The 277,067-nt window shown below is 40.7% G+C and overlaps 14 protein-coding genes, 1 long non-coding RNA gene and 1 pseudogene across 20 annotated transcripts; 4 read left to right on the top strand and 12 right to left on the bottom strand.

Moving 5' to 3' along the window:
* Window positions 1–9,296: 9,296 nt before the first annotated feature.
* On the top strand, window positions 9,297–13,612 carry irf1b (interferon regulatory factor 1b). 2 transcript variants are annotated; one of them, XM_079172028.1, is made up of 11 exons: window positions 9,297–9,452; window positions 10,144–10,237; window positions 10,356–10,383; window positions 10,960–11,058; window positions 11,180–11,347; window positions 11,469–11,509; window positions 11,678–11,792; window positions 11,926–12,042; window positions 12,186–12,214; window positions 12,410–12,524; window positions 12,940–13,612. In XM_079172028.1, the coding sequence occupies exons 2-11, from the start codon at window positions 10,151–10,153 to the stop codon at window positions 13,038–13,040; spliced, it is 900 nt and encodes a 299-aa protein (XP_079028154.1). In that variant the 5' UTR covers window positions 9,297–9,452; window positions 10,144–10,150; the 3' UTR covers window positions 13,041–13,612. The 2 variants fall into 2 exon arrangements, with proteins under 2 accessions (XP_079028154.1, XP_079028155.1); XM_079172029.1 differs by lacking the exon at window positions 10,356–10,383 and having other exon boundaries at window positions 9,298–9,452; window positions 10,959–11,058.
* A 24,793-nt stretch (window positions 13,613–38,405) lies between these two features.
* Window positions 38,406–46,861, bottom strand: slc22a4 (solute carrier family 22 member 4). 2 transcript variants are annotated; one of them, XM_079172083.1, is made up of 10 exons: window positions 46,357–46,861; window positions 44,387–44,490; window positions 44,144–44,298; window positions 43,800–43,971; window positions 42,656–42,782; window positions 41,714–41,814; window positions 41,339–41,553; window positions 40,477–40,659; window positions 39,537–39,669; window positions 38,406–38,745 (listed from the first exon to the last, which is right to left on the bottom strand). In XM_079172083.1, the coding sequence occupies exons 1-10, from the start codon at window positions 46,783–46,785 to the stop codon at window positions 38,556–38,558; spliced, it is 1,809 nt and encodes a 602-aa protein (XP_079028209.1). In that variant the 5' UTR covers window positions 46,786–46,861; the 3' UTR covers window positions 38,406–38,555. The 2 variants fall into 2 exon arrangements, with proteins under 2 accessions (XP_079028209.1, XP_079028210.1); XM_079172084.1 differs by having other exon boundaries at window positions 38,406–38,644.
* Window positions 46,862–47,104: 243 nt separating this feature from the next.
* LOC306705358 lies at window positions 47,105–48,842 on the top strand. The gene is made up of 3 exons (XR_013767334.1): window positions 47,105–47,198; window positions 47,756–47,813; window positions 48,791–48,842. It is a non-coding gene; the product is annotated as an uncharacterized lncRNA (long non-coding RNA).
* On the bottom strand, window positions 47,762–55,424 carry slc22a5 (solute carrier family 22 member 5; the record flags this gene model as incomplete). The annotated part of the gene is made up of 10 exons (XM_079172090.1): window positions 47,762–47,876; window positions 48,528–48,663; window positions 48,817–48,999; window positions 51,224–51,438; window positions 51,639–51,733; window positions 52,663–52,789; window positions 52,936–53,107; window positions 53,254–53,408; window positions 54,848–54,951; window positions 55,035–55,424. The coding sequence occupies 10 exons, from the start codon at window positions 55,422–55,424 to the stop codon at window positions 47,801–47,803; spliced, it is 1,653 nt and encodes a 550-aa protein (XP_079028216.1). The 3' UTR covers window positions 47,762–47,800.
* A 4,333-nt stretch (window positions 55,425–59,757) lies between these two features.
* LOC306705357 (organic cation/carnitine transporter 2-like) lies at window positions 59,758–101,044 on the top strand (the record flags this gene model as incomplete). Its single annotated transcript, XM_079172091.1, has 10 exons — window positions 59,758–60,156; window positions 61,037–61,140; window positions 61,789–61,943; window positions 62,029–62,200; window positions 63,465–63,591; window positions 66,063–66,160; window positions 68,322–68,536; window positions 69,117–69,299; window positions 69,670–69,805; window positions 100,946–101,044. 10 exons carry the CDS (start codon window positions 59,758–59,760, stop codon window positions 101,028–101,030), a joined length of 1,674 nt encoding a protein of 557 aa, XP_079028217.1. The 3' UTR covers window positions 101,031–101,044.
* Window positions 71,245–78,592, bottom strand: LOC306705354 (organic cation/carnitine transporter 2-like). The gene is made up of 11 exons (XM_079172088.1): window positions 78,354–78,592; window positions 77,677–77,859; window positions 77,432–77,535; window positions 77,083–77,237; window positions 76,752–76,923; window positions 74,462–74,594; window positions 74,142–74,242; window positions 73,716–73,930; window positions 72,552–72,734; window positions 71,908–72,043; window positions 71,245–71,604 (listed from the first exon to the last, which is right to left on the bottom strand). The coding sequence occupies exons 1-11, from the start codon at window positions 78,558–78,560 to the stop codon at window positions 71,535–71,537; spliced, it is 1,659 nt and encodes a 552-aa protein (XP_079028214.1). The 5' UTR covers window positions 78,561–78,592; the 3' UTR covers window positions 71,245–71,534.
* LOC306704785 (organic cation/carnitine transporter 2-like) lies at window positions 81,858–87,546 on the bottom strand (annotated as a pseudogene). Its single transcript has 11 exons — window positions 87,340–87,546; window positions 86,703–86,886; window positions 86,458–86,561; window positions 86,107–86,261; window positions 85,775–85,946; window positions 84,415–84,547; window positions 84,100–84,200; window positions 83,674–83,888; window positions 83,169–83,351; window positions 82,278–82,413; window positions 81,858–81,921 (listed from the first exon to the last, which is right to left on the bottom strand). The product of its transcript is annotated as an organic cation/carnitine transporter 2-like (transcript).
* Window positions 92,204–99,192, bottom strand: LOC306705353 (organic cation/carnitine transporter 2-like). Of its 2 annotated transcripts, XM_079172086.1 has the most exons (11): window positions 98,895–99,192; window positions 97,468–97,650; window positions 97,223–97,326; window positions 96,872–97,026; window positions 96,536–96,707; window positions 95,176–95,308; window positions 94,867–94,967; window positions 94,438–94,652; window positions 93,756–93,938; window positions 92,901–93,036; window positions 92,204–92,544 (listed from the first exon to the last, which is right to left on the bottom strand). In XM_079172086.1, the coding sequence occupies exons 1-11, from the start codon at window positions 99,099–99,101 to the stop codon at window positions 92,475–92,477; spliced, it is 1,659 nt and encodes a 552-aa protein (XP_079028212.1). In that variant the 5' UTR covers window positions 99,102–99,192; the 3' UTR covers window positions 92,204–92,474. The 2 variants fall into 2 exon arrangements, with proteins under 2 accessions (XP_079028212.1, XP_079028213.1); XM_079172087.1 differs by lacking the exon at window positions 96,872–97,026 and having other exon boundaries at window positions 96,536–96,598.
* A 594-nt stretch (window positions 101,045–101,638) lies between the features above and the next one.
* Window positions 101,639–107,180, bottom strand: LOC306705355 (organic cation/carnitine transporter 2-like; the record flags this gene model as incomplete). The annotated part of the gene is made up of 11 exons (XM_079172089.1): window positions 101,639–101,741; window positions 102,127–102,262; window positions 102,922–103,104; window positions 103,563–103,777; window positions 103,989–104,089; window positions 104,309–104,441; window positions 105,410–105,581; window positions 105,742–105,896; window positions 106,093–106,196; window positions 106,338–106,520; window positions 106,974–107,180. 11 exons carry the CDS (start codon window positions 107,178–107,180, stop codon window positions 101,660–101,662), a joined length of 1,671 nt encoding a protein of 556 aa, XP_079028215.1. The 3' UTR covers window positions 101,639–101,659.
* Window positions 107,181–111,837: 4,657 nt separating this feature from the next.
* On the bottom strand, window positions 111,838–119,175 carry LOC306705048 (organic cation/carnitine transporter 2-like). Of its 2 annotated transcripts, XM_079171702.1 has the most exons (11): window positions 118,528–119,175; window positions 117,106–117,288; window positions 116,861–116,964; window positions 116,510–116,664; window positions 116,174–116,345; window positions 114,815–114,947; window positions 114,500–114,600; window positions 114,072–114,286; window positions 113,390–113,572; window positions 112,536–112,671; window positions 111,838–112,178 (listed from the first exon to the last, which is right to left on the bottom strand). In XM_079171702.1, the coding sequence occupies exons 1-11, from the start codon at window positions 118,876–118,878 to the stop codon at window positions 112,109–112,111; spliced, it is 1,803 nt and encodes a 600-aa protein (XP_079027828.1). In that variant the 5' UTR covers window positions 118,879–119,175; the 3' UTR covers window positions 111,838–112,108. The 2 variants fall into 2 exon arrangements, with proteins under 2 accessions (XP_079027828.1, XP_079027829.1); XM_079171703.1 differs by lacking the exon at window positions 116,510–116,664 and having other exon boundaries at window positions 116,174–116,236; window positions 118,528–119,174.
* Window positions 119,176–119,202: 27 nt separating this feature from the next.
* LOC306705153 (organic cation/carnitine transporter 2-like) lies at window positions 119,203–126,008 on the bottom strand (the record flags this gene model as incomplete). Its single annotated transcript, XM_079171855.1, has 10 exons — window positions 119,203–120,765; window positions 121,151–121,286; window positions 121,946–122,128; window positions 122,587–122,801; window positions 123,015–123,115; window positions 123,341–123,467; window positions 124,436–124,607; window positions 124,768–124,922; window positions 125,134–125,348; window positions 125,802–126,008. The coding sequence occupies 10 exons, from the start codon at window positions 126,006–126,008 to the stop codon at window positions 120,684–120,686; spliced, it is 1,593 nt and encodes a 530-aa protein (XP_079027981.1). The 3' UTR covers window positions 119,203–120,683.
* A 4,668-nt stretch (window positions 126,009–130,676) lies between these two features.
* On the bottom strand, window positions 130,677–138,020 carry LOC306705049 (organic cation/carnitine transporter 2-like). The gene is made up of 11 exons (XM_079171704.1): window positions 137,792–138,020; window positions 137,060–137,242; window positions 136,815–136,918; window positions 136,468–136,622; window positions 136,132–136,303; window positions 133,648–133,780; window positions 133,339–133,439; window positions 132,911–133,125; window positions 132,229–132,411; window positions 131,374–131,509; window positions 130,677–131,017 (listed from the first exon to the last, which is right to left on the bottom strand). Exons 1-11 carry the CDS (start codon window positions 137,996–137,998, stop codon window positions 130,948–130,950), a joined length of 1,659 nt encoding a protein of 552 aa, XP_079027830.1. The 5' UTR covers window positions 137,999–138,020; the 3' UTR covers window positions 130,677–130,947.
* Window positions 138,021–140,872: 2,852 nt separating this feature from the next.
* LOC306705586 (organic cation/carnitine transporter 2-like) lies at window positions 140,873–151,023 on the bottom strand. Its single transcript, XM_079172378.1, has 11 exons — window positions 150,766–151,023; window positions 150,111–150,293; window positions 149,835–149,938; window positions 146,346–146,500; window positions 146,015–146,186; window positions 144,578–144,710; window positions 144,262–144,362; window positions 143,836–144,050; window positions 143,119–143,301; window positions 141,500–141,635; window positions 140,873–141,218 (listed from the first exon to the last, which is right to left on the bottom strand). The coding sequence occupies exons 1-11, from the start codon at window positions 150,970–150,972 to the stop codon at window positions 141,149–141,151; spliced, it is 1,659 nt and encodes a 552-aa protein (XP_079028504.1). The 5' UTR covers window positions 150,973–151,023; the 3' UTR covers window positions 140,873–141,148.
* A 920-nt stretch (window positions 151,024–151,943) lies between these two features.
* LOC306705040 (solute carrier family 22 member 4-like) lies at window positions 151,944–161,708 on the bottom strand. The gene is made up of 11 exons (XM_079171689.1): window positions 161,241–161,708; window positions 160,679–160,861; window positions 159,278–159,381; window positions 158,318–158,472; window positions 158,016–158,187; window positions 157,402–157,528; window positions 154,768–154,865; window positions 154,291–154,505; window positions 152,955–153,137; window positions 152,620–152,755; window positions 151,944–152,191 (listed from the first exon to the last, which is right to left on the bottom strand). The coding sequence occupies exons 1-11, from the start codon at window positions 161,445–161,447 to the stop codon at window positions 152,122–152,124; spliced, it is 1,650 nt and encodes a 549-aa protein (XP_079027815.1). The 5' UTR covers window positions 161,448–161,708; the 3' UTR covers window positions 151,944–152,121.
* Window positions 161,709–164,031: 2,323 nt separating this feature from the next.
* LOC306705151 (sodium-dependent phosphate transport protein 2A-like) lies at window positions 164,032–170,852 on the top strand (the record flags this gene model as incomplete). Its single annotated transcript, XM_079171851.1, has 12 exons — window positions 164,032–164,167; window positions 164,786–164,929; window positions 165,046–165,157; window positions 165,251–165,446; window positions 166,557–166,652; window positions 166,756–166,807; window positions 167,739–167,906; window positions 168,008–168,124; window positions 168,762–168,886; window positions 169,374–169,486; window positions 170,145–170,428; window positions 170,632–170,852. The coding sequence occupies 12 exons, from the start codon at window positions 164,032–164,034 to the stop codon at window positions 170,850–170,852; spliced, it is 1,764 nt and encodes a 587-aa protein (XP_079027977.1).
* Window positions 170,853–192,997: 22,145 nt separating this feature from the next.
* On the bottom strand, window positions 192,998–239,714 carry pdlim4 (PDZ and LIM domain 4). Its single transcript, XM_079172171.1, has 7 exons — window positions 239,494–239,714; window positions 229,135–229,286; window positions 219,542–219,623; window positions 207,241–207,692; window positions 205,124–205,281; window positions 197,656–197,794; window positions 192,998–195,744 (listed from the first exon to the last, which is right to left on the bottom strand). Exons 1-7 carry the CDS (start codon window positions 239,584–239,586, stop codon window positions 195,540–195,542), a joined length of 1,281 nt encoding a protein of 426 aa, XP_079028297.1. The 5' UTR covers window positions 239,587–239,714; the 3' UTR covers window positions 192,998–195,539.
* Between the last annotated feature and the right edge of the window lie 37,353 nt (window positions 239,715–277,067).

Raw genomic sequence — 277,067 nt, 5'->3', positions numbered from 1 at the left:
ACACGACCTTAGCAGCTGTTCGGCCTCAAATTCTCACGTTTGATCCCGTTTGGCTTATAGTGACAACGGCCTTTTTCTTTAATGGCTTCATTTCTAACGTTAAACACACACACACACACACACTTCCTCACGGAAATGAAATCTGCAGAATGGCCCTCATGCATTGAGCCGCATGGAACATGCTCGTCCACCCGGCTGTGTACCTGACGTGTATAATAAGGTGAAGCATCCCCTCCGTGTCGAGCTAAGAACGACCCTCTGGAGCGACAAACATTCCAGCGCTGTGGTCGAAGCTGAAGCCTGCTAAGATGTCACACCTTTGCACAGAGGTGGCATTCAAACACGTGTAGTTTTTTGACAATTTGTACAGGCATCACTACAATGCAGGCAAAGCGCCAACTGCAGTCAAAGAATATATGTATATATATAAATATATATATATATATTTATATATATAGACGTATAATGTTGTGCACAAAAAGAAGAGAAACGCCACAAACCTCGATGGATGGAAAAAGCCGGCAGTGAATGACACACGATGCGCCTCAGCCTCTGAGAGACAGGTGCATCGCGTGTTATAGCCACAGCCCCGCGATGCTAGGTCATACAAAGGAACGATAAATAGGAGGAAATATTACAAACTCACCTAATATAATCCAGAGCGACCCAGAGACCAAAACGAACGCGAGCATGTCTTTCTCATTGAGTCAGCTGTACCGGTGCAGGAGCGGCTCAAAACTGCAGCATCGACTGCAGCAAGTCGCCGACAATCTGAGGGATTAAGAAGGAAGGGAGGGGGGAGGGGAGGGGAGGGCGACAGTATATCTGAGGCAGACCACAGTGGGGGAGCTGGGCAGGAGATGGCGACGGTCGGCAGGGCTTTAATGTGGAGGAGGGAGAAAAAAAACAAACCAAACTACGGCTTATTGAAGCATCCTTCCTCCTGGTGAGGTTCTCCACCTTCACCTAGTTGGCTGCTGCGCAATGGCAGACTCCTCTGCTGCAACGACGGGGCTTATAGGTCGGACGGAAGATGCGATCGACGCCAAGGTTACTGGGGATGAAAGGTCTATTCTGGATGCTCACGTTTAAACCAGGTCTTCATTTCACTCTCATATTTATTGTAACATAATGGTGGAATCCTGCAAAAACCCGTTCCTGAAAAGCCCTGCTATGAAATCGGGCATTTAAATACTCTAGAAATAGAACTAAAGTCTGTGTATTCATATTATACATATATATATATATGAAGATATATATGTTTTTTTTTCCAACTTAATAAATATGCTTTTTATCTGAAAAGCAGCTGTGGGTCCGTGGCACATCACACCATAAACGTCCCTGCAGCTGAGCACAGCTTTGACACACAGAGTACCTTTTGCATCAGGATCACGTGGTGCGATAAGACACTCCCAATGAACTAAAGTAACCTTGAGATGGGCCGACAAAAGGGAGAGAGGCGGCGGGTGAGTGACAGCAGGGGTGAGACAGAGATGGGGCGAAACAAAATGTATTAAATACTATTTAAAATAATAATATTATATTTATAATATAAGTATATATATATATATATATATATATATATATATATATATATATATATATATATATATATATATATATATATATAAATACTGTTTGACTCACTGGCTCTTCAGAGGCTACATTTAAAGTGATTACATTTTACATCCTGTTATCTTGCAGATAACAGGATAACTTGCAGGGAGATGTATCTGAATATTTTACATTTAAAGCCAGGGTTGGTCATTTTGAGAATCTAGCTATAGAGTACGCTAGATTTAAAAAAATTATCCAATTTAAAAATCCAGTCCACTTTTGCCAGCTCTTTTGCGATTAAAGTAGCAGCACTAGCTCCAAAAGTCGCTAAATCGCCAAGTCGGCAACAATGGCAGCCCTCCCTTCAAAGAGACTCCCCAAAAATGATGCACCCCCCCTCAGCCCCCCCTACTGTGGCAAATATTTTTCCCAAACCACAATTATTCCAAGAGAGGGAAATTGAAATTGATAGATCATTGTGTTATCGGTCAACTGTTCGTATAATATCTTATCAAAGGCTACTCCTTATTTTTCATGTGTTTTCCTACAAAAACCAACAACACGATTCAATTTCAGCTTGTTACATGCATACAGTCCTTTCAAAATACAGTTCTTCACAGGAAACAACTAGGTACAGCTGTGAATGCTGGATGAGACCAGCCTGTATTGCTCCTCTTTTAGAGAACCAAACTTTTTGGGTGGTAATTGGTAAATGGACTGTATTTTTATAGCGCTTTCCAAATCTTAGCGCCAAACCTGCATTCACGTATTCACACACACTTTAATTGCACTTTGTTTGGCAGAGAATAACATACAAGCTGTCACCTTTTCCTCCGGAGCAATAAACTCTCAAAGCAATTTGGGGTTCAGTATATCTTGCACAAGGACACTTTGACGCGTGGACTGCAGGGGTCAGGGATCGATCCACCGACCTCCCTCATCTGAAATGGTTTAGAACTGCCACTAGCATGCAATAAATCACATCTATCTAACTCGGTCTGTGGGTTTATTTGCCACAAAACTCCTTTACAGGTGTCTCCAGTACTGGCCGACATGCTTACTGTCTTACTGTGCTGCCGTCATGTGACCTTATTAAACGGGTCACCTCTAATCTGTCACTCGTAGCGGCGCCATCCGCCACCTTCCTCGTCTTCCTCTCCTTCTTCTCTGATCCCGCTGCTGAGAAAACACACAACACAGAGAGCAAAGCACGAGCCGGTGTGCTGAGACAAATAGACAAGCTTTGCTGGAGGTGTGGTCAAATAGATACACAAGGAGGGAAATAAGTCCTTTTTTAAAAAAAAAATCTCAATGTAGTTTGCAGATCTTAACCAAGTTACCTGTAATCAGCCAGCAGGATTCCAGGAGAGTGAATGCTTGGATTACAGTTTATTTATTTTGCAATGTGATCAAAGTACACACAAGAGAGAGAAAAAAACAGCTCGGTACTCAAAATACAATACTAAAATGCTTTTCGTATTACCACAGAAATGTGAGGTTTAGGTTAAGGTCCAGGGTCAACAGATATAAACAACAGAGATTAACTTTCCCTCCTCTGACTGGATGGTAATAAATTGTGGATTCCTTTTGTTTTAAGGTCAAAATGTCAAAACCTTACATAAAGCATGACTAATAGTCCTAAATATTTCATGAGCAAGTAAGAGAAATATCCTAGATTTTAGTTTGACTAATGTACATGGATACATTTGAGTCTTGAACGGTTTTTCATCATATGAAGAGTAAAACAGCTCTGTGGGGCTGAATTCAGGCACAGTGGTGCATGGAGCTAACTAAATGCTAATCACAGCATGCTAACATGCTGAGAATGTCCCTCAGCATCCGGTCACATTTTACAATATGCAAGCTAACATGCTTGTCTGGCTACTCTGATCCTCAAGTCCTCTGTGCACAAAGATACGTCACATCGACTGCGCGGCCGAGCGAGCGCAGACTGATGCCTGTCTGGTGATAAATAAACATATATATCAGACATATGAGCAAGAGGGTCAAAATTCAAGTCGCAATGTTGTTACAAAATATTGTGTTTCAACCTTTATGCACGGGCCTACTTCATGCAAATCATACTTTGTAAAGGCAGCTGCAGTACGCACTAAAAGTAGAAAGGAAGAGATGAGATGTTTCCGTCCGGCTCAGAGTGGTGGATCAAATGACAGACAGACGGACATTGTGATTTTACTGTTGTTTTAGTATCTTTTGTTTTATTTATCAGAATATTTTATTCACTCTTTGCTTATTGTCTTTTTAAAATCATATGTAAAAGCATGTTGTAACTTGTTTTTAAAGGTTAAGAATAAAGGTTTCTTTATTATTTTAAGATATGTTGAACAATAAAATCAGTTGACAGAATAAAACAGATTTCCACTCGAGTAAAGAGAACAAATAAGCTGCAAACATATCTGCGTGGACCTTTTGAAAGCATGTTTTTATGACAATAAGATTGATGGAAATATATAGCACAAAACCATGTCTGTCTGTCTCTGGTTGCTTTATCTTACCACATGTTTTACAGCACTACAGATAACAAGCAGCCATCAGACGCATGACATCGCTTTAACCCACGACCCTCTGAACACATTGTACGGGTTTAATCAGTAACCATGGTTTAATGTACAGAACTGACTCAGAGAGCTAACTGAAGTCCTTGTAATGAACCAATCAAATGAGATACCTCTCCACAACGTGACCTTAGTTTCTATCTGAGATAAATACCAAACTGTGAAAGCAGGGAGATAAAAACAGGTGGAGGAACAAGACAGAGGCTGAAGCTGGGAGGCCAACAACTCCCAACTCTTTCTCTAACTTTCCTTGCTTCCTCCAGATCTTAGGTTGTTCTTCAACCACCTTTTTCCTGCCTCCTCGTTGTCGTTTCCCAATTTCACTTGGTTTTGTTTGGTCTTTTATTCATAACACACCGTACGGATAACACACGTGTCCAAATATTCAACAACAGCAAACAGCGAGACACAGGTTGAACCAACGATGAATGTGAGGAATCACAGAGTAAAGCATAAAATCAAAGTATTAATCCGGGTCAAAACAGTAACATTTTAAATAACTACCATTATTATTTGCTCCATATAGAATGCCGTGATCACACTGAAACTGACTTGTTTGAATGATGATGGGGAAGGAGCCTCACGGATGTCTGCATCTAGTTTGGGATCTGTGTCACATTTAAGATGCCACAGTTCCACTAATGAGGCATTTCCCCTCCAAACTTCTCAGACGGCTTCATTCAGATAACAGTTTGAGGCCCACATAAATAAAACTACAATAGTTCACAACCTTTAAGCACAAGACACTTTAGACTATTTTTGCATTGTCATATTGGTGTGTAGCATAATGGATCTACCAGATAATGGTACATTGAAGAGCTGAAACAGTACTCTTATTGAACTGGTGGGGGTGCTAAACTTTAAAACCACTGAGGCAAAACTCTGCACCAGCAGGCCGGTTTGGGTAAAAACCTGCAGAGATGATGTAATATGTGTCTGTTTGGCCTGAATGGATGTTTGTGTCATTTATGGAAACTCCACATTTTAACTCCTGTCTGTCAAACTTAAGCAAATGCTGTAGAACTTGTTGCAGTACTTTATTTCTATCACTTTATCTCTGCTTCATCTTGCCTTTCTCTTCCTCCACTCAAACCATCCCTCTTTTTTTCTGCACTTCCTTCTCTCCCTCCCTCTCTCAAAGCCGCTCTCTGCCACCACCAGAGCCAGAAAACAAACGGAAAATGGGGGCGGAAAAAGTCTAAATTTCAGGAAATGCTTCTGAAATGTACCCTGCTGTTTACACTCTCCCACTTCCACCATTAAGTCAGTGTAATCTAAAGCGCAGGAAATACTTCTAAAATGTAAAATGATGGGACAAAAGTACCTTGATATTTTAGAGGACTGAATCTTCCTTTCTCTTTTCAAAATAAATGTAATATTTCAAATAAGTTTCCAAGAAATAACTATGTTTTGAGCTATGTATTTGGTACAAATAATTGTGAAATAGACGCCTGTTGGTCTCTGCTCCATAGACTCTCATCAGTCTCATTTAGTGGATTTGGAGCTCGTCATAGCTAAATGTTGTGTAATAGTGATACTTTATTTAGTTAGTGATGCGAACATTAGCAGAGTAATGTAACTGTAAATGTAAACACATGCTGCTTTAGCTTTTTAATGTAACAGTAAATAAAGACCTATACTCGTCTTTACAGGAACACTGTTGTTCCTTAATTTCATTGTCTTCTGATTTCCAGGTGATGTTGGTTCACTTTTAAGCTTCAGCTTCTATCTTTATCTTTTTAACCTGTTTTCATGTTCATGTTAACATCCTGGATATAAACTTCAAACACATATTGTAAACCCTCCTGTCTCCTTCTATCTGAAATCACCTTTTCATTTGTATTCAGGGAGTGCAGTGAGCACAGAAAACATATTTATATGGCAGTTAGTGACAGTGTGGTCTCCGTGGTGACATAGCTCTGACAGCTTGACAGAGTGGCAGTGGGGGGCGGGGCTTAGCGAAGGGATAATAAGGATCAAATTATTAACCCCCCCCCCCCACACACACACACACACACAGGATTTCATACCTTTACCGTTACATTACCAAATAGCTTTGGAAGGTGTTTCATATAATAACATATTTTAAGTGTAAAAAGAAAAAGAAGAAAACAACCACACCAGCTCAACTAAAAAAAAGGCAATAACCTACACACAACATCCAGAAAAATAACTTGGTATTAAATGGCAATTATGCAAAACAAATTGGTCAAAACTCCCCAAGAATCCAGGCCCAATGGGGTTAAATATCTGAAAAGGTAGCTATTGTACTATCTGCTATTGTACCCTGCTGTTTACACCACCCACTCCCACCATGCATGAGGTCAGTGGAATTGCTAACTAACGAAGGCTTTGACTTGATCCAGTGTCACTGAGCTGTTAAAGCAGATGGTCCAGAGGCAGATTGGATGCTCAAGCCTCTTGTCTCACCCCCAAAGCCCCATATTATGGTCTCATCTTTGCAGGTGGCCTAAATAATCAGAATCACTATCACTGTGTGCGCAAGGTGCAATAAAGAAACAGTGTGAAAACACTTTAAATACATCAAAGCATGGACAGTGCAAAATATAGAATACTGGTTTCTCTAAGGACAAAGTAACTCCCAGGATTACGTTGTAAATAAAGTAGATTTAGGTTGGACATGGTGAGCAGACTGGTGTCATTGTATTGTTTGCTGTATTTCTCGATGATAGTTAGCTAAAAGTTAGCTTAAAGTGCAGTAGGGCAGGAAGGACAGGTGAACAATAAGTTAAAGAAGTCTGCAGATATAACTGTTATCAACTAACGCTAAAGTGATTGTTACAATTAGGTAGCATCTAGTAATATAACATATAGGTAAAGTATTCATATTAATCTACCATACATGTGTTGTGTGAGCTTCTGTCTGACCTCACGTGTTTCACAGCAGCCATTTTGACAGATCTACTTTGAGAGTAAACATAGGTGTAATAAATAACATCAATTTATGACCTTCATGTTGTGTTTGCGGGCTCACTGGGATGGCTGTGACACAATACATAGAATGGGACTGTAAATCATTTTATCAATCAGTTAACCCTGTTATGAAATGTCAAAATAGCTGCTGTGAAAAAGGGTCCAAAAAATGAATGAACCAGCAGCTGGGTCAAGATAACACAACCCCTTTGGACCCGGCATGAGTAGTGTGTGTTTACCTTACCACAAACAAGCCAGAAGTAAAACCCAGCATAATACACTCAGCCATGTGTTTACAGAAACAACCCAGCACTTTATTTCTTTAGAGATTTAAATGTTACATAGACAAATAGAAAAGGTTATATGGTTGAAGACATATATTTCAAATAAATCAATAAAAAACAAAGTTTCAACTCTAGATGTGTTTTGCAGCAGCTACTCCAGTGAATTCCTATAATTCACATGTTTTTCCCCACACTGCTGTCATTAATCAACAGGAAATCGAGAACAATTATCGGGATGATTCCAGATTTCAGCTTTTATTTGGAAAATCCCAGACTTGACTGAAAACTCCGCTGGAAAACTCCCTGCTATTCCCTTCAGATAGCGCGCTCGAGCGCGTACGTGCGCGCAGCAGCCGGCGTGAGCGCGCAAACACAACGCGTTGGGAAGCCCCTAAAAGGACAGCGGCACCGGTAGCTGCGACGACACAGCTATGGGAGATCCCAAAATCCCCCCCCCCCCCCCCCCCCGTGGAGAAAGCGAGCTGTGTGTGCACCGATGCTGTTTCACAACGTCACCTCCGTGATTTTGTTTTTTGACATACAAACCGCGAGATAAACCGAGCAATTCAACATATAGCCTATAATAAGACATCATGATATATTTAAATATGCATGTGCTGTCATTTGCATTCACTCCGTTGCATTGTGTGTGTGTGTGTGTGCACGCATTGGTTACACATTACACGAGCTCTTTGGTGAATTATTATCACATATATGGATGATAACGAGCGTTTTATTGAGTCCAAACAGCTGCTGTTTCTACCGTGGGTCCTCCACGTTGCGTCCTCGACGCTCCACTTTAATACACCGCTGCTGCAGATAGACAGTATGTGTGCATGATCCACATTCAAGCCCGTCACTGCAGCGCCCCTGCCGAGGAAATTAAATTACTACACCATTTCTAATAAATGCCCGACTTCTCTGCTGAGAGCCGTTTATACAAAGGGGCTGGTCTCATGCACATGCTGATCATACCGGGCGTGGGTCACCTTTGGTATCTGGAGAATGAATGCACGTGTGCGTGTGTGTGTGTAGTCCTAATTGTATATGCATATTTATTTTTATTCTAATAAGATACACAATTGCCAAAGTACATGTTTATATTACAGACCACTAGACTATAATAGTAAAATATCTTAATTATCATTATAAATATCACTATAGTTAGAACTATGTTCTGCAGGCCTGTATGACATTAAAATAATACAACTATAGCCTATAAATAGCATCCATCCTTATAAAGCCTATACAATCCACATTGTGACAATACCTGCAAATGTTAAAAACGTTTGCAGGTATAAGTCTGCAGGACTGGACCCGGACTAAATATAAAACTGGTCTAGCTCAGGTTTGAGGGTCTAGGTGCAGCGAGCCGCTGTCATCAACAAGTGTTGTTTTTTAACTTCCTTCTTGCATTCACCAACGTGATTTCTCGGAAACCGATCTGGAGCTGAAAGGGGCCAACAGATGCGCATGCGCCTGCAGAAGACAGAGAACTCTGTAAAAAATATCAACCATGAACCTAAACTTAATTTATACACTTAAATCCGTAGTGTCTTTTAATCATGAAATCCCTTTGTTTTGTGAGACGGGGTTTGATCTGCATACATGTAGAGATGACATCAGTTGTTGTACAATGTGACTTGTTTTGGTTGAAAGATGTTTATGTTGCAGATTACAGAATAAGTAGTTTGGTGTCAACTGATCTGCTTTGCCCTCCTGCACTCACAATGTGCATACTTCATTTGTAAAATGAAGTATGCACATTGACATTCACGAAGTTACAATCGTATAAAGTACTAATTCAATAAGAATAATAATGCTTTGTCGATATGATTTTAATTTGCTTTTCTTCCGGGGTGGACATCTTTTTACAGCGTGCACATCGCCTCGCTCAGCCGGGGAAAACCCTTCCACAGCTCACGAATGTATAAAAGCGCGCGTCCACTCGGTGAGCAGTCAGTGCCCACTTCTGATCGAGACCTGTATCCAGGTGGATAACACAAAGACGAGGAGAAGCTTCTCTGGAACAAACTTAAACCAATCGGACTCTTCTCCTGCATTTTTTTCATCTTTACGGATCACAAAACAAACACATTCTGTAAGTGATTTGATATTTATCACTTCTTCTTGCATGGAATGCCTCATGATTTCTTTTTTTTTTTTATTGCCGTTATCTAATTTTGAGAATTAAAAAAATCTTGAGCACTCGAACAGGAATATAAAGTAGCCTCGAACATCTCTGTTGTTTTTTTTAGTTTTTCGGAAGGTGAAGTTAGCGTAGGTCCAATTCTTGCACACCACGCGCTCAGCAGTTGATTCAACTAAGATGAAATGAAATCTGCACCGTATCCATGCAGCAGTGCAGGAGGTGTGAGCTCTCCGCGCGCGCATGGGGTCTTTTTGGCGCACGTCTCCAAACGCCTCCTGCTCGGATAAATTCGACTTTTTTTTTCTCCCTCAAAGCTTTTCAGCTGCAAAATAAGTCCACGTGCATTTGAAAACTTTATTGAACGCTAAAGCCACAAAATCCCCAATCAGGAAATATGTTTTTTTTCTTTCTCTCAGTCTTTTGTGACCTTCATAAGTAGCGCCGACTCCTACGCGTAAACGCCCCCCCCCTGTTCGCTTGCCTTGCCCCGGCCGTGAACTCCTCACAGCCTTCTTCCGCGGCCAGCAGGCAGCAATAAATCTAAACTGCGGGAGTACATTTCCTCTCGCGCGCTGCTGTACATATCACATTCCTCACGTCTCGAGACTCATTTTTCCTTTTTGTTCGCTGCATATTTCAGGTCAAACATGCCTGTGTCAAGGATGAGGATGAGGCCATGGATCGAGAAGCAGATCGAGTCGAACGCCGTCTCGGGCCTGAACTGGATGGACAGGGTAAGAATCGAATTGCATTGGTTCATGTAAAAAAAAAAAATGTTACTAAACGTATGACGTGTGGTCAGTAAACCGAAATAAGGACAGAAACAGATATCTTGAAATGTATTTGTTGTAGATCAAGAACCGCAACATTGGTCAAGAGGGAAGTGATCTTCAAGGCTGCACGAGTTGTTTTTAAGTTTGATAACCACACAATATTTGCATGTTACCTTTAGAGTAGCAGCTTGTTTGAAGTTTGGATGGGTTTTGTGTTGTACAGAAAGAAAAAAAAAAAAGAAGTGTTATAGTAGAAAGCTGAGGAAAACGGAAACGTTTGAAACCAGACACCCTCCAAAATACGCGAGAGTTAGATGTGACCCAAGTTTGGTCTATTTCACAGATATTACAGTATATTCTATTTCTACTTTATCTGTGAGTGACAAATGGGACCAACTTGTCAAAGATAAATTAAAAACCTCTTCCTAACACGGCATGCTGCGGTTCAAACAAAAAAAAAACCCAGCTTGTTTGGTGTGTGTGTGTTTATCTTCTGTGGCGATTTGCTATGCAAACCATATCTTACCATAATCGTGGCTTTGTAGTCGAAAACTGTCGACATTAGCCGCTGAGTTTGAATGGCCGCCTTGCAGTCTTTGAAAAACGCGTGCTCCGTGTTTTAGTCTAGTCCACGCCGAACCCTCGATCCAACTCAGTATTTCCTTCTGTGTTCCTTTTCCAGGATAAGACGATGTTCTCCATCCCCTGGAAGCATGCAGCTCGCCACGGCTGGGAGATGGAGAAGGACGCAAATCTCTTCAAACAATGGGCCATCCACACAGGTGAGCAAGCGTGAACGCACACTCTGCAGATCCAAAACTGGGTGTGTTGTGTTTTTGGAAGTACGGGGGGGGGGTAGTGTGTTGTAAAGTGTTAGGAGACTAAACAAAGTGCATTGTGCAGGGAAACACGTGGAAGGTCAGACCTGCGACCCGAAGACCTGGAAAGCCAACTTCCGCTGTGCGATGAACTCGCTGCCCGACATCGAGGAGGTGAAAGACAAGAGCATCAACAAAGGCCACCAAGCTGTGCGCGTCTTCAGGATGCTGCCCGCCAGCCCCAAATCTAGAGGTGAGACAGGAAGCGGTTATTTTTCTTAATAGCGTCTGCTGGCTCTTTTTTTTTCTTTTTCTATCAAGTCAGTTTGATCTACGATGAAAACAATCTCAATGTTTTTCTTTCTTCTGCACAGATAAACGTTGCAAAGCGAAGGAAACAAACTCACGAAGGAAGGTAAAGATATCTTCTGCCCCTTTTATGTTTATGCTTTAGTGGTATTTTGTGTAACTTGTTGTTACATAGTCAGAAGCCGATTCACATTGAAAAACACATATTAATATGACTGTAGCCAGCCGTTTGTATTTTCTCATGTCCTGAATCTCTCTTTCTCTGCCTCCGCAGAACTCAATGATCAAGACAGAGGAAGACGAGGACTACAGCGACACTCCCATGCAAGAAGACACTTCATCCACTCAGGAGAACACGGTCGACAGCACGATGCAAACTGAGCAGCCAGGTGAGGGGGGAAAAAAAACAATCTGGATAATTAACGTTGAAATCTAGTGTTCCGTCCAGTCGTAGCGGTGTACTTGAAGCCCTTGAAGCCAGAGCATCGAGTGTATTTAACGCTTATTGTTTGATCTTTGCAGATTTCCCATTTGTGCCTCCGTCTGAAGTCCCCGACTGGAGTTTGTCGGTGGAAATCGACTCCGGCTTTTCAAACCACTTCAGCCAGAGATTCGAAGTTTCACCCGAGCACAGCACCGGTAAGACGACGGCGACGACGCGTGGCACACTTGCTAACAAATAAATGGTTTAAATTAAGACTCAGATGGATGGATATCATACTCACTGTCCCCTCTTCTTCGCCCTCCCTCTCCCTCTCTCTCCCTTTGCTGTGATCTTCCAGACTACGACTATTCCGCCGACATTGTCCAGGTAAGCACGGGACTATCTCCTCTTACCTGCATGCATTTTTCATTGACAGGAATACCCATGTTTGTCTTAGTCGGCCTGTTTGGCGAATGTATTGATACCCAAAACATTAAGACTGTTTGGTATTAAGGGGGGGGGGGGGCGGTAAGAGAAAAAAACAAAAAGATATCCATACTGAGTCCAGTGTTGCTCTTTCAGATTTGTCAGCAACTGGAGAAAGACTCACACTGGATGTTGGGCAGCTTTGACGGCACGGGGTTCCTGAGCAATGAAGCGTGCACCAGTCCAGGCAGCCAGTGGAGCGAATCGTCAGGTAAATGTCACCAACAGGTGGACAGACTGTCTCCAAATACATGTGCAACATGAGGCCTCCAGGAATGCGTTTCGGTATTTCTTAAAACATTATTAAAACACTGATGACAGTAGTAGGCACACTAGTGTGAGTTAGAGGGACGGTGGCTTTATGGCAAACTGGTACACCTTAAAACAAAATGTGCACCTGTTTCTATGAAAAATATTCAGCTGTAATTCTTAGATATGAGGATACGTTGAATAAAATCAAGTACTTACTGTTCTTTAAAAAGTTTACAGCAGTGAATTATCACTGTTGTACTCCAGCGATATAGAGGAATGTCACTTTCTGAAATGTTTTTAGTATTTAATAATGAAATAACATTCTTCTTCGCCATCCTGACCTTTAATTTTCCCTTTTTTTGTTTGTTTTCCAGTCGACGAACTAGAGGAAACGCCGCAGTACACGACTCTGGGCTCGGACAACGCAACCGCCACAGACGACATATGGAAGAGTTTTTTCCAGCAGTCGTCGTGAGAGATCTTCAGGACCAAAAAGGACAGGAGAGAGCTATTTGATACTTTTGGACTTTTTAAATAGAGCTCATTCTGTCCACCCTCTTCTCAGCTGAATCGACCGTCGGCCGCGGATTGACAATCCGAAGATTCGTCTCCATCCATCTCAGCCTTTGTGTGCCGTGTGCTGCGTTAGAGGAACTCGCACGCTGTTCATTTTAGATGTTTTTGGCTGGTTCAAGGCATTTTTGATGCTCAGTTTCTTTTGTGATGGTGGGTTGTAATAGCACAGGAGTGGGGACATGCCTAGGATCATACTCATGATTATGTATGAGGTAGACAATACTTACCTCAAAATACAGCTAGGCTACATAATCAGTGCGCTTAACATTTGACAGCTAGTTAACATGTAAAGTAATTCACATAATCTCTTTTCTCCGTTATCTGCAAGTAAGGTTCAGGAGAAACTTCTTAACTTCTGGTAAAAGCTCTACTTAAAAATCGCACAGTCCTTCGCTTAAAGCAGTCGTAGCCAATGTGTGTATATAGTTGTTTTTGTTTGTGTGTGGTTTTGTAAATAAATCTAAATGTGAATGAATATGATTCTTTATTATGAGTTTTATAAACGCTCCGGTGAAGTGTGTATATATATATATATATATATATATATATATATATATATATATATACATACATATGTGTATATATGGAAATTCTTTATCAGGAATTACTCCTTGAGACAAAACAAAAAAATTGCAACACCTACAAAATCAGGAGGTCAGTTATGGCATTAAGTAATAAAGTCATAAGACATAATTATAGAGATGCACAACTGATCCTATAATAAGAAGACAAGGTGGAAAGATGATATGGATCGGATATTTATTTATTTATATATTCATTCCAATCAGAGGGAGCTTCAAACAATCGTTTGATGCAGAGAAAATATCCTGAAGCAGTAGCTGTAGAATCATTTGATCGAAAGCCAGATTGAAAAAGTGATACAATATTGTACTTATTGAGATAATATGATAACAAATTAGTTTTTCAAATATGTTTGCAGTTCAAGTATTATCAAGTACATGATTATTGTAATAATTAAATCTTTAAAAAAGCTACAAAAATGCATTAGAAATTACGCAGCAACTCTTTTAAATATTGTTTTTGTTTAGAAATAGCTTATACTGGATTTAACATTTAAAGAAAACATATTTTTAAAAAGTGCAGTGAAAGAAAACCACAGCACTGATTATTTAACAGATATCTAGTAAGTCGTCCATTCGGTTGTTTTGTCGACCCTGCCCGGGGTTTCTCTGTAATCCCCACACACTTCTGAGGAAATAGTGCCGTTGCCAAACACACTTCATTCATGATGAGATCAGTCACGATCACGACAACAAACAGAAATACAAAAGGCTGAGCAGAGACGTCCACAGATAACCACAGAGCTGGCAGAACACACTTCTCTTCATTCATCACTTGAACCTCTTCAGGTTCGTCCAGGTTATTGTTTTGCTGATGATATAAGACTTCGACTCGTTGGTCCGGATGAACATAACAACAAGGAGACAATAGCTGATAATGCTCGAAAAACAGAGAAACTATTTTAGGATCAACTGTTGCGTGAGATGCTATATAGGGTAAAAAACCAAACTAATAGATATCACTAAGACACTTCTCCAGTTGATAACTGACATTAAGACAATTCTTTTTTGTATTACAAGTTTTCTGAAATGTTATGTTTAAGTATAGAAATGAGGCATTATGTGATGGTAACCTTTGGAGAATTTAGGGGAAATCTAAAAACACAAATAGACAAAGTAGTAAAATAAACTGTTAAATGTGTATTTTGGATGTTTTCTTTCCACTAGTCTGAGAGAAGACGTGTTATGGAAGCAAAATAGCCCAAAAATCTTGAGTGCATGAAAAACGATATTGTCTCCCCAAAGAGGTAGAAAACTGTGGATTCAAGTTTTATGTTTCTTTTTAATCACAAAGGACTTTAATACTTGAACGTCTCATCCCCCTGAATAAACATACAGCTTTATTTTTGGACCTGTTTTTAGAGATGTGTGGGATTGTTTCAGAGGCTTTTTACTTATTTATTCTGCTGTAACCACATTCCCTAAAATGTCTTTTCACAATATTCAGAAAAAAGAGAAGCCGGGCAATAACTTAACGTGATCAATAGAAGCCTGATTATAACCTTTTGTTCAAAGAGTAAACAGCTGTTTTGTAGCTGCAGTGCATTGTGGTCTATTGAGGTTAATGCCGGTGGACAGAGAGGCGTCTCAACCCTTTATTTTAATCAGCTTACTTATTAACTATTGGTGAAAAATGACAAATCATAGATAAGGATGCACTTAATCTGCTTGTTTGTTTTCAAAAGATTTAATTCTTTTTTTGTTAAACAAACAGATGACAAATTATACAGACAAAAGTGTGAAACACCAAATTTACAGACATCGATACAAAACGTATGAATGGATGCTTTATTTAGTGGAGTGTTGTGAATGTTTGTGGTCAGTATGAAAGTGAGTTGAGACATATTCCTACTGTACTGTGACCAGAGGTGAGTGGAGGTACGAAGGAGGAAGAGGACAGAAATAAATACACGTGTCCATAACTGGTCGTTATAATTACATATAATATTATATATATAGCTGTTAGCTATTTAAATACCCTAAATTAGCCAAAGAAAATATGAATATATTGCGCAAATACAACCCGATCTGAGTTCATTCATTCATTTTCTTCAGTTTATTACATCTTAATTCATGTTTTCTACTATCGAGTCCCATAATAGTGTTCAATGAAAAAAGATTGAATTCTTTTTTCTCTTTTAGTAAATATTTAGGATCGATGAAGATGAATGTATGTACTTATTGGTAGTTTATGAGCTCACGTACTGAGGTTAGTAAACCGGAAAAAGCGGATGTGAAAGACTTCACACACACACGGACTTTACCAAATGTTTACCGTCTGCCCATATTTTATTGCTGAATTCATATATTTGCACGATTCCCACAGTCTCTCTGCGACTGAGTTTCAGACATAGTTCCCTCACAGACGCTTCCTTCTTCCTTCTTCTGCTCCAGACGTCGAGGTGGAGGACGACCGGACTGCTTTATACTGTCAGAAAAAGAGAACCAAAACATTTATCGATTGTCATAAAGCAACTATTCAAATGTTTGGTGGCAACAAAAACTCATCTGAACAAAAGAAGCGGTTTGTTGCAGATATTTTTTTAAATACTTTACACGTTACTAAAAAAAATGTTTTAAGGAAAGGAAGTAAAAAAGAAAGAAAGAAAATCACTGGAAATCTGGACCTGTGTTGATCCAAAATAACCAAAACAAGGAGTTAGGTGGTGGAAGTACCACGAATCTGAGAGCACATTTTGTAATTGTTACAAACAGCAAAATTACAACCAAGAAGAAAGACACGCGACAGGTGAGACCAGAGCAGACGTGACGGGATTAACATGACAGTAAAACAAAACAAATGTGTGTTACATTACGTTACATTACAGTCATTTAGCAGACGCTTTTATCCAAAGCGACTTACAATTAAGTATCCATCTATACACCGTAGGCACAGCTACGGGAGCAATTTTGGGGTTAAGTGTCTTGCTCAAGGAGACATTGACCTGCGACTAGTGGAGCCGGAGCCGCTGATCCTCTGATCCTCTGACGGCCCTGCTCTCCACTCAGCCACGGTCAACCCCCACACACAGTGTGTGTGTGTGTGTGTGTGAGGAGCCATAGTTGGGAGTGGTTTTCAAGAAGAAAAAAAAACGAGCGGGAATACATTTAGTTTTTAGATTTACTTTTGTGGATCTGCATTTTTTCATTTTATTTTCTTGCATCTCAGTCAATGCTGCGTGAGGCGGTGCGTTCGCTCCTTTGCTCCACTTCAGATACCTTCACCTGCTGCTTCAACCAGCAAAGGCTGCTTCTATGTCAAGGATGCTCGCCTTTTGATCATAGATTGTTGTTTATAGTTTAATTTTACAGTTAACTGAAACATTCATTTCAAGCATTCTTATAAAGACGTATGAAAACGTGTATAAATCCATGTTATTGTGTAGATTAAAGAAATTCTTTTCTTTGGTAATTATCTCCACAAGGAGGATCGTGCGATCGGTCACGAGCGTCCGTGAGTGTGTGAGTATGCATCTCTGTGTCTGTCCACGGCTAATTTTTGCATTCTGCTGCTGCAAACTGCATACTATTTATGGGAGACCAAGTGTTGCTGCTTGCTTAAGGACCTCTCGTTGTTGCGGTGACTCACACTTTTACCAAAACACTTTTTTATTGACTTATTCATACCGCCATTGAATGCCTGCTGACTCCTCACTCTAAACCGGGCCGCAGCTGGTCGGGGAAACCAATGACAACACAGCTCACTGGAATTGTTTTGGAAGGTGTGTTTGGCTAACCGCCAACAAGAACCACACCCTGACGAGCACCTCGCTGCAACTCAGCCGCTCCAGTGATGAGTTTAATTTAGTTTTTGGTAAGATCGAATGAAAATGGCAAATGGACTTTGGCATTCATATAGCTCCTTTCTAGTCTTCCGACCACTCAAAGCTCTTTATGCCACATCCATATATGACGAACTCTGAGCTGATAGCCTGCATACATCACCGCTCGTACTTCAGTTAGACACTTGTGGGTTGTTTTTCTTCAATCACACAACACAGGAGTGATTGTTGCAGATACACCTGGCAGAGATCTGCACTTTACTGAGTGCAGATCTCTGGATGGTTTTGGTGATATTTTCCTGTCTTACACTGACACACACATCAACAAAGCAACTGAATCTGGACAACAGAATCCTAAAAATCCAGCTGTTGTGGTGCAGGGAGCAGCACAGGCGGGAAGGACCCAAGGCAGGCAGATACAAAGAAAATACTTTAATTTAGATAAAAGCAACGAGGTTACAGGTGAACAAAACTCCATGCGAAGACGAAAAACGAACCGACAAAGAATAAAAGGAACTGAGGTGGTTTAAATAGTGACTGACTAACAAAGGGAGTGAGAACAGGTGAGCAGGTGGTGAGGTGAATGCGGGATTAATGAGGGACAAATGCAGGGCAGACAATTAAAAAAAAGGGCGGTAAAACTCACAAAAACAGGAAGCAAAACCAAACATGGCACATGATAATTGCCAAGACCATAGCTGTGTCCGAAATCATGCACTTCTCACACTGTCGTCCACTCTTTAGTGAGTTTGGCATTTTGTAGTGCTGTCCGAATGTATAGTGAGAATTATTGTACCCTATACTCAGAGTATCCCACAATGCATTGTGATAAGTAGTGGTTGGTATATATATATATATACCATAATGCATTTAGCTGAAGGGAAAATGTTAGACAGACGAGAGGAGAGAACGCAGCTCGATTGAGACAAATCCATGAACCGTGTCCTGATTAATGATTCAATGTTGGATAAGCAGCTCATCACAACACAAACATCCACTTTGCAAGTACTTTGCGTTTATTAATTTGGTTAAAACACGTATTATCTTCCCATTCACAACAGCAGCTCATACCATTTTACTCCGTCCGTGTTTTACCTTTCACAATAAAAGTTCTAAACATACAGTAAATGCTGCATCACTGCCTACGAGGGGAAGTCAGAGCATTTCGCTACCAGGAAACTCAACAAATAAAAAGTTTGCAATATGTATTTATTACAAAACTGCATTTATTATGGTGGTTCCACCAACCAACATTGATCTTAAGTAATCATTAATTACGCAGAGAAAATAACCCGAGTAGTGTCCGAAAATGATTTTTTTAATTTGACTGACGAGCTAGGAAGTAGTGGTCAACAAGTGAGTTCAAGCGTAACCCAATATAATTGTGATTTCGAGCTATACGACTTAGAATACAAAATAAATAAATATACAACATACAACAGAGTAAAGAGATAAAAACAAGATACATATTTAGGTGAGGTGACAGGATGAACAGGATGGTGAACAGGATTCTTTCACTGTGGTTTGGGTTTCTTACTGTAGAGCATAAATCTGCTGCAGCAGCATCATTTCTCCACGCAAACAAAGGTCAGTGAAGGAGGAAGTGGAAAAAAAGAAAACGCCCAGGAAGTGCCTCTAACTTCAAAGAAGCACCGTCCACATTCCACCCCACCTGACCTGGAGGCAGAAGACAGTGTTGTTGACTGCTGGATGAGTTGTGTAGCACCTGTTAACTCCTGTTTACTGAGCCAGCTAAGTGTCCATCTGTTTTCTTTAACCCTGACACGTACAAGTTCTCCGCTGTTATTGCACCTCGAGTAGATTTAGGCTCAGAAAAAATCATCTTGTCTCAACTCTGACAGTATCACGTAGCATATTCTTCAATGAGCGAAATATTCAAACCCCAGACTCCAGGGAGTGATTACCTTTCTCACCATAACATAATTGGGAAAACAAATTGCATTTTGCACGTATTTCCACCAACTATTTGGTATCTTTGGAAGTTATTAGAGAACTCTGCTAGAATTTAAAACAAAGCTTGGTCGGTTAAACAAAGTCTGTCTGTGCAAATGTAGGCTGCAGCAGCTATACTGTTCCTGCTACTGTATGCAGTTGCACAGTTATTATAGTCTGGGGAATCAATTAAACAAGTTGTCAATGGTCCGACTTTAAAAAAGGACAACATATTTTTCCTTGTCTCCTAATTTCCTCAAAGGGGTTAAAGTCTGCCTTTACAGTTTTGTTGTGTTTATGCTCACCGTGGTGTAGTTTGATATAGCTTAATGTTAACTTTTTACTTCTGCCTATTGCATTCACGCTTCAAAGATCTTAAAAGTGATGCTCAATTGTGAAGATTATTTGTTTTCCCCAGAGCTTATTTTCTAAAATAATCCAAAATCCCATTGGTTTATTGTCGAGGGAACTTCCTGGTTGGCTGACAAAACAACGCTGTTGTTGCAAAGTTACTCATGTACTTAAATGTATTTGTAAATACATCTCATGTATTTATAAATGTATGTGTAAAAACCTTAGACTGTCTATGGTATACCTGCCATATTTACGCCTGTGTTACGTTGATGTTGAGTGTTGATGGAACAGCTGCAATGTTCCATTCAGAAAACAAACATTTTTAAAGTTGTTCGCTTGTCGTCTCGTGGATAGACCTAACAAAGCATGAATTCAGAATTTTTACAAATCTGCATCATTATGTAGTTATTTCGGCATCCCCTTTTATCCGTTTATTGCAATTAAATCACAGCTAAATAGTTCATTTTGTGTTCATACAGCTGTAGTAAACCAGTCGATGTGTGGCGATTAAACACAAATGATCCTGTGATCAAACTCTTTGGTGTGAACACAGCGTTTAATCCTTTAAATGCATCAAAAGATTATGGGGGTTACCATGACTATAGTGCCATGATAATCTCTTGTAAAAAGGTGTGGCACCAAAAACCACAACGCAAAAAGTGTTCCTCCCTGTGCCATGCATAGATGAGACAAAAAACACCTAGAATATAAAAGCCACAAGGCTGTGGAGGAGACTGTGTGTGTGTGTGTGTGTGTGTGTGTGTGTGTGTGCATTGAGTGGGGGACTATAGAGAGATATCTCTGGTGCTTTCCGTCTAGTGAGAGTGAACATTTGACTTGACATGCGCTCATCTCTACACATTGACTCACTTTACAGTGAAGATCAGCAGGGCTCGTTTGTTTTACAGTTGTGCAACGACAGAAGTCTACATGAGACGTTACTTCCCCAGAAGCTGTCACACACACACACACACACACACACACACACTTGGTATTCCCCCAGGTTTTCACTCTCCACGCTATTCAAAACTACATAATTTGTCATTAAAGGACAAAATCTGTTTTTACTTAACCGGTGTTAGGTTTTTCCAAAGGTCATCAAACGTGTCTTTGGAGAGCAGTCAAATGTTGTATTTCTAAAAAAAATATATCAATGTGTGTTTTACACACTGGAAGGAAGAAACTAAAAGCCGAGGTTAGATTAGAATGTAACCTGGCCCTAAAAAGAGATCATGATTGGGCAGAATTTTCCAGCCCGACACACATGTTCTGTGTCGCTGAGGATGAAAACGATGCCCAACCGTTCGTGGTTTTGTGGCCTAAACCTAAATGTTGTTTTTTGTTGCAAGAACCTCACTTTTGGTTTTGTTGCCTAAATCAAATTGTTATTGACAGTTTTCCTAAGCCTAACTGTTCATAGTTATTTTAAGGCCAACCGTGATGTTTTCCTAAACCTAACTTTCATTTTTAACCGAAAAAACTAAAAAGTTGTGAAATCCAAAAAGGAAGACCAACTTGTTTTGACAAACGTAATCCAAGATTTCAAAAAAGCTTAATAACCTCTCAAAATGAAAAAATAGGGACAGTGAATTATCTAGACACACAGACACAAACAAGCAAAAGAAACATTTCAAAGCTGCAGATGATCATATGAAATGCACTGTATTGCAGCTAAATTAGCAGTTGTAATGTAATTTGATTCTCCCAATCTGAGCTGAAGAAACACTCTCCCACCAGTGTTTCTGAAATGGGCGTTTGCTCTTTGTTTGACTCTTCTCACAGGAAGTGGAAGCATTGAGCTGCCATCATCTTTCATCTCAAAGCCACATTCTGTCAGTTGAAGTCCAGGTACAGCAAAAAGTTTGTCAATATTTGTGTTGCTCTTCTAAAGTTTTCAAAAGTTATCAGACAGTATTGATCAACAGTATAGGCAACCAAAAATGTCACAATTAACTTTCATAAGCTGAAAACAAACTGTTAAAGTGTTAAAGTTGTCGGACGAAAACACGGACAACTCCCAGACCGGCAACGCCCTGATAGAGACCTGTCAATCACCATGTAGCCCCGCCCCTAAAGCATCCCGTTTGACTCTAAATGGACCATCATTTACTAAATGAACATCATGCTGTATTGAAGAAGACTTGAAACTAGAGATTGAGACCATAAACTCATGTTTACAATGTTTACTGAGGTAATAAATCAAGAGAGAAGTAGAGTCATTTTCTCATAGACTTCTATACAATAAGGCTTCTTTTGGCTTCACTTTTCAACATGTTTAAAGTGTTTAGAAACAAGTCTCAGATTTGACTTTACCCTCAACATTTCTCCCGTTTGTGCTGGTACGAGGTCCCATATGCTTTAAAAATAAAATGTTTTTGTCATGATACTGTGGGTCAGGTTGTAAATGTTGCTGTTGTGTCTGCTAGATAAATAAATTAAATGTATTTAGTGCCACAATTCAATACAATTATACTGAAATGTGATAATATATCACTCACAGGTGCAATTATAAGAAGGCCTACACTGAACCGTCCACTTAGCACTTACTTAGCATTTATTGTATTCATACTAGTTTGTTGCTCTCATTGTATTCATACTAGTGTGTTGCATTTATTGTATTCACACTAGTGTGTTGCTCTTATTGTATTCATACTAGTTTGTTGCTCTTATTGTATTCATACTAGTTTGTTGCATTTATTGTATTCACACTAGTGTGTTGCTCTTATTGTGTTCATACTAGTGTGTTGCTCTTATTGTATTCATACTAGTTTGTTGCATTTATTGTATTCACACTAGTTTGTTGCTCGTATTGTATTCATACTAGTTTGTTGCTCTTATTGTATTCACACTACTTTGTTGCTCGTATTGTATTCATACTAGTTTGTTGCTCGTATTGTATTCATTCTAGTTTGTTGCTCTTATTGTAGTCACACTAGTGTGTTGCTCTTATTGTATTCATACTAGTTTGTTGCTCGTATTGTATTCATACTAGTGTGTTGCTCGTATTGTATTCATTCTAGTGTGTTGCTCTTATCGTATTCATACTAGTTTGTTGCTCGTATTGTATTCATACTAGTGTGTTGCTCGTATTGTATTCATACTAGTGTGTTGCTCGTATTGTATTCATTCTAGTGTGTTGCTCTTATCGTATTCATACTAGTTTGTTGCTCGTATTGTATTCATACTAGTTTGTTGCTCGTTTTGTATTCATACTAGTTTGTTGCTCGTATTGTATTCATACTAGTGTGTTGCTCTTATTGTATTTATACTAGTTTGTTGCTCGTATTGTATTCATACTAGTTTGTTGCTCGTATTGTATTCATACTAGTTTGTTGCTCGTATTGTATTCATACTAGTGTGTTGCTCTTATTGTATTTATACTAGTTTGTTGCTCGTATTGTATTCATACTAGTTTGTTGCTCGTATTGTATTCATACTAGTTCGTTGCTCTTATTGTATTCACACTAGTTTGTTGCACTTATTGCATTCGTTTGTTTCTGTACGTTTGCTCTGGTTTATGCTCTTAGATGCTTGTTTGAAAAAAGGAGATGCACTTATGACTTCTGGTGACTAGTAGTTCTCTTGAAAACCGATGTTGAACACACTTATTGTAAGTCGCTTCGGATAAAAGCGTCTGCTAAATGACTGTAATGTAATTATAAGTAAGTTTGATACTTACATTTTGCAGAGAATACTTCTGTACTTTTATTCAAGATGTTGAAAGCACAATTTTAACTCGTAATGTATTATTATTAATCAAATTTATTTAAATAGGGACCATGTACAGTTTAAACATAAACGTCTCCATTCGATGCTCTGTACCAGATTGTAGCTTAAGCTAATTTGCATCTGCAGTCCCTTGGCAGGTCAAACAAGGACAAGACAGTCCTATTACAACTCTTACCAGCGTAACAGATCTGAACACTTCTTTTATCACTGCCCTTTTTAAATAAGATCAAAATAGCCAAAACAAACATGGGTGGACACAAATCTGTCCATCAATTATCAACAACATTCCTGGTTTAATTAGAACCCTCTCCATGGAAGAATCACGTGTATCACCAAACAACAAACCGTTTGGAGGTGGATTTTCAGGTTTGGAGATTCCAAGGAGATTTAATGACCTCATCGAACTCTAATATCTGCTGCTGAACACATACAGTACTAAACAACAATTTGCTTTGAAACTATTTTAATTTAGGGGAGTGCAATTATTCATCATATGGACAATTGTTGGTAAAAAAAAAAAAGATTTCCAAGACACGAGTCGTAAATTTACGAGAAAAGAAAACGCAGATTAAAGCGTCAATTTTACAAGAAAAAACCCACAATTTGTCACTACAACACTAGAAAACTCCGAATTCATCCATACACACTGACCACCTGTGTCAGTGTGAAGGGGAGACAACACAGAAAAGGCCTGAAATATTATGAAGAGTTAAGCAATGTGGTTCCTTCACAAAAGAACCATTTTTTGTTTTTTTCTCTCTTATAATCTCTCAAATGTGTGACATTTGTGTTTGCTTTTTTCCCTCACATTTACTACTTTAAAGAGAGAGAGAGAGACAGAGACAGAGACAGAGACAGAGACAGAGAGAGAGAGAGAGAGAGAGAGAGACCGCCAATTTTCACTGACTTTACGACTTCATGACTCAACTAATTATCAAAAACATATTAGCAGTTGTGTATTAGTTTCATTGTGACTCATACTGAAAGACAACAGTGGCTCACAGCAGTACACTCATAGTCACACACCAAGATGATATATCATCATGTGATTTTAAGGTGTAGAACAAAATTAGGTTCAGGATTTCAAGTTTAGGGGTTCACTTCCCATTTTAAAACAGGTTTATGGATTTGGTTTCATGGATATCACGTGAAACTGATCATTTACTACATCAGACGTTATCCAATCGCAGATAACAGCAGCTGAGCTAAAGGTCATTTTAGAGAAGCCACAGTCTCCTCCTGCGTCTCACTACACAAAAGAAGTCTGGCAGACGTTATCAACTTTCTGAAAAACAAAGACAGGAAGCAGAATGCAGAAGTCGGCCTATTGGAGGTCTTATCTTAGTAATACATGCGATAATCCTGACACTAAAGAAGGTGTTTGTTCAAGTCAGATTTATGTCATTGTGCTGTTTGAAGGCTGCTTTAGAGAGAGTCATTCATAATCTCTACATTTTTTACTTGATCAATCAATCTCAAGGTGAATAAAAAGAACATTTCCATGTTTTTACATGTCATTCAATGCCACGACAGCGGTTATGTTAAAGCAATAAAACCACGTAGTTACTTGAGAAAAAAAGCACCATGCTTGTTCTCAAAATAGGCACCTAAACTAAGTTTCATATGTACCTAAACAACATAACAGGAAACACTTCAGAAACACCACTAACAGAGCTAACGTGCTGTATGGTTGCTGTTATGTTCAGGCTGCAACACCATTTAGTAATCTTTGGTAAAAAACATCTTGGTTGGGCTTAAGATAACTACATGAACCAAGTAAAATAAGTACAAAAACAACATAACAGGAAAACACATCACAAACGTAACTTAAAAGGTTCAAGATCACAGACTGAGTTATCATACAAATCATCCTTTCCTTCGTACGCCAATTACTCAACACAACACTTTTAATACACCGATACCTAATCATCATAATAATAATGATCACTGAATCATCCATGTATGAATAATCCAGAGTATCACTGGTGTCATGTGAGGTCTTGAGCTGAGGAGAAGAAAGAGTTGGTTGAGACCGATGTAACGGATGCATTTCTGTAGACTTGTGTTTGTTTGTGTGTGAAAGTATTTGTGGGTGTGTGTCTGATAGAGATAGGGAGGGAGGAAGGGAGGGAGGAAGTGTGTGAGAGAGAGTGAAGGAGAGTGAAGGAAAGTGGCTGATTTACTGGAAACACCAGAGCTGTCTTTAGTTGTAAGATATCGACTGTCCACCTAAGATTAAACTTTTAATTGAATCTGGTTAAAGTGAGGTTTGTTACATATGAGCTTACAATTCACAGCTCAGTTAGTTAAAAACAGTGACGTTTGCCTCTGATATGGATCTTGTTTAGTAACCACAGCAACTGTAAAGTTCATTAAACTCTTTTTAGATTTTTTTTTTTTAAAAAGGTGGGAGAGGCCCACAGATTTACAAGAATCCAATAAATATGAATCATATATAAAAAATAAAATGTGTCCATTTCATTTAGATGATCACTTTGACTTTTTTCAATTTGTCTGAAAGCTCAGTTACACATCCAGGTCGGATGGTTTGGATAGATGGCTGAAGTTTAGGCTCATTTAAAGGTTTAGTTTGGTTTATTACTTTAATATGTCCCATATTAAAAACACAAAACACCTTGGCGTTCCTAATGTTCACAACAACAACAAATAAAATAGGAGTAGAACCGCCATTCCCACTAACATCTGTATAAACTAAACGAATGTACCGCAAGTTGCCATTGCCATCTGAAAGGGCCAAGTTATGCTCAAGATCATCAGGTTCAAATGGGAGTTCATGTTTTGACAACGCCGTGAATTATCTCTGCATTGTTAAAGGAGCTGTATTTAACATTCACAGCATTAACATAACAGCATCAAACCACTATTCTCTGTGTAAATAGAGAATGAATGAAGTCACTCTCCTTCTGTGTGTGTTGATATCCAAGCCTCTCATTGCTTTGTTTACATTACCGCCCCACTGGTTAGCTTGCCGCTGTTGCTCGGCACTGTTCTCGTACGGTGGTTACGGCTGATAGCGCCCTCCCGACCGATAGAGTTTTTGCGGAAGCGAAGCACCTGCTCTCTAGTTCCCCCCTCAGTTTAACACCGTTGGCTCTGTCAGCACTTTCACCGATGTTTGCACTGTTAGCGCTGTTAGCTGCTAGCTGCCGGCTCAGGCATTTGTGACGAGTTCTACTGTAATGTTGTTTTCGTACGTATTTGACAAAATTCACGTAGTTACTTTAAGCCCAGCCATGATGTTTTTACCAAAGGTAACTAAGCGCGGTTGCTGCCTTAACATAACTGTGACCGCAAAGCACTCAGCTCCTACCCGCGGGCTCATACGCCGCCATGTTGAGAGCAGTTAAGAAGCAATCAAAATGCTCGTGATCTCGTATTATGCAACTGTTTACCAAACCTAAGTAAGTGTTTTGCTGCCTTAACAACTGTGCAGCACTTTCACCATAGTTTGCACTGTTAGCTTCTAGCCGCCGGCTCATACGTCGCCATGTTGAGCCGTTGAGAGGAGATCAAAAAGCTCCCAATCTTGGATCTTGCACCTTTAAGTTCCCTTGAGACGTTATGAAGTGTTTTCCTGTTACGTTGTTTGCGTACGTATTTTAATTAGATGACGCAGTTATTTTTAGCCCGATCATGATGTTCTTTACCAAACTTAACTAATTGGTGTTGTTGCCTAAACAAAACCACAAGGCACTGGTAGTTTGCACAGTTAGCGCCATCGAGAAGCAATTGAAATGCTCGCAATCTGGGATTTTTGCACCATTAATGTACAATGGAACAAAACATGATATGATTTTTAATAAACAAGATGGCGACAGCCAAAACGCCCAACTCAAGGATTCAAAATGACAGTCCACAAACCAGTCACAGTGACTACATCCAGAGACCTAATTCATGCAAAATTGAATGTTTAATGTAAACAAATTCTGTTTGCCTGTGAAACATCGTTGTACAGAAGTTGTCTAATGTGTGTTTGTGTGTGCAGGTGAGTGTATTGTAAGTTAGGGTGAGACAGACACGTAGATAGAGAAGCGCGCGAGCGAGAGAGAGAGAGAGAGAGAGAGAGAGAGAGAGAGAGAGAGAGAGAGAGAGAGAGAGAGAGAGAGAGAGAGAGAGAGAGAGAGAGTCAGCTGACTTCCTGGAAAGACAAGGTTTCTTAACGGTTAGCTGTTTGGGTTTGTTTTTGTGTGTGACCCTGTTGTGGGCGTCATGCCATCCCGCCAGTGTATCCACCCACTCGACATGTGTGGGTGGTGGTGTGTATGTGTGTGGGAGGGTTGGAGAGGGTGGATCTGTGCATGGGAGAGAGAGAAGAGACAGAAGAGTCTGGTGATTTACTGGAAAGACCAGAACCCTCCCTCTCTCTCTCTCTCTCTCTCTCTCTCTCTCTCTCTCTCTCTCTCTCTCTCTCTCTCTCTCTCTCTCGGATGCCACACACTGGCACTGTGGATGGCACAGTGTTTGCAATACAACACCAAGTTAACCCAACAGGTCAAACCAGGCAACAGTTGGATTCTAATCCACCATCATGTGAAGTTGAACCTTCCCCACAAAGCAGAAAGAAACCATGTGGTGACGCTGCTTTTTAGACATTATCATCCAATCCGTTGAAGCAGCTTTCCAGTAGTTTCGAGAGTAGCTGAAAATATTGATATTTTTTAACAGAAACTTAAAAACCCATCTATGCAAAATGGCTTTTATGTCATGTTTTAAAATCGTATGGTTTTCATTATTATTGGTTATTATTACGTCTGATTTTATGCAGTGTCTTATGTGTTTTTATGCTTCGGTTTTAGTATTTATACATATTTTATTTCGCTCTAATTCTACATTATTACTGGTTTACTGTGATCAATATATTGTATTTTCCTTAATTATTTTGTTGTGCAGTAGTCTCGTCATCCGTTCTCTATTTCCTCTTGTCAATCATTTGCAAAACACTTTGACTTGCATGTAATTTATTTGAAAGGTGCTCTATAAATAAAACTTGACGGACTGACTGAACCTGAAGCGGACACGTCACATTATAAATGCTACACCTTATTTTAAGTGATTCGGATCAAATCATCTTCTTTGAATGACGTCTATACCTACAGGACTTCCTTCAGCCAAAAATACATAACTGTCATTTGGGTGTTTTCCTGCTTTATCTGAATGCTTTTTCATATTCCTTGAGTGAAGTGTAACTCTACATTTGTTTCTTCCCGATGAGCAAGAGCTAATGAAATCTTGTGTCGTTGCAATATTGACTGAAGCAATCTGGTGAATTTTGTTCATAAAGCACGAGTTGAGGAAGTCTTCGGGCGCTTTCACAGGCCAACATTTAGTCCGTTCGTCTGTTTGTTTGTGCAGGTGTAAACAAACCGAAACAAGCGATCTCGGTTTCCAAGCGAACCAGAAGTCCGATGTGTGCTTGACATCTTGGCCGAAGAGAAGATGCAGAATTATGCTAAATGAAGTCCACAAAAATAGTGACGTTTATAAAGTAATTTGAGATAAACTGGAGGAGAAGGAAATAAAACAAACTTCGAGAGCAATATTTCAAAGTCTGCGATTCTGGAAAAAATAAATTAGCTCCTTTGAATATTCCCCCTTGGCAAATGAATTATTTTATTTGTGCACTGTGGAACCGAAAGACAGAATTTAAACTTCAGCAAAAGTAGCAATTTTATTCTGATTAAGATGATCCAAACAAACAAAACGTTTTTAAAGCGCCCTTAATGAGTTTAAAAGAGGAACTGCATTGGCTCTCAGTGACACCTCTGATTGTGTATTTTTGTAGTGCACTTGTCTGTCATTAGCTAAAATCTTAAAGCTGATCTCCCTCCTCTTCATGTGACTGTCTGACTACAATACGCCGTAATCTCCAATAAATCCAAATTAAACAGAACAATATGTCGTTTGTAACTTCCCTCCACAGTGACTCCTCGATTCCTTTGCAGGCCTCCTTGATTCCTTTAGGCCTCCTCTCCTCGTGTCTTAGTCCCCTCTCAAAGGAAGATGCGAGCAGAGGTGGCAAGGAAGAGACATGAGGTGAGAGGAGTCAAAACAACAGGTTTTCTCGATCAAACCATTCCTCTAATGTGATTTTCTAAATACCTAAAGAGTGAGGCTGTTGTATGCTCCTCCCACAATGTGTTGATATTGACTGAACACATCTCTATCCTTTCCTTTTTTATTGCCTGTGCAGCTGTTTCTTTCCCTCATTATCCTGAAGAAGACTCGTTACTACGAGGGAGACTCGTTACCCTGAAGAAGTCAACATGCAAAAAAAAATTCCTTGCAGATGCCAGGAGGGTTAATGTTAATGTCTATGAACCTGCTGTAAATTTTCAGCCAAATAGCTGCATGAATAAACACGTGAGTGAAAGGTGATTGATAGCGGTTCTCTGGAAATTCTGGGCGGATTTGGCAGCTACGATAACTCTAACCCAGCCATGTGTCTTGGCTGAACACCAGGAATTCATGACTGTCTTGTACTCCTGGAAGATGCATGCAATCCTCCAACTGACCCCCATAACCCCATAACTACAGCCTTCATACATGTAAGAGTACACCAAGATGTCACAGAATATCTAAGTGCAAAATGTGATCTGAGTAAGCAGATCCCTGGAAAAGCTGACGGTACTCTAAAGTCCAGGAATGAGCTCCAGCTGTTTCCTTATTTAACAGATTTGACATCTTGTCTTGTAAGACAGGAAACATTAAAACATCCCAGTGATTTTCTCTTAAAGTGTCTGATGTGTTAAAGCTAACGTTCAGATAAAAAACCTAAAACATATATTGTGTTTTTACCATTGAAATAACTTCACGAGATGACACTGTCTGTGTGTGCCCTCCATTTACGTCAAACCGTCTTCTCGCTGCCGTGCCCGTGTCTGCTGTGGGTGCGGTCACAGGTGAAGGTGGCAAGCGTCTCTGAATTGCAGAGTCACGGAAATGAAAACAGAAGCAGAGAACAGGAAGAAGAGCAGCAAAGGCAAAGCACGCATGCTGCTCGACCTGTTCATAAACATACCACAGATCTTTATTGATCTGTTTCACAAAAGCGCATTCATGTGGTTCTTTTGTGCTTCAGTTGTTTTTTGTCTGCTGCTTATCTCGACCACAGGTTTGTTGTCACGGTTAAAACTGAGAACTTCCATCCTTTAAGTACTTTTTGTTGTGTGTCCTTATTGTTGCTGAAATCACCACAAGTCACCTTCATAGCGAATGTAATACCCCCCCCCCCCCCCCCCATAAGCATAAATCACATGTGTTGGGGTCTAAAAACGCAAGAAAAGCGCGGCGCAAGAGAGGAGCACACGCCGCTTGGGCCTTTAGCATCTGTATGAGACAAAACTTTTAACTACACTATGAACCCACCCGGACCATTAATAGAGAGAGGCGACGTATAGGAGAAAAAAAAGAGAGGTGGACGGGAATTTGTAGTTTGCACTGTAAGCGCTGTTAGCACCGCCGGCTCAGGCGTCGCCATGTTGAGAGCTGTTTAGAGGCAATCAAAATGCTCCCAATACAAATAAATCCGATGGTGCACCTTAAAGTTTTATTTGTGACGCTTGTGATCGTACTTATTTTGGGCCCAAATGCAATGTTTTTCCTACACCTAACTAAAGTTGTTTTGTGTGCTGAACCTAAATGAGTGTTTTTGTTTGAATTCACAACGTTAACCACGCGTTTGCTGCGACCATGCGCTGGGCTACCCGATGCGTTAGAAAGTGATGGAATGAGAACGTGTTGGTTTCTTTGTCCTTTCTAGAAAAAACATAATCGTAACGTTCTGTTTCCAGCCTTGCTGCAAAACTGTTACGTGAGAAACAATAATATCACCAATAATATCACCTGACTTTATAAATATACCCCGACAAGATGACACAATTGCCTTAGATTTAAGTCAACAGACCCAGAAGGCAAAGATTCCCACCTGTGAGCGACATGGGTCATGCAGGCACAAAATGTCAAGATCAAGGGATCCACTCATGCACATATCCCACTCACAGAAAGCATGTTAGCTTCAGATAAGAGCACCAAACACATGGTGCAATAAAAGACGCTGCTGAGTCAAGAGCTTTACCGTCTCTCTGCAGGCAGAGTGGCCTGCTCTCAACTGGAGGCTTCTTGTAAATCACGTGACTTTTTTTTAGAGCAGGCATTGCGTGCAGTTACACCATCTGATCAGAGGGTGTTGCTGCTGCCAGTGGATGCTGAGGAGGCATTTCTTAGAAACCGGCCTCGAGGTAGGAAATCCAAAATCTGGGTTTTGAACCCCTCCCTGCATGAATCACACACCGGCGGAGCTGCACAGGAGCGACTTGGCACTGGCTTTTGCAGTAAGAAGCCAGTGTAAACACAAGATTTACATAAATATGTGACATTGTGTTTAGTTTTCTCATAAAGATAACTTTTTCCTTCAGGGGAACTGAATCAGGTAGTTTCTACTTGATTAACTGCTTGTTTTATAAATGAAAATACAGGAGAGGAAAGAAGAAGATCAGATTTGGATCAGACCGAACCTCAGAGAGCCAGATCGGTTTGGTTCCCTGCATCACCACAGTTTGGATGTGTTCGATAAGTCACCAGAAAATGAACACAAAGTCAGCAGGATGCCAATACTAAACAAATATACGTGACATTGTTGCATTGGTGTGACAGCACTATTGACTAGGGGCAACAAGTTCACCGATTTATTGCACAAATCAATATTTGATGCACGTTACGTGCTTGTCTTATCATTTATGGCAAGAAGACACAACGCAACATGATGAGAGACTGTCCTATAAAAGTAAGACGGCCAACAAGCCATATAAAATATGACTTTTGCACAGGACAGTTTTGGCAGGAAACAAACAGGAAACTCTCAAATCTGTGACTGCAGGGAGTTGAACTAATACGAGTGCAGACGAGACACTGCAGAACCACAACTACGTTTTGAAGCCTCGAGTTTGGCATTTTGGTTCCCATCTCGTTTTTGTGCAACCAAAAGTTAAAGAAGAGGGTGGAGCGTATTATAATCGAACGCCAATTTTTTTTGCGATCGGAAATGTTACAGTTTCAATACGATGTGAAAAGTTTAAAGTTGTAAGACAAAAACACGGACAACTCCCAGACAACGCCATTGCAGTGACCGGTCAACCACCGTGTAGTCCCGCCCCTAAAGCATCCCCTGCTTTATGGTCTGTTTGACTCTAAATGGACCATCATTTACTAAATGAACATCATGCTGTATTGAAGAAGACTTGAAACTAGAGATTGAGACCATAAACTCATGTTTACAATATTTACTGAGGTAATAAATCAAGAGAGAAGTAGAGTCATTTTCTCATAGACTTCTATACAACCAGAGTCGCCCCCTGGTGGACATTAGAGAGAATGCAGCTTTAAGACACTTCTGCATTGGCTTCACTTTTCAAACCCCGAGATCGCAGCCTGTTTTGATGCCTTGAAACTCAACGATGAACCTGTGGCAGCTTGTTGCGTCGCCGTTGTTTGATCTCATCAGATAACTGATGATAGCTGACAATAGAGGCATTCAACACAAAATACATTTCCATGGAGATGAATGCATACCAAAGTCTCAAGCATCTGCATGGCGTAACACAGACCTGCAAGTCCAGGTTTTTCATGCCACATAATTATCTTTTTGTCATCTTTGATTGTTTAATGGAAGGTCTCTTTTTTTGTATTGGAGTAAATCTTGTGCCAGTTGATGGTATGAGGAAGTCGGTCTATATTTTTGATATCCTGTAACACTGTGATACATGTTTGTTCAGCCCTAACGTTCTCGTGACGGGGTTATGTAAAAAACAGGTCTCTAGAGGCTGGTTGAGTTCAAAGTAGACCAAGTGTCACTGCCCCGGTTACGAAGATTCATTTCCTGTTTTTACAGTAGGACTCGAGAGGGTGATTACTGATTAAAAAAAAAGTTACGTCTCTACGGTGAACTGTCGAGGTCTACTCTGTTTCACACACATGCAAATTCCAAACACATGTGTTTTCAGGTCAGAAGACAAGTTTCAGGGTGAGTAAATAAGAAATGAGTCAAGCAGCTTGTGAGTCATTAAACACCATTAGCAGAGTGTAAGCAGCACCAGGTCAACTTCATGTTGGTTATATTTAGGGTGTTGATGCCATCTAGTGGTTATTTCAGGAGCTGAGTTTAACTAAAGCTGAGCTGTAGCTGTAGTGACATCTGGTGTTCATTTATCAAATCTGATGTTTTAACAACAACCTGCAGTTTTAGGCTACACAAGAGAGAGGTGGTACGAAAACAATCATTTATTCTAATAAATGAGACAATTCCACAGTAAAATAAATACATACAAATATTTTTAAAACTCAAAGAGAAAGATTAAATGTAAACAAGTAGCTGTGTGCTAAAGTCTCAAAAGTCATTGCCAGAGTGTTGAACTATTGAAGTGTTTAAGTGCTCAGATTTTTACTTAAAGGGACAGTTCACCCCTAAATCAAAAATACACATCGGTCCTCTTACCTGTCGCGCTATCTATCAATCGAGATTGTTCTGATGTGAGTTTCCTGTTGTTGGAGATTTCAGCAGTAGAGATTTCTTCCTTCTCTCCAACATGATGGGACTGAAACGCACTCGGCTTGTGGGGCTCAAAGCGCCAACAAATTACGTAACAAAAACTCAACCTGCCAAAAAATGATTTGCTGTTTCCTTAATTCAACCTCAAGTATTGAAAAAATGATAACAAAAAAGAAGAATATGTGTTTCTATATTTAGGGTGAACTGTACCTTTAATTAAAAGTAGCAATACCACAGTGTAGAAATACTATGTCACAAATAAAAGTCATGAATTCACAATTTGACTTGTGTAAAGTACAAAAGTATTTGCATCAAAATACACTTAAAAGTAGAAAATGTAAAAGTACCCGTATCAGAACAATGAATACTAGGTTATTGGAATATAAAAATAAATGAAGGTTCCCCTCAGGGATCAATAAAGTCTTAACCTTTATAATAATACATCATCAGTTATTGGTTGATTGCTTTTTTAATTGTTATATCTGCACATTAACTATCAAATAAATGTAGTTGAGAAAGAAGTATTGTACTAGAGAAGAAGTATGAAGTAGCAGAACATTGAAATACTCAATTATAGTAAAAGTAGTAGTACTTGAGTAAATGTACTTACTTTCCACCACTGTATGCAAGTAGTATTTTAAAGTCGCAGCTGGTCCTATAGTAGTACATTTACTGATGTACTGTACTCAAGTACAATTTTTAAGGTTAACATGAGTATTTCAACTTTATGCAACTTAATACCGCTACAATGTAGAGGCACATGCTGTACTTTTTATTTACTTGAATACTTTAGTTACTTGACAGATTGATATTTTACAAACAAAACATATAATTACTTTATATGTATATGAAATAGTTAAAATTATTATTATTATAACTGCACTACTTTCACATTAATGCATCACGAATAATAACCCAAGAATATGATATTATGATATTAAGAATATGATATTGCTGATGATTGTTGATGATGTCATTTTCAGTGCAGGACCTTTTCTTGTAATGGAGTATTTTTATGTTGTACTATTACTGCTTTTACAGCTTTTACTGGCAGCCTACCACCCATCCACGTTGTTCATTAGTTTAAACTATCAAAACAATGAAGTGCTCAGATTCTTTAAGCAAGTTAAAAAAAAACGCTGGTTTCATCTTCAACATTATGTTGTGAGTAAATAACACAATATGATTTAAAATATAGTGGAGTAGAGATATAAAGCAACACAACAAGTAAATACCAAAGTACAAGGAGTCTGAATGTACTTTCTGTTTTATGGATAACGCGCAAATTACAGCTTCCAGAAAAGTAGCAAAAGTTAAAGAGACTCAAAAGAAAAGAAAAAGACGAACAAATAACATTTTTTCTTAAGAATACTGCTTAAGAATATGCACAAACTATTCCATCAAAAGATGCTAAAGATAGTTTTGTAAATAAATGTGCATTGGCCGTTTGTTGGAAATATATAAATCAAACTTAAATCAAAGTGCCACATCATGAGTATGTGTTTACGCAGGCAGAGGAGTCAAATGTAATTCATGTTTCTTATGATTTATTTTGCAAAAAACAAGCGAGCAACAAAATAAAGAAATCATTCCTATCACTACCTGGTTCTGGTAAAAAAAACAGGCATTGCATGCTGGTCCCATACCTGCCTACTCACATCTATAACCGCATGTGCTCACAATGTAACCCCATTCATAAATAAACAAACCAAAAAACTAAATACTAAATAATAACTAACAAAAGAAAAATCCATCAAAAATCTCATCTAAAAAAACCCAACATCAATTCAACAACGAATAACTAACAACAAATAAACAACTCCTTCACAATGTGAACAATCACTGAGAATAGATGACGCAGCATACATGTTGCGCATGCGCACAGCGTATTTGGCGACTAGCGGCCGATCATGATGCAGCGTTTGTTCACTTCTAGACCAACTGCGCATACGTTGGTAAAGAAGGAGGACTGGCCTGGGAGCAGCCATTAAAAAAACCATATAACATGGAAATATTCATACTGTGTATAACTATATTTATAATTACGAAATGACTACACATGTTAATATTCAGATCATATTAAAGCTATTTATAAAACACGCAACTGCTATTTTATAAAACGAAACTTATGCAATAAATAAAAATGTACGCACTGTTTAACAATATTAAATGTACATGATAATGAAATACATAAAGAAGCACTAAAGAGATGTGTGTAAAGAGAAAGAAACGAAAAAGAAAAGAGTCGCTGTCATGGTTGGAATTAAATCTCGTTTCCTCACTTTCACTTTTCATAAGATTGAGTTTATAATAGAGAAAAAGGCTAATAAATGTACGTCTGTAGGCTAACGAGTCTCCATTCTGTCAATGAAGAGTCATCCAAATCACATTTCATGAGGTCATCTCTTTCTTTTTTTGTTAAACATATCTCCAACTAATACAGGGCGTAACTGCAATTTAAAGAGAACATTAAAGAGAAAAACTCACCTTCATTTCAGCAGCCGTCATGTTATTCCACACGGAGGTGATGATCTGAAGTAAAGTCCATCTGTAAACGTTCTAACCGTCGGAGGAACCGAACAAAGACGCAAACGGCTGGTTCTTCAGTGCGTAGTTTCACTTTTACTTCAGTGAACCCTTCAGGGTCAATTCACAGCTGCTGGTATCCAGCAGGCCTGAGATCAGTTTCACCAGCAGCTCCTTCACTTCACGGTGCGAGGAGCAACAGTTTTTACAACTTGTATGCATTGTTTTTTAACAAGAAAAAAAAAATGTTCTTCTTTTTTTATGTTAAAGCTCTCCCGTTTGGTTTGAATTGAAAGTGAAATGACTTGAAGCTTTCCACGGAAACAGATGACACGACATCGTGGTGCTGCCCCTCAACACCGCAGCTCTTTCATCCATGTGAGCGTGAAAAGAACTGGTTCAAAAGTGAAAGTGATTTTAATCCACTAGTTCACCAGGATTTGTACAAGTAATGTTTATTTGTTCATCCTTTGCTAATAATTAATACGATATTATCACGATACTTAAGTCACGATACGAAATTATTGACATTTTGCGATATGACAATTCAGATATTAAACATTGCGATATATTGTGATATTTTTGTAAACTATTTTCACTTATACTTTATTACAGTAATACAATAACAACAAAATAAATAAATATGATAATGATAATAATAATAACAATAACACGGAGGCTCCGTGGTCTGCACCAAGATGGCAATGACTTTATTCCCACAACAATCTTAACAGCAACAAATCAACTTTTTCCATCTTTTCCGTTCTTGCCTTCACAATAAAAGCCCCGATCACATATGGAACAATGCTTCCTTAAGGGAACCAAAAGTAACTCAGAGCCTTCAGTGATTATTGATTCAGACTAGCAGATTTAATTCATACTTTGATGTCATTTCATGTTGCATGTTTTCCTCTTTCCTGTTCATTATTTTGAATTAAGACTCCATGTTGATTTCTGCTGAACTTTATCACTGAAGATTGAAAAATCCGTCCACAACTCATGCAGACTTAATACTGCTCACTGTCACAACAACACACTCCCTCAACATGTAACTAAAAACTATTAATGGAGGTTACAGTCCAGCATTCTGTCTCACTGGTGCCGTTGTACACTGACATAGATTAATCAGGATTAGTTATGTTTTTGTTAAGAGGTGGCTGTTGATGCTGTTTGGTTTGGTTAGTAGTGGTAGTTTTAGGGTAAATTTACATTAAACGGTAAAAAGCATTTAGCATTTTTATGTGGTTGATTAATGATCCACAGACATAAAGAGGCCGCTCATCTAGAGCACAGACAATGGTTCTCTATTGTAAGATGAATCATTTTAATCATAAGCAAAGCCTTTCAGCACTGCCTCAATCACCCAAACCATAATAAAACACATTATTTATTTGTTGCTGATTTTGTCGCACTAGTGCATCATATTCATGTTTCCATCAAAAGTGTGTGCAGTATATTAGCTGAGACAATTGTATGACCTCATGGCAACAAGCTGAAGCTGAGTTAATTTTCCTCACCTCACGCATTGCAGGGTCGACTTCCTGTTTGATGCTTGCCCCGCCCACATACGTGATGTCACACCGATGAGGGCGTGCACTGTGGATAAACCCTGTGTAGTTATAATCTAATGTCCCAATCGCTCTTAATTCACCGATTGATGATCGAATCCAGATATCTTTTTTGCATTATGTGTTTTTGGGGAATAAAAAACCCTCTTTATGAATAAATCATACATTTTCATAATTATAAACGACGCTTTCTAGTGTTTTATTGTTGATTCTGCTGATAAAAGAGTCTCACATTTTTGGAGTCAAACTATCAATTTATTAAAAAAAATGGGCTTACTTCACAATAAGTTAAGTGGGTGACAGAGAATTTCACACAACATCTTTACAAGCAAACAGGTGAGTAAAATGCTTCAAAAATCATAAAATGACTCTACAACTTGCTTTCTTTACTCTGATAATCAGCCGAGCTCTCTTCTTTTTCTGCTTCCTTTTCTTTTCTTCCTCTCCTGTTCCGACAATGAGACGACATTTATTAACAGAGTAGCAGCAGAGACAGTAAAGCTCAACAAAATAAATAATTAAGCCCTTTATTAATGAAGCAGATACTCTGTAACAAAAACAAACAAACAGGAAGTATAAATGGAAACCAATAACCAACGTTCGTCTCTTCTCTGTTTGTTTTACATTTTTAGTTTTTTCTTCCAAACTTTATTTATTGTGTCTCCAGACAAATAACATGTAACAGCTGTGTCCCGATTTCCAAATTAGAATTTAAGTACTTACAAAACAAGACTTTATAAATAAAAAATATTTAATAAAATAGGTAATTATATATATACATAATTTTATTTTAATAAAATAATAAAACTATTTTTATTATTTTTATAAAATATATATATATATATATATATATATATATATATATATATATATATATATATATATATATATATATATATATATATTTCAATACAAAGAAAAAACTAGCAAAACTAAAATAATCTGTCACATATGAGGACAATAAATGGTGTAGTTGCTGTTTATTATGAAAAGTTATTTAAAAATTATTCAAGTTGAAATACTCAAATTAAACTCTGCACTGAGATATTTAATTTAGTTATTTGCATTTCATTACCTTCTCCCAGACAACGGTATGACGAGCATCTCCTGACCTCATAATAATGATCTGGCATGAATATTTCTTCATTTGAATTACAAACATTTTAAATTAAAGTTTTAATTTAAGCGTTTAAAAAAAAGAATAGTAGTGGAAAAGAACTCGTCACTGAACCGACTTGTTAACAGATATTTCATTCTAACAGTTGAAAGCCAAACATAAAGTCTGACAGATGGTGAAACGTTATCCAGTAAACAAACATAATGTCCAGAGTCACTCACCGTATCTGCTGCATTTGTGAAACGGTCTCTGGTAAAGCCTTCCCATAACTGTCTGGCAGCACGAAACACAAGACGGAGCCACAAATGGCGAGACCTCCCATCAATATGTATGGGAGCGCCTTGTAGTATTGTCCTGCAAAAAAAACATTCAAAATATCCTTTGAGTGCTAGCTGAGTGCAATTCTTTATAAAAAAAACAAATATAGTAACTACGCTTTCTGTACAATGATTGTTAACAGAAATAAAAAACAACAAATGGGGATTCTTACTGCAGTAGGGCTGCAACTTCTATTATTCATTATTAGCAATTAATCTGCCAGTTATTTTCTGGATTAATCAATCAGTTGTTGAGTCTATGAAATATAAAAAATGGAAACATTCAATAAGAGGCCAAGGTAGTGCCTTCAGTTTAAATCTCTAATTTTCTGTCATACGTGACAAAGAAAAACAGCTTATTGTCATATTTGAGAAGCTGGAACCAGACAATCTTTGGCAGTTTTGCTTGAAAATGAAATATATATATATATAGAGAGAGATTTCGCCATGTTGTTTTTTTGGCAACCAATGAATGGAAGTGACCATATTTGGACTGCGGAGGAGTGAGACGCTGTATACATCTCTGGTAGCGACCTGTCAATCACTGTGTAGCCCCGCCCCTAAAGCATCCCCTGCTTTATGGTCTGTTTGACTCTAAATGGACCATCATTTACTAAATGAACATCATGCTGTGTTGAAGAAGACTTGAAACTACAGATTGAAATCATAAACTCATGTTTACAATGAAAAGTAGTCATTTTCCCATAGATTTCTATACAATTAGACTGATTTTTACAACCAAAGGAGTCGCCCCCTGCTGGTCAGTAGAGAGAATGCAAGTTTTTAGACACGTCCACATCTGCGCCTGTTTGGGTCAGAGAAATGAAAAACTAAATATACTGACCCAGATAAATGATAAAGGGGGCGGTGATGGTTCCAATGCGAGAAGCCATGGAGCAACAACCCATTGCTGTGTTTCTGACAACAGTGGGGAAGAGCTCTGACGTGTAGGTGTACACCACACAAAACGCTGACGTCATGCAGAACTTTCCCAATATCTCAAGCACCACAGGAACACTCGGGATATCTAAGGACATAAAAACAAAAAAACACAGTCAAGAGCTTTACACCCGAGGGACGCGACGAATAAACAACCTGAAAATGCAAAAAACTTGGGTGCAAATATTTGACTATGTTTATAGCTGTGTGTGTGTATATATATATATATATATATATATATATATATATATATATGTTTAGATATACTCTAGATATACAGTATGTTTTTGTTTGTTGTTGTTGTTAGTTTGTTTTGTTTTAGTTTTCTTAAATCTTTAATCTTATCCTTTGCGTATTATTCTGATAACACATGTTCTGTATGTGTATTCAAGATTTGCGATTTCCCCATCGCCATCTTGGATTACGGCCGTCGCCAGGTTGTTTGTTTCGCAAACAATGAACGGACGTCACCATATTTTGAATGCGGAGGAGTGATGTAGAGACCTGTCAATCACTGTGTAGCCCCCCCCCCCCAAAAGCATCCCCTGCTTTATGGTCTGTTTGACTCTAAATGGACCATCATTTACGAAATGAACATCATGCTGTAGTGAAGAAGACTTGAAACTAGAGATTGAGACCATAAACTCATGTTTACAATGTTTACTGAGGTAATAAATCAAGAGAGAAGTAGAGTCATTTTCTCATAGACTTCTATACAACCAGAGGAGTCGCCCCCTGGTGGTCAGTAGAGAGAATGCAAGCATTACCTGTTGGGATGAGGTGAACACAGAGGATAAAAACGCCTCCAAAGAAGAGTGTAGAAGACATGCAGAAGTGCCTGGAGCAGTACTTGAGCAGTCCCAAGGCAATTATGTAAGCCGGCACTTCGACCACAGCCGACAAGAAGCAGCTTAGGTAAGGATCGCTGTGCATGTTTGAAGTGTTGAGGATTAAAGCATAGTAGCCAACGGTGACGACGATCCTGCAGAGACATTCAAAACGGCAACTTGAATACACACAAACATGCATATGTAATTACTCTGTTGTATAACCAACACTCTAATTTGGACATGAGTTGAGTAAAGTGATTGATTTATACGCTTTTAACACATTTTTATGTCGTGAGGAAATTGTACACGTACCACAGAAATGAACACAGTACTGTAACAGAGAACATATTGCAGCTGCTCACGATAACCGAAATGTTGTATTTCTTGTCTTTCATAGCCAGTGCTTTGTGGATCTGGCGAAAAAAAAAGAAGAAGAAACAATTAACAATGAATAACGTGTTTTAAGCTATTAACTTAATTATATGACTGTGCTGTGATGAAACACAGCTTTCATCACAGCTGGTGTTAATATTAAATTTTTTTTAAATTTTTTACCCCAAATTGGCATTTCATGGTTGATAATTACTTAAAACGCCATCTACTGTTTTAAATGAGCCCTAATCTTTCGAGGCCAATTCTGAAATATAGTCGACCACTTTGGACTAATATACCTCGTAAAATTAAATAACGCTAATGCTCTAGGTAGCCCCGCCCTAAAGCATCCCCTGCTTTATGGTCTGTTTGACTCTAAATGGACCATCATTTACTAAATGAACATCATGCTGTATTGAAGAAGACCTGAAACTAGAGATTGAGACCATAAACTAATGTTTACAATGTTTACTGAGGTAATACATCAAGAGAGAAGTAGAGTCATTTTCTCATAGACTTCTATACAACCAGAGGAGTCGCCCCCTGCTGGTCACTAAAGAGATTTCTTTTGAGAAGGAAGGATGAAAAATGCTGTTTTACAAAAAAACAACAGGCCTTAGGTTCAGACCTGGGGGTGAAGTTACACTTTAACAAACACAAATACAGGAAATATAAACAGTTGGCTACAAAACAAGTTACAAATGTTGATGTTCTCATATTTGAGAATATATAATAACATGGTATTGCAGACCTGGATTATTTATGTAGCTGTATAACAGTAACACTGCTATTAAACAACAAAAGGTTTGATTTTGACATTTTAGGACCTCTGAGGCATTTATAGTTTATGTTTATCACGAGTTAATTATCAAAACGAGCAACCTCAGCTTGTGTAAAAATGGCTTCTGGAGCCTCGACGTTATTACTCTTGGCAGCGTCTCTCAGTATCACTTCAGCCTCCTTCACTCTTCCCTGATAGAGCAGCCAGCGAGGAGACTCTGGGACCAGCCTGTAGTGGTAAAACACAGGGATACAACCATATCAGCAAGACAAAGTGCACTAAACCAAACAGGTCTGTGGTCCTTAACCATGACCCTAAGGGGGGCTGGTCACAGGACTCCTCCCAGGACTTTGTGAGCGCGTATACTGTGAGCTTTGTTGAAATTAAACCATAAATATTTGTGACCAAATAAATTCCCCTCAAAGCTCTGAGCATTTAAGTCTAATCAGCCAGAACAAAGTGAGTAATGGAGTTTGTAAGGACATGCATATCATCTTTGACCTGAGGTCCTTTTATTGCCTCATTCTAGCACACAAAGCAGGAACGGGTTCATTACTATTTCCTTCGGGCGAAGAGCAGGAAACACCCACTACAACTACGGTTGGTGATAAACAACAAACCCCACAAAGGTTTGGAGGTTAATGCTAAATTGGGAGTATTTTAAAACAGTATTTGTGGGGTTTCATAAGAGAGAAGGCTTCAGTTGTGATGATTATGTAGTTGGTTTGGCAAATGCGGTTAACTTCTTCACTGGGCTCCCAAAAGATAAATTACTCCACAAATATTGCAGTATGGCTTCACGACGACGTATAAGGGGCTGTTAAGGTTAAAAACATTTTTTTAGAGCTGGGTAGATGGAAATCTTACATTTACAAGAAAAAACTTGAAGTGACTCAGTAATGAGAAAAAACAAAAGGTTCAAGGTTATAAAGTCATACATTCTTGAGATGCCAGCTGTCTGAATTTTGTTGCTCCTAAAGCAATGTTATTACGATAAGGATGAACTCTAAGCCAGGCGAAGGTCTTCGTGTTCTTTTCTGAACATAAATAAATACTAATATTGTAGAAGTTAGAGTAAAGTGGAGACAAACAACCTCCATCTTTGACTACACAAAAGCGTTTTTTCTTGAAACAACATTCTGGAAAAGCACCACGTTTCTTGTTTTTCTTCCAGTATGAATGGTTTTATACATCATTTAAGCGATGTAAAGCTTACTGTAAAATACAACATATGGATATTCTTACCACCATATAGGGATGTACATCAGGCCAGAGGCAGCACTGGCAATCAGTAGCGTGCGCCAGTCACGGAGGAAGTAAGCCGCAGCTGGCAATGCCATGTAACCCAAAGCCGAGCCCATAAAAACGCCGAGGGAGCAGAAGAACACTCTGGCTTTTGGGCTTAGAATTTCTGTACCTGTGGGTGTCAAACATTATATGACAAATGATCAATGAAAACCAGAGAAACATTGTTTTAGTCAGTTCTGTTCGGGGAAATGTTAATTAAGGTATTACCTCCCAGTTCAGACTGGCCTTTATGACATTTATGAGCCTAAACACATCAAGCGTTGCATGATCAAAACCCTTACCCATCACAAAGGCAATGGTATAGTTGGAATACCCCCCGGCACCAACGAAGAAGAAAATTAAGGTGAAGATCTCCCAACTCGGGGAGAATATCTGTGCTGTGATTGACACAGTCTGAAGAAGCATCGTGAGAAAGAGTGCTGGCCTCCTTCCATACCTGTGTAAGAAACACAGATTATAGTCACTTTAATCCCTAACTGTAAAATTGGACTGTTATTTTAGACAATGCTGGGTACGGTACAAACCTGTCAGATATCTGGCCTGAGAGAAACCCTCCCACTAGAACACCAACGTAATGGAGAGAAGTGGCCAGTGGAGATTTGTACGCATTCTCACAGACCAAGTCCCACTGTAAAATAAACACATGTCCTCACTCTTCAGTTAAAGCTACAGGCATTGTAAAGATGAGAAACATCTCATGTGGACTTTTGCTTTTTGTGGTAATAAAGTGAAACGATCATTTTTAAAAGCTTTCTTACTAATTTTGTTATTCAGAGCAAATCTATGACTGACGAATAGCCTCCACACGGCTCTCAACATTAGGACTGCCCAATGATTTTGGACTTTTTTCTTAAAGTTACTTCAAGGAACTTTTATTTTGTGTGGATTTTTTGTGTGAACGAAAGTGGTAGTGTTTCTGAGCACCAGAGTCCCTTTAGAAAACTTCTAGTTTTACTGCAGCAGGGTCTGATAGTCTGCTCCTCTCAGTCCTGGTTCTGGTTCTCCCGTTGCCTCCCTTTCCCTCCAGCAGGTCCAGCAATACGTCCTGGGTCTCCAGCAGCGTGGTGTCGGGTTGGCTCCCAGAGAGGAGAAGCTCTGCTCCTGCAGGAGGAGGAGGAGGAGACGCTGCTGCTGCCAGGAGCTGAGCTCTCCTCCTCCCTCCGGAGCTCAGACTGCAGGTCCAAGGCTGCAGAGAAGCCGGATCTGGGTCTGTCCACGGTGGACCGGTCTCTGCTGGAGTCTGAGCTGAAGGAGGTTCTGGTGAACCTGCATGAGTTCATCTGGTTTCACCAGAATCCGACCCGGTGGCTCCGATGACGAGCTTTAAGAATAACTCTATAGAAACAGACCATCTTCTCTCTGATGGTCTCTTTACTGATGGAGGTCTGATAGAGGATCAGGACTACACTGAGACTGGTTCATAACCAGTAGTTCCTCACAGTAACTTTAACTTGATCTACCACAGAAATACTAAAACCAAATTAGTAAAATGGGTTAATTTGTTCAAGTTTAGCATGACCCTAAGAATCTAAATTAAATCGTGAGATACTGAAAGATTCACAGCCCTAAAATTCAGTTCATTCTCTGCTCAGGTAGAAATTACTCCAATATATCTTTATATAGCAAATTGTTGTTTGCTGCTTTATTAATACTCTGCATTTCGAATTTAGCACCTTTGAATAGTACAATATAAGAATACCAATATCCACAATGTTGTATGAAAAGTAACAGCAGCAGTGGCGACACTTATCTCAATCATACTAGCAGCAGTGTTATCAGTGGTTTAGTATTATATACTTTTGTATTAGTATTATTGTACTATTACTCCTTGAAGTAATAGTAACCACTAGTGTTTGAAACTTTAACAGTCACTCAGGTGTTGCCATTTAGTGATGTTTAATCTCCATTGAGTAAACACTCAACGTGTAGCTGTTGTCTTCATTTATCAGTATGTTCTTTTAGATGTAACTGGTATCACTTATCTCTCAACATTGTGTGCAAGCAGACGTTGCAAAAGCAGACCTCGCCCCCCAAACAAATGTAGTTTATGTCTGACTTGCTGTTATCTCAGCCTGATATTTGTGAGACCTTCGAACCATCGGTGGGGGAAAGAACTCTGAGGGTCTGTTCAGTAAAATACTTAAACACATTTGAAAGTTTCTCATCTCGTTCTCACAGGGAAATGAATGCGATTAAATTCCACCACAATAACTAAACTTGAGTTTAGAAACAGTTTATCAAATCCCTTAGCTTGGATTTTACTTATCTTCTCTATTTGAATAAGCTCTCTTACACAGAGTTATTGGTCAATAATCAATCGAGCGCGTTAATAAAAAAACAAAGAAATGCTGACTTGGTGATTCTTTTTCAAGTTTATTACTTTAACTTTTGGCTCCCTGAAAACTAGACACCAACAGATGACTAAATACTTTGCAACGTCTAGAAACCATGAAACAATGTTCAAAGGGAAGTTAATTGATGACTTATTGCTCACCTCTGTGATAATGGTTGACTGATAGATGTCCTTGCTGTACGTCCAACCGTCCCGACAGCTCTCCAAAGGAATTTCACTCACATTCACGTCCACATGTGGTATGGTTTTATTTTCAGAGTATTGCCCGACAATTTGCAGGTTCAGCCTCGAGCACGAGCTGCGCTTTGCGATGCCGTTGACCGTTTCCAAAGGGATCGTCACGTTCTTCCATATATCACTGATGCTGTTGTTTTCAGGGATGTAGCACTCGTGAGGTGGCGTCGCAGCTACAAACACTATATAGGCACCAAAAAACCCATTCGGGAGAATGCTGATGGCCAGTGCGAAAAAAATCCTTCGCTGAAAGGGTCCCCAAGATCCAAGAAAAGACGTGATGCTCTCATAGTCTCTAATGTTTGAGCTGTCCATTACCTCCCCCAAATCCTTCATATTTACAAAAGAAAAGAAGGAAAGCAATAAAGTAAAGACTACGTCAATACTGACAGGCACAAGAGAGATTGTGCTCTACCGCTCTATGACATGCATATGAGCAATAAAGCTCGTTTTATAAACCAGCTGGGAGGTGACAGTTATGTATTGCTTTGAGAAAAAACAAAACAACGTGCGGAGTGTGGGTTTGGTTTGGTATCAGCTGCACGGGGTGAGGGTGCTGATACAAGCCGCCCTGCCTCCAAGGTTATGCTGTTATACTCTTGTTTAGTCTTTGCTGTTTTCCCTTTTTACTCGTCTCTGCTCTCGTTTCAGACCACTTCTCTTCCTGCACTTTTGTGTTTTTTTTTATGCCCCCCCCCGCCAGTTTGATTATCTCGGTTCTGCCCAAAGAAACGGAATCAAAGTTTTCTGTGAGTACAAAACAAAATGGTGATTGTTGTTAGTTGTTAGTGGTGCTGAAAAATGTTGCTCAGGAGAGACGAATGGCCAGCTAAGTTCAAGTCTTTATGCTATGCTAAGCTAAGCGGCTGCTGGCTATCACTTTGTATTACCGGTTCTCTCATCTTTACCAAAATATCAACTTGCCTCAATAACCTTTTTTCACTCGGAGTAACAGCGATAACACATTGAGGAACATATTAATTCAGGATTTCTTTTTTTATTTGTAAAAAGATGAAAACAACTGTGTGTTGGGAGGGTTCATATGTTCATATTTTAATCACATGTAATGTGTGCACGAATTTCAATTTCATACACACATTTTAAGATCTAAAAAATATTCTTTTCCACATTTCTAAAAGAAAAAGTTCTTGAATAATCATCTACTGAGTAGAAAAATAAAGAGTTTTTAAAAAAGGATAAAAACAACAGTTTTTGCAAGATGACTTTTGGATCCCACTCTGCATGTTTTGGATTTCATGTTCAGATTATTACTTTCAAGAGAAATGTTTTCTTTCTTTCTTTGAAGGCCATTGAAAAAAGCTACAGAGGAAGAGTCACTTCAGACTTGGCTTCACACTGAATGGGTTGGTTCCTCCTTCCTTCCATCTTTTACTACGTAGTTCCTCTTTTTGGGACCGTTGCACAACCTGCAAATGAAAGAAGCATCATGCTAAAAAATAGCTACACAGCTACACAATACAGAAATGGCAGTCAACATATATTTTCCTTCATTGTGCTGTACGTTTTTATTTTGACTAGAAGTATGTTTAATGTTTGAATTCCCTGAGCCATAGCCTTCTACAGAGCAAGCAAAATAGAAGAAATATGCATCATTACATGAGTAAGTCGACCAATATTGACAGATTTTGTTCCCTGTAAAGCTCTTTCTAGGAAAACCGTTGTAACTTGTACGCTATCGGGGGGGTAAGTCTTCAAGTATGTATTAAAACCATTCAGTAATGGTGACCTAAAAAACATGATGATCACGTGTAGCCCCGCCCTAAAGCATCCCCTGCTTTATGGTCTGTGTGACTCTAAATGGACCATCATTTACTAAATGAACATCATGCTGTATTGAAGAAGACTTGAAACTAGAGATTGAGACCATAAACTCATGTTTACAATGTTTACTGAGGTAATAAATCAAGAGAGAAGTAGAGTCATTTTCTCATAGACTTCTATACAACCAGAGGAGTCGCCCCCTGGTGGACACTAGAGAGAATACAAGTCTTAAGACACTTCCGCATTGGCTTCACTCAGCAGAATCTGAGGTTGCCGCCTGAGTGAAGTGCACCTACCCGTGACATTCTTGCATCTGCTCCACTGTTTCTGGAAGATCTCTGTTGAGGGTCTCCGGGAGGAAGAAGTTCACCACAGAGGAGGCAATTGTGAGACTTCCCATGAGAATATAAGGCAGAACCTTGTTATAAGTTCCTACAAATAACAAAGGAGCAAAATTCTACATTAGAAAGTGACAAACATTTACTTGAATATAGATACAAATTTACGTGTCACAGATATTATCCTAATGCGCACTTGTTTTTATATTTTATTTCTTTAGATACTGTACTCAACAGCTATACACACCTAGATAGATGACATAAGGAGCTGTGATGCTGCCAATGCGTGCAGCCGAGGAGCACATTCCCATGCCGACGTTCCTGAGTACGGTGGGGTAAAGCTCGGCGGTGTAGATGTAGACGATACTGAAGGCCATGGTGAAGCCAAACTTTCCGGTCATTTCCAATGCCAGAGCAACATACTGAAGGGCTGAGGAGGAGAAAGAGAAGATATGTTGAGCTATGAGTGGATTCCCCAAATGTGTGCTGTGTATATGCCCTACAGCAAATGGCCTTTGTGGATTAATAAAGTTGTATTCAATTAAATTGAATACCTCTTCTTTGAAGATGAAAAAAAAAATGATCACAGAAAAGAAATCTTCCAGGTTCTCTTAAACAGAGCAAAAAGTAAAGATATATATATATATATATAATATATGTGTTTTATATGACTTGCTCTGCCCAAGAGTGCCTGCATAATTCTATTAAAATGTTCTGTTACCTAACTTTTGGCAATTTAACAAAAGAAGAGTTGGAAATTAAAGTGGCTTTGTGAATCTTCTTGAACCTGTCCGACAAAGTATTTCATAAGACGAAGAAATTATCTGGAGTACGGCGTCTTTATCATCTTGACAAAGATAACAAAAAATGTTACAAGGCAATAAAAAACACACAGGAGTGTAATTATTACACTCCTGTATTGCTATCAAAGCAATGAATATTATTACAATTTGGGGGGTCGTTTGGGTGATGGTGGAAAGGTTTGTTTAATATGTATTTATTTAATATGATGTTATGTATTTAATCGTTGCCACGTGTTGTCGTTGGAAAAACACGAGAACAGGAAAAGTATATTTTGGAACTTTCTTTGTTTGCCTCAAGAGAAAACTTAGTAACACAGTAACACTCTACTCAGAAAGGGTACGCAACTTATATATTCCTCATTATCTGCTCCTCTGGGAAAGACAATAATTAACACGTGTCGTAATACCACCTGCAATCAAGTTTCTAACTATTGAGCTTGCACATTTGCACCCACTATTCCATCTTTATCTCTCTCCAGGGACCTTATGAAAAGCTACACTAAAGTTAACTCCTTTATATCCGGTTGGCTGCTTTAATCTTCATCAATGCATCATATTCTATAAGTTCGTCCTGCGAGAACCACGTATCTCTAAAAACAACAAACAGCCTGTTTTCAGCTTTGTGACGATGCGTTTTCCAGCTGATCCAAGAGGCTTTTTAATTAAAGAGTTTACTTAGTTTAAGAAGTAGGAAATCATTTTTCCACCACTGCTGCAAAGTAAATGGGCCTCATAGAAGGCAGCTGCTATTAAATAGGCTGTTCACCCAAATCTAGTAAGTATGACACTGTAATCATGTTTTTATGCATTATAATATATATTATGTATTTTCATCTAGTGTGATATATAGTGATATTAAGCCATGCAGATGTTTTGGTTGAGATATCTTTCTCTTAGGTTTGAGTCTCCAATACATCTGATTCTGTCTTTCCTCGTTACTCTGGATAATCCACAGGCCTCACTGTGAACAGTGTTTTGTAACATTTTTTACGTTCCACTTTGAAGAAATTGTTCCAACATAAAATGTGGAATACAAAGACTAACGAGAACACTTTTATCAGAAAGACATGTTGCTGTTTATTTCGTATTTCTGTGAGCGCAAACGAAATTCAGCCTCATTGAATGCTTGTAAATGCCTGTTGGATGACAGTTCCATTGCTGTCTTTCCAGATTTAAAGAAGGCATTTGATACCGTGGACTATCAGGTTCTTTTTATCTAAATAAACACGTTTACATTTTTCTGAAGAAGCTATCCTGTGGATGAAATCATATCCATCCAATGGAAGGCAATGTGTTGATGGTACCAAATCCCCTGTAGGGGTCCCAACGCTCTATTCTTTGACCAATTCTATTCACACTATATATATATATAATATATATATATTAAGGACCCAACCTAATGTATGCCAAATCATCAATATTGAAATGTATGCAGATGATGCAGTAATTTGTACATCCAGCCAGCTCAATTCTTACATCTGATGACCTATGTTCAGGACTGGTTCACTAAAGTCTCTTACTGATTACCAAAATTAAACGTTGGTATTTTTATACTGATTATATCTATTTATACTACGTGCTCTGTCCGTATAAAATAAACAAATAAATAACAAAGGGGTGGTAGAAAAAATCTCAAAGGAAACTGCATGAACTCTGAACCTGAACTCTTATCTTATCTTAAATGTCACGCTGCCATGTGTTTCAGAATGATCACCACATATGGCTTTGGTGTTTTGTGTCCATACATGTTTTAGTATGCAGTATAATCTATTATCACTGTGTGATAACACACTGTGGGAAAGGGTGTGTGAGAACACTGTAATTCAATTTTAACGTGAAACAGGATCTTACTGTTAGGGATGAACTGGATTAGAAGAAGAACTCCTCCTCCAATGACGAGGAACGACGACAGAAGCGCTTTTCTTGGACATCTCCTCAGCAGACAAGTAGAAACAATGTAGGCGGGGACCTCAGTAGTCGCTGATAAAAAACAGTTCATGAAGGGGTCGCCACTCAGGTTGGAGGTGTTCAGGGATAATCCAAAATACCCGATGTTTATTGCCATCCTGAAAAAAGAAAGAAAAGCTGTTTGTATTATCAAGTAAATGTCATGACATGCAGGTTTACGATGCACTTTTTTTCGACCCGTTTCGTGTTGCAGTGTCACCTTGTTGTTGTAAAAATACCTCACAACAACATCAAATGTCGACATGACAACATCTTTTATTTTACGTCATAACGATGAAGAAAAAAACCAACCACTCACCACAAAACAAGACACATCAGTGTGATGCATCTGATGTTCTTGGATTTCAGGACATCAAGCATGCTGTATGTCCTGCTTGGAGAGATTCCCTGCAGCTGAAACCAAAGAGAATTCATGTGGTTACATTTTCCAGAAACACAGAACATGTTATGAGCAGATTGACGAATGGTTTCAGGGTAAAAACAAACAAGGTTTTATAGCTTTTTTAATTCACACCATACATTAATGACCTACCTAATGTATGCCAATGCCAACACATCAAAACTCAATTGTATGCAGTCATTTGCACTCCTACAAAAGATATCCAAGAAGCAATAAATGCAGATGTAGAATTGTTGAGCAAATTTCAAGTACAATTTTAAAATGTTGCTAAAAAAGAATGAGGCGTGTTTTCATCAACCGGTTTGGAGCGAATAAGGTCAGAGGGTGGTGCTGTAGGCGACACATGGCTGTAATCCAAAAGTAAAAAGAGTAGAAGAAGAGGTAGAGGTTTTGAAACGGAAACAAAACAAGTCGCCATGACCATGTGACCATCTACGAGAGAAACATCTTCAGGAATTTATTTGCTACTATTGGCCGAGTTTCATATTTCTGGAGACGAAGACAAGCACTTGCACGTTATTTAATCAATTTCAGAAAACATGTCAAGAGACATGAATAACATCTTTGTCTCTTAAAAGTTATTTGGAATATTATTATGTCATAACTTGACAGAGAAGTGTCATGCTAAGCAGAATCAGCTGTTTACACCTAAATGTAAATGTGCTACTTATTTATAGCAAGCTAACTATTAGTAGTTATCTAGCTAGCTATTAGCTATTACTACTAAATATTTAGTAGTAATAGTAGTGATAGTATAAAGAGTGACGTAGTGGGGATTAGGTGTAAATTGTACACATTGGTTATTCCTCCAGGGTGCAAATTGTGTCGCTGGCTTCTGACACCTGGGTTCTAACAGCATCTGCCATAATTAAAAGGTCCCAAATGCAGAGGGGTGTTATTAATGAAAATATGTGAAGCTCACCTCGGATTCTTTAAAGATTACAGGTGGTGCTTCGACCTTATTTTTCCTCGCAGCTTCCCTCACGATGGCCTCCGCCTCCTCCACTCTTCCCTGAGTGATGAGCCACCGAGGAGACTCTGGGATGAACCTGCACAATCAATACACATTTAGTATGAATGTTGACAAAATACGTTTTTTTTCAATTATAATTATCACATCTTGCTGTTGAATCAGGGATGCTGACTTTGGGGCACAAAATATGACTTTTATCAATGAGAATTATAAGCGACGTACCACCACAGTGGGATGTAGACCACAGAAGTCATGGACAGAACGGCAAGCAGAGTCCTCCATTCTCGGATGCCGTATGCGATCCAGGGCAGGGTCATGTACCCGATGCAATAGAAAAGGAAGGCCCCGAGAGTTGTGAAGAGCACTCGCATGGTTTTACTCAAAACCTCCGTTCCTGCCCGAGATAAAAAAATCATTACGGTTTGGTGATGGGCATGAGATATAGAAGAGATGAACCATTATGTCAAAGTATCCATTCATGCAGGCGACAATGATTTCTGGCTATCAGACCAAAACACAGGAGAAGTTTGCAATGCATACCGAGTACAAAGGCGGAAATATAGAGGGATATCTGGGAGGCTCCAACAAAGAGGAACATGATGCAGAACATCCTCCATGAGTGAGAGAAGGACTGAAGCAGGACTGAGAGGCACTGGGCTGCGAGAGAGATGAACACAACCTTCTTCCTCCCATACCTGGATGGAAAAAAGTCATTGACGGTAATTCACAAACACGGTGCATTTAGAAACTATGAGGACATTTGTGATGGCTTTTGTCACTTTGTATACTAAAATCCCTCCATTGAGGACAATGCAGCTGAGCATACATACACCACTTCACTTACTGAAGAGTCGGGGAAATGAAAGGTCACCAAACAAACAGTAAGTGAAGACCTCTTTACTTCCATCTCTTAAAACTGGAGCAGTACTGCATGTGTTGATGTTTTATTGTGTGGGGCTGTTCTCTCTAAAGCAAGTCCTTGCAGATGGCCAAAGCATCACGAGTTCAACACTTCAAACTGGGTTGTTGCTTGACCTCAAAAAGGAAATGTAAGGAAAGTTTGAATGAGCTTTTAAACAGAAATGACACAACATGAGGACTGCTGTAAACGGGCCCGATATAATAACGTCTTCTCCTGAACTGCTTGTGACATACAAGTGTTCAAATTCACCCACCAATGTGACACAATGATCAAAAAGCTCTAAAACCTCAGAGGCCCTCGCCCCCTCCTCCTCAACCATCGGGCGGACAGTTTTCACAGCTGCAGAAGGGCTAAATAGTTAAACTCAAGTGCTGCACACTGCTGTGTCCTGAGCTCTTTTCTACAATCAAAGACACACAACACTAATGTCTGTCAGGGCACAACTAAGATCAAATATTCTACATATTTAAGAGCATTTCAATTCGAAATTCAATCTTATAGAGCTAACAAAGAGCAGTTATAGCACCACTAAGGCAGGAGTGTAACACATACAGGGTTAAGGGTTCAATCTGGACCACAGGGTGTCTATGCAAAGAGTGGAATTTGCAGAGAATTTTTCAATAAAATACTATTCTATCCTATTTGTCTGCTGGGGGTCGTGCTGTCCTAATAAGTGTAGCCGGCCCCTGAACTTAAAATGAGTTTCACCACCCTATTAGCTATCATTATAATGATATCTGCACAAAGGACATGGTGCTGTAGTCTTATAATTTAAAACTCTTCCTGTAATGGATGTAGTTCAGGCGACTCTGGCAAGTTCTCCTGTCTGAGTACACATGATAAAACCACATTATAGCTCCCTATAGGCTTTCTGTCACCCCAGAACATTTAATAAAGACAAAGGGTGTTTAAGAAACCATCGCTGTAAGACTGGTGACGAATTTAAAGTAGGAGACTTCCATCTCACTGCAACCTCTCTTGGAGGAGATCAACTTCAACAGCAGATGGAGCTGTTGTTATTATAATGATAGCATCAATTCTCCAGCAACAAACAAATCCTCACTGCCTTCATCGAAAACCTGTTAGATAACTTATCTCACCGAGTAAAGGACAAAAACAGTCTTACTATACATGAAATACATTCAAGGTTCATCTTGGACGATGAGAGGAATACGTTTTGGGAACTTTTACGGATAAATATGGATGAAAAACCTGTCAGAAAGATGTCCTGAGATCAGGGACCCAAAGAGGTATCCCACGAAGAGAGTCGACGACGTAAAGGGAACTTTCCACTTGTCGTCACAAACCAGGTCCCACTGTGAAAAGACGGGAATTACAAACATATTTCAAACCAAAAACAGAAAAAGACAAACTGAAAAACATGCACAATCATACTGACCTCGGTGACTATGTTGGATCGGTAGATGTCTTTGCTGTAGTGCCATCCATCTAAACACCTCTCCTGCTCCAGGTCAGTGAGGTTCACATCTCTTCCGGGAACGAGTCCTTGAGCGGAGAGATTCCTCACCACGTCGAGCCTGTATCTGCTGCACTGGCTCTGCACCTCCTCGCCGTCCACTGTCGTGAGAGGGACGATGGCCTTCGTCCAGTCCTCGGTCAGGTTGACGTCTGGAATGAGACAGTGGTGCTTCGGAGTCGCCCCGACAAAGACGATGTAAAGACCGTTGAATCCAGTCGAGACAAAAACTGTGTTCAGGAGGAAGAATGTGTTCCAGAAATAAGGACCGTTCTGACCGAGGAATGCAGTGTCTTCATCATAGTCTCCCATTCTTTATGAGAGAGAAAATAAATTAAAAAAATCCCTGTTTTTGAGAGAGAAAAAGAAAACTCTGAAATTCTTCAGAGTTTGAGCCGTGGTGGTGTCCCTCTGGAGGTCTTGAGCTTAGTGTTGGGTTTGAGCTCTCTTTGGAGCAGAGTGAGCTGGTCCCTCTGTGGGACGGGAGGCACAAATAAAAAACTTCAGTTTCCGTCCTGAGAGAGTATTAAACATTCTTTTCAAGGGGCTAACTTTCTCCTTCTTAGAGTGCCTTCGGTCTGCCGGCTCCACCGTCTCTGTTTGTGAGCAGACTGATTATCTGGGATCGGTGGATAAGAGTCCTCTCGCTCACTGATTTGATTTGAATGAAAGTAAAAATGATCAAAAGCCTCAGTGTGACCAATCTGTCCTCCCAGCCAGAGCACCGCTCCGGTCAAAGAGGTGTTTTCTCCAAACAACATTCCACACTTATAAATACCCCCAAAGAAGTGCACGTGCCTGTACTCTAAATGTTGCTAAGTAGCATTAGGACTGACTGTTTTAAAGCCACACTGCAGAGGCAAGCATGCTTTCATGTAAAAGCAGGCAGCAGGCATTGTAGCAGCCCTGTACGCAGGCTTTAGATTGTAAAATAAATATGTTGATTTAACCGTAATAAACTGCTAAAATGGCTTATTAAAAACACACTTAGTTTCACAGTAACACATTTTTAGCCTGTTGCATTGCATGTTCATTGTGGCAACATTGTGCTGTAAAACAAGAAAATTAGCATTAAGTTGAAATCATTCTCAATAAAAGTGAACATTTCTAATTGTGCAAAGGTTGTTTCAACATTCACAAGTTTGGGATTGCTTGCCCCCAAACCTTGTTATTGTGTATATTGATATTAATTTCCTGAATTGACTACAGATTTAGGTGTTCTGTGTAACAGTAGGCGTTCCTCCTATTTAGGCCACAGAGTGACACTATTAATCACTTTAATCAGTACCTGAATGAATGAATGACCTTTCAGGAGGATTATCATGAACTGAGCTAAAGAGATGCACATGTTTTAATCTCCAGGTCCTGATCTTTGATCAGTGAAAGACACCAAATGGCTTTCAGAAACAACTCATCGCAGATTAAATTATCTACTCGCATAAAATGATAAAAGAGAACTGGTTGTCAGATGTAAACCAATAACTGAATGTGGTCACATGTCACTGTAGGGTTTAATATTATAGTCAGTTAATCAGGTTTCTCATAAGTGCATAATAAGCTTAAATGATTTATTCTAACCAAGTTATGATAATCGCGTGACAGTCGCAAGCGCAGTTTTACTGTAAACCAAGAGCGGATTTTCTGCAGGCACAAAAAAGCATTTTGCTCAGGAGCACTGTAGCCCGGCCAAAGCTCACCAACACAGAGGAACGACCTCAGGTCGTCAGGTGGAGATATGCATCTAACCTTTACACTATTTATATTGCAGGATGAATAGTTGTCCAGCTTCAAAAGCTCCACAATCATCCCCAAGAAACTTTGAGAAGGATGAAATGACTGCAGGCCCGTCACGCTGACGTCTGTGGTCATGAAATCCTTTGACAGGCTGCTGTTCATATCTTTTTTATTGTTTTATTTATGCAACCAAAGGATGAAACCGTTTGCCTGCTGATCTTAGACTTGCTCCGACACTTTGCTCTTTTAAATCCAAACTAAAAAACGTAATTTCCAATCGAGATTTTTTTGTTTGTATGTGTCTTCATATGTATTTAAATGTATGTTTGAATGTTTCTGTGTGATCGGTTGTGTGAGTGACTGAGCATCTCAGTGTCTGTCAACGGCTAATCTGTCATTCTGCTGCAGCAAACTGCATGATATTTTTAGGATGCCGGTGTTGACTGCGTGCTCAAGGACCTCTTGTTAGTTGTCTGTTTTGTATTGCCATTGACCGCCTGCTGACTCCTCACTAACTACTACGGGGGCGACTGGCTGATTGGAGAGCAGGGCCGTCCTTCAATCAGAGGGTTGGTGGTTCAAACCTGGCTCTGGCTCCGGCACCACTAGTTGCAAGTCGATGTGTCCTTGAGCAAGACACTTAACCCCGAAAACAGCTCCCGTAGCTGTGCCTGCGGTGATAGCATTTGAAATGTAAGTCGCTTTGGATAAAAGCGTCAGCTAACTGACTGTAATGTAATGTACTCTTAACCCTCGACACCGATAGCCAATTGTGGGTCATATACAATAATACAACAGTGGTAATTTTGATGCTACTCAGAATAAAAATACATTTGAATGAGGAAAAGTTTCATCTACTTCAAAAAGTAGATGAAATATTTAAAAACATTTCAGGAATAGACAATTAAGTAGCAAACTGTTTCTCATTTCCAGTCTTCGTCTTGAAACAAAGAATATAATTCAGACCTTGAAACAAAGATCATTTTGAGATAAAGGTACAGAGCACGTCAGACACTTTAGTAGGGAATGTGGAAATCATCCAAGTGACTGGTAGTGTCTGCCCACTCTCTCTCCCTCCATCCCATAATGATGGTCGTTTTCAACACAGGTATTTGTTTTGATGATTGCTCTCTGATAAAGCTGTCTGGATGAGCTGCAGCTTCAAAACATGATGCCACTCATTGGTTTCATTTTGTGTGACTGACGGCAGATAGCCTAAATGTTACTATCACACTTATTTAAGTAATTAAGCCTTATTAAGCCTTACATATACACATGTATGTATGTATAGCCTCGACTTTGCAACAGCCAGAAGGGCCCCACCTGAGGATCTAAGGCTGCGAGCTGGCTCATAGGGGGGGGGGGGGGGGGGGCAACATTTCCTCGATATATTTTGGGGCCAGGTCCATACGTGCTTTAAAAGTGATCAGTAAAATCAATTCTAAAAGCAGTGAAGAGAAGCCAGGATTGCGGTGATGTGACGTCATCTGTTAAAACAAGAGAGAAGCCGAGCTGCTGCGTTCTGAACTAGTCGGAGGCGAGAGAGTGACTTTTGGTTGACGCCAGAGAGAAGGGAGTGACAGCAGTCAAGTCTTGAAAAGATGAATCCATGAATGACTTTTTCCAGGTCAGGGAGAGGATTGGTTTGATTTTGGAGTTGGTTCTTACTTGAAGAAAACAGGACTGTTCAACTTTTGTGATCTGTGGCTTAAATCTGAATGAAATACTACTCCTACGTTTCTGGCAGTGGACTTTATGATAACGGACAGAGGGCCAAGGGCACTTTTAATGGGAGTGATAGGGTTTGGGGGACTAAATATTATGATTTCTGATTTTGAGTTATTGAGATGATATCATTAAGACAGTCTACAATAGCAGCTATAGCTTCTTGGGTCATCAGGTCTCAAGGGAAGGTATATCTGTGTGTCGTCTGCATATGAAAAGAAACATATACACACATACTGTCACGGTTGGGCTTTGTGTGTGTGTGTGTGTGTGTGTGTGTTTCTCTCCTGATCGTGCTCATTCTCTTCACCTGTGCCCAATCACCTGCCCCTGGCTTTTCCCTCTGCCAACCCCACTCATCTCAACTCACCTGCCTGCAATCTTCTCATCTCCCCACACAGATGTATACTCCCCTGCTTGCCCTGTTCCAGTTGTCAGATTGTCATTTGTTCTTTGTTCTTCCCCCGGGGTGCTTCATGTCGAGGCCTTGTCCCTCCCCGTGGGCTCATCGTGTTTATCCCTCGTGTTGACCCTCTCCGTCCCATGGTTTGTGACTTTGCCCTATTTTTGTCACTTTGACTTTTTATTCAGTTTGGATTTTTTCCCGCTCCCTGTTGGAGTTGTTTTTAGTTCCTGTTCTTGACAGCTTGGTGCCCAGTAAAGAACTTTGCATGTGTCTGCACCTGAGTCTCTGCTCTGCCCCGAAACCCTCAAACATGAACCCTCACACATACACTGTATATACATATATACACATATACTGTGTGTGTGTGTGTATGTATGTATATATATATATATATATATATATATATATATATATATATAATACACATATATACATACATGCACATACATGTATATACTTAAGGTCAAGGAACAGTTTGTTTAAAAACTATCATTTTACTTTTTATGTTGAAACATCTTTGAACATTATAATTATACATTAATTCAAAAATACTTAAAGTAATCTAATCTCATATGTTGACATAACAAATAGAATTTGTTTGACTCTGACAGGTTTACAGGCCACTTATTAATCAAGATCGGTTAATTTAAGAAAAGAGGCAGGTGGTGTTTAGGCAGGTGGTCTTTGGTGGGACGGTTTAGTGATAAGCTCTCTCCAAAGACCTTCACTCGACTCTGCGCTTTTGACTTTGTGCGCGCCTCGGGTGCAACCAAGACCAACATGACCGACTACGACGCTGCAACTGCCTTCCTCGGGGAGTGGGGACGCTTCCAAAAAGAGGTGTTTTTCCTGCTCTGTCTGAGCGTCGTCCCGAACGGCTTCAGCGGCCTTTCCATCGTCTTCGTTGCCGACACGCCGCCGCACACGTGCCTCATTCCCGCACACGTCAACCTCACCGCTGCGTGGAGGAACAGCAGCATCCCGCTGGAGGAGGAGAGCAACAGCGGCGCGTTGGTGCGCAGCAAGTGCTCCAGATACAAACTGGAAGATGTGAAGCTTTTCTCGGACGGAGGCTTGCTGCCCGGCGTTGATGTTGACCTTACCAATGTGTCGACGGAGAGCTGCTTGGATGGGTGGGAGTACGACCGGAGCGTGTATATTTCCACCATCATATCAGAGGTTTGTGCAAACTGCGCATGCTGCTGCTGGAGGTAGAGGAGGCTGCAGCTACTCCTATCATAGATATTATACGAGAAAAAAAGGGATCACGTTTTCTTCCTTCAAGTGTTTGTGATATTTTGTCCACCCTCGTTAGATTAGGTTTAGGCTGTTTAAATCTAATAATGAAGACGTCGATCAATATCCAGTGAAACAACACAAAGTTATTCCATTAATGTAACATTAAGTTGAACTTTTTCTGCAAAGGGTAGTATATTTATTTATAACTATCATAAGTGTTCTTTGTTATTTTTTCCATATATATATATATATATATATATATATATATATATATATATATATGTATGTGTGTGTGTGTGTGTGTGTGTGTGTTGAAAATATGTATTTTTATTGATGACAAAAATCTTCACAATAGAAATAGTTAGTTGAGGGTTATCTGGAATATCAGCTGAACAGATCACATTTCAAACCTCTTTAACTAACCACGAGGAGACTGCAGAGAATCAATATTTTAGAGTTCAATTATGATCGAGGGTCACTGACGCTTTTCTGGAGTGAAAAACATCCAACATCTCAGATCCAACAGTATTCTCCCTGTCATCAACACTGTGGGGACTGCAACTGAATCATTTAATTCTTCTTCTTTTAAACCTATTTAAAATGTAACTAATACGTTTGGTGTCTGAATTATACCATTTGTATCTGGTCAATATTGAAGGAAAGAAGAAAAACATCAATATATATAAACTATTACGGTAGATTGGTTTTTTTTTTGTTAAGAAATTGCAATTTCAGGATTTGACATTTTTTGTGTGCTTGATGTACTCTGATCTACCTACTGTGTGTGTGTGTGCGCGTGCATGTGTGTGTGTTTTTGCAGTGGGACCTGGTGTGTGACAACAGGTGGAAAAACCCCTTGACTTCTTCGCTCTTCTTCTGTGGTGTACTCACTGGCTCCTTCATTTCAGGACAGCTCTCTGACAGGTTTCGGACAAAACATTAACTTTATTTTGTCACTCAATGCATCACAAGTTCATGTGAATGGCTAACGAGTGACCTCTACAACGTTTAAAAAATATTTCCTCTTTAATATCTCAGCATAGCAACGAGTCTTCCTCACTGTGAGTCAAAAGATCTGTTAATTCAAATGTCAAGATTTTGTCCTTCAGACATCAACCAACCCAGCACATTTTTTCCCTTTTCATAGTTTTAAGTGGAAATCTGAGTAAAACTGCAAGAAAAACGCATCTTTAAGCCCTTTAAGAATGTGCGTTAAATTCTTAATTTGTACTTGCAGAAAGGGAATATAATATTCATAACAATGTTTTCATTCGTGTATAATCGCCTGAAATTAAGAGTCGTTGTGTCTCTGTTACCTTAGAATGAGCCCTTAAGGAGCAGGTCAAACCAAACACTGGCTAGTCGCAAGTCTTCTTCAATACAGCATGATGTTCATTTAGTAAATGATGGTCCATTTAGAGTCACACAGACCATAAAGCAGGGGATGCTTTAGGGCGGGGCTACACAGTGATTGACAGGTCGCTTCACTCTTCAGAACTGGAGGTTACCGTCTGGACATCATGCTTAGCTTACTTGGTCATTCACTCGTACACTTTGTGTCTTTTTTTTCAGGTACGGGAGAAAAATAGTGTTGTTCGTTACCATGGCGGTGCAGACGTTGTTCACGTTATTTCAGGTCTTCTCTCCATCCTGGACGGTGTTCTGCGCCATGTTCTTTGTTGTCGGAATGGGACAAATCTCCAATTATGTGGCTGCGTTTGTGCTGGGTAGGCTTCACTCTCCTCATTGATTCTCAGTCGTATTTAACTGGTCCATGATTATGCAAAAGACGTCGTTCCTTGTGTTCATTAGGGACAGAGATATTGGGCCCAGGTGTTCGGACGGTTTTCTCCACAGCGGGTGTGAGTCTTTTCTTTGGAGCGGGCTACATGCTGCTGCCGCTGTTTGCTTACTTCCTCAGAGACTGGAGGAAGCTTCTCCTCGGCATCGCGCTGCCTGGCTTCCTCTATGTGCCTCTCTGGTGGTAGGTAGGTGTGTGTGTGTGTGGCCTTTTTTAAAATGAATTTCTAGTTAATGCTACTTTCTTCTGCGGTGCTGACGGGTGATTAGTACCTATTTCAGGCAGGTCAATCAACCTGATAGATTCAGGCAGGTCTATCAATCAATCGACATCGTTCCTGCAACAATAACTCTCTGGAATGATTGTTCTGCACTATTTTTTTAGAGCTGAAACAATTATTTGATTGATTAGGCAGTCGATAGACTGAATGGAAATCTATATGATAAGCGATTGTTTAAATTAGTGATTTTCAAAGGGGGGTCCGGTAAATAATTGGCTATAGATTATAAAATTGTGTATCATTCAAAAAGTACATATCTATAGATGGGGATCTTTTTGCACCAATAAAAACAAGCACGTTGTGTCCATTTCTCCCGCCCACGTTAGCTTTGGGCCAATAGAAACTATGATTGTAACACGAAACAATAAGTTCATTTTTCTTAAGTTAAAGCACCTATAGTCAGCTTTAGACTGGTACATTTAAATATCTGGATTTATCATGCCGGTCTTGCTACTGTGTTTTGAAAAGTTCTGAAAAGTTTTGAGATCGATTACTTGAAATGTATGAATGCTGTCAAGTTGTGTTCAAATGCAATTTTAATAAAATCATCCTCCGTTATTAACAATCATTCAGATCGTAAATTTGCTTGCTGTGAGACTGATGAAGGATTATCTCATCTAATTTTAACAGGATTCAAAGTTACATGTGTCCCTGTTTATCACCATGAAGCAGGTCTCAAGTATTTAGGTTGAAAAGTTTTTGAATACAAATAGTTCCAATGGCATTTAAGAGTGCAAATGGTAGTAAGCATATGCTTTACTTCTTTCAAAGTAGAGTGAATATTTTTTGGTTTATCGGTCAGACAAAACACTTGAAGATGGATCGGCCGTTGGAAATTTGTGATGGACATTTTCCACTTTCATTTTTATAAGCAATTTATAGACTAAACAAATAAAATAAATGGCAGATTAATCAACAATAAAACAATTAGTTGCATTTTTTTCATATGAATGAATAAATATACATTGATGTGGTCTAATAACCACAATAGCATCAGCTCATACCGACTTTATGAAGGCTTTACAGCTGTTGATAGGTAGGTTTTACTCGATTGAGCATTATAAGGACTCAAAATCAGATACTATTAAAACATCAATAGTACCTTTACTCTACGGTGTGTTTTTCCGTTGTTCCATCTGTGTCTCTCTCTGTCGTGTAACGAGGCAGGTACATCCCAGAGTCTCCTCGCTGGCTGCTCTCCCAGGGAAGAGTGGAGGAGGCCGAGGCCATACTGAGAGATGCTGCTAAGAGGAACAAAATCGAGCCTCCGCCGGTCATCTTCGGTCCTTTGCAGGTGAGATCTCACTGAAAAAGTGGCTCATGTAAAATGTAATTATGGAATTATTCGTATTTTACACAATAAAAATGACATTTTATTCTTTTGACATATATTTAGCAAGACAAATGTGCCTCTCTTTGTCAGAATTCGTTGTATATATGACAAAGTTACTACGAGCTTTCATTCTGTGTTGATTTTGGCGTTCCCTGTGGACGAAAGTGTTTCCAACAGAGTCCCTTTAGAAAACCACTAGTTTTAGTGCAGCAGGGTCTGACATTTTGCTCCTCTCAGTCCTGGTTCTGGTTCTCCTGTTACCTCCCTTCCCTCCAGTGGGTCCAGCAATACGTCCTGGGTCTCCAGCAGCGTGGTGTCGGTGTTGGCTCCCAGAGAGGAGAAGCTCTGCTCCTGGAAGAGGAGGAGGAGGAGGAGGAGGAGGAGGAGGAGGAGGAGGAGGAGGAGGAGGAGGAGGAGGAGGAGGAGGAGGGGGAGGAGTTAGCTGCTGCTGCCGCCGGGAGCTGAGCTCTCCTCCTCCCTCCGGAGCTCCGACTGCAGGTCCAAGCAAGGCTGCAGGTGAAGCCAGATCTGGGTCTGTCCACGGTGGACCGGTCTCTGTTGGAGGATCTGGGTCTGTCCACGGTGGACCGGACTCTGCTGTAGGATCTGGGTCTGTCCACGGTGGACCAGGTCTCTGCTGGAGTCTGAGCTGAAGGAGGTTCTGGTGAACCTGCATGAGTTCATCTGGTTTCACCAGAATCAGACCCGGTGGCTCCGATGACGAGCTTTAAGAATAACTCTATAGAAACAGACCATCTTCTCTCTGATGGTCTGGTTTACTTATGTTTGTCCTATAGAGGCACCAGTATTGAATTGAGACTGTTTCATTACCAGTTAAAGGTTCCTCACAGTAACTTTAAGTGTTGAGGTTACTTGCCTTCTCTTGAAATTGAGTTTGAAGATGATGTCTGGCCGCCCAGATCTTACAGTTCTCCTGCTCTATGGCAATACAAACAAAGCTCAATCCAAATCTATAACTGTCACTCTACAAACTGTCCGAAAACAAGATTCAAATACAGATGCTGGCCAATGTAGCTTGATAATATAAAAGAAAGGTATCGTGTTTTCTGCTTGTCAGTCTGTCCGTCCTTCTGGTCCCTTATCTTGAACCCGATATCTCAGGAACGCCTGGACTCAAGGGTGGACTGCTTGGAATTTGAAGGGTCAAAAGTCATCTAGACCTCACAAAACACATTTTTGGCCATAACTCAAGAATTTATATCCTAATTATGACGATTTTATAAGATAAAATGATGGGGTGATGACATTTTGGACGGACATGGATGGCAGAGGCATACAAAAGCGAGGCAGTACTTCTAGTCATTTAAGGTTATTGCATTGCAGTAATCAACATCATAACTTTTTATTTATTTGTTGCATTTTGTTTTGCAAAGTTAGGAAAGCCCAGGTATCCGTATATTGGGACTGAAAACGTCGGATCGGTGCATTTCTGCACTGTACTAGAATAGTCAGGCTTCAACACAAGTCAGTGGGGAACGACCATGACAATGAATTTGGCTAAAGAAAAGACTGGGTTAACCTTAAAACCCTTATATGTAAACCACAAACCAGTGGTTTCAGTAATACCGGTTTTCTTTTTGTAAATCTTTTTCTCGTCACATTTAATTTCAAATATTTTGGCACCTTTAAGGGTTCACTGGTCAGCGTGACATCATGTCTATGTTCAGGAGTGAACTGGATGGCAGCTGACAGAGACTTCCCAAGATTTAACCTCTAACTAATAATTTGCAGAAATACAAAACTTTAAACCGCAAGACAGTGTTTTTGTGAATGAAAGCTCAATGCTCTTGTTTCTTTTAATGGCAGTTATAGTATAGTATAGTATAGTATAGTATAGTATTGAAAATGTACGAACTGGACCATCCAAGAAAATTGCAAAAATGCGCTTGAATGTGAAAGCAGGCACAATGCACACCAATGCATGAGTATCTTAAAAATACAATATGATAACGCTGCCAATAGTAGCAGCACTAATAAACAAGCGATACAAAATGTGAACGGAATGAAGAGACAAATAACAGCCTGGACGACACTGGATTTGTGAGGCTGATACCGTTTTAAAAATTGAACTCTTCGTACGAATCCCCTTTGATTGGTTCTAGAATGGTGACCAGATGCCAAGCTGGAAGTTTATTAACCAGTGCACACAGTGTTTGCTCTACATCTTTTCCTAATTACTACAAGAATGTCCCCCCCCCCCCCCCCCCCTCAGCTTCTCATTGCACAGTGAACTTTTGCCTCCATTAAGCCAGACGTCGTGGTACTACATGTGTGAACACGTGCGCACATGCATGTGATCCCTCAGCAAGTGGCCATGCATTCACAAAGTCGTCTCTCTGATGAAATTATTTCTAGGCTGATGGCTCTGCCTGCTAAGTGTTTGTTGTTGCTCGGGCTCTGCTGCCCCACAGAAAGAACTTCAATGTGACATGAGAAAGGCCCACAACATCTGTGACCTGCTTCGTTCTCGAAACATCCGCTGGATCTCTCTCACGCTGTGGCTGGTCTGGTGAGTCCCTGCTGTCCCGTCTGACCTCCACATTCAGCACAGTGACCCCCCCCCCGCAAGCACAAATACACACACCTAAGCACACACACACACACACACACACACAAGTGGACATATAATGAACACACGCAGTCTCTGTTCATGCATCACCTCGACCACATGTCAGTCCATTTCACTAACAACAAATAATGACCTGTCAGGTGCTGTGAAGCCTGCGACTAAGATCAAAATCAGGTTTTATAACTGCACAGTGTGCCCTGTATTCTTCCTGTGCAAATTCAGTTTGATTATCTTTGATTTCTAAACAGTTCCATTTAGTCTTGCAGAGAAAAAAAAAGTTGTTCACTGATCATTAGCAGGTGGATAAACTCCAAGCTGCATGTAATTCTTTCCACAGTTGAAGGACTTCGTACGGTCAGAAAACGTTTTTCTGATAATGTTTCACTTGCGTTAATACAGTACATACTGTTACATGTCTTAAACCTACAATAACAGATTTGTTTGGCAGGTTGGGGTTAGGAAAAGACAACATATCACCTTTCAAGCTGATACATGCAGCTGCGTAGCACTTAGCAACATAAGCTTTCATTTAGAGTCGTATTTCTGGCGACCTGATGAATGCAAGTCCACTGTCCGCAAGTCCTCAGGGAAATATATGGCGCTTTAGCTGCTAAATGCTCAACTATGTTCTCAAGCTAGTGCCTAACTGTGGCTGTTTGTGCTGGGCAGTTAGCATAAATTGGGTTTTTAGTGCTTCTTACGGGACAACAACTGTCTTCTGCAGCATTGCGTCAAGGCTAAGATGTTGTAACCCGATAGTTCTATAAGCATAGGCGGAGCCCTCTACTGGACTCTATGGGTAATACTCTCCTCCAATCACGAGCATGCATTCGCCTGCTGAAAACGTGCTTAAGTGTAGCCGGCCATTCAGGACGTGCCTACCCGGATATGTGCAGATCTCAAAGTATATAAGGCAGCACATATTGCTGCTCGTATCGTTCGTCCTCTTCAGCGAGCGGCGAAGGAGCGGCAGGGCCCCCTCTGTAGAGGGCTCCGCCTGTCATTATAGAACTAGGGTTACAATATTGTAACCTTCCTGTAGAGGTTCAACACAACCGACCCAAACCACACCCTTGTCACCAGTACTGTGTCATTCCAGTGAGCACAGAAAAGGAGCCACATTTCCAAGAGATAGAACCGTATGAATGGACATGTCGCCGCCGTACATATGTCCCCGATCTTGAGCTCTGGCTCTCTCTGATCCCAGCTAAGAATCTCACGGAAGCGTTCAATAAGGGCAGCATCTGTGTGAGTTAGCTTATTAATTCATTATCGGATCAGTACTCTGTCTCAACCGATACCCAGGTATCGTACTAGAATAGTCAGGATTAAACTCAGTGTGAGTTTAGCTCGAGGAAAGACATGGTTAACCCTAAAACCCTTATATGTAAACCGTTAACCCATGGCTGAGGTAATACCGGCTTCTTATTGTACATCTTTTTCTCATGACATTTACTTTGAGGTCATAGGGCCCCTTTTAGGGTTCACTGCTCATTTTTACGTTTAAGAGTGAACTGGATGGCAGCTGACGGAGAGATTGCCAAGATGGAGTAACCTCTAACTAATAATTTGCAAGACAGTGTTTTTTGTGGATGAAAGCTCAAAGCTCTCGTTTCTTTTAATGGCAATTATATTGCTGTATAGTGTATTTGTATAGGTTTGTATATATGTTGGCGCTACTTAACTTTTGTGATCATTTGTTCATTGTTATCTTGTGGAGCTGTAGAATATTGAAAATGTAGGAACTGGACAATCCAAGAAAATGTTGCAAAAATCTGCTTGAACGTGAAATAAGGAAAATGAATGCATGCATTTCTTACAAATACAATATGTTAACACGGCTAATAGTGGCCACACTTATAAACAAGTGATACAAAATGTGAACGGGATGAAGGGACAAAAATGTATATTTTGAATTACAGCCTGGACGATACTGGTAACGATATTAGAGAGTTTAAAAAAAAACTATCTTCTAGAATTGTGGTAAGATACCAAGTGGGACATTTTCCAAGGTATTTTCCAGTCTGGCGCAGGTGTGAAAGTCAACGTTTGACAGTTTCTAGATAAGAAACAGGATAATAAACAACTTCTGTCCCCACAGGAACACCGTGTCCATCGCTTACTTTGCTCTTTCCCTGAACACGGCGAACCTTCACGGTAACGCATACTTCAACTCTTTCCTGTCGGCGGTGGTTGAGATGCCAGCCTACACTCTGTCATGGGCGATGTTTCGCTGGTGTTCCAGACGACTGAGTCTTTTCTCAACACTCTTCATGGGAGGATTGTTTCTACTCTTCATAAAGCTCATACCAGCAAGTATGACACCTTAATTGGCAATGTGATTAAAGTGGACATTCTTTCGTTTGTTTGTTTGTACTGTATATAGTCACGAAATGCAATCTATTGGTTTTCGTGTACAGGAACACAATTTGTCATTTTTTTGTGTTGCTCAGGAGGAAAATAATACCAATGGAAGGTCAATTAGGAGCCTTATTCGCGGTGGACAGACAAATTAAATGCATCCACGTGACTAAGCAACAGTCAGACTGAAGTACTTTATAATATCCAAAAAGACGATATTGGGTCAAACAAACAGGATGTTTAACTAGATCCAGGTTTCGTGGTTTCATGGTAGTAGTTTTGTTGCTGAAACCTAACTTTTCGTGGTTTTGTTGCCTCAATCTAAGCGTACATAGTTATTTTAAGGCCAACCATGATGTTTTTTCTTAACCTAAGTATGCGGTTTCGTGCCTAAACCTAACTATCCCGTGGTAACGAGGGACACAAAAAATCGTACAATTCATGTTCCTGTACACAAAACCAATAGATAGATATTTTGTGACCATCTCACGAACTACATATATAACGTCTAATAATGTAACTTTATCCCTTCTAGACCTGATTTATCTCGCCATAACGCTCGAGATGATGGGGAAGTTTGCCGTGACGACGGCGTTTACGATAGTGTACGCATACACAGCTGAACTCTACCCAACCGTCGTGAGGAACACGGCGGTGGGCGCCTGCTCCATGGCTTCCAGAATAGGCAGCATCCTTGCCCCGTACTTCATTTACTTAAGTAAGGATGCTCTAATCTTCATGTCCCGTTTGGTTGATAAGGGCTTTTTTATTCTGAATTGGAGGCGCTTTAATTTTCCAGTCAAAGGAATTATTTGGATGAACTGTAAAGAACAGCTGTTTCTTTCCCAACTGACAGAAACAAGAAGGCTAACAAGAAGCTGGTGCCTCTACAGAAACAAAACAACAAGAACAAAAGTCAACGGAACAAAAACACAATAGACCGCTCTGTTTCTTTTAAGATTTAGTGGATCGGATTCAAACTACTGATGCAGCCACATCGAAGTGCTTTCCACCTTTTGTCTTTTTGTTCAGAACCACTCTGGCCTCGGTTGTTTTTCACCGTCTCCGTCTTTTATGTGTTGCCACAGGAAGCTATTCCATTTCACTGCCTTACATCCTTATGGGAAGCATTACAGCTCTGTCAGGGTTGCTGAGTCTCCTGCTGCCTGAGAGCTATGGAATGCCGCTGCCCGACACCATTGCTCACATGCAACACTTCCCCGGGTGAGACAGCCATACGACTCCCTGAGACCAGCCTTGTTTGAGTCAGATTGGTCATTAGTTTGTTTTCATACAGCTCTCAATTTCTATGTCGATTTAACGTTTCATTTTTATTTCCTTCTGTCATTAAGAATGATCTTAGTTATATTTTTTATCACTTTAGTTTTACATTTTTTCAATTAACAGAAAAACATAATTTTTATGTTGCTTTAGACAAAAGTAACAATAAATGTAACGCAGGACAAGACAAATACTAAGACCTTCTTTTACATTTTTTTTTACAAAATACTCTCATACCCGAATCTGGTTAATTTGTCGCAGAATTGCGAGATTCAAAATGATGAACTGTATGTTCACATGCAAGCACGAAAACATTTCTCCCTTTGACCGTTTTCCAGTCCAGTTCAACTGGCCTTAAAAAGATGAAACGTTGCTCCATAAGTGACACATAGTGTAACCAGTTAAAGCCAAACAACACACTATAAGAAACACAACTGAACAAACTGCTGTTTTTTCCACTTTGGTTTTAGTAAGGAGGATTTTTCATTCATTGATCAATTGTGAGATTTTGTGCTATTTAGCTTCAATAACATGTTTTCTATCAGCCTAGCGGAAAGAAAACATCCCAAAGAAACATTTAGGTGTTTATTTTACTACTTTGTCTATTTGCATCTGTAGATTTCTCCTAAATTCACCAAACCTTATCATTAGATATTGCCTCATTAGCATATTTAAACATACCATTTCAGAAAACAGGCACAGTGACCCAGGACAATCTGAGCAAAACTGTGTGACGTTTGTAGTGAAAGCTGAGCATTAGTTCATTAATTCAATAAATATGTACACTGCCACTTTAATAGATATTTAAATGTAGACACGGAATCTGATGCATTATTTCAAATAATTCACTTCCTGTCCGCATTGTCATATGCCTGTTAATCATTACTGTAACTGTTTTTTTACTCTAGATGTTGTCAGAAGACACCGTATACACTCACACACAGAGAAGAAAAGGAAAACGCTGCTGACAGGAAGTCTTCAGTTGTCCTTTGAACAAGGAGCCACACCGATATCCGGCTTGAGACGAATAACTGGACAACCTTCACGTCCATGTTTTTGGTAAATAGACACTCGTCAGAAATAACTGAAGAGGATTCTTTTTTTCTGGATTTGTATGCGGCTGCAACAGGACCAAGGAACATGACAGATACAGAAGCAATATAATGTGTGTCTTAAAATATCTCTACGAAACTGGAGTAATGATTTCATTAAAATACTGTCAAATGAAAAGTACAATTGTCTGCACTAAATATGCTCTGCAACAATGCAATTCTTACCATATTCACATGATACTGATGGTCACAGATGTAAAAGATGAAAGTGTGTGTAATTAAAAAAAACAGCAGATAAACATAAATCACAGTTTCTTATATTCTGATAATAATTTAATCAGAACCAGTAGCCAGGTTTAGGGTGTTCTGTTGTAATTTTTACATCATATTTAACACTCATATTTCAGTTCATAATTAATATCTTATTTACATATGTGTGATCTGAGATAACATTCACAGACTGCAAGCACAATTTGATTTACTCCAAAATGTTTGACTCAAGTTTTAGTTCTTTTAATTTCATTTCTTGGTCATGTAATGTGATTAAATCCACTTGTACAGTAGGAACGATGCTAGAGCAACTAGAGGTAATAGCCCGATAGTTATGATTAACTCAACAATCAGAGTCGACTTTCGAAAAGCACCGGAGGTTTTGAATGTTCTCTTCTTGTGATGAAAGGGCACTTTATGCTGTAGTGACAAAAGACAAATGAACAAACCATCATGTGGTTTTCAGAATACAGAAAAATATATATTAAAAAAGCTGCAATCCGAAATTGTTTGTTTTTGTTGGCAAAACTTGGCAGTTGTTTCCATCGTGGTGAATGTCTGCTATATTGTATTTAATGTTCATTTATTTATTCATTTACCAGGACAGTGCACATTAATTAACATTTCAGTTTCCACCTCAATGTTAGCTGGAGAGCTACTTTTGTCTGTAGTCTATATAAGTGTATTGTATACAAAGACGTATGTATTCCTTAAGGAACCCACCTTTCTCTCTTATGCATCTGTTGAATAGTTTGAGGTAGAGGTCGTCCAAAACTCTCTGGCAGGAGGAGAGTAGCAAAGGCAGACACAACAGCCAGAGTCCCCATTACAATATAAGGCAGGTACTTAAAGTATACACCTGTACAAGGAGAAGAGGACATTTGGATGAAGGAAGTCTTTGGTCAGTGTTTATATATATATTTACTGTATGTGAATGAATCAGTGTGTATAGCATCCAAACCAAAAGGTCAAATCGGATGCTTATCTGTTTGAAGCTTCAACAAGGAACTTTCATTTTGTGTTGATTTTGTTGGTCCCTGTGAACAAAAGTGGTGGTGTTTCCAAGCACCAGAGTCCCTTTAAAAAAACTCTTAATTTACTAAGTCTGAACTGATGAGTTTCTGGTGAACCTGCATGGTTTCATCTTTGCATTTTGCACGGAAACTGACCCGGTGGCACCGATGACGAGCATTAAGAATAACTATAGAGAAATAGCCAAACTATGAAGGTCAGAGAGAGGATTCAGTATTAATTTGAGACAGTTTCATAACCGGTTAAAAGTTCCTCACAGTAACTTCAAATGATAATTCAGGTTAAACAAATTGAATAATTACTGAGTAATTACGATAAGAGACCAGTTTACTTACTTAGCTGGAACAAAAAAGGTGCAATGGCACTGCCCACTCTGGCAACAGCACTGCACGTCCCTGTCGCTGTGTTCCTGAGCGCTGTTGGGTAAAGCTCTGCTGTGTAGGCAAACATCAGGGATGTACCGATGGTAATGACAAATTTACCCAGCATCTCCAGAGCAACAGACAGTTCTGATAAACCTGAAAGGAAAGAAGAGTTTGTCTAAGAAAGTCCAGATTTTGAGAAGTAAGATAAATGCATTGAACAAAAAAAAAAGATATCTCTTGCTGTGCTGCATTTTTATCTTCATTCTTGCCTGAAGGCAAGTGAACCAACTTGGCGAAAGTTCAGAACAGAGAACATTGGTGGTCGAGGAGGTGCGCCGACTGGAGGAAGTCGCAAGAAGAGCGAAGGCTGTCTCTCTAGCGAAACAGGGACAATGGATGCGGTGGGAAGGTGTGGAGAGGAGAATGATCAGCTGGAGGGAACTATGGGAAATGGAAGCAACAAAAGAGCTTGCACAGAAGCAAAGCAGCGCGGCTGGAACACTAAACTCTTTCCAGTGGAAGTGGGATTCAGAGGATTTGTGGCTTCTTCGACCATCAGACTGTTGAAAGAGCTGGGAAGCCACGGTCAGGCTCTGCGGCAGACCATCAGGGCAGTCTCAGAGGCGGCTGAAAGAAGCAGCCAGTGGATTTGGATCAAGCGGAATGACCCATGCTGGGCTCCAACTATGTCAGCATAACCCACTTGAGAATTCCCACCTGTTAACCATTCAGTCGTCTACCATTCTCAATGTTGTCAATTTCGAGACAATTGGACATGGCACAGAGGCTGAGGGCTGATCATCCTGCAACTGGTCGCCCTTGGGGAGGGTGTATAGTGTTGAAAGGCTGAAACACCCAATGACACAAGGGAACATTACTAACGATGTGTTCTGGGCCCAACTGTCCCAAAATTCTACAACCTAAAAAACCCCACTTGTCGATCGTCAACCACTTAAAACAAGGTTAATTTCCTGGAAGTGCTCACCACCTTGGCACAAGGGACAGTCAAACATCATGTCCTGTGTTTTTTTATTCTGTTATAGGAGTGCAATGCGTAATCTGTTGAATACTTGTTTAAGGCCTTGCTTGGAACTATAATAATACCGTGATGCACCACGTCATGTCACTGCTTACTTTCAGGCACCAGTTGAATGAAGTACAGCGACACTCCTCCAATGAGCAAAATACAAAAGACAGACAGCCGTCGTGGAACGTATTGCAGCGCCAGCCAGCTGGAAGTGTATGCTGGTACCTCTACAACTGCTGAGAGGAAGCAGCTGATGTAGGGGTTAGCATGAAGTTGGGATGTGTTCAGGGACAGGCCATAGTATCCGGTACTCAGAGTGAACCTGGAGAGACAGAGATACAGACAACAGAGAGCTGTCAAAGGAAATCTGCACAGAAACAGCATTTGACACATGCCATACAATAGCTCCAGTAGCAGACCAAGACCATTAGACTTAAAATTAACAAACAAAACAAAGAGAAAGAAAACTGAAGGAGGACAAAACCAAGTAATACCAGTGCTGTAAATGAGCAAAGGTTATAAAATACACTCACCACAACAGGCACAGAATTACTGTCAAGTTTCTGATGTTTTTTGTCCTCAGCAGGCTGAAGACATTGTGCTGTTCCTTAGGGTGTGTCTTTGTTGCATCAGCCTGCAAGATACAAAACCTCAGTCTCACCAGCAGTTTGGCACATCATTCCACCACTTTGGTCCAGGATTAAATATCTCAACAACTGCTGGAAAATGTGTCATGAAATTTGGCACGTACATTGCTTCCTATGGGATGAATTGTACTAACAATGTGTCTCCTCAAGCACACACATTGTCTCCTGTGTCTAGTCCTACAAGATTAAAGTCAGGGCAGACTTACATGTACGCTGTAATCTTCAAAGATGACCTGTGGAGCCTCGACTTTGTTCATTTTAGCAGCCTTTCTCACTGTGGTCTCAGCCTCCTCCACTCTTCCCTGAGAGAGCAACCAACGAGGAGACTCTGGGATGAACCTGCCTCAGTATTCAACAAAGAAACCAAAATGGTCAGGCTGGATCAGAGGGGCTTAAAATATGGGTGATTACAAGTTAGGATATTTCTCTTGTAAAAAAGCCAAATTGTTACTTTCATCTCCTGACAAGAGCAAAATCATGACGTAATATAAGTTACTGTGGTTCCATCACCCGCAGGGATAGTCGGTGAGGTCGTATCATCAAATGTGAGGCCATATATTTTGGACAATCGGGCAGAGATGTTAACTGATGGCAGGGTAGGCTGGCGGATGGACCTGGTAAACCCAAATGTGTGGATGAGCTGAGCTGGAAGGCAAAGCTTCCAATTTACTAGTTGATCTATGATACAACCTTTCAAGTGACCGAAAGACTAAAATTGCAGCTGAAATTACTTTCCTCCAGTGGCGGGCCGTGCATTTTATACCTGGGCCTTCTGTGCTGTCCTACTACAGTTGAATTACCTCCTAATAACCTCATTATGACACATCAATCCAGCAAACCTAAAGCGGATCCACGCATTCCACCACATAAGAGCACGAGCCATTCAAATACTATTCATAAAATCAACACGATAGACAAATGAACAGTAGTAACGTTACTATGTAAAAAAACAAATGCAGTTTGTCACGTACTGAACCTTAAAGAGTTTAATCCCAGTACATCGTTTTAGTTCCAGTGAGAAGTCCTTCTCGATTCATGGACGCCAGTGATGACAGTCGAGCCTCCCCAGTTGTATTTCGCTGGTCTGCTGCGTCAGGTTCGCAGCGGAGCCGGGATCCCACCTCCGCCGGGGCGCCCCACCGGCCGGTGCAGACCGCACACCGGGCCGCGGTTGTGGAGCTGTTTCCCTGCGAAAGTGTTCGTTGAGTTGTAGATCCACTCGAGTCTCTCCAAAAGTTTTCAAATGCTATGGTGTCCTCAGGTTAGTGTAGCATAGCTCCAAACCCAGCCATAAAATGTGCAACGCTTCTCCGACGCTGTCAGCAAGAAATACCATTCATATAAATCATTTTCCTGGCTGGGTCAGGGCTGCCAGCTGTGGCGTGGACTGACCATTTCTTACGATGTCCAGCTTTTCCTGAAATGTCCTTTCTTGAGAAAGGCGTTAATGGGAAACTCTCTTTACAATGATGGCAAAACAAAGCTAGGTAAAAAAATAAATAAACTACACCAAGCAAAATCCTACAATTTTCATAATTTCATCCATTTCTTTCAATTTGAACTCTTACTCCTCCAACTAAGTTCTGCTGGCGAGTTAAGTTTCGTTTCACAATAGTCACATGCTTGCCCACTGACCAATCACAGCGCACACTGCACCCCACTGCAGAGCTGCACCTGCAAACTGAGCTGCACGTAATGCTGACATAGTTGTAGGCCAGCTAGCCGCTCTGGCATGCCAAAGAATACGCCCAACATGTCAAACTAAAGATCTGATTGGTTGAACACTATGACAATCAACAATATCGTCCCCATTCACTTAAACTGCAAAGGGATTCACTTGTGAGTCTGCAGGCCTCGGGCCTCTCTTCTACCTAGAGACACAGGTGAGATTTGATTGGATAAAAGCTCTACTTAAAACAAGCTGCCCTGGAAGCAGAGCAACTGAGGAGCACAGTAGCTGTGCAATGAGAAAATAAGATAATGGGAAAAATATTTTTATAAATTATAATACATGTAGTGTATTTAAGAAAACATATAAAATGATACAATAGCTATAACTTTGTGATTCTGTTTAGGCCAGCATAGAAGGCTTTGCAGGCCCTGACGGCCCACCACTGCTTTCCTCCATAGGGTGGTTTGCCTCAACTTCTGAGATAGCAAGAGGGGTTCAGACATTAGGAAAGATCTCAATGAGCCGTTTCGCCTTCGCATCATTAAGAGCATTCGGGCATCTGATCAGGATGCCATCAGGGCACTTGCCTTTGGAGGTTTTCTGGGAATGTCCAACTGGTAGAAGACCATAAACATGCTGGAGGGATTATACATCTCATCGGGCCTTGGAACCCCTAAAGATTCCTCAGGAAGAGCTGGACAACGTTACTGAGGTGAGGGGTATCTGAAATATCTTGCTTAGCCATCTGCCAATGCCAACCAGCCCTGGATAAGGGGAAGTAAATAGATGGATGAAAACATTTTCTCGTCATGAGTACAACCTACCACCAGAGTGGGATGTAGAGCAGGCCAGGCAGAGAGATAGCCAACAGGAGAGATTTCCAGTCCCTTAAAAAGTAAGCAAAAAGAGGCAGCATCATGTAGCCAATGGCAAAACCCAGACACACACCCAGTGAGGAGAACAGGACCCGTACATTTCCAGTCAAGATCTCATTGCCTGAAAGAGAGAGAAATGCATGACAAAAGGGCGGGTAAATAAGTCAAGTTATTAGTAACAAGTGAAACAACTTGCACAGTACACACAATATAAGTATCAACATCACTGACTAGAGAAGAGTATTATTTGTTGTTGTAAAGCACGAAATGTTCACATTACCCAGCACAAAAGCAGATACATAGTTGGAGATCTGTCCCAAACCACTGATGAAGAGGAGGATGATGAACACCATCCATGAAGGTGAAAAGATTTGAACAAAAGTAAAAATTGTCTGAACTGCCATGGTGGCAAAGAAAACAGGCTTTCTTCCAAACCTAGAATGAGAAATCAAACAACGAAATAACAGTAAATTAAAAGATTTTGTTTAATTGTTTACAGTACAGGTTGCTAAAGATTCCTTTTTTTTTTCGTTTGGCAAAAGTCAAGCAAGGACATTTTTAGGAAGAATAAAAAGGTTTTATGAATATGGTGTGTATATAATTTCATTATGAGATGGTGTATTCAGTACCTGTCTGAGAGCTGTCCTGAGAAGAAGGATCCAACAAGAACTCCCAGGAAGAACATTGTTGAGGTGAACGGCTGCTTCCACTGGTCTCGGCACACCAGGTCAAACTGGAGAATCCATGCATAAATAGAAAAATCAATCAAACATTTCCTTCCTAAGTAAACATACAGTGTATGTGTTCCATTGAGGTTTATTGATTTATTATAGTTCAGTTACTGAACTGTAGTGTCATATTCAGTATGACTCACCTCAGAGACGATGGTGGACTGGTAGATGTCTCTGCTGTAGCTCCACCCGTCCACACATCCCTCCTGCTCCAGGTCAGTGATGTTGACGTCCCTCCCAGGAATGAATCCCTGAGCAGAGAGATTTCTGACCACATCCAGCCTGAACCTGCTGCATCTGCTCAGCTGCTGTTTCCCATTCACCACCTCACAGTCACAATGACACAAACTACGTTAGTGTCATTCGTAACATTTCACATAACACCCTGAACTGTAGCCGGACCGCTTTATTTCTTCAACTTTATACAGCAGCTGCAGAAGAATACATCAACTTCAAAGCTACACATTTGATCATCAAAGTATTGTAATATAATAACAATTATGTCAAAAGTTCTAAAGTTCCCAAATCAGTGAAGAATGTTTGACGCTGATAATCTATATACATAAAGAAAGATTTAATTTACATTTTGTGCATGAAAAAGTTCATCATAAACTATTGCTCTATTAGATAATTAGCTTAAAAACATCACAGCAAATACATAATATATGTTTTTAGCAATATTGTATAAAATACTTTGCAGTGAGACTTTTCTTTTTCTGCCTCTCGCTTTTGGAATTGTTGAATACTTGAAACTTAAAGCACAACTGCAATACTCTCCCCTTTTTTTTTTTCAAGGAGCTGTGATCAAAAACTAAATTACCTCCATCGGGATGATTGCATGAAGCCAATCTTGGGTCAGGTTGACCTCAGGAACCAGGCAGTGGTGGCTGGGAGTGTCAGCCAAGAAGACAACAGAGAAAGCACCGTATCCATTGGGCAAGATGCTGGCAGAGAGCAGGAAGAAGACAACCTGCTGGAAACGTCCCCACTGGCCCAGAAAAGCTACAGAGTCATCATAATCCTTCATGGTCTCAGAATCCTAACCGTCCCCTCCACTGTGTTTATTGTGTTTACTAGTTTTTCTACTCCACCGGAAAATAAGATAGTGGTTTGCCCTCCCCTCAACTGCTGTGCAAGCCGCGCCTTGGAGGCAACTTCAATAAACATGCATGCCAAAGCAAAAAGTTAAACTGGAGATTTTTTTCTCGAGTAGTACTTTGCACCAAGGACTGCCAGCCATAGTTGCCAGGGATACAAACATGGAGGCTATAAAGAGTAAACAAATGACAAAAAAGCTGCAATGTCAGTTCTCAAAGCAACATTTTTGTTAGTCTCAGGTTAAACATTACAAAGACAATAAAACATTTCATGTTGAATGTTGACCTGTCACGTGTTAGCTTTCCAAACACAAGTGGGTGTGTGAGTGAGTGTTTCGTCTGTATTAATTTTCCCATCGAGGATAATAAACCTGAAGCCTGTATATCAAGGCCGTAGCCACAGAGTCAACATGTTTTTACAAACAGACCCAGACAGCACTGACGTGGGTTGTTAGTGTTCGTCGGTTTAAATGAACTTTTTTATGTTTTATTGTATTTTTAACCATAATGTCTCATATTGTCTTGTATAATATTGCTCAAGAACAACCAGTTATTTCTGAAATCAAAAGTGATTTAGACGACGTAACACTCTAATGAAACAGAGACTGAACATCAACACTACTTCGATCACAAACCACGCTCAAAACTGCAGTACCATAATATAATGTTAGCACTGTTAATATTTGTATGATTATAAATACATTTGTGAATGATTTATTCATATTTTTTAATCAATATATTTGCAGGGCTTCACTATTAATATATAAATGAGATTAAAAGAATCATTTATATTTATGTAACCAAAAGACATTTAGATTAGGAATTGTTGTACAAAATGTCTAAGTTAGAGGCAGAAACAGATATCTTAGTGGGGACTCATCCTACACCCCCCCTTCCCCCATGCACTGATCCTGTATAAGATGTACACAGACTACACACCGGCTCTTCATCCCACAGACTGCACACAGGCACTCTGTGTGGTGATTGAACCTTCTCTGCGCAGAGAATAAATTCTCCAAAGACAAACTTTCTTTTCTCAATATGCCTTATTTCAGTATTCAGTATTATTGGACTCACTCTGTACTATTATATAGTTTTTCCACCACCGCAGTGCTCGGCTTTACTGCACTAGTTTTCACAACCTGCACTGAAAACGCTGCCATCATCCAAGTGTAAAAGTTCCAGGTCAGCCAGCCACACTGACTCAGGACAATCTGAGCAAAACTGTGTGAGGTTTGTAGTGAAGGCTGAGCATTAGTTCATTGATAGAATACATATTTACACTGGGTGGCACTTCAATAGATATTTAAAAGTAGAAAAGCAATCTAATTAATTTTTCATAAAACAGTTCACTTCCTGTCAGCATTGTTATGTGTCTGTTTATCATTACTGTAACTAACTGTTTTTACTCTAGATGTTGTCAGAAGACACCGTATACACTCACACACAGCGAAGAAAAGGAAATCGCTGCTGACAGGAAGTCTTCAGTTGTCCTTTGAACAATTGTCTGCACTAAATATGCTCTGCAGCAATGTAATTGTTACCATACTCACATGATACTGATGGTCACAGATGTAAAAGATGTAAAACATAAAACCAGTGGCGGGCCGTGCCTTCTATACCTAGGCCTTCTGTGCTGTCCTACTGAGCTATGGTTATTTGTTTCTAGGGGTGTAACAATACATGTTTTCGTATTAAACTGTTCGGTACGAGGCTTACGAACTGAACAATACATTTGAATAATACTAGTGCATTTGGAAAATGCAGACGCTTAAATTGTGGGAAATATAATGTTTTCGGTGGACTGCGCTCACGTAGGAGACAACGGGCTGTGTGACCTTTTGAACCTGGAACAATAACAAAAAACAGCTGAGGCACCGCACGTGCCTTCAGGGAGGCTAAGCTAACTAGCTTAGCGGGGAAACAATAGCAGTTAGCTGTTCCTTACTGATTCAAACAGAGAATCAAATGTCCGAAATAACCCCGCGATGACGGGACGCTTCGTCATTAACGGACAAGTCAGAATCAATGTAATTAACACAATGACCAAAACCAGTCACATATATTTATATGACAAGATAAAATGTCAAGCATGACAAATCAACCCAGCAACACTGCAGGGCTAGAGTACGAGCCATTCATATTATTCATAAAAACGACAAGATAGAAAATGAACACAGGAGTAGCGCTTCTGCAGAAAAGCAGTTGACTTGCCAAAGCTGCTGTTCCCTTAAAGACAAAGTCCATCCTCCTTTCTTTGTTAACATAGTCCGTAACTCCCAAATCCATTTCTCCTCCTTCAGCCGTTGAGTGTTAAAAAAACAAAGCTAGGTAAAAAAAATAAAAAATCTACACCAAGCAAAACGCTATATATGTCCTAACTTCTCTTATACATGTTTCAACCTGAACTCTTACTAAACACTAAGATCTGCTAGCTAGCTTTCTGTTTGACAAAAGTCACGCTGTCCCACTGACCAATCACGGCGCACATTAGTGCAGACGTACTTAGGAGGCTACCTCGGTTCCACTGGCACGTCAAAGAATACGCCCAACATGTCAAACTAAAGATCTGATTGGTTGAAGACTATGACAATCAACAGTATCATCCCCATTTACTTAAACTGCAAAGGCTCTCTAGCGGGCATCGGGCCTCTCTCCTTACATAGAGAAACAGGGGCTGATTGGATATAAGCTCTCCATAAAACAAGTTGTGCTGGAAGCAGAGCAATTGAGGAAGACAGGAGCTGTGCAATGAGAAAATAAGCTAATGGGAAAAAAATTATAATACTTCGAGTGTATTTGTGAAAAATTATTAAATGATAAAATAGCTATAACTTTGTGATTCTGTTTAGGCCAGCAGAGAAGGCTTAGCTGGCCCTGACGGCCCACCACTGCATAAAACACAGTTTCTTCTATTCTGATAACAATTTAATCAGAACCAGTAGCCACGTTTAGGGTGTTTTGGTGTATTTTTACATCATATTTAACACTCGCATATTTCAGTTCATAATTAATATCTTATTTACATATGTGTGATCTGAGATAACATGCACAGACTGCAAGCACAATTTGATTTACTCCAAAATGTTTGACTCAAGTTTTAATTCTTTTAATTTAATTTCTTGGTCATGTAGTGTGATTAAATCCACTTGTACAGTAGGAACGATGCTAGTGCAAATAGAGGTAATAGCCCAACAGTTATCAATAACTAATTTAAACAATCAGACTCAACTTTCGAAAAGCACCGGAGGTTTTGAATGTTCTCTTCTTGTGATGAAAGGGCACTTTATGCTGTAGTGACAAAAGACAAATAAACAAACCATCATCTGGTTTTCAGAATACAGAAAAAAACGTTTTTAAAATAATGCAATGTTTGAATATCTTTTCACTTCTGTTCGTTTTTGTTGCTATTTTCTTGCCTGAACAACCAGCACCTGTTGCAGTTTAAGTACAATAACTTGGTAGTTTTTTCAGCATAGTGAATGTCTGCTATGATATATTCAATGTTCATTTATTCATTTACCAGGACAGTGCACATTAATTAACATTTCAGTTTCCACCTCAATGTTAGCTGGAGAGCTACTTTTGTCTGTAGTCTATATAAGTGTATTGTATACAAAGACGTATGTATTCCTTAAGGAACCCACCTTTCTCTCTTATGCATCTGTTGAATAGTTTGAGGTAGAGGTCGTCCAAAACTCTCTGGCAGGAGGAGAGTAGCAAAGGCAGACACAACAGCCAGAGTCCCCATTACAATATAAGGCAGGTACTTAAAGTATACACCTGTACAAGGAGAAGAGGACATTTGGATGAAGGCAGTCCTTGGTCAGTGTTTTTTGTACACTGTAGATATTTACTGTATGTAAATGAATCAGTGTGTATAGCATCCAAACTAAAAATAGGTGAAATCAGATGCAGATCTGTTTGAAGCTACAACAAGGAACTTTAATTTTGTGTTAATTTTGTTGGTCCCTGTGGACAAAAGTGGTGGTGTTTCCAAGCACCAGAGTCCCTTTAGAAAAACTCTTATTTTATTGCAGCAGGGTCTGACAGTCTGCTCCGCTTAGTCCTGGTTCTCACGTGACTCCCTTCCCTCTTGTTGGCTACCGGGGGGACCGGCGGAGCAATAGGGTGACGCTCTGCTTCTGGCCGGATTTGGAGACGCTGCTGCTGCCGGGAGCAGAGCTCTCCTCCACCTGCTAGAGCTCTGACTGCAGGTCGAAGGCTGCAGTGAAGCCGAATTTTGTCGCTGCCGGAGCCCCAACTGCATTCTGAACTGATGAGTTTCTGGTGAACCTGCATGGTTTCATCTGTGTAATTTGCACGGAAACCGACCCGGTGGCACCGATGACAAGCATTAAGAATAACTATAGAAAAATCTATGAAGGTCATGTAGAGGATTTAGTATTCATTTGAGACTGTTTCATAACCAGTTTCATAACCGGTTAAAAGTTCCTCACAGTAACTTCAAATGATAATTCAGGTTAAACAAATTAAATAATCACTGAGTAATTACGATAAGAGACCAGTTTACTCACTTAGCTGTAACAAAAAAGGTGCAACAGAAGTGCCCACTTTGGCAACAGCACTGCATATCCCTGTCGCTGTGTTCCTGAGCGCTGTTGGGTAAAGCTCTGCTGTGTAGGCATAGATCAGGGATGTACCGATAGTAATGACAAATTTACCCAGCATCTCCAGAGCTACAGACAGTTCTGATAAACCTGAAAGAAAAGAAGAGTTTGTCTAAGAAAGTCCCTGAATGATCCACTCTGCAGTAGATTAAATGCATTTGTGTTAACACAGCCAAGTCAACTGTCGACAATGGAGTTGCGTTGTGTGTAATGTGGGCACCAGATTTTGAGAAGGAAGATAAATGCATTGAACAAATAAAAAAATATATCTCTGGTTGTGCTGCATTTTTATCTTCATTCTAAATGTTATAGGAGTGCAATGCTGAATCTGTTGAATACTCGTTTAAGGGTTAAAAATATTTGCTTGGAACTATAATAATACCGTGATGCACCACATCATGTCACTGCTTACTTCCAGGCACCAGCTGAAGGAAGTACAGCGACACTCCTCCAATGAGCAAAATGCAAAAGACAGACAGCCGTCGTGGAACGTATTGCAGCGCCAGCCAGCTGGAAGTGTACGCTGGTACCTCTACAGCTGCTGAGAGGAAGCAGCTGATGTAGGGGTTAGCATGAAGTTGGGATGTGTTCAGGGACAGGCCATAGTATCCGGTACTCAGAGTGAACCTGGAGAGACAGAGATACAAACAACAGAGAGCTTTCAATGGAAATCTGCACAGAAACAGCATTTGACACATGCCATACAGTAGCTCCAGTAGCAGACCAAGACCATTAGACTTAAAATTAACAAACAAAACAGAGAGAAAGAAAACTGAAGAAGGACAAAACCAAGTAATATCAGTGGTGTAAATGAGCAAAGGTTATACAATACACTCACCACAACAGGCACAGAATTACTGTCAAGTTTCTGATGTTTTTTATCCTCAGCAGGCTGAAGACATTGTGCTGTTCCTTAGGGTGTGTCTTTGTTGCATCAGCCTGCAAGATACAAAAGCTCAGTCTCACCAGCAGTTTGGCACATCATTCCACCACTTTGCTCCAGGATTAAATATCTCAACAACTGCTGGAAAATGTGTCATGAAATTTGGCACGTACATTGCTTCCTATGAATTGTAACAACAATGTGTCTCCTCAAGCACACACATTGTCTCCTGTGTCTAGTTCTACACGATTAAAGTCAGGGCAGACTTACATGTACGCTATAATCTTCAAAGATGACCCGTGGAGCCTCGACTTTGTTCATTTTAGCAGCCTTTCTCACTGTGGTCTCAGCCTCCTCCACTCTTCCCTGAGAGAGCAACCAACGAGGAGACTCTGGGATGAACCTGCCTCAGTATTCAACAGAGAAATAAAAAGGTTCAGGCTGGATCAGAGGGGCTTAAAATATGAGTGATTACAAGTTAGGATATTTCTCTTGTAAGAAAGCAAACTTGTTATTTTCATCTACTGACCAGAGCAAAATCATGACATTTATGGTGTAATATAAGGTACTGTGGTTCCATCACCCGCAGGGATAGTCAGTGGGGTGTTTAGCGGTCACTTAGGGTTGTTGACCCCTTGCATCACAGACTGGCTCTGGGGATGTGGAACATCCTTTTTTTAGCGGGAAAGGAATTAGAGTTGGTGCATCACGTTGAGCGATATACAGTCAGGGCCATAACTATTTGGACTGTGACACAATTTTCAAGTCATCCAGGGTGAGAGGTGCCAGACGGACGTGGGGATACTGGCAGCTGGCTGAGTACTGTGATGTTGAAGAGGGTTGCCTCTATGCCAATGCAGGTCACTGAGGGTAAATCTTTGACTGCCGTTTGGTTCATAAGCTTAGAGAATCCGCCCTTCTTGGAGTCCGTCCATAACAAACACCATGTTCAATCAGAGGGTTATTCATAAGTGTACTTCATACTAGAACACCCTCGGCCAAAGATTGATGATCGACTTTGTGGTCGTATCATCAAATGTGAGGCCATATATTTTGGACAATCCGGCAGAGATGTCAACTGATGGCGGGGTAGGCTGCCGGATGGACCTGGTAAACCCAAATGTGTGGATGAGCTGAGCTGGAAAGCAAAGCTTCCAATTCATTAGTTGATCTATGTTTCAACCTTTCAAGTGACCGAAAGACTAAAATTGCAGCTGAAATTAGTGTCCTCGGTTGGGCGGTTGGGCTCAACTTCATAGATAGCAAGAGGGGCTAAGACATTAGGAAGGATCTCAAAGGGCCGTTTCGCCTTCGATTCAATAAGAGCTTTCGGGCATCTCATCAGGATGCCATCAGGGCACTTGCCTTTGGAGGTTTTCTGGGAATGTCCAACTGGTAGAAGACCATAAACATGCTGGAGGGATTATATATCCCATCTGGCCTTGGAACCCCTAAAGATCTCCAGGAAGAGCTGGAAAACGTTGCTGAGGTGACGGGTATCTGAACTATCTTGCATAGCCATCTGCCAATGCCAACCAGCCACGCAAAAGGGGAAGTAAAAAAAAATGGATGGATGGATGGTATGGTAAACTTCACATGAACACATTTTCTCGTCATGAGTACAACCTACCACCAGAGTGGGATGTAGAGCAGGCCAGGCAGAGAGATAGCCAACAGGAGAGATTTCCAGTCCCTTAAAAAGTAAGCAAAAAGAGGCAGCATCATGTAGCCAATGGCAAAACCCAGACACACACCCAGTGAGGAGAACAGGACCCGTACATGTCCAGTCAAGATCTCATTGCCTGAAAGAGAGAGAAATGCATGACAAAAGGGCGGGTAAATAAGTCAAGTTATTAGTAACAAGTGAAACAACTTGCACAGTACACAATATGTATCAACATCACTGAGAAGAGTATAGAAGAGTATTATTTGTTGTTGTAAAGCACAAAATGTTCACATTACCCAGCACAAAAGCAGATACATAGTTGGAGATCTGTCCCAAACCACTGATAAAGAAGAGGATGACGAACACCATCCATGAAGGTGAAAAGATTTGAACAAAAATAAAAATTGTCTGAACTGCCATGGTGGCAAAGAAAACAGGCTTTCTTCCAAACCTAGAATGAGAAATCAAACAACGAAATAACAGTAAATTAAAAGATTCTGTTTACAGTACAGGTTGCTCAAGATTCCTTTTTGTAAACTGTGTTTTTCGTTTGGCAAAAGTTAAGCAGGGACATTTTCAGGAAGAATGAAAATGTTTTATGAATATGGTGTGTATGTAATTGAATTTTGAGATGGTGTATTCAGTACCTGTCTGAGAGCTGTCCTGAGAAGAAGGATCCAACAAGAACTCCCAGGAAGTAAATTGTTGAGGTGAACGGCTGCTTCCACTGGTCTCGGCACACCAGGTCAAACTTGAGAATCCATGCATAAATAGAAAAATCAATCAAACATTTCCTTCCTAAGTAAACATACAGTGCATGGGTTCCATTCAGGTTCAATGATTTATTATAGTTCAGTTACTGAACTGTAGTGTCATATTCAGTATGACTCACCTCAGAGACGATGGTGGACTGGTAGATGTCTCTGCTGTAGCTCCACCCGTCCAGAACATCCCTCCTGCTCCAGGTCAGTGATGTTGACGTCCCTCCCAGGAATGAGTCCCTGAGCAGAGAGATTTCTGACCACATCCAGCCTGAACCTGCTGCATCTGCTCAGCTGCTGTTTCCCATTCACCACCTCACAGTCACAATGACACAAACTACGTTAGTGTCATTCGTAACATTTCACATAAAACCCTGAACTGTAGCCGGACCGCTTTATAAGACTTCTTAAACTTTATACAGCAGCTGCAGAAAAATACATCAACTTCAAAGCTACATATTTCATCATCAAAGTATTGTAATATAATAACAATTCTGTCAAAACAACAGTAATTTCACTAAAAGCCTGAACTCACAAATATCTAAAGTTCTCATGCTGGTCTTGACGCTGATAAACAATATACATGTAAAAAAGAAAGATTTAATTTACATTTTTTGCATGAAAAAAATCATCATTAGCTATTGATCTAATAGATAATCAGCCTAAAAATATCACAGTAAATTCAAAATATGTGTTTTAGCAATATTGCAAAACTGCTATACTCTACCTTTTTTTTTTTCAAGGAGCTGTGATCAAAAACTAAATTACCTCCATCGGGATGATTGCATGAAGCCAATCTTGGGTCAGGTTGACGTCAGGAACCAGGCAGTGGTGGCTGGGAGTGTCAGCCAAGAAGACAACAGAGAAAGCACCGTATCCATTGGGCAAGATGCTGGCAGAGAGCAGGAAGAAGACAACCTGCTGGAAACGTCCCCACTGGCCCAGAAAAGCTACAGAGTCATCATAATCCTTCATGGTCTCAGAATCCTCACCGTCCCCTCCACTGTGTTTATTGTGTTTACTAGTTTTTCTACTCCACCGGAAAATAAGATAGTGGTTTGCCCTCCCCTCAACTGCTGTGCAAGCCACGCCTTGTAGGAAACTCGAAAAAACATGCATGCTAAAGCAAAAAGTTTAACAGATTTCTCAAGTAGTTCTTTGCATCAAGGACAGACAGCCATAGCTGTCAGGGATACAAACATGGAGGCTATAAAGAGTAAACGAATCCCATATGTCCGTCCAAACAAATGCCAAAAGATAAAGCTGCAGTGTCACAGTTCTCAAAGCCAAATTCCTATTCTGTTTTTTATTGTCAGGTTAATTAAACATTACAAAGAAAGTAAAACATTTAATGCTGTGGTGAAAAAACTCATTGACCTGTCACACAAGTGGGTGTGTAAGTGAATGTTTCGTTGGTGTTTTTAATTTCGCAATGAGGATAATAAACCTGAAGCCTGTTGAGGATCGAACTGCCGATCTTTTGACTGAAGGACGACCCTGCTCTACCACTGATCCACAGTCACCACAAAATACACATTTAGGGGTTTATTTAACTGCTTTTTCACATTGCATCTGTCGATTTCTCCTAAATTCATCAAGTTAGCATTAGATAATGCCTAATTTCTATATCTACACATAACATTTCAGAACATTTGTAATACAACAAATATTCCTCTTGATGTAAGTAATCAATTGGAGAAGTTTCATGGTGATATATATTAATTATTTTTTTTTAACCTATTCAGCTGACGTACCTTTCAAATGTATGTCATTTTACAAAACATATCTTTAACCTGTTACCACTCCTGTAAAAATCTCCTAAAACGCCTATCCAAGGCATACCCAAAGTAAATTGAAAGCTGTTCTTGAACCATATGGAGCACATGCATGGTTTTGGTCTCTTTTGAAAGGTAACACTGAAGTTTTTTCAGTCAGAATCACTGTAAGTGCTACTGGCATTAAATAATATAAGTTTGAACACACTGAAGGAGAAGGTTTTTATTTCCGCCTGAATATTTCTTTGCAAACTGATGCCTGCAGATGACTATAGCTGGGACTTGCTAGCTGGAAAACACAATGGGACCACAGTATGAAGCCTGACCTAGTACAAAATCTAATATGATAACAATACCACACAAAATGAATATTTTAGACATGTCTTACTAAGAGTATGTCTGGGCGCTTCCCAAAAAAGGACATTTGGAGACCCTTAGTAATCATAGTAACATACCTAGCCCGTTGTTGGGGAAAATCTAAATGACTAATGATAAGGTGTGCTTAAAAAGCTTGGTGTCCTTATGTGTCCTTGTTGTGTGAACTTCCTCTGACATTAAGCGCCACAGTTGTTTAGTCTATCCGAAAGAACACTCAGCACTGCTTGTAATGGTAAATAAAGTTGTAGAGGGCGTCAATACTTCATGGCATCTTCCGATGATCAAAGTGACCATTGCTCTTATGAGTGACTCTTGATCTTATGTGCTTACAAATGCGGTGTTAGGAAGTGATTACTTTTATGGCGTCCTGCTAGACTTAGCGGGCTTCCTTTTCTCACTCAGGACGACCACTGTCTATTCTTCTTAGGTGTCAAGGCCTGCTGAGAGGGACCTCTCAGCAGGATGTTCTGAAGTAGAAGGATAACAAAGAACTGTGGAAGCGTGGAGGTGAGGGCAGAGCAATGTTATGGCTCAAACCTCCTCCTGATTGCGAGAAAGTGACCTTCATTGAAAACCAAATGTTCTAGTGAAGTTACAAACACTTTGTTCTTTTGACGCCATATGTATTGTATTGTGTAGGTGTCACCTCCTGTGACAGAATGCTAAACAAGTTTATATACCGGTGTCTCAGAGCCAGACCTCTGAGCAGTCTTGGCACATTGTTGTATGTGTTCAACCCTGTCTCCTTCTTTGCAAAGAATAAATGGCCAATTGTTTAATGATTTTCCATCGGTCTTGCATGAATTTTTCTAACACCCGTGTAGAAATGTGTATTCATAATTCAAACTAAAGCGTATTTATGTCTAAATACAGTCATCTATAGGTTATTTCACCATTATTTACTTTCCTAAATTCTCCAAATATCTCACACCACACATTGGAATTAAAACAGGGACATAAGGGCCTGACTTGCGGTGTGACTTCCACATTCTGCCTACAAATACAAGAATCTTAGCTTTCTAAAGAGATATCGCAGTGGTACCTACCTTTTACATAGCAGTTGTGTACATGACACAGATGTACACTAAACACTCCAGTTGTTGAGTGGTAACAGGCCGATTTTCTCTCGATTCGTTTTTTCCTCAGACTTTGAGCCAACTTTATTCACTTCAGTAGCTCTTACATACACCAAACGTTCTAGTTTCATTCCCCTCTATATTCTGATGTTTTTTTACAAAGGGGTTTTTCATATTTCATTTATTGACGGATTTACAACATTGTATCACTTAAAACATGGTGAAAATTTAATTTTTATGGCTGTTGGCTGTCTTTTCTTTGAGTCCAAGATGTTTGAATCTGATTTTATCCAATGTTCACATTTCTGTTCTGGAAATGTATGCAAATTAGCAGATATTTAATTAAACATCTGCTAATTTGCATATTTAAACATGACATTTCAGAAATCTTGTCTTAATGTAAGTAGTCAACTAGTGAAGTTTCATGGTGATATCTATTAGTTATACATTTGACCCTGTAGTGTTAGATAATGCGCGAGCTGGTCGGTGGATGTCGTTGTCTTCCAAAAGAGCATCTCTAGCTGTTTAACTCATTTAACTTTCATCAAAGTGTTTCTGTAAACGGATATCATCGTTATAACTATAATGCTATTGCATCATTCATCAGTATTTGTTTTTAAAAATAAAGTGATTTAAAAGAAAAATACATGGCACAAGTATGAATATTTTCAACAATCGTCTGCACTAAATATGCTCTGCAGCAACGCAATTATTATCATATTCACATGATACTGATGGTCACAGTTGTATAACATGAAAATGGGTGTAATTTAACAAGAAGATTCAACAGCACATACACATAAAACCAGTGGTGGGCCGTCAGGGCCTGCAAAGCCTTCTCTGCTGGCCTAAACAGAATCACAAAGTTATAGCTATTTTATAATTTAATATTTTTTCTTAAATACATTTAATTTTTTCTTATATGTATTATAATTTATAAAAATATTTTTCCCATTGTCTTATTTTCTCATTGCACAGCTACTGTGCTCCTCAGTTGCTCTGCTTCCAGTGCAGCTTGTTTTAAGTAGAGCTTTTATCCAATCAGATTTCACCTCTGTGTCTCTAGGTAGAAGAGAGGCCCAGGCCTGCAGACTCACCCAGTGCTGCCATGTGCAGTTTAAGTTGAATGGGGACGATATTGTTGATTGACATAGTCTTCAACCAATCAGATCTTTAGTTTGAGATTCATGGACGCATCAGAGCGGTTTGCAGGCCTACAGCTACGTCAGCATTATTGCAGCTCGGAGTCCAGATGCCTCTCTGCCTCAAGGGTGCAGAGTGTGCTGTGATTGGTCAGTGGGCGGGCACTTGGCTATGTGCCCGCGAAACATAATGCTTGCTAGCAGAGCTTTGGTTGTAGCAGACAGAGTTCAAGTGGAAATATTTGAATGACATTTTACCTAGCTTTGTTTTTTTAATATGAAATGGCGAAAGGAGGAGAAACGGATTTAGTGGCGGAGTTACTGGGAACGCTTTTCTCGAGAAGGACATTTCTGAACAAACTGGACAGTAAGAAACGACCCCACAGCTAGCAGCCCTGACCAGCCAGGAAAAGGATTTGTATGCAGCGTCGGAGAAGCGTTGCACATGTTATGGCTGGGAATGTGTTTCATTTTAACTGAGCGTCGGTACTTTTGGAGAGACTCGAGTGGATCTACAACTCAACGACCACGTTCGCAGGGAAACAGCTCCACAACCGCGGCCCGCCCATCGCCGGTCCACGGCCGAAGACGACCACCGGCGGCGGAAGACCGACGACGACCGGCAAAATATAACTGTGGAGGCTCGACTGGCATCGATGAATCGAGAAGGACTTCTTACTGGAACTGATGTGCTGGGATTAAACTCTTTGTCAACAAAGAAAGGAGGATAGACAGCATTTGGTAAGTGAACTTCGTTTGTTTACCTCTACTGTTCATTTGTCTATCGTGGCGTTTTTAGGAATAATATTTGAATGGCTCGTGCTCGTGTGGTGGAATGCGTGGATCCGCTGCAGGTCTGCTGGATTGATTTGTTGCTTTGTTGTCATACGAATATATGCGACTGCTCTTGTGAGTTTGTCATTGTGTTACATTGATTTGGACTGTATTGTCCGTTAATGACGCAGCGTCCCGTCATGCTCGTATTCATGTATCTGCACTCTGCATTTTGTGTTTTGTATGCTAGGTGTTGAACTTCATGTAACATTTTATTTCATTTGTCAAATGTTGCAGTGTTATGCGAATATGCGGCTTTTACACAAAACAAATAATAACCCGTAGCTGTGACGTCATAACGAGGTTATTAGAAGTGTAGAACAGCACTGAAGGCCCAGGTATAAAATCCACGGCCCGCCACTGCATAAAACATAGTTTCTTATATTCAGATAACAATTTAATCAGAACCAGTAGAGAGGTTGAGGGTGTTATGGTGTATTTTTACATCATATTTAACACACATTTCAGTTCATAATTAATACTGTATTTACATATTTGTGATCTGAGATAACATGCACAGACTGCAAGCACAATTTGATTTACTCCAAAATGTTTGACTCAAGTTTTAATTCTTTTAATTTCACTTCTTGGTCATGTAATGTGATTAAATCCACTTGTACAATAGGAACGATGCTAGAGCAACTAGAGGTAATAGCCCAACAGTTATGAATAACTCATTTAAGTAATGTTTTAAACAATCAGAGTCGACTTTCGAAAAGCACCGGAGGTTTTGAATGTTCTCTTCTTGTGATGAAAGGGCACTTTATGCTGTAGTGACAAAAGACAAATAAACAAACCATCATCTGGTTTTCAGAATACAGAAAAAAACGTTTTTAAAATAATGCAATGTTTGAATATCTTTTCACTTCTGTTCGTTTGTGTTGCTATTTTCTTGCCTGAACAACCTGCACCTGTTTCAGTTTAAGTACAATAACTTGGTAGTTTTTTCAGCATAGTGAATGTCTGCTATGATATATTCAATGTTCATTTATTCATTTACCAGGACAGTGCACATTAATTAACATTTCAGTTTCCACCTCAATGTTAGCTGGAGAGTCACTTTTGTCTGTAGTCTATATAAGTGTATTGTATACAAAGACGTATGTATTCCTTAAGGAACCCACCTTTCTCTCTTATGCATCTGTTGAATAGTTTGAGGTAGAGGTCGTCCAAAACTCTCTGGCAGGAGGAGAGTAGCAAAGGCAGACACAACAGCCAGAGTCCCCATTACAATATAAGGCAGGTACTTAAAGTATACACCTGTACAAGGAGAAGAGGACATTTGGATGAAGGCAGTCCTTGGTCAGTGTTTTTGGCAAAACATTTGGCATACAGTAAAATATGTACTGTATGTGAATTAATCAGTGTGTATAGCATCCAAACTAAAAATAGGTGAAATCAGATGGTTATCTGTTTGAAGCTACAACAAGGAACTTTCATTTTGTGTTGATTTTGTTGGTCCCTGTGGACAAAAGTGGTGGTGTTTCCAAGCACCAGATTCCCTCTAAAAAAACTCTTATTTTACTGCAGCAGGGTCTCACAGTCTGCTCTGCTTAGTCCTGGTTCTGGTTCTCTAGTGACTCCCTTCCCTCCAGCAGTCCCAGCAGTAGGACCTGGGTCTTGTTGGCTACCGGGGGGACCGGTGGAGCAATAGGGTGACACTCTGCTCCTGGCCGGATTTGGAGACACTGCTGCTGCCGGGAGCAGAGCTCTCTGAACTAAGTCTGAACTGATGAGTTTCTGGTGAACCTGCATGGTTTCATCTTTGCATTTTGCACGGAAACTGACCCGGTGGCACCGATGACAAGCATTAAGAATAACTATAGAGAAATAGCCAATCTATGAAGGTCATGTAGAGGATTCAGTATTAATTTGAGACAGTTTCATAACCGGTTAAAAGTTCCTCACAGTAACTTCAAATGATAATTCAGGTTAAACAAATAATTACTGCGTTTACAATAAGAGACCAGTTTACTCACTTAGCTGTAACAAAAAAGGTGCAATGGAAGTGCCCACTCTGCCAACAGCACTGCACGTCCCTGTCGCTGTGTTCCTGAGCGCTGTTGGGTAAAGCTCTGCTGTGTAGGCATACATCAGGGATGTACCGGTGGTAATGACAAATTTACCCAGCATCTCCAGAGCTACAGACAGTTCTGATAAACCTGAAAGGAAAGAAGAGTTTGTCTAAGAAAGTCCCTGAATGATCCACTCTGCAGCAGATTAAATGCATTTGTGTTAAAGACACTTTTTACCCATCTGCCTTCACTTCATTCAACCATTTTCTCCGCTGCTTAGAAAACTCCAGAGCTTTCATAACAATTCTTCAACCTCAGAAAAAGTCTTAAAGAGGAATTCCTTCATTTTTACACATTAAAGTCAGGTCACAGGTCTTAGGGTAAAACTACTGCATATGAGTCTAGTAGCTCAAGAATACATTATTAGCTTCTTGCGTTGTGTGTAATGTGGGCACCAGATTTTGAGAAGGAAGACAAATGCATTGAACAAAAAGAAAAGATATCTCTGGTTGTGCTGCATTTTTATCTTCATTCTAAATGTTATAGGAGTGCAATGCTGAATCTGTTGAATACTCGTTTAAGGGCTAAAAATATTTGCTTGGAATTATAATAATACCGTGATGCACCACGTCATGTCACTGCTTACTTTCAGGCACCAGTTGAATGAAGTACAGCGACACTCCTCCAATGAGCAAAATACAAAAGACAGACAGCCGTCGTGGAACGTATCGCAGTGCCAGCCAGCTGGAAGTGTATGCTGGTACCTCTACAGCTGCTGAGAGGAAGCAGCTGATGTAGGGATTAGCATGAAGTTGGGATGTGTTCAGGGACAGGCCAATGTACCCGGTACTTATCGTAAACCTGGGAAGTCAGAGATACAGACAACAGAGAGCTTTCAATGAACATCTGCACAGAAACAGCATTTGACACATGCCATACAGTAGCTCCAGTAGCACACCAACACCATTAGACTTAAAATTAACAAACAAAACAGAGAGAAAGAAAACTAAGAAAGGACAAAACCAAGTAATATCAGTGCTGTAAATGAGCAAATGTTAAAAAAAAACACACTCACCACAACAGGCACAGAATGAGCGTCATGTTTCTGATGTTTTTTGTCCTCAGCAGGCTGAAGACATTGTGCTGTTCCTTAGGGTGTGTCTTTGTTGCATCAGCCTGCAAGATACAAAACCTCAGTCTCACCAGCAGTTTGGCACATCATTCCACCACTTTGGTCCAGGATTAAATATCTAAAAAAATTGTCATGAAATTTGGTACGTACATTGCTTTCTATGGGATGAATTGTACTAACAATGTGCCTCCTCAAGCACACACATTGTCTCCTGTGTCTAGTCCTACACGATTTAAGTCAGGGCAGACTTACATGTACACTGTAATCTTCAAAGATGACCCGTGGAGCCTCGACTTTGTTCATTTTAGCAGCCTTTCTCACTGTGGTCTCAGCCTCCTCCACTCTTCCCTGAGAGAGCAACCAACGAGGAGACTCTGGGATGAACCTGCCTCAGTATTCAACAGAGAAACAAAAAGGTTCAGGCTGGATCAGAGGGGCTTAAAATATGAGTGATTACAAGTTAGGATATTTCTCTTGTAAGAAAGCAAACTTGTTATTTTCATCTACTGACTAGAGCAAAATCATGACATTTATGGTGTAATATAAGGTACTGTGGTTCCATCACCCGCAGGGATAGTCAGTGGGGTGTTTAGCGGTAACTTAGGGTTGTTGACCCCTTGCATCACACACTGGCTCTGGGGATGTGGAACATCCTTTTTTTAGCGGGAAAGGAATTAGAGTTGGTGCATCAAGTTGAGCGATATACAGTCAGGGCCATAACTATTTGGACTGTGACACAATTTTCAAGTCATCCAGGGTGAGAGGTGCCAGACGGACGTGGGGATACTGGCAGCTGGCTGAGTACTGTGATGTTGAAGAGGGTTGCCTCTATGCCAATGCAGGTCACTGAGGGTAAATCTTTGACTGCCGTTTGGTTCATAAGCTTAGAGAATCCGCCCTTCTTGGAGTCCGTCCATAACAAACACCATGTTCGATCAGAGGGTTATTCATAAGTGTACTTCATACTAGAACACCCTCGGCCAAAGATTGATGATCGACTTTGTGGTCGTATCATCAAATGTGAGGCCATATATTTTGGACAATCGGGCAGAGATGTCAACTGATGGCGGGGTAGGCTGCCGGATGGACCTGGTAAACCCAAATGTGTGGATGAGCTGAGCCGGAAGGTAAAGCTTCCAATTCATTAGTTGATCTATGTTTCAACCTTTCAAGTGACCGAAAGACTAAAATTGCAGCTGAAATTAGTGTCCTCGGTTGGGTGGTTGGGCTCAACTTCATAGATAGCAAGAGGGGCTAAGACATTAGGAAGGATCTCAAAGGGCCGTTTCGCCTTCGATTCAATAAGAGCTTTCGGGCATCTCATCAGGATGCCATCAGGGCACTTGCCTTTGGAGGTTTTCTGGGAATGTCCAACTGGTAGAAGACCATAAACATGCTGGAGGGATTATATATCCCATCTGGCCTTGGAACCCCTAAAGATCTCCAGGAAGAGCTGGAAAACGTTGCTGAGGTGACGGGTATCTGAACTATCTTGCATAGCCATCTGCCAATGCCAACCAGCCACGCAAAAGGGGAAGTAAAAAAAAATGGATGGATGGATGGTATGGTAAACTTCACATGAACACATTTTCTCGTCATGAGTACAACCTACCACCAGAGTGGGATGTACAGCAGGCCAGGCAGAGAGATAGCCAACAGGAGAGATTTCCAGTCCCTTAAAAAGTAAGCAAAAAGAGGCAGCATCATGTAGCCAATGGCATAACCCAGACACACACCCAGTGAGGAGAACAGGACCCGTACATGTCCAGTCAAGATCTCATTGCCTGAAAGAGAAAGAATTTCATGACAAAAGGGCGGGTAAATAAGTCAAGTTCTTAGTAACAAGTGAAACAACTTGCACAGTACACCCAATATAAGTATCAACATCACTAAGAAGAGTATAGAAGAGTATTATTTGTTGTTGTAAAGCACAAAATGTTCACATTACCCAGCACAAAAGCAGATACATAGTTGGAGATCTGTCCCAAACCACTGATAAAGAAGAGGATGACGAACACCATCCATGAAGGTGAAAAGATTTGAACAAAAATAAAAATTGTCTGAACTGCCATGGTGGCAAAGAAAACAGGCTTTCTTCCAAACCTAGAATGAGAAATCAAACAACGAAATAACAGCAAATTAAAAGATTCTGTTTACAGTACAGGTTGCTAAAGACTCCTTTTTGTAAACTGTGTTTTTCGTTTGGCAAAAGTTAAGCAGGGACATTTTCAGGAAGAATGAAAATGTTTTATGAATATGGTGTGTATGTAATTGAATTTTGAGATGGTGTATTCAGTACCTGTCTGAGAGCTGTCCTGAGAAGAAGGATCCAACAAGAACTCCCAGGAAGTAAATTGTTGAGGTGAACGGCTGCTTCCACTGGTCTCGGCACACCAGGTCAAACTGGAGAATCCATGCATAAATAGAAAAATCAATCAAACATTTCCTTCCTAAGTAAACATACAGTGCATGGGTTCCATTCAGGTTTATTGATTTATTATAGTTCAGTTACTGAACTGTCCTGTAATATTCAGTATGACTCACCTCAGAGACGATGGTGGACTGGTAGATGTCTCTGCTGTAGCTCCACCCGTCCACACATCCCTCCTGCTCCAGGTCAGTGATGTTGACGTCCCTCCCAGGAATGAATCCCTGAGCAGAGAGATTTCTGACCACATCCAGCCTGAACCTGCTGCATCTGCTCAGCTGCTGTTTCCCATTCACCACCTCACAGTCACAATGACACAAACTACGTTAGTATCATTCGTAACATTTCACATAAAACCCTGAACTGTAGCCGGACCGCTTTATTTCTTCAACTTTATACAGCAGCTGCAGAAAAACACATCAACTTCAAAGCTACACTTTTAATCATGAAAGTATTGTAATGTAATAAAGATTTTGTCAAAACAGTAATATCACTAAAAGCCTGAACTCACAAATTTCTAAAGTTCTCATGCTGGTGAGCCCAAATCAGTGAAGAATGTTTGACGCTTATAATCTATATACAGGTAAAAAATAAAGATTCAATTAACATTTTGTGCATGAAAAAGTTAATCATTAACTATTGCTCTATTAGATAATCAGCCTACAAATATCACAGCAAATACAAAATATGTGTCTTTAGTAGTGCTGGGCAACGATTACAATTTTTAATCGCGATTAATCTCATTGTAATGCGCAAAATTCAATAATGAATTCAAAAGTAGTGTATTGCACACTTTTATTTTAAAAGTACTGCTATATGAACAAAAGTGCAATAACATTTGTTTTGCAAACACTTGAAACAAATATGGTTCTTTTTTACGGCAGTATTCCTTTTACACAGTAGCAGTTAAAATACAGTGTTAATGATTCTAATAATAGATATTCAGCCAGTGTTCACAACTGTATCTTAATGTGTGTAATAGATGCAATTGGAAATGTACACTTTGAAAACGGCAAACCTATCTACGTCATGTTTTTTTCCTTTTTTTATGTTTGTTAAATTTTCAGTAGCGAGAACTAAATGATATGCTTATTATACATATTCCAAACAAAAACACTTTAAATAGTCGAAAAAAAAATTTATTAATTAAAATTAATTATTGCTATTTTGCTTTTTTTGGTATTTTGGTCCAACACATATGCAACGCTGATTAACGTAATATGTGTAGTATTTGTTCTAAATTTACGTTGGTACATAGAGGTTGATAAGAAGCTGTACTTGGAGGGACTTAGGACCCAGGGGAATGTAGGTGAAGGAAGTAGGAATAGACGGAAGAGACGCCACACAAACACAGCTGTTCAAGCGATAATAACGAGTTAACTTGCCCAGCACTAGTTTTTAGCAATATTGTATAAAATACTTGAAGTAAGACTTTTCTTTTTCAGCGTCTCGCTTTTGGAATTGTTGAATCTGTGTAACGTAACGCAAAACTGCTATACTCTACCTTTTTTTTTTAGGGAGCTGTGATCAAAAACTAAATTACCTCCATCGGGATGATTACATTAAGCCAATCTTGGGTCAGGTTGACGTCAGGAACCAGGCAGTGGTGGCTGGGAGTGTCAGCCAAGAAGACAACAGAAAGAGCACCGAATCCATTGGGCAAGATGCTAGCAGAGAGCAGGAAGAAGACAACCTGCTGGAAACGTCCCCACTGGCCCAGAAAAGCTACAGAGTCATCATAATCCTTCATGGTCTCAGAATCCTCACTGTCCCCTCCACTGTGTTTATTGTGTTTACTCGTTTTTCTACTCCACCGGAAAATAAGATAGTGGTTTGCCCTCCCCTCAATTGCTGTGCAAGCCACGCCTTGTAGGAAACTTGAAAAAACATGCATGCTAAAGCAAAATGTTGAACAGGTTTCTCAAGTAGATCTTTGCACCAAGGACTGCCAGCCAAAGCTGTCAGGGATACAAACATGGAGGCTATAAAGATTAAACAAATCACCCGTATGCTTGCTGTTATAGAAACATATGTCCGTCCAAACACATGCTAAAAGATAAAGCTGCAGTGTCACAGTTCTCAAAGCCAAATTCCTATTCTGTTTTTTTATTGTCAGGTTAAACATTACAGAGACAGTAAAACACTTAATGCTGTGTTGCAAAACCTCATTGACCTGTCACACAAGTGTGTGTGTGAGTGAGTGTTTCGTGTGTGTTTTTAATTTCGCAATGATGAATGGGTTAGGGTTAGACAGTGTTATGTAAATAAATTTAATCAGAGCTTTATGTGCTAATTAGCGGAGTTGCGAGTTACAGGTTATGAAGGTTTAAAACTCCAAGCGGGGCGCTCTAGCACTCGCCTGTACAAAGGAATGAGAAAACTGTAACTCTGAAGGCCACGCTTGGGCAACTATACACTGATATCAAATCTTGGAGTAAACTGCCAGCTGAGAACAGTACGTACCACAGCTTGGGATAGCAAAACGTAGATTACACACTTTGGAGCCTGTTAGGCTAGGCTTTCACAACATACACACACACTGATGACGCATCGAAGGAGGATCCCGGACGAGAGCCGGTGCGAGCGGATATGCTCGGAGCTCCAACCAGGCCGTCGCTCTGCTAAAATCGATCCCGCCTGCACCTTGACTTTGACCAATGGCTCCTTTAAGGAGAACCAACAAAACTTACTGCGCTTCCGTGTCCAAGCGCCTTTTCACGTTGCTCTCAATCGGAGAGGAACTGTTAGGACCGTGCACGTTTAACTGCTCGGCTAATATCTCTGTGATAAATAAAACTATTGCTTGAATCTAAGTAAACGCCTCGAACTCAATTCGTTAAGTTGTTTTTACACAACAACAGTCAGAGGGACGGGGCTGCAGTGATAGCTGTGTATTGGCTGTTTGTTTGTTTTAGTTTGTTTAGTTTAGTTATTGGTACTTTAAATAAATGTCTATTTATTACTTTCCACTCGTCTTGTCTCCCTTTTGTTACAGCCTTGGAGCCGGGTTGTGACATATGGGGGCTCGTCCATTTCTTGTTGACCCGGTGTCTGCATTGATTTAGTATCAGTAGCAGCTGGAACATGGTAGGCTGTGCGCCTTGTGTTGATCGGTTTCGCAATCTGCTTGATTGAGAGACATTTGAGTCTGGTAAGTAGGCTGATTTTGTTTGTTTGTGTCGCCGAGCTGTTATGCTGGTGATTTTGTCTGGGTGGTCCTCTTTACACGTGAGTAAATTGCTGTTCTGTTCCTGCAGAGGAGCCTCTGTCAGTGATGAGCAGTGCTCGGCTTTACTGCACTAGTTTAGTTTCCACAACCTGCACTGTCTCTGTCAGGCAAACGCTGCCATCATTCAAGTGTAAAAGTCCCAGATCAGCCAGCCACGCTGACTCAGGACAATCTGAGCAAAACTGTGTGAAGTTTGTAGTGAAGGCTGAGCATTAGTTCATTGATACAATAAATATGTAGACTGGGTGCCACTTCAATAGATGTTAAAAAATAGAAAAGGAATCTAATCCATCTTTTTAATTTAACTTCCTGTCAGCATTGTCATGTGTCTGTTAATCATTACTGTAACTGTTTTTTTACTCTAGATGTTGTCAGAAGACACCGTATACACTCACACACAGCGAAGAAAAGGAAAACGCTGCTGACAGGAAGTCTTCAGTTGTCCTTTGAACAAGGAGCCACACCGATATCCGGCTTGAGATAAATAACTGAAGAGGATTCTTTTTTTCTGGATTTGTATGCGGCTGCAACAGGACCAAGGAACATGACAGATACAGAAGCAATATAATGTGTGTCATAAAATATCTCTACGAAACTGGAGCAATGATTTCATCAAAATACTCTAAAATGAAAAGTACAACAATTGTCTGCACTAAATATGCTCTGCAGCAATGTAATTGTTACCATATTCACATGATACTGATGGTCACAGATGTAAAAGATGAAAGTGTGTGTAATTAAAAAAAACAGCACATAAACATAAATCACAGTTTCTTATATTCTTACAACAATTTATTCAGAACCAGTAGCCAGGTTTAGGGTGTTATGTTGTAATTTTGACATATTTAACACTCTCATATTTCAGTTCATAATTAATATCTTATTTACATATTTGTGATCTGAGATAACATGCACAGACTGCAAGCACAATTTGATTTACTCCAAAATGTTTGACTCAAGTTTTAGTTCTTTTAATTTCATTTCTTGGTCATGTAATGTGATTAAATCCACTTGTACAGTAGGAACGATGCTAGAGCAACTAGAGGTAATAGCCCGATAGTTATGATTAACTCATGTAGTTAATTCACGACAATCAGTCGACTTTCGAAAAGCACCGGAGGTTTTGAATGTTCTCTTCTTGTGATGAAAGGGCACTTTATGCTGTAGTGACAAAAGACAAATGAACAAACCATCATGTGGTTTTCAGAATACAGAAAAATATTTGTAAAAAAGCTGCAATCTGCAATTCTGTTCGTTTTTGTTGCTATTTTCTTGCCTGAATACCAGCACCTGTTGTAGTTCAAGTAGATATAAACTGTATTCATCCCCAGGGGGAAATTAGTTAAATACAATAACTTGGTAGTTTTTTCAGCCATGGTGAATGTCTGCTATGATATATTCAATGTTCATTTATTCATTTACCAGGACAGTGCACATTAATTAACATTTCAGTTTCCACCTCAATGTTAGCTGGAGAGCTACTTTTGTCTGTAGTCTATATAAGTGTATTGTATACAAAGACGTATGTATTCCTTAAGGAACCCACCTTTCTCTCTTATGCATCTGTTGAATAGTTTGAGGTAGAGGTCGTCCAAAACTCTCTGGCAGGAGGAGAGTAGCAAAGGCAGACACAACAGCCAGAGTCCCCATTACAATATAAGGCAGGTACTTAAAGTATACACCTGTACAAGGAGAAGAGGACATTTGGATGAAGGAAGTCCTTGGTCAGTGTTTTTTGTACACTGTAAATATTTACTGTATGTGAATTAATCAGTGTGTATAGCATCCAAACTAAAAATAGGTGAAATCAGATGGTTATCTGTTTGAAGCTACAACAAGGAACTTTCATTTTGTGTTAATTTTGTTGGTCCCTGTGGACAAAAGTGGTGGTGTTTCCGAGCACCAGAGTCCCTTTATTAGAAAAACTCTTATTTTATTGCAGCAGGGTCTGACAGTCTGCTCTGCTTAGTCCTGGTTCTCACGTGACTCCCTTCATTCCAGCGGTCCCAAAAATACGACCTGGGTCTTCAGCAGCGTGGCGTCTGTGTCCCAGGCGGGACCGGAGCAGAGCTTCTCCTCTCTGCTCCTGGCCAGAGGAGGAGACGCTTCTGCCGGGAGCAGAGCTCTCCTCCACCTGCTAGAGCTCTGACTGCAGGTCGAAGGCTGCAGTGAAGCCGAATGTGGTTGCTGCCGGAGCCCCAACTGCATTCTGGACTGATGAGTTTCTGGTGAAACTGTATTGTTTCATCTTTGCATTTTGCACAGAAACTTCAAATGATAATTTGGGTTAAACAAATTAAATAATTACTAAGTAATTACGATAAGAGACCAGTTTACCCACTTAGCTGTAACAAAAAAGATGCAATGGCACTGCCCACTCTGGAAACAGCAGTGCACGTCCCTGTCGCTGTGTTCCTGAGCGCTGTTGGGTAAAGCTCTGCTGTGTAGGCAAACATCAGGGATGTACCGGTGGTAATGACACATTTACCCAGCATCTCCAGAGCTACAGACAGTTCTGATAAACCTGAAAGGAAAGAAGAGTTTGTCAAAGAAAGTCCCTGAATGATCCACTCTGCAGCAGATTAAAGGCATTTGTGTTAAAGACACTTTTTACCCATCTGCCTTCACTTCATTCAAACATTTTCTCCGCTGCTTAGAAAACTCCAGAGCTTTCATAACAATTCTTCAACCTCAGAAACAGTCTTAATTTTTACACATTAAACTCAGGTCACAAGTCTTGGGGTAAAACTACTGCGTATGAGTCTAGTAGCTCAAGAATACAATATTAGCTTCTACTAGCTTAACACAGCCAAGTGAACTGTCGACAATGGAGTTGCGTTGTTTGTAATATGGGCACCAGATTTTGAGAAGGAAGATAAATGCATTGAACAAAAATGCTGAATCTGTTGAATACTCGTTTAATGGCTAAAAATATTTTCTTAGAAATAATACCGTGATGCACCACGTCATGTCACTGCTTACTTTCAGGCACCAGTTGAATGAAGTACAGCGACACTCCTCCAATGAGCAAAATACAAAAGACAGACAGCCGTCGTGGAACGTATTGCAGCCCCAGCCAGCTGGAAGTGTATGCTGGTACCTCTACAGCTGCTGAGAGGAAGCAGCTGATGTAGGGGATAGCATGAAGTTGGGATGTGTTCAGGGACAGGCCATAGTATCCGGTACTCAGAGTGAACCTGAAGAGACAGAGATACAAACAACAGAGAGCTTTCAATGGAAATCTGCACAGAAACAGCATTTGACACATGCCATACAGTAGCTCCAGTAGCAGACCAAGACCATTAGACTTAAAATTAACAAACAAAACAGAGAGAAAGAAAACTAAAGAAGGACAAAACCAAGTAATATCAGTGCTGCAAATGAGCAAAGGTTATAAAACACACTCACCACAACAGGCACAGAATTACTGTCAAGTTTCTGATGTTTTTTGTCCTCAGCAGGCTGAAGACATTGTGCTGTTCCTTAGGGTGTGTCTTTGTTGCATCGGACTGCAAGATACAAAACCTCAGTCTCACCAGCAGTTTGGCACATCATTCCACCACTTTGGTCCAGGATTAAATATCTCAACAACTGCTGGAAAATTTGCCATGAAATTTGGCACGTACATTGCTTCTTATGGGATGAATTGTACTAACAATGTGCCTCCTCAAGCACACACATTGTCTCCTGTGTCTAGTCCTACACGATTTAAGTCAGGGCAGACTTACATGTACGCTGTAATCTTCAAAGATGACCTGTGGAGCCTCGACTTTGTTCATTTTAGCAGCCTTTCTCACTGTGGTCTCAGCCTCCTCCACTCTTCCCTGAGAGAGCAACCAACGAGGAGACTCTGGGATGAACCTGCCTCAGTATTCAACAGAGAAACAAAAAGGTTCAGGCTGGATCAGAGGGGCTTAAAATATGAGTGATTACAAGTTAGGATATTTCTCTTGTAAGAAAGCAAAATTGTTATTTTCATCTCCTGACTAGAGACATTTATGGTGTAATATAAGGTACTGTGGTTCCATCACCCGCAGGGATAGTCAGTGGGGTGTTTAGCGGTAACTTAGGGTTGTTGACCCCTTGCATCACAGACTGGCTCTGGGGATGTGGAACATCCTTTTTTTAGCGGGAAAGGAATTAGAGTTGGTGCATCACGTTGAGCGATATACAGTCAGGGCCATAACTATTTGGACAGTGACACAATTTTCAAGTCATCCAGGGTGAGAGGTGCCAGACGGACGTGGGGATACTGGCAGCTGGCTGAGTACTGTGATGTTGAAGAGGGTTGCCTCTATGCCAATGCAGGTCACTGAGGGTAAATCTTTGACTGCCGTTTGGTGCATAAGCTTAGAGAATCCGCCCTTCTTGGAGTCCGTCCATAACAAACACCATGTTCGATCAGAGGGTGATTAATAAGTGTATTTCATACTAGAACACCCTCGGCCAAAGATTGATGATCGACTTTGTGGTCGTATCATCAAATGTGAGGCCATATATTTTGGACAATCCGGCAGACATGTCAACTGATGGCGGGGTAGGCTGCCGGATGGACCTGGTAAACCCAAATGTGAGGATGAATTGGGTCCAACTGGTAGAAGACCATAAACATGCTGGAGGGATTATATATCCCATCTGGCCTTGGAACCCCTAAAGATCTCCAGGAAGAGCTGGAAAACGTTGCTGAGGTGACGGGTATCTGAACTATCTTGCATAGCCATCTGCCAATGCCAACCAGCCACGCAAAAGGGGAAGTAAAAAAAAATGGATGGATGGATGGTATGGTAAACTTCACATGAACACATTTTCTCGTCATGAGTACAACCTACCACCAGAGTGGGATGTAGAGCAGGCCAGGCAGAGAGATAGCCAACAGGAGAGATTTCCAGTCCCTTAAAAAGTAAGCAAAAAGAGGCAGCATCATGTAGCCAATGGCAAAACCCAGACACACACCCAGTGAGGAGAACAGGACCCGTACATGTCCAGTCAAGATCTCATTGCCTGAAAGAGAGAGAAATGCATGACAAAAGGGCGGGTAAATAAGTCAAGTTATTAGTAACAAGTGAAACAACTTGCACAGTACACAATATGTATCAACATCACTAAGAAGAGTATAGAAGAGTATTATTTGTTGTTGTAAAGCACAAAATGTTCACATTACCCAGCACAAAAGCAGATACATAGTTGGAGATCTGTCCCAAACCACTGATAAAGAAGAGGATGACGAACACCATCCATGAAGGTGAAAAGATTTGAACAAAAATAAAAATTGTCTGAACTGCCATGGTGGCAAAGAAAACAGGCTTTCTTCCAAACCTAGAATGAGAAATCAAACAACGAAATAACAGTAAATTAAAAGATTCTGTTTACAGTACAGGTTGCTCAAGATTCCTTTTTGTAAACTGTGTTTTTCGTTTGGCAAAAGTTAAGCAAGGACATTTTCAGGAAGAATGAAAATGTTTTATGAATATGGTGTGTATGTAATTGAATTTTGAGATGGTGTATTCAGTACCTGTCTGAGAGCTGTCCTGAGAAGAAGGCTCCAACAAGAACTCCCAGGAAGTAAATTGTTGAGGTGAACGGCTGCTTCCACTGGTCTCGGCACACCAGGTCAAACTGGAGAATCCATGCATAAATAGAAAAATCAATCAAACATTTCCTTCCTAAGTAAACATACAGTGCATGGGTTCCATTCAGGTTTAATGATTTATTATAGTTCAGTTACTGAACTGTAGTGTCATATTCAGTATGACTCACCTCAGAGACGATGGTGGACTGGTAGATGTCTCTGCTGTAGCTCCACCCGTCCACACATCCCTCCTGCTCCAGGTCAGTGATGTTGACGTCCCTCCCAGGAATGAATCCCTGAGCAGAGAGATTTCTGACCACATCCAGCCTGAACCTGCTGCATCTGCTCAGCTGCTGTTTCCCATTCACCACCTCACAGTCACAATGACACAAACTACGTTAGTGTCATTCGTAACATTTCACATAAAACCCTGAACTGTAGCCGGACCGCTTTATAAGACTTCTTAAACTTTATACAGCAGCTGCAGAAAAATACATCAACTTCAAAGCTACATATTTCATCATCAAAGTATTGTAATATAATAACAATTCTGTCAAAACAACAGTAATTTCACTAAAAGCCTGAACTCACAAATATCTAAAGTTCTCATGCTGGTCTTGACGCTGATAAACAATATACATGTAAAAAAGAAAGATTTAATTTACATTTTTTGCATGAAAAAAATCATCATTAGCTATTGATCTAATAGATAATCAGCCTAAAAATATCACAGTAAATTCAAAATATGTGTTTTAGCAATATTGCAAAACTGCTATACTCTACCTTTTTTTTTTTCAAGGAGCTGTGATCAAAAACTAAATTACCTCCATCGGGATGATTGCATGAAGCCAATCTTGGGTCAGGTTGACGTCAGGAACCAGGCAGTGGTGGCTGGGAGTGTCAGCCAAGAAGACAACAGAGAAAGCACCGTATCCATTGGGCAAGATGCTGGCAGAGAGCAGGAAGAAGACAACCTGCTGGAAACGTCCCCACTGGCCCAGAAAAGCTACAGAGTCATCATAATCCTTCATGGTCTCAGAATCCTCACCGTCCCCTCCACTGTGTTTATTGTGTTTACTAGTTTTTCTACTCCACCGGAAAATAAGATAGTGGTTTGCCCTCCCCTCAACTGCTGTGCAAGCCACGCCTTGTAGGAAACTCGAAAAAACATGCATGCTAAAGCAAAAAGTTTAACAGATTTCTCAAGTAGATCTTTGCATCAAGGACAGACAGCCATAGCTGTCAGGGATACAAACATGGAGGCTATAAAGAGTAAACGAATCCCATATGTCCGTCCAAACAAATGCCAAAAGATAAAGCTGCAGTGTCACAGTTCTCAAAGCCAAATTCCTATTCTGTTTTTTATTGTCAGGTTAATTAAACATTACAAAGAAAGTAAAACATTTAATGCTGTGGTGAAAAAACTCATTGACCTGTCACACAAGTGGGTGTGTAAGTGAATGTTTCGTTGGTGTTTTTAATTTCGCAATGAGGATAATAAACCTGAAGCCTGTTGAGGATCGAACTGCCGATCTTTTGACTGAAGGACGACCCTGCTCTACCACTGATCCACAGTCACCACAAAATACACATTTAGGGGTTTATTTAACTGCTTTTTCACATTGCATCTGTCGATTTCTCCTAAATTCATCAAGTTAGCATTAGATAATGCCTAATTTCTATATCTACACATAACATTTCAGAACATTTGTAATACAACAAATATTCCTCTTGATGTAAGTAATCAATTGGAGAAGTTTCATGGTGATATATATTAATTATTTTTTTTTAACCTATTCAGCTGACGTACCTTTCAAATGTATGTCATTTTACAAAACATATCTTTAACCTGTTACCACTCCTGTAAAAATCTCCTAAAACGCCTATCCAAGGCATACCCAAAGTAAATTGAAAGCTGTTCTTGAACCATATGGAGCACATGCATGGTTTTGGTCTCTTTTGAAAGGTAACACTGAAGTTTTTTCAGTCAGAATCACTGTAAGTGCTACTGGCATTAAATAATATAAGTTTGAACACACTGAAGGAGAAGGTTTTTATTTCCGCCTGAATATTTCTTTGCAAACTGATGCCTGCAGATGACTATAGCTGGGACTTGCTAGCTGGAAAACACAATGGGACCACAGTATGAAGCCTGACCTAGTACAAAATCTAATATGATAACAATACCACACAAAATGAATATTTTAGACATGTCTTACTAAGAGTATGTCTGGGCGCTTCCCAAAAAAGGACATTTGGAGACCCTTAGTAATCATAGTAACATACCTAGCCCGTTGTTGGGGAAAATCTAAATGACTAATGATAAGGTGTGCTTAAAAAGCTTGGTGTCCTTATGTGTCCTTGTTGTGTGAACTTCCTCTGACATTAAGCGCCACAGTTGTTTAGTCTATCCGAAAGAACACTCAGCACTGCTTGTAATGGTAAATAAAGTTGTAGAGGGCGTCAATACTTCATGGCATCTTCCGATGATCAAAGTGACCATTGCTCTTATGAGTGACTCTTGATCTTATGTGCTTACAAATGCGGTGTTAGGAAGTGATTACTTTTATGGCGTCCTGCTAGACTTAGCGGGCTTCCTTTTCTCACTCAGGACGACCACTGTCTATTCTTCTTAGGTGTCAAGGCCTGCTGAGAGGGACCTCTCAGCAGGATGTTCTGAAGTAGAAGGATAACAAAGAACTGTGGAAGCGTGGAGGTGAGGGCAGAGCAATGTTATGGCTCAAACCTCCTCCTGATTGCGAGAAAGTGACCTTCATTGAAAACCAAATGTTCTAGTGAAGTTACAAACACTTTGTTCTTTTGACGCCATATGTATTGTATTGTGTAGGTGTCACCTCCTGTGACAGAATGCTAAACAAGTTTATATACCGGTGTCTCAGAGCCAGACCTCTGAGCAGTCTTGGCACATTGTTGTATGTGTTCAACCCTGTCTCCTTCTTTGCAAAGAATAAATGGCCAATTGTTTAATGATTTTCCATCGGTCTTGCATGAATTTTTCTAACACCCGTGTAGAAATGTGTATTCATAATTCAAACTAAAGCGTATTTATGTCTAAATACAGTCATCTATAGGTTATTTCACCATTATTTACTTTCCTAAATTCTCCAAATATCTCACACCACACATTGGAATTAAAACAGGGACATAAGGGCCTGACTTGCGGTGTGACTTCCACATTCTGCCTACAAATACAAGAATCTTAGCTTTCTAAAGAGATATCGCAGTGGTACCTACCTTTTACATAGCAGTTGTGTACATGACACAGATGTACACTAAACACTCCAGTTGTTGAGTGGTAACAGGCCGATTTTCTCTCGATTCGTTTTTTCCTCAGACTTTGAGCCAACTTTATTCACTTCAGTAGCTCTTACATACACCAAACGTTCTAGTTTCATTCCCCTCTATATTCTGATGTTTTTTTACAAAGGGGTTTTTCATATTTCATTTATTGACGGATTTACAACATTGTATCACTTAAAACATGGTGAAAATTTAATTTTTATGGCTGTTGGCTGTCTTTTCTTTGAGTCCAAGATGTTTGAATCTGATTTTATCCAATGTTCACATTTCTGTTCTGGAAATGTATGCAAATTAGCAGATATTTAATTAAACATCTGCTAATTTGCATATTTAAACATGACATTTCAGAAATCTTGTCTTAATGTAAGTAGTCAACTAGTGAAGTTTCATGGTGATATCTATTAGTTATACATTTGACCCTGTAGTGTTAGATAATGCGCGAGCTGGTCGGTGGATGTCGTTGTCTTCCAAAAGAGCATCTCTAGCTGTTTAACTCATTTAACTTTCATCAAAGTGTTTCTGTAAACGGATATCATCGTTATAACTATAATGCTATTGCATCATTCATCAGTATTTGTTTTTAAAAATAAAGTGATTTAAAAGAAAAATACATGGCACAAGTATGAATATTTTCAACAATCGTCTGCACTAAATATGCTCTGCAGCAACGCAATTATTATCATATTCACATGATACTGATGGTCACAGTTGTATAACATGAAAATGGGTGTAATTTAACAAGAAGATTCAACAGCACATACACATAAAACCAGTGGTGGGCCGTCAGGGCCTGCAAAGCCTTCTCTGCTGGCCTAAACAGAATCACAAAGTTATAGCTATTTTATAATTTAATATTTTTTCTTAAATACATTTAATTTTTTCTTATATGTATTATAATTTATAAAAATATTTTTCCCATTGTCTTATTTTCTCATTGCACAGCTACTGTGCTCCTCAGTTGCTCTGCTTCCAGTGCAGCTTGTTTTAAGTAGAGCTTTTATCCAATCAGATTTCACCTCTGTGTCTCTAGGTAGAAGAGAGGCCCAGGCCTGCAGACTCACCCAGTGCTGCCATGTGCAGTTTAAGTTGAATGGGGACGATATTGTTGATTGACATAGTCTTCAACCAATCAGATCTTTAGTTTGAGATTCATGGACGCATCAGAGCGGTTTGCAGGCCTACAGCTACGTCAGCATTATTGCAGCTCGGAGTCCAGATGCCTCTCTGCCTCAAGGGTGCAGAGTGTGCTGTGATTGGTCAGTGGGCGGGCACTTGGCTATGTGCCCGCGAAACATAATGCTTGCTAGCAGAGCTTTGGTTGTAGCAGACAGAGTTCAAGTGGAAATATTTGAATGACATTTTACCTAGCTTTGTTTTTTTAATATGAAATGGCGAAAGGAGGAGAAACGGATTTAGTGGCGGAGTTACTGGGAACGCTTTTCTCGAGAAGGACATTTCTGAACAAACTGGACAGTAAGAAACGACCCCACAGCTAGCAGCCCTGACCAGCCAGGAAAAGGATTTGTATGCAGCGTCGGAGAAGCGTTGCACATGTTATGGCTGGGAATGTGTTTCATTTTAACTGAGCGTCGGTACTTTTGGAGAGACTCGAGTGGATCTACAACTCAACGACCACGTTCGCAGGGAAACAGCTCCACAACCGCGGCCCGCCCATCGCCGGTCCACGGCCGAAGACGACCACCGGCGGCGGAAGACCGACGACGACCGGCAAAATATAACTGTGGAGGCTCGACTGGCATCGATGAATCGAGAAGGACTTCTTACTGGAACTGATGTGCTGGGATTAAACTCTTTGTCAACAAAGAAAGGAGGATAGACAGCATTTGGTAAGTGAACTTCGTTTGTTTACCTCTACTGTTCATTTGTCTATCGTGGCGTTTTTAGGAATAATATTTGAATGGCTCGTGCTCGTGTGGTGGAATGCGTGGATCCGCTGCAGGTCTGCTGGATTGATTTGTTGCTTTGTTGTCATACGAATATATGCGACTGCTCTTCTGAGTTTGTCATTGTGTTACATTGATTTGGACTGTATTGTCCGTTAATGACGCAGCGTCCCGTCATGCTCGTATTCATGTATCTGCACTCTGCATTTTGTGTTTTGTATGCTAGGTGTTGAACTTCATGTAACATTTTATTTCATTTGTCAAATGTTGCAGTGTTATGCGAATATGCGGCTTTTACACAAAACAAATAATAACCCGTAGCTGTGACGTCATAACGAGGTTATTAGAAGTGTAGAACAGCACTGAAGGCCCAGGTATAAAATCCACGGCCCGCCACTGCATAAAACATAGTTTCTTATATTCAGATAACAATTTAATCAGAACCAGTAGAGAGGTTGAGGGTGTTATGGTGTATTTTTACATCATATTTAACACACATTTCAGTTCATAATTAATACTGTATTTACATATTTGTGATCTGAGATAACATGCACAGACTGCAAGCACAATTTGATTTACTCCAAAATGTTTGACTCAAGTTTTAATTCTTTTAATTTCACTTCTTGGTCATGTAATGTGATTAAATCCACTTGTACAATAGGAACGATGCTAGAGCAACTAGAGGTAATAGCCCAACAGTTATGAATAACTCATTTAAGTAATGTTTTAAACAATCAGAGTCGACTTTCGAAAAGCACCGGAGGTTTTGAATGTTCTCTTCTTGTGATGAAAGGGCACTTTATGCTGTAGTGACAAAAGACAAATAAACAAACCATCATCTGGTTTTCAGAATACAGAAAAAAACGTTTTTAAAATAATGCAATGTTTGAATATCTTTTCACTTCTGTTCGTTTGTGTTGCTATTTTCTTGCCTGAACAACCTGCACCTGTTTCAGTTTAAGTACAATAACTTGGTAGTTTTTTTCAGCATAGTGAATGTCTGCTATGATATATTCAATGTTCATTTATTCATTTACCAGGACAGTGCACATTAATTAACATTTCAGTTTCCACCTCAATGTTAGCTGGAGAGTCACTTTTGTCTGTAGTCTATATAAGTGTATTGTATACAAAGACGTATGTATTCCTTAAGGAACCCACCTTTCTCTCTTATGCATCTGTTGAATAGTTTGAGGTAGAGGTCGTCCAAAACTCTCTGGCAGGAGGAGAGTAGCAAAGGCAGACACAACAGCCAGAGTCCCCATTACAATATAAGGCAGGTACTTAAAGTATACACCTGTACAAGGAGAAGAGGACATTTGGATGAAGGCAGTCCTTGGTCAGTGTTTTTGGCAAAACATTTGGCATACAGTAAAATATGTACTGTATGTGAATTAATCAGTGTGTATAGCATCCAAACTAAAAATAGGTGAAATCAGATGGTTATCTGTTTGAAGCTACAACAAGGAACTTTCATTTTGTGTTGATTTTGTTGGTCCCTGTGGACAAAAGTGGTGGTGTTTCCAAGCACCAGATTCCCTCTAAAAAACTCTTATTTTACTGCAGCAGGGTCTCACAGTCTGCTCTGCTTAGTCCTGGTTCTGGTTCTCTAGTGACTCCCTTCCCTCCAGCAGTCCCAGCAGTAGGACCTGGGTCTTGTTGGCTACCGGGGGGACCGGTGGAGCAATAGGGTGACACTCTGCTCCTGGCCGGATTTGGAGACGCTGCTGCTGCCGGGAGCAGAGCTCTCTGAACTAAGTCTGAACTGATGAGTTTCTGGTGAACCTGCATGGTTTCATCTTTGCATTTTGCACGGAAACTGACCCGGTGGCACCGATGACGAGCATTAAGAATAACTATAGAGAAATAGCCAATCTATGAAGGTCATGTAGAGGATTCAGTATTAATTTGAGACAGTTTCATAACCGGTTAAAAGTTCCTCACAGTAACTTCAAATGATAATTCAGGTTAAACAAATAATTACTGCGTTTACAATAAGAGACCAGTTTACTCACTTAGCTGTAACAAAAAAGGTGCAATGGAAGTGCCCACTCTGCCAACAGCACTGCATATCCCTGTCGCTGTGTTCCTGAGCGCTGTTGGGTAAAGCTCTGCTGTGTAGGCATAGATCAGGGATGTACCGGTGGTAATGACAAATTTACCCAGCATCTCCAGAGCTACAGACAGTTCTGATAAACCTGAAAGGAAAGAAGAGTTTGTCTAAGAAAGTCCCTGAATGATCCACTCTGCAGCAGATTAAATGCATTTGTGTTAAAGACACTTTTTACCCATCTGCCTTCACTTCATTCAACCATTTTCTCCGCTGCTTAGAAAACTCCAGAGCTTTCATAACAATTCTTCAACCTCAGAAAAAGTCTTAAAGAGGAATTCCTTCATTTTTACACATTAAAGTCAGGTCACAGGTCTTAGGGTAAAACTACTGCATATGAGTCTAGTAGCTCAAGAATACATTATTAGCTTCTTGCGTTGTGTGTAATGTGGGCACCAGATTTTGAGAAGGAAGACAAATGCATTGAACAAAAAGAAAAGATATCTCTGGTTGTGCTGCATTTTTATCTTCATTCTAAATGTTATAGGAGTGCAATGCTGAATCTGTTGAATACTCGTTTAAGGGCTAAAAATATTTGCTTGGAATTATAATAATACCGTGATGCACCACGTCATGTCACTGCTTACTTTCAGGCACCAGTTGAATGAAGTACAGCGACACTCCTCCAATGAGCAAAATACAAAAGACAGACAGCCGTCGTGGAACGTATCGCAGTGCCAGCCAGCTGGAAGTGTATGCTGGTACCTCTACAGCTGCTGAGAGGAAGCAGCTGATGTAGGGATTAGCATGAAGTTGGGATGTGTTCAGGGACAGGCCAATGTACCCGGTACTAATCGTAAACCTGGGAAGTCAGAGATACAGACAACAGAGAGCTTTCAATGAACATCTGCACAGAAACAGCATTTGACACATGCCATACAGTAGCTCCAGTAGCACACCAACACCATTAGACTTAAAATTAACAAACAAAACAGAGAGAAAGAAAACTAAGAAAGGACAAAACCAAGTAATATCAGTGCTGTAAATGAGCAAATGTTAAAAAAAACACACTCACCACAACAGGCACAGAATGAGCGTCATGTTTCTGATGTTTTTTGTCCTCAGCAGGCTGAAGACATTGTGCTGTTCCTTAGGGTGTGTCTTTGTTGCATCAGCCTGCAAGATACAAAAGCTCAGTCTCACCAGCAGTTTGGCACATCATTCTACCACTTTGCTCCAGGATTAAATATCTCAACAACTGCTGGAAAATGTGTCATGAAATTTGGCACGTACATTGCTTCCTATGAATTGTAACAACAATGTGTCTCCTCAAGCACACACATTGTCTCCTGTGTCTAGTCCTACACGATTTAAGTCAGGGCAGACTTACATGTACACTGTAATCTTCAAAGATGACCCGTGGAGCCTCGACTTTGTTCATTTTAGCAGCCTTTCTCACTGTGGTCTCAGCCTCCTCCACTCTTCCCTGAGAGAGCAACCAACGAGGAGACTCTGGGATGAACCTGCCTCAGTATTCAACAGAGAAACAAAAAGGTTCAGGCTGGATCAGAGGGGCTTAAAATATGAGTGATTACAAGTTAGGATATTTCTCTTGTAAGAAAGCAAACTTGTTATTTTCATCTACTGACTAGAGCAAAATCATGACATTTATGGTGTAATATAAGGTACTGTGGTTCCATCACCCGCAGGGATAGTCAGTGGGGTGTTTAGCGGTAACTTAGGGTTGTTGACCCCTTGCATCACACACTGGCTCTGGGGATGTGGAACATCTTTTTTTAGCGGGAAAGGAATTAGAGTTGGTGCATCAAGTTGAGCGATATACAGTCAGGGCCATAACTATTTGGACTGTGACACAATTTTCAAGTCATCCAGGGTGAGAGGTGCCAGACGGACGTGGGGATACTGGCAGCTGGCTGAGTACTGTGATGTTGAAGAGGGTTGCCTCTATGCCAATGCAGGTCACTGAGGGTAAATCTTTGACTGCCGTTTGGTTCATAAGCTTAGAGAATCCGCCCTTCTTGGAGTCCGTCCATAACAAACACCATGTTCGATCAGAGGGTTATTCATAAGTGTACTTCATACTAGAACACCCTCGGCCAAAGATTGATGATCGACTTTGTGGTCGTATCATCAAATGTGAGGCCATATATTTTGGACAATCCGGCAGACATGTCAACTGATGGCGGGGTAGGCTGCCGGATGGACCTGGTAAACCCAAATGTGTGGATGAGCTGAGCCGGAAGGTAAAGCTTCCAATTCATTAGTTGATCTATGTTTCAACCTTTCAAGTGACCGAAAGACTAAAATTGCAGCTGAAATTAGTGTCCTCGGTTGGGTGGTTGGGCTCAACTTCATAGATAGCAAGAGGGGCTAAGACATTAGGAAGGATCTCAAAGGGCCGTTTCGCCTTCGATTCAATAAGAGCTTTCGGGCATCTCATCAGGATGCCATCAGGGCACTTGCCTTTGGAGGTTTTCTGGGAATGTCCAACTGGTAGAAGACCATAAACATGCTGGAGGGATTATATATCCCATCTGGCCTTGGAACCCCTAAAGATCTCCAGGAAGAGCTGGAAAACGTTGCTGAGGTGACGGGTATCTGAACTATCTTGCATAGCCATCTGCCAATGCCAACCAGCCACGCAAAAGGGGAAGTAAAAAAAAATGGATGGATGGATGGTATGGTAAACTTAACATGAACACATTTTCTCGTCATGAGTACAACCTACCACCAGAGTGGGATGTACAGCAGGCCAGGCAGAGAGATAGCCAACAGGAGAGATTTCCAGTCCCTTAAAAAGTAAGCAAAAAGAGGCAGCATCATGTAGCCAATGGCATAACCCAGACACACACCCAGTGAGGAGAACAGGACCCGTACATTTCCAGTCAAGATCTCATTGCCTGAAAGAGAGAGAAATGCATGACAAAAGGGCGGGTAAATAAGTCAAGTTCTTAGTAACAAGTGAAACAACTTGCACAGTACACCCAATATAAGTATCAACATCACTAAGAAGAGTATAGAAGAGTATTATTTGTTGTTGTAAAGCACAAAATGTTCACATTACCCAGCACAAAAGCAGATACATAGTTGGAGATCTGTCCCAAACCACTGATAAAGAAGAGGATGACGAACACCATCCATGAAGGTGAAAAGATTTGAACAAAAATAAAAATTGTCTGAACTGCCATGGTGGCAAAGAAAACAGGCTTTCTTCCAAACCTAGAATGAGAAATCAAACAACGAAATAACAGCAAATTAAAAGATTCTGTTTACAGTACAGGTTGCTAAAGACTCCTTTTTGTAAACTGTGTTTTTCGTTTGGCAAAAGTTAAGCAGGGACATTTTCAGGAAGAATGAAAATGTTTTATGAATATGGTGTGTATGTAATTGAATTTTGAGATGGTGTATTCAGTACCTGTCTGAGAGCTGTCCTGAGAAGAAGGATCCAACAAGAACTCCCAGGAAGTAAATTGTTGAGGTGAACGGCTGCTTCCACTGGTCTCGGCACACCAGGTCAAACTGGAGAATCCATGCATAAATAGAAAAATCAATCAAACATTTCCTTCCTAAGTAAACATACAGTGCATGGGTTCCATTCAGGTTTATTGATTTATTATAGTTCAGTTACTGAACTGTCCTGTAATATTCAGTATGACTCACCTCAGAGACGATGGTGGACTGGTAGATGTCTCTGCTGTAGCTCCACCCGTCCACACATCCCTCCTGCTCCAGGTCAGTGATGTTGACGTCCCTCCCAGGAATGAATCCCTGAGCAGAGAGATTTCTGACCACATCCAGCCTGAACCTGCTGCATCTGCTCAGCTGCTGTTTCCCATTCACCACCTCACAGTCACAATGACACAAACTACATTAGTATCATTCGTAACATTTCACATAAAACCCTGAACTGTAGCCGGACCGCTTTATTTCTTCAACTTTATACAGCAGCTGCAGAAAAACACATCAACTTCAAAGCTACACTTTTAATCATGAAAGTATTGTAATGTAATAAAGATTTTGTCAAAACAGTAATATCACTAAAAGCCTGAACTCACAAATTTCTAAAGTTGTCACGCTGGTGAGCCCAAATCAGTGAAGAATGTTTGACGCTTATAATCTATATACAGGTAAAAAATAAAGATTCAATTAACATTTTGTGCATGAAAAAGTTAATCATTAACTATTGCTCTATTAGATAATCAGCCTACAAATATCACAGCAAATACAAAATATGTGTCTTTAGTAGTGCTGGGCAACGATTACAATTTTTAATCGCGATTAATCTCATTGTAATGCGCAAAATTCAATAATGAATTCAAAAGTAGTGTATTGCACACTTTTATTTTAAAAGTACTGCTATATGAACAAAAGTGCAATAACATTTGTTTTGCAAACACTTGAAACAAATATGGTTCTTTTTTACGGCAGTATTCCTTTTACACAGTAGCAGTTAAAATACAGTGTTAATGATTCTAATAATAGATATTCAGCCAGTGTTCACAACTGTATCTTAATGTGTGTAATAGATGCAATTGGAAATGTACACTTTGAAAACGGCAAACCTATCTACGTCATGTTTTTTTCCTTTTTTTATGTTTGTTAAATTTTCAGTAGCGAGAACTAAATGATATGCTTATTATACATATTCCAAACAAAAACACTTTAAATAGTCGAAAAAAAAATTATTAAAATTAATTATTGCTTTTTTGCTTTTTTTGGTATTTTGGTCCAACACATATGCAACGCTGATTAACGTAATATGTGTAGTATTTGTTCTAAATTTACGTTGGTACATAGAGGTTGATAAGAAGCTGTACTTGGAGGGACTTAGGACCCAGGGGAATGTAGGTGAAGGAAGTAGGAATAGACGGAAGAGACACCACACAAACATAGCTGTTCAAGCGATAATAACGCATTAACTTGCCCAGCACTAGTTTTTAGCAATATTGTATAAAATACTTGAAGTAAGACTTTTCTTTTTCAGCGTCTCGCTTTTCGAATTGTTGAATCTGTGTAACGTAACGCAAAACTGCTATACTCTACCTTTTTTTTTTAGGGAACTGTGATCAAAAACTAAATTACCTCCATTGGGATGATTGCATGAAGCCAATCTTGGGTCAGGTTGACGTCAGGAACCAGGCAGTGGTGGCTGGGAGTGTCAGCCAAGAAGACAACAGAAAGAGCACCGAATCCATTGGGCAAGATGCTGGCAGAGAGCAGGAAGAAGACAACCTGCTGGAAACGTCCCCACTGGCCCAGAAAAGCTACAGAGTCATCATAATCCTTCATGGTCTCAGAATCCTCACCGTCCCCTCCACTGTGTTTATTGTGTTTACTCGTTTTTCTACTCCACCGGAAAATAAGATAGTGGTTTGCCCTCCCCTCAACTGCTGTGCAAGCCACACCTTGTAGGAAACTTGAAAAAACATGCATGCTAAAGCAAAAAGTTGAACAGGTTTCTCAAGTAGATCTTTGCACCAAGGACAGACAGCCATAGCTGTCAGGGATACAAACATGGAGGCTATAAAGATTAAACAAATCACCCGTATGCTTGCTGTTATAGAAACATATGTCCGTCCAAACACATGCTAAAAGATAAAGCTGCAGTGTCACAGTTCTCAAAGCCAAATTCCTATTCTGTTTTTTTATTGTCAGGTTAAACATTACAGAGACAGTAAAACACTTAATGCTGTGTTGCAAAACCTCATTGACCTGTCACACAAGTGTGTGTGTGAGTGAGTGTTTTGTGTGTGTTTTTAATTTCGCAATGATGAATGGGTTAGGGTTAGACAGTCAGAGGGACGGGGCTGCAGTGATAGCTGTGTATTGGCTGTTTGTTTGTTTTAGTTTGTTTAGTTTAGTTATTGGTACTTTAAATAAATGTCTATTTATTACTTTCCACTCGTCTTGTCTCCCTTTTGTTACAGCCTTGGAGCCGGGTTGTGACATATGGGGGCTCGTCCATTTCTTGTTGACCCGGTGTCTGCATTGATTTAGTATCAGTAGCAGCTGGAACATGGTAGGCTGTGCGCCTTGTGTTGATCGGTTTCGCAATCTGCTTGATTGAGAGACATTTGAGTCTGGTAAGTAGGCTGATTTTGTTTGTTTGTGTCGCCGAGCTGTTATGCTGGTGATTTTGTCTGGGTGGTCCTCTTTACACGTGAGTAAATTGCTGTTCTGTTCCTGCAGAGGAGCCTCTGTCAGTGATGAGCAGTGCTCGGCTTTACTGCACTAGTTTAGTTTCCACAACCTGCACTGTCTCTGTCAGGCAAACGCTGCCATCATTCAAGTGTAAAAGTCCCAGATCAGCCAGCCACGCTGACTCAGGACAATCTGAGCAAAACTGTGTGAAGTTTGTAGTGAAGGCTGAGCATTAGTTCATTGATACAATAAATATGTAGACTGGGTGCCACTTCAATAGATGTTAAAAAATAGAAAAGGAATCTAATCCATCTTTTTTATTTCGCTTCCTGTCAGCATTGTCATGTGTCTGTTTATCATTACTGTAACTGTTTTTACTCTAGATGTTGTCAGAAGACACCGTATACACTCACACACAGCGAAGAAAAGGAAATCGCTGCTGACAGGAAGTCTTCAGTTGTCCTTTGAACAAGGAGCCACACCGATATCCGGCTTGAGATAAATAACTGAAGAGGATTCTTTTTTTCTGGATTTGTATGCGGCTGCAACAGGACCAAGGAACATGACAGATACAGAAGCAATATAATGTGTGTCTTAAAATATCTCTACGAAACTGGAGTAATGATTTCATCAAAATACTCTAAAATGAAAAGTACAACAATTGTCTGCACTAAATATGCTCTGCAGCAATGTAATTGTTACCATATTCACATGATACTGATGGTCACAGATGTAAAAGATGAAAGTGTGTGTAATTAAAAAAAACAGCACATAAACATAAATCACAGTTTCTTATATTCTTACAACAATTTATTCAGAACCAGTAGCCAGGTTTAGGGTGTTATGTTGTAATTTTGACATATTTAACACTCTCATATTTCAGTTCATAATTAATATCTTATTTACATATTTGTGATCTGAGATAACATGCACAGACTGCAAGCACAATTTGATTTACTCCAAAATGTTTGACTCAAGTTTTAGTTCTTTTAATTTCATTTCTTGGTCATGTAATGTGATTAAATCCACTTGTACAGTAGGAACGATGCTAGAGCAACTAGAGGTAATAGCCCGATAGTTATGATTAACTCATGTAGTTAATTCACGACAATCAATCGACTTTCGAAAAGCACCGGAGGTTTTGAATGTTCTCTTCTTGTGATGAAAGGGCACTTTATGCTGTAGTGACAAAAGACAAATGAACAAACCATCATGTGATTTTCAGAATACAGAAAAATATTTGTAAAAAAGCTGCAATCTGCAATTCTGTTCGTTTTTGTTGCTATTTTCTTGCCTGAATACCAGCACCTGTTGTAGTTCAAGTAGATATAAACTGTATTCATCCCCAGGGGGAAATTAGTTAAATACAATAACTTGGTAGTTTTTTCAGCCATGGTGAATGTCTGCTATGATATATTCAATGTTCATTTATTCATTTACCAGGACAGTGCACATTAATTAACATTTCAGTTTCCACCTCAATGTTAGCTGGAGAGCTACTTTTGTCTGTAGTCTATATAAGTGTATTGTATACAAAGACGTATGTATTCCTTAAGGAACCCACCTTTCTCTCTTATGCATCTGTTGAATAGTTTGAGGTAGAGGTCGTCCAAAACTCTCTGGCAGGAGGAGAGTAGCAAAGGCAGACACAACAGCCAGAGTCCCCATTACAATATAAGGCAGGTACTTAAAGTATACACCTGTACAAGGAGAAGAGGACATTTGGATGAAGGAAGTCCTTGGTCAGTGTTTTTTGTACACTGTAAATATTTACTGTATGTGAATTAATCAGTGTGTATAGCATCCAAACTAAAAATAGGTGAAATCAGATGGTTATCTGTTTGAAGCTACAACAAGGAACTTTCATTTTGTGTTAATTTTGTTGGTCCCTGTGGACAAAAATGGTGGTGTTTCCGAGCACCAGAGTCCCTTTATTAGAAAAACTCTTATTTTATTGCAGCAGGGTCTGACAGTCTGCTCTGCTTAGTCCTGGTTCTCACGTGACTCCCTTCATTCCAGCGGTCCCAAAAATACGACCTGGGTCTTCAGCAGCGTGGCGTCTGTGTCCCAGGCGGGACCGGAGCAGAGCTTCTCCTCTCTGCTCCTGGCCAGAGGAGGAGACGCTTCTGCCGGGAGCAGAGCTCTCCTCCACCTGCTAGAGCTCTGACTGCAGGTCGAAGGCTGCAGTGAAGACGAATTTGGTCGCTGCCGGAGCCCCAACTGCATTCTGGACTGATGAGTTTCTGGTGAAACTGTATTGTTTCATCTTTGCATTTTGCACAGAAACTTCAAATGATAATTTGGGTTAAACAAATTAAATAATTACTAAGTAATTACGATAAGAGACCAGTTTACCCACTTAGCTGTAACAAAAAAGATGCAATGGCACTGCCCACTCTGGAAACAGCACTGCACGTCCCTGTCGCTGTGTTCCTGAGCGCTGTTGGGTAAAGCTCTGCTGTGTAGGCAAACATCAGGGATGTACCGGTGGTAATGACACATTTACCCAGCATCTCCAGAGCTACAGACAGTTCTGATAAACCTGAAAGGAAAGAAGAGTTTGTCAAAGAAAGTCCCTGAATGATCCACTCTGCAGCAGATTAAAGGCATTTGTGTTAAAGACACTTTTTACCCATCTGCCTTCACTTCATTCAAACATTTTCTCCGCTGCTTAGAAAACTCCAGAGCTTTCATAACAATTCTTCAACCTCAGAAACAGTCTTAATTTTTACACATTAAACTCAGGTCACAAGTCTTGGGGTAAAACTACTGCGTATGAGTCTAGTAGCTCAAGAATACAATATTAGCTTCTACTAGCTTAACACAGCCAAGTGAACTGTCGACAATGGAGTTGCGTTGTTTGTAATGTGGGCACCAGATTTTGAGAAGGAAGATAAATGCATTGAACAAAAATGCTGAATCTGTTGAATACTCGTTTAATGGCTAAAAATATTTTCTTAGAAATAATACCGTGATGCACCACGTCATGTCACTGCTTACTTTCAGGCACCAGTTGAATGAAGTACAGCGACACTCCTCCAATGAGCAAAATACAAAAGACAGACAGCCGTCGTGGAACGTATCGCAGTGCCAGCCAGCTGGAAGTGTATGCTGGTACCTCTACAGCTGCTGAGAGGAAGCAGCTGATGTAGGGGTTAGCATGAAGTTGGGATGTGTTCAGGGACAGGCCATAGTATCCGGTACTCAGAGTGAACCTGGAGAGACAGAGATACAAACAACAGAGAGCTTTCAATGGAAATCTGCACAGAAACAGCATTTGACACATGCCATACAGTAGCTCCAGTAGCAGACCAAGACCATTAGACTTAAAATTAACAAACAAAACAGAGAGAAAGAAAACTAAAGAAGGACAAAACCAAGTAATATCAGTGCTGTAAATGAGCAAATGTTAAAAAAAACACACTCACCACAACAGGCACAGAATGAGCGTCATGTTTCTGATGTTTTTTGTCCTCAGCAGGCTGAAGACATTGTGCTGTTCCTTAGGGTGTGTCTTTGTTGCATCAGCCTGCAAGATACAAAACCTCAGTCTCACCAGCAGTTTGGCACATCATTCCACCACTTTGGTCCAGGATTAAATATCTCAACAACTGCTGGAAAATTTGCCATGAAATTTGGCACGTACATTGCTTCTTATGGGATGAATTGTACCAACAATGTGCCTCCTCAAGCACACACATTGTCTCCTGTGTCTAGTCCTACACGATTTAAGTCAGGGCAGACTTACATGTACGCTGTAATCTTCAAAGATGACCTGTGGAGCCTCGACTTTGTTCATTTTAGCAGCCTTTCTCACTGTGGTCTCAGCCTCCTCCACTCTTCCCTGAGAGAGCAACCAACGAGGAGACTCTGGGATGAACCTGCCTCAGTATTCAACAGAGAAACAAAAAGGTTCAGGCTGGATCAGAGGGGCTTAAAATATGAGTGATTACAAGTTAGGATATTTCTCTTGTAAGAAAGCAAAATTGTTATTTTCATCTCCTGACTAGAGACATTTATGGTGTAATATAAGGTACTGTGGTTCCATCACCCGCAGGGATAGTCAGTGGGGTATTTAGCGGTAACTTAGGGTTGTTGACCCCTTGCATCACAGACTGGCTCTGGGGATGTGGAACATCCTTTTTTTAGCGGGAAAGGAATTAGAGTTGGTGCATCACGTTGAGCGATATACAGTCAGGGCCATAACTATTTGGACAGTGACACAATTTTCAAGTCATCCAGGGTGAGAGGTGCCAGACGGACGTGGGGATACTGGCAGCTGGCTGAGTACTGTGATGTTGAAGAGGGTTGCCTCTATGCCAATGCAGGTCACTGAGGGTAAATCTTTGACTGCCGTTTGGTGCATAAGCTTAGAGAATCCGCCCCTCTTGGAGTCCGTCCATAACAAACACCATGTTCGATCAGAGGGTGATTAATAAGTGTATTTCATACTTGAACACCCTCGGCCAAAGATTGATGATCGACTTTGTGGTCGTATCATCAAATGTGAGGCCATATATTTTGGACAATCCGGCAGACATGTCAACTGATGGCGGGGTAGGCTGCCGGATGGACCTGGTAAACCCAAATGTGAGGATGAATTGGGTCCAACTGGTAGAAGACCATAAACATGCTGGAGGGATTATATATCCCATCTGGCCTTGGAACCCCTAAAGATCTCCAGGAAGAGCTGGAAAACGTTGCTGAGGTGACGGGTATCTGAACTATCTTGCATAGCCATCTGCCAATGCCAACCAGCCACGCAAAAGGGGAAGTAAAAAAAAATGGATGGATGGATGGTATGGTAAACTTCACATGAACACATTTTCTCGTCATGAGTACAACCTACCACCAGAGTGGGATGTACAGCAGGCCAGGCAGAGAGATAGCCAACAGGAGAGATTTCCAGTCCCTTAAAAAGTAAGCAAAAAGAGGCAGCATCATGTAGCCAATGGCAAAACCCAGACACACACCCAGTGAGGAGAACAGGACCCGTACATGTCCAGTCAAGATCTCATTGCCTGAAAGAGAGAGAAATGCATGACAAAAGGGCGGGTAAATAAGTCAAGTTATTAGTAACAAGTGAAACAACTTGCACAGTACACAATATGTATCAACATCACTGAGAAGAGTATAGAAGAGTATTATTTGTTGTTGTAAAGCACAAAATGTTCACATTACCCAGCACAAAAGCAGATACATAGTTGGAGATCTGTCCCAAACCACTGATAAAGAAGAGGATGACGAACACCATCCATGAAGGTGAAAAGATTTGAACAAAAATAAAAATTGTCTGAACTGCCATGGTGGCAAAGAAAACAGGCTTTCTTCCAAACCTAGAATGAGAAATCAAACAACGAAATAACAGTAAATTAAAAGATTCTGTTTACAGTACAGGTTGCTCAAGATTCCTTTTTGTAAACTGTGTTTTTCGTTTGGCAAAAGTTAAGCAAGGACATTTTCAGGAAGAATGAAAATGTTTTATGAATATGGTGTGTATGTAATTGAATTTTGAGATGGTTCAATGATTTATTATAGTTCAGTTACTGAACTGTAGTGTCATATTCAGTATGACTCACCTCAGAGACGATGGTGGACTGGTAGATGTCTCTGCTGTAGCTCCACCCGTCCACACATCCCTCCTGCTCCAGGTCAGTGATGTTGACGTCCCTCCCAGGAATGAATCCCTGAGCAGAGAGATTTCTGACCACATCCAGCCTGAACCTGCTGCATCTGCTCAGCTGCTGTTTCCCATTCACCACCTCACAGTCACAATGACACAAACTACGTTAGTGTCATTCGTAACATTTCACATAAAACCCTGAACTGTAGCCGGACCGCTTTATAAGACTTCTTAAACTTTATACAGCAGCTGCAGAAAAATACATCAACTTCAAAGCTACATATTTCATCATCAAAGTATTGTAATATAATAACAATTCTGTCAAAACAACAGTAATTTCACTAAAAGCCTGAACTCACAAATATCTAAAGTTCTCATGCTGGTCTTGACGCTGATAAACAATATACATGTAAAAAAGAAAGATTTAATTTACATTTTTTGCATGAAAAAAATCATCATTAGCTATTGATCTAATAGATAATCAGCCTAAAAATATCACAGTAAATTCAAAATATGTGTTTTAGCAATATTGCAAAACTGCTATACTCTACCTTTTTTTTTTTCAAGGAGCTGTGATCAAAAACTAAATTACCTCCATCGGGATGATTGCATGAAGCCAATCTTGGGTCAGGTTGACGTCAGGAACCAGGCAGTGGTGGCTGGGAGTGTCAGCCAAGAAGACAACAGAAAGAGCACCGTATCCATTGGGCAAGATGCTGGCAGAGAGCAGGAAGAAGACAACCTGCTGGAAACGTCCCCACTGGCCCAGAAAAGCTACAGAGTCATCATAATCCTTCATGGTCTCAGAATCCTCACCGTCCCCTCCACTGTGTTTATTGTGTTTACTAGTTTTTCTACTCCACCGGAAAATAAGATAGTGGTTTGCCCTCCCCTCAACTGCTGTGCAAGCCACGCCTTGTAGGAAACTCGAAAAAACATGCATGCTAAAGCAAAAAGTTTAACAGATTTCTCAAGTAGTTCTTTGCATCAAGGACAGACAGCCATAGCTGTCAGGGATACAAACATGGAGGCTATAAAGAGTAAACGAATCCCATATGTCCGTCCAAACAAATGCCAAAAGATAAAGCTGCAGTGTCACAGTTCTCAAAGCCAAATTCCTATTCTGTTTTTTATTGTCAGGTTAATTAAACATTACAAAGAAAGTAAAACATTTAATGCTGTGGTGAAAAAACTCATTGACCTGTCACACAAGTGGGTGTGTAAGTGAATGTTTCGTTGGTGTTTTTAATTTCGCAATGAGGATAATAAACCTGAAGCCTGTTGAGGATCGAACTGCCGATCTTTTGACTGAAGGACGACCCTGCTCTACCACTGATCCACAGTCACCACAAAATACACATTTAGGGGTTTATTTAACTGCTTTTTCACATTGCATCTGTCGATTTCTCCTAAATTCATCAAGTTAGCATTAGATAATGCCTAATTTCTATATCTACACATAACATTTCAGAACATTTGTAATACAACAAATATTCCTCTTGATGTAAGTAATCAATTGGAGAAGTTTCATGGTGATATATATTAATTATTTTTTTTTAACCTATTCAGCTGACGTACCTTTCAAATGTATGTCATTTTACAAAACATATCTTTAACCTGTTACCACTCCTGTAAAATTCTCCTAAAACGCCTATCCAAGGCATACCCAAAGTAAATTGAAAGCTGTTCTTGAACCATATGGAGCACATGCATGGTTTTGGTCTCTTTTGAAAGGTAACACTGAAGTTTTTTCAGTCAGAATCACTGTAAGTGCTACTGGCATTAAATAATATAAGTTTGAACACACTGAAGGAGAAGGTTTTTATTTCCGCCTGAATATTTCTTTGCAAACTGATGCCTGCAGATGACTATAGCTGGGACTTGCTAGCTGGAAAACACAATGGGACCACAGTATGAAGCCTGACCTAGTACAAAATCTAATATGATAACAATACCACACAAAATGAATATTTTAGACATGTCTTACTAAGAGTATGTCTGGGCGCTTCCCAAAAAAGGACATTTGGAGACCCTTAGTAATCATAGTAACATACCTAGCCCGTTGTTGGGGAAAATCTAAATGACTAATGATAAGGTGTGCTTAAAAAGCTTGGTGTCCTTATGTGTCCTTGTTGTGTGAACTTCCTCTGACATTAAGCGCCACAGTTGTTTAGTCTATCCGAAAGAACACTCAGCACTGCTTGTAATGGTAAATAAAGTTGTAGAGGGCGTCAATACTTCATGGCATCTTCCGATGATCAAAGTGACCATTGCTCTTATGAGTGACTCTTGATCTTATGTGCTTACAAATGCGGTGTTAGGAAGTGATTACTTTTATGGCGTCCTGCTAGACTTAGCGGGCTTCCTTTTCTCACTCAGGACGACCACTGTCTATTCTTCTTAGGTGTCAAGGCCTGCTGAGAGGGACCTCTCAGCAGGATGTTCTGAAGTAGAAGGATAACAAAGAACTGTGGAAGCGTGGAGGTGAGGGCAGAGCAATGTTATGGCTCAAACCTCCTCCTGATTGCGAGAAAGTGACCTTCATTGAAAACCAAATGTTCTAGTGAAGTTACAAACACTTTGTTCTTTTGACGCCATATGTATTGTATTGTGTAGGTGTCACCTCCTGTGACAGAATGCTAAACAAGTTTATATACCGGTGTCTCAGAGCCAGACCTCTGAGCAGTCTTGGCACATTGTTGTATGTGTTCAACCCTGTCTCCTTCTTTGCAAAGAATAAATGGCCAATTGTTTAATGATTTTCCATCGGTCTTGCATGAATTTTTCTAACACCCGTGTAGAAATGTGTATTCATAATTCAAACTAAAGCGTATTTATGTCTAAATACAGTCATCTATAGGTTATTTCACCATTATTTACTTTCCTAAATTCTCCAAATATCTCACACCACACATTGGAATTAAAACAGGGACATAAGGGCCTGACTTGCGGTGTGACTTCCACATTCTGCCTACAAATACAAGAATCTTAGCTTTCTAAAGAGATATCGCAGTGGTACCTACCTTTTACATAGCAGTTGTGTACATGACACAGATGTACACTAAACACTCCAGTTGTTGAGTGGTAACAGGCCGATTTTCTCTCGATTCGTTTTTTCCTCAGACTTTGAGCCAACTTTATTCACTTCAGTAGCTCTTACATACACCAAACGTTCTAGTTTCATTCCCCTCTATATTCTGATGTTTTTTTACAAAGGGGTTTTTCATATTTCATTTATTGACGGATTTACAACATTGTATCACTTAAAACATGGTGAAAATTTAATTTTTATGGCTGTTGGCTGTCTTTTCTTTGAGTCCAAGATGTTTGAATCTGATTTTATCCAATGTTCACATTTCTGTTCTGGAAATGTATGCAAATTAGCAGATATTTAATTAAACATCTGCTAATTTGCATATTTAAACATGACATTTCAGAAATCTTGTCTTAATGTAAGTAGTCAACTAGTGAAGTTTCATGGTGATATCTATTAGTTATACATTTGACCCTGTAGTGTTAGATAATGCGCGAGCTGGTCGGTGGATGTCGTTGTCTTCCAAAAGAGCATCTCTAGCTGTTTAACTCATTTAACTTTCATCAAAGTGTTTCTGTAAACGGATATCATCGTTATAACTATAATGCTATTGCATCATTCATCAGTATTTGTTTTTAAAAATAAAGTGATTTAAAAGAAAAATACATGGCACAAGTATGAATATTTTCAACAATCGTCTGCACTAAATATGCTCTGCAGCAACGCAATTATTATCATATTCACATGATACTGATGGTCACAGTTGTATAACATGAAAATGGGTGTAATTTAACAAGAAGATTCAACAGCACATACACATAAAACCAGTGGTGGGCCGTCAGGGCCTGCAAAGCCTTCTCTGCTGGCCTAAACAGAATCACAAAGTTATAGCTATTTTATAATTTAATATTTTTTCTTAAATACATTTAATTTTTTCTTATATGTATTATAATTTATAAAAATATTTTTCCCATTGTCTTATTTTCTCATTGCACAGCTACTGTGCTCCTCAGTTGCTCTGCTTCCAGTGCAGCTTGTTTTAAGTAGAGCTTTTATCCAATCAGATTTCACCTCTGTGTCTCTAGGTAGAAGAGAGGCCCAGGCCTGCAGACTCACCCAGTGCTGCCATGTGCAGTTTAAGTTGAATGGGGACGATATTGTTGATTGACATAGTCTTCAACCAATCAGATCTTTAGTTTGAGATTCATGGACGCATCAGAGCGGTTTGCAGGCCTACAGCTACGTCAGCATTATTGCAGCTCGGAGTCCAGATGCCTCTCTGCCTCAAGGGTGCAGAGTGTGCTGTGATTGGTCAGTGGGCGGGCACTTGGCTATGTGCCCGCGAAACATAATGCTTGCTAGCAGAGCTTTGGTTGTAGCAGACAGAGTTCAAGTGGAAATATTTGAATGACATTTTACCTAGCTTTGTTTTTTTAATATGAAATGGCGAAAGGAGGAGAAACGGATTTAGTGGCGGAGTTACTGGGAACGCTTTTCTCGAGAAGGACATTTCTGAACAAACTGGACAGTAAGAAACGACCCCACAGCTAGCAGCCCTGACCAGCCAGGAAAAGGATTTGTATGCAGCGTCGGAGAAGCGTTGCACATGTTATGGCTGGGAATGTGTTTCATTTTAACTGAGCGTCGGTACTTTTGGAGAGACTCGAGTGGATCTACAACTCAACGACCACGTTCGCAGGGAAACAGCTCCACAACCGCGGCCCGCCCATCGCCGGTCCACGGCCGGTCCACGGCCGAAGATGACCACCGGCGGCGGAAGACCGACGACGACCGGCAAAATATAACTGTGGAGGCTCGACTGGCATCGATGAATCGAGAAGGACTTCTTACTGGAACTGATGTGCTGGGATTAAACTCTTTGTCAACAAAGAAAGGAGGATAGACAGCATTTGGTAAGTGAACTTCGTTTGTTTACCTCTACTGTTCATTTGTCTATCGTGGCGTTTTTAGGAATAATATTTGAATGGCTCGTGCTCGTGTGGTGGAATGCGTGGATCCGCTGCAGGTCTGCTGGATTGATTTGTTGCTTTGTTGTCATACCAATATATGCGACTGCTCTTCTGAGTTTGTCATTGTGTTACATTGATTTGGACTGTATTGTCCGTTAATGACGCAGCGTCCCGTCATGCTCGTATTCATGTATCTGCACTCTGCATTTTGTGTTTTGTATGCTAGGTGTTGAACTTCATGTAACATTTTATTTCATTTGTCAAATGTTGCAGTGTTATGCGAATATGCGGCTTTTACACAAAACAAATAATAACCCGTAGCTGTGACGTCATAACGAGGTTATTAGAAGTGTAGAACAGCACTGAAGGCCCAGGTATAAAATCCACGGCCCGCCACTGCATAAAACATAGTTTCTTATATTCAGATAACAATTTAATCAGAACCAGTAGAGAGGTTGAGGGTGTTATGGTGTATTTTTACATCATATTTAACACACATTTCAGTTCATAATTAATACTGTATTTACATATTTGTGATCTGAGATAACATGCACAGACTGCAAGCACAATTTGATTTACTCCAAAATGTTTGACTCAAGTTTTAATTCTTTTAATTTCACTTCTTGGTCATGTAATGTGATTAAATCCACTTGTACAATAGGAACGATGCTAGAGCAACTAGAGGTAATAGCCCAACAGTTATGAATAACTCATTTAAGTAATGTTTTAAACAATCAGAGTCGACTTTCGAAAAGCACCGGAGGTTTTGAATGTTCTCTTCTTGTGATGAAAGGGCACTTTATGCTGTAGTGACAAAAGACAAATAAACAAACCATCATCTGGTTTTCAGAATACAGAAAAAAACGTTTTTAAAATAATGCAATGTTTGAATATCTTTTCACTTCTGTTCGTTTGTGTTGCTATTTTCTTGCCTGAACAACCTGCACCTGTTTCAGTTTAAGTACAATAACTTGGTAGTTTTTTCAGCATAGTGAATGTCTGCTATGATATATTCAATGTTCATTTATTCATTTACCAGGACAGTGCACATTAATTAACATTTCAGTTTCCACCTCAATGTTAGCTGGAGAGTCACTTTTGTCTGTAGTCTATATAAGTGTATTGTATACAAAGACGTATGTATTCCTTAAGGAACCCACCTTTCTCTCTTATGCATCTGTTGAATAGTTTGAGGTAGAGGTCGTCCAAAACTCTCTGGCAGGAGGAGAGTAGCAAAGGCAGACACAACAGCCAGAGTCCCCATTACAATATAAGGCAGGTACTTAAAGTATACACCTGTACAAGGAGAAGAGGACATTTGGATGAAGGCAGTCCTTGGTCAGTGTTTTTGGCAAAACATTTGGCATACAGTAAAATATGTACTGTATGTGAATTAATCAGTGTGTATAGCATCCAAACTAAAAATAGGTGAAATCAGATGGTTATCTGTTTGAAGCTACAACAAGGAACTTTCATTTTGTGTTGATTTTGTTGGTCCCTGTGGACAAAAGTGGTGGTGTTTCCAAGCACCAGATTCCCTCTAAAAAAACTCTTATTTTACTGCAGCAGGGTCTCACAGTCTGCTCTGCTTAGTCCTGGTTCTGGTTCTCTAGTGACTCCCTTCCCTCCAGCAGTCCCAGCAGTAGGACCTGGGTCTTGTTGGCTACCGGGGGGACCGGTGGAGCAATAGGGTGACACTCTGCTCCTGGCCGGATTTGGAGACGCTGCTGCTGCCGGGAGCAGAGCTCTCTGAACTAAGTCTGAACTGATGAGTTTCTGGTGAACCTGCATGGTTTCATCTTTGCATTTTGCACGGAAACTGACCCGGTGGCACCGATGACGAGCATTAAGAATAACTATAGAGAAATAGCCAATCTATGAAGGTCATGTAGAGGATTCAGTATTAATTTGAGACAGTTTCATAACCGGTTAAAAGTTCCTCACAGTAACTTCAAATGATAATTCAGGTTAAACAAATAATTACTGCGTTTACAATAAGAGACCAGTTTACTCACTTAGCTGTAACAAAAAAGGTGCAATGGAAGTGCCCACTCTGCCAACAGCACTGCATATCCCTGTCGCTGTGTTCCTGAGCGCTGTTGGGTAAAGCTCTGCTGTGTAGGCATACATCAGGGATGTACCGGTGGTAATGACAAATTTACCCAGCATCTCCAGAGCTACAGACAGTTCTGATAAACCTGAAAGGAAAGAAGAGTTTGTCTAAGAAAGTCCCTGAATGATCCACTCTGCAGCAGATTAAATGCATTTGTGTTAAAGACACTTTTTACCCATCTGCCTTCACTTCATTCAACCATTTTCTCCGCTGCTTAGAAAACTCCAGAGCTTTCATAACAATTCTTCAACCTCAGAAAAAGTCTTAAAGAGGAATTCCTTCATTTTTACACATTAAAGTCAGGTCACAGGTCTTAGGGTAAAACTACTGCATATGAGTCTAGTAGCTCAAGAATACATTATTAGCTTCTTGCGTTGTGTGTAATGTGGGCACCAGATTTTGAGAAGGAAGACAAATGCATTGAACAAAAAGAAAAGATATCTCTGGTTGTGCTGCATTTTTATCTTCATTCTAAATGTTATAGGAGTGCAATGCTGAATCTGTTGAATACTCGTTTAAGGGCTAAAAATATTTGCTTGGAATTATAATAATACCGTGATGCACCACGTCATGTCACTGCTTACTTTCAGGCACCAGTTGAATGAAGTACAGCGACACTCCTCCAATGAGCAAAATACAAAAGACAGACAGCCGTCGTGGAACGTATTGCAGCGCCAGCCAGCTGGAAGTGTATGCTGGTACCTCTACAGCTGCTGAGAGGAAGCAGCTGATGTAGGGGTTAGCATGAAGTTGGGATGTGTTCAGGGACAGGCCAATGTACCCGGTACTTATCGTAAACCTGGGAAGTCAGAGATACAGACAACAGAGAGCTTTCAATGAACATCTGCACAGAAACAGCATTTGACACATGCCATACAGTAGCTCCAGTAGCACACCAACACCATTAGACTTAAAATTAACAAACAAAACAGAGAGAAAGAAAACTAAGAAAGGACAAAACCAAGTAATATCAGTGCTGTAAATGAGCAAATGTTAAAAAAAACACACTCACCACAACAGGCACAGAATGAGCGTCATGTTTCTGATGTTTTTTGTCCTCAGCAGGCTGAAGACATTGTGCTGTTCCTTAGGGTGTGTCTTTGTTGCATCAGCCTGCAAGATACAAAACCTCAGTCTCACCAGCAGTTTGGCACATCATTCCACCACTTTGGTCCAGGATTAAATATCTAAAAAAATTGTCATGAAATTTGGTACGTACATTGCTTTCTATGGGATGAATTGTACTAACAATGTGCCTCCTCAAGCACACACATTGTCTCCTGTGTCTAGTTCTACACGATTTAAGTCAGGGCAGACTTACATGTACACTGTAATCTCCAAAGATGACCGGTGGAGCCTCGACTTTGTTCATCTCAGCAGCCTTTCTCAATGTGGTCTCAGCCTCCTCCACTCTTCCCTGAGAGAGCAACCAACGAGGAGACTCTGGGATGAACCTGCCTCAGAAATCAACAGAGAAACAAAATGATTCAGGCTGGATCAGAGGGGCTTAAAATACAAGTGAATACAAGTTAGGATGTTTCTCCTGCAAAAATGACAAATTATTATTTTCATCTCATGACAAGAGCAAAATTATGACATTTATGGTGTAAAATAAGGTACTGTGGTTCCATCACCCGCAGGGATAGCCAGTGGGGTTGGGTGCATTGTAAGCCGGGCAGCAGGCAAAAAGTAGGGGAACTTAGGTTTGTTGACCCCATCAATCACAGACTGGCTCTGGGGACGTGGAACGTCAATATTCTAGCGGGGAAGGAATTAGAGCTTGTGTCTAAACTTCAAGCACAGATTTACTGCTTAATTTCAAATCCATTGGAGTCGTGTAAAGAGGCAAATTTAGAAAAATTGTGTTACAGTCCAAATACCTATAGCTCCTGGAGAGGGGCAGGATTGTCTCTTTTTCTAGAGTCACCCAGGTTGAGAGGCGCCAGACGGACGTGGGGATATTCGCAGCTGGCCGAGTGCTGGTGATGTTGAAGAGGGTTGCCTCGAAGCAAATGCAGGTCACTGAGGGTACATTTCTGACTGCTGTTTGGTGCATAAGCTCAGGGTATCCGCCCTTCTTGGAGTCTCTGGGTGGCATCCTAGAGAGGATTCCATCTGGGAACTCTATAGTTCTTCTGGAGGACTTCAACACTCATGGGCAAAGATAGAGAAACCTGGAGGGGGCGATTGGTAGGAATGGCCTGCCCGATCTGAAATTGAATGACACTTTGTTATTGGACTTTTGTGCTCGTCATGTCCATAACAAACACCATGTTCAATCAGAGGGTGATTCATTAGTGTACTTCATACTAGGCCACCTAGGCCAAAGATCGATGATCGACTTTGTGGTTGTATCATCAAATGTGAGGCCATATATTTTGGACAATCAGGCAGAGATGTCAACTGATGGCGGGGTAGGCTGCCGGATGAACCTGGTAAACCCAAATGTGAGGATGAATTGGGACCGTCTGGCCGAGGGCCTTAGGTCTTCAACTCCCACCTCCAGAAGAGTTTCTTGAGCATCCCAGGGGAGGTAATTGGGACACAGAAGGCTTTTGCTAGGAATTGTGGTCAGAAGGTCTTTGGTGCCTGTTCTAGCTCCAACCTAGGAACCTGCTGTTGGACAATAGCGAAGAAGAAGGATGTAAAGCTGAAGGACACCTTTCGGGCTAGGTTGTCCCAGAGGAGTTGTTGATGGGGGGGGGGGGGGGGGGGGGGGGGGGGGTAATGGGAGTTTTCCCAGGTCTACATGTGTTTTGTGGACTTGGTGAGGTCTTACAGGGCTTATCCTCTGGGGAGTACTGCGGGATAATGGAGTACTGGGCCGTTGGTATAAGTCTTCCAGTCCTTAAATGAGAGCTGTATTTGTGTTGTCAGCACAATGTGAAACATGTTTTTGCCGGTTGTTGGCCTCTGCCAGGGTTGTGCCATGTCAACAATTCTGTATGTGATTTTCATGGACAAGATCTCAAGGGGCAACCGGAGGGAAGAGTGTCCAGTTTTGTTACCTCAGAATTGTGTCTATGCTGTTTGAAGATGTGATTCTGTTGGCTTCATCAGACCATGACCTTCAGCACACACTGGGATGGTTTGCAGCTGCGATTGAAGTAGTCGGGATGAGAGTCAGCATCACCAAGTTTGAGGCCATGGTTCTCTGCCGTAAAATGTTGGATTGCTCCCTCTGTGTTGGTAGTGAGTCACTGCCCCAAGTAAAGGAATTCAGGTACCTTGGGGACTTGTTAGGGTAAAATGGAGAGTGAGATTGAACGGTGGATTGGTTCGGCGTCAATGGTGATGCAGGTGTTGTACTGGACCGTTGAGCCGGAAGACAAAGCTTTGAATTTACTAATTGATCTATGTTACAACATGTCAAGTGACCGATAGACTAAAATTGCAGCTGAAAATAGTTTCCTTCATAGGGTGGTTGGGCTCAACTTTAGAGATAGCAACAGGGGAACAGACATTCGGTAGGATCTCAAAGAGCAGTTTCCCCTACACATCAATAAGAGCCGGTTGAGGTAGTTCAGGCATCTGATCAGGATCCCTTCAGGGCACTTCCCTTTGGAGGTTTTCTGGGATTGTCCAACTGGTAGAAGACCATAAACATGCTGGAAGGATTATATATCTCATCTGGCCTGGGAACCCCTAAAGATCCCCAGGAAGAGCTGGAAAACGTTGCTGACGTGAGGGGTATCTGGACTATCTTGCTTAGCCATCTGCCAATGCCAACCAGCCTCGGATAAGGGGAAGTAAATAGATGGATGGATAGACATGAACACATTTTCTTGTCATGAGTACAACCTACCACCAGAGTGGGATGTACAGCAGGCCAGGCAGAGAGATAGCCAACAGGAGAGATTTCCAGTCCCTTAAAAAGTAAGCAAAAAGAGGCAGCATCATGTAGCCAATGGCATAACCCAGACACACACCCAGTGAGGAGAACAGGACCCGTACATTTCCAGTCAAGATCTCATTGCCTGAAAGAGAGAGAGAAATGCATGACAAAAGGGCGGGTAAATAAGTCAAGTTATTAGTAACAAGTGATACAACAACACTTGCAGAGTACACACAATATGTATCAATATCACTGACTATAGAAAAGTATTATTTGTTGTTGTAAAGCACGGAATGTTCACATTACCCAGCACAAAAGCAGATGCATAGTTAGAGATCTGTCCCAAACCACTGATAAAGAAGAGGATGACGAACACCATCCATGAAGGTGAAAAGATTTGAACAAAAATAAAAATTGTCTGAACTGCCATGGTGGTGAAGAAAACAGGCTTTCTTCCAAACCTAGAATGAGAAATCAAACAATGAAATATGATTTGTTTTGTTGTTGTTTACAGTAAAAGTTGCTAAAGAGTAAATTCTTTGAGTATACTGTGTTTTTCGTCTGGTAAAGGTCAAGCAAGGACATTTTCAGGAAAATATGTTCTAAGAATATGGTGTGTATATAATTTCATTATGAGATTGTGTTTTCAGTACCTGTCTGAGAGCTGTCCTGAGAAGAAGGCTCCAACAAAAATTCCCAGGAAGTAAATTGTTGAGGTGAACGGCTGCTTCCACTGGTCTCGGCACACCAGGTCAAACTTGAGAATCCATGCATAAATAGAAAAATCAATCAAACATTTCCTTCCTAAGTAAACATACAGTGCATGGGTTCCATTCAGGTTCAATGATTTATTATAGTTCAGTTACTGAACTGTCCTGTAATATTCAGTATGACTCACCTCAGAGACGATGGTGGACTGGTAGATGTCTCTGCTGTAGCTCCACCCGTCCACACATCCCTCCTGCTCCAGGTCAGTGATGTTGACGTCCCTCCCAGGAATGAATCCCTGAGCAGAGAGATTTCTGACCACATCCAGCCTGAACCTGCTGCATCTGCTCAGCTGCTGTTTCCCATTCACCACCTCACAGTCACAATGACACAAACTACGTTAGTGTCATTCGTAACATTTCACATAAAACCCTGAACTGTAGCCGGACCGCTTTATAAGACTTCTTAAACTTCATACAGCAGCTGCAGAAAAATACATCAACTTCAAAGCTACACATTTGATCATCAAAGTATTGTAATATAATAACAATTATGTCAAAACAACAGTAATATCACTAAAAGCCTGAACTCACAAATATATAAAGTTGTCACGCTGGTCTTGACGCTGATAAACAATATACATGTAAAAAAGAAAGATCTAATTTCCATGTTGTGCAAATCTGGTTGTTTTATGAAAAGGTTCATCATTAACTATTGATCTATTAGATAATTAGCCAAAAAATATCACAGCAATTACAAAATATGTGTTTTTAGCAATATTGTATAAAATACTTTGCAGTGAGACTTTTCTTTTTCAGCCTTTCTCACTTTTGGAATTGTTGAATCTGTGTAACTTAACGCAAAACTGCTATACTCTACACTTTTTTTTTTTTCAAGGAGCTGTGATCAAAAACTAAATTACCTCCATCGGGATGATTGCATGAAGCCAATCTTGGGTCAGGTTGACGTCAGGAACCAGGCAGTGGTGGCTGGGAGTGTCAGCCAAGAAGACAACAGAAAGAGCACCGAATCCATTGGGCAAGATGCTGGCAGTGAGTAAGAAGAAGACAACCTGCTGGAAACGTCCCCACTGGCCCAGAAAAGCTACAGAGTCATCATAATCCTTCATGGTCTCAGAATCCTAACCGTCCCCTCCACTGTGTTTATTGTGTTTACTAGTTTTTCTGCTGTACCGGAAAACAAGATAGTGGTTTGCCCTCCCCTCAACTGCTGTGCAAGCCACGCCTTATAGGAAACTTGAAAAAACATGCATGCTAAAGCAAGAAGTTGAACAGGTTTCTCAAGTAGTTCTTTGCACCAAGGACTGCCAGCCATAGCTGTCAGGGATACAAACATGGAGGCTATAAAGAGTAAATGAATCACCCGTAGAAACATATGTCTGTCCAAACAAATGCAAAAGAGAAAGCTGCAGTGTCACAGTTCTCAAAGCTATTCTGTTTTTTTTATTGTCAGGTTAAACATTACAGAGACAGTAAAACATTTAATGGGTTAGGGTTGAGCAGTCAGAGGGATGGGGCTGCAGTGATAGCTGTGTATGGGCTGTTCCTGCAGTAAGTGTGTTACATTCTGTATGGATCAGTTTGTTTTGTGTGTGTTGGGGCAGTCAAAGTTTGTTTCCTCTGTTATGGCTTCTGTGGAGGAATTCTTTGGAGGAGTTATTGGAGCGCTGTTTGTTGCGTGTCAGATTTCAGTTGGACGGTCTTGGTCCTAGACTTGAATCGTTTGCTGTTCCTGGCTTTACTGAGGGAAATTAGTTTCTGGTGTTTCCTGCTAACTGCATGTTTTGTATTCCGTTTTTTATGATCATGGTCTTGTTCTTGAGGTTTCTGGGTAATTCAAGACTCGGTAATAAGAGCATTGCACAGCCTGTTGGGTGTCTGGGTATTGGACCCAGTTACCTTGCAGGTATTTCAGCTAAGAACCTGAAGAATGCTGCTGCACAGTGTGCAGTAGGTATTAATGGTTCATAGGATAAGCAAGTCGGTAGATAAATAAGGGATGTGGTGAACTGGTCGTTGTTGTGCGGTGAAAGGCAAGTTAGTAGCTTGGCCTGTTACCTTTCGAGAACAAGTGCAACAGCTCATGCCTTGGTTGGGTGAACTGAGTAGTAGTTGGGTTGCCTCTTTGCATGTCTGGTGCCCGGTTGTGTTTCTTTTGTTACAGTTGCTGATTGTAGGCTCGTCAGCAGGATGAGCCACACCTGTGGCAGTGTGGCTCTACCTTAAAATACCCTCTCCAGTTGGCAGCCAAGCACTTGGAAAGGAAGATCTTTGTTGACAGGCTCACCACAGTTGTTGCTGTCTTTGTGTAAAGTGCTGTTAACCTTGGGTTACTTGTTTTTGGCGAGACAAATAAATTGCTTCTTTTGGCCGCCAGCTCGTTGTCTCCCTATTTTTGTTCCAGTGTCTGAGCCGGGCTGTGACACTCTACATTCTGAAGGTTTTTACAAAGGGGTTTGTTCATATATCATTTAATGACAGATTTACAACATTTTATCACTAAAAACATGTAAATGTATTTTTTATGGCTGTTGGCCGTTTTTCTTTGAGTCCAAGATGTCAACAAAATGAAAACAATTTTGAACCTGGTTTTATCCAATGTTCACATTTCTGTTCTGGAAATGTATGCAAATTAGCACATATTTAATTAAATATGCTCATTTGCATATTTAAAAATGACATTTCAGAAATCTTGTCTTAATGCAAGTAATCAACTAGTGAAGTTTCATGGTGATATCTATTAGTTATACATTTTACACTGTAGTGTTAGATAATGCGCGAGCTGGTCGGTGGATGTCGTTGCCTTCCAAAAGAGCATCGCTCACTGTTTAACTCATTTAACTTTCATCAAACTGTTCCTGTAAAGAGATATCATAGTGTGGTGGCGTGGAGACAAGCATAGACGGCGGGTGCGCTCGGAGGCACGGCAGGAGAGCGCACGACAAGGCCAACTTGCAAGATAGAAAAATAAAAAGAAGCATTGAGAAACTCTATTTGAGTGTGCTGTCCGTCATTGTGCTGTGGGAACCCACGGGGTAACAGATGCAGTGATTTGAAAAAAACTACATGGCACAAGTAGAAATATTTAACTCAACATGAATATTATTGCAATGAATATACAGCATATTGCACTCAACAGATGCTTCAGACGTATTTCCTTTTGTTGAATTTGATCTTGGAGTCTCTGTCAGTGATGAGCAGTGCTCGGCTTTACTGCACTAGTTTAGTTTCCACAACCTGCACTGTCTCTGTCAGGCAAACGCTGCCATCATTCAAGTGTAAAAGTCCCAGATCAGCCAGCCACGCTGACTCAGGACAATCTGAGCAAAACTGTATGAAGTTTGTAGTGAAGGCTGAGCATTAGTTCATTGATACAATAAATATGTAGACTGGGTGCCACTTCAATAGATGTTAAAAAATAGAAAAGGAATCTAATCCATCTTTTTTATTTAACTTCCTGTCAGCATTGTCATGTGTCTGTTTATCATTACTGTAACTGTTTTTTTACTCTAGATGTTGTCAGAAGACACCGTATACACTCACACACAGCGAAGAAAAGGAAAACGCTGCTGACAGGAAGTCTTCAGTTGTCCTTTGAACAAGGAGCCACACCGATATCCGGCTTGAGATAAATAACTGAAGAGGATTCTTTTTTTCTGGATTTGTATGCGGCTGCAACAGGACCAAGGAACATGACAGATACAGAAGCAATATAATGTGTGTCTTAAAATATCTCTACGAAACTGGAGTAATGATTTCATCAAAATACTCTAAAATGAAAAGTGAAAAGTACAACAATTGTCTGCACTAAATATGCTCTGCAGCAATGTAATTGTTACCATATTCACATGATACTGATGGTCACAGATGTAAAAGATGAAAGTGTGTGTAATAAAAGAAATAAAAGAAAACAGCACATAAACATAAATCAGTTTCTTATATTCTGATAATTTAATCAGAACCAGTAGCCAGGTTTAGGGTGTTATCATATTTACATCATATTTAACACTCGCATATTTCATAATTCAGTTCATAATTCATATTTTATATGAATATTTGTGATCTGAGATAACATGCACAGACTGCAAGCACAATTTGATTTACTCCAAAATGTTTGACCCAAGTTTTAATTCTTTTAATTTCATTTCTTGGTCATGTAATGTGATTAAATCCACTTGTACAGTAGGAACGATGCTAGAGCAACTAGAGGTAATAGCCCAACAGTTCTGAATAACTCATTTAAGTAATGTTTTAAACAATCAGAGTCGACTTTCGAAAAGCACCGGAGGTTTTGAATGTTCTCTTCTTGTGATGAAAGGGCACTTTATGCTGTAGTGACAAAAGACAAATAAACAAACCATCATGTGGTTTTCAAAATACAGAAAATATATATATTATAAAGCTGCAATGTTTGAATATCTTTTCACTTCTGTTTTGTTGCTATTTTCTTGCCTGAACAACCAGCACCTGTTGTAGTTTAATTTTTTACCAGGGACAGTGTACATTAACATTTTAGTTTCCACCTCAATGTTAGCAGGAGAGTTACTTTTGTCTGTAGTCTATATAAGTGTATTGTATACAAAGACGTATGTATTCCTTAAGGAACCCACCTTTCTCTCTTATGCATCTGTTGAATCGTTTGAGGTAGAGGTCGTCCAAAACTCTCTGGCAGGAGGAGAGTAGCAAAGGCAGACACAACAGCCAGAGTCCCCATTACAATATAAGGCAGGTACTTAAAGTATACACCTGTACAAGGAGAAGAGGACATTTGGATGAAGGAAGTCCTTGGTCAGTGTTTTTTGCACACTGTAAATATTTACTGTATGTGAATTAATCAGTATGTATAGCATCCAAACTAAAAATAGGTGAAATTAGATGGTTATCTGTTTGAAGCTACAACAAGGAAATTTCATTTTGTGTTGATTTTGTTGGTCCCTGTGGACAAAAGTGGTGGTGTTTCCGAGCACCAGAGTCCCTTTAGAAAACGAAAGTTACGAATGTAACTACGGTTCTATGAATCCTGGATGACCGCCAGAGGCAGTGCTTAACACTGAATGTCTTCCGTCTCACGCCTGCGCAGGTCGAGTATCTATATCAACAAAGTCACCTGTGACCTCGGATTACCCCCATCGTCTATAAGTTCCGGTGTCATCCTGAGATCAGTCCTACGGAATCTTTTTGCGAGTTCACGGGATTCCGAGTGACCAAGAACTCTGGCGGTCATCCAGGATTCATAGAACCGTAGTTACATTCGTAACTTTCATTCTATTTCATCCTTACTGACCGCCAGAGGCAGTGCTTAACACTGGATGACTTATATCAACAGAGTCACCGTAACTACCTCGTATAGCTCCGGCAGAGGAAATTGGCCAAAGAACCCTCCCCAGTGGGTGAGGGGTGGCAATGTTCACTCTGTAGTGTTTGGTGAATGTGCTCGGTGATGCCCATGAGGCTGCAGCACATATATCCTCCGCACACCTCTCAGGATTGGCCCTGACGTGGAGACATTTTTGGTAGAGTGGCCCTTCACCCCGGATGGCCGAGCGCAGTTGCTCGCCTTTTGTCCGATAGCCATCTCGGCTCCGCCTGTGCCAGGGTTTCAAAAGGAGACAAGCATAGGGTATCCAGTACCAAGGGTAGGTCCCATGCAGGGTCCTTCGGGGCGCTCGGGGCGCACGGGGGACGCAATCGCAGAGCCCCTTTTTAGGAAGAGGGACGCCAGTCTGTGGCTCTCTCCTGTGTCATTGTCGACCTTAGTATGCTGCCCCGAAATAACGGCCACGTATACTCCAAGGGTAGAGGGAGACCGGCCCTTATCTAGGAGGGACTGTAGAAACTCAGTACAGCAGGCACAGGGCACTGTACTGGGACCTTGCTATGAGCCGAACACCAGTCAGAGAACAGCTTCCACCTGTTTTCGTACTGTAGATGGGTAGATCGCGCCCTGGCATTCAGAATAGTCAGTCTGACTAGTTCTATGCAGCCACTCAGCATCCGGTCGCGCCAGACCCATAGTTGAAGGCGGCAGGGATTGGGATACCAAATCCGACCTTCTAGTTGCGACAGGAGGTCCCTCCTTTCGGGGAAGAACTCTGAGAAGCGTTGGCAAGATCAGAGGGAATGGTGGAAATGCATAAAGAAGATCCACTGGCCACGTATGAGCCAGGGCATCTTGACCCAGAGGACTAATAATTACTGAGTAATTACAATAAGAGACCAGTTTACTCACTTAGCTGTAACAAAAAAGGTGCAATGGAACTGCCCACTTTGGCAACAGCACTGCACGTCCCTGTCGCTGTATTCCTGAGCGCTGTTGGGTAAAGCTCTGCTGTGTAGGCAAACATCAGGGATGTACCGATGGTAATGACAAATTTACCCAGCATCTCCAGAGCTACAGACAGTTCTGATAAACCTGAAAGGAAAGAAGAGTTTGTCTAAGAATGTCCCTGAATGATCCACTCTGCAGCAGACTAAATGCATTTGTGTTAAAGACACTTTCTACCCATCTGCCTTCACTTCATTCAAACATTTTCTCCGCTGCTTAGAAAACTCCAGAGCTTTCTTAACAATTCTTCAACCTCAGAAACAGTCTTAAAGAGGAATTCCTTCATTTTTACACATTAAACTCAGGTCACAGGTCTTGGGGAAAAACTACTGCGTATGAGTCTAGTAACTCAAGAATACATTATTAGCTTCTACTAGCTTAACACAGCCAAGTGAACTGTCGGCAATGGAGTTGCGTTGTGTGTAATGTGGGCACCAGATTTTGAGAAGGAAGATAAATGCATGGAACAAGAAAAAAAGATATCTCTAGTTGTGCTACATTTGTATCTTCAGTCTAAATGGGAGTGCAATGCTGAATATGTTGAATACTCATGTAATGGTTACAAATATTTGCTTGGAAATATAATAATACCGTGATGCACCACATCATGTCACTGCTTACTTTCAGGCACCAGTTGAAGGAAGTACAGCGACACTCCTCCAATGAGCAAAATACAAAAGACAGACAGCCGTCGTGGAACGTATTGCAGCGCCAGCCAGCTGGAAGTGTATGCTGGTACCTCTACAACTGCTGAGAGGAGGCAGCTGATGTAGGGGTTAGCATGAAGTTGGGATGTGTTCAGGGACAGGCCATAGTATCCGGTACTAAGAGTGAACCTGGAGAGACAGAGATACAAACAACAGAGAGGTTTCAATGGAAATCTGCACAGAAACAGCATTTGACACATACCATACAGTGGCTCCAGTAGCAGATCAAGACCATTAGACTTAAAATTAACAAACAAAACAGAGAGAAAGAAAACTAAAGAAGGACAAAACCAACTAATATCAGTGCTGTAAATGAGCAATGGTTATAAAACACACTCACCACAACAGGCACAGAATTACTGTCAAGTTTCTGATGTTTTTTGTCCTCAGCAGGCTGAAGACATTGTGCTGTTCCTTAGGGTGTGTCTTTGTTGCATCAGCCTGCAAGATACAAAACCTCAGTCTCACCAGCAGTTTGGCACATCATTCTACCACTTTGGTCCAGGATTAAATATCTCAACAACAAAAATTGTATCATGAAATATGGTACGTACATTGCTTTCTTTGGGATGAATTGTACTAACAATGTGCCTCCTCAAGCACACACATTGTCTCCTGTGACTAGTCCCACATGATTTAAGTCAGGGCAGACTTACATGTACGCTGTAATCTTCAAAGATGACCCGTGGAGCCTCAACTTTGTTCATTTTAGCAGCCTTTCTCAATGTGGTCTCAGCCTCCTCCACTCTTCCCTGAGAGAGCAACCAACGAGGAGACTCTGGGATGAACCTGCCTCAGAAATCAACAGAGAAACAAAAAGGTTCACGCTGGATCAGAGGGCCAAAGGGTTGTTGACCCCTTGCATCACAGACTGGCTTTGGGAATGTGGAACATCCTTTTTTTAGCGGGGAAGGAATTAGAGTTTGTGCATCAAGTTGAGCGATATACAGTCAGGGCCATAACTATTTGGACTGTGACACAATTTTTCTAATTTTGCCTCTTTACACGACTCCAATGCTTTTGAAATGAAGCATTCAATATGTGGTTCAAGTGTAGACTTTCATTCTTAATTCAATGGATAAAAGTAAAATATCACATGAACTGTTTTGGTTTTACGGCCACTTTTATACAGTACCCCACATTTTCAGTCTCAAAAGTAATTGGACAAACTAACATAATTGTGAATATAATCATTATTTTTAATACTTGGAAGTATTTTAGTTGACTTCTTTTCTGGAGTCGTCCAGGGTGAGAGGCACCAGACGGACGTGGGGATACTGGCAGCTGGCTGAGTACTGGTGTGGTTGAAGAGGGTTGCCTCTATGTCAATGCAGGTCACTGAGGGTAAATCTTTGACTGCCGTTTGGTGCGAAAGCTCAGAGAATCCGTCCTTCTTGGAGTCCGTCCATAACAAACACCATGTTCGATCAGAGGGTGATTCATAAGTGTACTTCTTACTAGAACACCCTCAGCCAAAGATCGATGATCGACTTTGTGGTCGTATCATCAAATGTGAGGCCATATATTTTGGACAATCGGGCAGAGATGTCAACTGATGGCGGGGTAGGCTGCCGGATGGACCTGGTAAACCCAAATGTGTGGATGAGCTGAGCTGGAAAGCAAAGCTTCCAATTCATTAGTTGATCTATGTTTCAACCTTTCAAGTGACTGAAAGACTAAAATTGCAGCTGAAATTAGTTTCCTCCATAGGGCGGTTGGGCTCAACTTCAGAGATAGCAAGAGGGGCTCAGACATTAGGAAGGATCTCAAAGAGCCGTTCCGCCTTCGATTCAATAAGAGCTTTCGGGTATCTGATCAGGATGCCATCAGGGCACTTGCCTTTGGAGGTTTTCTGGGAATGTCCAACTGGTAGAAGACCATAAACACACTGGAGGGATTATATATCTCATCTGGCCTGGGAACCCCTGAAGATCCCCAGGAAGAGCTGGAAAACGTTGCTGAGGTGAGGGGTATCTGAACTACCTTGCATAGCCATCTGCCAATGCCAACCAGCCACGCAAAAGGGGAAGTAAAAATGGAGATGGATGGTAAACTTAACATGAACACATTTTCTCGTCATGAGTACAACCTACCACCAGAGTGGGATGTAGAGCAAGCCAGGCAGAGACATAGCCAACAGGAGAGATTTCCAGTCCCTTAAAAAGTAAGCAAAAAGAGGCAGCATCATGTAGCCAATGGCATAACCCAGACACACACCCAGTGAGGAGAACAGGACCCGTACATTTCCAGTCAAGATCTCATTGCCTGAAAGAGAGAGAAATGCATGACAAAAGGGCGGGTAAATAAGTCAAGTTGTTAGTAACAAGTGAAACAACTTGCACAGTACACACAATATATGTATCAACATCACTGACTAGAGAAGAGTATTATTTGTTGTTGTAAAGCACGAAATGTTCACATTACCCAGCACAAAAGCAGATACATAGTTGGAGATCTGTCCCAAACCACTGATGAAGAGGAGGATGATGAACACCATCCATGAAGGTGAAAAGATTTGAACAAAAATAAAAATTGTCTGAACTGCCATGGTGGCAAAGAAAACAGGCTTTCTTCCAAACCTAGAATGAGAAATCAAACAACGAATTAACAGTAAATTAAAAGAATCTGTTTACAGTACAGGTTGCTAAAGACTCCTTTTCTTTTTTTTAGTATAGTTTGTTTTTCGTCTGGTAAAAGTCAAGCAAGGACATATTCACTCTGGATCTGGTTATCACTGTGATCACTCCCATCAGTAAACTACAGGTTTATGATCTCAGTGTGTCCGACCACAAGGTGGTCTCAATGGCCTTGACTTTTGTGCTGCCTACTATTAGACCTAAGCGTCAAATGTCTTTCCGGAACTGGAAAAGCATTGACTCAGCCTTGGATCTCCAGCTCATCACCTGCCCAGCCTGTGCATCAATGGATGAATTAGTGTAACTCTATAATACATCCCTGAGCAGTGTTTTTGATCTCCATGTGTCACGGGAATGCAAGGACTAGGACTCAGTTGCAAGACCACAGGAGATAGAGTCAGGAAAAACAGTCTTTATTGATCACAGCTGATTACAGACAGGAAAGGCTGTGTGGAGCCCGTGGTCCGACACAGCGTGCAGGCCGGATCGACGGTGTGGTACCCGTGGTCCGACACCGGAGGGCAGGCAGATTGACGGTGTGAGTCCCGTGGCACGACACCGGAGGACACGGGGGATTCCCGGATCAGCGGACACCGGAGGCAGGCAGAGCGTCGGCGAACAATCCAGTGGGGACACAACAGGGGCACGGGGGATTCCCGGACCGTAGGACACCGGAGGCAGACACCGTAGGCAGGCAGAGCGTCCGCGAGAAGACCTGTTGGGACACAACAGAGGCACGGGGGATTCCCGGACCGTAGGACACCAGAGAGCAGACGGTCGAGACAGCAGGCGATACAGGGTTGAAGCGGGTGAAAGACGGGACAAACTGACAACCCCAGACTGCAGGACCAGGGTTATTATAGTGGCAGGGGAAAGGATTAGTGATATTAGAGTCTGGTGTGTCAGCCTGCGAGAGGTAATTGGCTGAGTGGCTGCAGCCGTGCACCAGTCAGGGGTGTGGCCATGGGAGTGACTGGAGGCAGAGGAAAAATCCCCGAGCACATGGCACAACACAACACACAGGGAAATGACAGCCACATGAGGAGAGGAGATTGGGGGAAAACAGAGGTTAACACACACGGTCCAACAGGGATCCTGACACCATGCCCCTGTCAAGTCACGTGAGGTCAATTTCTCACGCTCTGCTCCCTGGTTCACACATGAGCTGCGGAAAATAAAAACAGCTGGGCGTGTTCTGGAACGACGCTGCAGACACTATGGGCTCACTGTCCATAAACAGGCTTTCCGTGAGCATCAAAGGGCCTACTCCAACTCCCTTGAAGACACTCGTTCACAGTACTATTCCAGCTTAATCAATACAATCCCTGGCAACTCTAAACAGCTTTTTTCAACCATAAACCATCTCCTGAAGCCACAACCATCCTCTTCAACTGAGGCTACAGACGAGCAATGCAACAGCTTCATTGACTTTTTCAGATCCCAGGTCAACAACATTCGCTCTCTGATGTCCAGCTCTCCATCTATGCTTCCCTCTGACACCGACACCTTATCTGCGAGTGTGCTGTCTCCTCTACATCTCGCTGAGGTTCAGGAGATCCATGTTGAAGAAATCCTCAGAATAATGAAATCCTGTACCTGTACCCTGGACCCCATTCCTACTGCTCTGCTCAAATCACATATCCCTACTCTCAGTCCTTTCATCACCAAAGTTGTTAACCTTTCTGGCTGTGTCCCACCTGCTCTCAAGTTTGCTGTCATCCGTCCCCTTCTCAAGAAGCCCACCCTGGACCCAGAGGTTCTAGCCAACTACAGGCCTATCTCCAACCTTGCCTTCCGGTCCAAAGTGTTAGAGAAGGTAGTTGCTTCTCAACTTCAGGACCACCTCAAACACAACAACTTGTTTGAAAAATTTCAGTCAGGATTTCGTTCAGCCCACAGCACTGAGACAGCTTTGCTCAGGGTGACGAATGACCTGCTGATGACAGCCGATGCAGGATCACCCTCACTCCTCATCCTGCTGGACCTGACTGCTGCATTTGACACAGTGGATCACACTATCGTCCTAGAGCGCCTCCATACCACCATTGGACTCTCAGACTCTGCACTCAAGTAGTTTCAGTCCTACCTTTCTGGCAGAACTGAATATGTCTCACTGGGAAGATGCAAGTCCAGACTGCTCCCTGTCTCCTGTGGTGTTTCGCAAGGGTCGGTCCTCGGCCCCATCCTCTTCATTACTTACATGCTCCCCCTCGGTCGTGTCATCAGCAGACATAGGATGTCTTTCCACTGTTGTGCCGACGGCACACAGCTCTACATCAAAGCCACCCCAATCCCCTCTGCAGCCATGTCATGTCTCATATCATGGATGAGCAACAACTTTCTCCAATTAAACAGTACAAAACCGAAGCCCTCCTTGTTGGTACTCCACACCAGGTTCAGTCATCCTCCATAACTCATCTCACCTTCGACGGTCAGGTCATCCCCCTCTCCTCCACAGTCACTAATCTGGGAGTTAGGTTTGACCCTCACCTGACCTTTAATGACCATATAAAACACCTGTGCAAAACCTCCTTTTATCACCTCAAAAACATCTCCAAACTCCACCCCATTATAACCCTGTCAGATGCAGAGAAAACTCATCCACGCCTTTATCTGATCACTGGCAAGAGCATCCAGAAGCTGCAATACATTCAAAACAGCGCTGCCAGGATCCTGATGAGAGTCCGGAAATATGAGCACATAACACCCATTCTACACTCACTACACTGGCTCCCTGTCTCATTCCGGATTGACTACAAAGTCCTACTACTCACACATAAATGCATAAATGGACATGCACCTCCCTACCTACAATAACTCATTACTCCCCAAACCTTCACCCGCACCCTCAGATCTTCAAACAGCTCGCTCCTCCGGGTCCCCAAAGACCAAGCTCCACACCATGGGCGACCGGGCCTTTGGCTCGGCAGCGCCGCGCCTATGGAACAGTCTCCCTGACCACCTAAGGGCAACACACACACTGGACTCTTTTAAGACTGGCCTAAAAACCTTTTTATTCAGGAAGGCGTTTCTGACCTTGTGCTAAGTCACTGTCAGCTATTTCTTTTGTGTCTTTCTAGTATGTTTACTAGTTTTTTTTTATTATAGTTTGTTTTAATTATGTTTTTACTATGTACTGGCTCTGTGGCACTCTGAGATTTCCGAATGAAAAGTGCGTTACAAATAAAATGCATTATTATTATTATTATATTCAGGAAGAATGAAAATGTTTTAAGAATATGTATAGCATTTCATTTTGAGATGGTGTTTTCAGTACCTGTCTGAGAGCTGTCCTGAGAAGAAGGATCCAACAAGAGTTGCCAAGAAGAACATTGTTGAGGTGAACGGCTGCTTCCACTGGTCTCGGCACACCAGGTCAAACTGGAGAATCCATGCATGAACAAAGACAAATCAGCTAGATCCATTTGTATATAGAAAAATCAATCCAACATTTCCTTCTTAAGTAAACATACAGTGTATGTGTTCCATTCAGGTTTAATGATTTATTATAGTTCAGTTACTGAACTGTAGTGTCATATTCAGTATGACTCACCTCAGAGACGATGGTGGACTGGTAGATGTCTCTGCTGTAGCTCCACCCGTCCACACATCCCTCCTGCTCCAGGTCAGTGATGTTGACGTCCCTCCCAGGAATGAGTCCCTGAGCAGAGAGATTTCTGACCACATCCAGCCTGAACCTGCTGCATCTGCTCAGCTGCTGTTTCCCATTCACCACCTCACAGTCACAATGACACAAACTACGTTAGTATCATTGTAACATTTCACATAAAACCCTGAACTGTAGCCGGACCGCTTTATAAGACTTCTTAAACTTTATACAGCAGCTGCAGAAAAATACATCAACTTCAAAGCCTGAACTCACAAATATCTAAAGTTCTCATGCTGGTGAGCCCAAATCAGTGAAGAATGTTTGATGCTGATAATCTATATACATGTAAAAAAGAAAGATTTAATTTACATTTTGTGCATAAAAAAGTTCATCATTAACTATTGCTCTATTAGATAATTAGCTTAGAAATATCACAGCAAGTACAAAATATGTGTTTTTAGCAATATTGTATAAAATACTTTGAAGTAAGACTTTTCTTTTTCAGCGTCTCACTTTTGGAATTGTTGAATACTTGAAACTTAAAGCACAACTGCTACACTCTACCTTTTTTTCTCAAGGTGATCAAAAACTAAATTACCTCCATCGGGATGATTGCATGAAGCCAATCTTGGGTCAGGTTGACGTCAGGAACCAGGCAGTGGTGGCTGGGAGTGTCAGCAAAGAAGACAACAGAGAAAGCACCGTATCCATTGGGCAAGATGCTGGCAGAGAGCAGGAAGAAGACAACCTGCTGGAAACGTCCCCACTGGCCCAGAAAAGCTACAGAGTCATCATAATCCTTCATGGTCTCAGAATCCTAACCGTCCCCTCCACTGTGTTTATTGTGTTTTCTCGTTTTTCTACCGCACTGGAGTTGTTTGTCCTCCCCTCAACTGCTGTGCAAGCCGCGCCTTGGAGGCAACTTCAATAAACATGCATGCCAAAGCAAAAAGTTAAACTGGAGATTTTTTTCTCGAGTAGTACTTTGCACCAAGGACTGCCAGCCATACAGTTGCCAGGGATACAAACATGGAGGCTATAAAGAGTAAACAAATGACAAAAAAGCTGCAATGTCAGTTCTCAAAGCAACATTTTTGTTAGTCTCAGGTTAAACATTACAAAGACAATAAAACATTTCATGTTGAATGTTGACCTGTCACGTGTTAGCTTTCCAAACACAAGTGGGTGTGTGAGTGAGTGTTTCGTCTGTATTCATTTTCCCATCGAGGATAATAAACCTGAAGCCCAGACAGCACTGACGTGGGTTGTTAGTGTTAGTCGGTTTAAATGAACATTTTTATGTTTTATTGTATTTTTAACCATAATGTCTCATATTGTCTTGTATAATATTGCTGAAGAACAACCAGTTATTTCTGAAATCAAAAGTGATTTAGACGACGTAACACTCTAATGAAACAGAGACTGAACATCAACACTACTTCGATCACAAACCACGCTCAAAACTGCAGTACCATAACATAATGTTAGCACTGTTAATATTTGTATGATTATAAATACATTTGTGAATGATTTATTCATATTTTTTAATCAATATATTTGCAGGGCTTCACTATTATAATATAAATGAGATTAAAAGAATAATTTATATTTATTGAACCAAAAAACATTTATTGAGATGTGAAATTCACCTCGACATCTCCGTCCTTTAAGATACGATAGCCTACGTGTATATGGTGTATATGTTGTATGTGCAGATGTCAAAATGAGACAAAAACAGAGCGAGACAAAAAAAACCACAATAGCCACATGTATTACTCCACAATATAATTCTGCTATTTCATTTTTACATGCAGTAATATTTTCAAATTTAAAAAGTAAATACATTTTACTCAACTTTAAAAACAGATTATTGAAATATTAAGAAATATAAAAAGTAGTAGGCTAAAAATATTTAATATCAACATATCACCTACATCAGTAAAGTGCTAGATAGTCACAGTGGACTGTCCTGGAGTACCACAGGTATTCGGGGTTTTTTTCCAGGGATGCATGGGCACTTTATCCTGTTATAAGGACAAAAAGAAAAGACAGATAAAACATTATTGGTTGCAAGGTTCTGTAGATAGCGCAACAATAAGAGAAAAAAGTATAAATATTCCTTTGCTGCTATCAACTTCATCATCATCATCGCAAGCAGCAGACTTCACTTGTGTCACATTAGCACATCAACTTAGAATATGTTTTGTAAAGTTTTAGTGGGAAGACGTTCTGTGGGATAACAATGCTCACCACTTAAATCTAGTAATGGTCTGAAGTTAATCCTTGAACCTGAAGAAACAGGTTCTTTTTGCCAGAAACAAGTTGTAAACAGGCAGTGGTGGAGGAAGTATTAAGATCCTTTACTATACTTACACAAAAAAATTGTGTTAAACAAATGAACCGTTGATTAAAACGTAATATATAAAGCTCCATAACAGAGGTAGCAGCCTACCTTTCTCTCTTATGCATCTGTTGTATAGTTTCAGGTAGAGGTCGTCCAAAACTCTCTGGAAGGAATAGAGCAGCAAAGGCAGACACAACAGCCAGAGTCCCCATTATATTATTAGGAAGATTTAATAGGTAGATGTCTGAAAATAAAACAAAAAAAGAGAAGGGGAGGTTTAGATTGGAGAAAAGTCTAGGTGTGAATTTGAGAGTGAAAAACTGGTTTCCAAACTTAAGGTGAAATAAGATTAAATGGCCCAGACCACCTGTACGTCAGTGCAGCTGCTTATACATGAAATGTGAACTGGGGTTGTAATCATCATCTGAACCCAATCTACTCACTGAGAGTTATCAAAAATGGTGCGATGCAGTTTCCCAGTCTGCCAACAGTGGAGCATATCCCCACCGCTGTGTTCCTGAGCAATGTTGGGTAAAGCTCTGCAGTGGCAGCAAAAGCCATGGAGAAAGTGACGGTAACGGCATATTTAGCCAACATCTCCAGTGCAATAGACAGATTTGATAGACCTAAAGGAGAAGGAAATATTTAGTTAAAGAAAACCAACAGAATAGAAACAGACAAAACTGAAGTAACAATGTGTACTCGTGTGTCCGGATCATGCAGCTACTTTCTCTTTTGGCAACACTTTATAATTACAAGAGGAAAGTGACCCAAAACCTTGATATACACACAAAGCACCACAATGCACAAACATTTTATGTATTCTTGTACAAGAATATTTTACTGCAAAAAGGTGAAATTGACCCCATAAACAATATATATATATATATATATATATATATATTTATTTCTGCTTAAATATTATATGTTGGCAGTGCAAATTACTACTTTTTTATTACATTCCTGCTACAGTTACACATCCTGTATTGCTGGATTTAGTGCAGCGTTAACATTTCAACAAACCCTGATTGGTGTTTCTGGGACACCAGCCAAGCTGCGTAAGAGTAAATTAATACATTCATCTCAGAGCTTTTTGATATTTCTGCATATTGTACTTCAGTGTTTGTAGTACTGTATTTCCTCAATGCGTCAAGATATTCACATTCTGTTTTTTCCCACATTTAGAGAAACCCCCTGCCCACCATCACACCAAATCTTGGATCATTCAGAGTTTTAGCTATAAAATTACATGAGTTAAAGTGTGTCCTCTCCCATTCGGCCTGGCATTATTTTTGCACTTCTTCTTTTATGGGGTTTAACACAATATCTTTCAATTTAACCACTATTGAGATAAAATATTACAAGAATATACAAGAATCCATTTCATGTATAGAGAACATTGTTTTGCTTTGTTCTAGCTCCGGTCAGGGTATCTTGAAAACTAAAGCTTTTGAGGGTCTTCCCTCTCGCCTAAAAAAATGTTACAAAACACATGTTTCAGTAACGCATAACTAATGCCTGACTGATGATGATTTAAAGCACACTTTAATGCGAGATGTATGATTAATGTATGCTAACCGTGAAGGAAAGATGAAGTCAGTTGAAATGTATGATTAGTCACTCCCCAATTGTAACAATTCAATAGTGTTAAACACCAAGATGCTTAAAGAACAGCTTCTTCTTTAAAAAATAAAATGATTTCTCTGAATTTCACCACATGAACAATCACTTTGCATCAATAATCTTTGAGTATAGAGTCACGTTTTTTTTCTTGCTTACGTTGCGGCACCAGTTGAATGAGAAACAGTGACACTGCTTCAAGGAGTAATGTAAAGCTGATAGACAGCCGACGTGGAAAGAATCGCAGCGCCAGCCAGCCGGTAATGTATGCTGGTACCTCCACCACTGCTGAGATGAAGCAGCTCATGTAGGGGTCAGCATGGAGTTGGGATGTGTTGAGAGACAGGCCATAGTATCCGGTACACGTAGAAAACCTGGGTAAGACAAGGTGCTAAATGTGCTTCATATATAAAAAAACGTAACAGAAGAAAAATCACCCTATGGCTGTGGATATTAAAAAACAATGATTTTATTCAAGCATTCCCTCTAAATGTTGCTGTTTTTCCAGCATTTGTAGCGTATTCCTGTATGCTGCATATGATAAGATCTTCTCTTCATGTCAATGTGTTGACCTCTCAGACAGTAACTGTTGATAACACAGAAAAATATCATTGTTAAGTTCAGCTGTTTACTCACGTCACCAGGAAGAGAATGAGTGTTGTGATTCTGATGCTGCTGGTCCTCAGCAGGTCCAAGGCATTGTGGTGCTCTTTAGTCCCCGTCTTATTATTAACCTGCAAGATACAATAGTGTAAGTCTCACCCTCTGTTTGTTGTGCCCTTTCAGAGTAGCCCAAAATCCCTTTTTTAGTAAGGGATATACAATACATGCGAAGGAAAGAGCAGCCACCGACAGGCCAGAGAATTAGAGAGTTACTTGTTGAGACAAAATGACCCGTTTAACATTAGTTTTAAACTAAAACCAAAACACTAATATTTGTAGGAAAAGCATTCCACTGTTCTGTTGCTGTAACAGTAAAGGAAACAAATATTAGTCACGAAAAAAACAAATTCAAAGCTCAATAAGGTTTATTTTTTTAAAAATATGGAAATAGTGGTATGAGTGCATTAAGAGCTTGTTTTAAGGCTAAAGACAAGCACACTGCAAAAGAAATCAAATCAACAGTTTCATACTATGTTACTGACAAATGCAGTATGCAGTATGTACTGTTTACTGCATACTACCTTTATCAGTAGTATGTAATAACCAGTTTTGAATACAGCTCTTGACTTTACAGGGATCAAAACAGGCAGTGGTAGTCACAAGCTGATGCTTTATGCAGACGATGCTTTAGTTTTTATGACAGAAGCAGAACGCTTCCTGCCCTCCTTTTTTTAAAACCATCAACAGGTTTTCGAAATGATCTGGATACAAAGTGAACCGAGCCAAATCAGAGTCACTTCCTCTGACTCCTTAAGCTTAAGCTTTGTTCATACTCAAACGAAGGTTGAATATCCTGTAAACAATTTCATTTGGCTCCATTAACTCAAATGTAGATTTTTTTTTTAAGACATTCGGTTTCTAAAGCATCAAAAAACCAAATTGGCATTCGTTGTGTGATCCCTAAACATGAAAATAGTGTTTTTAATTAGTGAACTATTTGTGACAGTCACTTCAGAAAAGCTCTAATCGTGCACGTTAAGAGCGGGCTAAGTTACACAAGTTCAGGCGCGCCAAGTTCCATAAATTATGAGGTGTGACAAGTTACATAGATTCTGAGGTGTGCCAAGTTCCATAACTTGGCGCGGCAAGTTACAAGCAGAGCGACCACGTGCGGAGCATTTGCACATAAAGCACAGGCCGTGATTCCTTACGGCGAGTATAAACTATGCTTTACTATCTCAAGACCTTATTCCGACTTTACTTGGCCAGTCAGGCATCACATTTCCCCCCCATCGCTGTCTGACCTGATCCTTGTGAGCTCTGAACCCACTCCGAGACAAATTTAAGACCGATATAGACCGGTCGTCCCCACTATTTACCTCCCTCTGGGGTCAGGTCAAAGTCATAAAAATTGACCCCGTGGTTTAAACTTGAGAGTCCTCTGTGCAGCCTGCTGCCCTCTATGCATTACATCACTACTAACTTTCACCAGGGGCACAAACTCATCCTATGCTTCCACACGTGCAAAGGGTTCGGAAGAGGGTGGCTTTCAAGTTCAATTTCAAACCCTCACCTCCATTTGGCTCAAGCCTAAACTTTGCATTGGGAAATCCCCATTTCTCTGGATGTCATGGGCTGACAGGAATATTGGTTCTTGGGGAGCTATATGAGGTGGGGTACACTTAAATCCTTAAATGATCTGAAGACACAATTTCTGGAAATAATTTAAACTCAAGATAACTATTGCTTCATATCTTTGGATCTCTCTCAACACCTCCCCCTACTATATGCATCCAGACATAAATCATGGTGGTCTTTGGTGAAGGACGCAAGGCCGTGCTCTACAATTCTACTGTATATAAAATGCACAGACAAACCTCAGTAAACCTTGTAAACATGAGTTTATGGTCTTAATCTCTAGTTTCAAGTCTTCTTCGATACAACATGATGTTCATTTAGTAAATGATGGTCCATTTAGAGTCAAACAGACCATAAAGCAGAGTATGCTTTAGGAAAGGCTTAGTGTGATTGACAGGTTACTGCCTCTACCAGAGCCGTATACGGCGTCTCTACGTCACTCCTCCCAATTTCAAATATGGTAACATCCATTCACTGGTTGCAAAAAGTAAAGATGGCCGTAATCCAAGATGGCCGTAATCCAAGATGGCGGCGGCCAAATTGCCGAACTCAAGACTTCAAAACATCAGTCCACAAACCAATGGATGACGTCACGATGACTATGTCCACTTCATATATACAGTCAATGGGAGGGACTCAAAGATTCAAAATCCTAGTTACACCTCCAGTGCTATTTCTCACATTTATTTCCACGGCGGGCGATTGGAAGTATGTAAGATTGTTTGGAAATGTTCGGTGTCTTTATTTATTTGTTTTACTAACCCGTCTGTCTGTCTGTCCCAAAGGGTGTCAGCTTTTATACTTTCAAGTTTAATATTGCTGGTTGAACCAGATATTTGTCACGTGTATGCTTGTAAATATTTACCTTAACATGCCACAAAAAAAGATCATCTTCATCATTTTGCTTTTGAAATGACTAGATTCATTTGGCGACGGTAAAAACCTCCAGTGTGTCCTGGGTGTTTCGGTAACACCAAGGACAACATAAATTAAGATGTTCCAACAAAAAGCATCATCAAGTCAACATACACTGTATTCTTGAAATATGACCGTTGGAGCCTGAACTTTGTTCCACTTAGCAGCCTTTCTCACGACGCTCTCAGCCTCCTCCACTCTTCCCTGAGTGAGTAACCACCGAGGAGACTCTGGGATCAACCTGCCTCAGAATTCAACAGAGAAACAGAAAGGTGCAGGCTGGATCAAAGCTGGTGATTACAAGTTATAATACTTCCCTTGGGAAAAAATGTTTTCCTTATTAATAAGAAACAGAATGTATCGTTTTTATTTTTTTAAATTGATAATCATATAATCGAGTCTTCAAATGTCTTATACCTGGATTTAGAGTACACGAACATGCAGTCAATTAGTGTGCTTAAGGGTTAAATATAGTCAATTTGAAGTATGAACCCTTTGAATAAAAGTTTCACAGGTCTATCTGTCTTTTAGGGAACAAAGTCCTGCCCAATTATTCAGAAAGTCTACAAGTCAGTTTACCATTTTTTTTTTTAAGCAGTCAAGGCTGTAATCTTTGGTTTCAAGATTTTTTATTACAGCAAATATCCAAATACTCTAAACTGTCATTTGACAAAACATGAACTTTATGGAAATTCATAGTACGCTTTCTTGTAGTGAGTGCAACCTACCACCAGAGGGGGAGATAGGCCAGGCAAGGCAACGACAAAGACAACAGGAGAGATTTCCAGTCCCTTAAAAAGTAGGCGCAGAGAGGCAGCAACATGTAGCCGATTGTAAAGCTTAAACATGAGCCCAGAGATGAGTAAAGGACGCGTAGATTGCCTGTCAAGATCTCAGTGCCTGCAACAGAAAAATACAAAGACAGAAACACGTGGTGAACAAGTGAAATGCAAGTAGATCAGTACACTTGTTTTCAAATCTGTAAAACTACTGTGGCAGTATTTATATAGAAAACGATTCTTATATGTACCCAACACAAGAGCAGCAACAAAGTTGGACATTTGTCCCAAACCATTGATGAAGAGAAGGACAGTGAACATAACCCATGAGGTAGAGAAGACTTGAATAAAGGTAAAAATCATCTGGATTGCCATGGTGGCAAAAAGAACAGGTTTTCTTCCAAATCTGTGAGAGAAGTAGAATAAACCACATACAAATGAGAAATCAATACCAAAGTATATACAATGAACATAAAGATGAATACAAAATAAATCTACACTTTTTTTTGGTTTTGGAGATCTGATCAGCAGATGTGTTCAACAAACATATTGAATTAGTTATTTAGTTATTAAGACACAAAGGTCTGCTAATTATTGTACAGTACTCTAAGGCTAATTAAAGTTTAAATACATACATTATTTAATAAAGCAAAAGTAGCAACACCACATCTAAATATAGATATATAGATAGTATTGACCATTATAAGAAGGATAAGTGTCGCTTACTGTTTTCCCAGTATAAAGGAATGTGCTAAAAGTAAAATGGACAAATTGGAGTTAAGAGTTACAGCAACATTTTAAGTCTACATGTATACAGATATTTTTTAAATCGGATATTTTCCTCTACATTCTAAAATATACATTCCGTCCAAATGACCTTCGTTTAACAAAATATCTCCGTCCACACTAGAGCTCAAAAACGACTATGGAGTGTAGTTGTCGCTTCACTTTACAATATAAAGCGAGCCCAAGAAAACGTTGATTTGGAGTCTTGTTATACAAAATATTCAGACATCTCTGTTGCCTTTCAAGCCAAGGAAGACTCGTTTACCCGTTTTAAAACATATATGTGTACAGGGCCTCAATGAGTGGTGAAATGTTCAGTCCAGAGTAATTAGTCGAGTACTACAATATATGGGTATTTAAAGAGGTAACTGCATGTATAAAAGCCATGCCTTTGTATGAACTGTATCACATGGTGTCCTCAGTACCTGTCTGAAAGCAGTCCTGAGAAGAAGGATCCAAGAAGAACCCCAACGAAGAAAACTGTGGAAATGAACGTCAGCTTCCACTGCTCACTGCACACCAGGTCAAACTGGAAAATCCACACGAACAATTAATCAATTAAATGCATTGACTGGGGGGGGGAATCCATGTTAATATTGTGAGCCTAATTTATTTGTTTTCGGTCAATTTGGTGAATTTGCAACTGCATTCTTAATTCTTCACATGCTAAATATGTTTGTATTTCAAATGTACTGGTGTAAAGAGTTTTGTTGAGAATTTGGTATTTTATGGAACACTGATGTTTGAGAATTTGAAAAAAATGGCTACATGTGTACGTTATAAAGCGATGCATAACGGTGCTTAGTTTAGTTCACTTCATTTAAATGAACCCAAAGACTGAATCTGTTCTGTGTCCTTTCATGAACCGTGTGATGATACAATGGGACAGGCAATCTATTGACTTCTGTAAGTAGCTAGTCACTCTATCCGCACGGCAACAAAACAGGTTGAACAGAGAGTGAAGGGGTGAGGTTTACATTCAAAAGCATTTCCTCTTCAAGCCCATGCATGCAAATACAAATCACACGAGAGAAACACGGACTCGGTCCAGACCAGGCGGCAACCTCCAGTTCTCCAGAGTGAAGCCGATGCAAAAGTGTCTTAAAACTTGCATTCTCTCTATTGACCAACGGGGGCGACTCCTCCGGTTTCAAAAGGAAGTCTGATTGTATAGAAGTCTATAAGAAAATGACTCTTCTTCACTTGATTGGAGGAGGTTGCCGCCTGAACTAGGAGTCACTATTTACGAAACTTGGTCAGTGCTCCTCAGTGTCTGACACCAACTCTTTGTTTCCTGTGAAGATGGAAGGTTCATTTGAAAAAAAACATTATGCATGAAACGTCACTCGCCCCTAAATGAGTAAAAATAAACAATTTGAATGCTTCGTCAAGGGTTAACACTCTTGTCACAGCGTAAAGCGAAAGCACATTACAATCACCAGAACAGAGACAACTTTGTTCGGTAATTCTTTTGTAACTAGTGTAGCATTTAAGCATGGTGGGATTAAGTAAGCTAACTAGCCAGCCGCTAATTGGGGGAAATGTAGTAACTTCATTCACACCAAAGACTATTGTGCCCAAACAGCCAGCGTGGCAAAGAATATAACGGTCACCAGATAAACCGCCAATCACAGCAGAGTAGTACTGGCTGTAATGGTTTCTGGCAGAATGGACTTGCATGACTGATCAGGCCGACTTGTATTTACTTGCAAAACTGACGCTAGAGGAGCATGTAGAGCGTCATAGTTTGAAGTTTAGTGCCAATACACACACTGTGGGGGACAAAATAAATACATACTCCAACAGGAATACACACACACACTCACCTCAGAGACGATGGTGGACTGGTAGATGTCTCTGCTGTAGCTCCACCCGTCCACACATCCCTCCTGCTCCAGGTCAGTGAGGTTGACGTCCCTCCCAGGAATGAGTCCCTGAGCAGAGAGATTTCTGACCACATCCAGCCTGAACCTGCTGCATCTGCTCAGCTGCTCTTTCCCATTCACCACCTCACAGTCACAATGACACAAACTTCATTAGTGGCAAAAAATACTAAAACAATATGTATTCTGGCAAAAAAACAACAACTTTTAACTTCATTGCAAACCTTGTGATTTCCCTTGAGCTGGTTTAAGACCATGCTTTGTATTAAACAAGAACACGTACCAACACATCTACAGCGAGTACTATTATACTCAGGCCTCACAAAGTCATCTCTGTATTGTTAATGATGGAACCTTGCCATACATGCATAACAGAACATGTACGACTATAATCAAAGTATGTTGTTGTAATTTTTTGTTGCTAAGAGTTTATTTTGTGAAACCTTGCCATCTATGTGTCGAAAGACCAAAAGTGGCTCATTGCATGAACTCTCTGTCGTCTCACCTCTATCGGTATGAGGGTTTTATGCCAGTCTTCAGTTAGGTTGAAATCAGGAACAACGCAGTGGTGACTTGGCGTGTCAGTCAGGAAAACAAGGGTGAAAGCACCAAATCCATTGGGCACGATGCTGGCACACAGCAGGAAGAACATGACCTGCTGGAAACGTCCGCACTGACCCAGAAAAGCGACGCTGTCAGCGTAGTTCTTCATAGTAAAATAATCCTCGTCGGACTACTATTCTATCCACATTCTTCCTGCAGCTGTGGCATGCACAATCTAGAAGCTATGCCATGTAGTTTACCTGGAGCATAGACCGAGTTGAAGAAACGGTAATTACGGAGCTACATTCCGAACCTGACCAACATCCTGTCTCCTACAAAACAAGCCAGACTGCATTCACATCACCACAAAACGACCATATCAGCCAGTGTCCCTGTTTTACACCACTCAGAAGGCAATGTGATTTTTGGAAGAGGATCACACTCTGATACTCTAACATTAAGGTGTGGTTGTAATACCAGTATGTAACTGTGCGTGATTCTCAACTGTGACGCCAGTATACCCTCGGGGCTTTTGTGCAAATGTATAATTAGCGAGCTTAAGTGGTTGCACAATCTTTGTTTTTTATCATTATTTTAACTGTTGGCAAAAATCCTGAGTACTAAATCCTGGAATGGAAAACTGAAAAGCTTCAAATGTTCCTCTCTATTATAATGGCAATAGAAATATTTGTTTTAAATAGTTTGAGGTTTTTACTTCAGGTGCTTATTCTTCATACCCTGGTGTCTTAGAGAGGAGTACATTGAAATGTTTTCTGTGGTGATATAACCAGAACAAAAGATAACGGTGATTGTTGTTAAGTTTTTATGTTATTACGCCATAAATTGTTGTCGCAGCTCGCTGGTTAGAGAGCGGATGCAGCAACCGGAGTGAGGCAGCAGAAACAGTGCAATGATTTAATTAAAATATGCTGACAAGCTTGAGTCCAACTGAACAGGCAGGAAACAGCAGGAAAGGACAACAGGAAAACTTGAACAGAACGCCAAACATAAATGAAGACAAAAGGACGAAGAGCAAACTGACCTGTTTTGAACTGGGAACAGGTGAGCAGGAGCACAGGCGAAACTAGGGCGGGGCAGACGATCACAAAGGAGGGAAAACAAACAAAGGCAGCAAGTAAAACGAGACACGTGACGTTACTTCCAAATAAAAGCAGGAAACACTAAAACTGAATGAAGAAATACCAAAAACACAACATTCTCCAGAAACAGAAAGCTCAGATGGCATGAGCCATGCCGTGACAATTATTGCAGCATATATTGCCATACTAACTATCACTGTGTTGACGATCCATTTTGAAATAACTAAAAAAGAAAGTGATAGGTATGGAAGCCCATTCCCGCCAGCAAAATAAAATAAAAAATCCACCCGAAAGAAATTATATATATATCCACCCAGAAAAAAAAAAAAAGATTATGTTTTTTTTGTTTTTTTTTTGCATGTCGTATTTGTTCTGGAAAAAAGTAAAAAAGAAAAAAAAAAAAGATTATGATTTTTTTCTTTATTTCTTTTTTGCCGGAAAAATTACGACATGCAATTCTACACAAGGTAACTATTACTGGTGACTTTTGTAAATGTTAGATGTTATATATCATTATAAGTATTAATATGTAGAATTGCATGTCATTTTCATGGAAAGACTGGCGAGGGGATGAAGGGACCTGTGAGGAGATCGTCACTGAAGCGCATGCGCACTTCTAATCTCTTTTGCTAGCAAAAAAAAAAATCATAATCTTTTTTTTTTTTTCTGGGTGGATTTTTTATTTTATTTTGTTGGCGGGAATGGGCTTCCATAGTTATGACTTCTTCAGCATTTGAAAACCAAAACATAGCTCTTACCTGAAACACATAGTTTGTCGTATTATCAACACCTCTGTGTAGGATTTGAAAATGGCTAACTGATGACTCCTAGAGGTAGTGTCAGAGAAGGACACACAGCAATATATAGTTTCAGGTAAGGTGAATCTTAATTCTACAGCATACAATTGTATTCTAGAAAACGGTGTGCTTCCAACGTTAAGAGGTATCTTCTCTGTTCTAACACGACAATGCCCTTATTCAGAAAGCCTGAACAGAAACCAGACGGTGGACACAGATAGTTGACAGATGAAGACAAAGAAGGATTAAAAGAATGAATGAGGCAGGGAGTCTTGGCTTTCCATGAGTTAATCTACACCACACAGTAGCACCTCCCTTCCTTCTGCATTCTCACACGTCCTCTTTCTCATCTTCATGCCTCATTCTGCCTTTTCTCTTTTACTATATATAAGTAGTCTATGAGGCAAAGAAAAGTCCCGTTTTCATCTTTTCATTCAAAACATTCATTCTTCATTTCTCACTATCTGCTGCAATTTATTAAGTCAGCATTCACTTTCTGAAGCAGAGGCACCATTTCATCAAAACCCACAGGTATGTGGAAATAATACTGTTTGGACAAAACTATTATTTGAAGTTGCACTAATTGTAAGCATTTTTTTTGCATTTGAGTCACAGTTTTGTTTACAATGAATGTGATTTGTAATTTAAAAACAAATCTTTGTTGCACTGATTTGGAACTATTTGACCATGCTGCTTTAGTTTAATGTAAACGTGTCGCTGTAATCTTTCAGTGTTCTGTATGTTATAACTTCTTCTGCTGCTTATATTTAAATAGTCCCAGTACTATTACGACAGGCACTGACCCCTTTTAATTCAGCTTCAATTACCTATAATCGATGCCCTCCAGGATTTCACCATGGAAGCCCAGGTGGAAACACAGCGAGTGAAATCTGTGGTTTCTAATCTCTGCAAAATCCCGCTCCTCCTCCTGCTCCTGTACCTCTTCGTGTGCTCCCTTGATATTTTAAGTTCTGCCTTCCAACTAGCTGGAGGTAAGCAGCCTCATCGTCAACGTCTTTAAATCGATATAGCACCATACGTAGTATTACAGATATTTAATTTTGCAGCCTAGTATCATGGCAGTTAGGGAAATCGTCACAAAATGCAATCTATTGGTTTCCTGTACAGGGACACGGATTGTCTGTCTTTTTTTGTGTCGCTGAGGACGAAAATAAGGCCAATGGAAACTCAATTAGGAGCCTTAATTGTGGCGGACACACAAATTAAATGCATCCATGTGGTGAAGCAACAGTCAAAGCAAGTGATGTGCTTAATAATATCCAAAAAGACGGCTGTTGGTGGGCGAAGGGGAGGTGGATGAGTCCAGCAAACAGGACTTTCAACCAGAAGGCTGGTGATCGACATCGCATTGTGGTTTTGGTTTTGTTTCCTCAACCTAACTGTTCTTTTTTTTTTCGCCTAAACTCAACCGTTCTTGGCTTTGTTGCCTGAAAAATGTGCAGCCCTGTACATGAAACCAATAGATTGCATTTCTTGACTATCTCACGTGCTGTCCTGATACCGTGTTGAAGTTTGTGTTATATTTACAGATGCTCAGCTTGATTAAAAATATCAAAGCTGTCCCCTCTGTCTGTGTCTTTCCCTTCAAGGAAGGGTAGCAGGAGACATCTTTCAGGAAAATGCCATCCTATCTAACCCACTAGCAGGGCTGGTGGTGGGAATATTGGTGACAGTGTTGGTTCAGAGCTCCTCCACCTCTACCTCCATTATAGTCAGTCTCGTCTCTTCTGGTTGTGAGTTCAAGTGCCAACAATTCCACAACAATGCACATGTAATATAGTTAAAACATGTCATGGCAGCATTTCATTTAATCCATCTAAACTTATACAATGTCTGTCTTTTGGTTCAGTGCTGGATGTTAAGTCAGCTATTCCTATTATCATGGGCTCCAACATCGGAACGTCAGTCACCAATACTATCGTTGCTCTAATGCAGGCTGGGGAACGAGATGGTTTTGAAAGGTATGGCTGCGTTTATGTGCCATTTTATATATATATCAAATGTATATTTATTGGTATGTTTATCTTAAAAATGAATGATTGTTTATATTCTAGGGCATTTGCTGGAGCTACGGTGCACGACTGTTTTAACTGGTTGTCTGTCTTGGTGCTTCTCCCTCTGGAAGCTTTGAGTGGGATGTTGAGGCGACTGTCGCAGGCCGTGGTCGACACACTGCAGCTGAGTACTGGAGAAGAAGCTCCTGAACTCCTCAAAGTCCTCACTGAGCCACTCACTAAAATGATTATCCAGGTACTGTGCTGGCATATTTTTCCATAAGCAAAGGAGGTATTTTCTTTCATTGCTCAAGATAGATACAGAAGCAAATAGTTTGAGTTGAGGGAGTGATCAACGGATGCTCTTCAGAATGAATAGTAGTAGGAATATCAGCTAAAAAACATATTTTTAATAAAAAGCATAGACTGTATGTAAGAAGTGGACATAGTCATCATAACTTCTCCCATTGTTTTGTGGACGGCTGTTGTGAAGCATTGAGATCGCCATCTTGGATTACGGCCGTCGCCATGTTGGATTTTTGCAACCACAAGATGGAAGTTACCATATTTGGACTGAGGAGGAGTGACATAGAGACGCCGTATACGTCTCTGGTAGCAACTCGTCAATCACAGTAGCCCCGCCCCTAAAGCATCCCCTGCTTTATGGTCTGTTTGACTCTAAATGGACCATCATTTACTAAATGAACATCATGCTGTATTGAAGAAGACTTGAAACTAGAGATTGAGACCATAAACTCATGTTCACAATGTTTACTGAGGTAATAAATCAAGAGAGAAGTAGAGTCATTTTCTCATAGACTTCTATACAACCAGAGGAGTCGCCCCCTGGTGGACACTAGAGAGAATGCAGGTTTAAAGCACTTCCTCATTGACTTCACTTTACGGAACCGGAAGTTGCCGCCTGATAAAAAACATTAGCTCTGCTGTAATCTTTGCTAACAAGTTGTGCTTTCCAGGTCTTTCCTCTGGGCCTTCACTGAATTTGCTTCCGTATCTGTCTTGAATTTAAAAACTTGCATAAAATGGAATTTGCAAACCCAACCAAGTAGCGAAAACTGGGACAAATACTGGACCAATTTCAAGGCACAAAAACATGGGAAAATTAGGTTCCAGGTCTCCAGGTGGAAAAATACCAAAGTTACCCTTTGAATATAGTTTGCATACTTATTCTAAATCAGTGTAATTGAAGATGGCAGCGGTAATAAATGTTGGTTACCAAACAAAAACTAATATATCAGTAATATTATCATCCCCATGTTTGTTGTGAATCCTCTGCTTGATTGCAGCAACGAACTGTAAACCTAACAAACCGTAACAACGATGTCATAACATGATCTCTGTGTAGCTGGACCGGTCAGTCATTACAGCCATCGCTACAGGAGACCAGAGTGTGAGGAACAAGAGTCTGGTGAAGCAATGGTGTGAAAGCACAACTATGAAGGTACTAGTAAGACTCAATGCGTCTCATTTTTAAAGACACAAAGAGACGAATCATGCTCATGAATTGAATTTGCCAAACTAACATTGTTTGTCATTGCTGACAGGACAATGACACATCCTGGGGAACACACAACCATTCAGAGCACACACAGAAATGTACAGTATGCTATTATGACAGTTTAAGTATTTCTGTGATTGTAAGTTTTGATGCTCCCGCCCTCATTTATGTTTCCTTCTCTGTTTTAATCACTCGCTTAAAAAAAGAAAGAAAAAAGGGACAGTTCACTCCAAAAAAAATCGAATTTTCTTTCGAGTAAAGTTCCGACATTAAACTGCTCACAACAGTAGGCATGATGTGAAAATATAATGTCACGATATATCACAGATCGGATACTTTTAGAGTGAAAAACGAAATCTTAAATACGGAGGTCAGAAATCATACGCCCCCCCTGCATGAATAATAATTAAATCCTGCTCTATTTTCTACATGACAGTTTGACAAACATGTTAGTGAACAAATTTGCGATCTTTGCGATATTGGGCTGTACGAATAAAATTTAAATGGAAGTGAATGGTGAGCTGGACAGCTTTGTCAAGTAAATTTTGACAATATTCACAATTATTCAGATTATAAAAATTCACCACGATCAACTTATTATAAGTGGGGTTTTTGTATCGCGATCCGTGATAAAAACCCTGCATTCTCCATCTCTAGTCTGTGGATTGTCTCGAGAAAAGGGTCTTGATTTAAGGAAAGAGTCGTTACTGTTGAGTTTTTCAAACATATTTTTTGGCGCTTTGAGCCCCACAAGGAGAATACCATCTAGTCCCATTATTATTATTATCTAAACTGATAAATAGCACTCCAGGTTTGGTTTCTTTGGTTTGGGGTGAACTGTCCTTTTAACTTGGGCATCAAATCCTTAAAATGCTCTGCAAATGAAGCTGATTACCTAGTTTGAAGTCGTCTCAGAGAAGAACTTTCCTCACTTTTTACATCTTGGTACTTCAATTTTACACTCAAACAATCTTGTTCTCTACATCAAATCCTCACGAAACCTCCGGTCTCTCTCTCTCTCTACGCCAGGCAGGCATCTCTTTGTGGACTGCTCTCTGTCAGACTTGGCCATAGGTCTGATCCTCCTGGCTTGCTCCCTGTTGGTGCTGTGCAGCTGTCTGATGCTGCTGGTTAAACTGCTCAACTCCCTGCTGAAGGGCCAGGTGGCCAGTGTTATCAACAAAGTTGTAAATACAGGTAATAGGAATATAGTTTTTTACCATAACACATTACAGCTTTTACAGCAGTGATAATGTACAAGAGGACACGCTCCTGAGCTGTGTTGTTCTGTCCTGTAGATTTCCCCTTCCCGTTCACCTGGCTGGCAGGTTTTCTGGCTCTATTAGTGGGAGCCGGCATGACCTTTTTGGTTCAGAGTAGTTCTGTCTTCACCTCTGCCATCACTCCTCTCATAGGTAACACACACACGCAATCATAAAAAAAATGACTTACTACTTTATTTACTATGCATAACACACGGAACTGAGCGAGGCAACTTTCCCCACTTCAGTGCTTTTACAGCTGAATGCAGCGCTCTCCTGCTGGCTCGGTTCAGCATTAACAGGACTGCAGAAGATAATGGTTGAGCATGTTTGTTAAAAATTCTCCAAGTGTAGGAAATTGGCCCAGTTTCAAATGCATCTCTACAACAAATGTTTGTTTACGTTTCCCATGTATTCTTATAAGTATCTAAACTAATCGTATCGCGCCATCGGCTGTGAAACGCTCACAAGAATCTTTTGAATGGACGAAAATATTGGACTGAATATGTTCTGCTCTCTAACAAGTCAGTGATACGTCTTATTAATCTAAAGCTTGACTGGAACCATCTCCATGAAAGCCAAGTCACAAATTAACATTTTTTTAAGTGATGCGTTTTACCTGACTGACAGTGCATTTCATCTTTTACTATATTTTGCTTGGCTCTCTTGACTTGATGATTTGTTTTATCTTTTATTTTGTGTTTTAAGTTAAATTAAAGAAACATTCTAGATTTTTCCAAATGCATAACAAGAGCTTTTGTATTAAAGCTGAGCTGCTATGAACCCTCAGGGATTGGTGTGATCAGTATTGAAAGAGCCTACCCTTTAACCCTGGGGTCCAACCTGGGAACCACTACAACAGCTACACTGGCAGCCCTGGCTAGTCCTGGAGATAAGCTAGCTGCTGCCACACAGGTATATACAGACACACACACACACACACACACTGTTAAAACTGTCAAACACACACACTCTCCCATGGTGCTCAATGGGTCCAAACTCTCCATGTTTCATTTTCTTAAAACATCCACACACACACACATATATTTGTTCCTACTGCCACTGACATTCCTGCTGTAGCACTGCAGTGCAACTATCATAGAGGCAAAGCACACTTAAGTCCTGGACCCTGACGCTCTGCTCTGGCTATAACCCTGATGCTCTGGGTTCATTTAAGGCCATGGCACCGTTGTCGCATGTCAAAGCCCACTCCATTTCCACACTGTCCTCTGTCAAATAAAGGGGAAGGGAAAAATAAAAGAAAAAAATAATTGTTGTCATCACTTGTGCAAATGCTTGCTTTCTATGTTTTATACTGTAACTTATGACATCAAAGAGATCATATTATGACTTAACATAAGCAACCTGCTGACATCGCGCCTTTTTCGCTCTTTTCTTTCAGGTTGCTTTGTGTCATTTTTTCTTCAACCTCTTTGGTATCCTGCTGTGGTATCCCGTGCCAGCCACCCGCCTACCTATACGTATGGCCTGCGCCCTCGGCAACTGCACTGCCAGGTACGATTAGAGATTGTTTTGAGTAAAAACATAAACTGACAAGATGTCTAAAGATGGCAGCTGAACCTTCAAGGGAAACGTCTCAGCCCATCTCCGCCAGGTTTGTCAGCAACAACCACTGCTGTTGTGATTGAATGAAAACAAACACACTTCACTCAAAACTCAAAAACAAGCGCCAATGTATGCAGGCATATGACACACGTCATACAATCTTACCAGCTGAGGTACAGTGAGGTACTCAGCAGTGTGTGTACTGGTAGTTCCGTTAGCTGTTAGTCATCCACCCAACTGTGGCTGCAGAGTAGTAGACGGGTTGGTTGGCTTTGCACTTAGCTGTGTTATCACTAGTGGACCCTCACCGGAAGATAAGTGAGTGAGCACGTGTCAGCAAATAGCAGTATAAAACAGGTAATAAAAGGTGTTTCGAGAAAGTGTGAATCACCGCAACCATTAAAGGTCCTTGAGCATGCAGCCATAACTGACCACTCAAAATAACATGCGGTTTGCTAGAGCAGAATGTGAGATTAGCCGTGGACAGACACAGAGGTGCACGCACACAAAATGCGGCCGATGGCATAATCTTCCTGGCGGAGATAATAAAACTCCACACTAAATGAAAAGACTAGGATAAACTAACACAGCGCGCACACACACACAGGTACCGCTGGTTTGCCGTTATGTACCTCCTCCTCTGCTTCCTGTTCCTCCCGTCCCTCGTGTTGGCCCTCTCCATGGCTGGGTGGAAGGTGATGACGGGGATTGGCGTGCCGGTCGTCACGGTGATTATATCAGGTGTAACGGTTAACGTGCTCCAGGCGTGCAGGCCTGTTTGGTTGCCACTTAGACTGCGGAACTGGGACTTTCTTCCCGTTTGGATGACCTCGCTGCAGCCCCTTGATGACCTCATCACCAGGGTGACCCTGAGGTGCAGGCGCGCAAGAGGTAAACGTGAGACTTTTCAAGTCAACAAGTTAGCTGAATGAATAATGATTTAACAAATGTATATCTGGTTCCCTTTCCCCCCACTATTGAGATACAAACTCAACCACTTTGCTTTCACTTGTTTACATTACGACACTGATTTACTTCTTCCTGGTTGATGTTGCTGAGACGCTGACCCTCCTCTTGATGTGTTCTTCCTAAAGGTTGGCGCTGCAAGGGAAATGATGGCCCAGTAACATCACTGGAGGGCATTACCGTCAAGATCAACCCCGAGAGGAAAGTCAGAGGGAGATGGGAGCAGAGTGGGGAAGGACAAAAGATAGATGAGAGCCGGAGGAAGCAAGGGAACCGCTCGGCTGCAGAGGGGTCCATCAGTAAAAACACTAACTTTCAGAGCGCTCAACTGAGCAGCACTCAGTTGTAGCGCTCATAACCTGTGTTGAAGTGTGCATGAACTCAAAGACCTGTGTAAAGGTCATCAACTTAAAAAAAAGCTTTTTTAAATCGTGTGCGAACTCATTGAGCTGTGAGACGAGCTTCTGTTAATTTCGGGCAGATCGTTGCTCTCAGATGAGTCAGGAATGAATAGTTAATGAACAACATGTTGGATTCTTACAAACATACAGACAGACGATTATTAACACGCTGGCTTATAGTTAACTGATGCAAGAGGACTTTGTGAATTCTAATTTTAATAACTGGCTCTATATATATTTATGTGTTTAAGTCAGAAGACAGGTGTGTGAACTGGCTAATCAATGACATAAACGAGCAACTTCAGCAGAGATTTGAACACAGATGTTAAACATGCTAAAATAATTGCTTTAAATGTTTTTAGTTCTTCAGTGAATACATTTAAAAATGAAATCAATCTGTTGGAAAAAAAAGGATGCACAAGCATGAATGTGATGTTACCGGCTCTTAAACACACACGTGTGGGTGCTGCTTACTGTACCTGGTGCTAAAGCAGAGAGACAAACACTTCGTTTAACAAACTGCAACATGTGATGCAGTCTGTGAGTACTGTACAGTATATGTTGTCATTTTGTTTGTTAATTTGCTACACAGCACATTGAGAGGCAGGAAGTGTTTCATAATAATAATAATAATAATAATAATAACTATTTTACAATAATAATTATACTGTAATAATCATTATATTATAATAATAACCACAATTATTGTAAATATAACAAATAACAGAAATTAGTATGATTTTTATTATCATATTAGAAATTGGTCACTGGTTTCTGTCAATCAATTTGGATTAATCAACTAAATGATCAATTAGCTGCTGCAACCCAGATGTTGGAAAAAGTCACCACCCAGCTGATGAAGAGGACCATTCACAGACATTTTTACATTCCTGCATCTTCTACTTAACCGACTTTATTTTTAAAGTAGTTCCATCTGCAGAGCTGGCTGAGCTGTGAGGAACCTGTGAAATGTTACTTCCTGTTGCACAGTTTGAGCACTGACCTTACACGCACTGAAGTTTTCAATTGTTTCAACTTGCCGATTTGAAATGCTTTGTCTGTTCTGAGTTTATTACATTGCTTTGGTGAATTTCATAAGATAGATTGAAAATGCACGTGAAAACATTTCCTCCTGATTCTTGGTGGAAATGAACTCCTGGTTGTTACTGCCTCTAAATGACGGTTTAACTCAAATATCTGCAGATGTAATGTAAACATGCCAACGCCATGGAAATGTTTGGACCTGATTTACTGTTTTATACAACGCTTTATTGTAATGTTGAATGCAAACTAACACCAAAAAAACAGTTGGGTTGGTCTACGAGTCTTTCCTGTGAGAGGTTCAGATGCAGAGAGAGGAAAGCTGTGGGTGTTTTAACTGTCAAGTCTCACGGTGTTTATTTTTACACTTCTGAGAACATTTAGCGATGCCGATGTTGGCAGGTAATGTTTGTTTCAAAGGTTTGGCTAAAGTACAGCCACTTCCTGTATGAATGCTAAACAGTACACTGAGACGCAGGAAGGTTTTATCTCTTCACATCTTTGCAGAAACTCTTCATTGTCAGGCAGGTTTACAGCATAGTTGAGTAAACAATGTGACAACAGCATCCATGCATGAGGAACTATTTGGTTTATGAAATGTCTTCTTACCCAATCAAATGCAGCTCCTGTATCCATAAAACAATAGCATGCACTTAAAGACATGAGAAAGAAACTGGTATGCAGGAGCAACAACAAGTTACAACGAATGAAGTTCTGGAAATATGTTTTACTGCTCTGCTGACGTTTTACTTGACACTTAAAGAACGTATTCTTCATTTGATTGTTTATTCTATTGAAAATGTTGACATTTGTATTCTTTCATTATGTCTTATAATTGCACTGTTTATTATTATTATTATTATTGTGTAACAATCACAAAACCAAATGCCTTGAATGTGCAAAAGTTTTCTGATTCTGAGTCGCATATTCACAGCTGGAGGCTTTTTTCGGCAGTAGTCTAAAAACTCACCTCAGTAAGAGGTTTTATTTGTAACGTTCTTTAAATGTAACAGTTTAATAGCTTGACATTGATTTAGAATAAAAAGGTCAACGACCGTACACACAAATATCCCTCAAATAAATGTACAAAGCAGAAATGTGTGCGGTTACATTTAGCCAAATACTTCGGTTTGCACTACTTGATTAAAGTATAACTTGAATTTAAAACTGAAAGAAGAGATTAACTTGTTTAGTTGTACGGTAGATCTCAGTCCCCTTTGCATGAAGGGCCTCACATCTAAACACATCCTGTAAACTATGAGAGCGGCTCATAGAGCTGCTAAGATTAAACACGTCACCACAAGCGCTTCATGAAGGAGCTCAGAGGCACAATATACCGATTATCATGGTCCTCTGTATCCCACCACCTCCATAAAAAGACAGTTATTTATGTAACACTTTTTTTAACAGTATGAACGACTGAGACAAATAAAATGTATATTAAATCAATCTATATTTGAATAGCACCTTTCATACAGCTTAGTGCAGTTCAAAGTGCTTCACTGATAAACCAAAGAAAATAAGACGGAACGAGTGAAACAACAGAAAGAGAAAAACAAAATGAGACAATAAAATGTAATAAAATAGAATTAAAAGCCAGAGTAACAGTAGTAGGAAAACAGCACAACATGAAAACTATTCAATAATAAAATATGATACAAACAATTTTAAAAAGTTAAACAGTCAAAATGTCTCTAAACTGTCTGGATAGATTGTGTTAAATGAAAGGTACAGTATGTGACCTCTGTATAAGGCCTCTCTGTAAAGATGCACTAGCAGCAAAGATCTTTGGTCATAATCTAAGAAAGCAGAAAGCGTTTCAGGAAAATCTAACAGAATGTTCAAATGTTCAAATGTTCAAATTGAAGCCGGTAGAAAATCTTCAAAGACTTCCAGTCCACGGTGGACTCTGCAAACATGTGAAACTGTGGTTTCAGTGGTCACAGTCTGTGTTCTGCTAAGTAGAAGATGTTCAGCAGAAACTCGCCTTCTGTCAGCGGAAAATTCACAAGTCGGCTCCAACAGCCACGAAGAAAACATCGCAGCATTGTGACGCCGGTGAGCTACAGGTTTAAATTTAAACTTGTGCTGTGAAAACTAAAGGTGAGCAGAAGAATAATAATCTTCTATAGTTTATAGAAGATAGAGATTATATTTAACTTGTTATAGAACATAAATAAAATGTAACATTTGATTTATTACAACAGAAATAAACGATGATTTTCATCGGCATGATCTTCACGACTCTGGCAACAGCGGCTCTTGCAAAAGGTACATTTTAGTGTAAAAGTATATTAGTGCAGTTAACTCTGGTGTATGGACAATATACAAGTAAAATATGAATACAAATATTTAATTGAAGGCAGAAGTCTTTGAATTTAGAAACATTAAAATAGTCTCATTATTTCCCTTTTGAAATGCTGAACACAAATAAGAAGAAATAGTTCTTATCCGTTATTTACAGATGTGTATTGCTTCTTATTTTTAGGATCTATTGAATGCGATTTCTCTGAAGCTACCGGAGCTCAGCAGTGTTTCGGAGCGGTGGGACAGCTGCTGATTTTTCATCTGACAAATGCAGCAAAGCCAAATATTAGGTTGCGAAAAGATGATAAATATCTCATTTTAAGTATAGCAAAAAATCAGATAGAGACACATGAAGAATATGTGAATCAGTCTGAAGTCTTCCCCAATGGAACGATCACACTAGGCAATGCAATGAAGAGACACTCTGGACATTACCTGCTGGAAGAATATGGATCCAACGGCGTTTTACTGAAAAGAGTCGACATGCATCTTCAACTACAAGGTAGGGTTAAAGAAACATCTATTGCATATCAAATACAACATATTTAAAACAAACATACACAAGCGTTACACAGTTTTCTGCCACAAAATTTACATTTTCCTAACAGTGAGATGTCTGGGAGGACTACTCTATTTTTTAAATGTCTCTCATGCTTTTAGGTTGTAGAAAGTTCTCTTTACTAATAAAGTTTTGTACATGAATTAAGAGCAGACGTGTTGCTTTAGCGAAGCGCTCCTTCAGACTTCACACTAGAAACAGAAGGTTGGTTTAAGGTCAACACTGCTGGAATATCAGCTGAACTAATCACTTTAAACCTCTTTAAGCAAACATCTATTTTGGGGGCAAAAACTCTTTCAAATGTAAATAATGCATTTAGTGTCCGAGCTGTTCTATTTTTATCTCTGTTAAAAAAAAAAAAAGTCTTGATTGAAGAAAAGAAGGAAAACCTCTAACAGTAGAACTCTATCAGTAGAAACTGTTTAATAGTGTATATTTACATTTTATCTCTTCATCTCAGGCTTTTCTATATAAAATATGTTTGTATATATATTGTATTTTAATAAGATGCCTGCTTATTATGAGTCTCACCTTTACTGATTGATCGAACTTAACAGCACTATTGAGCCATTTAGCTTTTATTAGCGACGGGAAGAATTCCAGGCAGCCAGAGATCTCCACTGAAAGCTTCTTAGGACACGAGAGTACGATTTAATTTGCCTAAACATGCCGACGCTCATCTTTTAAAAAAGAAAAGTTAATTTAGAACCAGTTCTGTTTTAAGACAAAATAACAAACAAACATACAATCACATGTGCAGTATATATATTTTAAAACAACGGTGTTCCGGGAGAATAAAATCTGATTAAAGCAAGAGATGTAAAAGATGAGATCGGGTTTGAGGAAACTTTCAGTTTAGTTGTGAACTGTTAAACACGTGGCCCTGCTTCTGATAGAAAGAGAAAAGAGTAGCTACTAAACATTATTTTTAACAATCGTAAATAGGAACAGATGACGGCTCCGTAGTGAACAGAGTAGTTTGTGGATTTGACTTTTAAATCTGCTGTTTATGCTCCATTTGTGTCTTCCAGTTCCAGTGTCAAAGCCAGCTGTTTCCCAGATGTGTCTGTCACCAGAACATCAGATGAACATCAGCTGCTCCTCTGAAGGAGACGCAGTCCAGTTCATGTTGACCCTGAACGGTCTCTTACTGACCAGAGGTCACAGCCAGTCACCTCGCAACAGGACAGAGTCTCCGTCTGGGAATAAAACCGAACCAGAACAACCGAGAGTTTCAAACGTCACCGTCACTTTACACAGCGAGCAGACAGGAACGTTAACATGTCGAGTTTGGAACAATTTGACCAGAGACGAAACCGTTATTCACCTGGAAAGCTGCCACGGTACAGAGGTCCTTCACTAGCTACCACTTCACTTTTATTCATTTAAAAATATAAATATTATCTGGCTATATGGGACAACTAAGCTGATAAAATAGATAGTTTTCACCTAGAATCTCAAGCTGTCTTGTTTTTTATTAATAATAATACATTTTATTTGTATAGCGCTTTAAAAAAAAAAAAAGGTACTCAAAGGCACTTTACATGGTGAAAACTAAAACATATTTAATCATGTTAGTGTTGAATAACTGCTGGAAGACAAACAAAAAGACCTTGAAATAGTCTGAAAGTCATCAGCTTCATCAGCAATATCTAACTTGGTTTGATGTTTGTTTGTGTTTTCTAGATTTGGTTTCTTCGTTCCCCGTTGTGACGTCGGTTGTGACAGCTAGTGTTGTTTCTCTGCTTCTTCTCGCCGCTCTGTGTCTCGGTTTAATAAAACGGAACAAAACAAAACCTACAGCAGCTGATGAAGGTAAGAGAAAGATGTTCTCAATCAGGATTTTACAGATTCAGAATGTCTTTGTTTCTTCTCAGGTTTCAGATTCTTTATTTCCTCAGTTATTAATCTGAAGCACATTTCATGTCCGTTTCATTTTTCCCAGGTAACACTGAAGATCAAATCGTCTACGCAGAAGTTAGAATAAAGAAAACAAGGAAAACTGGATCCAACTCACAGAGTGCAGCAGAATTCTTTCCATAAACATTAAGCTCCAGATATATTTTGAACAGTTTCCATCCTAACCTACAGATAAATAAAATACAAGATAAACTTTGTTCCACCTGTAGACGTACTGGTCATTAGGATACTTTTCACAATATCCGTTTTGCTCTATAGTAGAAACAAAACATTTGTTTTATTTTCTCTTGATTCCTGAAATACCATATAGTTGAATTGTTTTATGCACATTAATGCATTTTTTTTTACTTGGATTTTTCAATCATTCATTTGAATATATGGATGATTTACTTGATATGCATTTGGAGGTCGGATTAGTGAACGTATTGAGTAGTTAACGTGAGCTCTAGACATTCTGTCTGGATACGTTTATTATATGCGGAGAATCACATTTACATATTTGATCATAACAACCTGAAAGTGGCAGGAAGTCCAAGCACCTGCCCCTAATAGAAACCCATTAGTTTATCTTTAGATGTACAGAGGAATGTCACCAATAACTGGTCAGTGATTTAACAATATAAGCTCATTGTCGACATCTGGAACATCTGGAAGTTCTGCAAAGATGCTCACTTCAAGTTTGAAGTGAGTTGTAAGTAATGTAGTGATCCCGTCTGACCACACGGTGGAGCCAAAGCTGCAGTTCATGTCAGCATGGCTGGAAAGTTTAGATCAACATCTGATGCACAGCCTTGTTTCCACCAACAGGGTCTATTATTATAATAATAATAATAATAATAATAATAATAATAATAATAACAATAACTGCAGTGGAAATGATGCTGTTTACCAATCGAGCTTTGAGACTTTAAAAGGATGTTTTCAAAGATGCATTATTCCAACAGCTGTTTAAAATAAACTATATAATCTAGTGATCTTTATTCTTTCTCAGTTTGACCACAAGGTGGCAACAACATGCAGCAAAAGGCTGCTGTGTGAGAAACAGTCGAAGCCCGTTGGACAAGCCAAGATATGATCGATGCAAAGATGCAAACATTGACTCCCTTAAATAACTCCAGCAAAATATTCAAACGTTAAAATCAATAAGTGGAATATACAGAGGGTTAAAGAGGCTTCACCAACATTCAAAGTTAATGTTATACGTGCATGGATTCAAGCTTTTGAGAGACACATGACTTTAAAGTTTAAACAGTTATTATCCGTCACTTTGCAGATTCTGTGTAACAAATACAACTCTGTGGTTTTGTTCAGCCTACTCCTGATGTTTGTTCTCTGGGAAAAAAAAAAGTAAGAATATTTAAATATTTTGTAGAAAAATTATACTTTTCTACCCTTAATTATTCTGGGTTCATATGTTTGTAATTGTATGTATATTTTATTGCTTATTCACAGAAAATGTCAAATGTAAAGTAAACAAAAAGCTTTAACAAAGCACGATTAGCCGCTTTAACAGACCTATTGTGTAGAACGAACCTATTGTGTGACTGCCATGTGTTTATTACCACGAACTATTAAATCAGATGCTTTCACATTTTCTCTGCATCTCTTTCTTGGTCAGCTTCCTTTATCATGTCAGACAAACATCATCACATCACTTCATTATCACTAAAATAAACAAACTCACCGAAAAATCTCTTCAGCCTCGTGGAGGAAAGTGTCACTGACGGAGTAACTGAGGGAGAGAGAGAGAGGGAGGTTTAACAGAGTGGTGGGTGAGGAAGGATCTCTGTGCTACAGCTGCTCACTCTCACTTCATTAACTCCTCGAGACACTGTTGTACAAACCACATCCTTCCACTATTCAGCAGCAGAATGAGGTTCCTCCGGAGCTGCGTGGAGTCGTCAATCTGTTCCACTTCTTAATTTATACATTTTCTTTTGCACCGTTTCTCCAGAGTAGAATCTTTAAGATCTTATTTTCATTAAATTTCACACAGAATGTTCCGTTTTTTTGCACATAACGATCCAGCAATGCTTGAACATGGACTTACCTTTTAAAAGTGTCCTAAATAAAAGTGTGTACATGTTTGGAAATTATTAACGGTTTTCCAATTCATACAGAAATTAAAATAAAACAAATATCAACCCGTAGACTTGACTTTCATTCAAGGTTTGCCGTCATATCTGCGGTTGTGCGTTTCCATAAAAAGGGTCATGTTACAAACACAATCTTCAGTTCACCATCTGACTTTCCATGAACGCCAGACGACAAAAACCCACAGCCACAGCATGTGGAACTGACGTTACACGTTTAGGTCATATGGAATAACACTTTCAGTCCCTCTCTCTCTCGACCCGTCTGTGTTTTATGGGGTGAAGGCAGGAGAAAGGAGGGCTTCCCCCTCTGCACGACACTCCTGCTCTGACAACATGTGGCCTGGGAATAATTGGGTTACAACTTGCAGCAAGTCCCGACGAGTTGGCCTTGATTGTGAGAATGACTCCATTTAGTTCTTTTGTCCCGACTGCCTGCTGCTTTATCCTCCATTCAGGCCGAGAGGGTTTTTAACTGTACCGGTCTGGCAGCCAGCCAGATGAGAGAGAGAGGAACGGAAATGCATCAATACGTTATCCCACAACCAGCGGGAAAGACTAAACAAATAGAATGATACTTGTACCTTATAGGAGGTTGACCCATAGTTTGAGAATGTGTCTAAACTTCTCCTCTGGAGCTGCTTCGGTGTAATACATATAATAAAATTCCCTCCTAGCGTCTATTCCTATAACCACTTTTCCTTGACCTCGTGAAAGTGAAACTATAACCCACTTGTTCAATGAATGACACAAGGCCCTTTTTCACAGCAGCCATGTCGACGTGTAATTGCAGAGTAAACACAGGTGTGATTGAAAAAAAGAATGGCCCTGTTCCATTTAGGTGGGCTGGGTTCCCGTTATTGTGCATGCTGGCTCACTGTAGCGGCTGTGACACTAACTAGAATGGGACCTTTAATCAATTACACCTGTGTTTACCCTGCAATTACATGTCAACATGGCTGCTGTGAAAAAGGCCTATTGGTATCTGCCAAGAGCGCAATATTTACTCATCAAAAAGTAAATTAAACAAGCAAATTATTTAAAATATGCAAGAATTAGGCTATTAAACGAGTAACAGTTTATATAAATCAGCTCATACATTTAAAATTAAATAGCCATTCACCGGTGGTGGAGGAAACTAGAACTCGACTCACCTCACGTGTCCGTGCTGCACGCGCTCACACACACGCAGCGTTACCTGAAGCATCAAACAGGTCCAACACTAAAACACAGAAACCAGTAGAACCTGAACACTATGAACCAGTATGGAGCCCAACCGAGAGACTGGTGGAGCCGCATCATGGAGGCCGGGATGTGTGTGTATGTGTGTGTGTGTGTGTTTGTTGTTGTTGTTGTTGTTGTTGTTGTTGTTGTTGTTCTTCTTCTTCTTCTTCATCCCGCATCGCTGGGTCTCAATGTTCGTATTGATATTTTTGGTAATAAGGAAGTGGGGGGCGCTGCCGCGTCTGCAAAGGACGACAGTGGCCGGAAGACTTTTTGACAAAATCAGGGCTGGACTCAACCACCAGGGGGACGACGAGTGTAACTGATATGAACACAGACTGAAGGTGGAACCAGCAAAACGCCATAAACTAACCTCCACAATGATAAGGAGGGATTTTAATGATCTGTAAACTCATATCTCATATTCATGGACTACTTTATCACCTTTGTACAAGATCTGTAAATAAACAAGCCAAGTATTAAAAGCTTTATAAAGAAGTTTGAATATCTGTAAACAATCTGTAAACTGCTAAATATTTACTCACATGTTTATGTTTAAGACCTCCTGTTTCTAAAGCATTTAAAAGTGAACTGACCTTTGTATGATCTATAGAAATGTAAATAGTGTCTTAATCAGTGAACTATATTGTTCCAATATCACATTTTCTCCCATGTCGAATGTTCGAACGTCTGATTTAAAGTGACAGTCCTATTGTGTATGTTTGTAGATTTATTTAAATGTCTCCTGAAATCATCAAGGCCTTATAACGATGTTTGAACTAAAGTACAGCAAAACTGTATGAAAAATCTCAATGTGGTGACGATTGCCCAACTTTTGTAAGAGATTTGGATACAATTCTAAATGGTAAGAAATCAAGAGGCTTATGTGGATAGATTCAACTGGACCGGAGGAAAGTTACAGACCGTAAAATGATTACAACAGCAAACAACAGACAGGTCATCAGTTTTTCACAAACAAAGACCACACCGTTGGGATGATTGATATTGCGTTTATTACTTTTTAAAAAAGTAGCAAAGCCCAGGTAGTTGAGACTCAGGGTGCTGGTGTTGTCTCCGTTGAATACTCAGAGAGACAGCACAGTAATGATAATAATAATTATAATAATTATCATTATGGAAAAGGAAAGGCAAGAGGGATGAAACATTCACCTGTTTTCAGGCTGCTGTTGAAACAATAGTGGGCGCACGGGTTAACCTTAACCTATTAAAGCCAAAGATGTGACCTCTCATGGGTCATCCTTGTTGTTTTCTTTTCATGGAAACCTCTCCAACGATCCCTGCCGCCTGATTGGCCCATCCTGCGTGAGTGACATCACAGGTCAAGGTGCGGCAATTGGTCAGCAGATACCGTCGGATTCTTTCCGCACAAGTCTCGTCCAACAATGTGCGGGTTGATCGGGGCCAAGGTTTGTGTGGCGAACGGCTTCCTCACGCATTCCGTCTTTTCCTTATCGGAAAAACCTTCTCCACCAATCAAAACAAAACCGAGCCCTCCTCTCCCAACCGCTTTTCACTTGGAACACACTGTTAGTTTCTCTTTTTGTCAGCTGGAAAATGAGATAAAGCGGGGGTCAAGGTCTGCGAACGTTATTAATGTGGCGCTATTCGCTTTTTGGAGCCGAGCAGTAAGTAGTATCGGTCGAATTCTCAGGGTCACTCAGACAATGAGGGCTCTTATCTCCAAACAAAGGCAGCGAAGTCAGTGAAGTATGAGAACACATGACACGGGCCAACTACAAGCCACTTAGAGGGGGGAAATGTAAGTACACAATTCAATAAAAACATATAATAAAACAGCCTCAGAGGCACCGCCGCCCTTTTATTAATTTAACAGAAGTTATTAATTCAGTTTGTTCATAATAAGATTTTCCTTTTTTTAAATGTTTCCACAACCAGCCACAAAGCTTTCTAACAGCCATTCTAACGTTTTTACGGTCATTACCCTTCCTGAATTTGCAAATGAATAAAATGGTCAAGTAAGCATTCGTGTCAGTGCAGAATACAAAAAGGTCCAGTGTGTCGTCTCTATCCCCCAGAAGAGAAAAACAAAGGGAGCCAGGGATGCACAAACAGAACCTGCCGGAAAGTATTGTGTCATTGTGAATTCAGAGTAAACGAGCCAGTGGATTGAATTCACGGCAGGAATCACACATTATGCAGCTTAGTGGGGCAAAATGGGATTCAGGCGAGCTCACACACATAAACAAACACACACACACACACACACACACACACACACACACACACACACACATGCACACACATGCACCAAAAATACATGCATGTTCATGGAAGTAAATAGAAGCACGTAAATGGCTGAGAGTTCTTAAGAAAAACACTTTCATGCCATCACATTCTCACCCACACACACACACACACACACACACACACACACGCCTCTTTTTAAGCCCCTGCCCGTGGACACCATAGAAACGCCGAACAAACAAGTGCTCTCATTTTGGCAGGCAGCCCGCTTGGCCTCCGTGTACGGGAACTACTGTACCAGGCGGCTGTGTGAGATGCATGATGAGGACATCGTAAAGGCCCGACTCCACCACTAAGCTACCGTGAGGGCGGTGAGGTAACTCACACGGGTATATTTGCCCATTATTTACTTTACATGTGCTTATTTGAAAAGTTGAAGATGAATGCTGCACAGATTAAAGCATAAATCAAACACATTACCAACAGTAGCCCACTTGAGGTTTGATTCATAGAGATGTGTACTTCTGCGTGAGCTGTGCTGGTGGGCTGTTTTATATGTGGGTCATGACAATCCTATAAATAAAGTTGGTAGCTCACCTATCACCTGTAGCTCACCTGGTAGCTCACCTGGTAGCTCACCTGTAGTTCACCTGTAGTTCACCTTGGTAGCTCACCTGTAGCTCACCTTGGTAGCTCACCTGTAGCTCACCTATAGTTCACCTGTAGCTCACCTTGGTAGCTCACCTGTAGTTCACCTGTAGCTCACCTGTAGTTCACCTGTAGCTCACCTGTAGCTCACCTGTAGTTCACCTGTAGTTCACCTTGGTAGCTCACCTGTAGTTCACCTGTAGTTCACCTTGGTAGCTCACCTGTAGCTCACCTGTAGCTCACCTGTAGTTCACCTGTAGTTCACCTTGGTAGCTCACCTGTAGCTCACCTGGTAGCTCACCTGGTAGCTCACCTTGGTAGCTCACCTGTAGTTCACCTAGTCACTCACCACCTGATTGCTCACCTGGTAGCTAGCCTTGTCGCTCACCTGTCGCTCGCCCTGGTGGCTTAACTAACCTTGTAACTCGATCGTAGTTCACCTGGTAGCTCACCTGGTAGCTCACCTGGTAGCTCACCTTGGTAGCTCACCTGTAGTTCACCTAGTCACTCACCACCTGATTGCTCACCTGGTAGCTAGCCTTGTCGCTCACCTGTCGCTCGCCCTGGTGGCTTAACTAACCTTGTAACTCGATCGTAGTTCACCTGGTGGCTCACCTGTAGCTCGCCTGGTAGCTTAACTGGTAGCTCGCCTGGTAGCTTAACTGGTACCTCGCCTAGTAGCTTAACTGGTAGCTCGCTTGGTAGCTTAACTGGTAGCTCGCCTGGTAGCTTAACTGGTAGCTCGCCTAGTAGCTTAACTGGTAGCTCGCCTGGTAGCTTAACTGGTACCTCGCCTAGTAGCTTAACTGGTAGCTCGCTTGGTAGCTTAACTGGTAGCTCGCCTGGTAGCATGGGCGCCCCAGCCGCAGCCGGGGTTGGAGTCCGACCTGTTGCTCTTTGCTGAGTGTCATTGATTCTCTCCTTCTCCCCCTTTCCATTCTTCAGCTGCACTGTAAAAAAAAACGAAGATAACAAATACCAAAGAAATCTTGAAAATGTAATGCTGTTTGGGCTCTATTTGGTAAATCCTCCTAACAACAATTATAAATGCTAACCAGTGATATTACATGGGAATGTGTTGGGCTTATAGCATTAGAGGCTGGCAACATGTTAAGAGATTTGATCGCTTACATCTACACACCGCTGTGCTTCCAACAGCCACAGCCTCTAATAGACCTATTTTCTTGCTGTGTTGTCTAATTTTATCTAACAGACTGCTCACTTATCATATAATAGCCCAGACCAAGATACTTGGCCTGTGCTAACGGATAGTAGCATCCATTCTGGGGCTATTTGAAGCATTTTTCTGCTCCATTATGGACCTCAAGTTCTGATTGTCTGGTTTCAGTTGTGGAAAATGCTTTGCTGTTACGATAGCCAAACCAACACAGGGGAATGTTTTTGTCTTCCCGTTTAACTTGTTTTCTCACAGTTCAGGCAGCTTGACTTGATGATTGAGTATAAAAAATGAGAAGATACAACAATTACACTCTACGTATCAGTAATTGGACCAATGTCCGCGGCTTTTAGTAAACTGCATGATCTCTCAGAAGGTCTCAGCTTTTTCTTTCTATTTAACGACCATCTGAGAAATCTAAGTGGCTCAATGTGAACGTAAAGCAAACAAGAGAAGTCCACAAGTTTGTATTCCTTCTTTCAAAAAGTAGGTTACATTTATTATAAAATACATATCATAACACTATTGTCAATACCCCAAGCAGGATGGATTGAAGGGCCTGTTCTGGGTGGTAAACCAGATTACGCAAGATTTAAAGAAACACAACATAGAAAACACAACCAAAGTCCTGGAAAGTCAAAACATAAGTCTTGTAAGTTCTGCACATAGAAGTCCATGTAGATGATCAAACGAACGGAAAACCCTGCAACACTGCTCGTCTAGTCTGGTTCCAGACCTCCGAGTTGTCCCCCGCTTCTCAGATTTGTTCTCATCTGCTTGCTTTGATGGATAACGCCGCATAAAGTTGATTAAATTAATCCAATAAATCTCATGCATATCATCCTTTCTCTACCCCTCTGTATTATAAAGTGCTACGTTTTACCAATAAATCTCCCTTTTGAAGTGAATAAGACTTGAGGGGAGAAAGACAGGAACACACTGAGACTTCGCTCTTCTTCAAGGCATCAATCAGCTGCAGAAAGAGTCGAGCATCTGGACCACAGATCATCTACGTTTAGGATCTGACTAGACGGGTGGAATTAAAAAGTTCACACCAGCGTAATGTGCATACTGCATCGTGTAGATACGATCATGTTTATTGTTATAGTATAAAAAGTGTACTGTATTTCATTCCTAACCTGTTATACTTGTCTTTATCTGATCCTTTCTGTATTTAGCCAAATTTTGACAAAACCCACAGTTTGACATTTGAAGTCATCTCTCGTCATCATGAACCCCCTTTTGTTCTGATTTCCACTTGAACCCATCGGTACCTTTCAGCATGTTCACCAGAGAAACAGGAGACAACATTGAATCTGAAGGGTTGTTGCTCCTCTAAGATATTATTCTTGGTAGAATAGCCTCTGAAATAACATAAAGATAAGGAAACATTGAACCTCTGCCCTGATAGTGATCAATAGTAATGAAACTCTGCTGGCTGGGTGGCTGCCAGCTCCTCAGGGCAACACAGTGATAGTGGGATAATAAACAGAGAACCTGTGACTCTTTAACCAAAGGTACGCGGGTCAAAGAGCATTCGCAAATAGATTTTCCTTCTCGTTTTAGATGAAGACACGATGAGAAATCACTTCGAGGCTGGGTTGAGCAAAGCAGGCTGAAAATGGATGAATCCATGTTATAAATTAAGCAGAGCTCTGATGCACAGTTCAAAATGAATCCAAGTGTAGACCAAAATTAAATAGAGTTTAATCAATATGGAAAGGCTTGCTTTCTCCAATTAAAATGAATAAATGAAAACACACATTTGCCTGCTGTCGGGACATAAGTACCCGACGTACCCACGTACAATGATTCGTATGATTTCTTACTCCTCGTTTATTTCCTCCGAAATCAAGCAACAACAGATTCTGCTCATTACATCTCTTTTCAAAATAGACTTCTGTCTTCACAGGAAACTCCGTTATGTTGAGGCAACAAAACTACTTAGTTAGATGGTGAAAAAAAAAAAAGATGGTGAAATACAGTTAAGTTTTATGAAATGATTGTTGAAACACTTCTTCATGTTTGATGTGACACAATCGAGGCCTTCATTTTTACTATTTTTTAATGGAGTTTTCCAGCTGTAAATCTCAACTTAATGTGGTGAATTGGAGGAAGAAGATGAAATCTTCACACTTGAAGGCACATTAATCAGCTTTTAAGCTCCAAGTTAGAGTCATAAGTCTGAATGTGGAGATGAGATCATGTTTGCTGGTGACAAGCTGCAGCAGCATGGTTTCATCTGGGCAGTCTGTAGAAAACCCCCGCACATCTGTGGGTGGATCGAACATTATGTCATATTAACACAACTATAATTACACAATCCCTATCATTTACACAGGGTTAGATCACTGTTACCTCAGTGCATGTGTGTGTGTGTGTGTGAGCGCATGGTTTCAGTGTTCTCAGAATACTTCTTTTCATGAACTTGGAAACCACGCTTTTCATCAGGTTTTTGGGACTTATTTTGCACATTCTCCTCCCTCTGGTGTAAATCCATCCTGTAGAAATAAAGTTAATTAAACCCGATAGAAACATACGACGATTTACCCGCGAAGAATTTGAAAATTGTGTTTCTCTGGTTATATTCAGGCAACACAAGTGCATGACTATGTTTAGTTACATGGTTACATTGAAAGAATTGGAATTTTAAGGTGGAACCAAAAGTTGAACTTTCTCTGAAGCATGTCCTGCAGAAACCTTAAGATGAATGTGCACATATGATACATTTCAGATATATTTATTAATTATTCATGTTTATTTGGTAAAAAACCTGTTTTGATTTTGGCGGCATGTTAGCTGGAGACACCGACCCATAACGCCGCGGTCTCATGTTGTGACCTATTAATGAAGACTGTTTATGTCTGTGGACCTCAAAGTGATGTGAAGACAGAGAAAAAACATTGCAGTAAAACTGTAAGATGGAAGTGAAGTTTCCTTCATAAATATCAACAAAGCAGAGTTTTTATAATCCGTTGTTTTTGATCAAGTTAAGAGATTCAAACTGTATTGCCAAAGCCAGCTATACAAATAAATCCAGTCGACAGGCTGGACCACCTCTCACTGTCGCTCTGGCTGAATTATGACTCTCTTTGCTCTATACTTAGACTCTCAGGCCATTGTATCTCCAGTCCGGCTTGCTTCATGAGGTCCAGACTGAGCTGTTTGGATAAATAAAGGCCTTTTTACACTCAGTTAAAGATGTCCGGGAGAGGATGAAAGACACAAAAGGGAGCGAGAGAAAGTGAAATAAAGAGACAGAAAGAAGGGCTGGCACTAGTATATTGCAGCGTTTGTCCTATAGTGCCGACCGCTGTGGAACTTTTCATGCAGTCACTATGGTATCCGCTGAAACACGTCGCTACTTCTGATGAGGGTATTGTCAAGGTAGAAAAGGGGGGGGGGGTATGTAAAGAAAAGTGTGTGAATGTGTGTGCTTCAGTTGTGTTAAAAGGGCAGAAACGAAGAGAAGCAAAGGAATTGAAGGAGTGTCCAAGAGACAGACAGAGAGACAGAGAGACTGTTTACATTCTCCTGTTTTGTTTGGCTTGTTGTGATTGGTTCAGCTCAATTGGGCTCTCCAGTTTCCTGTAACTATCCCTCTAACTTTGCCTTTATGTCCCAAAATATGAGCCCTAACCAGGACTTGGTTTCTATAATCTCTGACTCACCGGAGGAGGGTCAATCCAGTCCATAATTTCATTTGAGTTACAGTTGAAGGTTGAAATCCCCAGTATACCCGCAGTCCAGTAGTTGACAACTTTCAATATTTGTTGCTAAATTGAAAATAGTTGCTGAGAAAGAGCAGCAGCTGGCAAACCATATTGTTAAAGGCGCTCAATATGAAATTCAGTGCATATTTATCTCCCCACATGGCTCTAAACAGAGCTGAGCAGGCTGCTAGCAGCTAACGGTGCTAACAGTGCAAACAAAGATGATGGAAGTTTATTTAGTTTTATTGTATTTTAAGTGTATTTTATTTCTAATTCTGTATTGAATTGTATTCATTCATATCCGCAATTTCAGTTTCAGAAAGGATGCTATCAAATTACAGAAGCAAAGATCAGAAAACCATTTATAACTTCGGATTTACAAGGTTATTCTGATAATTGATTTAAGTAGAATTGGCTTAACGAGCAAAGTGAATATTTCAAGGAAGAAATGCCGTTTATATGAAAATCCATCCATTGTTTTGATCTCTCATCACTTTCAGTTCAAGTCACCTCATCCCGAGCCAGAAGACATGCCTCTACAACTTGAACCATCTGTTTTCCTTTTACATCCACTTATATTTAAAAGACTTAAGAGGGCAGAAATGTGTTGCATATGTCTGAAAACTCTCTTTGGGGGCTGGATGATCGCCACTTTGGCCATTTCTACTCTTTAGAGTAAACAACAGACCACCAGGGGAGCTTCCTTCTCTACATTAGATACACATATTTAACAATGCCAAAATAAATAAATATTGATTATTAAAATAAAATGTGTCTTTTCTGACAGACTGGACTTGTAACTCTTTTCCGACACCGGCTTACATCACATCGGTTCTTGTTTGTGCATCTTAAGACATGTGGTTTTCGTTCCTGTCTGATCGAATTGGCACAAACTTTGAAATTCAAGAGGCATGTTGTCAACACAATTTCCAAGCACATTATATTTCTTCATAGCATTCTGGCCTTTTGCCACGTTGTGCTGTTTTCATGGGAGCTCTCAGTTCAATGTGTTCAGAGTGAGGCAGATAACCTAAACTAGAAATGACCTCTGTCACATACCACATACATGTGTCATTGCTGTATAGAATAATACAACACTTTACCATGTTATGTTTAATCTAAGCATTCAAATAGTGATCGACACCCATATGTTCCAGATTGTTTTCCATTCAAGTCAGTTTATGAGAAAATAACGAGTGAATTCCACCACGTTTTATTGAAATCTGTCTGTCGACATGATTTCAAGATATGCTGCTCAGACGAGCAATTGGGACTGAAAACAGCTGAATTGCACGGCTGAAAATTCTGTCGCACTGGGCGAGAAATCAATTCAGGGTGAAGATGAAGTATTTTCTGCCAGTCAGACCCATAGACTGTATATAAGAAGTGGACGGAGTCACCGTGATGCATGCATTGGTTGGTGGATTGATGCTTTGAAGCCTCGAGTTCGTCGATTTGGCCGTCGCTGTCTTAAGAGCTAAGTACAACCAAACACTGAATAAGACATTTTTAGGCGACCCTTAATGTAACAATTAACTTCCATGAACTGAAAACAAACTGTAAAAGGGTGTAAGATGAAAACATGGACAACTCCCAGACCGGACAACGCCGTATTAGCGACCTGTCAATCAAAAGGTAGCCCCGCCCTAAAGCATCCCCTGCTTTATGGTCTGTTTGACTGTAAATGGACCATCATTTACTAAATGAACATCATGCTGTATTGAAGAAGACTTGAAACTAGAGATTGAGACCATAAACTCATGTTTACAATGTTTACTGAGGTAATAAATCAAGAGAGAAGTAGAGTCATTTTCTCATAGACTTCTATACAACCAGAGGAGTCGCCCCCTGGTGGACACTAGAGAGAATGCAGCTTTAAGAGGCTTCAGCTTTCAGAGCCGGAAGTTGCTGATAGGTCAGATCCAAATGCCTTTTACACATCATCATTTTCACGGAACTATAGTTCTTGCACATCGTACTGATTTTTGACAGTGAACCATTGTGGCAGCATCCGTTTCTTTCCACCAACCAATTCAGGACCACCATCACGAATGTATCGCTCCGTTGACAGCTGAGCGGCTCTCGGGTCATCCTGCGGGTGTCTCGAGATCAGCGACTGTCTCTTTTTTAAATCCCCGTTTAATGAGAATCAAAGCAAAGCTCGGATGAAAAGCTTCATGCTTCCACAAGGCCAAACAAAACTTCAGGAGGATCAAGAGACATAAATGCTTGCAAACAAACCGGGAGGGTACTGTTTATACACAAACGGTGCACCTTTTCATCCTTGTGTGTAGATTTGATCCTCATTGAGGAAATACGAGAATACACACACATGTGCATCCATAAATAAAGACAAACACAACTTCCTACAGACTTTAGTCCATGAAAGCTCTGCCAATTGTTGTTTGAAAGAAACCGGAGTCATTTTGGTTCATGGTGGAAGGAGGAAAAGCAGCTACATTCCATCAACATTACAAGGTTGTTAAATGTGATCAATCATTAAGGACGGGTATATGATGCTTTAAATGCTGCCTTTTCATTACAAAAATCTATTTGAAGCAGCAGATTTTCCTCTGAGGAAACTTCTGCAGGCCAAGCACCATTGAAAAGAGTCAAATGTTCTCACGAGTAGCTGTTCTTGTTGTTTTCCTCACACAGGTCCACAAGAATTTGACCCTGTTTAACTTAACTAAGCAAGTTGAGGGCAAACTGCTTAGTAAGTGCCCATAAAGGTGATGGACGCTGGTGCGGGGTCGTCAGAGGTTGGACCAAGTCAATATTTTTCAAGTTTTAAACTCAGCACTCAAGTCCTAAATCAATTCCCAAGTCCTAAACAAGTCTTTATGCACTCTTAACCACATGTAATGCCAATTGCGTCTCCATCTGTCATTTTTCAAACCAGCACATTTAGCATACTGCAATTCATTTCAAAGTATTGATACAAGGCTCAGCAGCATCACGTTTGTTCTGCATGGCTGTCTCCTGCAACTTGATTGGATGCTGATTGGTTCACACAAATTGGTGAATTAAGTGTGGACTCGCTGAGAATGAACGGTATTAACATGAGTTGATTAAGTGGATTTGTAGCGCACTTTTTAGATAACATTATACATTTTTTTTAATTTTTGGACTTTGGGGAAGCTGTCAACTATTTTGACTATTTAAGTCGAAAAGAAGTCGCGAGTCATTAGTGTTGAAGACCAAGTCGAGTTGCAAGTCGTTTTTGATTTCGTGAAGTCGAGTCTCATGTCATGAAACTGGAGTCCACACCTGTGGTAGTTGCTGCAGCCTCCCGAGCAAAGCAAACGTTGCTTTCTGAGCAATTTGAAGCATTTATTTTTAAAGTGGACTAAATGTTTATAGACGAAGCAGAATTCTTTCCATGCGGTAAAGTATCGGTTTCTCTCTCTCCCTCAACGCCTCTGATTTGCTTTTATTTCACTGTGTGAATACGTTTTTAAGTTTTTTTCTCACCAGATTCACTTGACAGACTGTAAAGCAGGAATGCAGACTGCCATCTCTCATGAGGGGAATATAAAGAAAACCTTTTCACAGTAAACTAACCCAAACCTGAGCACTGACACATACAAATTCACATTTTAGTGTTGACCAACATGAATGCTTTCTTCCCTGCAGCACAATAATAAAGTCTGCACACACATGTCACCATGTAACGTAGAGGTTTAAAGTTTCAAATCGCCACATGGATGGTCTAACCACCGAACGATTAGGTTAAGTTTGACATGAAACATTAGCGCATTAGTGAATTACGAGTGATGCTGATTACACCAAACACCAACAAATTTATTCACACTAAAAATCTGCAGGCACCTCGGCTGCTGAATGAGTTATTACTGAAGGTGCAAAGTCATTTGACGGGGTATGAGGTGGCCTCTCGCCGCCTGGTTTTGATTACGAGAATTCCCTCGAATCCGGGACATTCCCTGAGACTGCATGTGTCGCAGATTTGACATTCTGCTCATGTACAGCAACACGAGAAGCCACAAACGTGATGAAGTTAAACACATTTACAGCGCCATAAAGCATCACTACAAAGTGTGAGAATACTTAGGCACCGCTGGCCCGTTTCCCAGACAGGCATTGAGGCTGCTTCTTGGTTAAAGTGCCCTCTTAAACAACATACACGCAAATAGGCTTTTTCTGATATGGCTTGTAATAGTATCACATTAAATCGAGTCTTATATAAATGAATTAATGTTGAAGAAAGTTACTACAGGTCTAAATGAGGGCTTAAATAAACCAATAATGCAGGATATACTTTCAATCAAGACGTACAAAAGTACTTATTGATAGAAGCAATTCACTTACAGATTCAGATTTAAACCATGTTTGCATTTACAAAGAAAATGCAGGGAAGTCTTTGGATTTAGGTTTTCTGTTTGTAAACATTCTCTTTATTAAACCGTTATAGTTTTGTTAGGTTTTTTTTACGATGCCATCCAGATTTTCCTCACCGCTGCAGACGAGGACAAGCTAACTAGATAACTGTCTAGCTCGCCATCCATCCATCTCAAGATCTGCAACCGCTCTCCACTTAATGATCCCACTGACGTGTGTCGTCACCGTATCGACTAATAACAACCACAGAAAACAGTTAAATGTCCGTTCTATTCTGATTTTATTTCTATGTGCCGTCTGCAAATACTCCCACAAATGAGGACTAAAATAGACGGTTGAGATCAATCTAATTTAACTCCAGGACTCTGCAATCAAGACGTTACGACTCTGAAGCAATGTGTTGCAGATGTGTTACAGAAAAGCCACTTTTTAAAACAAGGATTTATTCTAAATGAAGGCTTGCTCCTGGTTCAATCCCTCCTCTGTCCAGAAACAGGCCCCATTAGTTGTAGTTTAATGATCAGAGACAGACTGTGTGTGTATTACCTCACACTCTGATCTGAGAAACACACTTCTTCTCGTGAGCTATTAAGTTTTGTGAGACGCAAAAGTGCGGAAACATGAAACCAGGTTTTGTGCCCCGATAATTTTAATGCCCAATTTTAGGGCAACTGTGAAGTGGATGTCTGAGGATTTAGGTTGCAGCCTGGTGGTCTGACACCATTAAGGAGGAAAGAATAACTGAATCTCTTGTGTTTCTCACCGTGCAGCTCTCGATTGTTTTGGTGGGAAATCCTGCAGTTAAGACCAGTGAAGAACGATCATGTCATGGCAACGCACTTCTCATTTTATTTGGATTTTAGAAAATACAACAAGCAAATAAGAAGCTCCAGAACAAAAAAAAAAACCACATGTTGGTAGAACAATAAGTTAAACAAAAGAAGAGGATTTGTGTCAAAGAAACCCTTTAGAGTAGCCGAGTATGAAAAGCCTCGTAAGTGAACTGTTACACACCGTATGCTGAAGAGATCGGGATAAAACAAATATGTACAATACCAAAGAAACGTGGTAGCAATATAATCTTCACATAATTTACAAGAGAACTAGTACAGATGGCATACCAGCAGCTACACATCACTGTTGATATCTAAGAAGAATTGTGGACATCAGCACTACATAATTCATTTTTAGTTTTGTTAGAAACATTTCTAAAATCAAGAATAACATCACTCTTCTCCACCCAGTTTACTTCACTATTCACAAGAGGCCAGAGACTGAACGGCCACATATTGGGAGTCATAATGACTTCTTTCTTCTCGACGGAAAGAAAATCCACGTTGTCCTCCTTTCTCCTCCTCACCGCGCTCCCTTTCTGTTTCCCCTCTCTCAGAGGAAACGTATATTTCATTTGCTTCATGGACTTGGCCGTGAGCAGGAATTTGAGTTCTTAATAGGACGAGAATACAAGTATCCAACTTCTGTCTTTTTCCATTTTCCAAAGAGGAACGTCTATATACTGTGGGTCGAAAAAAACTAAACAAGGTGAATATTGCTGCCACATGTTCTTTTAAGGCCATGTGTCCATCTCAGATGCACATGACCATTTTTTAAAGTTGTCATGCGAGGCGGAGAAGCGTATTGTTGTCAAGGAATGGAGTGTTTCTGATAAACAGACTCAGTGAACTTCTCACTCGTGTTTTTTTATAAACTGGAATTCTTCAGCGTGAACACGAGCGAGAGTTGAAGCTCTTCTCTCGGTCAGGTGCTCGAGAGAGAGAGAGAACGTGTATCAAAGTTAATTCATCATTAAAGTATTTTTCTTTCAAAAAGGTTGTTTATAATTCGAGATCGTGGAAAAACGTTTCAGGACGTCTCCTGCAGAGTTTTATTTGCATTTCAGAGGGCGGTGCTTTGGGTAGCTGCATACGGAGTCGTTTACTACCGGTTATAGCTCGGTGCAGCCATCTAAAGAGAGCCGGAGCACATTCCAGACACTCAGGATTACGCTCGTTAGAGATCTGCTCATAAGGAATTATTGCTGAAAGATAAGCAGACAAAAGTGGCCATCAAAACAGAGATGTTTTCTCTGAAAGTCTGAAAAATAAACTGCATAGACGTGAGTTACAAAATGCTTAAAATGTCCATCTGCAACGTGATTATGATGTGTAACTGTAACATATTTTAATAACACAGAGGAACCTTTACACCCCTTAACCGATGCTAAAACGAAATAGCATTATACCTTAAACCACTTTGCAAAACACAGGCCGACGTGGTATGTCTGGGAAACTGCAAATGCAATGTGAAATAATGCAAAATGATTCTGAAAGGCAGAAAAAACACCAATCAACTTAAAATTCTCTGGTGATAATCCATATCACACACAATCACTGTAGTTATTTTAAGGCTTGAGTGAGGGTTTATATGGGACATAGAGAGGCGATGGACCACCAACGGACCTTATTATAGACAGAATTGGCGGTAGTCAATGGCGATTCTTTTTTGATCCCGTTTGAATTGTGCCGTGAATTACAAACATGATGTTTGTCAATGTAACATACTTTAGCACGTCTTGAAAGTGGCACTTTGTCTGGAGTTTGTTGGAGTTGTGTTCCAGTTTGCCTGTGTTACTGGCTGCTGTTTCTGTTGGAATAAAGCCTAAAGTTTTTCATTTAAATCATCAATCTTTCTGCGTTTGGATCCATCCCCTGTTGCCTGCTCTCCAGACCGGAACAACCGGAACATAGCTAAGTTAGCTAGCTAGCTAGCAAGCCAAGCTAACGGCCATGTTTGTGTTGGCGATGTTCATTGTGTAGTTCACTGAGCGGTTACACACAAAACTAAATGTAACTGCCACAAAATCATCTTTTAAATTGACAAACATCATTTGTGTAATTCGTGGCTCGATTCAAACGGGATAAAAAAACGATTCGTCTCTCGCTGTTTTTCTGAGATACGGTCCCTTTCACCTCTCTTCTGAATATTATGCTGGTAGAAAACTCGTGCTGGTTGTTAGAAAAGCAGATAGCTGGAATAACTACATAAACATCTCATTATATTATCTGCAGACGTTTGCCATCCCTGCATTTCCTGTTTTGAATAACGAATATTCTGGTAATAATGCGCTTGTGGGAAACTCATCAGATCCAGATTCTGTCAATATATTACAATATGCATCAATACACGTAGCATTTATCAAGACTGTCAGTGCAGCAATGCTGATCTCGGATCATCGACACACACATTTCATAGGATTCTCTCAAAGGCTGATCCAAGATCGGCATTCCTGCCCGACAAGAGCCTGATGAATGTTCGCTATGTTCTCCCATATTTTTATAGTTTCCCAGTTGTGTTACAGTATAATCAGCTCAGACCAGCTCCACCTTGGAGTTTGGGTAAACGGCCACGACGTCGTAGCCCTCTGGGGCCTGGACGCGGGCCATGGCGTGGGTCTCACAGTACAGATTGTCCTCGATGAAGAAGTAGCCTCTCTGCTTAAGGTTGACGCCACAGTCGTCGCACGTGAAGCACTCGGGGTGGTAGAGCTTGTCCCTGGCCTTCACGATGGTGCCGCTGGAGGGGGAGATGGAAGATCATTAGACTCGTGAAGACAAAGACAGATGCATGAATCTGACGGGTTTGGTGTCAGAGTCTGGTGATGCTACATACGTTTTCCCACTTTGATCCTAGACACCTGAATTGTCTTTAAGAGTTTTGTTTGGTCATTAGCCGTGTTTCCATTAAAATGTCATTTATTAGCAAACTTTTGAAAGAAAGAAATGCATATTGGGAACGTATTCTTCAACTGTTTTGCTGCGAATAAATAAAAAAGAGCAGTACGGTGTCGCCCCGACATTCGATCGTCTGGTTGCCGCTCCACATGCTCATCAAAGGGGCGTTTTCAAAGCAGACACGTCTGTTGTGATCGGCCGCTTACAGTAGAACACTATGGGGTTGCATTGCTAAGAGGGGTGAAAATGCGGGAACGCATGATTGGGAAGTGACGCAAAGACACACAAACTGCCTTATAAGTAGTGTACGAAACCGCTTGATTGACACTTGAGACGCAGTATTTGCAAAACATTTACAACAAATATGAACAGCGAGTGTGAAAGATGGGCATACTTGTTTCTTTTGTGTGGCCTTATATACTATATATATCTTTTTTATGTTCCTGCAAAGCCTTATTGCCTTGGCTTACATGCATAAAATCCTGCATATTAAGTACTGAGTGTGCGTAAGACTTGAGTGTGATCACTGGAGCAGCAGGAAGGGAAGACCTCACAATTACCACCGGGTATTTCACACTCTACCTTTTAAGGAAGCAGTTTTTAGGGAGGTGCCATCAGGAGGAAACATAAAACACTTTAAAAGGAAGTAAGTGATGATGAATTGCTTGTGACTGTTGTTCCTTTAACTTTCCATAATCTTTGCTAATCAGGAATTATCATACTTTATGGCGACTATATAACCCTGCAAGTATTTGAATATATTTAATCATTTATCATAGCTGAACAGTACGTATTCATTCTGCAGGCTGGCTGCTGATCAACACTGGTGCATTTAGAAGTTTACTGCTTCACACGCTTGTTTTAAGGGCGTTGTTCATTCACTGTTCCCAACGAGATTTTCCTCTCTGGACTGGGGACTCGGGCCAGCGACCATTCCGTCATGAGCCTGCTTCTTTCTTTAACCGCCTTCCCCATCTAACCACACGCCTCGCAGGATAAACTCTTGACACAGAGCCCTGCACTTGTTTAAAAAGCTGTAAAATGCTCCCAGGTCATAACAGCCTGATTGTGCCCCACGCGCTCCCACAATGCCCTCTTGTTAACGAGTAAGCCCATGACATCACTGCTCACCTGCAGCTGCTTTTATAGATGAGGGGGATTACCGGTGCATGTGGTTACTTTGGCAGAAAGGTGTTTGTGTGTATATGCACTGGTGTGTATGTGCGTGGGAAAAGGGAGTGGAGGGAGGACGGCTTGCTTTAATCATTAAAGTGATAAATGGGAATCGGTTTTCCTGAGTTCTTGTGAAAGGCCTGTTGCTGCAGGTAGAGCTGCACAAGTTCACCTCTTTGTTTTTAGAGTCTGTGGAGAACGTTCACTCACATCACAAAGTTCAACTTTGAAACTTTATGACCACAGGCGGAGCAATAAAACCAGACACAGGCATATAATCTCCAGTTGGCGATAATTCAACAGCAAATCTGATAATAAATCATTTATATTTTCATTACTGCATCTTCAGTCTGTAATTGTAGACCACAGGAACCATAATTTGAAACCATTAAGTTTTATGCCGTGATATGTAATATCCTAAAAAGATTACTCTATACTTTGGTGTTGAAAGAAAAAGCTAATTGAAACATTTCTAAAATAAACTTTTAGGATGTATTAAGTCGTAGCACTTCAAGACCAAAAGAAGTGGAGCAATAAGACACAATCACATTCTTATTCTTTGAGATGTCACGATACTTACACAATGCCATTACTGCAGCGTGTGCACTGGGGGAGCTTCTGAAGACCAGACATGGGGCTCGGGATGGGGCTTCCCAGTTTGGGGATTGGAGACCTGACCGGAGACTTTAAGTTTCTCATTCTGTCTGTTGGGGACACACCTAGAAAAACAAACAAAAAAACCACAGAATAAATACGGGAACTTTGGAAACTGCACCATAAACCATGCAGACGGCATATCTTATAAATGAACATGCTATAAATGTACAATAGAATACCAGGCACTCTGGGGCCACTAGATTCATTCAAACTCAAAAACGAGTGGTGATGTAAGCAGACATTCGTCTGGAAGCTTTGGAATAAGACAAGTCGTTCAGTCTTGCCAAAAAACAAAATTAAACTCTCAAAGCTTGCTGCCCGCTTAGCAGCAGCTGAGTTGCAGCGACGCACTCAGCTGTGTTTGTAATGGTAGTTCTGTTATCTGTTAGCCAAATACATCATCCAAAACAATAAAAGTGAGGCACAGAGCAGCGGCTGAGAGGCTTTTAGTCGCAAACTGTTACCCCCCAGAGTAGCAGCCGGGGGTCGGCGATGCACTCAGCAGTGGGGCGGTTAAGAGTAGTGAGGGAGGAGTCAGTGGGCAGTCAATGGCAAAATAAAACAAGGAAATAAAAGGTCTTTTGAGGAAGTGTGAGTCACCGCAACCACGAGAGGTCCATGGGAAGTATTAGCTGCTGCAGCAGAATGTGAGATTAGCGGTGGACAGACACTCACTAACTAATACAACCGACGGCATGATCGTCCTGGCGAAAATAATAACACTCTGGCAACGTACCTGAAGACAAGGAGAGTATCTATAAACAGCCAGGCAGCCACACAGGAATCATTTAACAATGCTCAACCAACCACTTGAGAAAATACAATAAACTGGTTTAGCGAGTTTCGCTCCGGCAGACAAATGGTGGCTTTTTCCTCGGCAAAAGCAACGGCATGGTTGGCGTTAGTGTTTCTGTCAGGCTCAGTCACCTTGTTGCTTGCTTTCACAAACAGGATGTTGCCACTTGTCCTCTTCCTCTCCATTGTGTTCGTCTACAAGAGTTTTATGCTTTCTCATTTTACATTCCAGTGGCACGCTACGTAAAATCCAAGAGCAGAATACTGTCGGCCTTCTACGATCTTCACGGTGGTCTCAAAATGTACGCGGCAACGATTCAATGGTGTGAAAATGTTGTGCATAGCACACGTACGTTTTGTTTTAGCCACTGAATTAAAAGTGAAAGTGAAGAAAGTGTTGAGAATAACGTTTTCTGAAACACATTTACTGGAAGACACCAACTCAACTCAAATGTGGGTGTAATCTTTGACTCTGAGCTGGGTTTTAACATATGAATCACCGAGGTAGTACAATCGAATGAAAGAGTCATCCACGCTTTTATCTCGTCACGTAAGGATTATTGGATCACTCCAATCTTTGCTTTGCTACACTGGTTACCCGTTACCTGTTAGGTATAGAATTAATTTAAAACTTTTACTACCACTACTACTTGTACTACTTCGTACCCGAGGAATGTACTTTAGCAAACACAGAATCTTCTTATTTTTACAAGCTTTTTTTGTCTAGTTTTTATCCCTTTTCTACCACCTTTACTTTACCTAAACGTATACATCAGGTCAGGTCTTATCTTTGCCATTACGTAGGCATTATATTTTCTGGTTGTCCGTCAGTCCATCTGAGTCTTGTGAACACGATATCTTAGGAACCACTAGAAGGATTTCTTTCTAAATTGGAACAAACGTCCACCTGGACTAAAGGACGAACGGATTAGATTTCGGTGGTCAAAGGTCACTGTAACCTCACAAAACACATTTTTGGCCACAAATCAAGAATTCCTACGGTAATTTCAGGCAAATGTTTAATAGGATAAAATGAGGAAGTGATGACATTTTGCACAGACATGGATGTAATCTGCAACGTGGATGGTTGGCGGGGACATTTCTTTTTTTTTACTGTTTATACGATTTTATCTTGTTCTGTAAATGATTACGTAACTGCTCATTTATCTGCCAGTAATGTTACAAGTCCATTTCATAAAAACTATAAAGGCTGGTAATTCTGGTGACTTTCTTCCCACGGATTCTTCATTAAGGGCGATCAAATCCAATCATTAAGCGTTTAGTTTTGCCTGACTGGAATGCATTAAAAGGGGCATATTTAATACTGGATATCTGGAGCCCCTCCAGTGGTTTACAGGTGCACCGCGGTAGATCAGCGGCACTATAAGACTTCCTTTTACTGATGATGTGCCAGCAGAGGCTGTTCAGGCCAACAGGCCACCTATCTGCCACTAACCACAGTCTAATTAGCTCCCATCTGGCACCTGACTCAAAGCACTTTCCATCCCTCAGTAACACTTAGCCTCTCACTGCTCCATGGTGTGTTTAAGAGCCGACATTAGCCGGGTATGTTATTTCGGGGATTAATGTCTCTATTACCCAACGATGCACTCGGATGGAAAACCTTTTTATGTGCAGCACTCGGGTGACTTTCTCACGTGGGGGACGGTTGACTAATAAAAAAAAAAACTTAAGACCGCAGTCAGGAATAGATACAAAAGAGCAGAATGAATGAGTGCAGGTTTAGTCTTGCTTCTACATTTTTTAAACACTTTGGCTCCATATATTCTGCTGCCAAATGTAGACAGACACCATATTTTATTTGACGGACAGTGACAAGTTGGCCAATTACGACACGTATCTCGCCACACGCAACTTTCCCGGCACGATGTGTGTCCCGCCGCGTGACTAACATCAGCCAGACATACTGTAGAACGGACCCCATCCTAACTCAAACCTGTCAGGAGCAGAATGTGGAGCCTCTGGGAATTTAAAGGCGAAAGTGAATCATAGTGTCTAAAGATAAATAAACGGCTGTAACAATTTCAACCTTGCGTTGTCCCTGACCATGCATGCTGCACATACTTTAGGGTTGTATTTCTCCAAGGAGTTTAAAGATGGCTTCATCATGACCATGTGGCAAGAAAGATCACGAGAAATGTTAAAGCTTGATTGTGTCGGAAAGACAAACTTTTAATCTCATTGCAGTCCGAGAGGAACTAATGTCGTAATGCGAGAAAGAGAAATGATGGCAGAACATTGCAGTGCTGATATGACCGAATGAAAGACATCCGATAATCCATTTAAGACTTATTATTGAGTCAAATTAAAGATTTATTTTTGCTTTAGTTGCCATACCACTGTAAACTGAGTACTTCAAAGTATTTCCACTGTAGTTGAGACAAAACAGTGACTTCATTTTGGGCGCCCGGAGCTATTGACGGGTGTATTGTGAGCAAGAATATTAAACAAAAACTTAAATGGTTTGCGAGCCTGTAGTGCCGTCAAAAGAACGATTCCCCTGTGCCGACAGGCAGCCGAAGGGTTAAGCCCCTCACCGCGGTCATCACATGTTTACTCCCACTGGACTATAAAGTGCAGTGGCTTTAAATCTTGTATCTTCTCAGCTCTTGTCTTAAACCCGGTGGAATAACAATCCCCCTACTTTTCCCCCGAAACCTCACATCCATAATTGGATTGCTCTGCAGTGTGTTTGAAGGGGGGACATGACTGATGAGATGTTTACCTTCACCTATCTGAGTTGGTGGTCTGCGTGTTCTTGGCGTATCTCGAGAACCGCTCATCTGATCCACCTCACACTTGGTGGGTGTTTTGTTGGGAAACCCGCGGAGGGTTTTGTACAATTCTGTGCAATTTGGACGCAATACTGCACAATTGAACATGTTTTCGAAGCTATAAACTAAATGTTATGACTGTACATCAATGATGTCTTACTAAACTTTGTAAGTATTTCATGGCTCAAAACTCGATCTACTGTAGAGATGATGTAAGGGACAGGACAAAATAAGACATTTCACAGGATTTTCTTTTAAACAAATAACCCTGGAGTTCAAGGAATGGATGAGGTTTCACTAAAAAAGGTCACTGGAATTTTGTTTATTTCTTTTTCCAACTTTTGGAGAAACACTCCTCCGCCATGCCGTCTCCTCTCCGTCCTCCCCTTAAATTCACCTCATTCATGAAGCTGGAAATGATCAAAGATCTCTTCAGCAACAGAGCAATCCCAAATCTTCACATTTAACAGTAAGTTATTTAAATGTCCGTGCATTTCTTTTAAACATACAGAAACAGTTAAGTCTGTCAAGGCTTAGTGTAATACCGTAACATGTTGCGGTAAAGATCTCCCTCACATTGGTACAACTTTCTGTCTTCTATCAACGTCAGGTAATATTGCTTCAAACACCCAAACTTAACATCAGTATTGTACTTTCACTCCACCCCTCTTTCATCCACATTGCTTTCCAAATCATGGCAGGGTCTGAGGAATTCTGGGTAAACTGACACTCTTGTTTGCTTTAACTTTAAAAGCCCCTGAAAGTCAACATGGCCTCTGCAGGGGCTTTCACCTTCAAACGGGGACCAACTACTGTGATTTAAAAGCCTGACAGCAAGGTATGCATTCAACAACAGGATGATTTGACTTTAACCCGAGTGCTCGATTGTAAATTTGACTTGTTTCACAATAACCAAGTGACAGACTTTTCACACTCGCACAGATGAAATGGCACCACCAAACATCAACAGAGAGATTTTCTTTTAAAATGATCCCAATGTAAACCTGAGGTGTCCCCTTGTTTCATCCAGGGCTTAGCCCGTCAGTCAACCTTCAAGCTGAACGACCACAGACAGCAGACGAAAAAGAGGGTCCTCTTTAAATCTCTTTAATCCATCAGCGGTGTCTCTCTCCCTCCAGCCCTCTTTGTCCGTCACTAGAGTCTGTCTCCTTCTTAAAGCTCTCGTGGCTTTGAGTGTGATGGTAAGAACTCAATTAAGGAAACAGTGTGTTCTGGCTCGCCTCCAGGCCTCGCTGCAGGAGCAGTCGCCGTTGTTCCTTGTCGGCTCAAACATCAAAAGGCAGAGACCCAGAGATGTGAGAGCCGAGCGGGAAGTTTTTACTCTGAGAGAATCAGTGATTGATTTATTCTGAAACATGAGAAATTGAGGCTTTTCCATCTGGATGGCTTTAACATATATATGTTTTGGTTTTCATTTATAATTTGACCAACAATAATAATATATCATTCCAGTATCTAATTACATTTGATTGATGAACAAAAAGTTAAGTCAGGGTTATAACGCCGGTATCAAAGACGTGACACATTATTGGGGCTACTATTCTGGGCTTCACAGGAGTGGTTTGGCTTTTTCAAATAACTGTATGTACAGATACAAAACTTTTCTGTCTTCTGAAAATAACATTTGAAAAAGTGAGGGATCGATCACAAGACGTATGGTTCATATCATATAGTCACCGATCGGATCAGCACAAGAAAGGGAGCAAATGTAACTTTTAGAGTCGCTCCGATCACGTTTTTCTGCTTCTAATACCAACTGCTGATCGTCGATAAGCCATATTCGCCAATAAAGGGTCGTTTTTGTTGTTGTTTTGATTTGTTATCGTGGATGGTCGACTGCCTATGACTGAGATACACTCATCAACATCAGAGAAGGAAGGGTGGACATTAGATAAAGTGCAACGGACATTAAGACAATCGCCGCCCACCAAAAGAGTCGACCGACCCCAGGAGGAGAGGGAGAAAGGCCAAGATGGAAGCTAAGCTAACCTAAGATGGAAGCTAAGCTAACCTAAGATGGACGCTAAGCTAACCCAGCTAGGATCTAAGGCTACTCTACTACCAAGCTCTCTTGTTTTTTTGCTGCTGTTTACATTCCTCCTAATGCAAGTTCAAACATTGCACTACAGGAATGCACTCCTGATTATGTTTTGTAATGAAAGGAAATGATCCTTGAATGCAAATCTTTGGAAGGAGATTCTCTAATTTAAGAGAATTAAGAGTTTCCATGGATGACTATATTCATTATGAAAACGGTTACTGAGCATCCTGCAGCTTCATAAGTTCACAGCTGGTAAAACTCCACTAATAGTAAAAAGGATTCAGACGACTCAGTGTTGAGGTTAAGAGAAACATTAATAATAAACAATCTGTGCTAACCGGTTATAAACCCACTTCTTTGAGCTCCGGGCTACACCAACATACCAACACTTGGCTTATAACGACGACTTTCCCAACTTTAGCCCTGCTTCGTGGTAAACATGGAACCTGGACAGAGTGTTTAGTTCAGAGGATTAGCTGCTGTCAGCATCACATGACTCCCCCTCAAAAGCTGGAATGCTGAGCGGTCAGAAGGCAGACAGGAAAACCATATTTCTCACTTTATTGTCCTTTTGTGAAGTTGTTTTTTCAGTAAATTGCTAAACCAAAACTCCCCCCTCCATGTTCATCCGTGTGTGGGCTATTTAGAGCACTTAATCTTTCTCCGTCTCTTCTTTTCTTTTGTTCCCTCTCGCTCTTCCTCTCTCTCTGTCCCTTAACCTCGCCGCCTGTGTCTATAAAAGGAAAACTATGCCAGTAAGACAGTGAGAGGGGAGCTCGCTGAGCAAGATGCTCCTCTGGCAGGAATCACAGGAGGAAATATTTACTCTTATCTAAACTTCCACCGTATGTGTATATAAAAAAACTTGAGTTAAGAAAATAGTTTGTGAGAGTTGCTCTGATGCACACAGGCGTACTCAGTTTAATTTAATCTGCTCAACAGTGTTCGTCATTTCAACTTTTATAGTCTGTTGACCGTAGAGCAGCTAACGGTGTTGTAGTCACGACCACCTAAACCAAAAACCTAGTCATGACCCAAACCAGCGTGTATCCAAACAGAGACAAGACCAAGACTTGGAGGGGTTGTGACTGAGATAAGACCAAGACTTTGAGGGGTTGAGTACAAGTCAAGACCAAGACCAAGGCAGGTTGAGACCTAGTTAAGACCAAGACTTTGAGGGGTTGTGTCCAAGATGAGAACAAGACCAAGACTTTGAGGGGTTAAGACCTAGTTAAGACCAAGACTTTGAGTCTCACAAATCTCAAGTACTAAAACACTGTCAGCTGAGTCTACCAAAGTCACAATAGCTGGCTTTATATAATCACAGAATAACAGAAATACAACATCCTCAAAAGACATGATTTGGTCGGTGATGTGCCAGCGATCGTTTTTCCGGTTTAATTTGGCCTCTTTTTTAAAAAAAAGATTAGTTATTTGCACATGACGCATCACTTTTTGAGCCAATCAAAATTTCTGAGCTTTTTAAATCCCATCAACTTGAATATGGCGGCTTCATAACTCAGTGGGAGCTTGCAGTTTTTAAAATGTGAATTTGAAAAAATGTGAGAAAAAAAGATTGTTTCAAGAGAATATGTTTGTGTTATGTACAGTAGTTCGGCCAACAGAGCCATTTGTATTTTCAGCTTTGGGTTTTGGAAATTGTGTTTTCTGACATTTTATAGATGAAACGATGAATCGATCTTTCTCACACATGCAAGCCTCCACACAGATATCCCTACCTCCATCCTCAGCCTCAAGGATTCCCTGGAGGTATTTGAAGGAGCCGGACTGTTTGGGTGCAGAGACGGGCTCCTCGTAGTCCTGCAGCATCTTGTAGACGTCTGAATGTGGGTCGAATCCATTACGACCCCCAGGGGACTGTGTGGGAGGCTCTGGGCTGAGAAAGACAAGGGAGGGAAGATACAGTATTATTGTACTGCAATCTAATTAATGAGAATTAGATGACAGTTTAACATTCTGGCTCTGGGTCCAGAGCCCCTGGACTTTAAGACTATCTTGCAAATATTATCTTTTAGTGGTCATTATTAGGTTATCTGTTTGTTTTCAGTTTTCAGGAGGGGGGGGGGGGCAAAGTTTCATCAATAATGGCCGAAATAACCTCTATTTGCTGCTTTGGGTACTTGACAGAACATCATCCGGCGGTGCTCGGTTGATCTCACCGAGCCATAGTCACTGGATCTAGCAAGTCCCATATCCACTAGTTTACTACAGTTGTATAAGCCCAAAATAAAACAGATTTTGCTGTAATTTCATTGTAATAAACAGATAAAAAAAGGATGCCAAAATAACTACAAAATAAAGAAGATTTGGAGAAGTCTGGATTCATGCTTTGTTAGCAATACGACAAGCAAACAACTTTTTAAATGTTTTCTGAATGAAGTTCAGATCAATAAGTTTAACCCTGAACAATTTATTTTAGTAATAAAGTAAAGACAACAAAGGTTCTGAAAAGTAATTAGGGTCATTTGGTTTTGTCTTATTTCTGGCATCAAATTTGGCCTCTGTATTTGTTTTACTTTTATCAGGTGGTGTCCTGATGTGATGTTTGAGCAAGAGAGGAATTAGAGCAGCTGAAGTAACCTAAACAAAAAGATTTAAAAAAAGAACAGATGCCAGACCACCAAATAAAGAAAAGAAAACATGGCCAGCTGAGATGGAAGAGATGGACGCACGTTACATTTAGCATGTGAGTCCACAGGCATGAAGTCTTAATCACAACAGCTCTGCGCTGTGGAATCTTCCCGCTCACTCATCCGTCAAGTTTTCCCAAAGCTAACGGGACCGATCCCGTTCACTCGATACACTCAGAACCTCTGGGAGATGAGCAGGGCTGCTGACAGATGTGTTCAAATACTGACACACTTAAACTGCATGTTTGTCTCCGGACTCCCTTCCAGGAGTCTGAAGGAAGCGCTTCACTGCATTGTGTGTGTGTGTTTGTGAGAGAGAAAGTCTGAGCTGGTGAAAACACAACTGAGTGAGAGACGTAAAGAAAGAGACAGTAGAGTATGGAGAAAGTGTCTTTGTATGTGTGTGTGGGCCTAGTACGGATTACCAGTCCGGTCCTGGGGAACTCTGGGAATGCTGCATCTTCACAAGGAGACTAAACACACACATTTATTGCCCACTGGAGGGGAAGCACCACAGCAAATTGTTTCTCCAGTCCACATGCAGGCGTGTCAGGAGACGTCCAGAGTGTCTCGTTCTGTGTCTGTTAGTCCCGTCATTCCCAAACACCAGGTCGCAGGAGATTTTATTTGTCTCGTCACGATACATTTTGTATTTCTTCCATGAACTTTTATTTGATTATTTGCAGCACACCACATGAGAGATCCTGAATGTTCGGATTGTTTGGATAATTGTATGAAAAGAATAAGATAGCGTAAATATGGGTGATACAAGGTGAAGAAACACGTATATTTCCAGCTTTTCTATTACGAGCCCAACAGATAAATTGGAATAATCTACTAACTTTGTCCAAAAAATAGACTGTATATAAGAAATGGACATAGTCATCGTGACGTCACCTATTGGTTTGTGGACTGACGTTTTAAAGCCTAAATTTTAGCGATTTGGCCACCGCCATCTTGAATTACGGCCGCCGCCATCTTGGCTTTTTTGCAACCGGTGAACGGAAGTGACCGTATTTGGATGGCGACCAGAAGAGACGCCCCCTGCTGGCCAGGTAGAGAGAGCGCAAGTACAAGACCCTTCCTGCATTGGCTTCACTCTTCAGAACCGGGGTATTCGCCTGGTCAAAACATTAAATGGAGGTGTGACTTTGGACCCATTTGTTTACATTTCATTCTCTCTGCGCTCCTTTTGATCACCTCACCTATGAGTGGCGCTGAGGCTGAGGCTTCCCATCTTGCTCGGCAGAGATCGGTCTCCATTGCTGCCGTTGTGATAAAGTCCTGCTGGGTTGTTGTACTGAGCGTGCCCGTTGCCGTTCCCGTAACCGTAGCTGTGGCCATTGTTGGGTCTGGAGTGTCCGTTATTCAGGTGAGTGGACTGTGGAGCCTGCTGGTATTGGATACCCTGGGGGGACTGGGGTGTCTGCTGGTACTGGAGACCCTGGGGGGACTGGGGTGTCTGCTGGTACTGGGGGGACTGGGGTGTCTGCTGGTACTGGAGACCCTGGGGGGACTTGGGTTTCTGCTGGTACTGGATACCCTGGGGGGACTGGGGTGTTTGTGGGTACTGGAGACCCTGGGGGGACTGGGGTTCAGGGGTATACGAAGGTTTGCGACTGGAACCGCCATATCCGCTGGTGATGGGACGGAAATTCTACAAAGAAAGAAGAAAAAAATTTCACAAAATATCCCCCGTTAATAGTATGGACATCCTTTAAAACCAGACAAACATGGACACAAAGGTAAAAGAAGAGCATGTTGCATCAGATAAATGATTACTAGTGCTAGGAAGAGAAAAGGGTAATGGGCCCATTACAGAATAAGGTTCAGGAAATGAGAGTGAAAAGAGAAAACAATCCCAGTGGTGCCCCGAGTAGAAAACCACAATTCTTCAAAGGAGAAAACAGTGGTTGTTCCTAAATGAGGCTTTGCAGCAGAGAGGATTGAGAGAGAAAAAAAAAGCTTTTTCCACATCATTTCTGAAGTTTCCCTCTTTAACAGCAAGGCTTGTTAAGAAGGAGCTTGCGTTAGATGTCCTGCAGATGTTTCTGTCAAAACAAATTAACTTGTGTGGTGTAAATATTGAGAAAATGTTGTTTTCCCTGGCTGCTTCCTTTATGGATTGAAGAGTTTATAGAAGCTGACAGAGCCGAGATACCGTGAAAGATTGAATTATTATCTTTTTGACGAGCTGGAGCAGACTTTCTACATTCTTGCCACACAGATGTTCAGCTGGAGCTGTTTGGAAGAATCTGTTGGATTAATGCAGAGCAGATGCACAGACACCTTACACCACTGGACACTCAGTGTCTCTCAATGCCATAGACTGTATAGAGGAAGTGGACGTACCATTGGTTTGTGGACGGCTGTTTTGAAGCATCGAATTAGATGTTTTTGGCCATCACCATCTTGGTTTTTGGCCTTAACCATCATGGTTTTTGGCCGTCGCTATCTTGGTTTGTAGCTTTTATCACCATGGTTGTAGGCCGCCTCCATCTTGATTTCTGGCCGTTGCCATCTAGGTTTTTGTTTTTTGGCTGTACCCATCCTTGTTTTTGGCTGTCGTCATCATGTTTTTAGCCTTCGCCATCTTGTTTTTTGCAACCAGGAGTGACAGTAGACGGTGGAGCTAAGTACAACCGAATGCTGAATAAGGCATTTTTAGATAGCCCCGCCCTAAAGCATCCCCTGCTTTATGGTCTGTGCGACTCTAAATGGACCATCATCTACTAAATGAACATCATGCTGTATTGAAGAAGACTTGAAACTAGAGATTGAGACCATAAACTCATGTTTACAATGTTTACTGAGGTAATAAATCAAGAGAGAAGTAGAGTCATTTTCTCATAGACTTCTATACAACCAGAGGAGAGAAAAGAGAACATTTTTCAGGAGAGAAAATGTAAGTTTAAGGCACTTCTGCATTGGCTTCACTCTTTAGACTCGACCTGCTTTCTGCCGAGGTCAATGCCCTTTTCATGCATTAGCTCCACAGTGACATCACTGAGCCTCTCGGTGTTTACCACAGCTATCAGCCCACTTCAGCGATAACGCTCACTGCCAGCCTGGCTCGTCCGTCTCAGAGGCTGAACTTTACAGATAAAGTTTTATTGCACGGCTTGCGGTGATGTCACCACCTCTCATAGTGTTTTGAATTTTCCGAGATAGCCGACCGTTCTGAAAGACTGAACAGGGCTGCACATTATCACAAGACTATAAACGTTTTTTAGCTGAAACAAAGTGACTTGTTTACAAGTTAAGCAATGCAGCAGGATGGGAAACAGTCGGACTGTTGAGCCACTGGAATGAGTGTGAGGTGCATGTGTGTGACTGTGTGTGTTTTTGGGCTAGCTTAAAGTGCCTTAACCGCAGGAGGTGGAGGTTCACAGCTTCTCCAGACAGGACCCCTGTCACTTCAACAGATGGGTCTGCTGCATGTCATCCTGTCCTCGGCCCTCGCATGGACCACACACACACACACACACACACATGTCCTGACACACACAAACACAAAGGTCTTCTGTAATCAGCACTTTTCAGTCCTCCTCTACACCAACGAGCCCACAACCCGACCCTGTCATTGTCCCACCTCCTGTAGTTAAGACGGGGTGACTTTGGAGAAATTTAAAACCACATCTTCCTACTCTTCCCCGAAAAAGATAGATGAATCTAAAAAACCTTCTTAGCAGAAAAACACCAGCAGATAGCCGCTCCTGGTTAAAGTTCATGGAGCTTCTCTTCCAGAGCCAAACCCTCAGAAACACCCAGCTCTCTGTGGCTCTGTCTCAGAGTAAACCAGAAACCAGATCCGTCTCGATATCTTTAGCCCTATTTGTACAGATGGTGGACCTCATGTGATCTTAATCAAAGGTTCTCGAAACCTCTGTGTTTTGTGGACGTAGACGGAGTAACAACGTGATAAAATCACTGATTCCCTCAGATTTGCACCAGGTCTCACTGATATTGCTGATGCATGTCCTGATTTAGCAACGCATCCTACAGAGGAAATACATCTTGATATAGCGCTGATAACTTTACCCTTTCTGTACCACCTTACTACCCAAACATCTCCACCCTTCCAAGAACATTTCTGCATGCGTTTAAACAGGAAAAGATGGGTGGATTTGAAAAAGTGGCCTTTTGAACTTGAGCAATCTTTATTGCAGAGCTCGATTAATCTCTTTAGTTTCCTGAGAACAAACCCAGAGCTGGAAGGGTGAAGTTCTTCAGGACAAATCTGTGTCCCGACATGTGTTTTAAGTATTATTGAGAATCCATTATTCATTTCTCATATTTATATTAAACCTGCAGATATCAATCAGTACAATAACTGTATGACTGTCGGGCGAGCTTATTCATGTCTGTGTTGGCAGAAGAAAGGAGTCGAGTGGAGGAAAATCCCTGAGTATATTGTGTTTCATGCTCCTGCAGTGGCATGACAGTGAGGACATTTCAGTTATGACTCCTAATCTGTACAAACATAATATGTAGAGAACAGGTAATCGCACGCTGACGTTGATATATACGGACAAGATAAAAAAAACATTCCCGTCCTTTGTTGACCGGAGGGGAAACTGTCCTGAAGAAGAAATCAAGTCCGTTTTGTTTATGTAGCCCCAAATCTTAAAATGAATCACATCTGGGCTCAACGATCTGAGCAGCACACAACATCCTGTTGACCTTATTCTTTGCCTGAACTAGGGCGCTTCTGCGGTCCATCATTTTGTGATCTTACTTTACCAGCGTTACCAGCATTATCATCCTTTATTTACAAAACACAGTTTTTAAGCTTTAAAATTTTTTTATTTTATATACTTTTTATTAAGTTTTAATCATTTTTCAGGCGTGAAAAGTAACCATTTAGATTCCAAAATGTGATCCGTTTATCCAAATAACGCCTAATTTACACCAATGATCTAGGAGCTGTGAGGAGCTGCTGGCTGTGTGAGACCAGCTGGTCGGCGTACACAAAGCACACATCGACAGTGTTTTTGTAATAACTCCCAGTGCCAGAAGGTGTGTATGTGCCCACCTGGAAGGTTGTTTCGGTGTATTTCCCTGTTGTTTACATGTTTACCCATAATCACCCTCACACTCCTTCTGTCTCAGCAGACCTGAACCCCCCTCCCCCTCTCACTCCTTGTGTCTTTACTCACATGCTTGCTGTAGAAAGATATTTGCTTTGAGATTTATAAGGCAGCACATCTGGTGCATGCCTTATAAAAATGCCAGTTTGGTAACATTCAGGACCTGCAAATGCTTTCAAGTTGCTCTGAAGGTAAGGTGGCTTGGTTTTCCTTTTACTGCACAAATCAGCTGTAAGCCAAACGTCGCATTAAAAAGATTGATTGCACCTTTTCACGTCTGGACAACATGCAGGTTTAATGGAGATTTAGTCTTAAAGTGACAGTCACGTTAATCTGGTGAATGTCTTATCGCCCCAATTCCCCTGGAAACCTTATCTTGTTTTCCCAATGTAGTCAAAACAGTTTAAAGTTAATATGAGCAGCTTCACTTTTTTATCTCCGACAGGAACTCAACATAACAAGGCTGTTGAAAAAGTCCATCTGTGAGATCATCTATTTCCAAATGTCTCTCTCTTGAGCGTGGCTGCGGAGAAAGAAGGAGAAAGAGATCATAGCGCAGTAACTATTTATGAGAACCAGCGTTGTCTACTTCTATATATGCACATAAATACAGGCTGCCATCTGATTTCACTGACCTGTTTTACAATGTTGACCAAGCGTGGCTAATAGTTCGGATGACAGGAAGCCAAAGAAGAAAGAAAGACACAAAGGAAGCCGGGAAAAAGGAAGAAAGTCGGCTTTTGTGCATTTACCTCCGTGTGAACTAAAAAACGTAATTATGTTTAACTGAGGAGCATTCAGCCAAGAGGCAACAAGTTCATCTTCTCATCAACCTGACTTAAAGTTACCCTGAGTAAGTCAACAACGTTGTTTTCATGCACTGATCAATTTTGCAATTTTAGGCGTTTTTGCTTCAATAACACGTCTTCTTACAGATTAGTGGAAAGAAAACACCCAAAATACACATTTAGATGTTTATTTTACTACTTAAGTCTATTTGTGTCTCTAAATTTCTCTTAAATTCACTAAAGGTTACCATTAGATAATGCCTCATTTGCATATTTAAACATACCAATTCAGTAAACTTGTAATACCAAAAAATAATTGTCTTAATGTCAGTATTGAACTGGGGAAGTTTCGTGGTGATATCTATTAGATTCTTTTTTTTATCCTATTCACCTGTAGTGTCGGGCCCTAATAAGGGCTCAGTGAGCAGGGAGGGGGAGGCAGACGAGAGGAGGAGAAAAGAGTGGAGGACCGTAATTGAAATCATATGCCTGTCTTTAACCGAGGACCTCGGCCTGCCTGCCTCACCAGACACACACATTCATGGTGCGCACACACACACACACACACACACACTCACACACAACTCCGTCCTTTTCTGCCTCCTGCATGGTTTAATCCCCCTGGACCTTTCGAAATTAAGCTTTTCACATGGCGCTCTGCACCACTAACCAAACACAAACCAGCCCTTTATGGCTCCCTAGGCCTGGCCCCGGGTGCCTCTCTGGGAGGACAGACAGACGGGCCAGAGACGAAGTAACAGAGAGCTGAAGTTTTGGGGGGGGGGGGGGGGGCAGAGACCGGAAAATAGTAAGAGTTTCAGGGCTTCTGGCCACGAGCCCGTCTGAGAGGGAAGAAATGCTGCGAGGGAGACGGCTGTAGCGTTAAAATCTATTTAAAATGTAATGCATTTTATCCATTTACTCTTTTAAATACAGCTTTTAAGAAACTTTTACTTCCACAAGTCACTACAGGGTTGAGTTAAATTCTCTACGATGGAGCTAATTGCAGCATTATAACACAGCCTGGATTTTAATATATTGATAGATCTCTTTTATTTTGTGCTTGTTAACCGTCAGTTAGCATAAAGTTAGCGTGGGAAGCTAAGACCAATAATGTCACACACAACCTGGATCCAAAATCACATACCATGCACCGAATACTCAATGTGTGTACTATTGTTATACTTTTGTGTGAATAGACAGCGATCTTGTAATACACCTCGCTAAGTTCGCATTAAAGCGTTATTGACGTTACAGAGCTGTCGGCCACTGTCTGTAATGAACGTTGCTGGAGGATCTGGGTCTGTCCACGGTGGACCGGCCTCTGCTGGAGGATCTGGGTCTGTCCACGGTGGACCGGTCTCTGCTGGAGGATCTGGGTCTGTCCACGGTGGACCGGTCTCTGCTGGAGGATCTGGGTCTGTCCACGGTGGACCGGTCTCTGCTGGAGGATCTGGGTCTGTCCACGGTGGACCGTCTCTGCTGGAGGATCTGGGTCTGTTCACGGTGGACCGGTCTCTGCTGGAGGATCTGGGTCTGTCCACGGTGGACCGGTCTCTGCTGCAGGATCTGGGTCTGTCCACGGTGGACCGGTCTCTGCTGGAGGATCTGGGTCTGTCCTATTTACTGATGGAGGTCTTATAGACGATCAGGATCAAACTGAGACTGGTTCCTCGCAGTAACTTTTTTTTAAAGTGGATGGTGCGACACAGCAAATAAGCAACAATAACTTTCTCCATTTTGGACTTCCTCTCGCTTCGTTCCCCAAAAGTTCAGAAGACGGCCCAGAGACGAGACTGTTATTACAAATCTTCTGAATGTTAATGAGCCTGGCCGGGTTCAGTCTCTCGCTGACCCTGTCCACTCCCCAGCCCGCTGACAGCCAAGCGGAGCAGGGAGGGCTCCATTAGTAAAAACCCAAAGACTGCTTTGGACATTTCTGGGGATTACTGGCTGATTAGTGAACACAAACAACCAAATAAGTGGGGTCAGAGGTCTGTGATCTAAAAGGCCGGCTGTGTGAATGAATGTGGAGCTGCTAAAGAAGACTTCCCAGCAATGCTAAACTGGTCTCTGGCAGAGGATTAAGTAGCAGTGCACCCAGTAAACATATTTTGGCAACCAATGAGAACACTCTAAACCCTTTTAATGGCCCCTTATTGTTTTATACTCAGCATCTTTATGGTTGTGCATGTTTATCAAGTCTTTGCACGAAAACTGGCCACATTAAGCATAAAACGTGCATCTTTGACGAATTAAGTTAACAACTATCTTATGTTTTTCTTTTAAAGGCAAATTACTCTTAATTTGTCTTGTCCATTCACAATACAAATTTGGATCACGCACGCAATTCTTTTCAATATTTTTTGACTGAACTCAAATTAAATTCCAAGCAGTGAAGGAATTACAGTCTGCAAGTCATGCAAGGACTCCGTCTGTCAGCTCCCATTAATGTTGGCATGGAGAGACCGGCCTTCAGCCGCCGGCTCCTGGAAGCCTCGGTGACGTGTGATCCAGATCAGCTTCCTCATTCTTTCCACAAGGCCGTAGAGCTCGGCCACAATAGATATCACTTTAATAACAGGCCATAAATGGCATTACTTGCCAAAAAACTGTTTGGCTTCAACACTGACCGATAGACCATTCCCACCTACTTGAAGCTGCCACTGAGGAGATTTAACTGTTGGTATCGCTTTACTTCTGCATTAAAACTGTTCCAAGAGTACGAGCGACAGATGTACAATGAGATAACCATTTACAATTTTGCTCTTTCTCTCTGGAGAAAAAAAAAAGTGATATTATGTTTCAGCGGCATATATATGCTCGAGCCACTAGACGTTATTTCGTCGAAGGACATCTCGCAAAACCTGATGTAATTTCCATCTTTTAAAGTGATAATTTGCGCATTTGATTGCTGTCACTTTACCTCCGCTATCTGACGATGGATGAGGTCAGGAGCTATTAAACGAGGAGATAACAAACCTCTCAGAACAAAGAGAGCGACGCAGCTCTGGAACGATGAGATTCTGAAGACGTGAGAAATCCAGGAAGGTTTCTTTGAAGCGTGTATCGAGGCTTGTATTGCTCCGTTTTCACAGCAGCCATCTTGACATGTAATTGCAGGGTAAACACAGGTGTGATTAAAAAAAAACAATTATGGCCCTGTTCCATTTAGGTGGTTCCCAGGTATTGTGCATGATGGCTCACTGTAATGTCTGTGACACTAAGTAGAATGGGACCTTTATCAGTTTTATCAATTACACCTGTGTTTACCCTGCAATTACATGTCAAGATGGCCGCTGTGAAAAGGTCTTATTGTTAAAGACCAATGACGTGGTCGAGTTCGCCCGAAGCAGAAACAAAAATGATTGTTCCTGAATAAAAATGAATAAAGCCTCCCTCTACATACATTTCTCAGTTACACCATCAATCACATTCACCGCCATCAGTCTGGTTAAACCACTGTCATAGTTTAACACTAATATTCTGACTTTTTGATTTGAATTATTGACGGTTGAGATCATCTGGAATACTTTTGCCCGTTTCACACTCTTTCCAACAGGTGGTTTGGTGAGCACATGAACCATAATCAGTCCTTTTTCTAAAGGTGGACCTGACAGAGAAAGTTTGAGAACCAAAGCTGTTCAGTAGGTCAGGCCCTTCAGTCTTCAATCAGGGGTTCTTTGATGCAAAAAGCTCAGATCATTCAGTACTTTCAACTTGATGTTGCCTTAAAAGTCTCTCTCTCTCTCTCTCTCTCTCTCTCTCTCTCTCTCTCTCTCTCTCTCTCTCTCTCTCTCTCTCTCTCTCTCTCTCTCTCTCTCTCTCTCTCTCTCTCTCTCTCTCTCTCTCTCTCTCTCTCTCTCTCTCTCTCTCTCTCTCTCTCTCTCCCTCTCCCTCTCCCTTTGCATACAATTTGGAAACTGCATGCGAAGCATCTGATTGCAACTCATTAGTCTTCTCTGAACAACACAGAGGAGCATCAGCTAAAATTTGGTTGTCAAAACCAACACATGCACTTGCTGTTTGACTTCCTGTTTGACACCTGGTCATTATCTCATCCCTGCCACCTCCCATTATCAAAAGCATTTCTATTTCAGGAGAGCTGCGTGACATCCAGGAGCCAGTGGAAAGTCTAGCCAAAGACATGAGCACATATCTTTGGAAACACATGATGCAATTTCACCGGAGTGCAAAAACGCAAACACTTACTTATAACCAACAATAGAGCATTTCCTCATCGACTTTTATGAGAATGTCCCATGTTCCCAAGGTGAAAGGAAACACCTCATAGCTTCCATGTGTCACTTCCTGCTGAGTTCCCACAAGCTAGACTGGAATTTCCAACATAGACGGTTTGTTAAATAAAGAACTTCCTGATTAATGCCGTCATTTAATTCTTAACTATTCAGGAGCTGTTTCTTGGGCTCAAGTGGTAGAAATATTGCAATATTCTTTGGGGTCAATCTGCACAGTAAAAACACCAATACATGCCTGTGTAGGCCCGAAAAATGTGCGGCCATTTTCTTTTTTTAGAGTAATTGTTGTCTTTGTACAAGTGTCCTGGTACGTCTCAGTTAGCACCCTGCTAGCCAAAGCGTACTTCTTCAGCATAGGTAGGTTGTGGATGACAGCTTCAAATCTTTGCCAGCACAATCAAGAATTGTCTTGTCATCCTCATCCAGCGATTTGATTCACTTAATTTCTGCTAATGCCGTCCAAACCGTCTCGTCATTGGAGTAACCGTGGGCCAAAAGTATCACACAGTTCAGTCTGGATTTGGTTTAAATGGTGTGATGGACGTCCCGGTGCATAATGTTTCCATTGAGGAACAATCTGCATTGTTATGTGTCAGAATAGACAAAGAAACAGAGAGCCTTGGTCTGTTATGTGACCCCAGGAAGCGGATGTTTCCTCTTTTCATGCTCAGAAGAATCCACCTGAGCGTGACGATGAAGTGGCCCCGACTGAGCCGTCCAGGTTCGCTTCATTAAAACAGACGCCAGGGAACATTTTCAAGGCTTCAGTGAGGGAGGGAGGGAGGAAGGACTGGATAAGATGTTACGGAGAGAGCTGACAGATTTGCTCCTCTCGTATTACTGTGTTTGTATAAACAGTTGTTGCTGATGGTTCCTCTCTCGCTCAGGTTTGGTATTTCATCAAACATACGGCAGGGCATTTAGACTGTTTTATCTGATTCTTCTTTATGTGTACAGTATTGTGCTCTAGGAGGCAGGACATTCTTGTTTTACAGGCAGTACAATCAGAAACAACTTAGTTCTGTGACCATGGTTCAAAATACACAAAATTACTGAGCAGTTCAGATGCAGCACTTACGACTTTATCAGTCCCAGTACCGATATGGCTTCGGGTATCGACCGGTACCGAATACCAATCCGATACCAGGCGGCAACATCCGGGTCTGAAGTACCTTACCTACCCGTCTGCCTTACTGTGTGCAAGTGTGCATTATTTTATGTGACTTGACTTAAACATTGCTTTACTAACTTTGTAAAACAAAATGTAATACATAAATACATAGATACCAATGTGCTGATTTATACTAATTGATATATTGGTATCTAATACCGATATACCACATCCAGCAATACCAATATCAGTATTGGTATCAGGCATCTCTACTACTGATTGGTAATTTCAGAATAAAAGTCTCCCGGGAAGCTGCCGATAATGTCAGAGAGAGAATTCATATGATCCTACGACCACAAACAACCCAGATGAATTACATACGCTGAAGTCTCTTTCACTTTCTTCTCTGAAACGGAAAACAATACTTTCCTGTAAGGCATCAAAAGGCGGACAGATAGATTTCAGCTCTTTGTGCGTCTGCTCCACCCTTTTTTCTTTTTTTTTTTGAGACAAGGAGACCCTTCCACAGCGAGGGCCGAGAGACACAGCTACCACAATGCAACACTTGACGAATGGACACTCGCACGTCTGAGCCACAATATGCTCATTGTCTGTCTCTTTCAGTCACACAGTCTCAATAATCACAGCAGAAACCTGTCAGCTTGCCAGCTCTGGAAAACTTGGAAAAGATCATCTGCTGGAGTTCATCATGCCTTGAATGTCCATTTGGCAGCTCGTACGAGCGGAGAACAATCAAGATACTATTTCAAAACCTTTTCCAGTGAACAGTGGGACGCATTATCTCATTTATAACCATGTGATTGATAGTGTACATGCAATTTACGGATCAAGTGTTGTGCCTGTTTCCATGGATTCTGTTTATGATATAAACAGAGTGAGAAGACTTGGGTCTCACACCCAGAGAACTGAACTTTTAAGTTATGACCCCAGATGTCAATGATCCTCTCTTGTGGCTGATGTGGTAGGGGGCAAAATACCCTGATCCACAGCAGTAAAGTTCAAAGTACAAACCAAATGTTACATAAATCAGACCGGAGAAATGTGGGTCAGCACCTTGTTTATTAAGGTGGCTGCTATAAGTGCTTGTCTACGGCATTGAATATGCATAATTAAGTCAAAAACTTAGATTTAAATCTAAATATTTGCTGTAGCTGATCGGGCCGCATCGGACCACAAAACTCTAGAGTAACGGATGAGATCAGCAGAAATAAAAAGGAGGAAATATAACTTTTAGAGATGTCCCGATAAGGTTTCTTTGGGCTGATACGTTTGCTGATCGTCGATGAGTCATATCGGCCGATTTTGTTGTTGTTGTTTGGTTTTGTTTAAGGAGCTGAGATACAAGACTCCAGACCGTTCTCTTTCACCAACCACTCTGAAGTCAGTGTTAACTGTCAAATATTCAAAATGTTAGCCTTTTACTTTGTTAAAGTTATATTTGCATAATACACACAGTTTAAATGATTAGGAAATAAAAGATTGTAAATTACTGATAAAACAAAGTCTTGTTTTTACTAGTTTTTATGATGATTATTAGCTGCTTAAAGCTCGTGTTAGGAAGATAAACAGGTCATAATTAATATATTTTATATTAATGTGAAAACAACTTCTTTAAAAAACTGTATTTATTCAAGTTTTTATAATATAATATTTGAACGCATCATGATAACTTTGTCATTTACGTTTCAGTTGAGTTCATGGGTGACTAGAAAGCATTGCTGGCGATCTCCCAATTGCATATTTTTAGCAGTAAAACTTAATTTAACACTATGATGGTTGAACTGGGGGTTTATTTATATTTATATATGATTGTCTCATGAGACAGAACAAGTTAGGTAGACAGAAAACGATTTAGATTGTCCCAATACACAGTATGTCAAATGCAGTTTGCCAAAAATACCAGGACGTTCTACTCATCTGGTCACATTTTGCAGTATGAAAGGCAGCATGCTTTTCTGGTTACTCCGACCCACAATCCCCTGCACAGCAGATATATGAGCAAGGGGGTCACAGTTCAAGGGGCAATGTGATGATAAAGTAGCAGCTGAATGCAAACTGCATGCAACAGAGCATACTTTGTCGGGGTGCCTGGAGTATGAACTGTGTATTTCTCTGGGTTGGCAGCATGAGAAATTCAAGCGGATCAGTTGTGACAGCTTCCCAGTGGGTGTGAATGTAGATGTAAAGAAAACCCTTGTTACTGGTGCTTCGGTAAATCCAGAGTAAACAGTGGTTACCTGTGAGTCAGGCTCCATGTAAGGGCTTGTCTTGCCGTCTTCACTAACCGTTGGCGACCACACTCTGTCTCCTGATCCCGACCTGAAAGACAATACCCATGAGAGAAAAGAGTCAGATCAGCCTTGCTCCATCGAACACCCAGGTGTTTCTGCTGAGAGGTGAGCTTTATTTGCTGACAGGTTTTCCAATGAAGATCCAGCGTATAAAGAAAATGAAAATGTACTGTAAGCTGGAAAAAGACAACAACTTTAGCGTCACATGATATGCCACTAACCCCAGATTTGTTTACCAAGTAAGGCGCAAGAACGTCCACTTTTGCTGCATGTGCCACAGAGCAACTTTGTCAACCAATCACACGCTGCACTGGAAGCTTGGTAATCGTATGCATGTATGTGCATGTGAAGATGTGGTTTTGTGCATTTGGCAGGTATTCACATTAGGAATGGGATACAGCGTCGTTCGGGCCTCCTCCCATTGGTACGAAGATAAAGTCATTATCACATCATGACTCCACTCTTTGAGGAGTCCAGGTTTTGGAAAGGGAAAACATTGCATTTTGGGCCAAAGATTTATCAAAAGTAATGATAACTGAATTAGTGGTATCTGAGCCTTCCCCTCCCCCTCCTGTAATTGACTCCAGTTGCATTTCCTTACAAAAAAAGATAATGATTTACTGACTGGCAGCAATGATAAAATAGATTATTTACAGCTCTGCTGAAAGGGGCCTACTGTGCATGCACACGCATTTCCAGAGAATTAAACGCTTTAGTGAAGTTAATGGCGTGCAACCTATTTCTCAGGCTGATAAAAACATTGCGATTAATCTCCAATGGCATCACTCAACGCTCCACTTGCATTCCTCTTTCAGTTTTGAGTTATGCGTTGAAGTAGTGGCGGTTTGCCTGTCGTATCAAACAACAACAATTCTTTGGGTTCCTTCGGGTTGGGAGGTTTTTTCGTCGCCATGGTATCGGCGGTTCAGTGGGAAAGCATCCAACTTGCAAAAAAGGGTAACACCAGGACATCACGCAGAGTAACGAAAGGATCAATGTCTCTCTGTGTGTGTGCGCTGTCCTCTCTTCTTTCACACCTCCTTCCACGGAGGCATGAAGACTATTAACCGCGAGCGTGCACCGACCCGTCCGACCACACAGCGAGGGAGCGTTGACGTCCAGAGAGGTGAGGTCATCCAGCTGCAGCTGGCACGGCGTTTGGCCGGGCTGAGGCAATGCTTCAGATATGAACCGCGGAGGTGTTGCTATCGGGGAAGCTCTTATGAGGCGGCGAGTGTCTGGTGGACTGCGTAGGATGATAACCCCCCCCCCCCCCCCCTCCACCAGAAAGCCTTCATGTTTTCGACGGTTAGGACACAAACAGCCTATTGACACGAGGGAAAGTTCAGTCTGAAGAGGCCTATTTGAAATGACATTTTAGCCATTTAGCATCCGTTCATAATAACGGAGATGTGAACGCAGAGGCATGAGTGGAAACTGTGAGTTACATCCCACTGCTGCACTCATTACACTGTAGACAGCTGCTGTTTATTTCGGTTATACGGCTTCATACTCACAACTGAATGTAATCTAGTTTATATCTAGAAACCGTTATCCACGTTGATTACATTCTTGCTCTCTGGCATCACAAAACAATACCTGCACCTCATCCCAAACTCTGCAGCTGAAACCTGTTGCTTGATATTATTGATTATGTACAAAGCCCTGAGAGGCCCCATGTCCCGTCTCGCACAATAAGAGCCTCGGATGCGTCGTTCCTTGTTGAATCGAGGTCCAGATTCTTACATAAACTTTTTAGAATGTGATTAAATTTGTGTTTTTTACGTCATTTTAGTTTGTTTTTAATCTCTGTTTTGATGTGTTTAGTTTTGGCGCTTAGTTTATTTAATTCTCGGTGTATTTTTGACATGTTCTGTTATATTGTAGAGCACTTTGTAACAGTGTTTTAAAAGGGTGAAAGTTAGTTGTCATTACTTGTATTTCTTCCAGGAATGAAACTGTTTTAGAGGATCTTTAAATGTAATGTAACACACAGCGGGCAGAAACAATCTGCTGCACAGCAGTTCGGTCAGTTACAATGAACAACTGTGTTGTTATATTCTGTTTGCAGTATTGAGTCAGTGACGAATCTCTCAGCCTCGTCTTTCTCTCAATGTAAGTCTAGTTTTTCTTTTTTATGATCCACAATAAAAATCCAGCCTGAGCAGTAAATCTCCTCCCCTAGTCTGGAAATACCTTGTGATGATCTATGAACCAGATCATCTATTTGCAGACTGAGTGGCTTTATCTCATCTTTTCTTCTCCTTCCTCTGTCTAGCTGCTTTGCCAGGAGTGCTGTGAGAAAACAGATCTCTTTCTAAATACAGATTCACAATGATAAATAGGACACGGGTGAATAGTTACGGCCTCATTGTATTTTAAAGTGTCGTCTTTGGTTTTTCACCCCTTACGCTCCCCTTCTGCTCTTAACTGCATGCATCAATGTCGAGATTGAATAAAGACAAATGGAAAGAAAGAAAAAGAGGAATAATAAGAAAGTCTCTGGTCCTCTGGTCATATTTTCCCTTGCCTGACCTCCCACTGCCAGGTTTAATTTCCTGATTGTGGAAATCTGGTTTTTCGGAGCGGTGGGCTGAGTTTACTTTGGCTGCACAGCATCACCGTGTTCGAGGAGGAGCACGAGACGGACGACTGAAAAATACCCAAGTGCCCTCTAATTAAGATGTGGCTGATCACGGATCGTTTCAGGGTTCACTGGGGAGTCATGCTTCGCTCCGTCAAACCCATCAGAAACCAGGCCAGTTTTCAGCCCTTTTTACCACTGGAGCAGGTCCTGTGTTATTTTGTAATGTGAGAAGATTTAAAATGCTGTCTCTTCAGGGAGTAAAGAGAGACAAACACATTACATAGAAGATTTATGAGGCTCTCGTCTGCAGATCTGAGGGGGGGGGACTCTGAATCTGAGCAACGTATCGTCACACAGCGGTTCATATGATATCTGACCAAAAGTTACTTCTCATTATTTGTGGGATTTCCTACGAAATCAAGCAACAGAGTTCAGTTTCCACTTGTTACACGCATACAGTCTTTTCAAAATTAACTTCTGTCTTTACAGGAAACAACTTAGTACAAAAGTACTTGGTTAGGTTTAGTGAAAGATCGTCAAACACTTAGTTAGGTTTAGGCAACCGAACTACTTTCTTAGGTTTAGGAAAACATCGTCGTTTGGGTTAGAATGACTACGGAGGTGGCGTTGCTGAAGTAAGCAAGTTACGTGACTTCTCGTTTCACATTGTGAACGAACATCGGTCTCCTGGGTCAAAGATCGGCGTTTGTAGGACCCTTCCACTTCCGCCCACCCTGTGTGTGCTTCTGATGTTTTTATTCTTCCTTCCTTTTATACATTCCTTTTTCGTACGAATAGCCATGAACGCTAGATGAGACCAGACTGATCTGATTGACGACAGGATCAATGCAAGAGAGCAAAAGGGGAGGGAGGTTTGTGGTCTCCCCCGTCCTCCCTTTCTGCAACGCAGCCTCTCAAACTCCATTGATGTTGCGTTTCGAACCACCACAAAAAAGGAGACCTTGGGAGAGCGAGAGAGGAATGATGCGATGGAGGGATGAAGGAGGAGAAGGCAGCGATGCTGGTCGGAGAGGGGGGAGTTGGGTTCTTTGGAGGTTTCTTTTATATCTTCATCCCAGCTGGAGTCCCTTGTTCATTTGGTCCCGTGCAGCCTCGTGTATAATTCCTCAGCCATGAGTCACAGGTCCTTGAGTCGACGCGAGGCAGCAGAGAGCAAATCCTCCAGAGCTTGGACTACGTGTCCTATGAGTCCTGCTGAAGCCTCTGAGCTGTGTTTTACTTTGATTTTACTCTCCAGATCCTGAGCAGGTCTTCAGGTCTCAGATATGCACTCACTACTGTACATGCATTTCACTTCAGCTAAACCTCTCATACTATCAAACCCCTCACTGCTGCAGGTCTAACAATCTAGATTGTTCTGGTGAGTTTTGTACATATCTGCCGTAGAGATGTCTGCCACCTCTTCAATATGATGGCACTTTAAGGCAATCTGCTTGTGGTGCTCAAAGCAGCACAAACAATACATTTGAAAAACTTAACAACAATATCTCTTTCCAGAAATCATGACCCGGTTACTCAAGATAATCCACACACCTTGTTGGGAGCAGTTTCATGGAGGAACTATTTTCTTTCAACCATAGCTCCTATTCACATTCATTGGTTTGCAAAAAGCCAAGATGGCGACGGCCAAATCGCCAAACTCTAGGCTTCAAAACGTCAGTCCACAGACCATCACGCCGATGTCACGATGTCAGTCCACTTCTTATATACAGTCTATGGTTAGAAGCAACAATCCCAGAGCAAACAAAACTAAAACTAAAAGTATATTTGGGGTTATTTTGGGTGAACTGACCCATTAAACTCTAAACCATCTGCAGCTCAAGCTTCCTGACAGCCTGAACGTAATCCTGAATTTACTTTTCAACAGTAATTCAAATCAAAACAAGAACAGCAGGGCTTCACGGGAACAAGACACGCAGTCAGAGAAACACACTCAGCTCAGGCATCATGACTCATTTCTCAGCACATTTAACTTGCCACCCCAGCACGACTCTTTCCGAAAAGCCTGACCGGCGGTGGAAACACATCCAAACCGCCATCGGGCCTCTGCGACCACATGGCTTTCTCCAATAACCTCTGGCAGAAGGAGGCAAACTGCAGGGAGGTGAAGGCAGGTTGGAAGAAGTGGAGATATTTAAAAGAAAAGAAGAAACAGTGAATGAGTGGAGTGGGATTTAGGTTTGGAGAGGGAGAATGGTGGTACATGGAGGTCAGGGATGATGAAGAGGTCAAAAGAATGATGAATAAAAAGAAGAACGTGGAGGTTTCCTTCCGTCAACGGCCATCTGACACTACAGTGAACCCGGACAGTGTGCGTGGCGGGAGTGGCGGCAATTTCTTTTTCCTCCTCAGCGAGACGACACAGCTCCATTAGATCACTGACGCCAGGAACTAACAGAAACTCGGGCGGGTGTTTCACCTCACAGTGGAGCGCTGACAGGCCTGCATCAGCAGGGAGGCCTGATGGAAAATGGAAAGCTGTGGTGACCTCAGAGCACCGTCTTTTTTACAGTTTCTCTTTCGTTTTTCTCACAAATGTATAAGCTTTAAAATGTTGTGAATTTCATTTGCTGTGCCCCTCATAGTCTCAAGAGTTTCCCACCTTCATCATGAGACACCAGTGGTCACGTTCGACTTTATTATTGTGCTTCATTTTGATGTACAGGGTTGAAAAAAACTAATTAAAAAATCCCTAATTTCGATTTTTCCTTTATTTGCCACGGACAGACGTCTTATTTTGGACGTTTTATCCATCCAGATTTGTGTCCATGTGTCCATGATTTTGGTTTTTGCCCTTTGCAAGCTTGGTTTTAGGCCGTCGCCATCTTGGTTTTTGGCCATTGCCATCTTGGATTTAGCCTGTCGCTAGCTTGGTTTTAGGTCGTCGCCATCTTGTTTTTTGCACATCACCATTTTGGTTTTACCGGTCTCCATCTTGGTTTTTGCCCTTCGCCACCTTCTTTTTTTGCAACCAGAAGTATACACAAGAGTGCGGAGCTAAGTACAACCGAACACTGAATAAGGCACTTTTAGGCGACCAAAACGTTACAATTAGCATTCATGAACTGTTTGACTCTAAATGGACCATCATTTACTAGATGAACATCATGCTGTATTGAAGAAGACTTGAAACTAGAGATTGAGACCATAAACTCATGTTTTCAATGTTTACTGAGGTAATAAATCAAGAGAGAAGTAGAGTCATTTTCTCATAGACTTCTATAGGACCAGACTTCTGGTCAGAAGAGAGAGTGCAGGTTTAAGGCTTCACTTTTCAGAATCTCCTGGTTAAGGCCAAAAAAACGTGTTTTGCGAGGTCACCGTGACTTTTGACAACCAAATTAAAATCAAATCATCCTTGAGTGCAAGTGGACGTTTGAGCCAAATTGAAAGAAATTCCCTCGAGGCGTTCCTGAGATATTACGTTCACGAGAATGGACGAACAAGATTAATGACATCTAAAGACATGTGAGCATTTGAATGTTGAATTTTCCTTTAATGACAGCATTCTTTGAGGACAGCTGCCGGCCCAAATTTTCCAGAAGCCTCTTTCTTTCTTACTCAGCTTTCACGAGCTTCCCGGAGCACAACCCCCCCCCCCCCCCCCCGACGCTCTTAAATGCTCCGTAATAGGAATTATTAAAAAAAAAATGGGGGTTATGAAAGTAATAAATGCTGAGAAGTTGCAAAGAGACATTCTTGTTTTATATAAGCCCTCGGGCTCAGATGAATCCAGTGTTCTGTAATTTTGGTTCACAGCAGACGTGTAGACTCATATATTTGTCCATCGGCAGAAACACTAAATTACAGGTCTCCTGTTTCTCCGTCTGTGACTCTGTATTTTATGGCGACGTCTTTTAATGACGGCCAAAACTGGTGTCCTCTGAAATATTATTTTTCAGTGAGTCAGCGTGAGTTCTTTGAGTCACTCAACATGTTTTCTTAAGATTTTTCGACTCCAGAATCCGTGGTTTCAATTAAATAATCCTCAATTATTGCTGTAGCCCACAATTGAGGACTCGGCCTATTACATAATCGCCTGATCTGGATTCTTTGAGCTGACCGCACTTGTTTTGCTTGAATGTCAGATTCCACAGTAATTTACAGCCAATGACAAACAAATGTGGCATCAAACAGAAAGTGAAATCGTTGGTGTACGGCTCCACCAACCAGTCATGTTGTTCACATTCATGTCTGTCCAAAATGTCATCATTTTATCCTTTTTGTTTGAAATTGTCATAATTATTAAGTTGTGGCCAAAAACGTCTTATATGTGATCCCAGTAGCCTTTGACCACTAACATCTGATCAGTTCATCCTTTAGAGCAGGTGTTGTGTTAAACACAGACCTTATCTCAGACATATAACCAAAAATTCAAAAAAACACATTGACTTCTAGACGAGGGAACAGGAAGTGCATAAATGCTGACTCACTTCCTGGATTTAGGAGCTCTCTGATCACATCACTTTCGACGAGTCCCCATTTCCTGGATAATTAACAAAAACCAGAAAACAGATAGTGATTTCTGAGATAAACTGTTTCTTTGCATGGTGCCTTTTTCCTATTTATGCACTATTCCCATTGTGTTTTGGTGGTTAATGAGTATAGCAGCCAAAACTGTGACCTACTTGATCCAGTTGGACGTTTGAGCTCATGCACGTGGCTTCACGTTGTTTGTCAGCTCAGTCATAGTGACCGTTGCTGTTTATTAACACCACTTCCTGTGCTGCATTTGTCCTGGGAAAAAAAAATCTAGCTCACACTAGATGTCCAGGACGCCAAATGCCACGCTTTAATCGCCGCACTATGGGTTGCAAATAATTGGAAAACATGAGACTTTTACTCATAAGCAGCCTTGGAAGAGTCTCCGTTTTCCACAATGTCAAGCAGGAATATTCAAAGATTATTTAAAAAAAACTTGTGGTGACTCATGTCCTCTATCTCAGGGGGGAGAAATTCAACTTTGAGCTTCGCCGTGTAATTTAATTTCCAACGATGCACCCAGCAGAAAATGTTGGCTGTTAAAAAAGCGTTGGAGGTTTTCTCACCGCTCCTCTACTTGGCTTCCTAAACCTTCATACCCATCTTTAAAATTCTCCTTTTTTCTTCTTCTGCTTGTTGTTCTGTCTTCCCTTCATCGGTGGTTCATTTCAGCTCTGGGGCCAGAGGTGCACGCTCTCCCTCTCTGACCCTCATCCTGTCCAGCAGCAGGGCGGTTCACACCGTAATTACTCAGCAATATAGTGCAGAAAGGTCACATACCAGCAGCCGGCCTTGTTCTGCCTCCGCTGTGCTGCTATCCTGCCGGTTTCTGGGGCAAAACTAAGGGCGGTTGATGAACAGCAGGACCACAGTGTGTCTGGTGGCTTCTTTGTGGGCATGATTTCATCCTAAAGTCACTTTGTTTTCGAGATTAAAGCATCAAGAACCTCTAGTAATTTATAATAATTGCAAATTACTATTTGTTGCGTGTTTTTTTCTGCCCCTTTCCTAGTGGAGAGTTATGAAGGCTAAATGAAGGTTTTAACGCCATTGAGTGCTAATTCAGGAGCTACACAGCAATGAGACTCTTGTGAGTATTATATAAACAGAAATAGTCCTATATAATAATATACATGTACACATACATATACATGAGGTCCCCCTGGAACTATAGTCCACGAATAGAGTTTAAGTAAATAACCAAAATAACTTTGCCGGTTACACTCAATGTCTTCTTGCTTCTTCACTGTATATTTAGTTAGAATAATGCAACGCACAGCACGCTGAGCATAAACGCCTTCGTGCATGCTCGGCCTATAAATAAAGCTGTATTGGGGGGACATTGGGATTGGTCCCTAAAGAACGTGCTATAAAAACACAAATACAGTGCAAAGAAAAACAGAGGAAAAGTGCTTCTGCGTCTGATTTCGGAGTCCCTGCATGTGTGAATCTTCACTTATCTGATCACTCAGAGAGCGATTCTTATTTCCACTGTGTCTGGAAGCCAACTTCACACTGCAAACCATTACAGGAGCGAGACCGCTGCCCTAAAAGGACAGAGCTGAAGCGCCCAGTTGGCAGTTGTCACTTGTAACTGAGGCTAAAAACCACAGAGTGTTCCTCATCTGAGGTTGCCAAATTTTGGCTACCTCTAGGATCTGGCAACCCCGAGCAAACCGTCTAATAGAAATGTGGGAAGCGACTGACATTTCAGTTTTTTTCCTTGGTTATTCTCCGTCTCCCCCTCGGCCTCTCTGTCATTAACTCTTCAGATGGATGATTTCCACTTGGCTATGTTGACAGAAGCATGTTGCTCCTGTCCTCCGCCTAAGGCCGAATCCATCCATCCTTGGGCATGCTCGGTCTAAAAATGACGCAGAGCAATTGAAAGCTAATTTTTTTCCACCCCATGAACTGATATAATGCGCAACATCGAGCTGTGAAATCCATTTCTAAAAGGTCGCCGTCGCAACAAGCCTCATTGACCGTGACAGCTCGCTATAGGAGCAGAGAGTCGGTCGTTTAAAACCTGCCGTGAAACCCGTCATCCGTCCGCATGACTGGACCGATATGGGTTCCCATTCGAGAGGCAGTAAATGACCGTAGTCATAAAAAATAATAATCAAGATGTTCAATTAAATGCACTTAATGAGCCTCAAAGCAAAAAGCATGAGCAGCCTCTGCTGACGGTCAACGCCGTGACGACTGATGTTGGTATTTTTATCCCCTGGCATCCACTCACTCTGAACGTCATAGTTCCCATCAGTCATCCTCGGTGGAAAAAAAAATAAGTCTGCAAGCAATTACAGTAGAAATACAGTAAACTACATTGTAATGGTGTTGTGAATGGAATAATGCCGCGTTCACATGGAATCAGGCAGACGGCAAACCGAATATCATGTTACCGTCACAACAAGTCAACCCGGCTGTAGGTCGCTCTCTCTCGTACCTGCTGATGTTGAGCGTCAGCTGCTGAGTGCAGGTTTTGATCCGGTTCTGAGCCTCCATGTGCGTCATGATTTCCGTGTTGTCGCCATTGATCGCCAGGATGGTGTCGCCCGGACACAGGTCACCTTGGGCTGCCTTGCTGCCTGGTGTCACCTGGAGGAAACATTCACACACACACAGACACACACACACACACACACAGCGATCCAAGCACAAAGAAAAGAAAGAGCCGTTATAAGTGGTGTCAACCTGTCAGTCAGGAAGAAAGACAAAAAGAAAGAAAGAAAGAAAAAGAGTATTAGCGTGGGAGTTGTCAACACGGAGGCCTTGTTTGATTTATGTAATATTGCCTTGGGCAGCGCTCGAGGTTTACTTTCTCAAAAGCCAGCAACAACGACACTGAGAAGTGAGAGGCCACTCAAGAGTTTAGTTTTTTTGGAGGTGGTGAAATATTCGGAAAGAACTGGAACATTTTTACACGCCTCGCCTTTTGAAAGCTCAGTTAAAAACTAACTAACTTCATGATCACTCAGCAGTCGCATCAGAATAAAGCCTCTCAGTGGATCGTTTTTTAAGCTACTTTGCATTGTGTTTGTTTGCATTTGAACCTTGAACCTCAACTGTCTCTGGGTAATGTCAGATTCATTTGCAAACATCTGCTCAATATGTTCCTTTTGTCCCACTGATTCGAATCGCTTTGATCTTGTAAAACACGTCCAACATCGCTTTCATTTTGGAGATTATGTTTGAGCCGCTGGACAGTGAGCAGGTTTCCTCGCTGTGATCCTTTTATTCCAGAGACACAGCGGTCCGTGGACATCTGAGCCCGCCCCACAGGGAGGCGGAGGGGTGAGCAGGGGTGAGGAGGAATTTGGGGAAGGTGGGTGTGTTTCACTTACACAGACACACTAAGTCACACATGATAACAATTATCCATTATTAAACACACAAATGTCCCTGTCTGCAGGCCTATGAATGGTCGGTTTTGGCTCAAATACATGAGAATAAACTACCAATCAAATCATCAAACCAAGACATCCACAGTAAAACAGTCGCTGGCAGCAAACTGCCTTTAATGAATCAAAAAATGTAATAAAATGTGAACAGTTGCCATAAAGTCTCCGGCCTTTCACATGCTGTGAAGCTACGACACGCACGAGTATTAGTTTGACTGCATTTTTCCCCAACCATTAAATGTGAGGACATTCTCAGCGGCTGGATGTAATCGCTGTTTGTCATCATGTTTTTGGAGGAATTTGAAGCACAATCTGTGGCATAAGAGTTGGATTTGACAATAGTGACTCAATATAATTAATATTTATATTAATTAATTAATATAAAGCCTCTTCTTAAGCACATTAAGACGTATTGTTTTTGGAACGGTGAAACCAGATATCGGTGGTTTAATCCAAGATAAATTAAGATATTATTGTCTGGAATAATGAACAGAGGATCTGCTTGTGCAAGAGAAGCAGCCTCGCTAACCGGGAAGAGCGTTTTTTAAGAGCAAAGGCACACAAGTTCACGCTCCATGAAGCGCTAATAGCTGAGTCGTGTGGTTCAGACGTGGAATTCATAATTTACAGCCTCTGACCACCCAAATGTCCCTGACTCAGTTCCTGTAAACTGAGAGGTCAGAGGCATTGTGGGAAATGTGTGTAAGTGAATCACAGGGAAAGTAAACTCACCTAAACTCACTTTATTCTTGTTCTGCATTGGTGGAAATTGGACATAAACTACACAACTGAGGAAATATAATAAGTCCACCCAATGGATCATTATGAAAAATGCTAAAAAAGTCCTCAAAGGGCTGAGAGATAAAACCAACTAGCGAGCTAACTAGCCAGCAAACGTTTGAATAAATGACATGGTGGAATTAACAAGCTAACTAGCGAGCTAACTAGCGAGCTAACTAGCCAGCAAACGTTTGAATAAAAACATGGTGGAATTAACAAGCTAACTAGCGAGCTAACCATAAATTTGGTAAGAAATGTCAATATCAACACCAGCATTGATGCGTTTCATCACAGTACAGTTTTATCATTTAGTTTATAGCTTAACAACATGTTTTAGTGTGCAGTTAGTCTTTAAATGTGTGTGTGTGTGTGTGTGTGTGTGTGTGTGTGTGTCTTGGGTTTGTGCCTGGGTTGTGTCATAGTGGGCCGAAGTCCATACACCCCCCCCAAACACACACACACACACACACACAGAGTGACTTATATCACCTCAGGGTCGGACCATGAATAGCAGGGTATGAATCACACACACACACACACACACACACACACACACACACACACTGTGGTAGCACTGAGGTTGTCACTAGAGGACAAACATTCCCGTAATATAAGGAGAGTACAGCGTTACGTGTTTCAGACATAATCACAATGTGCTATATTTACACTGCGGATGTAGTGTGATGTAATGGCTCAACTCTACAAAGCTTCTCTAATTATGTTTTCACTCTGTGGCACTACAAACATTTATTTTTATTTTTGTCTTCCTACTCACATGAAACCACATGTAGTAACCAAATCTGAGTGATCCCCTTTTACTAGCTTCATGTTGTCGAGCTAAAACTAAAATATAGGTTTAAACATGAGCGATGACGGTCGCCTTAAAAACAACACTGTCACTGTAGATAATTAAGAGTTATATCGGGACGAGTTAGAAGCTGTTGTGAACGAATGTGAAGCGGTTTCTAGACAAAAGAAGGACAATAAATTTAACAAACTTATCCAAATTTGCTCAAAATAGCACCTTAAGATCAGTAAAGCTTAAATCCCATTCTTACCTTTCACAATAAAAGCCCTAGACATACACACTGCCCAACTGTTTACCAGAGGGAACTCAAACTGACTCAGAGCATTTGACTAAAAGGAAACTAAATAAAATATCTTACAGTAGCTTAGAATATATAAGAGTTTACGGTCTGGAACAATAGGATTCTGGTTCTTATGTCTTTTGACCATCAAACCACCAACACTTACTGGTTGGTTGAACATAAGCTGTTTGCATTAAAGATGTTTTTCTCGTGCTTGAATCCCACAGAGAAGCTTTTCTGCTGCAGAGAATAATTCCTGGCAACGTGTCAAAAAGCCTTTGTTTGCTTTTTTGGCCCCGCGATAACAACAACCATGGATATGACCTCAGCAACGCTCTGCAAAGTCACTACACAGCCTCGGGGGTGAGGTTATCACCATGAAACCATGAAAAGAGTCAATTACAGTCTGTAATGCATCTGTGTACGTCTAGAAAGAGCATGATATTACTCACTATTAATACTCATCGATATTACTCATCACCAGGTGCAGCAATCCCTTTAACGTGTAGTCAGATAAGTAATAATTCTGGCTCTTTTGCATGAGGAGTTTCCTCTTCGTCTTTATTATCACCGTCTCATGCTTCAGTATGTTGGGTATGATTGTAAAAGCGTCCCAAAAATCATGTTTCAGATCATTTGCAGTTCTTGCAGCAAATACAAATACAAAGAAACGCGTGTTTCTGGCGACACAAGACGACATGAAAGCACATCATTCAAAACTCGCTTTATTCCGAGTGTGGGCGATATGACCTAAAATTGATATCATATATTTTTTTTCTTCTTTTGGGTGTTGACGGTATTATAACACTTCAAATAATTTACATCTATTAAGGAAGTGAGAGCCCACAGGAAGAAAGAGTTTGCAATTTTATTAGGGTTGCCAAATAAATTTGCAGAATTTCTCCCATCGTCTCTTAATTGAACACGTTTATCTGCAGCACATCTTTGAGTCCCATGAGGAAGCCTGAATGTTCGTATTATATCATCGTATCTAATATAAAAGGCTGACTTGTTTTACTGATGAGAGGAAAAAGATAAAATATGAGAAAGCCTGTTAACTCCACCTGAATTCATTATTTGATCTGTGTATGTTTTCAATAACTCATACATAAATCAATCTGTGTTTATCAAACGTATATCTCTTCTATATGACTGGTTTAACTCTTCAAGATGATACAAAATGAGGCGGAAATGGCTGTAAAAATAGTCCGGAAAGCACTGTTTAAAACACAAATTCACTCTTGTTATGATTTATAGATCAAACCTGAAGGGAATCGGGTCACAATGGTTTGTCGTTTTAAAAAAAAAAGTAGGTAAAGTCAAATCAAACTGCTCTTTAATCTGTTAACATTGGCGGCGAAATGAAAAGCAAGAGGATTCCGCGACGAAAGCGAACAAGTAATAACAGCATGATGTTTTCCACTCAGTCCTCACATTAAAGCTTATCTATTAAACTGTATTCGAGGTACTTAAAGACCAGATATCTGCTCATCTTTCCATGCTAACATCCATCACAGAGACTCAGTTTCATTCATGAGATAACCAGACGAGCTCTCCTGGCCCAGACCTTTTTTTAGGAACTTGCTTTGCTGACGAAAGTGGAATTCTTGGAAAGTACCATCTGTTATCTTCTGCTCAGTTTTTTCGAGCAGCTTTGCAGCATCTATAATTCCAGCCTGGAGAAGAGAGCGGCCTAAAGCCGACGGTTATAACCAGCAGAGAAACGACCCATGTGGCTTCGGCTCACATGTCCCGTCTCCGGTATGTAGCTGGACGGACGTACGCCGAGAGATTAAAGGGCACAAAGGACAGCGAGTTCATTGGACGTGTGTAACCGCTGATGCAATCTAAGATATACGAGTTCTTGAGTCATGCACTGGGATTCCAATGAAAAGAAAAAAAAATCAGCTTAACAAACATGAAACGATAAATGAAGGTTTTTGTCTTAACTCAGAAACCAGACGTTGCATAAAGAGTAAGACAGATGATTCTACATGACTCTCTTCCTCTTTTATCTTCTTGGAGGACAGGTTCAACATGGTCCTCGTGGTTTTCTTAAAACAATCACTGTCCTCCGTCACTTACATTGAGACCAGGACGGGATCTCTGGGGAAATATGGACAAGAGGAACAAATACAGCGTCCTAATGTACCTTAAATGTACATATCGGCATATTTTAAGATAGATTTCATTTGACTCTACTCTGATTTTAACTCATTATTTGATTTGTTTACATATGATTATTTATATGACTTATTTGTATTCATATTTATTTTGTAAAACAATAGTTACATTGTCCGTTTTTAAGATGTAATGGCGTTGAACTGGACTCCTTCCCTCTCTGTTGTGTGCAGCCAGCGAGGTACGTTTATTCTTTATGCTTGTGCATATTCCCAGTTGCGTGTCTACAGTTTGTGTGCGATGCAAATGCTCTTTTTGTATATTGTCATATATTTTGAACAGTTTTGACGGTGGATTTGGTGGCGGTGATGACGACTGAGCAGCATTTAAGACGAATGAATCCATCATTAACAGAAGAACCACAGCGTCTTTATTTCCTGGACTAATGTGACACCATTCAGATGGAGCAGTTACATATGTAAGCTGATTACTTTACATACGACGAGCTACAGGTGGAGTAATGAAACAGTTACTATGTGCATCTTTATGAAGAGTTGGTTATGTTTTCTGTTGTGGATAGAGCAGAAACATTTTATCGATTTAAGGAACGCAGTGATACCGATACCAGTGACAATGGGGCCAATCTATTCAATTTGATTCTATGTTCGTATATAAATTATATTGTTAATTCCTGTAAATTTAAAAAATATTTTTTTTTACCAGGTTGCTGGTGCTTATTGTTTTAAACATAAATAGCAACTCAGTAAATGTATTTATTTATTTATTTGTAATTTTATTATATTTTTATTATCTGGACCCTGAGTCTGAAATAAAGTTTGATTGATTGATTGATGTATTTACTCGTTACATTTAGATTTACAAAGTCAGGAAAGCAATGTTTAAATCAAGCCAGATGTTTCCTTACAAATAAAAGAGATCCCAGTCTCTTCCAATCCACACAGTGAGGACTGTGACTTATTCATTTAACACGGGTATTAGATTATGTACTCGGCTTCGGCCGATACCCAAAGCACAAGTATCATCCTGTCAGTACGGGTGCTGAAGAAGTCGTATCGCTGCTCCCTAAACTATTTCGACAAGTGATCGTTAAAGTCATTTTTCAAGCAAAAATGCAGAATTTCAAGAAGGTGTCCCGAACAAAACAACCCTCTAACAGCAGTTTGTCTGAAAGCGTCACAGACAGTGAAAGAAGGTGTCAGAATTATTTTCCCAACACTCGGTTGTGAATTCCCGTCAAGAAGACGACTGACAAGCGTCCTGCGTCACCTTCCGCCGTCACGTCGGTTTGACACAGATTACACCACAGCTGCCATATTCAACGTAACCTCACTAAATGCTTCAGCAGTTACATCAGCGGTTTTATTATGTTTCTGCTTCTCGGCCACTCGTTCCCTCTCATGCACACAAATGCCATTTATTAGTCTACTACTGCACACACACACACACCGTCAGGGAAAATGTTTCCAGAGTCGAGTAGACATGAACTGGCTAGAGTCTTGATGGGCTGGCGGGAGACTAATGGGCTTATCCTGGGACATTATCACCTTAAGGGGAAAAAAACAGCTGCTGCCATCAGAACTGATTTTCTGGTATTTACAACTTTCTCTGTTTCCAACTGCAGGTGTTTCAGGCTTTCACTTTTATTTAGGCAGAAGAAGATGGAGGAACAAAGGGAGGTCTGTCTGTCTGTCATGCAAAGTAGAGGCAAGATTGGCGGCATTACGTAAAATACAGCAAAACTTAAACACATCTATGAGGTCGAGCATTTATGTCCAGTGTTAAAACCAAAGACTGTATTTAAGAAGTGGACGTAGTCACCGTGATGCACCCATTGGTTTTGTGGACCCCATTGTTTTATGGCCATCAACATATTGATTTTTGGCCATCACAATCTTGGTTTTTTGGTTATCGCCATCTTGGTTTTAGGCCGTTGCCATCTTGGATTTTCCACATTGTCATTTTGTTTTTTCCACATCGAACACTAAATAAGATACTTTTAAATTTACAATTAACATTTATGAACTATTTTACTCTAAATGGACTATGATTTATTAAATGAACATCATGCTGTATTGAAGAAGACTTGAAACTAGAGATTGAGACCATAAACTCATGTTTACAATGTTTACTGAGGTAATAAATCAAGAGAGAAGTAGAGTCATTTTCTCATAGACTTCTATACAACCAGAGGAGTCGCCCCCTGGTGGACACTAGAGAGAATGCAGGCGTCACTTTTCAGACCCAGAGGTTACTGCCTTCTTAAACCATATCTCCTCTAGTTATACAGAGCCAGCAGACACTTTTACAACCTTCACAGAGCTCTGGCTTGTATGAGGTCTACATGACACTTAAATGCCCCCCAAAGAGAACATTTTTAATACTGTACGACATTAACTATCCTTCTCTGAAAGCACACTCCCTCTCTCCCTCCATGTATCTCTCTCAGTGTCGCCATTCAACACATTGTAATTGCCGTCTTGGGCATGCACTGAACGGCGAGAATGTTGCAAGCATGTGATAAATAGCAAGTTTGGGAGATACTCCGGTATATCAGCGGCAATGAATCACGCTGTGCTTATAACCTCAGAATACAACCAGCTCCCATGAGGTGAGGAGAGAGGATTCCTTTCCCACCATTTATATATTTTTTTAATCACTTATCACTAAATGTAATTGTAATGTTTTCACCACTGTACTAGATACCAGCAAAAAACAATTACTGCCAATAACATTTTGTGTTGTCAGCTGATGTTTCAGAGCATGTGACTTAAATTAGACGCTAACTAAACTGCTCTGTAATGGATGATAGAAAGCTGTAGGAGGTAGCGTAATGCTGGATCTTACTGCCAAACACTCTGTGTGTATTTATGCCTCTGACATTACATATTTGATAAATATGCTTGCATCTCACCAGCTGCTTCCTTCTCTCATTTTAAAGCCAAGATTTAGGAATTAGTCGAAACTCCCTTTTTACTCCTGCAAGCAGCTATTCCATGTCAAGCGTTGGTTTTTATTGCCGTCTTTGCTATGCAACTGTCTGTTAAGTGCAACCTGCAATTACCTTCACTGACGCCATCGTCACTTAGTTACGCAATGTTCACAGTGCAAAAGCCTTCCCTGTGCACGGATGCCATGGTTTCTGCACTGGCAGTCGTGCAAGTTTGCACAGACTGAAGTGGCAAAAAAAGAAATTGCTGACATTGAAACTGCAACTTGTCAACTGTACTAATGATTAAAGAATTCAGGAAGGTATGCATCACAAAACCTGAGATGTGCTGAAGCTGCACTGGGCAACATGTTGACTTTAAATTCAGCAGGAAACCAACACAAGAGAGCTGCAATTGCATGTCGTGTCGACTTTTCCCTTTTTTCCAAATTAACTCTGGTCTTGGGCATTTTCTGTTTTGGAAACTCTCGTAAATAGTGAAATAGTCACATAATGTATTCTATTGGTTTCGTGTACCAGGACACGAATTGTCTGGTTCTTTTTAATGTCACACAGCACGAGAACAATGGCAATGGGAAGCCAGTAAGGATCATTTTGTGTGGTGGACACATGAATTACACGCATCAAACAAACAAAACACAGGATTTGTACGTGTTATTTTAAGCCCAACCATGATGTTTTTGTTCAACCTGATCGAGTAGTTTTGTCGCCTAAACCGAACGTTCATTTTGTTGCCTTAACCTAACTATGTCGTTTTTTTTAGCCCAAAAATTATGTTTTTCTAAAACCGAGTCGAGTACTTTTGTTGCCTGAACCCAACGTTCATTCTGTTGCCTAAACCTAACTTTTGTTTTGTTGCCTGAACCTAACTATGCAGTGATTTTAAGCCCAAACATGATGTTTTTGTTAAACCTAATCGAGTAGTTTTGTTGACTAAACCGTACGTTCGTTTTGTTGCCCAAACCTAACTGTACATAGTTATTTTAAGACCAACCATGTTTTTCTAAACCTGACCGAGTGGTTTTGTTGCCCAAAAGAAGTCGTTCTGAACAACATCAAATAAAACCCTCACACTTCGTGTCGCTGCACACTAAACCACCAGACTGCATTTCATGATGCTGTCTTGAGACTCAACACATAGAGACAAACATTAAGATCAAGCATGAAGGGGAAATCCCTCAAGCTGCAAAATGCAGTCGTCTTTGGAGAAGCAAAAGGCGCCAAGCAAGCGAGGGGACTCTTTCATGTTGAAACCACAACGTCGAGGCTTTTGAGTCAAAGTACGCCTCAGCGTTGCATCACAACTACAGCGGTGGGTTTAACCAACAGAGAGCACTTCAGGTGACCTTCGGCTATTTCGTCTGCTCCTCTCAGAGTTGTTAATCGCCCGCCGTAAATCTAGAAATTACACCTCTAGTTTGAAGTGCTAGGGCCCTGTAGTTAAAGAGTCGGTTTGAGGCTGGTGATGCAGCTGAGCACAACACCTGGTATCCCTCAGCAGCACCAATGAGCTCTGATGAAAAACAAATGTCAGCACTACCCCCACCACCCCACCACCCCCATCCGCCTTCCTCCTTCTGGAAGCCCTGCAGCAGGACCGGGCTGTGTTTATCCTGGCCGCAATGAACTATTGGCTACTGCCAGATCCACTGCCAAGCACACTGACTCTTGACCCATATTCTGTGGGTCAGGAAAGTTCATATGAACACTATACGACTACCACCACCAATGTTAACAATGACTAATTAAAATAACGCACACAATAATATATAATGTCATGCATCTGTTGTAGAAAGATCACGACACCTCAGTCAGTTGCTGACACATGATTAGTATATGGAAACATAAAAGGCATTGTTGTTGGCTTTTTCATTTATTTGATTTTAATATAGTTTAGAGCTGTTTAATTGATTAGTTGTTAGCTATTTTGATCAGTTTGAGTAACTTTTCAAATAAAAAAAAATGTCAAAAATATTTTATTCCAGCTCCTTAAATGTCAATATGAAATGTTATATTTACTATTCTATTAAGGTAAACTGAATATATTTTAGTTGTGCACTAAAAAAAAACACTTTTAGAGACTTTTCTGACATTGTATAGACCAAACAATAATTGACAAATTAATCAGCAATGAAAATAGGTAGTTGCAGCCCTAACATAGTTGTTAAAATTATGAAAATAAGTTTTTTTATCTTATTATTAATGGTTAAATTGTATTGGCAACTTTAGCTGCCAGGGATTAGACGGCACCGTCTGTCAGCTGTTAGACTAAACTCCCTTATAAACTACTGCTATTAGGGATCCCAGACTTGTTATTGAAGATCAATTCATTAGGAAAGCGCTTCTCAAAACTTCCCCCTTCATGCATTCAGCCCCAGTCATTGACATTACTCATAACCCGGATGATAGATGTCTAAACCGGCTCAATGAATGGAGGTTTCACCTACCCTGGAGACGGTTAACGGTGTGCTGAAGTCCCGTCCTCCCACCAGCCGAAAGCCCCACGGAGAGGGTCCCTTTAGCGTCACGGTCTGGGTCATGTTTTAGTCGATAACGACGGACAGATAGATCCTCGATCGAACGAGCTAAACAAGGAAGAAAGAAAGAAAGAAGAAAGCCACGCGTGAAGTAGCGCGAATCCTCCGCCTATAGCTGCTAGGCAACGCTGTCCCGTCTGAGAAAACACGTTCCTTCTTCTCCTCCTTTTGATTCAAGTTTAAATAACGAAGCCGGCTTTGACGTGGAGGATGACGGGGTTGTCCTGCACCGCCTCCAGCCGGTCGACACGGAGTGGGAGGGGACGGGACGGAGGCTGGCCTGGGGTGAATCACCAAATAATAAATCAGATGGTTCTTCAACACGGCAGGTAGATAAATAAATGGGGGGGGGGGGGCAGCTAGAACCATGTTCCACCATCAACTGGTGGATGTTTTTCTGTGTTTCCTTGTTGTTTTCCTTCTCTTGTGTCATTTAATTCCTATTGTTGCACCATTAGGGGAAATACAGACAGCATGAGGTCTTTCTACATCCACTTCTTTTGACTTTTTTATCCTGAACATGTTGACAAGTTAGCAAACTACAACAATATGTCAGTGTGCCTGTGTTGCCAAATGTTGTATTTGTTGGACTGAAGTCTTTCCTCCGAATGCTGAGTTTCTGTATTTACTTTAACATTCACTCCAGACACTGTTATTGGACTCTATGGTGATGTGCCGCCTTGTTGGTGTAAAAATATATCAAATGGCGAGAAACTCTTTCTGCACCTTTATATATAATAGACAAACATACAGACAGATAGATAGATAGATAGATAGATAGATAGACAGACAGACAGACAGACAGACAGACAGACAGACAGACAGATAGATAGATAGATAGATAGATATGTTTCTATATTCAATTTATTGACTTTTTTTTCCTAAGCATGTTGAGAAGTTAGCAATCTCTTAAATAGGATTTGAACTACAACAATATTTCAGTGCGCTTGTGTTGCCAAATGTTGTATTTGTTGGACTGAAATCCTTCCTCTGAATGCTGAGTTTCTGTTAAAGTATAAATCTTCTTTTGTAGCATAACGCCTAGCTTTTTACTTCTGGTGATTGTATTCATGCTTCAATATTCATAAAAGTGGTTTATTATTATTTTATCTTGCTGAACAAAACATGTAAGTATCGTAAACGTTTGTCTGCCACAGCGTTTATTTTCTGCAATAAAGGAATCCCATTGGCTTTTTGTAAATAAAAAGCTTTTTGGCCTACAAAAAACACCCCAATTCCTGCAGCACTCTATATCTGTACACTAATGCTGGCGTGACTGAAGAGAAATGAAAACATAAACATGCTGGCCTTTGGGGCTTGTAAATTAATCTGGACATGCACTTAAAACTAAGGCCAGTTAATAAACTCCATGATCAGGGGTCTTAAGCGAAAAGCTGTAAAAACCTGAGTATCAACATCAATAATGAAGATGTTGTGCTGTAACGTGGACGCCTCCCTGGCAGAAAAGACCTCTCCCATTTGTCAGTGGATATCCCAGTATCCTCTCTGCCCCACTTCTTGATTCTTTCATTTCCCCAGCCAATTTGCGGAGTGAGTCACTGAGCTTGAGTACAATTCTTCTACTGCAGAGGGAATGATCTCATAGACATTCCTGGGAATCTGCCCTTCAGACAACTGCAGGCATGTGGAGCTCCGTCTGGAGGTCTGAGTCAATTTGAGTCAGACTTCCAACCCCTTTGTAAAAAACAGTGGCTCTGATGTCACACGAGCTGGATCCCGACATCAGGTATCATCGTCGGCGCATCGTGAGTCTTTCTTACTTGTATAAACTTGATGTTCTGCGACGCAACGGAGAGAGTTGAGAAAGTAATTGGAATGATGTAATGATGCAAACTGTGTGATAGAAGAATATGAGTGAGATGATGTCCGTCCAAGGTCGCTGAGGCATAGCCAGATCAGTTCAGTGTGCACAGAGAAAGACAAAAGGGAAACAATTAACTGACACATAATCACAAACTGCTTCCCTAATTATTACGTTCCCACACAACAAAACTTTATTGTCAATTCCGTTTCTGGGAATGTTTTTTTCCCCCGAATGACATTTTAATTTGACTTCAATTTCCAATTTCAAAGTTTCAATTTCAAAGTTTCAATTTCAAAGTTTCAATTTCAAAGTTTCAATTTCAAAGTTTCAATTTCAAAGTTTCAATTTCAAAGTTTCAATTTCAAAGTTTCAATTTCAAAGTTTCAATTTCAAAGTTTCAATTTCAAAGTTTCAATTTCAAAGTTTCAATTTCAAAGTTAACGTAACTCTGCGTATGGAGTAGGTCGGGGGAGGGGTGGTTCAACGCAGAACTTTTAACCCAAAACATGATTTTTTACTAAAACTAACCTCCCGACCTAAACGTGGGTAAAAAAGCGGTCGCCGCGCCGGAGACGGATTGCTGGCTAGTTAGCTAGTTAGCTTGTCCTTCTGCAGAGCGACGGAGAGTGAGGCGGAGCGGTTGTTGGAGCCAGCGCTAATTCTGGCCACCTGCCCACTGTTTGGCTTCGTTTCTGTAACCAGTGTAGCATTAAAGCATGGTGGAATTAGCAAGCTAGCTAACTAGACAGCTGTCCTCTTGTTAGCTGGGTAGCTTGCTGATTCGACCATGCTTTAATGCTACACTGGTTAAGGAAAATGAGCAGAACAAAGTTGTCACTCATCTTGCGACAGCAATGTCTGACCCCGTTCGTGACGTTACCACTCCACTGCTTGTTTAAGTCACCTCAGTGAGTCCGCAAATTGCTGTAAGTCTGTTAGTTTATATGGAAGTTCGCGCATTACAGGGGTAGCACACTTTACCATCCTGCTACTTTGATTTGAATGGGAATGTACTATCTATTTTTATTTCTATGTATCCATGTAGAAGTGTTGATATGAAAAACTATTTTCTTCAAAATCCAACGTTTGCAGAGCTACACAATGCCTATATTTTATTCAGGCGACTGTTTTGTATTACATCCTGATTGTTGAATTGTTATCATACTGGAGGAACATTTTTGTGTCCTTATCCCATCATGCTTCACTTCTGTGCATTGAACTTTATTTACAAGTACCATTTCCACAAGAAGAACATTTCAGAGTTTAAAAACAACAACATGTCCATACGCAATATGTAGTAGGTAAACATGTAAACAAAGCCAATAATCATGTTTTAGAAGTTTGTCATAAACAGTATTTACAGACTGCTAATTTACTTTTCACCCTGGGCACATCAAAGGATGACTAACCGAAGAACAAGAGAGGATGAGAGGGCTGTACAGTCTGCTCTGGAGATTTATTGAGCAGATGAACAGGCTGACATCTCGGATATGTGTCTTCAAAGCCTGCTCCCAATAAATCTGAGTCTAACTACAGAGAGCACCCATCCCTCTGTTCTTTTTCCTCAGTTGGTCATCATTTGACATACCCTGGGCAGTGTCTAAGAAGTCCTATTAAATCCCTACAAATCTATTTACTCTCTGGTTTTTTGCCTCTGTGATACGTAGCCAAGAAGAACCTGAGGGTAAGCAGGTAAGACGAGCGGTGTTGTAGTCATGAGCTGTCTGCCTCCGTCTGGATCTGCCGTCTGGGAGAGTGACGTCAGCTAAATTGTTGCACAAGAATTGATTCCTCAGCTTTGTCGCTGGTAGTGAAACAAGTTTAATAATTCTTAACGTCGTCACACAATACCCAGTAATAATGGCAGACAACTAGATTTTCTTTAAGGGTCCACCTTATAGTGATGAGAAGTTATAGTAACGCGGCACACTGAACGAGTCAAGCTGAACAATTAACGCTGAACAAGTCACGCTGAAGTTGTACTGAATGGGAGTAAAGATAAACACAAGTTGCCCTAAACGAGATTTGTGCTGAACAAGAGGAGAGTCAATTATTGACTGCATGAACTGTGCCAGAACAGTGTTATTTTTAATAGATATGGTTAAAATCTATAAATATAAAACATCTCTTAAACTACATAATTAGAATCAATGAATGGAGATGGTTTTTATAGAATGGAATGTTTCACATAACGTTTTTTGTTTTACTCAAACATCCGAATTTACTATGAGCAACCACAAACATCCTCATTGAGGAGGCCGGCCCTGACTCAAGTGGCCAGAAACACAACTCAAAATAAGTTATACAAGTCTGACAGATACAAGTAAATAAAACGTTTGCTACAACACACATGTCATGTTCAGAATCCCAGTAGGTAAAAGGTTTCAAAACAATACCATGATTTCGAGTGACGTCTAAAAGTCTGCTGCATGCTAATCTAGCAGCAGATGTTTCTCCCTGTTGGTGACATCTTTGCCTCATTAACAAAGAGCTTCTTTACTTTTAACATCACACAACATTTGGTATCTTCATGTCCCCGGCATTGAAACATGCCTGGTTTGTTAGTAATGGCACAAGCTGGAAAACAATGGTACCACTTACAGCACTGTGCCTGGAGCGCCCCGTGGGGAAGCAAACAGTCGGAGGCAAATCATGAAGCTTAATTTATGTGGTTGCAATATTGCTGAGTCAGAAATGAAAAACAGATGATTTCATATAGCACAAAACCGCTAACGGCTCAAAGCTATCTCATAAGAATGCCGAAGACTTACACACTAACCATCTGCAAGTTGATGTGATTATAAATAACTGATAGAGAACAACTGATACCGGAGGAAATACTTATCTTCATCTGAAGAGTATGTGCCCACTTCCTTCACAAGTACACAAGTATCTCTAAATCACAACTTTAGCCCCTAAACGTTCCAGTCAGGTTAATAAATGTCAGCAAGTTCAATGCCTTTGCACAGAGCAGCGCTTACATATGAACCCCAGTTAGTGTGGGAATATACAGGTGAACGTTTCTTCATGCTCAGTTAATATCAGGGCGGATGCATTTTTTAAATGCACACAAATGTACTAATTCCACATCATTCATTTTCAGGCCAAAATAATTGCTTCATAATAGTTTTAGTTTGCCAAGCATAAAAATAATATCAATCCATCCCCGAACTTTTGATTGAATTGCTATGCTTTCTGGCCACACACAGAGAAACATTGACCAGATGCCGGCTATGAATATTTAATGTGGTGCTGAAACGTTACTGTTGTTGGAATAACAAACAGATGTGCATGTCCATAAATATGAGATACAATCTAACAAGAATAATGTGTTCACTCACAGTGAGGCAGCATACTGACATGAAAGTAAGAGAGAAAAAGCACGTATTAGACAAACCACCCTCGAGTTAAATGATAAAATACTGAAATATTGTGATTCAATGCATGTGATTTATTTGTTGCATGATTGAATTTGCACTTTTGGCGAATGCCCCTCAGTTTAACTGTGTGAGTAAGAGATTTTCCTACTGTATCTGACAACTGACTGAAACGTTGTCATAACTGCAGTTGGATTATTAACTGACCACAGTACAGAATCACAAACACTCACAGATTGATCTCTATCGGTTGTTTGGCCAGAAGAACAGGAACCAGATCTGCTGTTATACGTTTGGTTAACAGATGTTTAACTGCTGAAGTAAAACATTTTCCAGGCATATGCTTTTCATAAAGAAGCCTGAATCTTTACAGTATAGTGTAGCTAGTCATGTGTTCTTAGCTCGTTTGCATGCATCTTAAACTTGCTATTTTCTTTTGCTACATGTCACTTCTCATCAGGCAGACCTGAATAAGAACTCGTTCACATTTTCTGTTCCCATATAATGAAACAGTGACTGAGCTTTAACTGCTGACCTTCAGCATTAGGGTGTTTACATCCATATTGGGTGAACAGTGCCAGACTCGTATCCCTCTTTTACAAGACTGTGCTCCCGAGAGAAACAGCAGCATCAGTCGTGTCAGCAAATGCCCAAATGTGTTTAAAATCAAGTGTCAAAGCCCGAGGGCTCGAAGCAAGTATGACTCTTGTCTGTTGAGAGTGAAAGGAGGAAGTAATGTGACTTTGTAGTATTATAGAACCACAAACAAAAACTGCTAGAAAGGATCCGTCCTGTGCAAAACTCTTGAGAGGGTTTGTACATGTTCAGAAGATTCTGTGTTCGTGTGTTTACGTACGACAGGCAGCCTTGCAGTCGTTGAGTAATACTCTTGCAGGAAGGTTGCAATTCTGTATGACATGTTTACATGCTAATTTGAGTGCAGTGTGTAATTTTCTTTAGATGAAGGTTCTAGTAATGTTATGATGTCAGGAATCAAGTTCAAGGTTATTTTTTATGTAGTTAAAGTTACAACGAGGAACTTTAGTGTTGTGTTTGGCGGTCCCTGTGGACTAAAGTAGTAGTGTTTCCGAGCACCAGAGTCCCTTTAGAAAAACCTCTCATTTTACTGCAGCAGAGGTCTGACAGTCCCTGACAGTCTCTGACAGCCCCTCTCAGTCCTGGTTCTGGTTCTCCCGTGCTTCTCTTCCTTCCAGCGGACCTAGCGATACTGTCTGGGTCTCCAGCAGCGTGGTGTTGGCTCCCATCGGGGACCGGCGGAGCAGCGAGGCAACGCTCTGCTCCTGGTAGGAGGAGGAGACGCTTATGCCGGGAGCAGAGCTCTCCTCCTCCCGCCGGAGCTCCGACTGCAAGTTGAAGGCTGCATTGAAACTGACACTGTAATTAGCTCAAATTAAGTGAAGTCACGGAGGGCACTTCGCACGCCTCGGAATCCTGATCCCTACTGAGTTGTTATTCCCAGAGGCACTTCGATTACAATGAGAATGGGACCCACAAAAAGTTGGACGGTCATGTTAAGTTGCCATACGAAGCTCCCTTTACCTTGACAAAGTAATAATCTTAACCCAAACCATGATCTTTTACTAAACTTTACCAAATCATGTTTGTGTTTAAATGTACAGTAACAAAACCTTAACCATAGCATTGTCACATCATAAAATGAAATGGTTTTGGAAGCCACCAACAAATGATGTCCTTTCGATAGGGATCCGATCAGAAAAAGCTTCTGTGTTTTTCTAGAGGCCACGAACAAACAATGAATTTTGTGCTTTCATTTGGAGGAGCTGTTGCTTTTTATACATAGTCCTTAACCAACCCAACTCAGAAGGATATGCAGTGGGGGTCACATTAATGCACTCATATATGATTTTATCTGTAGGGTTATTTCTCACGCTTTTCTTCCCTCCTTCATCTATCACTCTCTCTCTCTCTCTTTATTTCTGATTCCTTCTCTTACACAGAGTATGTAATTAAGCACCCCAGGATGATTCATCAAACCATTACCACCAAACCATCCATTTAAACCTAAACGAGCTCGAGAAAACTCCTCTCCAGAGTCGCAAACAAAAACCCTAATTGACACCAAGCCCACTCATTATACTGAGAGTGAGACGATCTGATGTTGTGATGAAAGCTTTAAACCAGTAGTCAGGCAGTGCAGTACTCTCTTTGTAAACAACCCAGGTAACAAGAGCAATCATTGGACAAGCCCACAGCAACAGGAGAGGCATGAGGAATGCATGTGGGCACTGTTTAAATGTAATTAGATATCCAGGGGCTGGTTGAACAACAGCAGGACTTGTGTCTCTGAGGGAGAATCTTCACAGGCTGGCGGGTTTGCACAAGCATGTGTTTTTTTTTGGTTGGACTCAAAATCAGAAAAATGTCTTTTTGTACAAGAGTTATAGTTAGTTATATTTCAAACTTATATATTTGTTTGTCTACGCTAACCAGTCATGTTGTAGTTTACATCCATGTCTGTCCAAAATGACGTCACTTTATCCTCTTTATTTATTTATCCTACTTTATCCTAAACATTTCTGTGAAATTGTCACAATTAGCTATGACTTCTTGTGGTATGGCCAAAAACGTTTTCTTTTTGCGGTCACTGTGACATTTGACCACCAAATTTAAAGAAATTCGCTCAAGGCCTTCCCAAGAAATTGCGTTCATAAGAATGGGAAGGACTTGAGGTTACAGTCACCTTCAACCACCAAAATTGAATCAGTTCATCATTGAGTTCAGGCGGACATTTGTGCCAAATTTGAAGAAATTCCATCCTGGTGTTCCTGAGACATCACGCTGAAAACTAATGGACTGGACAGACGTACGCTGCTGCGGACACAGTGAATAAATATAAATTTAGACCAGAGAAAGCCCTAATAACATTATTCAAAAACATGGTAATTAAGAACACATAGCAAGTTAATGCAGTGCTTTGTAATTTATGAACCTATAAATATTGTATACTATATCTGCAGTTTGGATGTTTGGTAGATTTAAACTAGAAGGAGTGCAGACCTCCACCGAGGCCAAATGCCCGATCTCCAATGTTAAGAAAAACGTAAATCGGACCAGTATTCTGTTCGTAATCCTGCTGACAAACAAACAAACCAAACCGAAAACATAACCTCGCTGGTGGAGGTAATAAGAAACCAATACATTAATACCAGGAACTGAACCCCTAAATACAAATGAAGGGGAACCAGATCAACACTGTAACAATGAAGTCTTTGTACTGACGTACTGGATTTTTCTGACCTGGGAACGACAAACAAATGTTCCCCACGTGTACACTTGCCAGCTGTTGACAACCGAGTTCAGCACATTTTTCACTGTTTCATTTGTGTTTACAGTCGATGTACTATACCACGGATTTGAAGGCCAACACTATTCATGCCAGCTGGCAGGCTTCGGTCTGGGATTGCCTCTATGTCTATGTCCATATTTGGTAAACCTTCAATTGTTGATTCATACAGTATAAATAAACATTAGCTTGTAAACTGACCATTAGCTTGTGAAACAAACCGGTCGAACACATCGTCTCTCAACTCCAACTCCAGTTCCACATCTCAAGTTGATAATCGGACAATTAACAACCAGCAGCGCCCAGAAGAGGAAGTCTTGACCCAGATGTCCGCTGGACACAATGCTAAAACATTCATATTTTTACTTCTAGTGATTGTTCACACCGCAAAAACCAACAAACCAAAAGACGATTTTCTCTGTTACCTTTTGTGGTATCCATCCGTGCAGGTGGTTACGGTTTTATTTGTCCAGTTTTCAGGATGTCAGTCTCTGAGATCTCTTTCTGCCTCCACCCAAATACAATAGGTAATCTTGATAATCCATAGCTTTGATTGTGACGAAAAGCTTCAATGAAAACGGCAGTAGTGTAATTCCATTCACCTGCATTGAAATGAAATGGAGGCGGAAATATGAAACCTCGACCGATATACCAAACCACTTGGCTAGAGACCACCAGGCTTAAGTAAGAAAATATGTTATTAATTCATTGTGACCAGACTTTAAATGCAGGACTTTTACTTATTTTTGTTTTGCTATCCTTACTTGAACACTTCCTCCTTCGACTGCATGCTGACATAGCGGGAGGCATTTAACAGTAGCTGTGTGCTCGCAATCCTTGGTAGTAAATGGGTTTCAGGGGATTTAACAAGCTCAAGGCTCTGTGATCCCTCTGTCTGTTAATTGTGGTTAGTAATTGGAAACGTCTTTGTTGGTTACGGAAATGTTACTGTAGCTTTTAACCGTATACTGCGGATTCTCATGGGACTGTAAAACTGCCAAGTGCTAAATAAGTACACAGTGTTGTGCACTGTTGACCTCAAAATAGAGAAAATAAAGGAAAGGAGTGTACGGTTTGTTTCTACTGTGAAAAAGCGTTTAGACTTAGTAAAAAAACACATCAGTGTTTTTCATGTTGCCTTGCTTCAAAAGGGCATTCGCAAACCATCAAACTTCACTGTCTTTGACTCCGAGGCCTCACACGAGGAGGAACAGGTGTTGTGAAGCGGAGCTAAAAGATTACACACATCGTAAACCAAAGAGGAAGTCCATCTGAGTTCATTTCAGTCAGACAAGGCAATCGGGAATACTCAGCTGAAGAGAGTGCTGGGGCAAAAAGTATGTTTAAAGGATCTGGGCATGCACTTTTATATTGAACTCTAGCTGAAAGAGACCCACATACGACCTGTTTTTGTCCTTTGTTAGGGGGGTACAGGGGATCTTTAGCGGGTGATAGCAGGTCAATAGTATAAGCCATATTAAGGTGGTGTATGTCATCTTAAAACTGGGAACCTGAAGATTAATTTGAGATTTAGAAGTTGTTCTAGATATAAATCAGAAATAAAAAATGATTCATTAGAATAAATTATGAAAGTGTTAAAGGGCTTAGAACATTATAATGGAAGTATATGATGGTCACTTAGTTCACCATTTTCTTTCACATATCTTGAGCTTAGAGGTCTAAAGGGCTACAAATCGCCATGCCAGTTTTACCTCGCCATTTAAACTTTGCAGCTTTATTCAGGCTCCTTCCTGACAAGCTAGCATGATTCATTAGGTCGTCTCATATGATACCAGGATCCTCACTCTAGCTTTAAGTCTGAGTCTCTTACAGCTTCTAACCTTTTTGGGGTCTGTAGTAGAAACCAGACTGAAGAACGAGCTCTTTTCCCAAAAGACTCATAAATTACAGTTTTAACATACTAGTACATTTAGCAGGAGCAGTGTTCACATTTTAAGGTCACCGTTTTCCTCTGGAACATGGGATGAATTACAGCTGCTGGTCAGCAGCTGCTGTTAAACACCACCTTCACCACACACACACATTCACACACTGACACGCAGACCAATTAAAACACTGTGGGAGTCCTTGTTTAGAAATTTCTGCTTCCTCTTAAAATCCATCCATGAAAAAAAGAAAGCATTTGTGAGGTTTTGGGAGACAAAAGTTGTAGCTAAAAAGGTTTATATAAATATGATTGCATAAACAATTCTTTATATTTCTTTCTTTTGATTCCCTTTCCTTCCTGTTGCCCTCCACTGTTTCTCTCTTCATCCTTTATAAATACGCTGGTCTAGCCCTGCACAGGAATGTCAAACAGTACTTGTGAGAAAGACACATAAAAGGGGAACTACAAAACATTACACACACACACCTACTGACACAAACCTCTGCAGCCACCCACTCACACACTCGCAGGAAATTACCCGTCGTCTGGCTTTTGTTTTGTTTCGTTTCTTGAAAGCTTGTTTATCTGCTTTCCTCTCTTTGCACCAAAACCATCAACTAAACCAGAACTGAACCAGGCCTCAGTGTGCACAGTTAACCCCCGCGATGGTGTCATCAACAATGTGAGAAATGTCATTCACACCTCGCAGTGGAACCATTGGCTTAACTGGAAAGAAGAAGAGTCATTGTGTAGTATTACCGGTTGCAGGACTGACAAATCATTTCTGCACAGTTTATAAAATAGATGCTTTCTGGGAGTTACTATTTTCAGAGGAGGAAAAGATCGTGAAATACTTAGTTACGTTCAGGAAAAGATCGTGAAATACTTAGTTACGTTCAGGAAAAGATCGTGAAATACTTAGTTACGTTTAGGAAAAGATCGTGAAATACTTAGTTATGTTCAGGAAAAGATCGTGAAATACTTAGTTACGTTCAGGAAAGGACCGTGAAATACTTAGTTACGTTCAGGAAAAGATCGTGAAATACTTAGTTACGTTCAGGAAAAGATCGTGAAATACTTAGTTATGTTCAGGAAAAGATCGTGAAATACTTAGTTACGTTCAGGAAAAGATTGTGAAATACTTAGTTACGTTCAGGAAAAGATTGTGAAATACTTAGTTACGTTTAGGAAAAGATCGTGAAATACTTAGTTATGTTCAGGAAAAGATCGTGAAATACTTAGTTACGTTCAGGAAAGGACCGTGAAATACTTAGTTACGTTCAGGAAAAGATCGTGAAATACTTAGTTACGTTCAGGAAAAGATTGTGAAATACTTAGTTACATTTAGGAAAAGATCGTGAAATACTTAGTTACGTTCAGGAAAAGATCGTGAAATACTTAGTTACGTTCAGGAAAGGACCGTGAAATACTTAGTTACGTTCAGGAAAAGATCGTGAAATACTTAGTTACGTTCAGGAAAAGATCGTGAAATACTTAGTTATGTTCAGGAAAAGATCGTGAAATACTTAGTTACGTTCAGGAAAAGATTGTGAAATACTTAGTTACGTTCAGGAAAAGATTGTGAAATACTTAGTTACGTTCAGGAAAAGATCGTGAAATACTTAGTTACGTTCAGGAAAAGATCGTGAAATACTTAGTTACGTTCAGGAAAAGATCGTGAAATACTTAGTTACGTTCAGGAAAGGACCGTGAAATACTTAGTTACGTTCAGGAAAGGATCGTGAAATACTTAGTTACGTTCAGGAAAAGATCGTGAAATACTTAGTTACGTTCAGGAAAAGATCGTGAAATACTTAGTTAGGTTTAGGCAACAAAACTAACGATACGGAAGTAGCTTTACTTTAGTTCGGAAGTTATGTGACAAATAAATTAACGTTGGCCTCTGGTTACACAGCGGCACAAACAACGGTCCTTAGGGTGAAACAATGTTTGTTTGTTTGACCAATGTCAAACAAACAAACCCACCAATATGACTTTTTTGTGTTTTTTATATTTCCTGATCCATAATTTTGCAGATTACATCCAATCTGCTTTAGTGAGAGATCTATGAATTTCAGCGCATTCATTTTCTGATGTATAGCTACCTTATCAAATACAATGAAAAACAACTGTTACCAGCTGTGAGTTCACACGTCTCCTCACTTATGCTTCAATGTGTGTTTGTCTTGTGTTGGATGAGCGGAGCTGAACATTTCTGAGATGTCCCTGAAGAATGCTTTTAGAACCAGTTTACAGCCTTTGGAGAGCTTCAGGGACTTCAGTGGCTTTAGGGGACTAAAAGAAGGGAGAGTTTAACTTTCTCTTCATGATGATTTCCAGACTATCGCGTGTTGCTTCTCTTTTATGCTGCATACCACTGTCAGGGTCCATCATCGAGTTTATCCCTCTGTGAAAACTGACTTTTTATGGCACGGATTAAGGGTTTGACTGATTTATTTCTCAGACAAAAACTGTACCGAGCCAAAATGAGACGTTCGTACAACTCGCTTCCACCATGGATCAACAAAACAGAGGAAAAGATGTCAATGAAAATGTGATGGGGTTCAGAGTTATGGAAGCAAAAAAGGCATAAAAACATCTTTAAGTTTATACACCAGTGTGCTACAAGCATCTGCCTTCAAATGATTTAATACTGTGAAATAAATGAAGGGTAATTTCAACATCAAGTATAGTGTTCAGGTTTTGTTTTCTTCTGTCTAAAAAGTTTAAAGTTTTGAGTTTTGGCTTTCGTGATGGATCCCCACCTGCCAAGAGTAACAACATGTTTTCATTCGTTTGCTCCCAGCAGAGACAACATCTCTCACATTTAGGTCAAAGGACTTTTTATCCTACAATATAGGTTCATCCCAAAACGTGCTCCACACTAAAACAGACAGAAATAGACTCGTAAAACAGTAAAGAATGGCCCACACAGACTGAAAACACTCAGGAAACCTCTCAGTAGCTGAACTCTAACAATTGGGCCACTGTGGGCCCATTAGAGTCGCTAACCAGGCTTCTGCTGAGACGTAATCATGTAATTGAATCTCCGCTTCCTCCACCTTGAACACATAATTCGGTTGCAGGTGCACTAATGTTTGCCAGTTGGTTTTGTTTTTCTTTCCAGCTACTTTAGATGACTCTGATACCGATGACATCACGTCTGGTCACTGAAGAAGAACTAAAGATAGACGTTATGTTTTGTTTTGATGCACAGAATGAGATAAATAGAGAGTGCATTGAATATAACAAACTGAACGTGCGCCATCGTATCTGATTGGCGCGGTTCAAAGATTTTTCTCCCAGGAATCGGCACTCACTTCCTTCAACAGGCTGTGGTTTTGAGATGCATGCGGTTTTTGGCTTGAAGTGTGATTTTGGTATGAAATGGGAATCTCTCTCCGTCTGAGCTGCTATAGTTGAAATGTTAGCGTCCTCCCTCGGCTCCTTGATTGCTTCAGCATATGTCTGAGGGAGTGTGTGTTTTTCTATGCCTCCCCGTGCTGTTACCGTTCAACCAGCCTTTTTCCAAATGAGAACAAAGTGTGCTGGACGTCGATGTAATTTGACAGCGAGCGGCAGCACTGCAAAAACCCCAAAAGGTCACGCAAAAATGTGTTTGTGGATTTGGCCAGGCTCATGATTTACACAGCGAAGATGATTTCACCTCCTTCCTGACTGCCAAGCCGAGAGTCAGGTTTAGTTGTGTGGCTTTAGATCACAGCGGAGTTCTCAGAGGACTTTATAGTTCTCACATTATGGAATAATGGAGGGGAGAAAATGAAATGTAATTAATAGATGTCACCATGAAACTTCCCCCGCTGATTACCTACAATAAAACTATCATTTCTATTTATAGCAACCTTTATGAAATGTTATGTTTAAATATGCAGATGAAGCATTATCTTATCAAATATGTGTTAATGTTCATACATTTATAGAACAGAAATGTGAACTTTGGATAAAGCCAACTTCAGAATGATTGTTTCATTTTGTTGACATATTAGAGTTAAAGGTTTTTACAGAGGGAGTTTGGGATATATACTTGTATTACTCGTAAATCAGAAAATACTGTCAACATCCCTTAAAAAATCTATTTGTACCATGTTTCTATTAATAAAATGTATACATGAGTCTCTGAATGCTATGTGAACAAACCCCTCAGTAGAAACCTTCGTAATATCGAGAGGAATGAAAGTGTAAAGCTTGGTGTGTGTAAGAGCTGCTGAAGTGTAGATTTCTAGATCAGAGTCTGAGAAAAAACTCATTTAGAGAAAACGTCCTTTAAAGAGACGTTTTGTTAAATTACAGATCATGTCAAATGCTGACAGGACATTTTTTACGGCTTCGGGGAAGCAGAGAGTTAGGACCAGTGACCAGCGTCAGTCGTCCTTCCTGCTGTATTTCCATTCTAGGCTCTGACCTGTTTGTGCCTCTGAGCTCCAGCTGAAAGAGCTGAGTCAATATTGGTGAAGTCGTAACTCACTGATACGTCGAATGGTTAAGATAAAGCTTCGTTGACAGGAGCCTTTGGTCAAATGAGGTGTGTGCTAACAGATACACTTCCGCACAAACACACACTCATGTACGTACGCGTTTGTACACACAACAAAGAAAGGCTGAAAAGAGAAAGAAACAGAAGGACAAATGTGTAGAAATTCAATATAATGCTATTCCTTGATGAATGACGTCACACTGAAGGTTTATTAGAGTTTAAACTTCAGAGATAATGTAGATAAATTATCTTATAAAGTCAGGAATAACCCTGAAAATGCGAGCTGTTTTTTTTTTCTTGTTATCTTCGAGTCGTCAGGATTATTTCTGAATTTTAGAGGTGGCCTGACTTTACGCATGAATTTATGTGGCTATTTGTGACTTTTCAGAGTTATTACCAGTTTATCAATGTCATTTTTTTTGCAGCTCTCCTCTTCTTTTCTGTATATGCTCCCACTGGTTCCCATCGTCAGGAAACATGCTATACCGTCTCTATCAGGCCACAGAGCATCAGACTTTCTATACTCTCACCTGAGTGTATTAAAACTGAGAAAAGACCGGTGCGATTCCCGCACTTCAGGACACATTCCAATAAAATATGCAACATGTAAACCATCGACACTCCAAAAAATGTATCTGAAAGATTCACAGTCACATAAAAACACCCACAGAAAAGAAATAAAGATTTCTCTTTTGTTTCCATATATATTGTATAAGTGTGCCAGGAGAAATGTCTTCATAAAGTATGAAAAGGCGTTTCAGATTTTAATTGAATGTGTCGGAATATTCTTTTGTTTTCTGTGAGCAATCACAGGCAGTTTCTTATAAATGAAGTCCTCTTTGTCTGAGACCGAGACAAGACCGGGTAGAGACGGACTCAATTTCCGAGACAAGACCTTCAAAAAAGTGAGATCTTCAAAACCGATCTTGAGTGCTACAAAACTGCTTGTATGTGTCACCACTGCGATGCTGTCAGTAACGTCGTCAATAACACACCAATCAAGCTCACTTCACTGAGCATTCCTGTGATTTCTACCGGGATCTGGTGTCGAGCACCACCAATCTGGGGGAAAGTCCAGCCTCCCTAAAAGAAAACGTGAAGGATTACTTCTACTTAGTATTTGACATCAGTGTGGTGTGAACAGCGCCTTGTCTCTTTTGTCCCGAGGGGGCGGGGGGCTCATTTAGTCTGTGCTGACAGACGGCTCATGTAACCCAATCTTTAGGTACTGCAGCCGGGCCCTGAGTCATTACTACTACATGTACGCTGGAGTTACACGCACACACACATACACACACACACACAACACAAAAAACGTTAATGCTTGGAATCCACTAACGGTTTTAAGGACATGCAGGTCGCAATAAAAAGTCTTTACCTCGTGGGAATCGTGCCCCTCTCACACAGCAGACTTCCTGATCTCTCCTTTGTGCTTTTAGTGAGTGTTTTTCTGCCTCATTACCTGGTTGGAGTCACTGGACCAGAAACACACACACACACACACACACACACACACACTCTACTGCTTTCTCTGTGTCTTACTGTGTCGTTTAAACTTCCACCAGGGTGGAATAAATGGAATTTAAGTTAGAGTCCAGGTTTGCGACATTAGAAACCCCCCGAAAAAAGCACGTTATCTCTTGCCAGATGGCAGCAGTGTGAACAGACTGTGGCTGGGGCGGGTTTCGATTTTGAATATCCTTTGGGCTCTTCGCAGGCACCTCTTGTCACCAATAACAGTGATTCTCAGGAGATGTGTACCAGACAACGTTTCATCAATCATGGCTAAAAGAACCGCTGTTGCTGCTTCGTAGTTGTTGTGGAAGCCCCAGATATCCCGGGATATCATCAAGCTGTATTTACTGTACCAAAATTGCTGTGATTAAATTGCAATAAATGGATAAAAAAAGTATGAAATTACTACATAATGATGCCGATCCGTAAATATTTTAACTCAACTTTAGCGTATTCGTCTCATTGCGGCGGTCAGCGTGAATTTGCATCTATTCTCTTCTTTGCATTCATTCATTCTTTGTATGTAATGTATGTAGTGTTTTTAGTTAATAGGCAACATTTTAATTAAATCAGCTTTCCCAGAATTTTAATTACCGCACTAATTTGCCTGCGGGCGTGTTGTTTTCTGTTCAGATCGTGGTAACTACGGTTGGTAAAGTCATATAGCTCCAGGTATCCAGAAAAAGTCACCACAGTCAGAAAGGTCAAGAATGACTTTGGGCACTTTTTTTAGTTGAATTTTGTTCTAATTTACGCGTAAAATACACAGGGCACTCCTGTGCAAAACGCGAGGCGCATAGAGCTCAGTAGTGCACGAAACGCTACACTCATTGAAAACAATTCAAAAAGACGCCACGGGCTGCTAAAAAACGCTCCGTGTGACCAAGGCTTAAAGTTTCTTTAAGAAATACAGCGTTTTTTAGGGTTTCTCACCAGGTCGGAGACGTGTGATGACCATGTCAGACCGTTTGTAACGCTGACGGTGACGATGAGTCGAGCTGAGCCCCTGACCTCAGCTGATTAGGTTTGATTACAAGCGGCTGAAACCCAAAACCCGCTCCGTGTGTGTTCACCTTCAATCACTCGGGGCTCAAACACGAAGCAAAACATCGGATAGTACAGCAGCTCACATACATGTGGACTACGTTGTCTCTCCCGAGTGTGCCCTCTCTAAATCATCTCTGCAAAACAAGGGAGCATCTCTGACCTTGTGACCTTTGTGATTTACTGGCCACAGGATGAGGCTTACCGTCAGGACGCACTTGAAACATCTGGAAAGCTTTAACCTCAACTAGATGATTGGGTGGCGGTAGATGCTTGGTTTTTCTGAAGTCATTCTGTCATCATGTGACACTCGGAGAAAAAAACAAAAACGTATGTGCCAGAAAACACATTTCGTGCACCGACGTCACATTCACAAGGCACTACACATTAAAGATGGACGACACATTCCTCTGCTTTGTTTTACGGTTTTGTTTTCTACTCTCAAATGTGCTTCTGACATGCCAGACATTCAGTTCTTTAAGTGTAATTCGTAAATCACAGTTTCACAGCCCTTTGTTTTTTTATATAGCTTTGCTCAGGTGTAAAAAGTACCCGATGGGTTGAATACCTTTGTGTTTAGCTCAACAGAGACGCCCCGTTGGGTCAACAAGGCTAGATTTATGATAGCTCCCATTGTTCTGCTTCATTGTGGTATTTGTGGGAAAGTTGGCTTGCTTGCTTCAGCTGCATGTGTGCTCCAAACAAACAAGATACGATCTGTGTCGTACTGGATGTGATGGATTAAACGTGACAGATAGTGTGAGACGGTGATAACATTCAGTGTGTTACACAGCGTCGCAGTGTGAAACGGGTAAAGGGTGACATCTGGTGACCAAAGCATGCAGCATGAAAACAGATTAAGGATTCCTCTCTTGTAAATCAGGGGGTTCCCAAACATTTTGGCTTGTGACTCTTTAAAATAAAATGTAAAGAGAAGCTGAATATAGCCCCTTTTTTTATCTCAATTGCTCAAATCAAAGCCACAAGCAGCAGTGAGCGAGTTAACCTCTTTATTTAAGAAAGGACTGAGACCTTTCACACACTTGTATCATCATTACAATGTATGCACACTTTCAGTAAGTGCAAAGTCTCGAAAGACATATTTATCTGGATTTTTGGCACATGTTTCAACTGCTAGATTAAAGAAATATCCAGCAGGTTTGGTGACGTTTAGACAAACGGTCATTGATTTATAAGACAAATTCAAGCTCGGAGCATAAACATGTTTGAACATCAATGTTTTGATACGCGTTGATAAGCCTGGTCCAGTAATGATTCACAGAGGCTTGAGGCTTTTCTGTAGAGCACATTGAGTTGGACATGTGGGTCAAAATTTAAGTCAATCGGATAGTGTTCAATAGTGTTTTTAGGCTTTAATTACAGCGCCACCATTTGGCCAATTTGAGTCATATTTCCTTGGAAGCACTAAAATGTCCATCAGTCTCTTAGGGAATAAGCCTCGTTGCAGTGGGTGAACTGTATACCACCCGGACACTTCTATTAGTTTTAGCTACTAACACCTGACTGCAACCATCTGCTGCACTGGCTGCACCAACTCATCTGAAGGGTTCACAAGTAGATTGTAAATGCATCCAACATTTAAACGTATCTGTCATATTCACTGTGCTCATAACGTTATAAACCATTGATTGTGTTTTGATCCTCTGACTGTAGAGAGACCTGAGCCTGTTCCCCAGGAGCTCATGTGTCTGCTGCCAGAAGGAGCGGCTCGTCCATCAACAGAGGCGACTGTCACAGTTCCTGGTGTGTATTATTTGCATCTTAAAATATCCTAAATGTAGTGTCCCATCAAAACTGTTAATTCTTTAAAGTTACTGCTGCACTGTATTCAGACAAAAAGTAGGCGGCACTCCAGTGTCCAGCTTGCTGAGTTTCACGGACTACAGTGTAGATGTCATGTTACATTCTTGCTTCATGTTACTGTCAATAATAATAATAATAATAATAACATGTTTAATATTCTCTGTAGTGTCAGAGGACCCCTGATTTCTCCTGAGACGTCTGCAGAGCCCGGTCAACTGTCACCTGCACAGAGAGATCTAAGTTAGCATTAGAATGTTTTTCATGTCAAAAAGATTAAATCAGGACGCACCCAAAATCGCACCGATTTGCTGTTTATTCTTGTGGGTGAGCCATTACCCCGACCGTGAGCTGTCCCCACCCGTCAACAGCCAGTAGACCTGTTCACAGCAGCAGAGGATCTGGATGAAGACAGAGCTGGAATCCACGGGTCTCTGGTCAGGCTCCTCATGAAGATGGCCTCATTGTGGCGTCTCCCTCCCCAGCCAGAATGATTCGACAGCATCTCTGATCTTCCTTCCCCAAAGTTCTTTCAGCTGGAACTGGACGCTACAAAGAAAAGGGTGGAGAGAGGACTGAATCCCAGCCCACGGGTCACTAGTGTGGATTCTGTCAGATGGATCTGAAGCAGGGCCCAACATTCATACGGGGTTCCCTGGACTAATAGGGAAGTACATTTACTGCCCTTGTAAAGTATTTTCCCTTTACAAAGACCAGACCAGGGCATGGAGAAGGAGACGAGCTGAATGAGTTCCAGGTCGTCTCCTTCTAATGAGACAGACAAAGAGAGATGGGAGGTTGAAAAGAGAAACTAAGAGAAAAGGAGAGTTTTGTCATTATTATATTTGTTTTGTGTATTTGTGACCTTGCATTATTGGCTCTGTGTTCAATATTCACTGTGCCAGTTGTGTTTAATAAATATATTTCATTCACTAATGTTTACATGTCTCATTAATACGTGAATCATTATAGTGAACAGTAAAAACTACAATATAATGGGTTGATAGCCATAAATAAGTCAAGTACTTGATAATCTATCTGCCACTACAATCTAGTGATAATCAGTAAACAGCAAAGTAGGATAAACGTTTCTTGATTTATAAATAGCTCTTTATCATTGATGTGTGGCTCAGACCCAACTGAGACTCGAACCAGCGTCCAGGAGCTGAAACCAGCGCTGTGAAAGTGGATTTTGGATCTTAACTATTGTTACATATAGTTTATATAAACCATACTGCGTGATATTTAATACGTTTCCCTTGCACATGCGCTCTATTGTAAACTCCTGTATTGCACTCTTAAATATGTTAAGAAAAATAAAAAGGGCTTGCGAGGCATTAAGGGAACATCTGTAAATTGGGGCTACAGAAAATAATCTTGTTACATGCTGAATGTACTTAATACAGTTTTTTTTTTTAAATGTTCAGTGTGCCAATGTACTCAACGATGGTGTTAAATACTGGGTAGTGCATTAATACATGCCACTGGAGAACAACATGACAAATGACGATTTATTTGAATTGTAGTTCGTTGTCTTTTCGCCTTAATTATATCTTGGTAAGCAAAATCTGTTTCCGCCCGGTCTCGAACCGGGGACCTTTCGCGTGTTAGGCGAACGTGATAACCACTACACTACGGAAACTCGGTGGAGAGTTGCGTTCAGGAACACAAGCGATATCGTGAACGGAGGACAGCCAGTCACAGCTCTGTTGAGCCGTGTGTTCCTTTAGATCTCAGTAGTAATGACTTCATGAACATCTTCAATGATAAGATTATAACCATGTACCGCAGTCCTTCAAAGTAGATGTAATTAATCCTCTTCTTAAGACCCGTCTCACGGTTTCAGCAGCAGAGCTTAACTCTCTTAACGTTCTCCATTCATTCTCTATGGTAGTTCTCAGCACTATGGATGTAATACTATTTTAGGCCACATACAGGATGTTGGCGGCGCTGTTTCTCACTAAAAGAGACCTCGTTTTTACGTCTTTGTTTTACTCTCTTCAATAACATGAAAATACATTAAAAAAAAAGAGAGAAAATGAAACAAAAATAAAAACAGGGAGCGGTTTTACAAATCTGCATATCGAGATATATTGATAATTTAACCACTTTTAGTTTTATCTGCACAATTTAATACAAAGATAAATAATATGCAGAAAGAGGCACAAAAACTCACTGGTTTTATTTGAAGCTTCCACTTGATGTTAAAATGTTGCGTTTATGGAAACACATGGTGCGTTCAGGGACCCCGGGGAAACCCGTCATCCAGCCTTTTAAACAGAGCGAAAATTCAGTCCTCTTCAGGGTCACACAGTAAACTCTTCTCTTATCAACATGGGCCACACTACGTCCTTATTGAAACAATGATGATTTAATTCAGTAAATAACTGATTAAAGAATAAAAACAAGGGTTTAAATGTGAACATGAACTCAGAGGACATTGATGATCCACATCCACCACAGTCCAACAACCAAGATGCATCACAGTAAAGAGAGACATGGGGAAAAGTCCCAAAATGACTCCTAACGTCCTTTCCTAACCACTTTTCCTTGACCTCTGAGGTAAACGTCACGGGTTGCGGGTCGCTGTCTCTGGAGCTTCAGCCTCCACCAAATATTTCATCCATTTAATGTAAAAGAGACAAAATCAGACGAACAAAGAGGTTATTAGTTCACAATGAATCAGCTAAACACTGAACAGTGAAAATGGAGGATTGATACTCAGAGTCTCACGAACATGGAAGATGTGTACAAACACTCACCAAGTAGTTTCTTATTAGTTATTCTTCTGAATTTGTATCTTTTGCATTTAAAGGCTTGTTCAGATATTTTGTAGAATGATATTTTGTTGAAGTGTTTGTATCTCACGGTCACCTCGAGTATTAATAATGTTGTCCTGCGTTGGAATTCTGTAAAAACATTATTCATATTATTTTATTCTAATAAATCTAATCTGCTGCATTTGTGAGTTTACTGCAGAGAACGAGTCTAAACATTGAATTGTTCACGTTTGTCATTATAACATAATTGACCTTGATCGTGTCCTAAAGCTCTGATTCTCTCCAGCATGTTGATGTAAACGTACTGGAAACAGATCCAATGCAACGATCTCCATCCAACTGAACAAAGTTATGAAGGTATCGCACTTATTTACTCACCAGTTGTCACTCTACTGTTAAATTGATGGACCCGTTATCATCTCTTAAGGTAATTATGACTTTATCTGTTGTTGTGGGTCAAACCGAGGTTCTGTAGGAGTCGTGATCGACGCAACTACACGACAAGAAATTAACATATTATATTTAACAGATCGTCATCACAGTGAAGTCATATTTATTTAAATTTATGATGAAAAAACTGTTTCCGCCCGGTCTCGAACCGGGGACCTTTCGCGTGTGAGGCGAACGTGATAACCACTACACTACGGAAACTTGTGGAACATGGTGCGTTCAGGGAAAATGGGGATAACCTGTATTGGCCCACAAAGGAGGCTTCAAACACTCATGTAAAGGTTAACGCCCCCTAACGGATGCATTCAGGGTCATTCAGGGTCGGTAATTTAGCTAGAGTCGTATTTCGGTCATTTTTACTTTGATAAAAACACTATCTATATTTTACAGCCAACATGTTTAATTTGTGTTATTATAAAAAGGTGCAATACGGAAACATTTTGATCTATTTATCTAATATTTACTGACTTAAATGGGATTACACGTCTGTATTTTTGTTAGTAGTCCTAATAAATACAAAAACACAGTAAATAACTTGTAATTGTAAATTAAAGTACACAGAGTCACAGTTCAATTTAATTTTAATGAAACAGGAATAAAACAATAATGCATCAGGATGCGTTTCATTTATTTTTAACAATCATCTGGTCTCTGAACTATTAATATGATAAACAAATAGTTTAAACATAGAAACACTGAACACGTTCATTAAAAGGCAACCGGCTGTAAATCTTGTGCTATGACACAAAAACAAACAGTTTGTGTGTGTAATGTAATTACATTAATATATATATATATATATATATATATATATATAGAGCTTCAGTCATTTAAATGACTAATCTACATTTGAATGCTGCACAGCTCCATTCATTGTGACCAGACCACACCAATATTATCATCATCATCATCATATTATTTGTAGAATTTAAATAAAAATCATCATTACTTATACTTTTAATGGTCACGTACGTTTCACGGTTTCCGACCGTAGATGTTCACCTCTTCAGCGGAAGCAGCAGAGCTGAACTCTAAACGTTCTCCATTCATTCTCTATGGTAGTTCTCAGCACTACGGGTGTAATACTATTTATTGGCCACAAAAAGGTGCTGTTTCTCACTTAAACAAGACCTCGTTTTTACGTCAGTGTCAGACAGCAGCTCACAGAATACAAACCAGACCTGAAGTAAATATGTATATGTAATGTCAAACTAGTGATATAATAATGACTCCCCGTTGGTGAATCAACCCTCTGAGATCATACAGGTCTGTAGCTCCAGATTTAATCTCCTGTCAGTCTTCACCACGGGCTTAGCAGACTCATGATTATTTAATTTACTCTCTTCAAAAACATGGAAATATATAAATAAAATAGTAAAAACACTACAGAAAATAAAATAAATGTACTCCCCGTCGGGGAATCGAACCCCGGTCTTCCGCGTGACAGGCGGAGATACTGTCCACTATACTAACGAGGAAGGGCCTGACTCAACACGTGACCCGGAAGTAAATTAATTCGGTGAAATCGGTGACTGCCAGACAGAATTAACCGGAGTGGTGGCTTCGGAGCGTAGAGGACTACTATGGAGGACAGAATATGACTTAAGTATAAATAAAAGCTGAAATAAATATGGAAATAAATAAATGAATGTATCGATAAATAAATAAAAGTTGATAATCAAACAGGACATAAAGAAATACATATACATTTCCTAATTTCTGTTCACCTACATTTATTCAGTATTTATTTATGAATTTCAGCATTTATTTCAGCATTTCAATATTTCTGTATTTATTTATTTATTCATTTCTGTATTTATACATTTATTTATTAATTTATACTTAAGACATTTTTCGTCCTCCATAGCCTACAACTGTAATGGCCGCTTCACTTGTTCACACAAGCAATAAACAAAAAGGCACGAGCACGTTTTCTAGCAGTAGCTTGTCTTAACAACTGCTTTCAAATGCACAGCTAACAGCATGGAGGCAAAGCTAATGCTAATGCTAATGGCTACTCGCGATTAGCAACACAACTTGTTTCACAAACATTTAGTCAAAGAGTAGAGAACAACACACAAACTCGTATTTACCTCTTGTAGAGCACAACGGTCCAAACCACAGGATGACTGGTCGTCAGCCACTAACGTTATGAACTTTATTGCTCTCTTAGATATTCACTGTTCACTTAACGGTGATGAACACCTGGTACCTGACCGCAGACCACTAAGCCCCGCCCCTTCTACCCAAGAGTGTGACTGGATTGGTTGTAGGTTTCAGGACAAGCCAATTAAACAAAGACAGAACAAAGATTGACATTTTTTACTGCTACACACGTTAGGTTGTTTAATACACGTGCTGGATCAGTACACATCAAACTAACTATGCTCATTACCATGAACTAGAGAGAGAGAGAGAGAGAGAGAGAGAGAGAGAGAGAGAGAGAGAGAGAGAGAGAGAGAGAGAGAGAGAGAGAGAGAGAGAGAGAGAGAGAGAGAGAGAGAGAGAGAGAGAGAGAGAGAGAGAGAGAGAGAGAGAGAGAGAGAGAGAGAGAGAGAGAGAGAGAGAGAGAGAGAGAGAAGGATGGATAGATAGATAGATAGATAGATAGATAGATAGATAGATAGATAGATAGAGAGATAGATGTATACTCTATTCATCCCCAGGGGGAAATTTGTTTGTAGCAGCAGCAAACGAAGTTACAGAGTAAACCTAAAATATGAAAGATGCTCAATATATACAATAAGATAACAGTGCAGAATATAATAAATTTAAAGAAAATGTAAGAAAAAAAAAAAGAAAAAATGCACAGTATATACAATAAAATAGAATGGTATTGAATTAAATTAAATAACTAGTTAAAAAACAGTAGTGCAAGGATCACCAACAGCAAACAACAACCGTAGCAGTGTTGTAGTCAATTGGAGGATGATCTGGCCAGAGGTGATTTGTTGTACTTATTGCAGATACAGGAATGTTTTCCTGGATCAGTCTGTTGGAGAAAGTGCTCCGCTGTCCCTGCACCAGTGGTGGGCCGTCAGGGCCTGCAAAGCCTTCTCTGCTGGCCTAAACACAATCACAAAGTTAGAGCTATTTGATAATTTAATAATTTTTCTTAAATACGCTACATGTATTATAATTGATAACAATATTTACGTAGTAAGTAGCTGTCTTCTACAGCGTATACCTGTAGAATTGCTCCCGTAGCTGTGCCAAAGGTATGGTAGCATCTGAAATGTAAGTCGCTTTGGATAAAAGCGTCAGCTAAATGACTGTAATGTAATGTAATGTAATGTAGAAGACATCTTCATGACCAGAAGCCCTTCCAACATGAGGTGGTTCGATTCCCACATTACCCAAACTAAACCTCCAGTATTTAGTTCAAATGATGAACTACAGAATGTGTCCATAATACAAAAACAATGATAGTTTATTAGTAATTGCATTAACGCATAAACACAAAGTGCTTCACATCAAAGAATCAAGATGGAATCATTTATCTTGAAGTAATTATGCAAATAAGATACTAATCTCCAAATATTATGCTTCAGTTTTACTGATATTAAGGCACAACAATAGTTTTATTGTACAGATGTGTATGCGTACAGCTGAGCAGATATAAATGTTTGAATATTTAATATTCTATGTATTACTACCCCTAAAGTAAAGACAGTCAGAGTGATGCTTTCAAGATATTTTAAAAATGTGGTTAGGAAAGGACGTTAGGAGTTATTTTGGGACTTTTCCCCATGTCTCTCTTTACTGTGATGCATCTTGGTTGTTGGACTGTGGTGGATGTGGATCATCAATGTCCTCTCTGAGTTCATGTTCACATTTAAACCCTTGTTTTTATTCTTTAATCAGTTATTTACTGAATTAAATCATCATTGTTTCAATGAGGACGTAGTGTGGTCCATGTTGATAAGAGAAGAGTTTACTGTGTGACCCTGAAGAGGACTCTTGCATGTTTCGCTCTGTTTAAACGGCTGGATGACGGGTTTCCCCGGGGTCCCTGAACGCACCATGTGTGTCCATGATGTGAGAGACAGTGAGTGTGATTAGAGTCACCTGATCCACCCGTTCTCTGTCCACATCCTAAACAGAGTAACCACGTTGTACTTTGTGTTTCTCATTCATTTTATTGAAGTATAATAAAGTTTTTTCTCCAGTTAATTAGATTGTAGATAGTTGAGCGGTTATAATCGCTGCTACACTCGAGAGTGTTCAGCTTTTATTTTTTATTGTGCAAATAAAACGAAAAGTCTTTATATAATCAATATATCTCAATATGCAGATTTGAAAAACCGCTTCCTGTTTTTCCTGTTTTTCTTTTAAAGGTAAACAAGATTTATTTATTTCACAACTGGACCTTTATTTCATCACGTGGAGCGTTTTACAAACTATTATTTTAAAACCCAAAACACACTTCACACCTACTTAATATTCACTTTACAACCTTTTGATGTACAAATACATATATATAAATATATATAATACACACTAAAGGACAGGGAGGAAGCAGAACAGATCATAGGTCCTCTTTAATGCTTCAATCATTATAATACAATAAAATAATAATACTTCAACTGTAACAGAGTACTTCCACACTGTCGTATTAGTACTTCAACTGTAACAGAGTACTTCCACAATGTCGTATTAGTACTTTAACTGTAACAGAGTACTTCCATACTGTTGTATTAGTACTTTAACTGTAACAGAGTATTTGTATACTGTTGTATTAGTACTTTAGCTGTAACAGAGTACTTCTACACTGTCGTATTAGTACTTTAACTGTAACAGAGTACTTCCACACTGTCGTATTAGTACTTTAACTGTAACAGAGTACTTCTACACTGTCACAGTCACAGTTCCACACAGACTGCAGTAGTTCTAGTAGTAGTAGTCAGTAGCTGTACCTGCTGATGTTAACACATCTGTCAGAAATAAGAAGAAGACACCGACAGCATTCATCTGATAGGAACAGCTCAGCCCGTCATGGAAACACTCCTTTAATCTGCAATCAGTCAGCAGCTTCTTGTGAAATCAGATAGAATCAGTTTTACACTCATGAAGCCCCCCCACACACTCTATGAATAACTTAGGCCTGAGTTCTACTGTTGCTTTAAGAGACAATGTTGACTCCTCTATTCTGGAGAGAGTCGTCATCAGGCTGTTGGAGAGACAGAACCTCTGCAAACACTGCTGGTAGTACTCACAGTATTAGTACTTTCACTGTAACAGAGTATTTCCACACCGTCGTATTAGTACCTTGACTGTAACAGAGTATTTCCACACTGCCGTACTTGTACTGAAGTAAAAGATTCGAGTACTTCCATCTCTCTCAGGAGAAACTTGATAAAGAGCAACAACAGAGTCAGTTTGAATCAGGAGTTCACTGAATCATCAGAAGTAATAAATCACTAGAAAATATTCAGTGAAGGAGAAACAAACTGACGACACATGATGTAAGATCACCAGAGCAACACACAGGAAGGTGCTGGATGTGCTCACAGAGATATTGATCTGTTGATTGAAGGTCAGATGGACCAATGGGTTCAGAGCTGAACACATCCTGTAGCTTCATGAAGGACTCATGATAACAAAATGACTACAGAGAGACATAATGCAACTACAGAGAGACTCAAACAACCATGAAAGTTAAAGAAAACCACAAACATGTGAAACAACTACAAGAAATTAAGAAACTACTATAATAAGACTCAAACAAACACAGAAGATTTAAAACTATAAAGAGAATGAAACTCCTATATTTCTATTTATCTAGCTCTATAGATCTATAGTTCTATGGTTCTATACTTCCATGAGCCCACATGCTGTACAGGACAATAACTAAACAGATTGGTGTCAGACCAAAGTGAGAACAAGACACCAGAGTGAAGAAGTGTCTGATCCACTGGTCACACTGGAAACATGGTGGACAGAAGAAGCTGATCATGTGACAGAGACTCTTCTCTGTAAAACTAAAGACAGATAAGCCATCAGTAAAGCTCCACCTCTTCCTGTACGCAGATATACACTGAGGACAGCACACACACACTCAGACGGACAGAGAGACGGTTAGAGAGACGGACAGAGAGACGGACAGAGAGACGGACAGAGAGACGGACAGAGAGACGAGCAGAGAGACGGACAGAGAGACGGTCTACCTGGACGTCATGGATCACCTGTTGATGCTGATGCTGTTGTTGTGGAGCTCAGGTAGGACTCTGATTAAGAGAAGATGTGTTTTATTACAATATTACTGTTGTATCTTTAAATCAGAGAACACACACACACATACATACACACACATACACATACAGACATACGCACATACACACATAAGCACATACACACCTACACACACACAGATACGACAACACACATATGCACACACACGGACACACACACACACACACACACATTCACACACACACATACACACATACACACATATGCAAATACGCACACACGCATATTCGCAAACATACACACATACACACATACACATGCACATACACACATACACACATACACACATACACACACACATACACACATACACACATATATAAATACGCACACACGCATATTCGCAAACACACACACATACACACATACGCATACACATACACACACGCACATATGCAAATACGTATATTCGCAAACACACAAACACATACGCACACACATACGCACACACACATACGCACATACACACATACGCACACACACATACGCACACACACATACGCACACACACACTTACATACACACGTACGTACGCTCATACACACACACAGACATACACACACACACACACACACACACACACACACACACACACACACACACATACACACACATACGCACACACACACACATATACATACGCAGTATGCGAGTGAGGCCGTATTGTTGCATCAAATAAAAAAGTTTCATAATAAATGAATAATTCTTGGTGAATAATAATAATAAAGTGATTAATTATTGACTGCATGAACTGTACCAGCCTCCATGTTAAAATAAAAACTCCTCAAAAGTTTCCTCTTAGTTTATAAAACGTGATGTTTCCTCAACGAACACATTCAAGTTAAAATCCAACATGTCAATCAAATCATAAGTTCTTGATTATGTTTGTAGTAAATGAATATTCATGCAGTCAATGTGTACTCAGTAATGATCTCTGTGTGCAGTGTGTTATGCTGTTGGTGGTGGAGTCCTCCATAGATTCAGACTCATGACTAATAGACAGGAAACGATGCAGCATGTGATCAGTGAGGCTGTTTGTAGTCTGATATCAGCCTCACTGGTTCCTGTTCACTCTCCTACAGACGGATCAGAGCAGCATTGAGTTACTGCTAATGCTGACTCAGCATTTACTGCTGCTTCACATTAAAACACCTCAACAAGACAATCACAATGGGGGCTTTTATTGTGAAGCACTCACAGGAAACACAATGTGTTCATCACTGAGTACTGAGAGAGCATCATGACTCGCTGCCTCTGATTGGCTGAACCATTTTAAAGCCTTTTCTTTGCTGCCTGATAATAATCAATATAATATGTTGTTATTGTGTCTTCTTAACTTTGGACATTTCTCTGTTTTTAGCCCCTCCCCTCACGATGCTCTGCCTTCTGAGGGAAGCCCTTGTTAATAACAATTTAAATAAAAATAATGATAAATGTCTTGTTTAGTCGTATTGTCACAAAAGAATATGATCCTTTAATCTCCTCTTCTGTGATTGGCTGAAACAGAAGGAGACGTGTAAACCAGTGGCGGCTGGTCAATAGAGGGCCACGGCCTTAAGCCCCCCCAAAAAAAGAATCCTGTGCTCTTATTTTGAAGGGCATTCTGTATGCAGCCTGTCTGCTCATCATCTCCGCTTGTGTGCACGTTTCAGAACGCGCAGCTCGTGAGGCCGAGGCGGGTCTATGGAGCAGTTTAGCCAATTGCTGATTAACAATAGAAATGAGTGACGTACAATTTAGCCAATCAGCGTCCTCAAATAGATTCAGCCTGCGCGTTCTCGTCAGGAGAAGTCTCTACAGGCGAGCGTGAGCGCGAGCACCACTCTTCCAAGACCCGTTTGAGAAGTTTGAGGAGAAACTTCAGTTAAAGATCTGATCCCAGATCAGCCTGACCTCACAATCAGACAGCAGACTAGCGGGAAAGAGAAGCAGAACATGAAGCTTCTCTACTAGCTGCACCACACAGGTTTGGCTAGCTGGATGATGTCATGCTAACAACTTATTTATCTTATTTATCAACGAGGACACATCCAGCAGTTAGGGAGTGAGGGAGGAGGAGGTAAGGAGACATGAGAACACCAGGGTAGGGAGTGTGGGGTGAGGAGGTAAGGAAACATGAGAACACCAGGGTAGGGAGTGAGGGAGGAGGAGGTAAGGAGACATGAGAACACGGGGTAGGGAGTGAGGGATGAGGAGGTAAGGAGACATGAGAACACCAGGGTAGGGAGTGAGGGAGGAGGAGGTAAGGAAACATGAGAACACCAGGGTAGGGAGTGAGGGAGGAGGAGGTAAGGAAACATGAGAACACCAGGGTAGGGAGTGAGGGATGAGGAAACTTCTACATAGTTTCATCAACTTGGTCATGGAAGCATCAACATTTAATAGAGATGGTAAATTAACAGTGAAAACTCATCATAGCTTGTATCTATATGTGTGTGTGTGTGTTTTATATTATCCTGAATATTATTATATGATATATATTATACTGTGTATATATATTACACTGAGTTGCCTGTGAGCGTGACTACAATAAGACGTCCTGACGTGTTGGTCAAAGTGTTATTTGCTGCTTTTTTCATGTTGGAATAAATGTTAAATATTTAACTGCAAAGTAGTAATGTGTGTTTGATACCTTGATGTTTTTGCATTAAATCATTCTGGGATGTTTGCTGACATTGATTGGATGGCCCTACAACATGTTCCACCAGCCTCCACTGATCTAAACACAGTCTTGTTTTTAAAGCAGGTTCAACTGTCTGAATATTAATGTAACAACATCACAATTAGTTTTTGGTGTAAATTGCAAATACATTTCTATTATATTTACTTAAAACAACAAATATGTGTCTATTTCTCCAGGACTCCAGGCTGAAGGAAATCACACATCAACAGGTAAACAGAGAAAGAAAAGAGAAATAAAGAACCAGTGAAGCAGAACCAGCATTCATGTGTTAGTTTATATTTTATTAATTAAATTCATTTCTTTACTGACGACTCTCTTGTTTCTGTTCAGAAGCTGTCAGGTTGGTGGGAGGAGACAGTCGCTGTGCAGGAACACTGGAGGTGAAACATGAAGGAGACTGGAGACCAGTAGCTGGCTATGAGTGGAGCCTGAAGACAGCAGCTGTTGTCTGTAGAGATCTGGACTGTGGCTCTGTTGTTTCTATCAGATGGAGAGTGGAGTCCTCAATGAGACCTGTGTGGAGGATCAACTCTGACTGTGTTCAGTCTGGATCTGCTCTGAAGGATTGTGTCACATCAGATTCCTTTTCCTCCATCATGGATCTCACCTGCTCAGGTAAGTCCATCAGTGACATCATCAGTGACATCATCTCTGACAGTAATGTCTGCAGGTGGACACACATGCAGCAGCTAGAATGGCAGCAGACTTGTCTGATGAGCTGCTGCCTCAGTAGATCAGGTGCTGAATGCACCAAGATATCTTTACATGTGAAACCTCCATGTCTGCTGCTTCAGGAGTCCTCTGGGCCGACCAGCAACCAGCCTGAAAGGACTCCTCCTTCAGCTCCACAGCTTTCTTATTCACTGGTTCACACCAGCAGCTTCTTTGGTTTCCACCATAACAGGAACTGACCTGTAGCGCAATCTGAAAATCTCCCCCTGACGTCTGTGTCAGTGATATCCGGTTCATCCAAAGACGAGCATTGTGACCAATCAGATGTAGAGATACACTGGAGACTGGGTCCGCCCACTTACTGTCAAAAAGAAAAACTACTCCGAGCGAGCAGGATAAAGACTTGAGAGCGAACAGGTTTAAACTTCTCGAGCGACTTTTGCTCACGCGAGAGTGAATTTTGCTCGTGGAGTGATATAAAAGCGCTCGTCAAAGTCAAATACGCGCTCGGCTGTTTGATTTTCGTGTGCTCATGGGTCTCATTTGCTCTCTCGGATTTTGACAGTGATTTGCCTTCATAATGTGCAGTGTTACAGGTTACACTTTATTATTATTATCTTGAAAAGATATGCAGTGCAAAACAGGTTAATTGCAGCCTCAAGAAGCTATTTTTTGCCATTTTGTTACAATGTTGTTAGGGCGGTGAGGCATGAACATGTTTCTGCCTCCACAGTGGGGCTTGACAGAAAACGTTTGAGAACCACTGCCTGAATGTTTCTGAGTAAATGTAATACTGCAGGCTGAACACTGAGCCGTCCTCTTTCTGTACCTTTGTTTACGTCTCCATGCGTCCACTGGTCACCTCGTGTTCAACCAGTGGCGGCTGGTCAATAGAGGGCCATGGGGCCTGGCCCCCCCTTGAGCCCCCAACAAAAGAAAAAAAGAGAAAAGAAAATCCTGTGCTCTTATTTTGAAGGGGATTCTGTATGCAGCCTGTCTGCTCATCATCTCCGCTTGTGTGCACGTTTCAGAACGCGAAGCTAGTGAGGCCGAGGCGGGTCTATGGAGCAGTTTAGCCAATTGCTGATTAAAAATAGAAATGAGTGACGTACAATTGAGCCAATCAGCGTCCTCAAATAGATTCAGCCTGCGCGTTCTCGTCAGGAGAAGTCTCTACAGGCGAGCGTGAGCGCGAGCACTACTCCTCCAAGACCCGTTTGAGGAGAAACTTCAGTTAAAGATCTGATCCCAGATCAGCCTGACCTCACAATCAGACAGCAGACTAGCGGGAAAGAGAAGCAGAACATGAAGCTTCTCTACTAGCTGCACCACACAGGTTTGGCTAGCTGGATGATGTCATGCTAACAACTTATTTATCTTTTTACAACAACGAGGACACATCCAGCAGTTAGGGAGTGAGGGAGGAGGAGGTAAGGAGACTTGAGAACACCAGGGTAGGGAGTGAGGGAGGAGGAGGTAAGGAAACATGAGAACACCAGGGTAGGGAGTGAGGGAGGAGGAGGTAAGGAGACATGAGAACACCAGGGTAGGGAGTGAGGGAGGAGGAGGTAAGGAGACATGAGAACACCAGGGTAGGGAGTGAGGGAGGAGGAGGTAAGGAAACATGAGAACACCAGGGTAGGGAGTGAGGGAGGAGGAGGTAAGGAAACATGAGAACACCAGGGTAGGGAGTGAGGGAGGAGGAGGTAAGGAAACATGAGAACACCGGGGTAGGGAGTGAGGGAGGAGGAGGTAAGGAAACATGAGAACACCAGGGTAGGGAGTGAGGGAGGAGGAGGTAAGGAGACATGAGAACACCAGGGTAGGGAGTGAGGGAGGAGGAGGTAAGGAAACATGAGAACACCAGGGTAGGGAGTGAGGGAGGAGGAGGTAAGGAAACATGAGAACACCAGGGTAGGGAGTGAGGGAGGAGGAGGTAAGGAAACATGAGAACACCAGGGTAGGGAGTGAGGGAGGAGGAGGTAAGGAAACATGAGAACACCGGGGTAGGGAGTGAGGGAGGAGGAGGTAAGGAAACATGAGAACACCAGGGTAGGGAGTGAGGGAGGAGGAGGTAAGGAAACATGAGAACACCAGGGTAGGGAGTGAGGGAGGAGGAGGTAAGGAAACATGAGAACACCAGGGTAGGGAGTGAGGGAGGAGGAAACTTCTACATAGTTTCATCAACTTGGTCATGGAAGCATCAACATTTAATAGAGATGGTAAATTAACAGTGAAAACTCATCATAGCTTGTATCTATATGTGTGTGTGTGTGTTTTATATTATACTGAATATTATTATATGATATATATTATACTGTGTATATATATTACACTGAGTTGCCTGTGAGCGTGACTACAATAAGACGTCCTGACGTGTTGGTCAAAGTGTTATTTGCTGCTTTTTTTCATGTTGGAATAAATGTTAAATATTTAACTGTAAAGTAGTAATGTGTGTTTGATACCTTGATGTTTTTGCATTAAATCATTCTGGGATGTTTGCTGACATTGATTGGATGGCCCTACAACATGTTCCACCAGCCGCCACTGTGTTTAACGTCACATTGCAATGACTTGTGGGTAATCCCCTGAGGCAAAGTCTGCATCTAAAGCTGACTCACAGAACGGGTTCATAAAGGACTCAAAGTGTCTGAGAGACTCAAACACTGGATGGTTGACAGTGGGACAGAACTAAACCCTCAGGGACTTCACGGAGCCTCAGTGTGTGAGTCCGTGAGGGTGGAGGTTGGGATTGGGCCTCTGCTGGTCTACAGTTCCAGGCAGATTGGTTCCGCCCTGTTTCTTTTCTGAAGACTCAGATTGTCAGTATATGAATTACTTTACTGCTTTACATGTGATTTTATTTACTAATAATATGTTTCAGTCCTTTATATTGTTTCTATTGACATAAAAGAAACATCCTGTTTGACTTGACGCTGTGTTTTCTCTCTCTTTCATCTTCTATCATCTCTGCAGACTCTGTCAGGCTGGTGGACGGGACGAGTCTGTGCTCAGGCAGACTGGAGGTGAAGTCTAACCAGACTAACCAGTCTAACCAGTCTAACCAGACTAACCAGTCTAACCAGTCTAACCAGTCTAACCAGACTAACCAGTCTAACCAGACTAACCAGTCTAACCAGTGGTGGTCCTCAGTGTGTGAAGAGGACTTTGACCAGCAGGATGCAGAGGTGGTCTGTAGGGAGCTTGGCTGTGGGGCTCCTTCAGTCCTCCAGGGGGCGCTCTATGGAGAAGTGGAGGCTCCAATGTGGACCAAAGAGTTCCAGTGTGGAGGCCATGAGTCTGCTCTGCTGGACTGTAGAAGCTCAGGCTCAGATAGAAACACCTGCTCACCTGGTAAAGCTGTTGGACTCACCTGCTCAGGTAGAAGAGGAGCTGCAGCTTTGATCTGGTTCATTTCTGTTCTACTGAAACTCACTTTGTTCTTTACTGACGACTCTCTTGTTTCTGTTCAGAACCTGTCAGGTTGGTGGGAGGAGCCAGTCGCTGTGCAGGAACACTGGAGGTGAAACATCAAGGAGACTGGAGACCAGTATATCACTATGAGTGGAGCCTGAAGACAACAGCTGTTGCCTGTAGAGATCTGGACTGTGGCTCTGTTGTTTCTACCAGAGGGAGAGAGGAGTCCTCAGAGAGATCTGTGTGGAGGATCTACTCTCAACGTATTCAGTCTGGATCTACTCTGAGAGAGTGTTTAACACCAGATCCCATTTTCTACATCGTGGATCTCACCTGCTCAGGTAAGCCCATCAGTGACATCATCAGTGACATCATCTCTGACAGCAATGTCTCCAGGATGTTCCTTCCTCTGTCACAGTGACAGTCAGTGGGTTTCCACTGGACTGAACTGTAAAGTTATCAGGACAACGACATCCTGAAGTGTAGAGAGGTGGACTTGTTTCTGGAAGCTTCAAACCTCCATAGACACACACACACACACACACACACACACACACACACACACACACACACACACACACACACACACACACACACACACACACACACACACACACACACACACACACACACACTCACACACACACTGAACATGAAGACAATGGAGTGAGGTCGTATTGTTGCGATCAAATAAAAAAGTTTCATAATAAATGAATAATTCTTGGTGAATAATAATAATAAAGTGATTAATTATTGACTGCATGAACTATACCAGCCTCCATGTTAAAATAAAAACTCCTCAAAAGTTTCCTCTTAGTTTATAAAACGTGATGTTTCCTCAACGAACACATTCAAGTTAAAATCCAACATGTCAATCAAATCATAAGTTCTTGATTATGTTTGTAGTAAATGAATATTCATGCAGTCAATGTGTACTCAGTAATGATCTCTGTGTGCAGTGTGTTATGCTGTTGGTGGTGGAGTCCTCCATAGATTCAGACTCATGACTAATAGACAGGAAACGATGCAGCATGTGATCAGTGAGGCTGTTTGTAGTCTGATATCAGCCTCACTGGTTCCTGTTCACTCTCCTACAGACGGATCAGAGCAGCATTGAGTTACTGCTAATGCTGACTCAGCATTTACTGCTGCTTCACATTAAAACACCTCAACAAGACAATCACAATGGGGGCTTTTATTGTGAAGCACTCACAGGAAACACAATGTGTTCATCACTGAGTACTGAGAGAGCATCATGACTCGCTGCCTCTGATTGGCTGAACCATTTTAAAGCCTTTTCTTTGCTGCCTGATAATAATCAATATAATATGTTGTTATTGTGTCTTCTTAACTTTGGACATTTCTCTGTTTTTAGCCCCTCCCCTCACGATGCTCTGCCTTCTGAAGGAAGCCCTTGTTAATAACAATTTAAATTTAAAAAATAATAATTGTTTTGTCGTATTGTCACAAAAGAATATGACCCTTTAATCTCCTCTTCTGTGATTGGCTGAAACAGAAGGAGACGTGTAAACACAGTCTTGTTTTTAAAGCAGGTTCAACTGTCTGAATATTAATGTAACAACATCACAATAAGTTTTTGGTGTAAATTGCAAATACATTTCTATTATATTTACTTAAATCAACAAATATGTGTCTATTTCTCCAGGACTCCAGGCTGAAGGAAATCACACATCAACAGGTAAACAGAGAAAGAAAAGAGAAATAAAGAACCAGTGAAGCAGAACCAGCATTCATGTGTTAGTTTATGTTTTATTAATTAAATTCATTTCTTTACTGACGACTCTCTTGTTTCTGTTCAGAAGCTGTCAGGTTGGTGGGAGGAGACAGTCGCTGTGCAGGAACACTGGAGGTGGAACATGAAGGAGACTGGAGACCAGCAGGTGACCGTTACTGGACCCAGAAGACAGCAGATGTTTTCT

This window comes from Pholis gunnellus (assembly GCF_910591455.1).
Source record: "Pholis gunnellus genome assembly, chromosome: 13".
Lineage (NCBI taxonomy): Eukaryota > Metazoa > Chordata > Actinopteri > Perciformes > Pholidae > Pholis > Pholis gunnellus.
This window is presented reverse-complemented; position numbering and strand designations above follow the sequence as displayed.

Bases quoted from the DNA above. Each gene is read 5' to 3' on its own strand.
- irf1b (XM_079172028.1), top strand. From the start codon at position 10,151: ATGCCTGTGTCAAGGATGAGGATGAGGCCATGGATCGAGAAGCAGATC. The intron at 11,348-11,468 runs GTGAGACAGGAA...TCTTCTGCACAG, and splicing joins CGCCAGCCCCAAATCTAGAG to ATAAACGTTGCAAAGCGAAG. The intron at 12,215-12,409 runs GTAAGCACGGGA...TTGCTCTTTCAG, and splicing joins ATTCCGCCGACATTGTCCAG to ATTTGTCAGCAACTGGAGAA.
- slc22a4 (XM_079172083.1), bottom strand. From the start codon at position 46,785: ATGAAGGATTTGGGGGAGGTAATGGACAGCTCAAACATTAGAGACTAT. The intron at 41,815-42,655 runs GTTGCTCGTTTT...TTTTTTCGCCAG, and splicing joins CCATTTTTACACAAGCTGAG to ATCCACAAAGCACTGGCTAT. The intron at 38,746-39,536 runs GTGAGTGACTCT...TTTTTGTTACAG, and splicing joins TCACAAATGCAGCAGATACG to AGTATCTGCTTCATTAATAA.
- LOC306705354 (XM_079172088.1), bottom strand. From the start codon at position 78,560: ATGAAGGATTATGATGACTCTGTAGCTTTTCTGGGCCAGTGGGGACGT. The intron at 77,536-77,676 runs GTGAGTCATACT...TGGATTCTCCAG, and splicing joins AGTCCACCATCGTCTCTGAG to TTTGACCTGGTGTGCCGAGA. The intron at 74,595-76,751 runs GTAGGTTGTACT...ATACTGAGGCAG, and splicing joins CTCTACATCCCACTCTGGTG to GTTCATCCCAGAGTCTCCTC.
- LOC306705353 (XM_079172086.1), bottom strand. From the start codon at position 99,101: ATGAAGGATTATGATGACTCTGTAGCTTTTCTGGGCCAGTGGGGACGT. The intron at 94,968-95,175 runs GTAAGTCTGCCC...TGTATCTTGCAG, and splicing joins TTGAAGATTACAGTGTACAT to GCTGATGCAACAAAGACACA. The intron at 93,037-93,755 runs GTGAGTAAACTG...CTCCTTGTACAG, and splicing joins ACCTTTTTTGTTACAGCTAA to GTGTATACTTTAAGTACCTG.
- LOC306705048 (XM_079171702.1), bottom strand. From the start codon at position 118,878: ATGCATGTTTTTTCAAGTTTCCTACAAGGTGTGGCTTGCACAGCAGTT. The intron at 116,665-116,860 runs GTACTGAATACA...TTCTCATTCTAG, and splicing joins TCAGGACAGCTCTCAGACAG to GTTTGGAAGAAAGCCTGTTT. The intron at 114,948-116,173 runs GTAGGTTGTACT...ATACTGAGGCAG, and splicing joins CTGTACATCCCACTCTGGTG to GTTCATCCCAGAGTCTCCTC.
- LOC306705049 (XM_079171704.1), bottom strand. From the start codon at position 137,998: ATGAAGGATTATGATGACTCTGTAGCTTTTCTGGGCCAGTGGGGACGT. The intron at 132,412-132,910 runs GTAAGCAGTGAC...CTTTCCTTTCAG, and splicing joins CATTCAACTGGTGCCTGAAA to GTTTATCAGAACTGTCTGTA. The intron at 131,510-132,228 runs GTGAGTAAACTG...CTCCTTGTACAG, and splicing joins ACCTTTTTTGTTACAGCTAA to GTGTATACTTTAAGTACCTG.
- LOC306705586 (XM_079172378.1), bottom strand. From the start codon at position 150,972: ATGAAGGATTATGATGACTCTGTAGCTTTTCTGGGCCAGTGGGGACGT. The intron at 149,939-150,110 runs GTGAGTCATACT...TGGATTCTCCAG, and splicing joins AGTCCACCATCGTCTCTGAG to TTTGACCTGGTGTGCCGAGA. The intron at 146,187-146,345 runs GTAATGTGAACA...TCTCTCTTTCAG, and splicing joins TGTATCTGCTTTTGTGCTGG to GCAATGAGATCTTGACTGGA.
- LOC306705040 (XM_079171689.1), bottom strand. From the start codon at position 161,447: ATGAAGAACTACGCTGACAGCGTCGCTTTTCTGGGTCAGTGCGGACGT. The intron at 160,862-161,240 runs GTGAGACGACAG...TGTGACTGTGAG, and splicing joins AAACCCTCATACCGATAGAG to GTGGTGAATGGGAAAGAGCA. The intron at 158,473-159,277 runs GTACTGAGGACA...CTTCTCTCACAG, and splicing joins TCAGGACTGCTTTCAGACAG to ATTTGGAAGAAAACCTGTTC.
- pdlim4 (XM_079172171.1), bottom strand. From the start codon at position 239,586: ATGACCCAGACCGTGACGCTAAAGGGACCCTCTCCGTGGGGCTTTCGG. The intron at 229,287-239,493 runs GTAGGTGAAACC...TGTTTCCTCCAG, and splicing joins CACCGTTAACCGTCTCCAGG to GTGACACCAGGCAGCAAGGC. The intron at 207,693-219,541 runs GTAACCACTGTT...CTTTCTTTGTAG, and splicing joins ACATGGAGCCTGACTCACAG to AATTTCCGTCCCATCACCAG.